Source organism: Myotis daubentonii, chromosome 8 (genome assembly GCF_963259705.1).
Source record: "Myotis daubentonii chromosome 8, mMyoDau2.1, whole genome shotgun sequence".
NCBI lineage: Eukaryota > Metazoa > Chordata > Mammalia > Chiroptera > Vespertilionidae > Myotis > Myotis daubentonii.
The window spans coordinates 70,838,948-71,115,170 of NC_081847.1; the positions used below are offsets into that span (position 1 = coordinate 70,838,948).

Genomic DNA, 276,223 nt, shown 5'->3' on the forward strand with positions numbered 1-276,223 from the left:
TCCTCAGTAAATCAGAGCAGGTTTCCATTGTGCTTCCTTCCTTCACGGGACAGGAGACCATTGCTCCAGGGCATGTCTGCTAAGGAAAGTAGTTGTGGCCTTTAAGTCCTGGTTCATCCACTGCTGCTTGGTTCCATCTCTCCGGGCCAGGAATTTTTCTGGGCCTGGGTTTGGGGAAGAGGGTTTGCCATAGAGATCTAGCTCTCCTGGGGGTCTGGCCCAGCTGACAGGATTTGGTCCAGGCCTTGGTGACTGGGTGGGGGCTCCCGCTGAGGGGCCATAACCCTCTAGGACCAACTCGAGGGAGGTAAGAAGCTCACTTCCTGTGGGGGCTGCGTGGGTGTGAGGCTGCTCGGGTACACCTCATCTCGAGATCCTCACACCTTCAGATGTAATACCTGATCTTCCTGTTGTTTTTGTTTTCAAAGTGCTTTTACCCTCACAGGATCCCCTGGGCAGTAGGTGGGGGTCCCTTATCAGCCCCATTTTAAAGAGGGGGAAGCTGAGGCCCTGGGAGGGGAAGGCGCCTGCTAGGGTCCCACTGTGTGTTAGTGGCTGAGCACAGCCTGGAGCTCAGTCCCCCCAACAGCTCAGAGCCTTTCTTCTGTGCCGGTAAGCACAGCAGTTTCGGGGGTGGCTATGCGCTTTACAAGCTGATTCACCATCCAGGTCCTTAAACCAGGAGCTCCCGGGCACACTTCGGTGTTCGGAACAGCACGTAGCCCCCTTCCCCTTGGAGCACAGCTGTTGCGTCAGGCAAGGCCACCTGTGTTTATTTATTGAGCAGCAGCGTTGTGCCAGGGCCAGGGGACCGAGCCATCCCCGTTTCCCTGTGGGGACCCCCACAGCCCTCAGGGAGGGCCCCGTGTCTGTGTGGCAGCACCTCAGTGATGGGAAGCTTTCATGTCCATGAGCTCATCTGACTCACAAACCCCGTAGGGAGGCTGGCCGTGCCCATTTTACTCATGGCTTCTGTGAGAGCAAAGTGGAGACTCGAACCCAGGGCCTCAGACATCAGCTCTGGAGCCCTTTCACTCTTCAACTGCCTCCTGAGGGGGTGGCAGGAAGGCAGGACCCGGTTCCTCAGGCTGAGGCCTCCGTCCACCAACCTTCCCTTCATTCCCTCTCCAGGAGCGGGAGCGCTCCGGCCTTTGGGGAGGGAGGGTTGCCGGCCCCTGGGTTGGAGTGGGTCACGTTGCATTGTGTTCATGACCATGTAGCTCATGTTGACAATTAAAGTTTTTGGCTTTTCTAACTTGTCTTGCTCTGCTTTGTGTTGAGGCCGTTCTATCTGGGAAGCTACGGGCAGCTGTTTTAAGGAGCTGAGTCTGCAGGATGTCAGCATGTCCCACCATGGCCTTTTGTGATGCCCCCTTGGTCCTGTCCCGGGGCCCCTTCCAGGGATGCATAGGAGGGAGCAGGATTCTAGGTGAACCGTCATTTTACAGATGAGATTTAACAGAGGACCAGATAGGGGACGGGATTTACCAATGTCACATTGCGTGCAGGTGACTAGCAGGACCCAGATCTCACAACTCCCAGACGAGTTTGTCCCACAGCAGTCAATCACGTCCAGGTGGCCTCAGTGACACGGTGGGTGTCAGCAAGGCCCCCTTCTCCCGAAGTGGCGCTGGCCCAGGACCAAGAGCATCAGCTGCGTGGGGAGAGTGCGCTGCAGTCCCACCTGGGCCAGTTCCTCTCTATGTGCTGAGCAAGAGGGTGAGACCGTTTAAACAGGGCAGCGATTTGCCCGCTGGTCCACACTGGGCAGCAGATGGGGCCTTCCTATCAGTCCACATCCTCCCTGGCTTCTCATGGTGTGAGCAGCTGGCCTCACGGGGAGGATGCCAGTCACGAAAACCGTGCATTTTCCCTGCAGCACAAAAACCTGCCTCTTCCGCAGCAGGACAGCCACCTGTGTCCACTCCAGAGGGCCAGATAGTGTGGCCACGCCTTCCTAAAACAATTTGGACTGTAGGGATTTGCACTTCCTGGGTGACTTTAGAATCGTAACTGTGCTTATGACACGACTTTAATATATTTTTGGAGGTGAGAGAGGGGCTAGTAGCCACAGAAGGGAATGCGAACCTGCTTGTGGCAGAAGATGGCATTGCAGCCGAGGCCCCTCACCCCTCTCCAGGCTCTGGGGAGAGTGGGGCACCGACAGGTTAACCCAAACCCTTGACCCCAACGGGGGTAGGGTTGTCAAATGGACTTCCGCCGGGCGGGGGGTCTGCCTACCCCGCCGCGGCCACCCATAGCCCCAGGGCTCGCGGGGGGCGAGAAGCCCAGATTGTCGCGGGCCCACATCTCCAGCTGGTGGATGCGGTAGGAGACGGAGGAGCCCCCGGGGCGCGCCGGGCGGCGGCTCTTGGGCGCCCCCAGGCGGAGCGGGCTGGCGCGGCGAGCAGCGCGCTCGGGTGCGTCGGTGCTGGCCGCCAGGAAGCGCAGGACCACGAGGTTGAGGAAGGCGCCGATGACCGTGAGCCCTAAAAGGATGTAGAGAAAGCTGAAGGCCACGTAGGGCGGCTTCCTCTGCAGCGCCTCGTCGCTCTGCAGCGCCACGAAGTCGCCGAAGCCGATGGTGGTGAGGGTGATGAAGCAGTAGTAGTAGGCATGGAAGAAGGTCCAGCCCTCGAAGTGCGCGAAAGCGGCGGCCCCGAGGGCCAGCGTGGCCGCGCACACCAGCAGCCCGGCCACTACCATGTTCTCCGTGGACACGCGCTGCCGCCGCAGGCCCAGGCAGCGCTTGGCCGCCAGCAGGAGGCGCCGCACCAGCGCATTCAGCCGCTCGCCCAGGCTCTGGAAGGTGACCAGCGTCAGGGGAATGCCCAGGAGCGCGTAGAACATGCAGAAGACCTTGCCCGAGTCCGTGCCGGGTGCGGCGTGGCCATACCCTGGAGGGAGAGTGGAGGGGGAGGGTCGGTGAGTACCTGGTGCCATCTAACAACACGGTGGCCCTCGGCCTGCCCGCCGGCCTCCCATCCCCCAAAGCGGGCTGAGCAACTTGACCATGCTAGTTCTACCTAGCTAGCACATTCTCTGGCTTCCAACCTTGCACGGCTATCCGTTATCACCCCAAACTGTAAACAACCCAAATGTCCCTGGACTGGGAAACAGATAAATAATCCAAAGTACATCCATACAGTGGAATTCTTTGGAGCAATAGAAAGGAATGGACCGCGGTTATCTGCAGCAACAAGGGCTGAATCTCACATGTATCATGCGGAAGCCAAGCTCAAAAGGTACAAACTGTATGATTCCAGTTAAATGTTACGCTGGCAAAAATACGATGGAGACAGAGAGCAGATCTGTGGTTGCCAGTCATTGAGGCGGAGGAGGGGTTACCTACAGAAGAGGGGGTGACAGGACTTTGGAGGGGGATGGAGAGGTTCTGTCTTGATTTTGGCTGGACCGACTTGATTTGTCAAAACCCACAGAAGTATGCAGTGAAAGATGGTGAGTTTGACTGTATGTAAATTGTGTTTTGATTTTTTTTTTTAAGGTAAAATCGTCCATGGCTCCCAGTACTCACAGGGTAAAGAACTAGTTCTCACATGGTGTCTGAGCTCCTGTGTGATCTGAATCCCCCTCACCTCTGACCCCCATGCTGCTTCCCCAGCCAGCATGACCCACCACAAGCCTTTTCTCCTGTCCCCGCTCCCCACCCCCCCACCACCACCACCACCATCCCGTTGCCCTGTCTGCCCTGCCCAGGCCACTCTTCCTTCCCAGATCTGCCCCAAGCCCCCTCTCACTAAACACCTCTTTAGTCTGGTGGAGCGATTCTCTACTCGGTCCCCTCAACGCGTGTAGGGCACCTGAGACAAGTGGATATGTGTCTTTTCCAGGAGAGGGGAGTGCAGGCTTTCATGATATTCTCAAAGGGCCCCGTGACCCAGGAAAAGTCAGGTAGCCCTTCCCCAACAGAATATGCCCCCTCTAGCAAACTGGCCCCATTGGCCAGAACGTAAAATACCAGGCCCTTTGACTTATGCAATTCCACGGTGAGGAAGTTAGTCCTCCAAAACAGTGGTCGCCAACCTTTCGGACCTCACGGACCACCGGTTGGCGACCCCTGCTCCAAAACACATAGTGATGTATGCACATTGTTATCATTAAAGCATTGTTGCTCTTGGTGAAAATTTTGGACAACCCAAGTGTCCATCAGTAGGGGCCTGGTTAAATAAATCACGGTGCCATCCAAAGGATGGAATATTACACAGCAGGTTCCAGCCAGGGGTGATTTTGCCCCTGAGGGGGCATTTGGCAATGTCTGGAGACACTTTTGGTTGTGACAGCTGGGAGGTGGTGGCTGCGTGCTACTGGCATCTTGTGGGTAGAGGCGGGGTACTGCTAAGCACCTGCCATGCACAGGACAGCCCCACAACAAAGAACCCTTCAGTCCAAAATGCCAGTTGTGCCAAGGTGGAGAGGAGCTCCTATGTGGCCATGAAAAAGATGACACAGTGCTTGAGGGACTGATATAATAATATCACCAAAATGTAGTGTGGGGTGAAAGTAGGTTTATGGTGGTTAGTACTCGAAACACAGTTTATTCTTGTATTACTATTCGTTAATTATTGCATTATTTTCCATACAAACAACTGTAAACGTTCTTTTGCCCCACTCTGTATATAAGTTAAAAAAGCAAGAAACAAAACAGTGTGTATATTGTCATGTCTATGTGATGTGTGTGTTTTAAAGGAATATAGAGTCAGAGACTATATCTAGGAGGACACACAAGAAACCAGTAACTATTTAATCCAGGGAAAGGAATTTATGGGCTGAGGGACAGGGTAAGAGGGAGACTTCCTTTTCATTTTATACCTTTCTGGACCATGTAAGTGTGTAGTGTGTACATATGTAATTTATTCAAAATACCAACACAATATATTTGTTTAAAGACCTACAGGTCCACTTCCACTTTTCCAATACATGGCCCTGTTATTGGGGCAGCGAGGGCTCTGCCCACCACCAGACTGTGAGCTCCTTGAGGCCAGAAGCCATGCCAGTCACTTCTCTGTGTCTCTGGTCACCAGTGCCTTTTACAGATTCTGGCACAGGCTAAGGGGTCAACGAAAATTTAATCATCAATAATAATAACGATGAAACCAAATTGAAGGGGGTCTGAGACAGAGGAGCCTCTTTAGGAGTAAGAGGCCAGGAAGGCTGTTTCCAGCTATTTAGGGCTATGTCAGGTTTTTGGCAGAGAGTGAAATGATAATGTTAACTAAACATGCTGGGTACTGTACATGGGTTGTCTTATTTAACCCTTTCAGTGCCTGTATGAGACGACATTATCCCCATTTCACAGATACGGAAATTAGGATTAGAGGGATGAAGCTGCCCAAAGGCCACCAGGCCTGAGCTCTGAGCCTCTGTCCTCCATTGCTTCTCAGTGCCTCTCTCCTGTCCTTGTGGCGCTCACGCTCCTGGGTCCTGGGTTGTCTGCAAGGCGGCCTTATGCAGCCCGCACCACACAGCGCCCCCAAGTGGCCCAAAAGGCAAAACTCCTGTTTCCCTCTTTAGTCCCTTCCCCAGGCTCCCAGATGCATGGGGGGCAGGAGGGTTAGAGGGGCAGGTAGGGAGGAGAACAACCAGGGGAGGAGGCCAAACACAGCTGGGAGGCCTCCAGTGAATGTGCGGGAAAGCAGAAGAGATGGATGGGGTCCCACACCACCGGGCACAGCGACGGAGGGTGTGTGTGTGTGTGTGTGTGTGTGTGTGTGTGTGTGTGTGTGCAGGGTCTTAGACTGAGCCAAGATAGAGAAGCAGGGGTACCCATGTTGACAGAGGTCATAAGGGCTGAATGGGAGCTGGGCCCACCGTTGGCAAATAATGAATTGTCATTATTACTAATTACCAGTGCCTATTTAGCCTCAGGCACTGTGCCAAGCATTTCACATGCTTGACCTGATTTAAACCTGGCAACTACCCAGTGAGGTAGGAACAACTGCATTTCGAAGTTGAGGAAACCAGGGCTCAGAGAGGTACAGTCAGTTACCAGAGAAGCAGGACGGCAATAGCGATGAGAAGATGTAATTGCAGAACTCGGGTTTTAACGCCACTGCTAAACCCACAAGCTCACATTCACTTGCAAGAATGTTATAGAGACCTTTCCTCCAGGGCCTGGGCTTCCACGGGGGCACCTGCACAGCCACAGCCGGGGCCCAGAAGTGGCTGGCACCCAGCTCGGAGCCCTGCAGAGCCTGCTTCTCTCCTTTCCTGCTTCCCCAGGCTCAGGCTCCACAGGTACCAGCCAGGCGGTGGCCATGGCAACGGCTGGCGGTCCAGATGCTGCCGAGAAAGTGCTCTGGATCCCCGAGGGTGAGGTCCAAAGCTGTGGTCATCCGTCATTCCTTTAGCATGTATTTATTGAGCGTCTACTATGTGCCAGACACTGGCCATGCTGCAGCGACTAAAACAGACCAGGTCTCCCGTCTTATGAAGTAACGGAATGACAACTACAATACAGAAATCCATTTCTATCTTTAGTGCTTTCTATGTGCCAGGCCCCCGGCTGAAACTTTCTGCACATATTATTTCCTGGATGATAATGATCTCACCACCGCCTGAGTGAGTGCTGACTAGCACCCCTCCTTTAAAGAGGAGAAAAGTGAGGCTCGGGGGTCACACAACTTGTCTCAGGTCACACAGCTAGTGTGGTGCAGCCAAGGAAGCAACTTCAGCCGCTTGGGCTCCCAGGTCCCACTTGCCCTGCCTCCCCAGCCCCTGGGGCATTTTCTGGGCATTCCTGCGTGCCAGCCTCTTGGCACATTTGACCTACTGACTCCTCCCAGCCCAGCCTGCGTGGAATGACAGCCCTTTCGGCACAGGGAGGCAAGTGAGGCTCCGTGAGCCGCCGAGGTGACTCGTCCAAAGTCACCCCGCTGGGCAGGGACCGAGGCGGGATTCAAACCCAGGGGACCGCGGGCGGCTCGGGATGGAGCGAGCGCCCAGGGGGCTCCGGAGCGCTCACCGATGGTGGTGATGACAGTGATGGCGAAGTAGAAGGAGCCCGCGAACTTCCACTGGCGGCCGGCGCGGTGCGGCTCGGCCTGCAGCGCCAGGCGCTCCAGCTCGCGGTAGTCCTCGGCCGAGAAGCCGTACTTCCGCCGGAGCTCGCTCCGCTTCTGGGCCAGCAGCCGCTGGCGGCCGCTCTCCGCCTCGGACTCGAGCGCATCGAAGACGGCGGCGCCCACCAGCAGGTAGGACAGGATGCACAGGACCAGCGCGGCGGTGCGCACGCTCTGCTGCTTCATGGCAGCGCCCCGAAAGGCAGCGCCCCGAACCGCGCCGTCCGGCTCCGCGCTGCGCCAGCCTGGTCCCGGCCGGGGCCATGCGCCTCGACGGCCGCCCCGTGCCCGCTCCGCCCCAGCCAGCGCCTGGGACCGGCGCTGCAGGAGCTCAGGCTGCGCGTGGCTGGAGTGGGGCACCCAGAGGCGGGGCCTCGGGGCGGGTGTGTGTGTGTGTGTGTGTGTGTGTGGCGGCGGGGCGGTTGCGGGGGGGGGGGCCGAGATGGCAGGGAGGGCCGCCCCAACTGCGGCCGCCCAGCCCCTGCCACACATCTGCCTTTGTTTACCCGCTGGCGCCCTGGGGCTAATGTGTCTGCAAACAGTGGCATCTGGAGCAAAGCGCCCAAAGCCTGGGTCTGCGAAAGTAGTTGGGGAAGGCCTTCCTGCAGGGTGACTGGGCAGAGCATCCAGGCAGCAAGTGCAAGACCTTTAGGAAGTGAAGCTGGAGCCAGGAGAACAGGGCGCTGGGCGGGGTGGGGGAGTGGGGGGTGGGGGGAGACTGAGGGGGGAGGGAGGAAAGGGTTGGGGGGGGGGAGCAGAAGGAAAACAGAAAGGCAACTTCACACAGGCCCTTCTATGGATTTATTCTTCAGTATAATTGGAAAAGCTATAAACAGGAAAACAAATACACCAACGATCTGATTGACATTTTTTAAAAATATATTGATTTTTTACAGAGAGGAAAGGAGAAGGATAGAGAGTTAGAAACATTGATCAGCTGCCTCCTGCACACCCCCTACTGGGGATGTGCCTGCAACCCAGGTACATGCCCTTGACCGGAATCGAACCTGAGACCTTTCAGTCCACAGGCTGATGCTCTATCCACTGAGCCAAACCGGTTACAGCTGATTGACATTTTTAAAAAGAGCTTTCCTGGCTGTCCTGTGGGAAAGGGAAGATGGCTGAGTGGAGGGAGGCCAGTAGTCCTCCACTCTTGTAGTCCAAATGTGTGCTGGGGGTGGCCTGGACTCGGGGCACAGCACTGGAGATGGAGAAGCTGATGGACCTGAGATTTGTTAGGGAGGTGGAGCTGGGTACACATTTCCCAGCCTCACTGGCACTTAGAAGCGGTAGCCAATGGGATGTGGGCAGAAGTGGCCTGTGCCACTTGCAGGCCTGGCCCATAAAACCCCCTCACATGCCATGCGTCACTTCTCTGTCCCACCTGCAGGCTGAATGCAGTCTTCAGAAGAGGACAGAGCCACGGGGTGGAAGGAGCCTGGGTGCCTGAATGACATTTTGCAAAGCCATCTCCCATGGTGGACCCCTGTTTTGAACTTCTGTTGTATTAAGCTCCAGTGTTATGGGGTCGGTCTGTTACTGCAGCCAGTGTTACCCTAATGAACGGAGCAACAGGACCTGCGGATAGCTTGGGTGTGGAGGGCAAAGGGGGACTCAAAGATAACCCCTGGGTCTTTGACCTGAACAGCTGGGTGCTTGGGAAGCCTTCCATGGACTTCACTCACTCTCCAAGAAATCCACTCCGGGCCCCAGCACCAAGATGACACTCATTTCAGAGTATGGCTGGGTCTTCGTGGAGATTCTGGGCAGAGCACCAGGCAGCCTCTCCAGCTGTCCGGAGCTCCTGCATCCCTGGCCTCGGCTGCAGCCTTGGCATGTATCACCTGCTTCCCATCACTGCTCCAGCCTGTCTCTCCAAAGCCCCTCTGCACTGAATTTTCAGCCCCTTGCACAGTCCTGCTCTGCTTGGAATTGTCCTCTCCCCATCCACTCAACAGCCAGCCTTTACTGAATGCCTGCCCGGGGCCAGACACAGATGGAAGCACTTTACAAGGATTAATGCCCTTAATTATCACAGTCTGTTGTGCTGTAGGTGCAGCCGGCTCACGCCCTATTCATCCTCCTGCTCTCAGTTTACTTGAACATCTCCCTTCCTAACTCCTCCCAGCAGCCTCTGCCTCCTGCCATCTTGTATCCCTCACACTGCATTGTGATTCTTGCGTCCCAAGCTTATGTTCCCTCTGAAGACAGGTATCCTGGTCACCTCTGTGTCCCCAGCACCCGGATCTGGCACAGAAAACACACCAGTGGCCTGTGGAAAAAGGAGCAGTCACAGCATGTGTTTGTAGAGGCTGAGTGTGGACCGTACACCTCGACTGCCTGGCTTCATAGCCCACTTCTGTTCACCAGCTGTTTGAAATTAATGCCTCAGTTTTTCCACCAGTAAAATGGGGTTTAAAAAGTTCCTATCTCATTAGGTGCTATAGTCAGCAGAATATTGGCCTCCCAGAGATGCTCATGTCCATCCTTGGTACCTGTGAATATATTAGGTTACATCGCAAAGGGAATTCAGGTTGCAGATGGAATTAAGGCTGCTAAACAGCTGATCTTGAGCTGGGAGATGATCCTAGATTAGCTGTGTGGACCCGATGTAATAGCAAGTGTCCTTATGACTGGAAGATGGAGGCAGAAGTGGGAGAACCAGAGAGATGCAAGTTGAGAAGGACTCTGCCTGACGATGCTGGTTCTGAAGACTGAGGGAGGGTCCACAAGCCAAGGAGAATAGGCAACTTCTAGAATCTGGAAAAGGCAAGAAAATGGACCCCTCCCTAGAGCCTCCAGAACGGACTGCAGTCCTAGTCGATTTTAGCCCAATCCCACCTGTGTAGACCTCCACCCTACAGGACGGGGAGATAATACATTAGTGTTGGTTAGGCTGCTAAGTTTGTGATAATTTGTCACAGCAGCAACAGGGAACTACAGTGGTTGTGAGGATGAAATGAGCCAGTAGATGTGATGCTCTGAGAGCAGTGTCCAACCCTGAAGACCTGTCTAGAAGTGTTAGCCACTATTACCGATATCACAACTGAGCAATGGCCTGGGCCCATAGAGACATGGCACCCAGAGCCTGCCCCTACTTTGTTCTCCAGCAGAATTAGGGCCTAGTACCTGCGGGGGCGGAGGAGGGAGCCTTGCACCCCATTACTCCCTGGAAGCTGGACTACAGCCCAGTGGCCTAGAAGCGGGGTGCTGGCACTGCTACCTCAGCCTTATTTTTAGCAATGGCATCAGCAAGTTTGATTTTCTGATTCCCTTCCAGACTTCAGAGGAGCAGAAACCCAGGCTACAGTCCCAGACCGGGGTGGGTGGGGCACCAGGGACCTACAGCCCAAGAAGGGCCTGAGCAGAGCTTGTTGGGACCGTGTGGGGGTGGGGAAGGCTTGTTTTTAGGATCAGGCTTACACCGAGGATAGTTATTGAGGTCCCGGTCATGAACATCGCTGGAGGCAATGAGACCTGGATTCGAATTCCAGCTCTTCCACTCTCTAGGTAGGTGTCTGTGGATAGAACACTTCTGATTTTCTGTGCCTTGGTTTTCCCATCTGAGAAATGGGGTGATAATGATGCCTGCTTCATAGGACCATGTTGAAGATAATATAAGTTTGTCACATTCCATGTGCCTGGTAGAAAGTAGCCACTTCTCCCCACTCTCCAGCCCACTCCTGTTTACAACGGTCTGACTACAGATGTCAAGAATTCATTTCCAGCCCTGGCTGGTTCAGCCCAGTAGCCTGAAGGATCCCGGGTTAGATTCCAGTCAAGGGCATGTACCTCTGTTGCAGGCATGATTCCTGGCCCGGGCTGCATGCAGGAAGTAACCAATCAATGTGTCTCTCTCACATCAATGTTTCTTTGTGTCTCTCACCCTCCCTTCCACTCTCTCTCTTTAAAAAAAAAAATCATTTCCAAAGCAGGGGCATAGCTAAAACTGGTGAGCGCTTGTCCTTGCACGGCACACTCACAGACATGACGATGGAGCCCTCACTTCCCAGAGCAGGAAACAGAGGCACAGAGAAGAGGCCCTGCTTGCCAGGTCCTCAGAGCCGGGCAGTGGCTGAGCCAGGACTTGAACTCGGGGCTGTCTGGCCAACACAGTCATGATCCTTCCAGTACACGGCCCCATCAGGCAAGATGCCGCTGGCTTTATCACCTTCCTGTCGCCTCTCTGGGCCTCACTTTCCTCATCTCTAAGATGGGACTGAGGGGTGCTGGCTGGTTGTCCCCCCACAATTGTGAGGACCTCGTGACACGCAGCTGAGAGGTGCTTTGTCAGATGTGCCGCTGGGGCGGGGTATTATTGGGGCCACGGGGGAGCTGTCTGGGCCCGCCAGGCAGGTGACTCTGCCCCGTGCTTGGCATTTTCCGTGTGGCGGCTCTATTTTAAGCCAGAGGAGGCTGGAGTTTGTGTACGTGTGTTACTCAGCTTGGAAAACCATCAGCTGTGCAGGCACCAAAAACAGCAACACCCGGAGGCACCCCTGCAGCTCCCCTCCCTCTGCCTCCTCCCCTCTCCCTCCTTTGGGAACCTGAGAGCCTAGTGATTTTCCTCTGTTGTTCGTGCCGGAGGCACACCCGTGACCTCCCCACGAGGCCTGGGATCGTCTTCCACAGCTCAAGGTTGTCTGCGTGGAGGCCAAGGAGACGGGTGATCCCAGTCCCCATCAGGGCCCTGGGCACAGAAAGCCCTTTACGTCCCCTGTGAGTCTCGACACTCTGAGAGCTGTGTGAGCCAGGCCGGCTTTGCGGTCCCCACGCCAGGGGGAGGAAGCGGGCTCGGAGAGAGGGGACTGTCACCTAGGACGGCACGCGTAGGGCAGTGGCGAGGAAAGGACGTGAGTGTCTGGGTGAGTCAGACGCCAGTTCTGTCTCAGGGAAGTGACTTCACCTCTCTGAGTCTCGGTTTTCTCATCTGTGACACTGGGGTAAAAATACCCGCCCAGCAGTGTTCCTGCGGGGATTGACTGGACGTGTGGAGGAGTGCTCAGCGCGGGGTAGGTGTCAGCAAATGCTAGTACACCGCCCCCGCCCCCGCCCCCGCCCCCGCCCCCGCCCAATTAATGTCTTCTTTTATTTGTCCACACTAATTCCCCAAGCTTACCGGACTCTTTTCCTTTTTTAAAACTGATTTTAGAGAAAGGAAGGGAGCAAGGGAAGGAGAGAGAGAGAAAGAGAGAGAGAGAGAGAGAGAGAGAGAGAGAGAGAGAGAGAGAGAGAGAGAGAGAGAACACGAACGATGTGACAAAGACACATCCATCAGCTGCTTCCCACATGCACCCCAACCAGGGATGGAACCTGCCACCTTTTGGCGCACAGGATTATGCTGCAACCAACCAGGGCTTCCTGGATCTGCAGGCATTGATTGTTATAGTTTGAATATAGTTCAGTCATTTTCCCAAAGGCCAGAGGGAAAATTACAGGGTTCCCCAATAAGGTCTCTCTCCGAAAAGAATGTGTTTTTTAAAACAAATTTTGTTATTGACTTCAGAGAGGAAGGGAGAAGGAGAGATAGAAACATCAATGATGAGAGAGGATCATTGATCAACTGCCTTTCTGTACACCCCCCACTGGGGGTCAAGCCCACAGCCCAGGCATGTGCCCTGACTGGGAATCAAATAGTGACCTCCCGGTTCATAGGTCAACGCTCAACCATTGAACCAAGCCGTCTGGGCAAGAATGGGTTATTTTGACCTCAGGGGACAATAGGTACCAGCTCCTTTGAGATGGCAGCTGTGGTCTTTCGGCAGCCTGAGTATCATTTAGGGCTGTGGCTTGCAAGAAATTAAAAGGTGCCTTGTGCTGACTTAAATAATGTTATTGGCAGGATATGGGGTCTCCCAGGATCTTCCAGGCACTGGATGGCAAACCGTAGGGTTTGGGCACCCAGAGAGATGGAACCTTGGTTATCGCCAGGGAAACACCATAGCCATGCTCGGTACGAGGGGCACCATTGTTTCCAGGATGAGGAGGATATTATTTGGGGGACAAAGGACGACTGTCTGAGGATGACCCTGTCTCTGGCTGTTGGGACGAGCCAGGGATGCTCAGAAAATCCCTGATGTGTTTGTGGCCATTTAGTTGGAACCCTGGGAGTTTGTTCTTCCGCCTCCCGAGGACGGGTGTCGTCGGGTTAATGGAGATAGTGAAGCCTTTACGCTGGTTAATATTTAAAAACCCAAGTGATGTGAGCATGGGGGTGGTTAGTAAACCATTCTCCTTACTTTCATGTATGACCTAGCATTTCACCCCCATGTTTTTCCCTGCTGCTCCTTTGGTCTGAGGGGGAGGGAGACGCTGAGGGTTGGAGTGAATTTGAAGGGCATTTACGGAGGAGTTACTGTGACCCAAGCAGGGAGCTAGGTGTGCAGCAGGCGTCACTTGAGGTAACCCACACGGCACAAGTCACTTTGAATCCCACTTCACAGAGGAGGACGCCGAGGCTCAAAGGGCTGTGGAGATTGGCTTGAAGTCACTGCCGCCAAGTTCCTGCTCCTAAAGCCACACTCCCTGACCCGGGGAGCTCAGCGGTGGCCGGCACATGGCAGTCCGTGCTCAGCCACTGCTGGCAGAGCCTGTCCCGTGCTCCAGGCAAATACTGCAGTGGACTCCAGAGATGTCTGAATATCGTGATTCAGGGGGGTAGGGTTTGCATTTCTGGAGGCGTCACGGCTGCAAAGGGTCAAAACAGAAATAAAAGCGCCTGGGACCTTGAGAAAGGTATGTGCTAACGTTAGTGTAGCACAGAGCTGGGCTGGCTGATATGGTAGCTACTAGCCATATGTGGCCATTTATATTCAAATTCATTTGAATTAAATTAAGTTTTAAAATTCAGGTATCCAGTCACACGAGACACACTTCAGGTGCTCATGTGTTAGTGGCAGCTATAGGACAGCTCCATCGACATGGAAAGTGCGATTGGACATCGCTGGCATCAAGAGTAGACTTAGTCAGATGGCTCAGTTGGTTGGAGCATCGTTTCATACACCAAAAAGGTTGCGAGTTTGATTCCCGGTCAGGATGCATACCTAGGTTTTGATCCTCAGTCAGGGTGTGTACAAGATGCAATGGTCAATGTTTCTCACATCCATGTGTTCCTCTCTCTCTTAAAATCAAACATTTCTTTGGGTAATGATTACACACACACACAAAATGAATAAAAAAAAGGAGTGGCCTGGCCAGTGTGGCTCAGTGATTGAGCATCTATCTATGAACCAGGTCACAGTTTGATTCCCAGTCAGGGCACATTTCTGGGTTGTGGGCTCTATCCCCCGTAGGGGCTGTGTAGGGGGTGTGCTGGAGGCAGCTGATTGATGATTCTCTCTCATCATTGATGTTTCTCTCTTTCCCTCTCTCTTCCTCTCTGAAATCAATAAAAATATGGTATCTATATGAATAAAAGGGTAATTGCTAATTAGACCAGGAGACCTTCCGGATGTCCTTTCGGACAAAGCCATGGTGGGGGGGCCAAGGCAGAGGCAGTTAGGGGTGATCAGGACGACAGGGGGGCGAGAAGGCTGGCAGGCAGAGTGGTTAGGGGCAATCAGGCAGGCAGGCAGGTGAGTGGTTAGGAGCCAGCGGTCCCGGATTGTGAGAGGGTGCAGGCTGGGCTGAGGGACACACCCCCATGCACAAATTTCGTGCACCAGGCCACTAGTATATATATATATTTTTTAAAATATATTTTATTGATTTTTTACAGAGAGGAAGGGAGAGAGATAGAGAGTTAGAAACATCGATGAGAGAGAAACATCGATCAGCTGCCTCCTGCACATCTCCCACTGGGAATGTGCCCACAACCAAGGTACATGCCCTTGACCAGAATCGATCCTGGGACCCTTCAGTCCGCAGGCCAACACTCTATCCAGTAAGCCAAACCGGTTTTGGCAATATATATGTATATATATTTAAGAGTGCACTTTGTCTGGTTTTGAATTGTGGTTCCACCTCTTCCCTGCTGCTGCCCTGGACCTCAGTTTATTCACCTATAAAATAAGGTGACAGTCCCATAGAAGTGCACATGTCCCTTGTAACTGGCCCAGGGATGAGTCCGTGAACGAAAGAAGCAGGGATCACTGTGAATGACACGCCTGAACGTTTGCCCGTCTGTTCTTTGTGGGGTTGATTGGCTTTTCACCTTCTCCTCCTAACATAACCTACACCCAGAATCTGCCTCCTGACTTCCAGTTTGGGTTTATTTTAAGTGGAATGAGGATTGTGTAGCAACTTGAGGGCAGAATCCCCCTAGATTCTCACGGTAATTTTTTCCAGGTCTTCTGGAGTTGTTTCTTCCATGCCTAATTTGACACTACTTTTTTTTTTTTTTTTTTTTTTTTTTAGCAATTCATCTTTATTGAGTTTCCACAAAAACAAATCTCTTTCTTTTTGCACTCAGATCCCATCAGCTTATAAACTTCTAATAAAATTATCTCAGTATAATAATTAGTGTGGCTGGTACAATCTGGTTTGAGAAGAAACCCAACAGATTCTTGGCAGATTTGTCTTAGCTTGGGCTGCTATAACAGAACACCACAGCCTGGTGCCATCAATGGCAACGTCCATTTCTCACATTCCTGGAGGCTGGACGTCAGAGATCGAGGTGCCAGCATGGTCAGGTTCTCGGTGAAAGCCCTCTTTCTGGGTTACAGACAGCGGCTTCTCATTTGCACCTCACATGGTGGAGAACAAGAGGAAGCAAGCTCTCATCACATCTCACCCTATAAAGGCACTAATCTCACTCATGAGGGCTCCACCCTCATGACCTAACCACCTCCTATACCATCACCTTGGGTTAAGATTTTAACATATACATATAGAAGGGCTACAGACTTTCAGCTTTCAGTCCATAACACCATTCAGTGGGAGGATGACAAAGGAGGCCAGGAACCGGCTGGCTCTAGGGATGAGCATTCTTTATGGCGGGGGCAGAAATGTTGAATTCAGACAGAATGGGGAGCGCTGGTTACCCTGGTGGATTAATGAAACTCATTGGTAAAGAAAGCTTTTTTTGTCACACTCTCACAGATTGTAGTGTGGCGTTGTCTCTGGAAGACACCTGTCAGGTCAGAGACTACATTTCCCAGCCCCCTTTGCATCCTAGTAGGACTCGTCTCCACCAATAAAAAGTGAGTGGGCGTGGTCAGCCTCTTCCAGGTGGGGCCTTTAGGAAGCAGGTGAGCGTCTCTCTACCCTCTGCAAGCTAGGCAATTGCCCTGAGGCCGAGAGGATGGTGAAGCTGTAACGTGTCAGTCACTTGGCTCACCGCAGGAAGGAACGCCACCCTCCAACCAGCAACGCCTGCCCTGGAAGATTATGTGAGTAAGAAATACGTTTCTACTGTGTCAAGTCACTGAATCTGGGGGCTTGTTATCGCAGCTTCCATTGTCCTAATTAATAACCATGCCTAATAGGGCTGTTGTGAGGATTAAAGTAAGATGGCATACATTAGCAGCCTCTTAAAGGGGACTTATCCTAAGTTACATATTTTCAGTTAAAGCCCCAAAGCAAGGACACAAGGTGCTGAGTACCCCAATATTTGGGAAAGCCACAGACACACTGTAGGACTTTCTTGGGGACATCATACCTTCTTAGGGACCCTATCCCAACCCCCTCAGCCTCCGTAACCAGGAGACTAGCATTTGGAATGATTTTCTAGAAATGATATACCTTTTCTGCTCTCTTGGGGGAAGGAAAAAGGGAGCGTCCCTGTTTTGACAGGTTCCACTATTAGAGACTTGGGGCTCCTGCCAGAGGTGGTGTTGCCTGCTGATCCTCAGCTCAAACGCCTCAGTGCCTGTGTGTGCAGAAATGCTTAGAGCAGCGGTTCTCAACCTGTGGGTCGCGACCCCTTTGGGGGTCGAACGACCCTTTCACAGGGGTCGCCTGAGACCATCGGAAAACACATATATAATTACATATTGTTTTTGTGATTAACCACTATGCTTTAATTATGTTCAATTTGTAACAATGAAATTGGGGGTCACCACAACATGAGGAACTGTAGTAAAGGGTTGCGGCATTAGGAAGGTTGAGAACCACTGGCTTAGTGAGACCTGGCAGGGCGGGGCCATCAGCACCGCCCCCCCATTTGGCTGCATAACAATGGGTGAGCTTTCCCTGAGCCCAGTGGGTGCCAGGCCATCTGGCCAGTCCCCTGCCCAAAAGGGATGATCCTTTTTCTTTCCAGGAAAGCGGAACCTGGCAGAAAGAGGCTGTGAAGTATACTTTTGAGGACAGGGTCCAAGAGAGGTCAGGGGATCCCAAATCTCCCTCAACAGACAGGAGACCAATACAGGGACCCCTATACAAGCGACTCATGTGGCCCAGGACTGCCGGCCTCTGGACACTGGCCACACAGAAGGAATCCATCTTCCTGAGAGGACTTGAAAAAACACCGGCTAGATTTGTGTCCCCTGTCCTCTGCTGCTCCTTCCGGGCCTCATAAATGGAAAAACTAGAACTTAGAAGGGGTGGGAGATGGGAAGGACCCTCACACTGCTCTCAGTCCTACTGAAACCTGTAATGCAGAGATTACAGGCAAGTTTCTGGAGCCAGACAGCCTGGGTTTGAAACCTTACTTGCTGTGTGACCTTGGGCAAGTTGCCTCACCTCTCTGGGCCTTAGTACCTGTAAGATGCATAGCATCGTGAGGTTCACCTAGTTAGGCTAGTTAACAGCTTGTTAAATTAATGCATTCTTGACTTAGAGGAAGTGTTCAACAGATTATGAGTCGCAGTTTAAACTGGACTGAGAGGCAAGGGGCAAGAGGAGAGATTTGATTGTGTTCAACGGAAATGTTTGAAGCCTCCTTCACCAAATTCAAATTTTTCAGTAAACCAGTCACACACACACACGAAGTGTTTAGATCCGTTTGGGACACAGCGAAACCCTCAATGCATGTTAAGTATTATTATTATTTTTCAAACTCATGCCAGGTCAGGAATCAAATCCTCTCTAAGCTTTATTAGTTTGGAGTGATCATAGGAATGGCTATTTTTGTGGTTCTATAAAACTGATTCTTATGCATTTTGGTCGTCAGAAAACCACCACATCCCATAAAATACTTGTGAATTCAAATAAGATTGCCAAGTCTGTTTGCAAAGTTAGGACAAAGGGGGAAATCCACAGGCGCTAGTTGTAATCGTCCTCTTCTTAGAAAAGAACGAGTTTCACAGCCCCTCAGATTGGGAAGGTCAGAAGGTCACCGTGAAGGCCAGTCCTGCAGGTGGAATCCATTTCCCTTGATGAGGTTTCACGGCGTTGCCCTTATTTTTTAGCGCTGGTTCCCTGGCTGGAGCTTGAGGACCGCAGCTAGAAATGACCGTGGCGTTTGCGAGCATTCAGAGCTGTTATCCCCTTTAGCCCTCATGGCTGCCCGGTGAGACTGAGTCATTGTCTGCATTTTCTTTATGAGGATGTTGAGGTTCAGAGAGGTTAGAGGACCCGCTCAGGGTCGCCCACCTGGAAAACAAGTCAGGCCTGGCCCCCGAGTCTGGATGTTCCTAGAAAACAATACAGCAGGTCCTCGAATAACATCGTTTTGTTCAACGTCGGTTCATTATAACGTTGATGAGGAAAAAAAAGATTCCTGGCTGGGGCCAGTGTCTATGTGGAGTTTGCACGTTCTTCCCATGCCTGTGTGGGTTTTCTCCGGGGTCACCGGTTTCCTCCCTCCCCCCAGCCCCCTCCGCCAAAGACGTGCTCATGAGGCTTACTAGTGTGTCTCCATTGTCCCGCTCAGAGTGCGCGTGGGTGAGTGTGAGGGGCCCTGCAATGAAAGGCAGCCTGTCCAGGGTGGGTTCCCACCTTGCACCCTGAGCTGCAGGGACAGGCTCCAGCCACTGTGACCCTGAACCGGAGCAAGCAGGTTGGAAATCCTGATGTTTCTTGTCTTTACTCATCTTTCTTAAATGGATGTATGGCTCACGTTTCTTTCAGTGTTTACTATTAGAAGTGTTGGGGTCTGTATTTAGAAGTTTGGTGTTGTTTCTGTGACCAGAAATATGCCGCAGGCAGGAACTTCACGCACGTTTCTACTAATCAGCTCGTGGTTTTGTTGTCTCCCTTAAAGTCCCAGTTTCTAAGAACCTATTCATGATGTTAGGTGAGCACCTACTTAGTCTTTCCGTCTGGTTTGAGGAATGTTGGCGGGGCCCCTGTTCTGGGGCCACCCGCTCCTCTTCTTTGTGGCTTTGTCATGCCCTAAAGCAGCGGTCCTTACCCCAGAGCGGATCTGTGGATGGATTTCAGGGATTCCTGAACTGGAAAGGGAAAATAAGTGCATATTTACACTGACCTCCAGCTGACACTTAGCACTTCCTTCAGTTATGAATATAGACAACAGAGTAGTGTTCACATACCTGTTGCTGCCAAATGGAGTCACAGGTGTTTCCATATCATGTGGCAGTTATAGTATCACCACCTTAAAACGATGGTAACGAGACTAGATCTTATCGTTTAATATGTTAATAAAGAAGCACAGATAATGACTGCCTCCGATACTATTTTATTATAGTTACCATATTTCACTAATTTGCTTCCTTTGTAATCCCATGCATTATATTTAATATTACCAGTCTGAGAAGGAGATCATAGACTTTACCAGCTGCCCGAGGAGTCCTGGGCTCATAAAAAAAAGTTAAGTGCAGGCTGGTGTGGCTCAGTGCTTGAGCGTCATCTCATGCACTGAGAGGTCACTGGTTCGATTCCCAGTCAGGGCACATGTCCAGTTTGTGGGCTCCATCCCCAGTGAGGGGCATGCAGGAGGCAGCCGATCGATGATTCTCTCTCATCAATATTTCTCTCTCCTTTCCTCTCTCCCTCTCCATCTCCCCTCTCTCCCTCTCCTTTCGTCCTCTCTCTCTAAAATCAATAAATATTTTTAAAAGAAAAGTTAAGAGCCATGTAGAACCTCAGAGTCCTCCATTGGCCCTCTGCATGGCGCCAGCGGATAAGGGCAGAGGGTGAGTATAGAGTGAGTTGTAAGGGGGGGTTCATGGTCCAGATCTGGAGTCATATTGCCGTGGCCAGACCTCAGTCACCTGGCTGGGTGATGTGGCCTCTCTCCAGGTGCCCAGAAGGAAAAGGGAGACAGTTTAGAGAACAGTCAGCCAGCCTCTGCCCCATTATCATGTCCCTTGCAATGACTCAAATTTAAGGAGACACTGGGACCTCCTGTCTTACTGAGTTCTAGCAGGAGGGTGTGGGAGGCAGGTGCTGAGCACCAGGGACCCATCTTGCCCATTTTATCTGCGGCTACGAGTCTGGTGTTACATGGAGGCGGTGCTGGGGGAGTTGAAGCTGCTCTTCTCATATCTTTCTGTGGTTTCAGCAGGCTGTCTGCTTTGTGCCCCCAGGAACCCATAGGCGGTTGGGGAAGTGGGGGGGGGAGCGATGAAATTAGCACAAAATTTACATTCTTTTTAAAAATATATATTTTATTGATTTTTTACAGAGAGGGAGGGAGAGGGATAGTGAGTTAGAAACATCGAGGAGAGAGAAACATCGATCAGCTGCCTCCTGCACACCCCCTACTGGGGATGTGTCCGCAACTAAGGTACATGCCCTTGACCGGAATCGAACCTGGGACCTTTCAGTCCTCAGGCCGACGCTCTATCCATTGAGCCAAACTGGTTACGGCTACATTCTTGAAAATATAATTAGAATGTATGCAGAACTTTAGCATTTGCCAAGTACTTTCATAAGTGGGCTCATCTGGTCCTCACCACCGCTCTCAGGCAGGACAGGGCAAGATGACCATCTCCATTGTGCAGAGGCGGAAACGGCTCAGAAAGGAGAGTTGGATGCTCCAAGTCACAAACTGGAGGCAGAGTCAAGGCTAGAGCCCAGGCCTCAGTCACTATTCAGCAGGCATGTAGGTAAATAGCGACCATGTATCAGGCCCCGTGCTGGGCTCCAGGGGCATAGGAATGATCAGAAATCTACTCAATGTCTAGGGTGCAAAGCCCAACCTAAAAGCCGAGAATGGGCAGGTAAGTACATGACTGTATATACAGACTGTCCTCGGGTGATGTCGGACTTGACATATGTCATTTCGTGGTTACGTCACCATCTTCCATTTATTTATATATAAAAAAAGTTCCGTCATTTTGACGTATGTACATACGTGCTTTATATTTTTTATTTATTTACCACAAGTGAAGGTCAGGAATTGTTATCTTTCTTTTAAATTGTTTTTACTCTTTCACTTCATTACTGCTGTGCTCCATGTGAGTGACGTAGGTGCTTATGTAGGTGGGTTCCGACTTATGGCGAAAACCGCGTTACGTCGCCCCCTAGGAACGGATCTCCGACGCAACCCGAGGACCTACTGTAGTTAGATTTGTTGCGACTCTTTTAGTTCAAGTGATAGGAACCCAATTAAACTAGTTCAAGTAATAAAGAGAATTTATTGAGTCACATAGCTAAACGGTGTCGGGATGTATGGCTTCAGGCATGGCTGGACCCAGCAGCTCAAACATCACAATGATTAAGGAAGCATTACAAAGATGACGGTGACATGAGATTTTAAAATATATTTGTATTTCTTTTGGAGGTCAAATTCAAATGCCCGAGACATCTGGCTGAGCTGGTGAACGGACCGAGGGAGACTTTACATGGCACAGGGGGCGCATTGAGACCCCGGATAAGGGCGAGGTTGTGGAGGTAGGGTGGCTGCCACAAGGTTGTAAAACCTGGGGCTTCTATGAGGCTGAGAGTGGAGCACAGAGCAGGAATCAAGAGCGGAAGGGAGTCCAAGCAGCCGTGAGTGGGATGTCTCGGAGAGGGAGGGTGCAGGAGAGTAACCGAGCCATGGAGGTCCAGTCCTTGAGGTGAGAAGCGTGTGAAAGGCAGAATCAGCCACTTGTGCTGGCCGCCTGCTGGCTCAGGGCTGCAGAGAGGCCACGGAAGAAGCTCATGTTAGGTACTGCCCATCCAGCAGAGAGTGGACTTGGGTGGAAAGACCTGGCCCAGTGATGAGATGGGAAGCGTGTTTATGAAAGCCAGTGGCGAGGGGCCAGAAACCAGTGAATGGGCCACAGACAAGAAGCAAACCAGTGCGATGGGGCCACTTACAGCGAGGCTCCTTGGCCAACCTCAAGGTGTCCAAGAGGCCTAGGCGCTTGCCCTGGGTCCTCCCTGATATTATGATGAACTGCAGGGGACGAGGGAAAAGGTGCGTTCTCGAGAATTAGCTAAATCGTGACCCCGCGGAGGCTGGCTCAGACCCTAGGCCACATTTCTGCCATGGAGCGGCAAGGGGGCTTTTGATGGCACATGAAACAGGGTGGCCACAGGTGGCCTTCCCTTTCCCAGGCACTCCCAGCGAGGCTGCTGCAGTTGCCCCTTGAAGAGGGCACTCCACCTCTTGTTACCAGAGTAGCCAGGATGGGCATGGGCTGGTGGCTGCACCCTTCACAGCACCAGCAAAAGGACCAGCACGGGTGTATATCGACGGGGGTTATCTGGAAGGAAGGGAGACATGGAAGGTGTGGGGGGAGGAGGGGTAGAATGCCCCCGGGCAGGTGAGAGGGCATAGGAGCCAGGGCACTGGGGCGGGCCGGCCTCAGTTAGACATGGAAACTGTGACTAATGAGGAATAATCAGGGGTCCCCTAGGTGCTGGGGAAAGAGTGCCCCAGGCAGAGGGTGCAGCCTGGGGAAAGGCCTGGGCAGAGGGGGTGGCCCTCTGAGCTGTCCAGTGTGGCTGGAGCACAGAAGAGGCTGGAAGACCCAGCAGGCCCGTGAGTCATGGAAGGAGTCTGGACTGAACCCAGAGGGCAATGCTGAGCCCCAGCGGGGTTCAGGCAGAGTGACATAACCATAATTGTGCTCTAGAAGGATCTTTCTGGCTGTGCAGTACAGCCGATGGGAGGAGGGAGCTGGACTGTGGGCAGAGGGACCAGGGAGTCAGCCAGGGGACAGATGGAGGCGCCCTGGCTCAGGGCCCAGCAGGGGCCCTTACGGCATCTGTTTAAATAATATTTTGAAAAAAGAAAGCTGCTGCATTGGTCACAAATAGGAAAGAGTCCTGCGCCTAGACCTGTCACCGCCCCACTCTGAGACCTCGGGCAAGGTGCCTCCCTTCCCCAAGACTCAGTTTCTCCACCCGGGAAACAGGAGGCAGCTGGACCCCAGTCTGTGAGGGCTCCTCCAGGCTGGCGGCCTCTCCGCGGTTCATGCACCAAAGTGCCACAAGGGGGCAGCAGCACAGCACGTTTTCTTCGGATTCTTTTCTGAAGTCACTGTAACGTGACCTAGATTTTAATGAGGTGGAGGGTTTATTAAAACACAGATTTATGAGCCCCACCCCCACAGTCTGTGAGCCTGGAATGCGCCACAAAATGTTTGCATTTCTAGCCAGGTGCCAGGTGATGCTGATACTTCTGGCCTGGGTACCCCACTCAGAAATACTGAGGTTGATGATTGGGACGGGGGTGGGGGTGAGCTCTGACCACGCTGACATGACACTGAGAAATCACTGTGAACTGGGCAGCCACTCCCATTTGTCAACTACACATTTACTTTTTAATGCACCATTAAATCCCCTTTTTAAAAGCAAGATATATTATTTCATTCATTCAATAACAACTGAGCCTCCTGGGCACTGTTCTAGGTCCCGGAGATCCATCAGTGAACAAAGCAGATAAGGTCCCAGTGCTTGTGTAATTCAGCAAAAATAATAAATGTTATAAGTAGGTCATGTAATGTGTTAAAAGGTGGTATGTGGTACATGCATCGGGGAGATTGGGGGAAGATGATGTCAGGCAGAGGGAACAGCCTGTGCAAAGGTCCTGAGGTGGGTGCATGTCTAATGTGTTTGAGAAACAGCAGGGAGGCCGTGAGGTCTGAGCAGCATGAGCAAGAGGGACAGTAATTGGGGGCGAGGACAGAGGGCTGACTGGGCAGAGTGGGGGCTTGCAGGCTGTGTGAAGGCCTTTCGCTTTTCTCAGAGGGGAAAGGAGTGGTGTGGTCGGGCTTGGTTTTAACAGGGTCCCTCTGGCACACACTGTAAGGGGCAAGAGTGGAAGCCAGGAGACCAGGAGGAGGCTACTACATCATCTGGGCAGAGCTGATGATGGCCCGGCCAGTGGGGAGCAGTGGGATCGGGTGGGGTGATAACAGGTTATACACACCAACGGACACACATTCTGGTTGTCTGTGTCCCTAACTAAACTGGTCCTCCCAATCTCATTCCCTACTCCTCTCCTTTCAGCAGATGACTCAAGTTCTCGACCTGAACTCTTCTCTGTGTCAGCCCTGACCCATCTTTGATCATAACCTCCTTCTGTCCTGGTGACTACTTCATCTTCAAACTTAAAACACCTGAAATGCCCTCTCCTATCTGCCAGCTGTGGGGCTCACCTTTGCTCTTCCTGGCTTCTGTCCACGGCCCCCTTCCTCCCCACCCGCCAGCAGAAAGCCCAGGGACATGTTTAGGGTCTCATCTCCTTGCTCGTCATATCCATCCTTCACGCAAAATCCGCAAGTGTGGTCAGGCCCTGCTGATTCTCTCTTCCTTTTCTTCCTTCCCACTCTCTCAGTGTCTCCTCCAGGCCCTGGCACCTTACCCCGCACACTGTAGTGACTTTGGTCAGTGTGGCCTGGTGGCCAAGAGCACGGGTTCTGGAGCTGGCGCTCTGGATTTGAATACTGATTTTGCCAACTTTGAACTGTTGTACACTTGGGCTATTTCCTTAATTTCTCAGTACCTCAGTGTCTCTGTCTATGAAATGGGCACATTTATACTTACTTTAAAGGGTTATAGTGGGGTCAAGTGAGACAGTGCATAGAACAGTGATGGCGAACCTATGACACGCGTGTCAAAGGTGACATGCGAACTCATTTTTTTGGTTGATTTTTCTTTGTTAAATGCCATTTAAATATATAAAATAAATATCAAAAATATAAGTCTTTGTTTTACTATGGTTGCAAATATCAAAAAATTTCTATATGTGACCCGGCACCAGAGTTAAGTTAGGGTTTTTCAAAATGCTGACACACGAGCTCAAAAGGTTCGCCATCACTGGTCTACATGGTTGCATCTCCTCAGAGGCTCCTGCTCCAGGCAGACAGCCCTGCTGTGGTTCCATCTCCCGCTGGCTGGTCCTGGCTTCTGGACTCTGCCCTCCCTCAGCCCCTCGGCCCCTCCACCCCAGAGCTGGTACTGAGCAAAAGAAGCCGTTCATTAAAGGTACCTACTGTGCAATTCTACTTATGTGAAGTTCAAGAACAGGCAACACTAGTCTGTGGTGACAGAAGCCAATCAGCCCTCAGGAAGCGGAGGGGTGAGTCGGAAGGGGCGGGAGGAAACTGAGGCCGTGGGAATGTTTTATGCCTTATGAAAACTCGTTCAATCCTACACTTAAGACCTGTGTGTCTGACTGTGTTTTCTAATTTCCTCGTTGAATCCTGAAGAAAACACAGTTTCTATTTTTGAACAGACACAGTAGGTCACAGAGGAGGATGTAAACTTATAGGTAAGGAAGGTCTTTTACACAATTAAACAAGAGACTTCGAACAGAACCTCACACGTGGGCTGGTTTATTTCAGACCATGTTCCCCAGTCCCCGGAGGACACGCTCCCCTGCTTTGCTTGAATCCAAAATATTGCAAAGCGCGGATCTCTGCGGAGTGCCTAGCTCAGCGCCTAGCTCAGCGCCAGCACGCAGTGAAGGTGATGCTCACGATGCAAGCTGAGGGTGATGGACCTTCCTAAGACATGGTTTTGTCTTGCGATTTTCACAAAGCATTCGGCCCCTGAATTCTGCCCGGGATGGGAAGGCTTTCTCAGACAGCGCCCCACACCCAGCTTCCTGCACAGGCGCAGGCGCAGGCGCAGGGAGGTGTCTGCAACACCACAGGAGAGGGTGCGGGAGATTCAGATCTGTGCCCCTCTTCCCGCACCCCAGGAAAATGGCCAGTGCAGCCCAGTACCTGCCTGAGCCCGATGGTTAAGCAGAGATGGCCGCCCCATCTCCTGACAAGCTAGCCCCCGTGCACCTTGGATAAAGACTGTGTGCAGGCTGGAATGGAGCAGAAGACCCTAGAAACTGGTCCTCCCCCCTCCCCCAAACCAGGGCTGGGAGTTAGAGGGGACAGGACGAAGGCATGCATCCCCGGTCTATCTCAGGGTCCAGGGGGCCCAGGCTGCTGTGACATTCTTGTCCTCCAGGGCCCAGAGGGAGCACCGGAGCTGGATGGCTGCCCGCTGGGCCGGCTCTAAAAGGCACTGAGTAGGGGGTTGTGGCCCCCGGCAGGTGGGCAGGGCCCGGGCAGGCACAGGCGGCGCTGGGTCTCCAGTCTACAGAAGCGGTTCTGGTTGGACACGCGGGTGGTCACGCCTAGCCCGCAGGTGGCCGAGCAGGGGCCCCAGGCTGTGCTCCATTCTGGGCAGGGCGCCCCAGGAGGCGGGGGAGCGACAAGGCCAGCAGCCTGAGGTCCTGGGGGGAAGAAAGAAGGGTCAGCACTGGGTCAGGACTTGGCAGCCAAATCAACCCTCTGGGCTGCGGTGCGATCTTGGTCACATTGCTTCTCCTCTCTGGACCTCAGTTCCTTCCTGTGTCAATTTCCTAGTCTTTTTAGTAGCGAGTGGAGCAGGTGGAGTACTTAGCATAGTGCCCGGTGCTGGCCACACTGTGTAAATTCTCTGATCTTTGTTAGGACTGAATACAATTTGTTACCTTGTGGGCTGGACTCACCCTGCTCTCAAGCCCTCCCTGCCCTCCTCTGCTCTGCGTTATGTCTCTTGTGTTTTGGGCTCTGCATTCTCAGATTCCCTCCCCTGCCACCTTCCAGTAGGTTTGACCCATGGGAGGCCCCACTGGAAACTGGGGGGCAGAAGGGAGCAGAAGCCAGGTCTACCCCCACCTCCGCCTGCTTTCTGTAGGGTCTACATGGTTGCATCTCCTCAGAGGCTCCTGCTCCGGGCAGACAGCCCTGCTGTGGTTCCATCTCCCGCTGGCTGGTCCCGGCTTCTGGACTCTGCCCTCCCTCAGCCCCTCGGCCCCTCTACCCCAGAGCTGGTACCGAGCAAAAGAAGCCGTTCATTAAAGGTACCTACTGTGCAATTCTACTTATGTGAAGTTCAAGAACAGGCAGCACTAGTCTGTGGTGACAGGAGTCAGTCAGTCCCCAGGAAGTGAGTACTTAGCATAGTGCCCAGTACTTGTAAACCCCTCATACATGATGGCTATTAGGTTACTCTGCTGGTGCTGGCATGGCCCTCCCCCAGCAACCAGTGGGCTTCTCCTTTCACAGGAGGTTGCAGCCCGTGTGACGCAACGGGGATGCTCGTGGCCCTGAGGCCGCGCCTGGAACACCACGGCGGGTTCCCCAGGGTCTGGGCTCCCTCCTCCTGTTTTATTCTTCTCTGCTAGTTTCTTGTTGTCTTTCCTTCTGGCCCTTTCTACAAGTGGTCCTTATCCAGGGGCGACATTGACCTCCAGGGGTCACCCGGCGATGTCTGGAGATGTTTTTGTTGTCACAATTGAGGGAGGTTGCCACAGGGGTAGACAGGGATGCTGCTAAACATCCTACAATGCACACGGCGGCCCCTCACTGAAGAATTACTCGACCCGAATGTCAGCAGCACCAAGGCGGAGAAACCCTGTGGTATATGCACATGTGTGCAGCATGTATGATGTGTACATGTACATTTACTTGCAGACACACACATACGCATGCACATCATGGAGATAAAATCACACACAATGTGTCCTATCCTGCTTTTTATACAGAAGGTGAACTCATGGCGTTCTCCCGTGGATTTAAACGGCTGGGTCACGTTCTGTAGGAGTAACAGCTGCCGCCAGTGGAGCGCTGTGTGCTAGGCACGGTCCTAACTGCGTTACTTGTGTTAACTCCTCCAGTCCTTGCAACAACTCTATGAGGTGGACACTCATTTTACAGTTGAAGGACCCGAGGCACAGAGACGTTAAGCAACTTTCTCAGAGTCACACAGCACGGAAGTGGCCTAACTGGCCTTAGCATCCGGGCCCACTTCGTGCTTAGCCACCACGCTCCGCTGCCTCCCAGGAGGCACCGCCATCTGTGGGGTCAGTGCTCTCTTTTCAGTTTCCTTTTCTTTTTAAAAACACACATCATAACAATTTTTACAAATCCACAACATGTCAACAACAAAGTCTCTAAAACTGAAGAATTTATGACAGGAGGTAACTGTCTTTTCCCCGCCCCTGCCCACCCCTAGGCCCATGTCAACCACGTTGCTATGTTCAGTTTTGAGTTCCTCTGTTGATAAGCCCAATAGTATTACATTAGTGTTATCTATTATAGGATATTTGTCATGTTATGTAAACATATTATTAATATGTACCAATTAGGTATAAAAGAATGTATATTATAATAGTGTACTTCGCTATGAAATGTGAGAATTTGCTTCAAGTATTCCCACCCTCCTTTCCCTTCTCCACTCTGCCACAATTTGGACTTAATTTATTTATGACTTAAAATGACATGCCCACTGTTTGTTGTTTAGTAGGTTTTAAAGAGGTCTCTGCCTCTCTACTCCGCTTTCCTGTCTCCTCAGCCAGCGGCCCCGCCCGCTTCTGCCGCTAAAACCTTCCCTCTGGTGTGTGCAGGCGGCTGCCCCCAGAGGTCCCGCCCTCCAGGCGCCCTGCCCCAGGGCCTGGGCGGCCCTGCACTCACCTGGGGCCAGGAGGGGCTGGCCCCCCAGCGCCCCTGCCTGGTCGCACACCCACTCAGGGCAGCACTTGCCCGGCACCTCCACCCTCCGGGGGTGCGGGCAGTCCCAGCTGGGCAGCCGGACGTCCTCGCTGCACAGGGGCACGCAGGTGAAGCCGCCGTCCTCGCAGTGGCAGCGGATCCTGCAGTGCGGCTGGAAGGCCTCCCCATCCCGGAACCGGCGGCCGTTCACCTCACAGCTCCCATCATCCTCTCCCCCTGCGGAGGAGAAAGAGGGCCCATCGGTGACCCCCAACCTTCCCCGGCAAGGCTGGGCCGGCCACATCCTCCACGTGGCTCTGTCTGCAGAGCTGGCCCAGGTCTCCCTGGCGGGCTGTGCCCTTGAGGCATCTGAGCACTGCCGGGGGGCTCCAGCCAGCCACACACACCCACTCCCGTGGCCAGCTGCCCTGGCACCTGCAGGAAGCCAGCGTGGCTGACCGCATCCTGGCACAGGGTTGGCGAGAAGACCTGCCCGGTCTGAGCCCCTTGATTAGCTATGGACCTTGGCCAAGTGATTTCACTTCTTCTTGCCTCAGTTTCTTCTCCTGCAAAATGGGTTACAACGGTACTTACAGGGGTGGGCAAACGTAGGTTTCCAGTTGCAATATAAGCAATACAATAATTAATAAATAATGACACAAGAATAAACTCTGTTTCACATACAGTTACAAACCTACTTGTGCCCTACCCTGTATCTCATGGGGTTGTGGTATAGACTAAACACGATATATGTAATGACTACAACCGAAAGGAGACGTCTGCTCTGTTGTAGTTATTAGTATAATTGTGATAGATTAACAGTGGGTGACTGGGATGTGCACACTGAGATTTCATGCAGCAAACTTCCATTGTCCCTCTGCCTGTGCAGTCATACTGTCAGGTCAGGGCTTGCCTTGCTGGCTGTGTGACTTCAGGTGAGCTACTTAACTTCTCTGAGTCACCCTAACAGCAGCAATGATGAGAACACAACCTCCCTCTTCAGTTACATGAGATAATGGGTGCATAGCATCTAGCATAGGGCTAGGCATATAGTAGGTGCTCAGGAAACACTCTTTGAATGAAGCCCCCAAGACATGGGCACTAATACCACTTGCTATGCTAGACACGAACTCCTTGAAGGCTGGGCCTGAGAGTGTTCATGCTGGTATTCCCTGTGCTGGCTCACAGCATAAAAGGCACACTCCATGTCCTTTGAATGAATGCCTGGCAGAGAGCCCAGCATATGAGACACTGATAACATAGTTCTGACTCCTTACAATTCCTGAGACATATATTGTGCCCTGTCTGTGTGCCAACCGCTGTGCTCCTAGACAGGCTAAGACATAGTCCTTGCCTGGGGAGACTTGGGGGCCAGTGCGGGAGACAGATGTGCAAGTCCTCATCTCCAAGATGCAATCAGTTGCCCTGGAGAGATGCGTGGGAGCTGCTGAAGTGCAAAGAAAGGAGCCATCAGGAAGCTTCCTGGAGACGTGGTGGCAGTTCCGCTGGGTCTGGGAAGGGAAGCCCGTTTTCCCAGGTCTTCAGAGAAAAACCTCAAACGGTCCATGCACATGCAGGAATTTGGGAACCATATAGACTTGGGTTCAAGCCCCAGTTCCCCACTTGCAAGCTGAGGGCAAGTATTTCACCTCTGAGCTGTGGTACCCGGGCCACTGGAGGATTGAATGAGCCAGCCACCTCAAAGCCTTTTGCCCCAAGCTCGGAACATAGCAGATGCTCAATAAGTGGGAGTGGGTGACGTTTCTTCCTCAGAGGGAACAGGACCTGTGTCAGTACTCCCTCCTTCCTCCTTCCAGGCCACAGCCCTTTCGCTTCAATCCCAGCCTTTTGGCCTGGACCCTGTGGCCACTGGTTTCCTAAAAACTGCAGGGGCAGTTATACCTCAATCCCTCTCCCCAGCCTGGCCAAGGCCCGTCTCCCCCGCCCCCACTCCGGTGCCACAGCCCCGGGCCTCTTGGTTGCTGAGATAAACTGGTAAACAGAGGGACTGTTTAGGAAAGTCAGCTAGAGGGGCGATAATTTTAGCAAGGTTTCCTGGCGCCTCTCCTGGGTCCTCCAGCTCAGAGCGGGCTGTGGGAGGATGGGAGATTGACGCCTGGGCAGCCACTCCCCAGCCCTGGTGCACTCAGGCATGGTCCCAACAGCACGAGGTACCTCCACACTTACTCAGTCGTGGGCCCTCCACCATCCATCTGTGCACACTGACAGCTGCCCAAACCTCACTCCTCCTTCCGGACCCTCGCCAATGCCCTCCCCCAAATAATTCAGAGCACAGTTTTGTCATCTGGTGATTTCAGAATCCTTCTTCCCTCTGAGAGTCCCCTACAGGAGAAGGAACAACACAGGTTCTTTGTTTTATTTTGTGTGTGTGTGTTTTACCTTCATCTGCTTGCATGCTGTGTGACCTTAGGCAGTGATTTAACCTCTCTGAGCCCCAGTTCCCTCATCTGCAAAATAGGGATAATAATAGGACCTACTTCATTACTAAAGGCTAAAATTAAATCATGTGCATGAAGGGCTATCTCACAGTGCATGCTTAATAAATGAATGGTGGCTGTGATTGCTAGCCCCACTAGAACTATCGTTACTATTCATTCATGAACTCATTCGTTCATTCATTCAACAATTACTTATCGAGTGCCTACTATGCACCAGGCACTGTTCTAGGCACTTGTGATACAGCAATGACTAAAACAGGCAAAATCCAGCCCTCATTGGAGATGTTGCTCTAGTGGAAATAAATACAATAACAAGTATGTAGAATTTGTGATTAGTTCTGGAAAAGTAAAGGAGGGCAGAGTTAAGGAGTGGGGCAGGATTATAGTTTTTAAATGTGTTTGTTGATCAGGGAAATCCTCACTGAGAAGGTGATATATTAGCAAAGATGTGAAGGAGGCAAAGAACAGTACCGAGGCCAGTGCAAAGGCCCTGAGGTGGGCACGTGCCTGGGCATTTAAGGAGCAGCAAAGAGCCAGTGTGGCTGGAGCAGAGAGCAGGAGGGATGGAGTTAGATAAGAGAGCCACAGGATCAGGCCACTAGAGGACTCTGCCTTTTATTCTGAGGAAATGAGAAGCTGTTGGAGACTTTCAGGCAGAGGAGGGACGTGATCTGACTTATGTGTCACAAGGGGCCCTTGTGCTACTATGTTGAGAATAGACTGGGCCAGAAGCAGGGAGGCTTATGGAGCTACTGCCGTCCAGGCAAGTGGCAATGGGGCTCAGCCAGGCTGGTAGCAGTAGAGGGACAGAGAAGGGTCAGGTCCTGGAAATTTTGGAAATTTTGCTGGCGGATGTGGGATGTGGGATGTAAAGAATAGAGAGACTCCAAGGAGGCCTCCGAGCTTTTGAACCTGAGCCAGGGGAAGGATGGAGCTGCCCTCCACCGAGCTGCAGAAGCTGCACGTATGGGGGGTGGGAAGCCAGGGGCCTGGTGTCCCCCCAGAGCCAGGACCTAGTTTAGCCCCTGTGACGTCTTAGCTGGCCCTGGCCCACCTGTGGGGTTCACCAGCTCCCAGCTCCCAGCTCCCAAATTCAGTTCATATCATTAGACGTTCATGAGCATCCACCATGTTGCCAGACTGGGACTGGGAGTTGCAGGAAGGAACAAGAACCAAATAAATCTTTGGCCTCCAGGTGTTTGAGTCTGAATCGAGATGGAATAAATAAAGAAAAAGGCCCCTGAATGAAGTTCTTGGCAATAGCAGCCACTAGGTACCAGGCATATGTCGGGTGTCAAGCAGTAGAGCAATGGACACTAAGATGTGGAGCCAGCTTCCTGGGTTCAAATCCCAGCTCAGCTACTTATGAGCTGTGTGACTTTGGGCAAGTAGCTTCACCTCTCTGTGCCTCCTTTTTCCATCTATAAAATAAGGATAGCATCTGTGCCTACATCACATGGTTGTCGGGAGGTCAAATGAGGTGGGATTTGTGAAACCCCTAGTGGCTGGCACATACTAAGTGCTGTGCAAAAAATAAGCTCTGACAAGTGCCGTGGCTAATCTAAACATCAGCCTTATAAGCTATGTTGCTTGTCTCATTTCTTTCTTCAGGAACTTTTTAAATTAGCAATCATCTATGAGTTTATCTACAAATCGCCCCTTTCTTATTGTTATACGCCTCTGATCCAATAAAATATTTAACAAGGATTTACTAAGGATAACTTTCTGTCTCCAAGTTTTGTTGTTTTGCTTGTTAGCAGGGTTTTTCCTATAGATGGACTCATGGGCACCCCTCTCGTTCTTATTTTTATAGAAGTGTGACTTGCACATAGATGAAAGAGATCAATTGCTCTACAAGGTTTATTAGAGCAAGGAGGTTGGGGGGAGAATGAGGGAGGGAAGGAAGGAAGGGAGGAAGGGAGGAAGGGAAGAACAGTTCCTTGCTTCTTTCTATTTCTCTAAAGCAGCGAGTTCTCAGTTGGAGATGGTTTTCTCCCCGGGGACATTCAGCAATGTCTGGAGACAGATTGTCATAACTTGGGGATGAGGGTGCCACTGGCATGTAGTGGCAGAGACCTGGGACACTGCTAAATGCCCTACCAAGCGCAGGACAAGCCCCACAACAAGAATAATCTGGTCCCAAATGTCCCTGGCGTGGAGCTGAGAACCCCATTGAAAGCATCAGGGGCCCGGGGACCGGAAGAGTGTGGAAGATGGGGGCCCTCAGGGTCACTGGCAAATGCAAACTATGGGCTCCCGATTCAGGAGGAAGAGAGACAGAGTGTTGCTTTAGAGCAGCGGTTCTCAACCTTCTGGCCCTTTAAATGCAGTTCCTCATGTTGTGACCCCCAACCATAGAATTATTTTCGTTGCTACTTCATCACTGTAATGTTGCTACTGTTATGAATCGTCATGTAAATATCTGAAATGCAGGATGGTCTTAGGCGACCCCTGTGAAAGGGTCGTTCGACCGCCAAAGGGGTCGCGGACCCACAGGTTGAGAACCGCTGCTTTAGAGCCTGTTGGAACAGGTTCCAAGCTGTGCGATATTAAGCATGTCTGTTAATATCGATGAACCTCAGTTTCCTCATATATAAAATGGGTCTGAAAGTACTACTTACCTCATAGGATTATTGTGATTTATGTAGTAAGTGCTTAGCAAAGTGCCTGACGTATATTACGCCCTAAATAAGGGGTTGTTGCACTTTTATTTTCCCAAAAGTATTCTGAGGGCCCTGAGGAGGGGGTGATGACTTCTGGTTAGAAGAATACTGGAGGGCTTCTCAGAGGAGGAGGTTATGGCCATGATTTGGGCAGGGAGGAACGGAGGAAGGCTGTTCAGGTGTTGGCGTGGTCATAGTAAACACAAGAGGAGAGAAGCAGGGAGTGGGCCTAGGGAACCTTGTGTAACCAGGTTTGGCTGAACTGGATGATGGATCTGGAGTGAAGGTAAAAGGTAGAGAGAGAAAGGCTTCCCTTTGACTGAGGACACCTTGGCCTTGGCCACCCCTCCCCTCCAACCACACCCTTCCTCAGTCCCGCAAACCTGCTTACAGAGGCACACGGCGCCCTGGCCTCCAGGGCCCGCCCCGAGCTGGCACACCAGGCCCTGGCTGGAGTCACAGACGTGGAGGTGGTCGCAGGGCTCCCCGAGCCGCCGTGCACATAGTCGGCAGCAGTTGCAGCCGTCCAGCACCAGGGGCACCCCCGGTGGGCATTGGGGCGGCGGCCAGGGGCAGGTACACGGCATTGGGCACAGCTGGGCACACACCTGCAGAGACAGAGACCCCACTCAGCCATGGTCGTTCCAGGTGGCCAGTGAGACCCTCACAACTGGCTACCTCTCTGCCAGGCTGGGCAGTGTGGGGGTCCACATGTTGGCCCCAGAATCACACAGACCTGCTCTTGAACCCTAGCACTCCCATGGTACTCATTGCCGTCATGAGCATGGACTCTGGACTAGAGCTCTAGTCCCAACTCTGCCCCTTATTAGTTGAGTGACCTTGAGCAAGTTACTTAAGCTCTCTGAGCCTCAATATTCTCGTTTGTAAAAAAGGGGGAACAGCAGTATCTAACCCAGAAGCTGCTTGGGGGAGTACAGGGAATGAGGCGTGTTAAACCCTTAGCACAGGCCTGGGGTGCAGCAGATGCTCCATGCATGTAGCTGTGATGCTCATCATAAATGAAGGATCGAAACCACAGGTCCTGTAACTTTCCAGCAGGTGGACCTTAGATACTTATCTTGAGAGCTGAATAAATCCAAGGAAGTTTTTTTATCTTTAGAACAACTCAGATTATGTTCCCGGACAAGCATCGGATCACCTAGGAAACTTGGTAAAATACTGACCCCTAGGCCTCCTCTGGGACTTAGCGAGTCAGAGCTTCCAGGGGCAGGGCCCTGGAGTCTGAGTTTTAACAGGGTGCTCAGGGGCTTCTGATGCACAGCCAGATCCTTGGCACCTCTGCTCCCGCCTCCCCCCTGCCCCCTGCCCCCTGCCCCCTGCCCCCTGCCCCCCCCCTCCCCCCTGCCATGCACAGATGGGGCTCCTGAGCACGAGAAGGGAAGGGACTTGCCAGAAGTCAGTGTGTTAGCTGCAGAGCTGGGCTCTTGCTTCTGCACTGAGGCCCCAGGGCCTGGAGAGGGGGGTCGACTTGCCCTGTAATAGGGGAAGGTCTGAGCCAGGGACCCATGCCCTGGGGCAGGGTCAAGGTATCAACTCAAATGTCCTAACTGCCCCTCCCCCCTCAGGACAGAGAAACACCCAAACCAGATGCACGGGCTCCCTGTATGTCCAGTTGAAGGTGGGGAGCGAGAGGTAGGTGTAATTCGAGATATTCCCAGTGGCCCCATCTGTGGAGGACCGATCTTTAGTAGGATCCTTGGGGGACTGGAGGTTTTGGATAGAAGACTTGCAGTTTAGGAAGATGAAATCAGTGCCCTCATAGCCTCTGTGGCCCCAAGGCAGGCAATGACTCATTTACTCTGGTTCCCACTTTGTCCCATCCCTAGCAACCCCAAGTGTGCAAACATGCTTTCAGTGGCTTGCAGTTCCCACCCTGGCCATGAGGGGGTGCCCCAAACAGGCCAACCAGCTTCCGGTGGGGCCTCAGCAGGAGGTGCTCGCAGGGCTCCATCTAAAAGGGCACCAGGGGTGCAGGCGGGCAGCTGTGTGCCTGCGGCCTCTTGAGGAAAGTGGGGAAGTCTGCCCGGCACTGGCTCTTGGGTCCCTCCTACCTGGACGCAGCAGGGCCTGGACACGGGTCTTCTGCTTTGCACCTGGCTTCCCATTTGGGGCTCTTTCTACCACGTAACCTTGGCACGGGCTGGCCCATAGGCCCTGATACCCAGGAGAGGCTACTAATGTCCTCAATGATGACGGCTAATGTTTACCATGGGCCTGCCATGTGCTGAGCCCTTTAACGTGTTGTTTAACTTAACCCTCCCACGTGAGGTAGCCCATTTCAAAGATGAGGACACTAAAGCCCAAGGCAATGTAGAGGCATCTCCTGTCAGAGGTAGAGCCAGGATTGGGACCCAGGGTCCTGGGAGCCCCAGGCCCAGGCTCTTCATGGCCATGCTCCCCTCTTGTTCTCTGGGGCTCTGATGCCGGGTTAGCCCCTGCCTCGGCTTACCCATTTCTCCAAGGGGAATAACGACAAGTCAGGGAGGGGTTTCAGCATAGCCCTCTCTGGCCTTCCTGTATCTCCGCATCCATCCTCACCACTCCATCCCTCTGTCCAAGTTGCCCCATTACCCCCTTGGTTTCCCCAGCCCCTTGCTGTGGTCACCAGGGGGCAAGGCTCTGTGGTCAGAGCCCTGGACATGGAATCTTCTGGGCAAGAGCTGAAGTCTAAGTCTGAGCTTAGACACTGTGCTGTGTGACTGTGAGCTCTTCCCTTCACTGCTCCGTGGGGAGGGAGCTGTCCCCTCCTCAGGAACGTGGGGCGGAGGCCCCCTACCCTGGAGTAGTGACAGGGACTGAGTCAGGCCAGCTCCCAGTCAGTGTGACTCTGCCAGGTCCCCCCCCCGCCCAGACCTCTGCCCGTAGCCCTGAGCCCAGGGCCACCTGCCTGGAGGACAAGACATGCTCTCCCTGAGGAGTGTGGTGGCTTTCCATGTTCGTGATGACCAAGTCCCTGTGTTCTGTGTGGGATGCTGCCTGGCGCCCTGGGACACGGGAAGAATGAAGGGGTGCACAGCAAGTCGGGGGCAGCTTCATGTTGGTCTTTCATTTGATCCTGGGCCCCAAACCCCAAGTCCCCTGCTCCAACCACCCAGCCACCCACCCGGGCACAGTGTGCTGCCCACCCCCTTTGGCAGAACAAGCAGCAGGATGGGGAGCCAGCAGGGTTCTCAGCCTTCCCCGCACCAGCGTGGGAACGGGAGGGAGAAACTCCTGCGCAAGCTCCTTAAAGAATCATGAAAATACAGTGAGATCATGGCTTGGGGCGGGGCCAATCCCCATGGGGCTGGGAACAGCATTTGCTGAGGGGATGACAGGGCACAGCAACCGGAGTCCGGGTTGGAGGTGGATAGGTAGAAGCTGAAGTCCCCAGCCCCCGCCCACACACCCAGGCCTATCCTGGGCTCCACCTCCTCTATTGCACTGATGTTTCTTGACTGTGTGGCTTTGGGCAACTTGCTTACCCTCTCTGAGCCTTGCTTGGCTGAAAACACGCTAATAATTCCTGATAGGGTTGTTGGGCAAGGTAGACATTCCACAAGTTCTTTGGAAAATGTCCCATAAGGGAAGGCATTATTTTATGGAGGTATCTTCTTGTCCCCTCTAGCCAGGGTCAGAGGTCACTTACTGCCTGAGGGCCCACAGCATTAATGCCCTTGCAGAATGACCTTTCCAATGAGGTAGACACCAACATTCATTAAAATCCTGGCTCGTTGTTAGGCAAAGCAGGTCATCTCTTGAGTCTCACTTGCGAGGAGGACACCACTGCGTTGTGGAAGGATTGTCGGGATTGGTAAGAATCAGAAAAGTCCTCTTCTGAACTCTGCCATGTGCCAGGTCCTGTGCAGACCTCAGATGGATTCTCAAAAAGGATCTTCACAAAGACCTCATGGACATGGTGCCCATCCAAGCGAGGAAGCAGCTGAGGCTCAGAGAGAAGGACTTGCCTGGGGCACACAGAGGGCTGGCCAGGGCAGCTGTCGGGGCACCCAGAGGGCAGCCTGGCTGTGCCCAACACGGGCCCGGCAGGGCTCCTTGGCAGTGGGTTCACACCTCCCCCAGCGGTATGGAAGCCAGCAGTATGTGTCGGGGCCCGGGCCCCCCTTACCTTAGAGAGGAGGCAGAGGAAGGAGAAGGCCAGGAGGTGGGTCTGTGGTGTGCCTCTCATGTCACTGTGTCCCCCACGGAGCCAGCTTTGAGCCTGGGAGGCAGGACCTGTAAGTCTTTATGTTCCGGAGGCTGTGAGGTCACTCCCCCCCCACACACACACACAGACACACATACACACACAGACACACACGCACACACGCACGTTTACATGCACATTAGTCTTTGCTTTCCTTGCTCCTCTCCCCATCCTCAGCCTCCCACTGATGAGCCCAGTTACCTGAAGGTGAGAACGTGGAGGCCACCAAGGGGGTGCCTGCCAGTGTGTGCGAGTGTGTGTGAGTGTGTGTGTGTGTGTGAGAGAGAGAGAGTGTGAGTGTGTGAAAGCCAGAGCCAGTGTCAGCACTGAGAGCCTGTGACAGGCTGGCAGGGGCCTCTGTAGCTCCTCCCAGCCCACGAGGGCCTTCCCAAGCCTTGGCTGTATCTGCTGCAGCCCTGCCCAGACCCCCTGCCCAACCCCGGGGGGCTGTGGATCCAGGAAGCGCTGGGCAGACACCCCCTTAGCAGAGCTGACCCAAGTCCTCCAAAGCCCTGTGGCCCGGTCTCTGGGCGGCTTCGGAGGGCCTGCGGTTTCTGGCAGGAGGATTGGCAGCCAGCCACCCAGAGGCGGGTGTGACCCAGAGCAAAACTTCCCTGGCGGCCTGTTTGCTTTTGGCAACAAGGGGCCTCCCCAGGGCTGCTTCCTGGGCTCTGGCAGGCGGCCGCGGTGGATGAGCCCACACAGGCTGGACCTATTGCGTGCCCGCGCTTGCTGGGCACTACCAGCTGATCTGGAAGAACCAAATCCATTTCATGTAGCTCAGCCATCTCTGAGGGCCCCTCTGCAGGGACTGGATACACAATACAGACTTTGGGCCAAAGCCCAGCGCAGGAGATGACAGTGAGAAAACAGGTGGAATTTCTGTGCACACTGAGGAGGGGTCCTTGTTGAGAGTGAGGGTGAAGGACAGCTTTCTGAAGAAGTGCCTTTTCAGAGAGCCAAGGAAAGATGGGTGGCTCAGTGGTTGAGCGTCAACCTATATGAACCAGGAGGTCAAGATTAGATTCCCAGTCAGGGCACGTGCCCAGGTTGAGGGCTTGATCCCCAGTGGGGGGCATGCGGGAGGCAGCCAATCAATGATTCTCTCTCATCATTGATGTTTCTCTCTCTCTCCCTTCCTCTCTGAAATCAATAAAAATATATTAAAAATAAAAGATGGAGTCAGAGAGGTCAGAATATTCCAGGCGGAGGGACCAGCACATGCATAAGCCTGATGGTGGGAGAGAGCATGATAGCATTGCCTAGTCTAGGAGCCCAAGGTGCCTGGGGTGACTGGGGCTGACTGTGAGGAGGGGAGTGGTGTAATGTGAGGAGTAAGAGACCCCAATTTAAGCCCCGGGTATTTTGGGGACACCAGTCCAGCCACTGGGGGGTTGGGGATGTAAAGACAAGAGCTTTGACTGTAGACTTTGACAAAGATAATAGAGGTGATGTCAAGGAGTGGCTGGGGAAGCCTTTGACCCCCCAAATCTCCACCAGTGCCCCAAACCTCAAAGGGAGGGAGCTGGACAGCAGGGGGTTCCAGAATGGGCTGCTGGTGAGGAAGAAGAGTGACTTGATATCAGTGTGAGAGTGAGGGATTTTCAGCAGATGGGCGATACGCTCCTGTATGCAGCCATAAGGGAAGGAGATGATGGGGATGGAGGATGTCAACTGATGGTCGTTGATGCCAATTCAGTGCCTACAGGAATGCCCAATTTGGGATGCAGTGAAGAAGGAAACTTTATTCAGTGTAAAAAGCTCAACTGTGCCACAGCTAGACAGCTCAGCTCTGCATGAGGGTCTGCTCTGTTCTGCTTCTTGCTGGTGTACTCAGTCTGCACTGCTCTGGTGAGACATCTTCAGTGCTCCAGCTCAGCCAGGGAGATGCAAGCTTCCGTCTTTGGTAGAAAGGGAACATACGCTCTCTGAACCAGAAGGGAGCTGGCTTATATGGACAGGAGTCCCTGCCCAGGGTCCCTGATTAGTCCATCCTCATGCAAATGAGTACTCAGATCCTCACAGTTTGATTGGTCCAAAAGACACTGTTCTGACTGGTCAGAATAGAGCCACTCTGATTGGCTGGAGCTGTGCAGTTCTGTTTGGATGAGGAAAGCCTCTGTTCTACTGGTTGAAATAGGATTCCAGGGACTCCTTTATAAGGGCTGGCTCAGAGGGCAGAGACACAGTGGAGAGCTGGGCAGTCCAGGACAGGCTTCTCTGTGAAATGCAGTTTGCCTGAGAGACCCCCGTGCAGAAATGGCTGCTAGGCTCTGGGTTTGTTTGTTTGTTTGTTTGAGCCAGTTGGTCACCAGGAGCCCTCCTTAGTAGATGTCTTTTTTTCTCAGAGTTCACAAGGACGAAGATGAAAATGCAGGTTTTGATCACTTATGGCTAGAGGAAGTGGCCAAGGGTAGATGGGGTTTCCACAGACTTGGAGGGAAGGAGAGATACACGGATTGATTGATTGATTGACTGATAAATTCTTATATGTTAGTCAGGTATGTTTAGAGTATTTTATTTTTTAACACCCCACTTTATAGGGAAAAACTATTTTCAGTAATAATCATGAGATGAAACAAATATATTTCATGTGTGAACTAAAATCTGCACTTACCAAACCCAGTCATCATCCTCCACAGGCCACCCTTCCCCTGTTTTAAATTTTAAGCACCGACCAGCACACCAAGTAGCCACACAGAATGTCAGGATTGAAAAACCCGTAGGTTCGTCTTCACCATCACTCTGCAGGCGTTGTTTCTTGGACCTGCTGTTGAGATGCAGAAATATGTGACACTGGGGTGGGGGTGGGGGGGTACAGGGAGACAGGAACTTCCCTGCAGCAAGAGCAAGTTCCAAACTGTTAGGAACTTTCCCGAAGAATGTGTGATCCTGAGTCCATGTGTGTTGGGGACAGCTATTCTAGAAATTCTCCAAGTGAACATCCATGTAGAATATGTTTATTAAAGGACCAGAAATGAAAATGTGCTCATTCCAAGCTTACATATCCTATCTAATAATAGACAAACATGGTAATTGACCGAACATTCGCTATGCCTCACATTGGCTAATCAGCACGCTATGCAAATTAACCGCCAACAAAGATGGCGGCTAATTTGCATACTGCAGGCAGATCCCGCTGTGCCGCCCTGCTTGGGGCTGGCAGCAGTGCGATCCCGAGCCGCCGCCCAGCCCAGTGCGGGATCCAGGCCTGCCATGTGCAGCCCAGGACGGGCGGCAGTGCGATCCCGAGCCGCCGATCGCCCCAGCAGGGAATCTGTTTTTTTTATTTTTATTTTATTTTATTTTATTATTTTTTTAATTTATTTTTTTTTATTACTTAAAGTATTACAAAGGGTATTACATATGTATCCATTTTATCCCCCCGCCCTAGACAGTCCCCTAGCCTCCCCTATCACCCAGTGTCTTATGTCCATTGGTTATGCTTATATGCATGCATACAAGTCCTTTAGTTGATCTCTTACCCCCCTACCTCCTGCCCCCCAACCCTCCCCGGCCTTCCCGCTGCAGTTTGACAATCTGTTTGAGGCAGCTCTGCCTCTGTATCTATTATTGTTCAAAAGTTTATAATGGTCTCTATTGTCCATGAATGAGTGAGATCATGTGGTATTTTTCCTTTATTGACTGGCTTATTTCACTTAGCATAATGCTCTCCAGTTCCATCCATGACGTTGCAAATGGTAAGAGTTCCTTCCTTTTTACAGCAGCATAGTATTCCATCGTGTAGATGTACCACAGTTTTCTAATCCATTCATCTACTGATGGGCACTTAGGCTGTTTCCAGATCTTAGCTATGGTGAATTGTGCTGCTATGAACATAGGGGTGCATATATCCTTTCTGATTGGTGTTTCTGGTTTCTTGGGATATATTCCTAGAAGTGGGATCACAGGGTCAAATGGGAGTTCCATTTTCAGTTTTTTAAGGAAACTCCATACTGTCTTCCATAGTGGCTGCACCAATCTGCATTCCCACCAGCAGTGCACAAGTGTTCCTTTTTCTCCACATCCTCTCCAGCACAGGGAATCTGGACCTGCTGTGCGTGGCCTGGGGCGGGTGGGGCGGGCGACAGCACAATCCCAGCGGCCGCCGGACCCAGCGCGGGATCCAGGCCTGCCATGTGCGACCGGGGGAGACAGGGCAGGCACCGCAGGATCGGGCGTGTCATCTGCCACCAGGGGAGCAGGCCTAAGCCAGCAGGTGGTTATCTCCCGATGGGTCCCAGACTGTGAGAGGGCACAGGTTGGGCTAAAGGACCCCCCACCTGCCAGTGCACAAATTTTTGTGCACCAGGCTTCTAGTATATTAATAATATTCAACAGTTACCATACCAATTGTTGAGAACTTAGGGAAAAAAAGATATTTTGGGGACAGAATACTTCATGACTGACATTACTGAGGTTTGCCAGTGCTTGGTGATAACAGAAGGCCGACTGGCTTCACCTCAACTTTATCTTTAAGTTTTCTGTTGACAGTGTGCCCTCTTATTGCCTGCATGCAGGGAAGAGCACCCCATATCCTGTCCTTGTGGGGCCACTGGTTATAATAATGAAAATGATTATGAATTGAGCACCCAGTGGGAGCCAGCCCTGCGCCAAGTACTTTTTTTAAAAAAGTGATGTTTCTAATCCTCACAGTCCACACCTCAATAAGAAAGGTGAAGTTCAGAGAGGTTAGGCAACTCACTTAAGGTCACACAGCTAGAAAACAGCCAGATTTTCAGCACAGGTTCCTATGACTCCAAACTTTCCTTGTGGTTTTTGTTGTTGTCATTTATTTTGCTTATAAAGCTCTCTGTGGCATCTCTATAAATTGAAGGGCTTAATGTGCATTCATATTAAGTGTACAGCCCTAGCTGGTTTGGCTCAGTGGATAGAGCGTCAGCCTGTGGACGAAAGGGTCCCAAGTTCAATTCTGGCCAAGGGCACATGCTCGGGTTGCGGGCTCAATTTCCCCCCCTAGCAGGGGGCGTGAAGGAAGCAGCCAATCCATGATTCTCCCTCATCATTGATGTTTCTATCTCTCTATCTCTCTCCCTTCCTCTCTGAAATATATATATATATATATATATATATATATATATATATATATATATATATATATATATATATATATATTTAAAAAGTGTACAGCTGGATGACTCTTCACATATGTACACACCAATGATGTAACCACCACCCAGATTGAGGTACAGTTCCAGAAGGTTCCTCATGCCCCTTCTAAGAGTGTACTTCTGCCCCCCAAGAAGTACAGTACTTCTGACTTCTGTCGCTATTCATTCGCTTTTCCTGGGAGGAACAGTTTTGAAGCACTTCTTTCTTTGGGGCAAGGAAGAAGACGGGCAAGAAAGGAGGTGTGAGCAGGAAAGAGGCGCACTGATCAGTGATGCCAACAACATCAGTAACAGGAAACGCTCGCTGGCTGACACCGAGGCACGGAGGAGGGCCCGCTGCCCAGGAGAGGGACAGGAGGTGAGCTGAAGTGTTGCCGCCAGCCTGGAGCGGCCTCTGCATCCGAGTGTGGATTTTTGCTGGGAATTTATTCTCTCTGGTACCTGAGGATGGGCGCGTGTGGACAGTGGGAGGCCCCGCGCGTGGCCATTCAGGGGGTCCACGGCCGGCCGTCGGTGTGAAGTGTGGAAGGACTGCAGCCGGAACTGCCACTTTGCTGACTGCCTACAGGTGGTGCAGGCCCCCAGCCGCCACGTTTAGCACCAGAGGGATGTGACGGTCCCGGGAGCCCATCAATCTTTCGGCTGCTGCTACTGTCCCCCAAGTAAGACCCCAGACTGAGCACGGCTGCCCTTTGCGTTGCTGGAAACAAACTCAGACTCAAGTCAAAGGTCTCGGCTTCAAATACTTGGTCAGCTTATTTGGCATTTTTTCAAGGTAGATGCTCATGCCATCTGCAAACAATGGCAGCTTAATCTCTTCCCTGCGGATACTCACACCTCTTACTTCTTTTCTTTTTCTTTTTCTTTTTAATATTTTTTTTTTATTCCAGAGTGGAAGGGAGAGTGGGAGAGAGAGAGAGAGAGTGAGAGAGAGAGAGAGAGAGGGGACATCAATGATGAGAGAGAATCATTGATCAGCTGCCTCCTGCACTAGGGATCAAGCCCACAGCTTTTGGTTCTGTTGCTCTTCCACATTCTTCCACTGGTGCCAATGACTGGAAATCGAACCGTGACCTCCTGGTTCATAGGTCGACACTCAACCACTGAGCCACACCAGCTGGGCCGAAGGTGTGTTTTTTTTAAAATCTTAAACCTCACCCAAATTAGGGAACTTTCTTATGTTCCTAGTTTGTTCAGGATTTTTAAAAAATCATAAATATCTAACTATCTTAGCAAGTGCTCTTCCAATTGATATGAGCATTGGGTTTTTCCTTTGATGTAATGATGTAGTGAATTATCCTGGTGGATTTTCTGACATTGATGCATTTCTGAGCTAAACCCTTCCTGATGGTGAGATAGGTTCAGTATGTTAGCACACTGTTCAGTTGGTTAATATTGGTTTAATGTTTTGCCGTCCTATGTTCATAAGTAAAACGGGTTTATAATTTTCTTTTATTAATTGTCTTATCTAGGCTTTGCAATCATGATGACTCTTGTCTCATAAAATAAGCCAGGGTGGCATTTTTTTAACCTGCTTGTATAAGATAGGCATTAACTGTTTCTTAAAAATACAGCAGAACTCACCTATGAGAACGTCTGGGTCTGATTTTTGGGGTGGGAGGGCTTGACTACCATTTCAGTTTTAATAACACTGATTGACCTAGTTAAATTCTCTATTTCTTCCTGGGCCAATCTTTTGTCATTTTATAACTTTCTATAAATTTATCCATTTTCCTTAAGTTTTCAAATTTATAAGTATGTAACTGTTTGCAATAGATTTAAATTACTTTTAATCCCTGTTAAGTCCATGTCCTTCTCCTTTTTTACTCTGTATTTTATTGTATTCCATCCTTTCTCTTGTGTCCTGATCAATTATATGAGGAGGCTGTCTCGTATGCATTTTGTGCTAGAAACAGCGTTTGGTTCTGTTGCTCTTCCACATTCTTCTTTTCCTCTTCGGTTCATTGCTTTGTTCTCAGAAGGTCTTCTTCTAGGAGCAGCTGAACCTTATGTTGGCCCCTGCAATAAATCCTGAGTTGTTCCACGTCTTCAGCGAGGTCGTGCCCATCAGGAAGGGCCATGGAAGGGCCCAGCGAATGGCCATGGCTTGCCCCTGAACAGGAGGCTCCCTCTCCCCAAGACTGGCCGCCTCTGCCCTGCCCTGCCTTGGGCCACGTTGGGAGGGGCTAAAGGTGGGGGTGGATTGCTGCCTGCTCATCTGGCCTGCAAATATCCAGCCCCCAGGCGCCCCTCTATGGCCTCTTCTTCCACATCCTCCCCAATCTGGGCAGGAGCTCAGCGCTCTGCTCCTGGCCCTGTGGTCCCCGATGCCATGATGAACTCCCCCTTTCACCCCAGGACTCCTGTGGGGCTGGAACGGGTTAACGCTTGGCTTCAGTCTGAACTGGCAAGGTTCCGTGTGTAGGGACCAGTACGGACCCCACTGAGGGAGAGTGAAATGTAGAGCTCTCAGCACACGCATGTGATCAACTCTGCACACGGCTGCACATACCAGTGTGAGCTGGAAGTTCCTGGCAATGAATTTGTTCTTAATTTCTGGGTGCAGCTGGTGAGGCATAGATAAGTCTCCTGGGGAGTTGGAGGAACTCATAATGGGACATGGAAAAGGCTTCGAAATTGGCATGAGGGATTATTTACAGACCTGATGTGCCAGGAAAAAGGCAGTGAACCTGGCATTTGTTAGGTGCCAGATACATATTTGTCACATGAATGAATGAATGAATGAATGAGTGAATGAGTTGGGGGACCCAAAGTCTAATCCCAGATTTATTGCTGTACATTCTTAGGCGAGTTCCGTGGCCCTGCTTGGCCTCAGTTTCCTCATCTATAAACGGGAGAGGGATGACTGCCATGTTTTCTAAGGCCTCTTGGCTTTGGAATCTCTGCTTCTGTGCCTGGAGGCATTTCTGGAGTGGCAGCTCTGACCCAGAGGGAAGCAGGGAGGGAGGGCCCCCAGCAACGCAGAGTTCCCGAAAATCAAGGTAGAGGGGGCTCCTACAGACTCTCTGATGTCTGACTAATTACCAGAGTTCAAGAGACCCCACTGAGTTGCAATCAGTTGGTCAAGAGGGACCAGGCACCTGAGCAGAGATGGAGGAGGCGAATGACAGCTTAGGTTACTGGCTCCCCAGCCAAGAGCCCCTCTGTCGGTCAGGATATCCGGTCATTATCTGAGTTCTTACAGATGCCATTGTCTATCTAATCCATCCATCCATTGGTCTATCAATCCACAATTGACCCTGTGTTTGTCCATTCATTGATTCATTGATTCATCTATTGGTCTACCTATCCATCCACCCACCTATTCCATCCATATGTCCATACATCCATGCATTCATTCAACAAACACGGAATGCAGTGGGCCATGCCCTACTATTAAATGAAGAATCAAAAATAAGGATTCTTCCCACAATGAGCTCACAGACGAGAGGGAAAGATAGAGAAAGGCAGAGCTGATTACTTCACAGTTAGCAGCAAGTACCGAGCACTGATGGTGATGACAGAAGACCTAACCCAGCCTGGGAGGTGGGAGAGGTGGCTTTGGAAGTCTTACTGGAGGAGGTGACATCTGAGTTGAGTCTTGAAGCAAGAGTAGGAGTCGTCCAGATGAGAAGGCAATTAAAACAGAGGGACAGACATAGGCATCTAAATGTTATTTTGCTGTTCAAAGGTACATACATTTGTTATAATAACCCAGTAACCTTAACACACACAGACACACACACACACACACACACACACACACACACACACACACCCCAAAGCAGAGGCACAGAGAGGAGAAAGACTGAAGAAGCAGGAGAGCAGGAGCTGCTTGGGAGCTCGGAGCAGCTGCAGAGCCAGGGGGGAGGTGGGGTGAGAGGAGGCTGCAGAGCCCTGGCTGTGTTATTGGGGGTGGGAGAGGGTAGAGGCCTTGGGACATCCAGGGACTCTCTGGAGATGCAGAAAGCTCCGGGCCAGGCATCCGTATGCCAGCTTCCTTTTCCCCTCGCCCCTGAGTGACCTTAGGCAAGTCACCTCACCTCTCTGGGCTCAGTTCCCCCCTGTGACATGACAGGGTCGCCCCCTGTGGCCTCTTGGGACCCTTCCAGCTCTGAGGGAGTCCTGAGTCACATGTGGTCAGCAAAACCAAGACCCACGTGAACATCTGGTCTGGGCTGAGGAGGGAGTTAATTGTTCCCAGTCCCTATGTGTGCTGGGGGGGCGCTGGTTAGGGGACCCTGCTCAGGGGCCGCCCCCGTGGGGCTCCCAGTCATGGGAGGAAATGCTGAGAAGGGAGTGAGTCACTGGCCAGTCATCAGCTTGGGCCTCAGGGTCCCGGTGGGAGGAGGGGAGCCCCGTTTATGCTCCTCACCGCCCCACAGCCCCTCTCTCAAGACAGGAAACCCTTGTTCAGAACAAAATCCCATATGAAACTCTAATATTTAAAAAGGCCCAAAGGAAGTTATTCAGGATGAGGCGGGCAGGCGGTGCGGGGAGCAGCTCTGGCTCCCTCCCATCCGAGGCCCTAAGGAGCCCCTTTGAGTCCAAGAGTCCAAATGCCCTCACCCCTCAGGAGGAGAGACTGAGGCCCAGGGGGCAGGGACTGACCTGAGGTCGCAGCGCGTTGTCTCATTCCTCTCCACTCCGCCCTGACACTGCCCTTCAGGGCCTCCCTCCCCCTAGAGCAGCGGTTCTCAACCTGTGGGTCGCGACCCCTTTGGGGGTCGAACGACCCTCTCACAAGGGTCGCCTAAGACCATCGGAAAACACATATATAATTACATATTGTTTTTGTGATGAATCACTATGCTTTAATTATGTTCAATTTGTAACAATGAAAATACAACCTGCATATCAGATATTTACATTACTATTCATAACAGTAGCAAAATTACAGTTATGAAGTAGCAACGAAAATAATTTCATGGTTGGGGGTCACCACAACATGAGGAACTGTATTAAAGGGTCGCGGCATTAGGAAGGTTGAGAATCACTGCCCTAGAGGAAGCCGTGAGTCCACTGACAACTCAGACACATCACAGCTTCTCAGTGGCACCTTAGGAGGGATGGGCTAACGCTGTGCTCTGCCCCAGGCAAGACCCGGCAGGTTTTTGCCTCCATCTCTGGGCCTGTGCCTCCTCAGCTGTATGGTGGGAAGGCTGGCGAGAGACTAGAAATAACTAGCATTCATGGAGGACTTACCATGTGCCACGTATGTATTTAACCCTGACCGCAACCCTCTAAGTATTGTATCATTATTATCCTTGTTTTGCAGATAGGCAAGTAGAAGCACCAAGAAATTAAATAGCTTGCCTAAAGTCACATGACCAAAAGGAGGCAGAGCTGGGATTTGAACCCAGCAGCTGGGCCCTGAATTGCTGCTCTTACCCACTGTGCTATATTGCCTCTTTGGTGATGGCCTGAAAAAGGATCCAGGCAGTAAGATAGAAGTAGGTCAAAGGGAAGGGAGAGACTCAATCACATCCTGGCTGTCGCTCACTGTGTGATCTTGGGCAAGTCACTGAACCTCTCTGGGCCTCAGTTTCCAAGCAAGGTGACTATGGGGGTTAAACGGCTGGGGCCTAGTTGCATTCAGGAGATGGTACACGCTCCATAATTGGTATTTCCTCAGTCTCCCCCATGGCCCCGCAGCCACTCGCTTTGAGTGGGGAGGAAGTGATGGCCACAGCTGAGACGGCCCCTTCCATCGTCAACCTCTCAGAAAGGAACAACAGGGTAGGTTCTAGCCACACCCTCCCTCTGGGCTCAGAGCTCTTGCCCGGTCCCCTGAGAGGCAGGTTACCGGGTAGGCACGTGGGCTGTCCAGGCTGCAGTGAGGGGCTCCTAGACCAGCTTTCAGGAGCCCAAGTGGGGCAAGTGGGCCAGGGACCCACCTCCCAGCCCCACCAGCCCCAGGAAAACACTTCATTCCTGGAAGCCCAGCCAGGCAGAGGGGGTGGAGGTGGCCGCGCTAGAGGAAACCTGCAGGGTCAGCCAAACCTCTGCCCACGAGGCCGGCGGCCCAGGGACTCACCACGAGAGGCTGGCTCGCTGGGTGTTGACGTAAATGCTGGCCCTGGAGCCGGCCCAGCTGCTGGGCTGCGATCCCCTGAGGCACCCGGGCCTCCGAGTGCCAGCTTGGCAGGGCCATCCACAGCTGCAGCTGGGCCTTGTTTTTCTCCGCGGCCCACCTGGGGGTGGAAAGACCAGGAGGCCAGAGGCCAGGGACATTGTAGAGGGGCAAGGTCTTCATGCCAGGCCTGGGCCTCCCTGGGCCAGAGGACCAAGCCCTTTCTGGACACCCCTGGAAAGTGGCATCCCTCAGCAGAGGCACTGGGTCATGTGGAGTCTGGGGCCAGGTGGCCTGGGTTCAAGTCCTGACTGTGTCCCTCACTGGCTATACAACTCAGGGAAATCTGGTGAACCTTTCTGTTCCTCAGTTTCCCCATCTGCAAAATGGGGATGGGGACACTAGCCGACACCTCACAGGGATATTGATATGACGAAACGGTGTCATATTTGTAACGGACGTAGAATTAGACATTATCACATACTGTGTCTTAAGTGTTTGTTACAGAAATGTTTTCAACGGAGCATCCAGGCCATGACTGAGGAGCTGAACTTAGGTTTAGATTCTGCCCCCGGGAGCTTCAAAGTCAAGGTTCCCGGCACACCCTGGAGGTCAGGGGTGATCCTCCCAACTGTGGTCACAGTGACAACTAATTGGTGAACGTCTCCTGTCCAGTCTCTAGGGCCACACGCGTTCCTTCTCTGCTCTGCCCCAGAGCCCCGCCTGGAGCCCGAGACCAAGAGGGTGTTTGGACCTGGCCGTAGAGCAAGCATTGAGCACCTGAGCCCAGCGGGGCTGCGGGCTCCCAGCCAGCACTGCGTGGCCGTGGCCTCCTTCCGTCCCTCAGAACCCCCAGTGGAGTCTTCGTTTCATTCTCTCTATGTTCAGAGAAGCAAACAGGCTCACACGGGCCAGCCCACGGTTCTGTTGCTGCTAAGTGGCAGGGCTGGGATTGAACCCACATCTGTCCAAGTTCAAAGCCTGCGTTTTTAACACTAAGCGACTTGCACAGCCACCCTCAGGCTTGGGGGTTCAGCGTGTGTCCAGCCCAGCCTGAGAAGATCCAGAAGGATCTTGGGGAAAGGAGACCATCGGAGGCGGAGGGGCCCGCCGGGGGAAGGCAAAGAGGCAAGGGCAGCCCACTGCACTAGGCTCTGCAACACGACCTGTTTGTGGAAGAGCAAAGGCTGTGGGGTGCAGGGCCGAGGTGTGTGAATGGTGGGAGCAACAGGAGGCAAACAGCCTTGAATGCCCGGAAAAGGTTTAGACTGTCCTGTGCGGGGGGAGCCCCTGGGCAGTCCGAGCAGAGCCTGCATGTGGCCAGAGACGCGACCACTCTGGTGGCCTGGATGGAAGATACATTCGGAGGAAGGAGGTAGGAGGCAGGGAGGAAACTAATGTTAACGAATAACAAACCTCAGCGTCATTACTGGGGATGAGCTATCTCCCTCCGAAGAAAAGCTCACCTGTCCTGCTTTCTGCTTCGTCCAAAGCTGTGTGTGTGTGTGTGTGTGTGTGTGTGTGTGTGTGTGTGTGTGTGTGTGTTCGGGTGCAGGGCCTGGGCAGGGAGCAGCCAGACTTAGAATCCTTGGAGCCCAGACATGTGCCTTCCTCCCCACCCTGCCCCTGCCCCTGCCCCTGCCCCTGCCCCTGCCCCAGCCCCTGCCCCTGCCCCTGCCCCTGCCCCAGCCCCTGCCCCTGCCCCTGCCCCTGCCCCTGCCCCAGCCCCTGCCCATGCCCCTGCCCCTGCCCCTGCCCCAGCCCCTGCCCCAGCCCCAGCCCCTGCCCCTGCCCCTGCCCCTGCCCCAGCCCCTGCAATGACCTCCTTTCAGGTTCAGCCCATTTTGGCCACAGCGGCTGCCAGCAGGGGGAAGGGACCCAGGAAGTAGCAGTGACTGGGCTCAGGGGCCCATGAGGCCCTCACAGACACCTGGGTTCAGACAAGTGGGAGCCCAGGTCTTGGACCTGCCATATACGTGGCCTGTGACCCTGGCCTTGAGGTCTCCCTCCTTCATAACCTAGAAACAGTAGTAAATGAGAGGCTATTGTGAAGACTGATCAAGTTCTTGAATGCGAAGCCTGGAGCTCAGCGCTGGTTCAGAGAGACTGCCGATACATTTGCGCAAATCATCATATCTCAGCCCGAGGGCAGAAGCCACTGGCGGCCTGGGGAGAGCTCCGAGGCCACTTGCTGTGGCCTGGGGCTGTGCAGAGGGCACCAAGCCGTCCCCCTGTCCCCGGTGCCTGGACCTGACACAGCTCAGGGAAGCCAGGCTGCCTAAATGAGCACTGGGACCCCTGCCTGGAGCCATCTGTCTGCACCCCTTGGGCAAAGGACGGCAAAAGGCGGGAGGCACAGTGTTCTGGGCTCCATCTCGTGAGTTATGGGTTGGACCACCATGGTCTGCCCACCCCGCCCCACCACCCCCACCCCCACCCCCAGTCCTCCCTAACAGCGCATCCTTGGGCAAGTTACTCAATGTCTCAGTGCCTCACTCTCCTCATTTGCAAAATGGGCACAGCCATAGTTCCTACCTCACAGGGTCAAGGTCAAGACTAAATGGGAGCAGTGACTGGGCGCAGGGGCCCATGATGGCGTGTGATGCTCAGCACAGTGCTGGGCGCAGGGGAAGCACCCGGTAACTAATAGCAACCACAGTGTTAATGCAGCAACAGAGAACAGGAGCTTCAGGACAAGGGACGTCATGAAGTTCATGGTCATCAGATACTGTGAGGAGGGGACAAAGAAGGGCAAGGGCGCAGTGCGCACGGGGTTGTTGGGGGCGTGGAGGGGGCAGTGATGGAGGCCGTTGGGCCCGGAGTCAGGGCCCAGCCTCCGTGTGAACAGCAGCCAGCGAGAACAATAGCAGCAACGACCGTGTTTCTCCCAGTGAGCACTGAGCAGGCACCAGGCCCCGTGCTAATGTGTTTGCGCGAACAGCTCGTTTCCTTCCCAGGACACCCCGAGGGGCAGGACTGGGACTAGGGTGCGCAGTAAGGTGTCAGCGTGGTCATTTAAGCAGGCGCTCACCTTGGGCTCCTGCAAGTGTAGGGACGGCACCTGGGAGCCAGCGCCTCCTTAAATGCTGTGCCCTGGGCACCTGGCTGGCTGCAACCTGTCCCAGGTCTGCTCTGAGGTTGGTATAATAATTACCCGCGTACAATAGGTGTGAAACGGGGGCCTCGCCGGGTCGGGCACCTGTGCCATGTCACACAGCGAGGAAGGAAGAGCAGACGCCAGGTCTCTGACTTTGAAGCTGGGGCTGCCTCCAGCTTGGGGGTGGAAGGTCCCCGTCCCCCTCACTGGAAGGCCCAGCAGCCGGGACCCGCCTCCTCTCTGGTTGACGCAGGCGGCTGGGAGAACTGGCCTGCAGGGCGGAGGTCTGGCCATTTCTCCCTACATTCCTGGGGGTTAAGTCTAGGGGCCCAGGCTTCCGGCATCAGCCATCACGTACCCCAGAAGGAATCTCTAGTCATAACAAACCCCAAAGGTCACCCGTCTGGGAATCGGCGTTCTGTCTCCACCCCGGGGCAGGCGAGAGGGCCCAGTCTTTATGGAGACCACCCTGCTGCCGGATGGGGGTGACCTGCTCTGGCCCTCCTCTGGGGGTGGTGTCTGATGGGACAGGTGGCAAGATGGAGGAGGGGCCCTAGAGAGTCCTAGTGCAGTAAATGCATGGGCTCCGGATCAGATCCCCTCTCACCGCCGCCTAGCTGTGCGGCCTTGGGCCAGTTACTTTACCTTGGCGTGCCTCAGTTTCCTCTTCTGTAAAATGGGGAGAATAATATCTACTGCATAGGTTTGCCATGAGGACTCAATGAGATCCATTCATTCAAAGGCTATTTATTGAAGGCCTGCCAACTTCCAGGCGGTGAGCAGCAAGGCACTGAGTAAAAGACACAAAACTCTCTGCCTTCAAGTTTTTAAAGAGGAAGATAGTGACGGATATTGTTTACTTTAGAAAACGCTGGCACCAAAAAAATAAAACAAGTATAATAAAACGTTAACAGTTGTTAAATCAAGGAGACGGGCAAATGGCAAGTGGTTGTTCATTATGTGTTTTCTATGCTTTTCTGTATGTTTGAAATATTTTATAAATGGAAGGAAGGAAGAAGGAGAGAGGGAGAGGGGAGAGAGGGACGGGGGAGAGGGAGGGGGAGAGAGGGAGGGGGAAGAGAGGGAGGGAAGAGAGGGAGGGGAGAGAGGGAGGGGGAAGAGAGGGAGGGGGAAGAGAGTGAGGGGGAGAGAGGGAGGGGGAAGAGAGGGAGGAAAGAAGGGAGGAAAGGAGGAAAGGAGGAAGGGAGGGATGGAGGGAGGGACTCCCTCCCTTTGCAAACTTACAAGTGGGGGAGTGGACACTACACAGATGAGAAAAGCTTGCAGTGTATCAGTTGATGCTCAGTACTTTGGAGAAAGACAAAGAGGGGTCACGGATGCCCCGGTGATGGGGGGCTTCCCTTTTAAAGCCAGGGGTCAGGGAAGGCCTCCCTGGGAAAGTGACATTGAAAGTAGGGCTCAGATCTCCTGGTTTCTGGACCTGGGTGGCCCCAGGGTCCACGTCCAACCGTCTGCCCAGGGAAGAGCCATGGCAAAAGCCCCGAATCCAAGACCCTTGGGGCTGTGAAATCTTAGACTGATGTGTGGCAGGTACAAATTTCAGTTCAAAATTCAGATGTTCGGAGAAGGTACCTGATTTTGAATTCATTTTTAGCACAATAGTCCACTTCCTAGGAAGAAAAGTCATCTTGATCAGTTTGGTTGTTTACACACACACACACACACACGCACACGCACGCTCTTTCCCTGTGGTTGTATAAGTGTGAGGTTGTCTGGGGCTCTCCTGGCTTGGACACATCGTATGACCGTTTCATCTCTTGAGCCCCCCCCACCCCTTCTACTTTTGGATTCTTCAAAGCTCTCGGGGTCACATCGACCCACAGAATTAAAAATCTGTTCACTCATAGCGTGTTCTCTGGCTCTCTTCCCAGCCTTGTTATTTGGGAGGAAGGAGAGAAGGGCGGGGATGTGCATCTGTCAGGGTGGGCTAGATTGGGTGCAGTAACAAGCACCCCCAAACCTTGCTTCTCGGGCACTCCTGCTGCATCTGAGATCAGCCACAGCCCTGCCGTGTCTCCTGACCCCGGGGCCCCGGCTGCTGGAGCAGCCACCACCCGCATGTGTACAGCAGGGAACAGGGAAAGCATCGAATCACGCCTTTCTCTGACTCATTAGGAATTAATATGCCCCAAGTCCCTTCCGGAATGGTTTATTTTGGAACAAAACAGGGCTTTTGGAACCTAAAAACTTGTTTTCTGCTTTTACTGAAACACCCCTTCCCTGAGTCAGTAGATGTTGCCTGATCTACGTCTCTGGATGGGGAACAGAAAACGAGGGGGAAACACAGGCCGTCTCCGATTCTGAGTCTGAGTGTCCTGCGGTCTTAGGTGGGGGCTGAGGAAACGGATGGGAGACTCTGACAGTCACAGCTTTTCAACATCGAAAGGTCTTGGCACCCAGCGGCATGTCCCCTGCAGGAGTCGCCTCGATCACCTTCTTCCCCTGCCCCTCCTGCCATTTTCAGCTTCCGTTCCTGAGGGCCAGCCAGTCCGAGGTTTCAGGCTGCAAACAACAGAATACCCTGACGCTCCTCACGCCAACTGTAAGGGCCTTTGTGGTCAAGAAACCTGGAGGTGGGTGGTTCCGGAATCGGTTAGTTCAGAGGCTCCGTGACGCCATCCAGGACCCAGATGGCGCGCCGGCATCCTCTGTGTGCTGGCTGTCGCCCTCGGGCTTGGCCACCTCGTGGTCTCAAGGTGGCTGCCAGTTTCAGACGTCACATCTTCACACGACAGCGTAGAGGGGAAGGAGCGGGGACCATCTCCCTGAACAGTTCTTTCAATCCAGCAAGCCCTGCTCAGACCCTCCCAGCCGACTTTCTGTCTCCTAGGCCAGACGAGGTCACCGTCTTGTGGAGGACAGCTAGTGCTCACCAGTCCTCTCTCTGGGCACACAGCTAGGCTGCAGGTCCCAGCCTCCTTTGCAGGTAGATGTGGCCACGTGACTGAGTTCTGGCCAATTGGATAAGAGCAAAATTAATTGCACCATTTTCGGGTCTGACCTATAAAAGCCTCCTGCCCACAGTTCTTGCTCTCGATCTGCCTGCTGAATGGAGAGGACTCTGAGGACAAGGAAGGCAGAGCCACAAGACAGAAAGAGCCTCAGTCCCTAAAAAGCTGCCCAGAGAAGACCCTCCTGCCGCAGCGTCTTGTACTGTGACGTAAGGAAGAACCGTCACCTGTGGTGTAAAGCCACTGACATCTTGGAGTTACTTGTTACCGCAGCTAACAAGACGTAACCTGACCAATACACCCCCCCAGCCCTAAACGCCAGTCAAGGGGACTGGAGAAGCTGGAATGGCTTAGGGGTTGGGGAAGAGGTTCTACCTGAGCATTTTGTACCCCCTCCCCCAATACCAGAACACAGGCAGCTGTAGAGAAGGATGAGGGCAGGAAGGGGCTTGAGCTGGAGCTAAGGCCACAGGAAGATGGGCTTAGGGAGACAGCTGTCAGTGTGGTCACCCGTCCCGCTGGCCACCCAGGGCCTTCGTTGGCTCAGCCTCTGGACCACTCCATGTCTCATCCTATGCAGACAACCGGGCAACACTTGACTCATAACATATGGTGGCTCCCCTCAGGGAATCTGCGGTTCTTAGAAGCATGTGTCCGGAACTCCTAGCACAGGGACTCTGGGGAGCCCCGGGCCCTGGGGCCTGCTGGGCAGGCAGGCCCCTTCAGGCTGCGTCTCCCTCCTCTCCTTGGGGAGGGAAATTTGCTTGGTTGAGAAGAGGCCAGCTTCAGCATCTCCATTCCACAACTTCCCAGCCTGGCCAGCGGGACAGGTGTGCTCACCTCCCTGCACTGAAGTGTTTCTACCTGCAAAATAGGGGAGGGAAATGAATTCCTTCAACACGGGCGAAGAGGAAGTGAAATAAGCCACATAGAGTGTTAAGCTGAGGACCTGGACCCCAGTGAGGGCTCCTGAAGTGATGGCCGCCTGGTTATCAGTGATGGAGGGGGGACCGCATCTAGATTCTGTCAGCACCCCTCTCCATTCCACATCTCCAAGAAGCTGTCTCCTTCCCCGAGTAGAAGGATTGGACAGAAGTCTGCCCTGGCAGGGCGGGTCCGAGCCCTGACTCCTCCCCTTGCCAGCATGCCACCAGCCTGCTCCAAGCCTCAGTTTTTCTACCTGCACAGTGGGCACAATTGGCTCCCCCATCTCTACATCACAGAGTTGTAACAGAATTCAGTAGAAGAGGCAGATCTTCGTGCTTCAGTAGACAGAGTCCACAGCCACCCTGCCCTGGGTTCAAATCTAGCTCCGGCCTCTGCTCATTTTGTGACCTTGATAATGTCATTGAGTTAAGGTTTGGGGCTGTCAAAGGGGATGACACTGGATCCTACTCACAGGAGAGATGAAATGTGACCAGACACGTGACATGATCAGCTCTAAGCCTGCACCTTACAAAGGGCTCACTCAGTTAATAGGAGAATTGTTATTGTCACCAGTAGCCTCAAGGTTTTGCCAAGTATAGAGGGCTCTGAGTTGAAAGGTTCCTGGGTCAGTCTCCATGAGATGCCGAAGAGGACAGTTCCATTTCACCTGGAGGCCATTTGGGTTTCCAGATTCTCCCACCCCATATTGATACCCTCTTCCTAGAATTGGAGCCACGTGGGAGGCAGTGGGTGCAGGGCTGGGAGTCTAGAGTTTCAAATTCCAGTCCAGCTTCCGCTGCTCTCTGGCTGTGTGACCCTGGGCAAGTGTATCGCCCTTTCTGAGCCTCCTTGACAGTCGTGTGAGGCTACGGGACCGCAGGCTCTACCCTAAGGACCCATATGCCTGTGACACTCACTGACTCCTTCCTCACATCAGCCAGTGGCCCAGGGGAGAGGGTGTGGCTCCCCCAGGGGCTCGAGGTCAGGGTCACTGCTCTGCGTGGAATCTGGTCTCTGCTGCCCAGAACTGCCTCTCCAGATGCCTGGAATTTCACCATAAGTGACTCACGCCTTTGGGAAATCATTGCCCTCACCCCAGTGAGTAATAACAATAACAATCCCTCACGGCTTCATACCCGAGCCCCATTCGGTCTCATCCCTGTGCTGTGAAGCAGGCAGCGGCCGGGGGGAGAGTGCGGATCAGGTGCAGAAAGTGGTGTGCCCAACACTGCACAGGAGTGGGTGGTCCCGCCTGGAGCCCCGGGTCCTGGCTTCTTGGGCAGGGCCTCTCCCTCCAACGACTTCGTTTAAAAATGCCGCCCTGGGTATGCGCACAGTCAAGCTCACGGCAGCCCAAAGGTGGGAGCAGCCCGTGTCCATGGGTGGATGACGGATAAGCAACATGTGGTGCTTCTATGTGTCCATGGAATATTACTCAGACTGAAAAGGACGGGAAGTCTGGCACACGCTACAACATGGATGCACCTCGAGGACATTGCGCTGAGTGAAATAAGCCGGGTGCAAAAGAACAAGTGCGAGTGATTCCACTTATGAGAGGGACCTGGGGCAGCCCCAGTCACAGGCACGGGAAGTGGGAGGGTGCTTGTCAGGGGCTGGGGAGGGGCTGCAGAGCTGTTTAATGGCTCAGGGTTTCTGTTCAGCCAGATGAAGAGAGTTCTGTGGATGGATGATGGTGACGGTACACAGTGATGTGAATGTCCTAATGCCACTGAACTGCACGTTTAAAAATGTTAAGGTGGCAAACTTTATGTTATGTGTATTTTTCCAAAATTAAAAAAAATTTAAATGCCACTTCTAAAAGGAAGATGGTAAGCCGTAACCTTTTTAAGGACATGTAGCTTAGTTTTTCATGTTTCGTATCAATCAGTACAAGCTAGGTCATGCTGCTGTAACAAACAACCCCAAAGTCTGACTCCTGAGCCAAGCAGGTAACCACTGTGCCATATGGCCTTTCACTCTAAACCTCATTCCCTCTGGAACATTCTTCTTTGCTGTCCTAAACCTCTGCCTGCTCTGTCTACACCCCAGACCCAGGATAAGGCAATGAAATCAGTCAGATTCACCCTTGCCTGGCTGTGTGGCCTTGGGCAAGCCACAGTTGATTTATCAACCTCTCTGATCCTCAGTTGATTTATCTGGAAAATGGGGTCAATAACAGAATGTATCTTGAGGGGAGAATTCAAGGAGCGTGGTAAACATTAGCATGGCTAGGCATGGCGCCAAGGCTGTGGCATATTTAAGCCTCACGTAGATTTGGAACCCAGGCAAGAATGGGGTAGGCTTTATTCTCAAGCCAGCAGGCCCTCAGCTTAAAGAAATACACACCTTCTGCCCCCAGAGAAGTACCTTCTCCCAGCCAGCCTTGCATCAGGGCCCGGGAACGGGTGGGGAGGGAGCCAGAGGCTGCAGGGATGGTTGTCTCGAGCCTGAACTACTTTTCTCCCCAACAAACTGTTTTCAATCTCTCATTCTCTTTTTTTTAAAATATATTTTTTATTGATTTTTTTACAGAGAAGAAGGGAGAGGGATAGAGAGCTAGAAATATTGATGAGAGAGAAACATCGATCAGGCGCCTCCTGCACACTCCCCACTGGGTATGCCCGCAACCAAGGTACATGCCCTTGACCGGAATCGAACCTGGGACCCTTGAGTCCGCAGGCCGACGCTCTATCCACTGAGCCAAACCGGTCATTCTTTTTTTTAAGGTAAGAGTTCCTTCTTTTTTATTATTAAAAAAAATTTTTTTATTGCTTTCAGAGAGAGGAAGGGAGAGTGAGAGATAGAACATTGATCATCTGCCTCCTGCACGCCCCTCACCAAGGATTGAGCCTGCAACGGGCATGTGCCTCCACCCGGAATTAAACCTTCACCTCCTGGTTCATGGGTCACTGAGCCACACTAGCCAGGCCCGATCTCTCATTCTTTTTCTTTTCTTTTTCAAATCCATTTTGCCAAGGAACATGCGTGTAATTGTGTGTCCGCTCCCAGCTCAGCCAACAGCCCAAGCTGTGGGAGTTTCTGCTTTAAATACTGGGGTACAGGACCCTGCAATCCACACCTTTGCACGTGCGTTTCTCCCCCCGGCCGTGCCACACTAGCTCCCGGGTCTGTTCTGATTCTGCTCAGCAGCTGCCAAGCTCGCCCACAGGCCCTCTCCTGGGGCAGCCCCTCTGATCGCTGCCCCTGCCCAGTTAACACAACCCTTACAGTCTCCCTGGGGTGGGGCACGTGTCTTAAGTTCTTGTTTCTCCCAGTTATTAACACTCTGAAGGCAGGGACAGTGTCACCCATTTCTTTATGAAGTCAGACGTGTCCACCACCACCACATCAGCAGGAAGAAGTGATTGTTGTTAACATCCCCATTTTACAGAAGAGAGCCTGGAAAGTGCAAGTGAGCCAAGGTCCTTGCTCTCACTGAGCCGCCCTGTGGGCTGAGCGCACAGTAGGTGTGTGCCTCCATGGGCATCAGCAGGGGATGGGGCCAGAGTGGCAGAGACTGGCAGCCCTTTCCCCTGCTTCCTGGACACACAGCTAGTCTGCATTTCCCAGCCTCCCTGGCGAGGGAAGCGGGGCTTTTTGGCAGCCTGAGCACGACAAGAGACAGAGTGGAAGGTGGTTAGCAGGGCCCAGGAGAAGGAGGGGATGGGGCTCTGGCTGGATGGGTACAGACCCTCCGTTTGGGGTGAGGAAGAAGTTCTGGAGATGAGCGTGGTGGTGGCACAGCGAAGTGGGTGGACTTAGTGCCACGGCTCTGTAGAGTTAGACATGGTTAACATGACCAAGTTGAGGTTGTGTGTGTTACCACCATAAAAAATATCATACGAGCCGCAAATCAAGCCACATATGTAATTTAAATTTTTCTAGCAGACACATTTAAAACATAAAAAGACACAGGTGGAATTAACTTTTACAATTATGTAACCGAATCAATCAAAAATATTATTTTAACACATCATCAATAGGAAAAGGTTATTAAGGAGTTATTTTGCTTCCCCCCCCCCCCCCACTAACACACTCCGGTGTGTGTTTCACACTGACAGCACATTGCAGGTGCTCAGTAGCCACATGTGGCTCGGGGCTTTCGTGTGACATAGAGCAGGCCTCGCACAGGCCTTTGATGAGTGGACTACGCGTTTCTGTTGCAAGCCTGTGTGCTTGTAATGCTGATGGATATCACCAGGTGGCCTTCCACAGGTGCTAATGCCACACGATTTAAGCCCACCAGCAATGCCTGAGGGCAAGGACCCCTGCCCTCGCCCTCGCCCATCTCACTGCCCGTGTGAGGGATTACAAAGTGCCTGCTCGCTGTGCATTTGACACAGGTCCTTACGAGGAGTGAGTGCCTTTTATATGCTAAAGGCCATTGCGTTTCCTCCTCTGTGAGCCATCGGCTCACCTCACTTGAGGGCTGTGTTTACTATTTCTCTGCACACCTCTCCATGGGCCCAACCCCACCAGGACCGGGGACTGAGGCCAGATAGTTCAAATCATGCCGGAGTGGGAGCCCGCTGTTCCCAGCTGCGAGGACGCTGTTGGCCCGAGCCCTGGGAAGCAGGACTTACCTTTGAGGCCATACCTCCCTCTGCTGGCCAGGCTGAGCTTCTCCACTCGGACTTGGGCCAGAAGAGGAGGCTGGACAGCTGGGGACTCAGGGAGCCTGTGGCGTCTGGGTTTAATCTCACTTCTACCACTTACTGCTCTGTGACCTCAGGTAAGTAACTCCACCTCTCTGGGCTCTCCACGCCCTCATCTGTAAAATAAAAATAGTGGCCATTCCTCTCACTCACGGGGTTGCTGGAGGAATAATGAGGACAAGACGCGAAGGTGCTTAACAGTGGTCGTAGTACAAAACAAGTGCTAAATAAATGGTAGCTGGGGTGTTTTGGACCCAGGGAAGAGAGGGGACGGCTGGCTGGGAGCCAGCTGGGTTTGCATGGGTCCACCACTGCCTAGCCAGCTTCAACTTCCTCTTCTGTGGACTAGCCACGCCACTTCACAGCAAGGGACTGGGACGTGCTACAATGCCAGGACTCTCACACCTGTATGACCCCTGCCTCACCTGGGCAGGGCCCCAACCTCTCCCCACAGTGGGCTGGGCACACAAGAGTGTTGAGCGAATCCAGGCTGAATACCCACCGCGGCATTTGGACCCTCTGAGCCCGGACTCTCCCAGGGACCTGCAGACACCCTTGCAGGGGCCTTCTGAAGTCATTTCTCCCCAAAGGGCACCCCAATGGAGCGCACCCCTGTGATCACATTACCTGAGCACCAGCTCCGTGGCGGAGCTCGGTGAGGACGGCTTTATCTGAGCCCGCCTGGTACAGGGCCACTGGGCCCTGTCCCCCTAATCGACATTCAATTCTTGCTTAATTGACAGTTACGCTCGAATCCTTCCTCTGACCTAAAACCTCCCGTAGCTCCCCAGGGCCTGCCCACCAAGCCCCGGTTTCTCACCCTGGCAGTCAGGAACACCCCTGGCCTGAGAATGGCCCCATCTGTGTCTGTGGGGGGGCGCTCCCCAAGTCCTGCCCTTCCTCGGATTGCCCTACCTGCCCCTTCACGCTCTCATCTATCACCTTTCATTTAACACGTTTATTAAACACATCGTTTATTTGTTAGTACATATCCGTCCCCCACTCTCTGAAGACATTGTCCTAGACACTGAAGTAGAGACGGTGATCTTAACCACTGCAACTGAAACGTCTTACTTTGTAGATTTCATAAAACATGTGCCCACGTGATTGCATTGAGGGTCCCGCCAGGTCTAGGACGGGGACGTGCAAGGGAAGCGCCCTGAGCTTCATCAGCCTCAGGGCCAGTCCACCTCTGCGCCCAGCGTGCAGGCCGGCTCCTGCGCAGGAGGCCTTCCTGAGGATGCTGGCTTCCTCCTCTGAGCGGCAAGGGCTGACTCCTGGCTCCGCCATGGAAGGTCGTTTCCCCAGGTCTCCCAGATTGTGTTTGTCGAGTGGTCACAACGATTCCTACCCTGACAGGCGTTTTGCGGGAATTACACCAGAGCCGGTGTAAACGTGCCTGCACGTGTAAGAGCTCCTGGGGCAGCCTCATTAGCAGTGGGAGCCGCTGACTCGGATCCTGGCTCCCAGATCCCCAGGATCTAGACTAGAGGTTCTTCTCCTTTTGCCCGCTAGAGGGCACCGGGCATCACAAACGACCTCCAGTGCTTTGCCCACTGGAGAGAAGCAGGCTTCCCAAGGTTCCCAGGGTAAGAATGAGGGGTGTCTGGGATTCAAAAGAGACCCCATCAAGGCAAGCCAAGAGCCTGGTAGGGATCCTTTGTTCCTGGGCCTGGCTGTCAGGGGTGAGGGCAGGCTGCGATGGATAGAAACAGCCAGGTCATGATGCCAAAGCCACACTGTCCATCCCCAGGTGCATCACACAGCCCGAAAGAGTGAATGAAAGAGCTGACTCCTGGAGCTAGCTTTTTGCATTTCTGTCTGTGCGACCTTTGGTAAGCGACTTGACCTCTCTGAGCCTCAGTGGGAAATGTTACTGGTCCCAAAGAAGGGGAAAGCCCCTGGGTGCAGAAGGGTGGCCACGATTGCTTGTGTTGCTTTCTATCGCGTGAGGATGCTAAAGTGCAATTAGCTTTTTTCTGCTGATCGAAAATGTAACGTACTGATTAGTCAAAATGTTTTGCTGAGAATCTTACCATGAGCCAGGCCCTGCACTGGCTTATGAGATTGGCAACAATGAAGCCAGTAGTTTTGTTAGGGGTGGTGGTATTCTGGGTGATCGAATACTTCAGCCACGCCCCGCCCCTTCTCTCTATAATATTGATGCTTTGACTCTACAATAGTAGAAAAGGTACAAATAGAGGAGCATTAATTGGGCACCTACTATGTACCAGATGCATAATTCCATCCTTCCTCTGACCCTGGGCTCCCTGCAAGCAGGGGCCATTGGCTTACTAGATGCTGTATTCTCCAGGCCTGGGACAATGGCTGGCACATAGTAGGTCCTCAATAGATACTTCTGTAGTGATTAAGAATGATTTGTACAAAGTCTACAAATGAGGAACTGAGGTTCAGAGAGACTGTGTGACTTGTCCAAGGTGATCCAGCTAGTGGGATGCAGGACCAGGGTCCTGAGAAAGTTCTTTCTACTCAGTGCTTGTCCCTCCTCCCCACTTTCCCACACCCCCTTGGCCTAAAGCAGCTTATTTTACAAACACATACTTATGTAGTACTTGTTAAGCAGCAACCCTAAGAGGCAGGTGTTAGAACTTCCCCCATTTTACAGATGGGAAAACTGAGGCACCAATCAGGTAACTAACTTGCCCAGATCACACAGACTAAATGGTAGAATCAGGATTCTAATCTGTCTGTCACTGAAACGCTTGCTGTTGACCAGTATGCCATTCTGCCTCCTCGAGAGGCCACAGGATGTGAATCTTCTCTTCTCACCCCCCTGGGGGCCCCTGGATGACCTGGGTCATGCCTTCTTTTAAACAGCCCCTGGTGCCCCTGGCACAGAGTTGGGCATGCTGTGGGTGCTCCGTTCAGGCCTCTGGCTGGGGGGTGCCCAGCAGATGAGGCCCCTTAGTTGCTGTTGCCCCATTTGGAAGTTAGTGGGTGGGTCTGAGGTTTTAGTGCAAGGTCATCCCGGCCCTTTGAGCCTATAGCCACCTGTCCACACCCCACCCAGTCCTATACACACCTGCCAGCAACCAATGGTGCTTTGAAGGTGCAGGGAAGAGGCAAGAGTTGGACTTTTCCGCTTTATCTGCACCGCTTTCCTACATGTAGGTTCTAAAGTAAATGGCCTGTGTGCACATGGGTATATATCTGCATGTAGTCCATGTGGACACACATGTTCTCGTGCATGTGTGGAAGTGAGCGGTCCTGTATGTGAGTGCACATATGTCTGGCTGTGACATGTACGGTCCTGTGTGTGTCCAAGGGTGCAGATGTGGACCTGAGTGTAATATATAGCTCACGTGTGTGAGTAACATGGAAAGACAGACCACTAAAACAGAAGGGCATCTCCTCACCTAGCCTCAGTTTCCTCATCTGTAATATGGGGACAATAATAGTATCTTACTGGTGGAACAGTGCCAGACACACACTACGTGCCATAATATTAGCTCTTATTATTACTGCCCACCCAGAGGTTGTGTGGCGATTCCATGAAATGATAGCTTTGAGGATTTGGCTCAAGAAAAGTTTCTTCTGTCATCCTTACATCAATAATTTTCCCTCCTTCCCCTTGGTTTTACCATTGCCGAGGCAACATAACAACGATCCAGAGAATTTGAGACACAGAGGTAGGAAGGATGGGGTATCTGTCACCCCATCCAGACTCTTTCCAGACTTTGTCCATAGGTAAGCTAGCAAGGGCTTAGCACAGGGTGGTGCTCGAAATACAGTTGGATGGGTTAACAAATATATTTTCTTCACCTTAGATGACTAAACTGAGCATCTTTTTATCCTGCTTTTGTTCCCTTATCATGGGCATTTTCCATGTGACAACCAGTTTATAATTATTAGAGACGTTAGAAGAGTGGAAACTTCTCGATGCCCCCAAACTGGGAAATAGTTAATTTGCTTGTGGAAAAGTCACTTTACGAAATGTGAGGTTCTCTTCTTTCTTTGGGACAAATTAATGTTTTCATATTGGGAATTGGGTGTCCCAGCATTTATCTGTTCCTGGATAGAAGGTGATTCCATTGAAAAAGATGACATTAGACATAAAGGAAATGCAACTCAAAACTGTAGTGAAATACTCTGCAGACAACCCCAAGTGCTGGTGAGGATGTGGAGAAATGGGAGCCCTCATGCATTGCTGGTGAGATGGTAAAGTGGTGCAGAGGCTTTGGAAAACAGTCTGGCAGTTCCTCAAAAGCTAAAATTAGAGTTCCCATGTGATCCAGCAGTTCCACTCCTAGACATAGACCCAAGAAAAACAAAAATATATGTCTATACACAAATGTTCACAGCAGTTTATTCATAAGAACCAAAAGGTGGAAATAACCCAAATGCCCACCAATTGATGAATGAATATATTAAACGTGGTGTGTCAACACAATGTAATATTACTTGGCAATAAAAAAGGAATAAAGTACTAATTCCTGCCACAACATGGATGGACTTTGAAATCATATAAAGTGAAACGAGCCAGTTACAAACGACTTTGTATGATTTCCGATTTGATTTTATTCCATACCATGGATTGTCCAGAATAGGCAAGTCCATAGAGACAGAAGTGAATAGGCGATTACCATGTACTGGGCGGGGGAGATTGGCAGAGAGGCCAGTGAATGACTACTAATGGGTACAGATGTTTTTGGGGGGGATGATGAGAAAGTTCCAAAATTGATAAACCTAGTAAAAACTTGTATACTTTAGATGAGAGATTTTCAACCTTTTTCATTTCATGGCACACATAAACTAATTACTAAAATTCTGCAGCACACCAAAAAAATGTATGTTTTGCCGATATGACAAAAGTGTAGGTATAATTTTGATTGATTTATTTTAAAAATAATAATAGTAATTACCTACCCTTTTTGCTCCAACATGAGTTTTTAAAAAATCAGGTGCCTAGCCTGGCAAGTATGGCTAAGTGGTTGAGCATTGACCTATGAACCAAGAGATTGCAGTTCGATTCCCTGTCTGGCCACATGCCCCAGTTGCAGCCTTGATCCCCAGTTGGGGGTGTGCAGGAGGCAGCCAATCCATGGTTCTCTCTCATCATTGTTGTTTCTATCTTTCTCACCCTCTCTCTTCCTCTCTGAAATCAATTTTTAAAAATCAGGAGCCTATATACTAATATATAAAGGGTTGGGGGTTTTTTGGTTCCATGAATTAACCAATCAGACATAACCTTATTATGCAACATGAGCAATAAGATGCAATTCTATTATGACCTATATATATGGTTCAAGACAGGGCATTCACACTGGATGCTATTATTGTGTTAGCTGTTGTCTTTTTTTAAATTTGACAATCTAAAGGAAAAGAGATCAGTGCCTCTTACTAAATAGTCAGGTATTGCATGTTTTAAAAACTCTTGCAGCATACAGTTGAAAAATCACTCTTTAGATGGATAACTCATATGGCATGTGAATTTTTTTTTTTTGGCATGTGAATTTTATCTCACTAAAGTTGTTAGAATAATTTTTTAAAAAGAATAGAGCCCTAACTGGTTTGGCTCAGTGGATAGAGCAAATGAAGGGTCCCAAGTTCAATTCTGGTCAAGGGCATGTACTGCGGTTGTAGGTGTGTGCGGGAGGGTAACCAATCAATGTGTCCTCCCCCACCCCTTCCACTTTCTGTAAAAATCAATGGAAAAATATCCTCGGGTGACAACTAACAAAATAATCCTATATAATAAAAGCCTAGTCCTAACCGGTTTGGCTCAGTGGATAGAGTGTCAGCCTGTGGACTGAAGGGTCTCAGGTTCGATTCTGGTCAAGGGCATGTACCTTGGTTGCGGGCACATCCCCACTAGGGGGTGTGCAAGAGGCAGCTGATCGATGTTTCTCTCTCATCGATGTTTCTAACTCTCTATTCCTCTCCCTTCCTCTCTGTAAAAAGTCAATAAAATATATTAAAAAACAAAAACAAAACAAAACAATTTAAAAAATAAAAAATAAAAATTTTTTTTAAAAAGCCTAATATGCTAAGTATCCAGTTGTCCGGTCATCTGTTGAACTAATCAAAGCCCAATATGCTAATGATATGCTAAGGCTGCTCAACTGCTCGTTATGATGTGCACTGACCACCAGGGGGCAGACTGAGTGAGAAGGGCCAGACATGCCCTGGAGTCCTCCCGTGGTTCCTCCCCGGCTGGCCAACCTCTCTGGTCCCCTCTCCAGTCGTGCACCAGTGGGGTCCCTCAGCCTGGCCTCTGCCCTCTCGCAATCCAGGACCCCTTGGGATGTCAGAGAGCTGGTTTCAGCCTGATCCCACAGGCCAGGCCGAGGGACCCCACTGGTGCATGAATTCATGCACCAGGCCTCTAGTAATAAAAATAAAATAAAATAAAAATAGAGACCCAAGACAACAATGCAAATATACAACATCATTTATTGGAGACATGGGCTCCGGGGCCAAGTACATATTAACCTCACTTGACTTTCACAATAGCCCTGTGAGCTTACTTCCCTATCATATAGATGAGGACACGATTGAGAGGGAACTCAAAGCTCTGCACTTCTGCCTGAGAAGTGGAGGGTTTGAGCTCTACATCTGGTACCTCAGGTGCTTTTGCTGCCTCCTTGAAGGGGCCTGAAGCTGGTGGACAGGTCAGCTGGGCAGACCTGTGGGGCCGGGGATCTGGGCTCCTCCTTGCCCTTTATCTGGCTTGAGCAGCAAGAGTTCATGGTCAGGACTCTTTATCGCTCCCTCAGGCCTTCTCCCAGCATCTCCCTGTTGAGGGACCCAGCAGGGGGCTGCCCAGTGATGTTGGTTTTCTATTCTTAAAAAAAAAAAAAGAAAAAGAAGAAGGGGTACCCCAATGGTGAAGGGGTGAACGGCAGAGGAGCAGGGAGGCCATACCTTCTCTTGGGTACCACAGTTTTAGAAATGCCCAACAGGCAACCTGAGGCTCCCTCCCCAAGGCACACCTGGGTGCCTGCAGGGCAAGGCTGGCCCTAGTCCTCCTCCTCGCTCTCCCTCTTGGGAACGGGCCCATGTCCTTGATTGCAAAATTCAGCTACAAAAAAGCACACACACAAAAAAAAACAGGAACCAATTTCCCCTCCCAGACAATCAAATCCTGAAAGAAATGTACTTGCAAAATAATCCCATGATGAGGTCACTGCACCAGAACGGTCCCTGGAGGGAGCTCTGAGGTGTGGACGCAGGTTTGAAATGGGAGATGAGCCCTTTCGCTGTGCCCGGGCTGCCTCCTCCCCTCTCATAGCCAGTCTGACTCCTGAACTCCAGCAGCCACCGTGCCTTTCCTGGAGGGCTCAGAAAGCACGCACGTTAACTGTAGTCGCCTTTGCAGGCTCACAATGTGGTCCCTAATAAAGCTACTGATTGTTCAAGATCGGCTAATGGTTCATTGATTTCACTATCAATTTGCCGTTGAGAACTCCATCACTGTTCTGAATCTTTATGCCAATCTTGAACAAAAGCAGCAGTTTGGACTGATCGCTGCAGTGCCACCCCAGCTGTTGCTGCAGTTGCTGTTATAGCAATTAATCCAAGAATTACAGCGATTGGCATGCCAATAAATCTTTTTGACCTCTTCAGTATTCCTTCCGCAATGGCTTGGAGAGCTCTAGCTAGAGAACGTTCCTGCCATCGTCGATCTATCTGTACAGGTAACCATACTTCTGTTCTGGCTCGCAATAGATACAAGCTCTCTCCATTGTGATTAAAAGGTACCGAGTTATTTACACAGGTTAACAAAGTACAATTAAAACAAGATATTCCCTAGTCCCAGACACACAGGTATTCTGGCAACTGGTTTCAAAGGCCCACGATCTTCAAAAGAAAGTCCAGGCATCCAATTAGAGTCATTAGTTATAGGGCCTTCCATGGTCAGTCACAAGATGTTCTCCTTCCTGGCATAGACGCTTCACCTGTTCCCACGTGGGTGGAGGAGTGTTTCGGGTGCGAGGCAACAGCACGCGAATTGTCCTCCCTGGATGGTTAGCGGCGCAAACCGGTCTTCCAGTCCCGCCTCGTCACGCTTCCTCTTGCTCGCCATGCCGTAACTTGATTCTTTTATCAGGAATCCAGGACTTCTTAGTTCCTGTGGAAACATAAGCATAACCTCAACCCCAACTTAAAACGGTAGCCGGGCACCATTGATTAGGAGTGACATCTTGGTACATGACAGGTTGTTCTACCGGGACCTCCTTTTTATGTCCCCAATGCATTTCAGTAGCTGGCACTGCATCTGTATTCAAATTTTAAAAATTTAGAGTAAATAGAGCTCTTAATAATCTTCGTCGGGGAGTCTGGCCTGATTCCAGCTCCTCTCCCCCTTTTTGTTTTTGCAGCATTTCCTTAAGGGTGCGGTTTTTTCACTCAATAATTGCTTGACCTGTACTGTTTTCAAGAATTCCTGTAATATGTTTAATATTAAACTGTTGAAAAAAATGTTGACACTTAGTTGATAAATATGCTGAGCCATTGTTAGTTTTAATGGCTCGGGGTTTGCCTATTACAGCAAAGGCTTTAATGCTGGATTTGGAATTCCAGGTTGTAAAGGTCCCATAGGCTCAATAATCTCATTAATCCATCTTAAATCAGCTAACATTCTCCATTTACCTGATTTTTTCTTTATAACAAAGACGGGAGAATTCCACGGACTAGAGCTGGCTTCTATATGCCCTAGTTGTATTTGTTTTTTTGATAATAATTTGGAGCACTTCCAACTTCTCTCTTGTTAGGGGCTATTGCTCTACCTAAACTGGTTTAGTTGTTTTTCATTTTAATGGTAGGGTGAAGCGCTTTGAAGTGGCCCCCTCTATAAATTTTGATCCTGTAAACTGGCGCCAGTGACGCCAGCACCAGCTTGACAAATCATTTGTCTATGACTTTTCTGTAAAGAAGGTATAGTAATTGTAGCCCCCTATTGTTGTAAAAGATCTCTTCCCCATAAAGATAGTGCAATGGAGGCAATATATGGCTGTATTTTGCCCTTTTGTCCTTTAGGCCCCTGACATTTAAGTACATTCGAGCTTTGTAAAATTTCAGTGAGGTTTACAACCTGTAAAAGTTGTATTCACCTTGTGCACCGGCCAGGATCGAGGCCAGTGCAAAGTAAAAACTGTAGTTACATCAGCCCCAGAATCTACCAGGCTGATAATTTTTATTCCCTCCAGGAACATTACTGTAAAAATTGAGGTCTTTGGCCTCCTAAGACTGTATGCTAAAAAACCTTTCTTCCTGTGCTACTAAATCCCCCAGTTCGCTTAACTGGTGCTGTATGCCCTATTTGTTTATAGGGAAGTAATAATAACTGTGCTATTTTTTTTCTCCAGCCTTATTATATTTATAATACTAGAAGCAGACGTTATAACTAATACTTCTCCTTTATAATCTGCATCAATAACTCTGGGAGCATGTTTAGCTTTCCCTTGTGGGACCCTTGCCTTCAGACAATCCTTTTTCATATGTCCCACTTTCCCACATCCATAGCATTTAACAGGATGGGAATTGCAGTTTTTAATGCAGCAGCAAGAAAATTATTATTATTATTAATTATTTATATAAGATTTTAATATTATTATTATTGTATTACTATTATTATATTAGTATTATTAGTATAACTTTAGAAAATGATTGGGCCGGGGTGCCGGCCTCCTCCATTTTTGACTAAGCCTTTAAGCAACAAGCTTTCATCTGTGCCATAACAGCATCCTCTAACAGCACCTGTTGCTGTAAGCTACCATGTGTCCCAGTTCCTGTTAACTGGTCAAAATTACATCCAGGTGGATTTTGTTGGGCGTTAATCATCGCCACTCTCCTGGCTTCTTCCCACCACCAGGATTTCAATTGCAGATATTGCCCTGGGGCTAATACTGCCTTCGCTATAGCATTCTAGTTATATGGAATTAATTTATAACCTGTATAAATTAATTGTATATTAATTAATATATAAAAATTAATAACATATAATAATATTATAATTAATAATATATATAACCCTTGAGGGTATTGAGCATTAGCAGCTCTTTGTGTCCTGAGTGGAGTCTCAGCCGCTAACGCCGGATTAATGGCTAGTGCGCTTTTACTTCCACTTTTCGGCGGTGCAGCCAACTCCTGAGGACTTTTATTCTCTTTCTTTTCCTTACTACTGTAAGTAATAATTCTTTTAAACTCCCTAAAAGCTCCTTCATCTCTGTGTCCCTTCTCGTCACCCTTCTTTTCCTTAACTTAGGGCGAGGGCAACGATCATCTTCCGAACCAGCAGAAGATGAATCATCCAGCTCTGAATCGCTGGCTGAGGTTATTCTTTCATAACCTCCTACTTCATTTTGCCCGCTAGTTTTCTGTCCTTTTCTTGACTCCCTCGGTTCAGTGACCTCTAACGGGAGCGGCTCAGGGGCTTGCAATTTAAAAGCCTCATCCTTCACTTTTACCCCTGAGCTCTTGAACAATGATCTCAAGACAGCTATATATTGACTCTGCATCGACAGGCTAATCCCCATGACTCTGCCTCTATTGCCGAAAGTTCCGCGTACTCTGGGCTGGCAAATCCCTTTCGGTCCTACCCGTTCCCAATTTCTTACCTTCGGGTCCCTGTTCGGGCGCCATTTGTTGATGTTCTTTGTGAACGGAGACACTGAGGCAAGCTTGGCGTGTAGGATGAAGTAGAGCAGAGGGCTACCGCTCGCTCAGGCGTGTAGCAAAGACCCTCTGATGCCTTCTGGCTTTTATTGAAGTGAGCACAGCAAACAACAATAGAGTACAGCAAGTGACAATGATTAACAAGCATGCTTATGAGATCATCGAGGCTAAGTTATACACTACACTATTAATTTCCTATGTTATACAAAGACTATTTCCACCTGCAGCAGTGCACCCTCCCTGGCTTTCCATGCTCTCATGGACTGTTTATCACCTCAAGGAAAGTTCTGCCTCTGAACAATAAGTCTTGCGTGCAAGACTTTGTTCTGACGCGGCCTGCTTGCAGGCTCCCACCTTTTCTTGGCAGAACGTCCTCTTCTAGTTAACTTCATTCCGCTTGACCACTACACACCCAAACCACTACCTGGAACCCATACCAACTTTACCAGGAATAGGGCTTGCTCACCCTTCTCCACAGCTTATGTCCTGGTCACCCACTGGGGGCTGCTGGCTCCCCAGCTGGTACTAGGAGGAACTCTTGGAGACTTGAATTTGCAACCACCCCTCTCCCAACCACTTCCAGCCATGACCTTCCCCACCTGCATCCCTCCCACACCAGCACCACATCAAAAGGGACAGGAAGATGTCACTAAACTGAAAGGCCTGCGCAGAGAAAGACGAGGAGACTGTCTCCTCAGTCTTGAAAGGCTGCTCAGAGCTGTTGGTGCCAAAAGAGAATTCCCCGAAACCACAGGGGCCTTGGGCACCAAAGTTCGGCGTTGTCCTTAAGAAGTGATTCCAGCCCTGGCCAGCGTGGCCCGGTTGGTTGAGCTCTGTCCCTTGCACCAAGAGGTCACCAGCTCGATTCCAGGTCAGCACTCGATCCCCAGGAGGGGGTGTGCAGGAGGCAGCTAATCAATGTGACCCTCTCACATAGATGTTCCCCCCCTTCTTCTCTTTCTAAAATCAATAATAAAAACATATTTTTTTTAAAAAAATATATGATTCCAGGTGCTTCTACCTCCCAGAAGCACACCCAGGCCTGCATCTCCTAAACTCTAGGGGTCCCCACAAGATGTGCAACCAGGGGAGCAATGGGCAGCAGCAGCTCATCCCGGGCTCACCCCCTGAACCTGTCTCCAAGGCTCCCTTTTCTCTGCCTTCCCAGTGAGCCAAAGCAGCCCTGCCTAGGCTCTCCTGCTGCTGCTTCTGTCCTAACCCTCCCTTGTTTACCGTCCACAGCTTCAACAAACATAACTCTCCCAGGAGTGAATCCATGTGCAAGAAATGACAATAACAGCTGTCAGGGCCAGCCTGACAGGGTTGAGCCGGGCTGAGGCAGGGAGGTGGGAATTGAGAAAAGAAAGAAAGACAGGAAAGCGGGGTCAGGAGGACCCCAGTTCTCTCGATGAACTGAAGCGAGTTTATTAGCTATACAATCCTATTTATACACAACACACTGAATAGGAGGGCTGTCAAGAGGAATGTATTCTTTGTTCCTATAAATCTCTAAGGGAGAGACACAGCAGAAGGACAAGTTCTCAGTACAGCATATCTCAGTAAATAGTTACAGACTTCTTTGTAAGCTATGAGAGGCTGTTCTCATTCTACAAATGTTGCTCTCATTCTACTGATAATCGCCATTCAGTAAATAGTTACAGACTTCTTTGTAAGCTATGAGAGGCTGTTCTCATTCTACAAATGTTGCTCTCATTCTACTGATAATCGCCATCCAAACAAGTCTGGAAAAACTGTGTGGGAAAGGGTCCCAGCCTTGCTAGCCCCTACAGGTGCAAGGACCTTGCCAGCTTACATCTGGCCCCCAACAAACAGCCAACCCTCACACACGTCCACACACTGCCCCACACTTGAGGCCAAAACATTCTGAACAAAATAATCTCAGTTTAGCCCCGGAACTCCTTTGGTGGCCAAAGCCTAACTTGAACAGATGTATGAATATTCAGACATTAATCTCTGCATAAATATGAATGAGTCTAGTTACTGGGAGGCTAACCCAGACCCCACTGCTATTATTTAACACTAGAGGCCCAATGCACGAAATTCATGCACTTGGTGGGTGGGGCGGCCCTCAGCCCAGCCTGTGCCCTCTTGCAGTCCAGGAGCCCTCAGGGGATGTCCACGGGGAGCGGGCCTAAGCCAGCAGTCGGACATCCGTAGCGTTGTTGCGGAGGCAGGAGAGGCTCCCACCACTGCTGCTGCGCTCGCCAGATGTGAGCCTGGCTTCTGGCTGAGCAGCACGCCCCCTGTGGGAGTGCACTGACCACCAGGGGGCAGCTCCTGCATTGAGCATCTGCCCCCTGGTGGTCAGTGCGTATCATAGTGACCAGTTGTTCCACAGTTTGGTTGATTTGCATATTAGCCTTTTATTATATAGGCTATGGCATTTGCTTTCTAAAACCCCCAAACTCTCAAAATCCCACAGCTCATGAGGGATCCCAAGACATCGGGGTTTTAGGTAAGGGATCATAGCCTGAATATATTCTAAGTGCTTTACATCTGTTAACTCACTCGGTTCTTACAATAAACCTATGGGGTACAACTTCTTATTCATCCTCCCATTTTATAGGTAAGGAAACAGAGGCAGAAGGAGGTGAGGTGACTTGCTTCCAGCTGGTGGGTGTTGGAGCTGGGGTTCAGGCCCAGGCACCTTGCTAAGCGAGGTGGGGGTGGTAGGGTAGGGGTTAAACAGCACAGAATTATCATTTTAAGCTGCCTTTGCAACATGGACATGCCCAGGAGGGTATGTTAGAAGCCAGCCTGTCGTGACAGGCCCTCTCCTAGGGTGACCAGCCTGGTTTGACGGGAACTATCCTGGCTTTGTGGAAAGGCAGTTAGACGACATGAGCAGGCAAGAAAGCCCTGGGTGCCTAGCAAAGGACAATGGTAGGGTGAGACCTCACCCCCAGGGTGCCCTTTCCCCCCCTAGCTGGTCATGGACCCCCTAACTTTTCCTCCCTAGAGATAACATCTAGGCCTCAGTAGTATTTCAGCTCCAAGCCCAGAAAAGCAGCAAAACCAGACAAGCAAGCCCAAGGCTGACTCAGGACCAGCCACATTGGATAATGACCCTCTGCCCTGGCGCCGGCCAACCAATCAGCGGAGACTTAAACTCGAAAGGACACACCTGGGAAGTGGCAGAGTCTTCTATTAAGATCTTCCCCTGGGCCCTCCCCTAAAATCTCCGCCCTAAGAACCCTTAGGACAGAGGGCCCAGCACCTTCCCGTTCCCCTCCTCATCCCGCAGGGGAGTCACCTTACCTTCCTCACTTCGAAGCTCCAAGAGCCCTTCCTTTGCCTCTGCCACTTCTTTCCTAAGTCCATTTCTTCTATGAATTACTTCTTCCTCTTCTGTGATTTTCTAAATAAAAGTTCCCTTACAGTTTGAGTCTTGGCCCTGAATTCTTTCCCAGCCAGAACTCGAGAACCGAGGTTGCTGATCCCCTGGAGCTGCTCCCGCCGCCCACAAGAGTTTTGTCACGGGAAGTCCTGCACCCCAGCAAGTTTCTCACCCCCCACCCCAGGAAGGCAGGCAGCCTGGAAACGGGACCATGTGCCTCTCCCCTGAGCATCGTGAGCGCCCAGCCCACTGAGGACCGGGATCCGGGATCTGAAGAAGCACATAGTTCGCACAGCACGGCTTCTCAGCGTCAGGATCTCCTGCAGGCCCCTGACCAAGACACGGGAGGAGATGCTGGCTGTGTCGCTTTCACCGAGCGGCCGTGTGTCTGTGCCCAGCCCGGCAGCTGCTTAGAGCCAGGCGCCTGCTGGAGGGGTTTGCAAGGACAAGAGCGACCAACCAACCCCATGCGGCTTTGCCCTTGCGTGTTGACTTTGGACTCCATTGTAAACACGGTTGAATAGCCCCGTGCAGGGAAATTGGCTCTGATATTCCAAGTTAGAAATGTCTGGCTCTCATCCTCAACTTCAAATTTTAACTCACAAAGCCCCAGACGGGAGACCTGACTTCTCAGGAATGATCCACACCAGGAACTCATATTCACCTGCCACAGGCCTGCCCAGTCCTGTCTGGGTGCAAAGAACCCTGAGGCAGGGCTGGGCACAGGAGGCGGGAGAGAAACATGCCTGGGCTCCCAGAGAGAGACACAGCCCGTGTGCTGAGGGTCCCAGGGGCTCCTGAGATGGTGAGGAAGGAGGGGTCAGGATGGGAATGCCGTACAATCCACATAAACGCCAAGGGCTCCCCCCCAACCCCTCCCCCCCCACCCCCCCCCCCACCCCCCCGTCAAGAACCCAGGTGGGAGGCTGCTGGTTTAAAATGGCCCAAACACACTTATTTATCTCCACTGTTCTCTGAGATTCCAATGAAATGATATAAAGGCATTTTTTAAAATGCACATCTATCTACCAGGACAAAGAGAATATGTGAAGAAATAACAGCATATAAAAGGAGTCAACCAAATTCTGAAAGCTGGAAAGCAGATGGTGAGTGGGGACTGATTTAAAAAACCCAAGAAATTCAATACCAGACATCAAACTATATTACCAAGCCACGGTTCTCAAACCTACCTGGTACTGGCACAAGAACAGACATATAGACCAATGGAACAGAATAGAGGACCCAGAAAATGACCCAAGCCATTATACTCAATTAATATTTGACAGAGGAGGCAAGAGCATACAATGGAGTCAAAGCAGCCTCTTTAATAAATGGTGCTGGGAAATTTGGTCAGATACATGCAAAAAAATGAAACTAGATCACCAACTTACACCATACACAAAAACAAACTCAAAATGGCTTAAAGGACTTGAATGTAAGACGGGAAACCATAAAAACCCTACAAGACTCCATAGGCAACAAAATTGTAGACATATGCCATAGCAATATCATTACAGACAGATCCTAGGGCAAGAGAGTCTAAAGAGAAAATAGATGAGTCTACATCAAAATTAAAAGCTTCTGCACAGCAAAAGAAACCATCAACAAAACAACAAGAAAGCCCACTGCGTGGGAAAACATATTTGCCAATGTTATCTCTGATAAGGGTTTAATCTCCAACTTTTACAGGGAACTCATACAACTTAACAAAAGGAAGATAAACAACCCAATAAAAAAAATGGGCAAAGGACCTAAGTAGACACTTTCTGAAAGAGGACATTCAGAAAGCCACGAGACATATGAAAACATGCTCAAAGTCACTAATCATCCGAGAGATGCAAATCAAAACAACAATGAGGTACCACCTCACACCTGTCAGAATGGCTATCATCAACAACAAATGACAAGTGCTGGAGAGGATGTGGAGAAAAGGGAACCCTCCTTCACTGCTGGTGGGAATGCAAACTGGTGCAGCCACTGTGGAAAACAGTATGGAGTTTCCTCAAAAATTTAAAAATGGAACTCCCATTTGACCCAGTAATACCACATCTAGGAATATATCCCAAGAAAACAGAAACACCAATCAGAAAGGATATATGCACCCCTATGTTCATAGCAGCACAATTTACAATAGCTAAGATTTGGAAACAGCCTAAGTGCCCATCAGCAGATGAGTGGATTAGAAAACTATGGTATATCTACACGATGGAATACTATGCTGCTATAAAAAAAGAAGGAATTCTTACCATTTGCAACAGCATGGATGGAACTGGAGAGCATTATGCTAAGTGAAATAAGCCAGGAAGTGAAAGAAAAACACCACATGATCTCACTCATTTATGGATAATAAAGAACATTATAACCTGATGAGCAAGAGAAGCATCAAACAGACTGTCAAATTACAGCGGGAAGGCTGGGGAGTGTTGGAGGGGGTAAGAGATCAATCGAAGGACTTATATGCATGCATATAAGCATAACCAATGGACACAAGACACTGCGGGGGGGTGGGGGAGGTAAGGGCATGTGTGTGGGGGGGGGGAGGGGCGGCCGGGGGAAGGTCAATGGGGAAAAAAAGGAGACGTATGTACTACTATTTGTAATACTTTAAACAAGAAAATAAAATTTAAAAAACAAACAAGAAATTGCCCAGCCAGTGTTGCTCAGTGGTTGAGCATGGACCTATGAACCAGGAGGTCACGGTTCAATTCCTGGTTCGATTCCGGTCAGGGCACATGCTCAGGCTGCAGGTTGAATCCCCAGTGGGACCTGCAGGTGGCAGCCAATCAATGATTCTCTCTCATCATTGATGTTTCTGTCTCTCCTCCCTCTCCCTTTCTCTCTGAAATCAATACATTCTTTTTTGTTTTTAAAGAAAGAAACCCAATAAATTGAAACCTGAATGTTCAGGAGGAGCCATCAGATCCACAATTTAAGATCCTTAGAAAGACTCAGGGATTGGAGAGGCCAGGAACCTCCCAAGACTGAGTTCGAGGCAGGACTGAAAATGGAAGGGCTGGTTGGTTGCCTATCTGGGAACAGCTGGCACAGGCAGGACATGACCCTCCCCACCACTGCAGAGGCTCACTCACGCAAGAGGCCGGAAGATGGAAATCGGAGATCACGCTCACCCATGGCTCAGCTCAGGGCCCGGAATAGCCAGGTCCTTAGGAAGCTGTTGCTATCATTGTTATATTCAGACGGCATCTTTCTGTCTTGTTCTCTTCATTTCTTAGTCAGAACGTTATGCGGCAGAAGAGAGGTGAATGGCAGAGTCTGGCTGCCTGTGACATCCCTCTGCCATCCACACACCCTTCTCACAAGCCAGGCTCTTCGATGTGGCAGAAATGGCTAGTTGCCTTCCAATATCTACTATCCACCTCCTCTATCTAGCTAAAAAAAAAAAAAGCTAGCTCCCTTGCTTTCCAGCCTTGAGGCATTTTCCAGTCTCCTTCGTAATTAGGTGTGGCCATGTGACTATATAAGTGGAATTTGTTGTGAGGAAATTGGGAAGTATCTTTAAAAGAAAAAAGCTAAAAAGAAGAAGGAGGAGGAGGAGAAGGAGAAGGAGGAGGAGGAGAAAGCTCTTCTTCTTCTACTCTGCTCTCTGGACAGTTGCTGTGATGGCCAGTGCTCCAGCAGCCATACTGTGCAGTGAGGGTAAGGGACATATATGAGGATGGCAGAGCAGAGAGATGGAGGGAACCATATTTATGGAGTTGCTATATCAGCCATACATTGCCCACCTCTGGACTTCTTTTGCATGACAGAGAAATAAACTTCTTTCTTCTTATTATTATTATTATTTTGCTACTATTATTTTAGGACTAGAGGCCCAGTGCACAAGATTCGTGCATGGGGTGGGGTTGGGGGGTGGGATCAGGCCTAAGCCGGCAATCAGACATGCCTCTCGTAGTCTGGGGCTCTCGCAGTCCGGGACCCCTCGCTCCTTACTGCCTGCCTACAGTGGAGGTGGGAGAGGCCCCCGCCACCACCACTGCACTGCCAGCCGTGACCCTGGCTTCTGGCTGAGCGGTGCTCATCCTATGGGAGCACACTGACCAACAGGGAACACCTCTTGCTTTGAGCGTCTGCCTCCTGGTGGTCAGTGTGCATCACAGTTCTGCCATGTGGTCGATTTGCATATTAGGGTTTTATTAGATAGGATTTTGTGTTGTGTGCAACTGATCCTAGGCCTGTCTGATAAATGTGACATCTCTCCCTTCTACTCAGCTATCCTAGAAGATCAGAATCAGCAGAGACCTTAGTTATTCTGGAGTCCACAGGGCCAGGGGCAAAACCTGGACCACATACACCTGGATAGGTCACCCCATGAGCTAGGTATGGATGTGGGTTATCCCTAAGCTAGGTATGGATGTGGGTTATCCCTAAGCTAGGTATGGATGTGGGTTATCCCTAAGCTAGGTATGGATGTGGGTTATCCCTAAGCTAGGTATGGATGTGGGTTATCCCTAAGCTAGGTATGGATGTGGGTTATCCCTAAGCTAGGTATGGATGTGGGTTATCCCTAAGCTAGGTATGGATGTGGGTTATCCCTAAGCTAGGTATGGATGTGGGTTATCCCTAAGCTAGGTATGGATGTGGATTATCCTATGAGTTAGGCATGTCTATGTGTTAACCTATGAGCTTGGTATTATATGTGTTATCCCCGCTTAACAGATGAGGAATTTGAGGCTCAGAGAACTTGTCCCAGGTCACAGACTCCAAACTGTCTGCATTCCATGCTTACTCTGTCAGCATTTGCGTTTGCAACCCTTGATTTCCCAACCACTTGCCAGGAGGTTTGCAGAGGAAAACAACAGAACAAAGAGGAAGACCTACTTGCTGACCTTTGTCATATTGTCGCACATCGGTGGCGCTGACTCCCTGCTGCACCGGGAGCAAACCAACTGGCGAGCGGGGGTTTTCTCCACACCCTCGGTGCCTGGTGCAGGGCCAGCCTCGGGAGCTGTGTGCTGAGTGAATGAAGTGACCCACCTTTAGGTGGTGCAAACTCAGGGGCGCGTGCCTGCCCAGGGCTCTGCCCGCAGACCTGGCCACTGTCCGACCTTCCGTGCTTTCTCCTGGATACTGACAGAGGTCAAGAGTACAGGCGCTGAGGTCTGGCTTATTCACACCCACATTCCTGCTTCATCTCTCACTAGCCGTGATCACTTGAGCCTTGGTTTCTTCACCAGGGAATGGGGCTGATCATGGTGCCTCCCAGGGCTGCTGGGAGGACTAGATGAGATCATGCAAATCCCTTCTCCTGGTGACCAACTTGAGCAGTAGCAGCTGTTACTGTGACACATACTCTGTATGCGTGTGCGGGGTGGGGACGGAATAATTTGCCCGTGTCTTAAAATCCTTTTCCTTATGCATTGACTTGCCCTCCCTTGACCCAATGCAGCCTGAGCCCTGCACGGGACTGGACACAGGTCACGCTCAGGTGAAGGCTTCCCATATATCTCAGGAGCTGAATTGCCCAATGACATTCTTCATCCCAACAACACATAACAAGCTCCTGCTCTCCACCAGGCCTGGGTCAGGACTGGAGATCAGGGATCATCGGACCCTGTCTTATCTTTGAAGACCATCTACTGACTGGCACGGTTAGACAAGGGACATGACTCTCCGATACACAGAAGATGATGACACTAGATTTTTTTTTTTTAGGAAGGATTATGTGAGAGTTAGAATTCCTGTGTTAGAATTTGAGAATGTATCTCTCCCGTCTTCACATGTGAATAATGCTGTGTGGATGATGCGTTGAAAAGCATCTCTCTCCATTCCTCCTCCAACTCTGTAGATATTGGCCCACTGTGTACTGGTGTGGAGAAGTTCAAGACCAGCCTGCGTCACCCAGGGTCCTGGCAGGAACCAGGTGACGCACTCAAACTGCGTAATTGAGGAGAGTTGAATAAAGGACTTATTTACAGTTGTCAAATGGATAAGATCTGGGGATCTCACGTACAACATGGTGACTGGTATAGTGGGTTGATAACACTATTGTATAATTAAAATGTGCTAAGAGCAGAACTGCAGTGTTTGTACCCCCTCCCAAAAGAGGTAAATATGTGAGGTGATGGGTGTGTTAACTCGATGGGGAAATCCTTCCGCAATGTACACACATGCCAAGTCATCACATTGTAGTTGAGCTCCATGCAGTTCAACAAGGGGTTCTCCTACGGGCTTTCGGCGAGGTCAAGAACTGGCTCCTGTCCAAACAGGACCGGCAGGAGGAGGCGGAGCTCTGCAGCTGGATGGAGGGACTCACGGGCCTGTCTGTGGGTCCCAACTTCCGGAAGGGTCTGAAGGATGGAATGATCCTATGCACACTCGTGAGTAAGCTCCCGCCCAGCTCAGCCCCCACAACCAACCGCTCCATGCAACCTGGCACCAGCTAGCAAACCTCTCCAACTTCATCTAGACCACGGTCAGCTCCGGCACGAACTCCGTGGACCTGTTCGAGCTCAGGACCTTGAGAGTGGAAACGTGAAGCAGGTGCAGGTGTCTCGTCTGGCTCTGCAGAGTGGCGTGGACATCGGCATCAAGTGCTCGGAGAAGCAGCGATGGAACTCCGATGACGCCACCATGAAGGCGGGCCAGTGCGTCATTGGGCTCCAGATGGGCACCAACAGTGTGCCAGCCGGTCAGGAAGACAGCATATGGCACGAGAAGACATCTGCGTGGCCCAAGAACCATAGCCTGCCACCCATGGGCCGTGCATCCTCAGCCTGCAAATGGGCACCAACAAGAGTGCCAGCAGGTGGGCACGATGGCTCCCAGGACCCAGGGGCACGTTTGTGACGCCAAGCTGGGGACCAACAACTGTGACAACTCTCCTGTCTCTGCAGATGGGCTACACGCAGGGTGCCAACCAGAAGAGCCAGGTCTCTGGCCTGGGCTGGCAGGTATATGACCCCAAGTGCTTCCCACCAGGCCCAGTGCTGACAGAGCCGGCAACTGCCCAAGCCCAGGGAAGGCCCTGGAATGCCCCCCTGCAGGCTACAGAGGTCCCCCTTGCAGGGTGTCTCCCCACATCATTGCCCATCTGGGATTTGGGGTTTTCTGTGTTTTCATCTTGTTTCTTTATGTGTTCAAATGCTTGCAGCTGAGGGTCTGTGAAGGCCAGCCCAGGCATGTGGAGCAGGAGTCACTGCCACGCACACCCAGGCAGCAAACTTCCCAGCAGCCTCTGGGGGAAGCTGTTTGGGGAAGAGGCCCATGGCGGGAGGGGAACTGGCCCCAAGCTTTCAGTTGCTTCGTCCTCTTTCCTTTTCTCTGCTTATCAGCTTGTGGTTTCTGTACCCACAGAAGTTTCAGGCAATTTTAACAAAAGTACAGTAGAACCTCATTTCTCGAACTTAATTCTGTTCGAAAACTGAATAATTTTTTCCCATTAAAATAATGTAAATCGAATGAATCCGTTCCAGGCATCCGAGTGAATCCGTTCCAGGTGCCCTGTTTCAACCTTTCACATATACAGTACATGCCTATTGTACTGTTTAATCTATAAATAGACACGTAAAAACGAAAAGGACATGAAATGAAAATTTAACAAAAAGGAAAGGAAATGTTCAGTACAAAGTGAAAACTTAACAATAATTATAAGCAGCAGCAAAAGCAAAAAAACACAAAAATATTCACAGCACATATCCTGAGATTTTAGCAGTGGTAAACTGACTCATATTCGCGGTTCTCTCCTTTGTTTGTCACCTGAGAGATGGGTGACTGATCATACGGCATCAGCATGAAAGGGTTGTCAGGTTGAGAAGCGAAGTGTTCAAGGTGGGAGACGTTGGAGTAATGAGGTTCCACTGTGATTGGGGCGGGGATGGGGGATATTAACCAGCACTTCTATTATCTACTGCTGCCTGACAGCCTATCCCAAGACTTAATGACTTCAATTAACAGCCGTTCTATTACATTATTTCTGCAGGTCAGGAATGTGGGGTGGGGTCAGGCGGCTGCTGTTCTGGTCCAACATGGCTTCGCTAACGTGTCTGGTCTCTTGGTGGGGGTGGCGGGAGGGCCGCGCTCAGCTGGGCAGCCCAGGGAGGGACTGCATGTGGATTCTCCAGTGGGGACTTCTCACATTGCGACTCGGGGTTCCCAGAGAGAATGTTCGAGAGGCCCCAGCGGAAGCGGCAAGGCTTCTTATGACCTAGACTCAAAGTCCAGAAATGTCATGTTCACCGCAGCCTATCAGGCAAACAAGTTACTCTTCCAGCCCAGGTAGAAAAGGAGGAAGATTAGACTCCCTGTCACAGTGGAAGGAAAAGCAAAGAACGTGTGTCACCTTGAATGGACCAGCACGCATCCAGGTTGGCCAGGGTGTGAGGACTGTGCTGAAAAGTGAAGGGACTGATGTTGGAGAGGAACTTGAATGTCATGGCAGGGGCTGGGGAGGCAGCAATAAGGTAGAGAATGAAGGTTCTAAGCAGGGGTGGGCAACCTTTTTGTGAGTGCGTGCCCAAACCAGCAAAATCTCTGACTCAAAATTCTTCTGCGTGCCAACCCTAATTTTTTGAGGACACGTTACGCCTACTTGATATCTCTTAAGGTGTACGTATGTGAAGAACCTTGAGGAAATAATAAAATTCATTCGAGTGACAAAAACACAGTATATGATAATGAAAAATACTTTTATTTTTTAATGTATACACGTACACTGATAGTCCGACAGAAAACTTTATGACTCCGTTTGATATTATCAGTGGGACTTTTGCTGCTGCATCACTGATGACAGAGATTTTACATCAGGTTTATATTTCCTGACCTTCAGAGATATGCATGAGCTACTACTTTCATCCGTCAGGCTACTCCTATTACGAGACTTAACAAAATTCGTCACTGAGAACAAAGATTCACAAGCGTATGTGGATGAAACCAAAACACTGGTCGGATCTAGGAAGGCAGGGAGAGTTAAGGCAGAGGCATAGAAATTGCTCTTCCCCTCTCTCGTCAATCCATGTCTATGGTCTTTAAGATAACTTGTTATGTAAAATTATTTATTTATCTAAGATGCACTTACACTGAATTTATCTGAAAAATAAAAAAGTCTATATTAAGAAAAAAATTGTAAATGGAAGATTATAAGAGAGGGTTTCACGTGCTAGCAAAAGTTACTGGTGTGCCAGGGGTTGCCCACCCTGTTCTAGAGTCAGGTTCAAATGCAAATCCCAGCTGCCACTTGCAGCACAGGTACCAAGCAGGCTGCACTTTTCTTGGAGCCTTAGTGTTCTCGCCTGTAAAATGAGATCACTTCCTACTTTCCTACTCACGATATTGCGGTAAAGATGAAATGGGATGGTGCTTATAAAGGGCTTCTCAGAGTACCTGCTCCAGGCATGTCTCAGTGAGTAGAGCTGTATGGTTTATTCTGAGTAGCACAGAGAGTCAGGAGAGGGTCTTAGCAAAATACTCTGGTTTCCACTGGGTGCCGGAAGAATCGGTGTACAGCCGCCCAGTGAAGGCCTATCTTCCCCAACCAAGGACACAGTAGTAAATGGTTTACCCTTCTCCCCAACCAGAGGCTAAGTAGCTCAAATCAGCCTACTCAGGGAGACAGATAACAGAAATCCAATAAACGCCATTCGTGCCAACCACACCCACGGACAGATGAAGTTAAGGGAATAAATCTCATTTTGGCACATGGGCATAAAGCTGACGAATATTCTATTAGATCCTCCCCTAAGATCTCCCCTAAAATCCTCGTCTTTAGAAAACAGATAAGACCCCTCAAGACAAAGACCCAGCGAGGGCTCTCTCTGGAGCACGTCATGCCTTTCTTCATTTTCAGGCATGCATCTTTCCTGTTCTCTCCTAAACTCTGAGGGTCCCCAGGAGACTTGCAACCAGGGGAGCAAATGGCAGTGGCAGCTCGTCCCAGGCTCACCCCTGAGCCAGTCTCCTAGGCCCCCTTCTCTCTGACTTTTCAATGAACCAGAGCAGCCCGCCTGGATTCACTTCTTCCCTAGAATGTTTCTAGGCCAACGCAGAGCACCCCTAGGTTCTCTCCCGCTGCTGCTTCTACCCCAAGCCCTTCCTTTGTTTCACTGCCTCCTCAACATCCCCTGGACTCGTGTTGTGAAGTGTTTCCCACATGAAGCCCAGAACACACACGTGCCCGAGGCAGACCCACTCTGGCGGTCCCTTTCCGGTGCCACAGCAGCCCAGCCACTTGGGAATCGTGTGAAAAGATCGATTCCAGCTGAGTAGGTGTGGGGAGGGTCTGAGAGTCAGCAGGTGTAGTCAGCTCCCTGGTGACATCGATCTGATGATTCCCGGCCACACTTTGAGACTATTGTTTCCGAATAAAAGTTTGATCCTGTCTTGCCTCCATTTAAAACCCTCCCACAGCAGGCTCGGGGGAAAGGACCCACTCTGTCCCATAGTGACCTAGCTCTCACCGGATTTTCTAGCTGCTTGTCCTCCACTCTCCTGCCCTCTCTTTTCTCCTTATTTGTTATCAGTTTATTTATAATACTAGTGGTCCTGTGTACAAATTTTGTGCACGGGGGTGGGGTGTCCCTCAGCCTGGCCTGCACCCTCTCCAATCTGGGACCCCTTGGGGGATGTCGGGGGATCACGCCTAAACCGGCAGTCGGACATCCCTCTCGCAATCTGGGACCGCTGGCTCCTAACCACTCACCTGCCTGCCGGCCTGCTTGCCCCCAACTGCCCCCCACTGCTGGCCTGTTCTCCCCCAACTGCCCCCCCCCCCGCCAGCCTGCTCACCCCCAACTGCCCTCCCTTCCTGGCCTGATCGCCCCTAACGCCTCTGCCTCGGCCCTGTCACCATGGCTTTGTCTGGAAGGATGTCCGGAAGGTCTCCTGGTCTAATCAGCATATTACCCTTTTATTAGTATAGATAATGAAATGAAATGAAATGAAACCACCATCCCACCCAAGCACTGGAACATGACCAGTAACCTGAATGTACCTGTATGCCCCTCCCCTCTCCTGAGTTGTGATAACCACTCTTCTTCAGTTTCTTTCTCTTTCCCTTGATTTAAACCATTTTCTCCCAAATACATGTGTCTAAACATGCATATTTTTGGTTTTGCTTTTATTATACATCCTATGAGTTACATCATGGCCCATGTAGTTTCGTGCGACTTTTTCACTCCGCACTGTTCCTTAGGTCGATGTGGTGCTGTTTGCTACTGAAGTTCATTCCATTTCACTGCTGCGTTCTATTCCGGGGCGTGAGTATTCCAGAGGTTGTTTGCCCACTCCTGTGGACGGGCCTTTGGGGTGTTTCCCATGTTTTTGTCATTACAGCGGGGCACGTGTGAACACTCTCCGCTTCCCTCTTCCACTCCAGCTCCCTTCACCTGGCACCCTCCTTCAGGTCCTCAGGCAAGCCTTCCCCGACCTGCAGGCCACGGGTGGTCCCCATTACAGCTCCCTAATTACACCCTTGTGTTGTGTGATTTCGTGATGAGCGTGGGTCTAGCCCGGGTAGAGATCAGGCCCCGCAAGGTTTGTGATGCTCACGGGCTCCCAGATGCCAGCTCGGCCTGGCACTCTGTTCCCAGGCAGCAGAGCCGGGCCTGGAGGCTGGAGCCTGAGCCCACAGGTGGCTGCAACCCCAAGTCCCAGGGCCAGTGTTTGGTGGGGGGGCGGGGGGCAAGGCGCTGAGGGGCCCTGTGTTTGTTCCCATTGCTGGGCCTGAATTCCAGGAAAAGCACAGCTGGGGACCGCGAGGCGGGGCGGGGCCTGGAGCGGGCCGGGGGCGGGGCCGGGGGCGGGGCCGGGGCGGGGTGGGGGCGGGGCGGGTCCGGCCCCGTTAAGAAGGGCGAGGCGGGCCGCGCTTGCTGCGGGGGCCCCGGGGGACACGAACCGGCTTCCTATTCAGCCCTCAACCGCGGGGATCCAGCGCAGGAAGGAGCAGCGCGGGGCGCACGCTTGGCACCATGACCCAGACACCCGCCTTCGACAAGCCCAAAGTGAGCGCGGGCCGGGGCTCGGGGTCCGGGTTCTGGCGCCTTGTCTGGCTGGAGGGCTTAGGGGCGTCCACAGAGCGCCATCAGCGGGCCCCTGCGGGTGCTTTCTTCCCTCAGCTCAGGCCCTCCTCCGCCTCTGGGCTAATTAGTGAGAGACAATGAGGAAGTGAGGGTCCTGAACCTGGAGGCATCCCTGGCTGGCCTTCTGCTTCTGCCGCTGGCTTGCCTCCTTCGGGTCTCAGTTTTACCATCTGTCAAATGGGCATTCTCTCTGAACCTCATCTGTAAAACGGGGCCTGGGGCGTGCTGTCTACAACCATAGGTGGTGTTGGGTCTGGTGCAATAGAGAGCGCTCTGTGAGTGTAAACAGCTTTATACTCTAACAGGATGGTTTTGTCCACTCCAAGGAGTGTGCTTGTGGATGTACCCACGGGAAGAACTGAGCCGTGCCAGAGATGGGGGCAGAGGATTCGGGTGGGCCTTAGGCTTTGGGCTCTGGTAAGACTCGAGAGCCACTGGCCCCAAAGGATGATAACTTTCTTGTCCCTCCTCCCACCAGCTGTGGTGTCTTGGGAATGGTGGGGTCAGGGGGAGTCCAGGCTCACTTGGTGGGCTTCAGAGCACTGAGATCCATCCAGGGAGGGGAGCTGCACAAAAGGCCGCCCAGCGGAGTGAATCAGCAGCTAGTGGGATCTGAGACTGTGGGGCAGGGGGAGGTGTGAGTTTCAGTCTGCTTCACTGACCCGTCTGAGAAACAGGTGTATGTGATGGTGGCAGAGGTCACAGAAGTGTGGGTAAGAATCCTGCGCGTGTGCACAGAGGAGAGGGGAAGGAAGAGGGGACTCGAGGAAGCAAGGCCTAGCGCCCCCACCCCCACTGCCCTCCCCACAGGGCAGGTGCTCAGCTACATCCTTCCAGGTGTGCCAAGTTCTGGGGAAGCACTTCTCCCCACTCCCCCCCATGACTCCTTCACACCGTGTATGAATGCCCATGCCCCATCCTTAGTGGTTCTTTCCTTTGAAGGCTGTTTTTTTGTTTTGTTTTGTTTTGTTTTGTTTTGTCTTAACTGTTCTTGGATTCCCTCTACCTTTGGGCTGGGGAACCACCTTACCTGAAATGCATTCCAAGGCAGTAGGCAAAGCCCCTTTGCTGGGAGTGAAGTGGGAGTTATGGAGATAAATAAAAGGTAACGCTGCTGTAGATACTTGCTATATGCACCCATCTGATCCTTGCAACACTTTCAACAGCCCCGTGTTGGAGCAACGATTGCTATTCCTAATTTTTGCCTCGCCCAATCCTCTCCTCTGATTCAAGCTGGCAGGTCCTTTCCCCTCTCTGGGCCTCAGTTTCCACACCTAGGAAGTGGGCCCCACCGGCTTGTCGTGGGATCCAGAGGTCACCCACGGTGATACACGTTTACTCGCGAGGAGGGAACGTGCCTGAGCGGGCAGGGGAAGCAGAAGGAGTGAGTCTCAGCCACTCACCCTGGGTGGGGCAGGTGCTTAACTACGAGCATTAGCCACTGGTGCTTCAATTGGGTTGCTTTTTGCTGTGCCAGGCCCCTTCTGAGCATGTTGCCTGCACTAACTCATCTGATTCTAACAGTGACTCTGAGACGTAGCTGGTGTCACCCCATGTTATAGATGGAGAAACAGGCCCAGAGGCTAACTGGGTTAGGAAAATCACAGTAGCCAAGCTAGGGGCTGGCCTCACAATCCTCTGGCCCTGACTAGCTCTCCTGAGCAGCCTCTGCAGAAGCCTTTGGCGGGTGGAGGTGCCCGTGGCCCAGGTGCAGGCCTCTCTGACTGCTCAGGCCCGGCCCGTTTACGCAGCCAGAGCCGAGCAGTGCTTTCCAAATGTTACAGTGTACTCACATCACCTGATTCTTGATAACATTCAGACTGTATAGACCAGTGGTTCTCAACCTCGGCTGCACATTAGAATCACCTGGGAATCTTTTTTAAATCCTGATTTCTTGGCCTCATCCTCCGGAAATTCTGTTTCTTTGTTACTAATGTGGCCCCACCCCATAACAAAGAAACAGAATTTCCGGAGGATGGGGCCCAGAAATCAGGCTTTTAAAAAGATTCCCAGGTGATTCTAACGTGCAGCCAAGGTTGAGAACCACTGGTCTAGACAAGAGGCAGAGGCACAGAGATGAACTGGGTTAGGAAAAGCCTGTCAGCCGAGCTAGGGGGCTGGCTTCCCAGTCCCATGAAGGAGTCTAGGGTGGGACCGAGATGCTACACTCTGACAAGCTCCCAGGTGGTGCTAATCCGGATGGTCCACGGACCACACTTTAGGTAGCAAGACCCTAGGCAGCTGCCCACCTGGGTTGATTATGTCATTCCAACAAATGCTTCCTGAGCCACCGTTGGACACTGGAGGAGGTTGGAGGAGGTACAAAGGGGGGTGGGGGGAGGCCCTCATCTGTTTCCACGGGGCAAGGCTGGAAAATGCCAGGCACTCGGGAGTTCTTGGTCAGGAAGGGCACTGCTGATCACATGCCTGGTATTTTAATGATAATAACAGCTGTCATTGAAGTGTGGGTTCTGGTACCTTCCATGGTTTATCTCTCAGAATCCTCTGGACAACTTGACAAGGCAGATATTCTCTTTTTCTTCTTTTTGCTGCTTAATGCGGTTTTTATTTATGAGAATTCAGGGGAACAACACCCAAGGAGGAAAGGGGTGATGAGAAAGACTCCTCTCTGGAAGATACCGACCACCCCCCTATTGTGTAAATGTTGGGGTCCCATGGACCCGTTGCGGTCAGAGGAAAGGAACATGTCTGTGAGCAAGAGGGCTGGAAGGGACCCACCCACAGTGTCTCCCAAGGCTTTGCAAAACTGGTCGCGTGTTCTGCAAGACGCAGGAAAGCACTTCACAGCGTCCCTTGCAAATAGTATGAAGGACAGGTACCACGTCAGGCCTAAGACTGCCAAATGCAGAAGACGAGGGCAAGCCCCTCGTTAAGCCACCAAAAGGCAGAACGCAGGTGAGCGCAAATCACAACGGCCCGTGATAGTTACCATCAAACCCAAGGGCTCCCACGTTCTCTGCCGCTGTTCCCTTGGTCCCAGGAGGAAGGCTCCCAGCGGACGCGTGTTAACAAAGGTGTAAACCACGGCAAAGGTCTAGTCCCTTCCTCGGTAGCCAGAGAGAAGAGTGCCCGGAGTGAGCAGAGAATTCCTGTAACGAGACGCGCAACGGAGCTTTCTGTTCTGGCATCCCAGCTTAAGGAAGGTGCCCCCCCCCCCCCCCCCCCGCCACCTTGGCCAGGCCGCCCTGGTCCTCCCTGTCCGGCCCGCTAGGCACCTCCTTCAGCCTGTCCATCCGGGCCACCTCCTCTTATGCTGCTCTGTCCAGGGAGGCAGATGTTTCACCCCCATTTGTAGACGACGCGGCTGGGGCCTGGAGAGGTGAGTGGCTTGCCCAAGGCTACTCAAAATCTGAGAGCTGAGCGAGCAGCCACATTGGAACAGCAGCCTCTAACTGTTCCTTTTTGAGGAAGAGGAGGATTGGGGCTAAATCTAGACCTAAGCACTTTTTCTTTCTCTTATTTGAACGTTTACTCCGAATCAGACACTGTTCTGCTTTGCATGTTTGCTTGTATTGACTCATTTAATGCTCACAACAGCTTTCCTGCAGGAGGTCCTATTGGTCTCTTCATTTACATATGAGGAAATTGAGGCTCAGGGGGGAAGGAACTAGCCAAAGTCACAGCCAGAAAGGGGGCGGGGTGGGGGGGTGCTACCTGAAACTGATGTAGATGCTGATATCCGCTTTACTCACCTGCCACCCCCAGTCTGTGGGGGAGGAGTTAGACTTAGGGTGACCTTGGGCTTCAGATTGATTGGGGTGGGATCCCTGTCTTGACAGTTTCCTGAACCCCAGCTTCCTTCTCTAAAACGGGCTGATAACACCAAGGCCGGGGCTCTTGGGGGAAATTGACCCGCTGGTTGGAGCGTGTGCCTCCTGGGGCTGCAGTGGAGGCTGACAGGAGGCCCCGAGGGCGGCATTTCCTCCTGGGGCTGCAGTGGGGCCGCTGTGGACTCTGGGAAGCCTGCATCTGCCCCGTCTCCGTCTCCTGCCACAGAGCCCACCCCCGCCGTGGCGCTGCTCTGGGCTTTCAGTGCTTTTGGTTACGAAGCCACCTGTTAAATAAAGGTGCCCCTGGGAAGAGCCCGCCTGACCTGCTGCTTCTGGCAGTCCGGAGCGAGGGGAGCAGAGATTGGGTTTCACCGAAGTCTCTGTTTGACAGAGGAGGAAGCCAGGAGGAGGGAGGGGAAGTGCGGCGTCTGGGCACAGCGAGGCAGGGGAGGCCGCCAGCCTCCTGATTCCAGAGCTGAGCTCAGAGCTTGACTTGGGAGAAAGCTGTCGCCCTGCCCAGTTGTCCTAGGGCCGTGGTCGGCAAACTCATTAGTCAACAGAGCCAAATATCAACAGTACAGATTGAAATCTCTTTTGAGAGCCAAATTTTTTAAACTTAAACTATATAGGTAGGTACATTGTTACTAACCTACCTACATAGTTTAAGTACCGTTGATATTTGGCCTCCCCCGCGCCGTGTCTCCAGTCGCCCGACCGACACCCCCCACTTCTTCTAACGCCACTTCTTCAAAATAGACTCGCCCAGGCCGAAAACCGACTTCTACGCATGGGCCACGAAGTTTCAATCGCACTGTACATGCGCGCCCGCACGTGGTATTTTGTGGAAGAGCCACATTCAAGGGGCCAAAGGGCCGCATGTGGTTCGCAAGCCTCGGTTTGCCAACCACTGTCCTAGGGAGTGTCCCCACAGCAGGGAAGGGAAGGACCGTGGCCTGGCTTTGAACAGGGGAGAAGAGTAGGCCAAAGTGAGGTTCGAATCTGTATGTGCCCAGAGTGTTGGGGGCTGGCTTACCCCTACCCTTTAGGGTTCTGAGGCCCTAGGGCTGTAAGATTGAGAGGAAGTGGCCTCCGGGGGCCTTTGACTATAGAGGGAGACCAGTGAGGAGTTTAAACTTGAGTAGCAGCTGGGCCAGGCTGCCTGGGTCTGAGTGCTGCCCCCCCCCCCCGCCCCACCCCCCATCCCCCTTATCCATTGTGGGAGTTTGAGTGAGTCGCTTCTGCGTGCCTCAGTTTGCCCATGTTAAAATGGAGTCAGTTTTATCCACCTGCATAAAATACCAAGTATAGGCCTGGCTGCCAGGGCAGCAGGGGTGGGGGCTGGGGACTGGGACATGGCAATGCTAGCTGCTAATTGATCATCCATCATCCTCATCATATTATTAACCATTCAGTTCAGATTATACCAGCGCTGACTCAGCGCTGATATGCAGGGTGAAGGGGGTGGTTGTGACTTCCTGACTGTGTACTCATTAATCTGTGACCTAAGGCAAATTCCTAATCTCTCCAAGCCTCCCTTTTCTCGCCTATAAAATGAGGATGACTCTGCTGCATTCCAAGGCTGTGGCCCCACAGGATGCCCCCCTGGCCAAAGACACACCTTGCCTTCCATGAAACGTCTGGGGAAGCTCACAGGAGCAACGAAGCTCTTTCAGGCTCCCAGTCAGTAGGAGGCACCGAGGGACTGCTCTGCCCCTTCCCCTCTGCACCTCAGAGCTTCAGGAGCCCAGACGGGGCTGAGCACAGAGGACATCCTGGAGGAGGTGTCACTGAAAAATCACGTCAGCCCCAGGGCTGCTCTGTCTCCTCATCTTACCCCAAAAGTCAGCCGAGAGGCTGTGGTGGCACTGACCCCTGGCACTGCTCATTGCCAAGAGCAGGGCTAGGAAGGGAGGGATGTCTGCCCTGCAGTGGGCACGGTGGCTTGTCCAGGTTCTGACTGTAGTGCCAGATTCAGGGGTCTGGTCAGGCAATCCTGGCTACTCTGTCCTGTCTACATTCTCTGCCAGGCCCAGGGGGTAGGTCAGCCCCTCTCCAGGCAGGGAGAGGACACAGCTCTGCTGGCCTAGGAGGGGGGATGAGGAAGCCATCCCTGGTTGTTCAGCACCCGCTGAGCACTGTCCGCTGTCCTGGCACTGTCCTGGCACCAAGGGTACAGCATGAGGACACAAAGTCTCTGCTTTCAGGGAACTAATAGTGGGGGGAAGAGACATGGTAAGAGAATTTTAAAATCGGGGATGGGAAACAAAACAGTGATGTGTTTGGGGGCCTGGGAAACCCTGAGGGAAAGTACAGTGATTGGAGAAGGCCCTGGAGGGACAGCCCCGCCCACCCACCCAAGACCTGGGTCCTCGGCCTGGCTCTGCCACTGCCACCTCGGCTGAGCCTGGCAAGGGAGTGCACCGCCCCGCGCCTCACCGGTGTGGCTGGCATCTCCTGAGGAGGCTCGGCGTGCTTCCCCAGGTGCCCGACAATAAATATTTGTTGGTTACTGGGTATGCTTCCTGCTCTGATCTGGGAGGATTTCCTGCAGTTCTGCTTGTGAGTCAGCCTCGCGGAGAGCAGGTGCAGGGGAAGGGGCATGAGGTTCCTCCCCAGGAGGCCTGGCGCAGTGCCAGGGAGGTGGTGTGGCCCTGGCGGGACTTGGGCTTAGAGTTGGAGAGACTTGGGTTCCAGCCCAGCTCTGCCATCAGAGATCGGTGTGACCCTGGGCAGGTCACTGCATTTCTCCAAGTTGAGCTTGGCAAGTCCCGATGGGGCTCCTGTGCGCCCCTGCCGAGGGGCTAAGATGAAAGGAGACGAAGGGTGTGCTAATAGGCAGCTGCTGCTATTACTGCTGCATTATTTATACCTGAGGTGAGGCCTGTGGGAGCTCAAGACTCAGACCTGGGTTCAAATCCTGATTCCATCACTGACTGACTGTGTCCGGAGAGACTTCTTTGAGCCTCGGTTTCCCCATCTGTAAGATAGGAGTGACGTCCCAACCTTCCTGGTTGTGAGGATGAAATAAGGTCATGTCTGTAGACAGCCCAGCACCTGGCAGATAAGCCAGAAGCCCCTGCTGCCCCTTTTCCCTGAGTGGGCTCAGCAGGGTCCCCATTGCAGTCTCGGAGCTTGCACCCCATTGTCATCTGGGTGGGTGACACTTCTCCATGGCGACTTGCGGTTTTCCAGAAAGTTCAACAGGAGGCCTGCCTGAGCTTGAGCTGCTCGAGGTGGTGGCTTCTGCCTCTGCTTCCCCCACAAGGAGGTGGCACCCGTGGGCACGGTGAGCAGCTGGGCTCTGCCTGCTCTCTCCCAGGGGCACGCTCGCCTCCTGCCGGCTCTCTGCGACCTTCCCACCATGCACCCTGTGCCGGTAGCTCATGCTTCCCGAGCACCCACTGTGTGATGCTGTAGGGATTCTGGTTACTGCTCATCTCCCATCTGGGTCCTGAGCCAGCTCTGTCTTCCATTCTGCCTCCCACCAACCTGCTCACCACACAGGAGCAGAAAATGCTTTTAAAAGATCAGCCCCCCTTTGAAACATCAGTGGGTCTCCCTGCCTTCCACCCCCTGACTTTCTCTGGCTTCATCTCTCACCACCAACATTCTCTGCACTTGAACCAATTCGTTCCGATTGCTTAGCACATGCAGTTCCCTCTGTCTGGAACAGCTCTCTGTCCTTCCTTCTCCCCCTCCCCCCACTGATTCCCCTATTCACCCCTGTCCCCCCCACACAAAGTGATCTTTTCTAAACACTTTGAGTTACCCCGCCCCCCCCCCCCAACCCTCCCTGACCCCCTTGTGTTTTTCTTTTCCTCATGCCTTTGGTTCATTTCCCACCACTATTGGTGCAGTGAGTCCTGAAGGGTATGTATGTCTGCTCAGGCAGGACAGACTCCGGTCTGCCGCGGAACCAACATCCCCAGGGGAAGGCCGCAGAGTGTCTATTCTTTTTTTTTTTTAATTTATATATTTTTATTGATTTCAGAGAGGACGGGAGAGGGAGGGAGAGAAACATCAATGATGAGAGAGAATCATTGATCAGCTGCCTCCTGCATGCCCCACCCTGGGGACTGAGCCTGCAACCTGGGCATGTGCCCTGACCCGGAATCGAACCTTGACCTCCTGGTTCATAGGTCAACGCTCAACCACTGAGCCACGCCGGCCGGGCCAGAGGTGCCCATTCTTGCTCATATGACATGCCCATCACAGCCATGCAGGGACGCGGGCAGATGGGCATGTCCATGCTGTGCGGGAGCCAAGCGGCATGTAAGTGCTTGGGCAGAAGTAGCCGCGCAGGCCCACCCACCCGCGAGGGGCAACGGCACCGGGGCAATCCCCCAGACTCGCTGCTGCCCGGGACTCAGAGGCGCTCTGGTTTTCTCCTTCTAACCTCTCCTACCTTTTCGAACCCCGTGCAACTCTTTCCTCTCGACTCCAGTCTCCTCCGCCATCGTTTAAACATGCCCACGTCATTTCCGCCTGGAAAAGAAATGCAAGTCTTTTGTGTTTCAGTTCGCATCCACCTAAATAGTCTCCATTTCCTTACCTCTGCTTCTTGCTCGCCCTGCTCCAGTGTGGATTCTGCGCCCTCGGGCCTCTGGAATGGTTGCTGGAGGGCAGTGCGCCTGGATCTTGGCCTTATGTTAAAAAAGCAAACCCCTGTGCCCGGCCCGCCCCAAGGGTGGTGCTGGGATTGACTTGCGTGGGCACAGGCACCTGTACGTTTCCGAAGCCTCCCCGAGCTCCTGAGGGCCAGCAGGGTGGGGAACCCCTCCTCCTGGGCCTGGGCCCTGCATCCTCGGGCCCGGGCACACGTTTCTGCTCCTCTGGGGCCGGGCGGCCGGCAGCCTCTCCAGTCCCAAACCCCTCCTCCCTCCGCACCCCTACACCACGTTCTCCTCACGGCACCGCCTGTGGCAGGGCTGTTCTCTCTGCCTGAAGTGTTCCATCATCTTCCTCACTTGGTTCTTCATCCTTCAGATCTTAGCCCAAGATCTGCTTTCTCCAGGAAGCCATTGCTGGCCTGCTGGCGGGCGAGGTTCTTTCTTGTGTTGGCTGTTTCACGGGACTGTGTTTTTGCTTCCCAAGGGGTTGCCATGGCTTTGGTTGGACCTCTATCGATGTGACGCCTCGTGTCTCTCCCTGGCTGGGCTGTAAGCATCACAGGGGCGTCCCTTTAGCTTACCGCTCCCCTCCCACACCCAGCAGGGCCTCGAACGCCTGGGGAATGAAGGCCTCGTAGCTGAGGATTGCTTAGCGTTTGCTCTGTGCTAAGCGCACTGCGTGCATTACCATGGTTAACCCTCCCCAACAGGAGGGAGGCCTGTTACCTTCCCTGTTGGGCTGGTGGGAACCCCAGGGCACCCAGGGAGCAAGCAGAGGAGCTGGGATTCCAGCTCTAACCACAAGGCGACCCTGCCTCTCTAGCTGGGTCCTCACCACGGGAAGGCTTAAGGATAACAAAATGGGGGCTCAGAGAGGTGGGTCCCCTGTCCAAAGTCACACAGTTGGTCGGCAGGTCCCTGGACTGGAGGCGTCAGTGCTCCCAGTGCTGAGCATTTTGGGGGAACCTGGTAAGCATTTGGCTGAGTGGGCACTGAGCCCCGTTAGTCAGCGAAGCAGCAGCTCAGTGCGCACCGAGCTGGGTGTGGGTGCTGCTTGGCCCCGTGCTGCTGGGTGACCTCTGAGAGCTCTGATGATGGGCATCCAGCTGAAAGGCGGGCCTGGCAGCTCTGAGCCCCGGCCTCCCCTGGGCCTGGGTGGGGTTCCTCTGCAGCAGGAAGCGCGCGTGTGTATGTGTGTGTGTGTGTGTGTGTGTGCGTGTGCGCGTGTTTCCCGATGCCCTCCTCCGCCTCCCCAGCCAAGGCAGCCACTTGCTTGTCCACGTCCCTAAGTTCCAGAAAAGGCCCCACCCTGGTGGAGACGTCAGTGAGTTTTCGGATCCCCGGGCGCAGGAACAGTGTCCTCCGGGGCCTGGAACAGCAGATGCCAAGGCGCTTTCCCGCTGTCCTCAGCGCTGCTGTGCCGCTGCCCACAGCCCCTGAGACACTCAGAGGTGGGGGGGGGAGGAGGGGCTGCTCCAAGGGCCGGGCAGACCCACCGACACTGTCGTTTTGGGTCCTTACCAGTGGTCCTGGCCAGGGAGGCAGTCACAGCTGCTGAGTGTTGTCTAAGTCACACAGCAGAAGAAGGGGCAGAGCTGGGGTCGAGCCTGAGGCTGTGTCCCAGCCCCTGTCCTTAAACTCCTGGCTTCGTGTGCAGAGCGTTTCCCGTGGGGTCACGCGTGCAGGCGCCGATCACCCAGATGGCCGAGTATCTGGTGTCGCTTCCAGAGTCCTGGAAAGACCTGGTGCTGCTTTCATACCGACCCCTGAGAAGCTGTGCTTGAGCAGCACCTGCTTTTGAACATGGAGCCGGATTTCTGAAATGCGTCATGTGGTTCGCTAGTCCAGGAAGTCTGTGGTCAGCCCTTCGTGTGAAAGTTGGAGTTTGCTTAGTGTGTTGTCTGAGAGCAGGACCTGCCTGTGTGGCTGGGCTCGGTGGCTCCTACAGGACCACGGCTGTCCTGATGTGTAGGGGTTGGGCTCAGGTTAGAATTCTGGTCTGTCCCTTAACTGGCTGTGGTAAGCGCACAGGCCTGGGTTGGGTTCCTGCTTCCATCACTGGCTTGCTGTGTAGCAGTGGACAAGTTACTTAACCTCTCTGAACCTCCGTGCTCTCAGCATGAAAGAGAGCGAGAAACCCACCGCACAGATGAGGGTTAATCAAGATGGTGTGTGTGGACGTTAGTGACCTGTGTGTACGGGAGCAGTGAGTAGTGACTGATGGTCACCGTGGTGAATGTGAGCACTGACCCTGAGGTCCTGCCGGCACTCATGGGGGTGTTCTCTCTCTCTTCCCTTTGCCCCTTGCAGGTAGAATTGCACGTCCACCTGGATGGATCCATTAAGCCCGAAACGATCTTATACTACGGCAGGTAAGTCCACGGAAGCAAGGCCTTCCTCCCCAGTCTGAGGACTCTAGAGCACCCCAGGGTCTCCCTGTGGAACCAGCCGGCCCCCAGCCAGAAGGGTCTCTGAGCTGGAGACACGCAGCCCGTGTCTTCTGCCTTCAGTGCCTTTGCTTTTTGTCTTCCTGTTTCCAGGTGAGTCCGTGTGCCACCTTACACACGGATTCACATGGACACATGGACTCACATGGACACATGGGGACACACACACACACACACACACACACACACACACACACGCGGAAGCAGTTCCCAGGGCTGAACCAGTCACTGTGTTTTGGCCGAGAACCGGGCAGGTGACACCCAGAGGAGGAGGCTATCCTGTCCCCATCTCACCGAGGGGGAGCAGGTTCAGAGAGGTAAAGGCAGTTGCCCAAGGCCACACAGCAAGTAAATGGTAGAGCCAAGAGTTTATGGGGTCAGCTGACCTCCAAAGCTTTTCCCTACATAACCTACAGGGAGACGTGAAGTGACTCCCTCTCTGGTCCCAACTCTCCGCATCTTCCAAGTGAGAACGCCACCTCCGGCCGCAGCTCTCCTGGATGCTGGTGGGCCGAAGGGTCCCTGTGCCCCCGCCCCCCAAAGAGGGAGGTCTGCCCCTCCCTCCCCACACCTCAGGGGCCCATGGTGGCCCCTCTGTTGGTTCCAGCACCTATGAGCACAGGGACTCTGAAGGCCAGTGGATCTGGAATCAAGTCCAGACACAGTTTCCTCGCTGTGCCCTTGGCCTGTGTGGGGTGAGGGTAAGAGCAGGCCCTCAGTGCTCCACGGAGGAGAGCTGCTGCTCCAGGAGTCAGCCCTGACTCTCGGGGCGTCACTCCTAACTCCCCAGCCAGCTCTGCGGGGACATTCCCCACATCAGCGATCCTGCTCTAGGGAGCGGCTATTGATCTCGTTATTTAACTGTAAGTGAGTTCCTTTACTGCCTGCCAACAACGTCCAGATTCCTCAGGACGACTGGTGAAGGGGTTATATTGTCCCTATATTACAGATAGAAAGGAAACCGAGTCGTGATAGCTGAAGAAACTTGTCTAGTAAGCACAGCTGTGACCAGGCCCCGCCCCTGCCCGAACCCTGCCACCAGAGGTGTAGGTCAGATACAGCAGGGAACACACTCAGCTCAGGGCTCCAGCAAAGGCCCTTAATGAGGTCCGTATCATTAATCACAATCAATGGCTCTGCTAATGGGGTCCAGCCCTCGGCTTATCTCTGCCTGTCCTTTGACTGTGTTGAGCACCAGCCCTTGCCACAGGGCCCTGATGAGGCCGTTGGGGTGGGGTATCGGAGGCCAAGATGGGATCTAATCGAGTGCTCATTAAGGGGTCATAGAGCACTCAATATCGCAGCCAGGAGGCGAGATGCCAGGGTGGGGTGGAGGGAAAGGAGCCGCTGGTGTTGGGTGACTGGTCGGACTTGCCATTTCCCATGTCGCCCGCTGTCTCGGAGCAGCCCTGGCCCTGGAGAGGGGTGGGGTGCCAGGTGGAGTTTGATCTCGAGGTCAGCAGGCAGGGGGAGCAGGGAGTTGGGCAGGTTCCAGCAGGGCAGCCCCGGAGGACTCCCTGGTGGGGCTAGGCCAGGGCTGAGAAGAGGAAGAGATAGAGGAGGGGGGAGTGCCTGGCCTGTGACCTACCCCCAGGCCAAATCCCATGGCCCCTTTCTGCCTCTGACTGAGGCCTCCATTGATTTTGTTTTCACCCATTTCTTCTTCCTGCGAGTCCATCTCCTGACTCTTTCTCAGGCTCCTTCGAGACCCATCCACTCATTCTCTAAGGCCCAGTCCCAACCTGGCTGTCCTCTCTTCCCTGCCACCACCCTGGTCTGAGCCGCCGCCAGTCCCTCACTTAGACTCTCGCAATGGCCTCAGGACTGGCCTCACCCCTCCACCGTCCTCACAGCACCGTAGTCAGGACAGCTGTCTTACAACTTGGTCTGATCAGCTCTCCTGCTCAAACCCTCACGGTCCCTCCCCCCTTGCTCAGATCAAGCGAGTCTGCTTGGCCCTTACGGTGCTCCAAAGCTGAGGGAACTCTGACCTCTGCTCCTTGGTTATTCCATAGCCGGTGTCTCACACATACCAGACCAGTGAACACAGGGAGGGGGTCCCGGGCCCCAGGTCACACAGCCCTTACAGCAGAGCTGGGATGCAAACCCCGGCCATCTGGCTTCAGAGCCTGAGTGATACCCAGGGCACAGAAATAGCCCCGTGTGTGCGTCTCTGAACCTGCAGAGAAAACACTGTCTGAGTTTTACTGACAAGGACATGGAAGTCCTCAGAGGGGACAGCCCCTGCCTGGGGTGGGGTGGCCCATACAGGGGGGCATGGGCTTCGAACTCCAAAGCTGGGTCCATCCTCCATCTGAGCCAGGCTCCGTGGCCAGGCTCCAGGGTGGTGGGAAGACTGCCGGGAGCCAATTCCAGCCTGTCAGCAGGGGCTGAATCATCCCGAGTGGCAAGGGCATTTCCCCAAACCTGAAAAGGGATGATTGCTTGCTGCCAGACAGCTCAGGGCATCTTAATCTTCATGTTATTGCCTCCTACTGGCCAAACACCTGAACAGCCGTAGGCAAATTCTTCCACTCTGACAATGGACTCTGTACCAAACCCTACCCTTTGAAGCTTATATCTCTACCTCGCCTTAGGACAAATTGTGTTAATAAAAAGCAAGGGGTCCTGAGATGAAAAACATATTAGTTCCTTTTAGCTAAGCTCCTCTGACCCCCAAATGCCCTTCAAAATTATATTTCGTCTCTGGACTCTTTATTAAGTTACACACAGCCCTTCTCCAGATTGCTGAACCCTTCTAGATGCCGGATCGAGACCCCCGGCATTAATCCATGACAGGCGAGCTGGAAGAGAATGGTCAGGAGGCAGCGCCCCAACAGGAAGCGGCGGGGTCCAAGGCAAATGTGGCCCCTGCATCCGCCAACACGGGGGCCAGAGCCTCAGCGCCACCTCCTCTGCCTTCACCCACCAGCTCCCAGGAAGCGATTCCAAGCACAGTGTTTAACAGCTGGCGCAGGCGGCCTGGGTCCTGGGGGCGGCTCACGAGGGTGACTTTGGGGCAGGCTGGCCACAGGGGCAGAAGCTCAGTGGGCACGGAGCCCCGGACTCGGTGTCAGGACAGCAGCAGAGGTACTGTCTGCCCCGGCGTCTTGCAGGGACGCGGGCCAGTGAGGAGACCCGCTGGGCTGGCTGGCGGGCTGGTGGCGGGCACCAGGGTGATACCCACTGGACACTCAGAGGGACTGGAGCCACCCGAAGGGGAGGAGGGCATATTTAGGGGCTGAAGAAACAGGTATTTAGGTAGGAAAATGTGGCGAGCCGGCACAACCATGGCATACTCAGCCCCATGTTGGGCGCCTTATGTGCCGCGCCAGCTCAGCCAGGTTCGGTGAGCCTGAGAGGGGGCGGTGAAGGATGGAGAAAAGACAGACAAGAGAAGAAAGCTGGGTCTGGGTGGGACGCTGACCTCTCTGATGGAGAGCTAGCGCCAGCGTCATGGACTACAAGCCATGTCTTTTATAGCCAGATTCCACGAGGCAAAGTAAGGGTGCGGTCAAGGTGTTTACAACCGTCTTCCGGGTTTCGATCCTACTCAACTACATGCACCTGAACTCTATCAAGCCCACATCACTCAGCCATGTGGGGCCACGTGTTCGGACCATAGGTTCAAGCTTACAACTACAGCTGTTGGCTATAATTGTGCAGGGAGGGCTCTGCCCTCCAAGCTGGGACTTGCACGTGGCCGTGAGAGGACTGTGCCCTCTCATCATTCAGTCCAAGGCTTGAACCCGTCCAAACACTAGCCGCTCCCCACAGGAAAACATTTTGATATTTGAATAACAGAAGCCATGAAAGGACGTAAGCATGTTCACACTTCCATTTCTTTGGCAATTTCTTCCTCCTATCATCTTGCTTTATGGGTAACTGGATGCTTGAACCTTCTGATTCAGTCATCTAATTTTCTTTACCGTTTGCTTTTTTTTCTTTTTTCTTTTGTTCTCCTCACTGGAGAATTTTCTCACCTTTATTTTCCATCCCCTTCGTTTCATCCCAGTGGCTGCCGCCATGTTCTTTTTAATGTCCAGCAGCTCTTTCTTACTCTCGAAATGTCCCCTTTTAAAAAGCGACATTCCTGTTCCAACGATGTTCCGTCCTTTCATCGCCTTGAGGATTTGCATTTTAGGTTCAAGTTTTCTTTTGTTTTCTGCATTTTCAGTTTCCTCAGAGCTCCTTTTGTCTCTTTTGTCCCTCGTGGTAGAAGCGTTTCTTGAGTGTCTGGTGTTGTCTCTTTTATCTTAAAAGTGGGAAAACTGCCGTCCTGGGTGACCCGTGAGTCAGGTCAGAGCCAGGATGAGCAGAGGGGGTGGTGCATGCAGAAGGTGGGGGCCAACCCAGCCTGAACTCTCCCCTCCCCCCCACTACCCGGGCTGGGGAGGCAGAGGTGCTGATGAGACAAGGAGGCTCCAGGCTGGAGGCTGTTCTCAGCAAGGCCTTACTGAAGGGTGGCCGTGCCCCCGTGTGGGGGCTGTGGGCTGGGAGAGGAAGGCCTCAGGTCGACAGCCAGCCCTCCGGCCCTCTCCCAGCACACTGGGCCTGCAAGCCTCTCTGATAAGTTGGTCTGCCAGAGAGCAGAGGAGGCAGGGCCAGTGCTTGCCCTGTAGTTATTGCCCTGATAACCCCTGAGTTGGCAGTGGGCCAGTTGGCTGTACCCACTCTTGGGCTGAGGCAAAGTTGTGGGCTTGCTGCCCTGGCACCTTCCCTGTCCCCAGGCACTTGTCCATGCACACAAACAGACTGTAACCCCAGGTGCCCCCGCCCCTTGAAATCTGCTGGCTAATCATGGCCTTGGGGACAGGAGGTGCTGGAGGGACTCTGATCCTGGTTCTGCATGCCCTGGGCCTCAGTTTTCCCATCTGTCCAATGGGTGGAGTTGGATGGAGAGGATCTCAGGTTTCCAGCTGTGGCCCCTGGGGAGTCGGTCAGGTCCTCCCCAGGGGCAGTCGGTCACCCTCATGTTTTGTCCCCAGGAAGAGGGGGGTCGCCCTCCCTGCTGACACAGTTGAGGAGCTGAAGAACATCATTGGCATGGACAAGCCACTCACCCTCCCGGGCTTCCTGGCCAAGTTCAACTACTACATGCCTGCCATCGCGTGAGTCCCCCACCCTCGGGCCCTGGTCAGTGTCCATCCTGTGCCCAGGACAGGCTGCCAGCCCCAGGCCTGCCCCTCAGCCCATGGGGTGGAGACCCCAGCTCTGCTGTTCACCATCGTGTATACTCGCTTGACTGTCTCCATGCCTTTGGGCTTTGGTTTTCCTTTCTGGAAAGTGGGTGTGATGGACTGACATTCAATAGAGAAGTGACACATGTGGGGGTTAGGAACACAGATCCTCGTCTCAGTCTCAGGACATGATGTTGGGCACATTCCCTCTGGGCCTCAGTCCCCTCATTCACACAGTGGCCTTGTGATCCTGTCCGCCTCCCAGGGCTGGAGTTTGGGCTGGACACAGGGCTGTCCTTACACTCCCCCTCACGATGGAGCACCCGCCACCTTCACCGACAGGCACTGGTGCTTTTATGTCACGTTGCATGCCTTCCATTTTCCTCCTTGCAGACTCTCCCATAGATGAACATAATGTTTGCACAGCTCACAGAACTAGACTTCCTGTAGGTAGTCCACTAGGTAAACTTACTCATTTCCAGAGCGGGGAAAGAAGGCTCAGGGAAGTGAAGGGCTTGCCCAGGACCCCACAGCTGGCAGGGGATAAAGCCCAGAGTCTCGCCTCGGTGCCACCCTGAGCTTCCTGGCAAGAGGCAGAGCTTCCCAAGGCAGGCGAGGGTCAGCTTTGGCAGTTGGTGCTGCAGGAACTCGGGATGGGGAGAGACGAGGGGGCTGGGGGCAGTCAGGAAGGGCTGCCTGGAGGAGGAAGTATGGACCTGGCCTTGGGATAGAGAGGGTGTGATATTATCCAGAGGGCTAGGCCTGAGGAAAGGCTTGGAGGGTGGGCCAAGCACTGGCCGGTGGAGGATCAGCGAAGGTGTGTGAGGCAGAACAGAGGCACTGGCTGGGTAAGTGGCCAAACAGGTACGAGCAGTCCTAGGGAGGGAAGATGTGTGGCCAGGTGGCCGACTTCTTGCGGGAAGCCTTTGGGCTCAGCCCAGAAGGCACTGACTGCCCCCATCCTCGCCTCCGGTGAGCAGACACATACCACCTCCCCGGAGGCACCTGCTGCCACACCAGAACGTATGAGCAGGCCTGGGCACCTCCCCTGTGCCACCGAGGCAGCTCCTGTCTCTCTGGCCAGCTCCCTGAAGGCCCAGCCCACCCAAGCTGCTAGATGGCACCTCCTGCAGAGCTCCTGGCTGTTTGGGGCCATGGCCCTCGAGACTCTGACTTTCCACCCCCTTGCAGCACGCACAGGGGTCAGACGGAAGCCCTCAGCGCCTGCCAGTCGCCGCTTGGCTCCCCCTCTCCAGCCACACTGGCTCCTGTGGCACCTCGGGCAGACCTCACCCCGGACCTCAGGTCCCCTGCCACTGCTGTTCCCTCTGCCTGGAACACTGTTCCTTAGATGCCCCGGCACTCACTTCCTCGCCTCCTTCACGTCTCTGCTCATGTCACTCTCTCAGTGAGGCCTTCCCTGATCAACTGCTGAAAACTGCAGTCCCTCCCCCTCACATCCCATGCCCCTGCCCCTGCGTTGTGTGTACCCATAAAACTTTCCACCGGCTCACCTAGGATATGTTTTATATTTTACTTCTTTCCTTCCCTGTTCCTCTTGCTGGGCTGTGGGCTCTGTGAGGGCAGGGATTTTGTCTACCTGGTTTGCTGTATCCCCTGCCCTCAGTGCAGTGTGGAAGGAGCCCCCAGCCATGGGGGAGATAAGGACCCTCTCCCCGGGAGGCCGGCTCCCTCCCCAGGACTGGCCCCGCCCCCAGGGATTTCCCACAGCAGCTGCCATCCTCATCCTGGCTCTCCAAAGCGCAGGTCCTTCCATGACCCTCCTCTGGAAGCGGCCGCTCTCACAGTCTGCTTTCTAGTACCCGCTCCCTTTCATGCTTCCTGGTGGGAACTCCCGGCTACGGCAGGTCCCCTGTCATCCGATCACACTCATAGTGGCCCTGGCAGGTTAGCTTGCGCCTTGCTTCTGGAGCCCACATTCAGAAATAACAGCTAAAACACTCAGCATTTGTCTGTCTGTTCCAAGCACTGGCTCAGGTGAGTTTTAACTCATTTGTCCTCACAATAACCCTTTGATAGATGTGTCAGAGAAGGTGACTAACTGGGGTCACGCAGCTGGTAGGTGTGGGAACCAGGGTTCCAGTCTGAGTCCCAGGTATCTCCCTCATCCCAGAGTTCCCTCCAGATTTGTCCATCTGTGTCCTTTTCTCTCTCTCTTTTTTAGAATATACTTTTACTGATTTCAGAGAGGAAAGGAAAGGGAGAGAGAGCTAGAAACATCAGTGATGAAAGGGAATCATTGATCGGCTGCCTCCTGCATGCCCCACACTGGGGACTGAGCCCACAACCCGGGCATGTGCCCTGACCGGGAATCAACCCATGACCTCCTGGTTCATAGATGACACTCAGCCCCTGAGCCACGCCAGCCGGGCTACAGAATTTATGTTTTTTGGCTGTTAGTCCTTTAGCAGGCTTCTGGTTCGCACACCCTTCCTCCCATTCCATAGCTCCTCTTTTCCCTGCCGAGTTTCCTCTGCGGGCAGCTTTCAGTGTGATGCAATCCCACTTGTCTATTTTTGCTCTTGTGGCCTGTGTGTGTCCTTCTCTCTCATTTCTCTTCCCTGCTGGCCTACCTCCATCACTCAGCAAACATCAAGTGGCCACTCTGTCCTCGGCTCTGTCCTCGGCTGCGGGATCATAGCAGTGTCAAGACAGCTGGAGGAGTCCTTGCCCATGGCGACTGCATTCTAGTAGGGGGGATGGAAACTGGCTAACAAGCCATGGGAGACCTGTAATGTCGGTGGTAATTAGGGCCATGGAGAAAGGAAAGTTCAGGGGAAGGGGTGGAGAATGCCAGGGGGCCGTTTTAAGATGAGGTGGTCGGGGAGGCCTCTCTGAGGAGGTGAGACTGGGGCTGGGGCCTGAGTGGAGAGGGGGAGCGAGCACAGGACGATGCGGTGAAAGGCCATGGAGGCTGGGAGCTGCAGACACGAAGGCCCAGATGTGGGAACAAGCTGGCAGGGGGTTTCATCCCACACGACGGGAGCCCTTGGGTGCAGAGCAGAGGAGCACGTGCTCTGATCTGTAGAAGATCCGCTCTGCCTGCTGTGAGGAAAGGCACAGGGAGCGTGGAGCCCAGTTAGACGCGGGTGAGACCAGGGTGAAGGGGGCGAGAACTGGCAGTGTGGAAGCTGAGCTAACAGGACCGGCTGTGCTTCCAGGATCTTCTCCAGCGGAGGACCGGGCTTGGCACTGGAGGATCAGGATCGGGGCCAAGGGTTGGGGCCAGTCTTGTTCCTGCAGCTCTGAAGGGACACTGGAGAGGGCTGTCCCTTCCCTTTCAGGGGCTGCCGGGAGGCCATCAAAAGGATCGCCTATGAGTTCGTTGAGATGAAGGCCAAGGAGGGTGTGGTGTACGTGGAGGTGCGTTACAGCCCACACCTGCTGGCCAACTACAAGGTGGCGCCGATGCCCTGGAACCAGCCCAAGTGAGTGACCGCGCGGAGGGGCTGGGGCAGGGCGGCCCAACCTGGGGCCCGGGGACACACTGTTGGGAGGCCCTGGCCCAACGAGACTTTGATCTTGCCGCCCCCCCCCCACCCCCCGATCTGGTCTGTGGCCTTGGAAAGAGGGGCTCAACTCTGTCCTGAGAGACAGGGTTCCCATCCCTCCCTGGGCTCATGCTTTAACTTTGGGAGAAAGCGTTTGGCATCTTGTCCCCCTAATCCTAGACACAGGCCTGCAGCCACTACTTATCCAGTGACTTCCAGGTCCTGCTCTGACCCCATAACTGAAGCGAGTCTGGCCCATTCCTGCCCCTTGCCTGGACCCAGGGCTCTAGAAGTGCTATCACCCAACCACCCTGCCCCTTCTAGCCATGACTCTGACACAAGTGAACAAGTGGGACTCAGACCGGGTGAGCTCAGCACTGCTCCCCATCTGGGGGCAGGGCTGTGAGTGTCTGAGGCCCGCCCCCCCCCCCCCCCCCCGCCACACACACACCCTCCAGGTCTGGAAGTGCCCGGCAGTTCTAAGGAAGCCGGAGGGGGTGTGCTGGGCTTGGGCCGGCTCCCTCAGTGTTTCCTCAGAGGCAGTGGGCTGGTGAGGAAGGGGCTTCTCCTGGAAGATTCCGCCTCCCTCCCTTCCCCCATCCCTCCCCCCTCCTCTAACCCAGTCCCAGGGCTGTCCCTTCAGACCTTCCTTTGCCCCAGACCCATCCCTACTCCTCTCTCCACACAGAGGGGACATCACCCCAGATGAGGTGGTGTCCCTAGTGAACCAGGGCCTGCAGGAGGGAGAGCGAGACTTCGGGGTGAAGGTGCGGTCCATCCTCTGCTGCATGCGCCATGAGCCCAGTGAGTGTCACCTCGGCCCTGCCCTGGGCTGTGCATCGTACCAGCCCCAACCTCCCGGCCGGTGCTGGGACGGCACTGGTCTGCTCTGCGCCCCTGCCACCTGGTATCCCCTGAGCCCAGCAGCTGCACCTTAGGGCTTCCTGAAGCCGCCAGAGTCCTCCTGGGCAGGCTCCAGGCTTCTGGCAGCAGACTTTTCTCCCTGGGGAGACCAGGCACACAGCCACCTGACCTGCAGGCGGTTCAAAACCAAGGAGCCTGAACAACAGAAAACAATCTAAGCCCGGCTCTGATCAGCCCATGGTTCGCCCTTGAGACCCTGTGGGCCAGGCCTGTGAGTAGGTCTGACCTCTGGGACCTGAGGGGTCTCCCTTGTGACTGACACTGATCAAACCTCCAGGAACTTCCAAGGTGCAGAGCCCCACTGTATGGCCTTGGGCAAGTCCCATCACCTCCCTGACCCCGGGCACACACTGTCCACCGAGCAGTGGTGAGGACCACAGCAACGTTACTGCCAGCCTGCCAGGCCCACCCGCACATAGCGACTTACCTGTATTCCCTGCAGTCCCTGCAGCAGCCTGTGGGAACTGCCGCTGTTCATCCCATTTGACAGATGAGGAAACAGACAGAGAGGGGCAGCCTCTTGCTCTTCGATCAGGAAGGCAAAAGGCTCTCATTTGGACCCAGGGCCACCTGGTTCCAAAGCCTGTGATTTTTCATTCATTTTAAAACGCTTAATGATGAGTTTGCCGGTTCAGAGTCCACAGTTCCTTAGCAATATGGTTAGTAATGCCAGCAGGCCATGTGTTAGATTTAAACTGTGTGGACTCCCTCTCCTGGTCCAAGTGGGGATGAGCCCACCTTGAGGGCTGTTGTGGGGACAAAGGAGAGAACGGCCATGGGTCGTGTACTGAGCCCTGGCCCTGCCCTCAGTGCCACACACAGCATCTCGGCACCGCCTTGCAGCCGAGACCCTGTGCCATCGCTGGTGGTGTCCCTCTGAGAGGAGACGGAGGCACTGGGTGGAGCCGTTTGCTGAGGCCATGTGGTTAGCTGTGGCCGTCAGGATCTGAAGACGGGACCCTGGGCCCTCTGTCATGTGCTGGCCTCGGGTGGAGGGTGAGTGGGATGGGGAGCAAGCAGGCGTTCTGGAAGGATCGCTCCCTGGTGGCGGCTGTGACAGAGGCCGGGGGACATCTCGCCCACAGGCTGGTCTGCCGAGGTGGTGGCGCTGTGTAAGAAGTACCAGCATCAGACGGTGGTGGGCATCGATCTGGCTGGGGATGAGACCATCGAAGGCAGCAGCCTCTTCCCTGGACATGTGCAGGCCTACGAGGTGGGTTCCGGGGGAGGAAGGGGGAGACTGGCCCGGAGGCTCTGGGAGAAGCAGCTGGGCTCTGCCCACAGGAGGGAGACGTCACACGGACTCACCCGGACTGTGCGGCGCGAGGTCTCCTGGGTTCCCAAGCGCCTTAGTTGGGCCTGGGGGCTCTGGGGTGTGAATTTGGTGTAAAGAAAAGACCCCACTTGCTGTTGGGCGTCTTTCTGCCTGTGATTTGCTGTGACCTTGGGCGAGATGGTCTCTTCGCTGGGCCTGTGTGGGGCAGACGGCTCAGCCTCCTGTGGAAGGAGTGAGGTGCAGGGTTGCGAGTGGGGCTCCGGGCCGTCGCTGCCCGGGTCCAGAGCCTGGCTCCCCACGTCCCAGCTGTCTGACCTTGGTCGTGTTCCTTACTTTCCTGAGCCTGCGGGGGGCTTCCCCGGGCCCCCCCCCCCCCCCGAGGCGCCCATGACCCGGCTCCTGTCCTTCCAGGAGGCTGTGAGGAACGGCATCCACCGCACCGTCCACGCCGGGGAGGCTGGCACTGCAGAGAGGGTGAAAGAGGTGAGGCAGCCGGCGGCTGCGGGCCCTCCCCCTACGCCCGCCTCCCCTCACTGGATTTCCATCTGCTTCCCTGCAGGCTGTGGACAATCTCAAGACAGAGAGGGTTGGCCATGGCTACCACACCGTGGACGATGAGGCCCTTTACAAAAGGCTGCTAGAGAACAACATGCACTTTGAGGTGCCTGGGGGGTGGGGGTGCCGAGGTGGGGAGCTAGGAGGGGCCTGGGAGCCAAAGGAGTGGGCACTCAAGCTGCCAGGTGGTGGAGGAAGACTGGGACCGACAGCTCATGGGAGTCGGCAACAGGGAGGCCAGTGTGACCATGGCCGGAATAGGTGGCTCCAGGCCCTGGCGTGGGGGCGTAGGCCAAGCGGCCTGGGATGTCTATGCCAGCCGCACGCCTGCTTGCTCTTTCAGGTCTGCCCCTGGTCCAGCTACCTCACGGGCTCCTGGAACCCGGACACGGAGCATGCAGTCGTTCGGTGAGGCTCGCTCCCCTGGGGCCGGTTCAGTCTTGCACCAGGAGAGCTCAGGGTGGCAGAAATGCAGGGACTGGGCACTGGCTGTGCTGGGTCTCCTGATACAAAACCTGTCTGAATCCTTGGGAAGCGGGTTTCCATCCTTGTCTTACAAATGAGGACTCCAAAGCTCGATGTGCTGTAACCTGACTACCTAGCAGAGTGGGGCCCTGCAGCCCACTGAGCTATGCCAGGATGTCCTGCTGCCCCATGAGAAACTGGCACTCGAGACCCTGCCTCCGAGGGTCGGGAGGATGCGTGCCTCCTGCTCACGTGGGCTCTCTTGGCTCCTCTGGGCATCCCCACAAGCACCATCCTGAAGCTTCCCCGAGGCCTGTCCCATCCTACACTGCTCCCGCCCCACAGTCCACCCCACAGCTGTGGCCCGTCTTCAGGCTGTCCTTTGACTAAGCCCTGGGGGTGGTGGCATCAGGCCTTGGGAGGGCAAAGCCACCTGCCCTGACCAGATGAGGGCGGCAAGAACTCGGGGTGATCACGGTCAGGCCAGCGCCGGTCTGTCTGCCAAGCTTTTGCGATGGGAAGGAGCATGGGCCCCGATGTTGATGAAAGGGGGTGCTGAGCTCAGCTTTGGGGAAGAGGAGTGTGCACTTCCTGTGGCTCATCCGGGGAGGTTCTTGGAGGCACATGGGAAAAATTCAAGAGCCATCTATCCAGACGGGGGGTGGAAGGGAGAAGTGATGGCCTATGGAGATGGGGAGGAAGAGGGCCTGAGAGAGAACCCAGGATGAAGTGACAGTTATGGGACAGGCAGGAGGAAAGCCAACGTGTGGTGTCTGAGAACTCGAGGGAAAAGGTTCCATGAACAGTCAACAGTGTAGAATTCTGCACAAGTCAGGTGCAGTAAGAGCTGAAAGTCCACTGGACTTAAGGAGACTGTGGGCAGGGACCGTGCCATGAAGTTCCTTGAGAAGCAGAGCCCAGGAGGATTGAGGACGCATAGGGTTAGGCTAGGGCTAGGGCACTGACAGCTCTCCCAGAACGTTGGCTGTGAAGGGTGGTAGCTGGAGGGGGGTGCTGTGTGTCTCCCCAACCCACCATTCTAGCTGGCCCCCCTCTTCTGCCGTTGCCTGGCTCTGGCTTGATCAGCTGGCTTGTCTTGAGTTCCTAGTTATGTGGCCTTGCACTAGTCACCCACGTTCTCTGAATTGGTTTCCTCCCCTGCCTGAGATCTTCCAGGTGTGTGTAAAGATGATGGGAGGCCCGAGGAGGGTGTCGGGTCGATATGCAGTGACTGTTCACAAGAGAGTAAAGGGAGGCTCTTCCCCCACATCTAGATTCAAAAGGGACCGGGCTAACTACTCGCTAAACACGGATGACCCGCTCATCTTCAAGTCTACCCTGGACACCGATTACCAGATGACCAAACAGAAGATGGGCTTTACCGAAGAGGAGTTTAAGAGACTGGTGAGTGGGTGTGGGCCCGGTCGGCCTTGACTCTGGGCCCCGGGACTGTGAGGCCTGCAGGGCCTGGAGCCTCTGAGGAAGAGGAGTGGGTTTACCTCAATAGGCCAAGCCAGACCTAGAGTTAGATGCCTTCCACCGAGTGACGTATTGACCTGGGACCAGGTGTTTTATTCTTTGCTTGCCCTCGAAGACTCTGATGAAAGCCATCTACCCTCTCCCAAAAAATGTGAGGTCAGCTATAAAATTCTGCACTTTCAAGCCGTTCATAGATCCCAGGGTTGAGCTCTTGATTTTAGATGGTACAATTTCCCAAACCTGTCTCTGCATGACTATCTCTTTGGTCCCCTACATCCCACCCTGTCTCTCAAAGTTTCTCCAACTTCGTTCTCACATTACTGTATCATGGAGTGCCACTTAAAAATTTTTTTTAAATATATTTTTATTGATTTTAGAGAAGGAGAGGGAGAGAAACATCAGTGATATGAGAGAATCATTAATTGGTTGCCTCCTGCATGTCCCACACTGGGGATTGAGCCTACAACCTAGGCATGTGCCCTGACCAGGAATCGAACCATGACCTCCTGGTTCATAGGTTGATGCTCAACCACTGAGCCACGTCGGCTGGGCTGGAGTGCCACTTTGAGATCACAGAACCGCACGGTTTCTGCTCTGGCAGTGACTGACCTGACCTGGGACAAGTCCCTTCCTCTCCGAGCTTAATCAACCGCCCTCATTCAGTGGAAAGCGTGGACTATCACTAGATTACCACGGCATCCCTTCCACATTCGCTGGTTCATGCTGTCTGCCATTCGGACTCTTCCAGAATATCAATGCGGCAAAGTCCAGTTTCCTCCCAGAAGATGAAAAGAGGGAGCTCCTGGACCTGCTCTATAAAGCCTACGGGATGCCACCTGCGGCCCCTGCAGGTATGCACGCTCCTGTCTGCGCTTCTGGGCCACGGACCTGCCTGGCTCGTTTAGCTTTCTGTGGGGTCCCTGGCGAGACGTCCTCTCTGGGTAGCATCATGGACTTGTAATGGCGCCTGGGCACAGGCCCTGGCTGGGGCAGCCTTTCACCACCCGGCCTACGTTCTGTGTAATGCTGTCCTGAGGCTGGCCTGAGGGGGAGACTTTCTGAAGGTCTTAGCTCTGTTCTGCTCCTTCCTGCGTGGCCTTGGCAAGGCGTTTTCTGGCTCTAAGTCTCCACAGGGGACTCCTATGGCTCTAATGCTCTGTGATTCTTTATGCCCTGGGTACTGGGACTTGCCTAATCTTTCTGCTTCTCTGACCCGGCCAGCAGGGCAGCAACCATGAAGGCATCACGGCCACTGCTCCGAGCCGCACCCTGTGGATGGAGATTTCATAGCTCTGGGGGGGGCGTCGAGCGACACCCACCTTTACTTCCCTGGGAAGACCATGATTTCCATAGTCAGCTACCGATGCTACTGGAAGCCTGTGTGCCCCTGCTGTACCCACACACAGCGTGGCATGGTCAACTCCCTCCTCTGGTGATTTATGCTGAAAAGCTGGTGCTCAAAAAAGAAGCCAACGGCTGGTGTCGTGCAGCACGTGATGCATGGTCTTGGGCAGGACGACTGGGTGGGGTGAGAGAGAAAGGAGCGTCTAGGGCAGCCTGCCCAGTGGCAGGACCCAAGAGCCCAGCGGGGGCTGTGACTGGGAAGCCAGAGCTCCCATGCTGCGGGGAGGGGCCCACACCTGCCCTCCCGAAGCAGCCAGGCTTCTCTGGAGGAGTTGTCTGCTTACAGGCTCCCTGAACTCTCAGCCCCTCCTGTTCTAGGTTTTAAGGGAAAACCTTCCCTTTGAGCTCCTGAAGCTGGACGGGCGAGAGAGGGCGAGGGAAGAAGATTCCTCGGCCACCGGCATCTGCTCAGTGTTTTCTTTCTGTGGGAGCTGGGGCAGCAACGGATCGTAGCCGAAGTGGACGTGGCCTAGCTCCTGCTTGTGCTGTTTAACGGAGAAATAATCATCGTAAACCAGCCACACAAATCACCAGCATTTATTTCCTGGGTCCCAGGCGTTGTTCATCTTGGTAGAAAGGAAGGACAGAGTTGATCAGAGCACAGAAATCCCTTCCCTAAAACTGGATCTGTAAAGCTCCAGGAGGGAACCGCAGACTCGCGGAATTTGGATTAAAACGGCTTTCACAAAAAAGTGGATTGATTGTCAGCTCCTTCCCTCTCTGCTGAAAAAGGTTTACAATTTTTTTTAAAGTGTTTTTTAAAAAGGGATCAGATCAGAAGGTCTTGACCTGGACGGTTGGTTTTGGAGAAGAAGGGGCAGAACTGGGACATGGTTGCTGCCCAGGTCGCCTAGGAGACGAGCTGCCTTGGGTGGGCTGCTCCCCCAGGTGAGCAGGACCCAGCCCCTGAGTCTCAGTGCCCCATGAAAAATAACATCCTGTGGTCAGAGTGTCTTAAAAGTGTACCTGGGCACGGTGAGGAGGTGGTAGCGCGGAGCCTGTGGGTGTGGGCAGAGGGCCTGCCCAGGGGGAGGGCCTCTGGGGGCGCCTCAGTCTGACTTTGCTTGCCTGGAACAGGGGGCTCAGAAGAGGCTGCCGGGCCAGCGCCAGGACTCCCTGCCCAGGTGGGGACAGCAGGTCTCTCTTCCAGCCTCCTTGGGCAAGGTCAGACTCAAGATGAGGTGGTCCCGTCACTGCTCTCAGGCTGGTTGCTAGCCTCCTTGTCTGGGGCACCTGCCTCCGCCTGTCCTTCTGGAGAGAAGGGGAAGAGGAACATAAACACAAACATAAAGCACAGGTGACAGGGGAGGACCCGGCCAAAACGGTAACAGTGGATGAGCCCTGGGTGCAGGACAGGAGCTGGCTGAGAGGTGGGGGCAGCCAAAGGGAACGGGAGCCTTGTCTCTAACAGTTCAGTGCTTACAAAGAAAATGCCTGTGACATTACTAGCATCATTAAATCAATCAAAGGCCAGGATCATGGATGGATGCTAAAAGCAACAGGCGAAGGGCTGTTGAGGGTCAAGGGCTGTGCAGGTTCTCTAGGAGGAGAGGGCAAATGGGAGGTCCCAGCAAGTAACAGGTGCTCAGCGAATGGTAGTTCTTAGAAGACAGAAAAGGGCATGAGGAAAAGGCATCAGACTAGGCCAGCTCAGGAGAGTACCAGGGTATGGCCTGCATCAGGGTTAGGTGTGGAGCCTATGACTGTTCCATTCTGCGGTGTCCTCACCAGACCAGCCGAACCTCCCTCTCTGGCCTCTGTCTTTGCATCCTCAGGCTAAGCCTTTCCCATGACTAAGAACCACCACCCTGTGCCGAGCTCCATGCAACCCACCCAGCAGCCTGGGGTGTGATTCGGGGCTTGATACCGGTGAGAAACAGGCTCACAGAGGTGAACTGATTTGCCTGAGATCAGTGATGGAGGGAGCCAGTGTCCCTTCCAGGAAATTCACCTCCTGCCAACAGCATCGCTGGGGTTTGTAAAGGCCTGTCACCATCGACACTGCCTCACTGTGCCCTTGCAGGAGTCTTGGGAAGCAGGTGTTAGTAGGAGCAAGTGGTGCAGGCAGAATGTGGACATCTGTGTCTCTGCCAGGCTACCTCCTATCCTGGTGGTGCTCATGGCAAAGGCTTGGTCCCGGAGGGCCCTTCTGCCCTCTCCAGAGGCCTGACAATTTAGATGGCACTTTGGGCAAATTTCCCAGCTTGCAATGCCTTATTTGGCCCTGAGCCACCCGCCCCAGCAGGTAGAAAGCATCTTGTTAGATTCCATAGTAATCTCTGCTCTGCCATTTCCTTGCTGTGGAATCATGAACAACATTTAATCTCTCTGGGCCTCTGCTTCCTGATCATAAAGTGAGGATGATGACACCTCTCCCTGTCATGAAGGGGAGTGCTGGGCCTGCACGTGACCATTTGACACAGGGGAATGTCTCAGCCAATGGCAATGCTTCCTCTGTGCCAGTCCCAGTTCTCCTGGCACGTTCCGCTCCAGCCAGCACCCTCGGGACTTCTGGGGCCCATCTCAGAGCACCATCTGAAGATGCGTCACCGTTACCCCCTGCCAGGCAGTGTACTCGTTTCCTCGGGCCTTGTCTGTTGTTTCTCATTGTAAGGCCAAGGAAGGAAAGGTTTGTGCTCCTCACGTAAGAAAATACCAGGGAAGACAGGTCTGCACACAGCCTGCTGTGCATCAATCTCCTGGAAGCTTTAAGCAAACATCTGAGCAGCGGGATCAGATTCTCTGGATTGCTACTCCCTCGGTAAGAGCTGTCCCTCGGATAGCACGGAGGGCCTGCCTGCGGAACCTGCTCCGAGCAGGGCTCCTCGGCCAGTCTGGCCTGCACTCCACCCTGAGTGCTTCACTTCCTTGAAGTGAGCACTATTCCTCTCAGGTCCTTTTTAATGCAAGTCACCCTGGAAGGAAAAGGCACCCGCTGGGAGACACTTCAGAGAGTTTGGATTGGATGGGTAAACAGGTTGTAGAAGGGCCTGGGCCCATGACGAGTGGCTGCAACTGCAGAGGTAGAGGGAGACTGAAACAGCTCACCAGAGCTGAGGATACAGAAGCCCTGGCAGCATGCCCAGGCGGCAGTTGGTCAAGAGCTGGACAGTGAACAGCCATTGACTAGGCACCTCCACCATGTTCCAAATGTTGCCAGGCACCGAGGGCACAAGACAAAGATCTTGTGTGGGAGGAGCTCACAGCCTGGAGAAGGGGCACTGCTGTGCGCGATTACAGAGGCAGAGAGAGGATGTGCCTTCCCCGGCCTCAGAGGGGGTGCGGTCAGGGCAGCTGGGTTTCTGAGAAAGAGGAGAAAAGCCAGGGCAGGGGAAGGCAGGGAGGACTGGACAGCGGCAGCCTGGTGTTCAGCCCATAAGGGGCTTTTAAGAAACAGAGTACGTTCCTCTGGCTGGACCAGAAGCACCAACGGAGAAGGATGAGCTGAGGCGAGCAGGGTGACGGGTGGAGCTCGTGCCTGGGTAGGGAGTGTGGGCCACATAAGGGGGTGCTGACAGAACAGAGAAGGGGTGTAGGTGCTGGGGGAAACCAGATTCTCATTCTGTTAACTTGCTGGTGACCCTGAGCAAGCTACCCACTTCTCTGCACATATTTGTCCAGATTAAAGAACATGGCAGGGTTGGTCCATGCCCCCACAAAGTCTTCTCTGTTCTATACTCAAAGGGGGAGGAGGAGGGGAAGAAGGGAGGGAGATGGTGGGGAGGAGCATCACAGAGGGGATAGCAGATGCGGTTTCCTCCACTTATTCACTCAGCCTGTGACTGCCAAACACCTGCTCTTGCCAGCGGAACAGAGGCCCTTGCTCTCCTGGAGCTGCTATTTAAACCCAGGAGACCTCATCAGAGTGCTGAGGAGTCATGTGACCAGGGAGGGCCAATGAGAGCTGTCAGAGAAAGCCCCTTTGAGCACCTGGTATCTGAGCTTGGGCATGAGGTGGCAGCCACAGGGCTGGGTGGCGGCTGTCTAGCAGCGGAAACAGGGAGACGTGCAAAAGTGCTGGAGGGTTCTGACCTGCCCCCTCCAGTGCCAGCTCGCCCATGTCTCCAGCCAGCTTCCTCACGCTCACGGCCTCCGAGTCTCCCTGGATGTCAGGGACTGCATTCCGACGGCCTGTCCGGTCACAGGAGATGAAGTCCGAGTAGGAGGACTCGACCTCCATCATGCCTGTCGCATTGTTCTTCAGGCCTGTGGGGACAAGGGCAGGAGGGCAGTGAGTCCGGGTGCATCTGCAGGGAGACACAGCTCGGGTCTCCAACACCAATGTCTTGACAAAAATGTAGTTTGGAGGGTGCATCAACAGGACCTGGTGTTCGATTGATGGGGAAGAGAGCTTTCTGAGATGGGAAAGTAGGTGGACAGAAGTGTGGTTTCCTGAGAGGAGGAGTACTTTGGGGAGTGACGGCGGGTGAAGATTCAGAGTTCTGTTTGACCGTATTAACTCTGAGATGTTTGTGAGCCCTTCAAGGGGAAAAGCAGAGTAGGTCAAAGAGAGATGGGGTATGGCATGGGGAGGAAAGGTAGGAGATCAGAAGTTAAGGCCACAGAGATGGTGGCTAACCCCCTCCCCTGGTGGTTAGTTATATAGCCGAGAGAGAGAGGAGAACCATACATATAAAGAGCCATATACATTTGGAAAATTATGTGGGGCTCATACTATACATTGTATTTTGTAGCCTACTCTTTGGAACACGTCATTGTACCATGATTTGATCTGTCCCCTAGAAAAGAACATGGAGGTACTTTCCAATTTCACACCATTCAGACACTACTAGGTCTTTATGTAAATCCTTAGAGTTTATTCCTAGAATTGCTGGGCTAAATGGAAGGATGAAATGATTTTAAAACATTGCTTTGGCACATTTCCAAGTTGCCTTCCCGAACGTACAGTGGGACAATTAGGGGTGCCAACTGTCCGTGCAGTCAATAATCCACATATAACTTAAGTTAGCCTCTGCATAGTCAGATTCCCAACTGCCAGCTGACCCTGAACAATGTAGGTCCGAAATGTGTGGGTCAATTGAAAAAAACCAGCGTGTAAATGGACCCACACAGTTCAAGAATCAACTGGTAATGACAAAAACAATGAGGGGAAAAAACTTATAAATTCATTACTGTTCCTATTTATATTCCCACGAGCAGCACATCAGATTGTCCATTTATCTGCACCCTTACCAACAAGTATCGCTATCATGTGAAAAATGCCCATGTTCTGTAGGGTGAAGGTGTTTACTGCCTGTGGTCAGTAATGGCGAACCTTGGGGGCCACCTGAATGTGCAGCAGGAAGCTAGCATTACATGACTTATAAAGTATTCATAAAAAGAAACACACCAGATGGACCAGTACTGACATAACAGTTTATCTCAGAACCCTTGCTAACTGCAAAATGTAGGTTGCAAAACAACACCTAAAATAAAACCCAGTTTCTGTGGGGAAAGATAGCAGATACGAGCAGAAAAAAAACCCCCAAAAAGGTGTCGTGTGATTCTTTGGGACTAAGGGGAACTTCCTCGTCTAAGACAATATTTGTGTAAAGGTAGAAGCTTTTATCCGTTCAAGTTATTGTGTAATGCTTTCAGAAGGTAAGTGATATTGGCAGATGTGCCCCAAAGTGCCCAGGGTGGGGCTCGGTAAGTGCTTTGGGGAATGTGTGTGTGTGTGAGACAGAAGGCGATGGAAGGTAAAGGGAGGAGGACAGAGGGACAGAGAGAGGAGGGCTGCCTAGAACCACATCCCAATACCTAGTTCAGAAGAGACACCTGCGTAAACTGGGGCACTCGAAGATTAGGCATGGGAGACAGGAGGTGTCCAGTAGTAGGAGAAAGACAGTGACCCTGTGCGGTGAACTTGGTTCTGCCTGTTACCCCATCTGTTAAAGGCGGGGCTGCATTCTGTCTAAGGTAATCCCCCCAAGCCCCAGCAGAGGGCGCGCCCAGCCTGGCCTTGGCTGCCTTGAGAGAGAGATTGCCCTGGTAGTGCTTGGGCTCCTCCTCAGCAAGAAACAAACAAGGAAAACCTCTCCGAAGTCCCAGGGGTGGTTCCTTCTGCAGGTCAGCAGTTTCAGTCCTGCACTCTCCCTCTGGGTAAACTGCCCAAAGCTTCACAACAGGGGAATGGCCTGTTGCACAGCGGTAATAACAGAATGAGGATGATCATTCTAACAATCAGTAAAGGTAATATTTACCGAGTCCTTCTGTTTCCCATACCTCACTAACTGTCCCAACAGCTCCCTGAGGTCAGTGAGGTAAATGTGTAACCACGACTCAGAAAGATCCCAGTTGGGCCCCTCTAGCTCGTAGGCCCAGCCTCTTCCTCCCGACATGCCTGTTGCCCACAAGAAGGCACAGACCTGTGCAGCCACACCATCTCCCCACGCCCTGCAGTCTGAGCTCGTCCCTCCAACTGGAGTGCTGGCTCCCGGACAATAAGGATTTGGATTTGGATTTTCGCCCGCCCGACTGAAAAGCCTCATCCTGGCAGCTAAGCCACAGGCTCTGGCTGCTCCATCCTCGGATTCTCGACCAGCACAAAACTGACATTCAATAATACTCCTCAAATTAAATGTGAACCGGTCGGTCTGTCTGCCTTCCCACTACCCCTCTTTTCCTATCTGTGGGGACGGGACGATAAAGCGACTCCTCCGGGCTATGGCCAAAGGCTCTGTCCACTGTAGGCGGCTGTGCTGACGTTCTTGCCTGGTACCGCTAGGAACCGACACTGGGACGGAGGTACAGGCTCCAGCTAAAAGGAACAGACGCCCTGGGCTCTAGCTGCCGCCTCTGCCTGGCTGACCCTCCTGGCTGGAGAGGGAAGTGTGCCAAGGTCAGAGCCCAGTCCTGGAAACACCACCCAAGCCGACAAGCTCTGGCTGCCCTACTGCATCCCCTGGGAACAGCGGTTCCAAGGACGGGTCTGGGCTTTGTGTCTGGGGGCTCTCTGACTCGCAGTGCAAGCACATTGTTTTGTTTCTCTTCAACATTTGTATTCTTCCCTCACTCTGTTCTTCAAAGTCAGCAGCAAATGTGGAAGTAAAGAATCCTCTGAGTTGGTCATTCTCAGGCTGTTCATAGGAGTGTAAACTGTCAGGACTTCTCGGGGAGTGACTTGACAAAAGGCATCAAGAAATCTCGACTTTTTCCCAGATCCTTGAGCCACGAAGTCAGTGTGTTTACTAAGTCAGCTTATAATAATTTATGGTGGCTTCTCACAGGCACCCTCCCCAGGCAAGCATCGTCTTGTGTCCTCCTAGAGATACTCTGCAATACACACGTTCCCTCATTCCACCCCTCCCTTCTTTCCTTCTTTTTTCCTTATTTAAAACAGAAAATTTGCCGAAACCGGTTTGGCTCAGTGGATAGAGCGTCGGCCTGCGGACTGAAAGGTCCTAGGTTCGATTCCGGTCAAGGGCATGTACCTGGGTTGCGGGCACATCCCCGGTGGGAGATGTGCAGGAGGCGGCTGATCGATGTTTCTCTCTCATCGATGTTTCTGACTCTCTATCTCTCTCCCTTCCTCTCTGTAAAAAATGAATAAAATATATTTAAAATAAATAAATAAATAAATAAATAAATAAATAAATAAATAAAATAAAACAGAAAATTGTTTTCCATTGTTTTTTCATTTACAAATACATCCTGAAAACAAGTCCAGATCACCTTGAAGCCACCAGGCACTGATCATATCAATCAATAAAGCAAGAGAATGGTCCATTTTTGTTGGGTGATATCAGTAAAACTCCTTTGTTTTTACTGTTTAATGGTACATAGAAGGCCAAAACCTATATACTTCCTTCTTTTGTGCTTCATGGTGCTGAGTGAAATGTAAGTTCTACAAAGTGGTGACTTGGCTGGCATGTGCGCCGCTATATCTGAGAGGCCTAGCACGTAGTTGAAGCTCAATGAATATTTGATGAATGAGTGGTATTCTAGATTTGAGGGTAGAAAGGGCCACAGGGTGTGCAGCCCTGCATCATAATGGTGGCCAAGGTCTGGCTCATTCTCCATGCAGGAGGGTGACTCTTGTGGAGTCCCTTCCTCTCTCCCAGCTTCCAGGTTGAGATATAATCTCTAAGTCTCTTTAGTCCTGACATGCCATTCATTCATTCATTCATCCATTCATTCACTGTTTTCTGAGCACCTTCTACATGCCCTGCAGGCACTGTGCCAGGTATGGAGTATACATTGAAGCCTAAAAAGACATTTATAATGAAAAGAGAAAAAGTCACTGACCAGGGAAATGAATCTACCGTCACAGATTGTGGTAAGTGCTGGGAAGAAGAGAACAGTGTTCTCTGTGTGTGGAAGGTTCAGTTAAAGATCATATGGTCAGGGGAGACCTCCTTGGGGGGGGTGACCCTGGGCTGAAATCTATAATAAAGTTGGATGGAGCGTGATCCAGGCAGAGCTAACGACAATCTGGCCTACGGTGATCCAAGATCTATCTTAGCTCAAGCCCTAATGGGTGGTAAGAGTGATCCCCCTTCCCTCCTCCTCGCCCTCGGGTGTTGGTGCCTTCCTGGGGTCTGGATGCTTGTGAGGCATTTGACTGACCCTGACTGCCCCTTCAAAAGAGAGGAGCCTTCTACTCAGGTTCTCAGACTCTCCCTCGTGGCCCAGGGTTAGAGGCTGTGGCTCCGAAAGGTGCTTGCTCTGGTGGAGGTTTCCCCAAAGGAAGCCACCTTCTCCCTGAGTTTTTCGTTCTCCCCCAGCTTTGCAAACTGAAGAGGCTCCGGACTCTGCCAAAAGCTACCCCGTCTGTTCAAAGTCTGCAGCTCTGAGTCCTCAGTGCACAGCAGATTCCATTACAGCTCCAAATTGTTTTCCAAATATACCACAAAGGTCATTTCCTGTTTTTTCTTTTTAAAAATTAAATATTTGCAGAGACCATACAAAAAGAAAGCGGACGTTTCGTGGAGGACGCAGAGCGCAGAGGGGACTTGGTCCCGTGGGGCAAATGCTCTCCAAAGTTTCTCCGAGGGAAGGACTGTGCAAAGCTGACGGAAACACCAGGGCCCACGGAGCTGGCATTCCTCAGACTCAAAGGGAAGCGGCCTCTCTCTGTGAAGGGCAGCCAGAGCCAGAGGGGCACTGAGGCGAACAGAAAAGGGCCCCAAACGAAGCGCATTCGGAGAACCTGGCAAAGGGCAGGGCATGCAGCTAATGCCTTAGGGGCACATCCAGTGTGAAATCACCAGAGGAGCCGTCCTGCCAGGGCAGTGCCTACGGTCCCTTCCAAGCACAGCCCCTTGGTGAGGTTTCCTTTGGGGGCTGGCAGGCAGGGCCTTGACCTCTGGGAGGGCCAGCCCAACAGCCCCAGGGCAGGCAGTGGAGAGACAGGCGGTGGGAGCCCACTCCGTGAGGGGAGGGCAGGGTGCTGGAAGGTCCCCCACTCTGTCCTCCAGGGGCTTCGGGACACCACATCCTCTGGGCCTCCACACAAGTGCCTCCTCCATTAGGGACCTTTGTGTTAGAGGCCCTGGGACCAGGCCTGGGTCCTCTGCTCCGTTTATTTACTCCCTGGGGTTCTTAACTTTTCCCTAAATAGCATGTGTTGACATCCCCAAATAGCCCCCAGCCTGTTTTAAGAGCTCAAGATTCCTGAATCTAACTGCCTAGTTCGCATGTTCTCCGTGTCCTCCACTATCTCACCAGCATCTCAAACTTCACATGGCAAGTCACAGCCTGCTCCGCCCAGCTTCCCCAGCTCTGTGAGGGCACATCTGTCCACACTGCTCACGCTGGAAATCTGGAGCCATCCTGGACTCCTCCTCCTCCTCCACTGTGTACAGCCTGTCACCGGGTCCTGTCTCTTCCACCCCACACAGAGCCTGAGTCTGCCCACCTCTCCACTCCGCGTGCACCTCCTGGTCTCCACCGTCTCCCACCAGCACCCTCGTCGAGTCCCTGTTTCCCACTTGGTCTTCACCCAAGGTCTACTCTCTCCACAAGCAGCCAGGGTGCTGTCCTCAGATCAGGCACCAGGTCCTGGGATCCCCCTGCTTCATTCAACCTTTGATGCTCTTTCATGCCACGTCTGGCAAAAGCCAACCTCTAGCCCAGCCCCTGAAACTGCATGGATCTGGCCCTGCCTTCCTCTGTGACCTTTTGTCTCATCTCCACTCTCTTCTGGCCCATTTTGCTCTGACCACACTGGCCTCCGTCTAATTCCTCAAACCAGCTGACTCTTTTTGACCTCAGGTTCTCCATGAGACTGTTCTCTCTGCCTGGAACATTCTCTGTCACTCTGCTCTTTTCAGAGCCTCCTAAGTGCATTCGGGGCCCCGACGTTACAAACTTTCCTGCTCTAGGACCCAGACACGGGGCCCTGCAGGGAGTGAAGGCTCCTGAGTTCCTCTGCCCACCACTAGTGCATGTCGAGGCCTGGCTGGCCTCCTGCGGGGTGCAGTGGACACAGCAAGGACTGTGGGGTCACCTCAGCTTCTGACTCCACAGCTGAGTGACACCCGACTGCATGTTCCTCTTCTATAACATGGGGGTGTTACAACTGCCCTGAAAGATGGTTGGCATTGACCAGAGCCAGTGTGTATGGAGCCCTTACTGAATGCCAGACTGTGCTAAGCATCTTGGAGGCATTATCCCATTTAATTTTGCAGCGACTCTAAGAAGAGGAAGCATTATTCGTGTTCTACAGAAGAGGAGGCTGATGTTAAGTAGCTTGCCCAAGGTCATACATCCACGGAGTGTGGACAGGGTGGAGCCTGTACTATAGGCTTGGAGGCATGGAGATGAGTTAATCATACTTGCTACACAGTAAGGGTCTTTTAAAAGTGTCCACTCTCTTTTCTCCCCTTCGATCTCCTCTATCCCCAACCACATAATAAGGCATTTCTGAAGGAAGAGGAAGAAAGCAATGAAAATCCCAGGAAAACATTCAATAATGCTGATGGAAACATACACCCAGGTGCATTTTACCCTGGCTTAAGCAAAATTCTGTTCAGAATGTTCAGCCAGAGGCAAAAACCTTTAGAACCTTTTTAGTGACGTTGGGTTGATGATTCTTTGAATTCTGCCACCATTCTAATTTCTGTTATCTAACTTCACAGCAATGGTAAAATTATTTTCAGGTACAAACTGTACAACTCTTACCATCCTGGCAGCTACATTTCACCCTGGGCAGGCCTGGGGGTTGGGACAGTGATACTAACTCTTCAATCCCTGAAAGTCTGTGCTTCTCTGGAAAGAGGCAGAAGGGTCCAGCTGAATTATTGCTTGGGGACCATGCTGGGTCTCCCTGGTCTCCCGCTGTTTACATATCAAACTTGGTTCCCAATCACTGGCAGTTCCCATCCCAGTGTGGAGGGAGGGCAGGAAGGGAAAGTGAGGTCATTTCCAAGCAGGCCAGCCAGAGTCCGGGACTGGACTGACCCCAGCTCTGCTCAGGCCAGGCTGGCCCCCCTGGCGAGGTTCTTCCCTCAGGCCTCGGGGGTCTGAGTGTGGAACGCAGGGGGAAACGGGCATCTCTATGGTTGCTCTGAAATATGTCTCAAATGCTCTGACATTCCTCCTATCAAGAGGTGACTGAATGAGCTGGCCATGGTGACTGCTTCTAAGAGAATGCAACAGAAGTGACGTCGTGTGACTTCCAAGATGAGGTTAGAAATGGTGACACAGCTTCCATCTGGCTCTCTCTTGGGACACTTCTCGTTGGAGCTCTGAGCTGCATCTAAGAAATCTGAGGCTGCCATGCTGTGAGGAAGCCCAAACCAACCCCACGAGGGGAACACATCGAGAGTCCTGAGAGCACAGAGAAAGCCGAGGCTAGCAGACCCCAGCTGGGCTGGCCCCTGGCTGCTCCAGCACCAGCCACCGTCTGACTGCGACTGCATGAGAGCCAAGCCAGGATTGTCCAGCCGAGCTGTTGCCAAATTCCTGCCCACAGAAACCACGAGAGATGATAAATGACTGCTGTTGTTTTAGACCACCAGGCACTGGAAGTGACGTGCTCCGTGGGAATGGAGAACAGAGAGATCTCTAACGGTACGTCCAGGGCTGGGTGGCCTCTCGTTTCTCCGGAGCGCCATAGAAAGCATGCCCCACTCCTACTGTGGAGGATGAAAGATCTTATAGCTCCATAAGGCTAATGAATTCCTCCATTCATTCAGGCAACACAATTTAACTGATCACTCAGTGTGTACTGGGCTTGGGACTAGATGCCGTGGATATGAAAATGGCAAAGCACCAATGTGCCCTTGAGGGGAAGTTCCTGGTGTCGTTAGGGAGCCCACACTAACACACTGTATACAAGATTCCCAGCCCCTGGGTTCAGTGTTCCAGTCCTCCACCCGTCACCTCCGGCACTGAGTCCTCCTGGGGCTGCCAGCCCCCAGCCCAAGTGTCCTGTGTAACTCCTATGGCCCAGGGCAGAGGTCCCTCAGCCTGAACCCCTTCTTCTCTGACCCAGAAGAGATAAGACCTCCTTGTTCTGCCACTAAGAGCACTTTGACTTCTCCTTCCTAATCATCACTGCACTTGTAACTCACTCAATAGTCAGCAAACGCATACTGAAGTGTCCCATGAGCCAGGCACGACCCAGGTACCGAGGCATTTGTTCACATCGGTTGGGCCCGGCTGGTTCCAAGAAGAGCAGGTACCCTGGCTCTCCTTATTTGTCCCTGTATCCCCAGCACAGTTCCTGACACAGAAGATGCAGAATAAATAAATTCATATGAATGAATGAACAAATAAACAGACAAAATAAGAACTTAAGAACATCCACCCTCTCAAGCCAGTGATTAAAATAACTATCTGAGTCCTGGCTCCTGACAAAAAAAATAACAATGATAATTAACAAAATAAAAATGGCTGCCATTTAGGGGTTGTATAGACTGTGCATCAGACATGGTAACAAGTGTTTTCCATATATCGTCTTAGTTATGCTTCAAGTAGCCCAGCGTCATTAAATCCCTTTTACACGTAACTAGGACATACTGGACCCTGGATTCACATCCAAGACTGGCTGGCTCCTAGGTTCAAGGCCTCAAAGGTGGCACCTCTCTTTGGCTCAGGGAAGCAGAGGATGTGGAACCCCTAGAAAAAGGTGAGCATAAAGGGGCTAAAGTGGCAGGAGGGGACTGGCTGGGAGAAGCAGGGAGGTTTCTCCTTTGTTCTCATTCATATCTGTCTCCTCCTAGTCATCTGTGCTGCTAGCATTTACTCTAGCACTGAGACTTACAGCATGTTCCTTCATTACTTCAGTCATTCATTCAGTCCTTACAAGTACGACTCTTCCCAGCAATGACACTGACGGTGTTTTTAGAGGCACTGCATTACTGAACCCTCCCAACAGAGAGCCCATGGCTCAGAGAAGTGGCATGAATCACCCAAGGTTCTCCTAGTGACTGAATCAGGACTTGAATCTGCATTTCCTCCTTCCTGATTCAGTGCACAGTCTTTAGGATGGCACATTCCGGTGATGGCTCTGCCCTGATGTGGATGATACAGCAGCTGTCTCATCCCCATCAGAGAACTGTTCTGTTATCAAACTCCCTGCCTCTGGCTTTTCTCATCTCAAATGGCAATCCCCACCTGGGTCAAAGAAGGTCACATCCTATATAATAAAAGCCTAATATGCAAATTGCCCCCTTAGGCAGTCATTTGACGAGGAGTTCGACCGCTTCCCATGACGTGCGCTGACCACCAGGAGGTGGCGCGGAACATGGCAGGCGTCGGTGACATGCTGCGACCTCTCGCTGGCTACCTGGGGATGGGGGGCTGGCGGGGACGGGGATGGAGGTGCAGTGAAAATGCTGGGTGTCACCCGAGCTCACTCACTCCCCCTGCTATCCTCTCCCGGGATGCCAGGGCTTGAGTGCAGGGGAAGCCCCCGCACTCAGGTGCCGGATGCCTGCGAGGAGCCCACCCCACACTGGCACAGTGTCTTCCAGGTGAGCTGGGCTGTAGCCGCCGGGACTGCAGGGGCCAGTTGGGCTCCCTGTGGGTTTGTGCAGGAGCTGGTCTGTAAAGCCGGCCGGGAGAGAGGCCGCTGCCCGCCCAGCTTCCTTGCTACGCCACTGGGCACCCCAGAGGCCAATGCTGCACCCTGGCCCACAGTGTCCAGCTGCACTCACCGCATCTCCGCATCTCCGCCATGACTTGGGTGCCATGACTCAGGCGGAGGAGGGTGTGTGGGGGCCCACGGCCCCAGGTGCTGCCCAGGGCCCAGGGGTTAGCTAGGACCTGCCTTACCACGTTAGACGCTCGGGCTTCTATCGCCGGCCAGGCCTAGGGACCACACTTGTGCACGAATTTTGTGCACCAGGCCTCTAGTACTATAATAATGGGGAAGACGGACTTTCAGAGTGATTTACTCAGCACCTACCACAGTGCTTGCTGCACAGACCTAATAAATGCTTCTCAAAAGAATGATGGAATGAATGAGTCAAGAGAGATATACACAGAATCTGCCAACTGAAACAGCTCAAGAGAGTGTGCTGACAGGATTCTGTGCATGCTGCCTCCTGAATTTCATAGTGACATGCTTCTATATGAGTGCCCTTCTCATCAACAACTACAGCAAGGCAGAGAGAAACCAAGCCTGCGATTCAGATGACAAAAAAGATCCCGTGCTTAACCACCACTGGTTCAGAGGCCAATGGAGAAATGTGTGCCCACAAAGCCATCACCCTTTTACAGACAGGCACTGAGAAAAGACTATTTGACAGGTGAGGCTGGTAAGTGGAATTACTCAGAAAAAAAACTTGTCTCTTGCCTACATCAACTCCAAATTTGAGCTTGTAGCTTCTTAGCTAATAAAACCATTTGTAAGACATTGAGTCAAATTTCATTTGTGTAATTAATCTTTAGGGAATGACTCACTCCAGATCACCAAGATTCCCACACTGTTACTCTTTTAAGAATCAAATGTTATATGGAGAAAGTAGATTAGTGGTTGAGTAGGACTGGGAAGAATTGGGGGGCTGGGAGGGTGATAAGTAAAGGGTGTGGGGTTTCTCTTTGGGGTAATGAAAGTGTTCTTACATTGATTATGGTAATGGATGCAGAAATCTGTGAATATACTAAAGGCCACTGAATAGTACACTTTAAATGGATGAATTGTATGGTATGTGAATTATATCATAATAAAGCTATAAAAACTCATTTGAATTATAATGGATAGAAATTCTTCTCATGTATTGCACTAATGCAGGGGTGGGCAAACTTTTTGACTCGAGGGCCACAATGGGTTCTTAAACTGGACCGGAGGGCCGGAACAAAAGCATGGATGGAGTGTTTGTGTGAACTAATATAAATTCAAAATAAACATCATTACATAAAAGGGTACGGTCTTTTTTTTTTAAGTTTTATTCATTTCAAATGGGCCGGATCCGGCCCGCGGACCGTAGTTTGCCCACGGCTGCACTAATGCATTAAGGTACAACTTGCTAACATTTTCTTTTTCCTATTGTATTAATTGGGGTGACATTGGTTAATGAAATTATACAGGTTTCAAGTGTACAGCTCTATAATACATCATTTGTATATTGCATCGTGTGTTCACCACCCAATGTCAAGTCTCTTTCTATCACCATTTATCCTCCCTTTGGCCCTCTTCTACCTCCCCCTAACCTTTTCTTTTTCTTTTTAATATATTTTATTGATTTTTTACAGAGAGGAAGGGAGAGGGATAGAGAGTTAGAAACATCGATGAGAGAGAAACATCGATCAGCTGCCTCCTGCACACCTCCTACTGGGGATGTGCCCACAACTAAGGTACATGCTCTTGACTGGAATCGAACCTGGGACCCTTCAGTCCACAGGCCGACGCTCTATCCACTGAGCCAAACCGGTTAGGGCTCCCCTAACCTTTCCTTAATGATTTAAGATCACTGCTGAGAGCATAGTTTTTAAAATCTGGTATAACACAGCAATGCTTTCAGTATTATAACATACAGGGCTGTTTGACCTACACTAAACAGCCCCATGTTTTGTCTGCTTATTTATTTTCTTCTAACAAGGCCTTTTAATTTTAGTTTAAGCTTGGTGGTTAAATTCACGTGCTCTGGTCATGTATCACTTACTGAAGTCAGTGTGATCACTTATTGGCTGTGTGAGCTCTGCAAAATTACTAGATCTCTCTATGCCTCAGTTTCTCCATATGTAAAATAACAGAACCAATCTCAATGGAGGGCTGTGAGGATTACATAAGATAATGTGCATAAAGCATTTAATTCTGTCCTTGGAAATGGTAACCCAGATTGAATTTTAGCTACTAGTACTTTTCTTGATGTTGTCAGTTAGCTGCCTTGTGAGCTACGGACCCTAAGCCTGAAAATCCACACAGTATGTTCAGTATACTCAGTGTGTTCGGTGAAATAAAACAGGGGCTGGGGGTACAATTTCATGACTGGACTTTGGAACATCCATGGGGTGGCTCTGAGTTTTAGTAATACCAGTTCACCCTAAAGAGAAAAGCCTACAGGCCTGGTTAGGTCTCACATGACCCTGGTATCTGACAGGCTGGTGCCCAAGGATACACAGTGGCCCACAATACTTCATGCTCTCTCTAGAGACCAATGGTCCTTACAATTCAGAGGTCACAGACACACCTGAGAATCTGAGGAAAGCAATGGACATTCTGCTCAGAAAAGGGTGTGTGTGTGTGTGTGTGTGTGTGTGTGTGCGCGCACACGTGTGCAGGCATGGGTACATACAAAGTTGTACCCATGGTTACAAGGGGCTCCAAAATCCCAGAAGCCAACCAGAAAGCCCAGGTTAAAAAGCCCAGCTCTAGACTTCATACAACCCAAGCACTCTCAAGGTTAGGTGGCTCTAGCCTCCGACGTTCTCACAGCAGCTGAAACAGCCGGCCCTTTGCAGGCTTGCCCTCCTAAACTGTCCCTGGCCAGATAAACAGTCCTGGGACAGACTGCCACATCCTAATTACCACAAACATCTGCATCCAGGGGATTCCCAGGGGCACTGAGTCAGAACAGGACGCAAGCCTGGTGGTTTGGGAAGCTACTGTATGGCCAGGCCCAGAAGCCTTGCTGATAAGTAGCTGGGGAGTTCCAGCTCCAGGGCAGCTGCCAGCTGGAGAAGGGGACTCTTGGGAGAGGTGAGGGAGGATGGCTAGGCCATGAAGGGGAATTCAAAGGAGCTGGAAATCCCCCACACTCCCGGGACTACTAGGACTTGAACAGAGAAACAAAGGCTGGAGATTCTCCTCTAACTGCAAGGAGATGGCGCTGAAAGGGGGTGGGCAGGTAGGGGTGTAGGGGAAGTGGATGAAGCATGGGTCACAAGCTGGTAAAAAACTATTAACCTACGCCAGAAATGTTTAGATGCCATACAAATATAAACACTGACTCAAGGTGGCCATACTTCAGGCCACTCTGTTCTATGAATTGCATTTTGCTTCCAACTGGAGGGCACCTGAGCCATCTCTCTTCAACAGTCCAGCGGACAGTGCTCGTTTCTTTGGGCTGGGTTTTGCTTGCTTTTGCTCCTCTATCACAGCATTAAAATCACAATAGTGTGCCCTTGTCTTTGTGAAAATAGCTTCACAGCAAACAACTGGTAGACAGTAAAGTTGACATCATACCCATATTTGTAAAAACTCCTGTGTATGATTCCATCTGCTTAAGCAGATGGCTAAAGAAACCATTTTCTTTTAAGCCATCAGAAGCAATTGCTCTTCCCGATGCTATACAGAAACTGTCTGTAAATGGAATCATCACTGTGAAATTGCAGTGTGATGTCATATAACCTTTGAAAAGGGCCATCCTGCCTTTTCTTCATGGGGCCAAAATTCCTGTCTAATTTCATTTGGAGCTTCCATCTTCTCTTTCTTCAAACAGAAATAAAGGTTTTTTGGCAAACACTCGTGGTGCCACAGTGGAGTGGTGTGAACAATATGACTACCCACCTGGTTTAGTTTCTTCTTCCTGCTTGCATCTCTTCAGATTTTCCAATGTTGACAAATCAGTGTGGAAATTCTAAGGAACCAGAAGAAAAAAAATAATTAGAGCCCGTCATACTCCAGGGTTGTAAACGGAAAGAATCTTTTGGGAAGACAAGCGAACAATATCTAACAACATGTTAAATATGCACACCCTTTGGGTCAGTCAAACGCCTGGGAATTTATACTGTAGAGAGGGTCACATGAATGAAAATACGTGCAGTAAAACATAATATGGAAAAGCAAAAAAAGAGGAAACAACGTAAATGTTAATAAGAAAAGAGTTAAATAATAGCATATCCATACAATGAGAAACTATAAAGTCATTCCAAAGAGTGAGGGAGATTTTGTTGTACTGACACGGAAAGATGTACATGCTGTATTGTTAAAAAGTAGTATAAGATGGTATACATTATTGCTCTTTAATGAAAGTATGAACATGACTGTGCTTTAAAAAAGTACAGCATTTGTGTACATAAACTTTTTTTTTGTATCTACACAGAAAAAAAGCGTAGAGCAAACTATAAACGGTAGTTCTCTCTGAGACTCAAAAACTGGGGGGGGGGGGGGGGGCGGGAAGGGAATGAAAGACTTTCACTTTTTACATTAACAATTTCTGTTTTGACTGAAAACTTTAAAAGAGGCATGCACAACTTTCATGATCATTATACATGCAGACTATCCACAATTTAAAAATAGCAAGAGTGAAGGCAAAAGACATTTCTAGACAAAGACTGAGCAAGTTTACCATTCAGAGACTCAAGAACATTCTCCAACAGAAAGAAACTGAACACAAAATAAGTGAGATTTTAGAATCAATAGTGAGCAAAGAAATTAGTAATTGTATTGGTAAATTGAAGGAAGTACTGATTAAGTAAAATGCAGCTAATGAGGAGATAAAAACAAATTTGACAATATTTGACAGTAGTACATATTTTATAGGAATAACATTGAAGATGAAGAGAAGAATTAAAACTTTATAAGGTTCTTGATTATACAGGACAAACACAGAAATACTGTTTTACTTTAGACAAAATATTCATGATGCCTACTGAGATTTTAAAGGTAAAATAACAAAATATACAAATAGGATGAATATATTCCAAACCAGCTAGCATGCTTCTGGGTAGAAAAGGCTAATTATTAAGAAATGTCAATCCTTCCAAAATTATGGCATAATGTTAATTAAATTTCAATAACAATATTAATGGGGGGTTTTGGAATTAACGGGGAGGGAATGGATAAAATTACTTTGAAGTTCATATGGGAATAATAAATATCCAAGAAAAATTAGCCAAGAAGTAGGAAATAAAATTATAAAAAATAAATATTTAGGGGATTTTTTATGAGAAAATAAAAATTTATTATAAAAACATTATAATAAAAAGACATGGTATTAACATAAGAACAGGTAAAAAATGTCTGTGAACCAAACTAGCAATTCCAGAAATAGACACAATAAAGGATGGGATTTCGATGCAAAAGAGAAAAGATGGTTTATTTAGTAAATGATATTGGCTTATCCAGGACAAAGCTTAACTGCTACTTCACACTATGTATAAACATAAACTTTAAAGGTATTAAAGGTTCAGAATTAAATTAAAACCATATAAGTATTAGAAGGACATTTAGGAAAATATTTATATAACTTTAAGGTGTAGAAACTACTCTTAAACAAGGTGAAAAATCTAGACACTATGAAGAGAAAAATCAAAAATAGATATTTTACAATAAAAAAGTTAAAATTTTCTATAAATTTAGTGAAAAAAATTAATGAACATAATAGATTAGGAAAAAAATATTTGCAACACACACAGAATCCTTGATATATAAATATATAAACAACTCCTACAACTTGCGAAAACAGCTAACAATTCCCAGGAAAAATGGGGTGAAGGAAGCTCAGAAGAAAGTGAAATGGCCAATTAACATGAAGCAAGGTTTAATCTCACTAGTAGTAAGGAATATACAAAGTAAAAATCCTTAAGACACCATCCCCTGCCACCCCCATCAGCTTGGTCACAAAATAAAACAATAGAGATGGAGGGAGGGAAGGAAGGAGGAGGGTGGGAGAGAAGAAGGGAACGAATATCTAATATTGGTAAAGATTTAGGAAACGGCCTGGCCGGTGTTGCTCAGTGATTGAGGTTCGACCTATGAACCAGGAGGACAATGTTTGATTCTGGTCAGGGCACATGCCTGGCTTATGGGCTTGGTCCCCAGTAGGGGACGTACAAGAGGCAGCTGATCAATGATTCTCTCTCATCATTGATATTTCTATCTCTCCCTCTACCTTCCTCTCTGAAATCAATAATAATATATTTAAAAAAGAGATTTAGGGAAATGGAAGTACTACTCATATATTTCTGGGGAGAATGTAAATTAAGACCCCTTTTAAAGTAGGATAGTATTATCTATTAAAATATTAAAACATATACCCTTTGATCCAGAAATACTATTTTTGGAAATTTAACCTGTAAAAATAAAAGCACCAGTAGAGGATTTGTATGTGAAGACATTTATTTAATGAAACAATATTGTAGTAGGAAAAAAAATAATGGGCAAGAACTTGAATATCTTTCAAAGATGAATGGCTGAATATATTGTAATACCTCCAGATCTATAGCCCTGAATAATTACAAGAGTGAGTTGGAGTTATACCTACCTGTAATGTATTAGTTACTGGGACAAATAAATTGCAAAATAATAAAAGTATGATCCCATTCTGACAAACAAATACACACAGACACACCCTATATCCACTTATATAGGAGCTTGAAGAAGGTATGGACTGATAAACACCAGATTGATGACACTGGTTATTTCAAACAATGGAAATGGGGACTAGAGGGAGGAGAGAGAATCACTCTTTCTTTATACATCTTCCAGTTGCTTGATTAGTTACAATGAGCACATTCATTACTTTAGGGGAAAATAATGAAGAAAATAAAAATAATAAAAAGGAAACATATGAGAGCAGAGAAAGAACACTAGTAAACTATGTTATACACTATCCATTTATCTTTTTTTTCTTCTGATTTTTTTTTATTTTCAAGAAAAACAATTTTAAATATAATAATGTTACATGCAATAAACCAGTCTCTATGCGGTCTCCACTTTCAGTCCTCAGCTGTCAGGGTTCTCTCCTGCAAGTTTCCCGCCCGTTGATTATTCAGGAAGTTTTTCTGTATTTTACTAGTAGTTGTAATACCAGTTCGTTCCTAGGAGCGTGTCCGTGCAGCATCCACTTACTCTGCCGCCATTTTTAATCCTCTCCCCATTTATCTATACATGGAATAGTTAACTGTACTTATTATCACTTTTTTTTTTTGGTCAAAATAGAACAATTAAAAAAAAAAACTCCATGGGGGGCGCGGGGGCCGGGGGGGTGGGGGGAATGTGTACTTTATTTCCTAAGCATTTATGCGTCTTATTGCCCTGGCCAGTAGCTCAGTTGGTTAGCGTGTCATCCCACTACTCCAAGATCGCAGGTTCTATCCCCAGTCAGGGCACATACAAGAATCAACCACTGAATGCATAAATAAGTGGAACAATAAAAAAACTGACTTTTCTCTCTCTCTCTCTCAAATCAATAAATACATTAGAAAAGTCTGTGCTTGTATAAAACCAACTTTTTTTTAATCCAAAGGAAAGCCTAAAACTTTAGCCTTGAAACTGCCCTGTGTAGGCAGTGTGTGGGCTGGTTCTGTGCTGGTGACTGTTTTCAGTGGCTCAGTGTCCTTGATTGCCTTCCTCCCCCAAACCCAATTAAATACACTCCTGGGAGTGTAAGGTCTGCTGGGAAGCAAAGCCCTGAAAACTGCAGCAACTCTGCTCACAGGCTCCATATCAGATGGGTCCTGGAATTTAGAGAAGTGAAATGGATTGTTTTGCAAACCATTTTTGATGGCAGGAGGAAGGAGAGGAAATGGGTTAGCCCAGTACAAGAAAAAAGAAGAATAGCATTTATAACAAGCTCTTGAAGGAGAGCTAGCTACCTATGCTGAATCTGCCGTTTCAGTTATCTGGAAGGGACACTTTGCCTTCCCTGGTAGAATGCTCTGCTTTTAACTTGTTATTTGATGTCATTGGTAATAAATATTTCCTTGAACAAATAAAGATACCTCACATTTCTAAAGCACTTCATGACTTACAAAGCATTTTAAGATATTCTACTTGATCTTTACAACGACCCTAGGATCAGATCAGTTTCATTCCCATATACAGGCGAAAATGAGGCCCAGACAAGTTATGGATCTTTTGGGCACACAGCAGTTCTAACAAAGCTGCAATACAAATTCAGGTCTCCAAACCCCAAGTCCAGCAGGAAGCTCAAGTTTGATGTGACAGACAGAAGGAGGAACCACAGGCAAGCCAATGAATACAAACAGGATCTTGGGAGGGACAGATTCTTCCTGCCCCTTATGAAAAACTTCTAAACTAGGAGTAATAAATACTCCATGCCATGTTAGAGGGAACCTTTGCTTATACACTAGAATACAGCTGCTGCATAAGGGAAGGAAAAGCCCTGGCATCACGAGGCCCCCTTCCCAAATCTCTTAACCCTCTCCTAACCGCCCCTTCACCCATTGCTACCTTCTCTTTCCCTCTATGTGTTAGCCTCCTTTCAGTTTCCCCAACATCCCACATGCTTTCCTGCTTTGGACCCTTTCGCATGTGGACCTCTCTGCCTGGATTATTCTTTCCCACTCTATAGCTCCCCTCTTCCCCCACCGCCCCCGCCTTAGCTCTTGGCATAACTGACTCCTCATTTTGGTTTAAACACCACCTCTTCAAGCCAGCCTGCCCCGACTATACTCTCCTCCTCATCCATCACTCACACCGTTCATTTCATAACACCGCTGCCTGTCCTTGTGAGCTTCATGTGAGGAAGGACCAGGCCTGTTTTATGTAACACTGTCCACCTATCAACTTGCCCAGTGCATGGCAGATATTAGATGCTCAACAGATACTGGATAAACATATGAAAATTTATTGAAGAGAGTTGAAGGTTCATCTCAAATGCTATCGTCCCTCTACTTTCTCAGGCACAGCACTGTCCCTCTCTTGGGGGAGGGACATCCTATATAATAAAAGCCTAATATGCTAAGTTTCCATCCAACCAAAGCATAATATGCTAAGGCTGCTCAACCGCTTGCTCTGATGTGCACTGACCACCGGGGGGCAGTCAACCGGTTGACCAGTTGCTATGATGTGCACTGACCACCAGGGGGCAGATGCTTTGACCGGTAGGTTAGCTTGCTGCTGGGGTCCAGCTGATGGGGACTGAGCGAGATGGGCCAGACACGCCCTGGGGCCCTCCTGTGGTCCCTCCCCAGCTGGCCAACCTCCCACATCCCTCCCCAGCCCCTCATCGTGCACTGGTGGGGTCCCTCGGCCTGGCCTGCATCCTCTCACAATCCAGGACTGTGGGGGTCCAACCCCAGCAGGTCCAGGGGTCCCCAAAGGTGTGGACGGAGTCGGTGAAGAAGGAATGACACGGAGACAGCGTTCAGTTGATCAGCAGCCTAGCCAGGATCTCTAGCCAGGATCTCCAGCCAAGTTCAGTGGTTTTGTTTGTTTGTTTGTTTGTTTTTTTGTTTGTTTGTTTTTTTATCATTATATACAAAAAGTTTATTTTAGAAATCTCATATCTTTAAAAAATAACATAGTTTTAAATTCTTATCCTGACTGGGTATTATTCACCATTTGAATGCCAGGGTGGTTGGTACAATTAATTATGTGCAGATACCAAGTTCATGAAATACTCATGGCATTTATACCAGTTCAAAACATGAAGGTAATTTTTTAAAGAAAAAAATAACAAAACCCTATGTTAGAAAGTTCATTTTGGAAACACACAAAAGTATCTTGATCTTGTAAACAGAAGTCCTGAAACTACAGATCCCATGGCTGAGACTATTCCAAAAACTGGGAAAAGTAGGTATTAGTATCTTAATGCACGAACAGTTAAAGGATCCAGCGGGACTTACATGCAGAGTATAGAGTGGGCATCCCAGGGCGTGTGCCCGAGCAGAACAATGCGGAAATGCCTACCTCTCCTTTAGTTTCACAGGTTGGAAGAAAAAGAAAAGCCAGAAAAAGAAGTGGGAAGCCATGTTTGATAATTGTTTTGGTAGAACTGGTTATCTTTGTTCCTAGTCAACTGGTTTCTTTTAATCTTACAAAAGCAGCACCCTTTGATATCCTAGTTCAAATACCAGGGAATCAGGACATAACATAAGTTTACTCACTATGCAGCACAAACTATAGGTCTTTGTAAACCTGAATGAAAAGCTGTGACTTAACTCATTAAGAATGCTTAAAATCATTTTATAAAGAATTAAAATGATCCTTAAGGATGATGACTAAAGCAGAATTTTTATGCAATCATCATCATATTTTAAAATTCCTGTAACATAAGATAATTACATTACTCTATTTCATACTTTTTACCTAATGTTCCCAGGTTATATTTTTAGGTGCTCCCACCCAGATCATGAGGTATATGTATTTGGGGATAAATATAAACCAAAGATATCTTAGCGAGGGGATTCTTGGTTCTTTAACCCAGTTAGAGCTCAACACTAAGAAATATTGTCACCTTCTAAAAAATTTCAAGGAAAAGAAAACTTGTATCTGTCAGTTAATTGCAAATATATTCTGAGAACACAGTTGCCTTGTGTGTCCACAATGAGTAGTTAAGGTTCAGGCTGAAAAATAAGATTTAAAGTTACATAAGAACAAAGCCGATCAGTGTTAGCCCTTCATGAAGACAAGCAACACCTGAGGGCACTGGTGGGACCACCTGATTCCGATTAGATGGGATATAATCTCCAAATCTATGCTTCCCACCAAATGGCGTCATTTGATGGGAAGTGCATCTACTGAAGACGAGCACTGCAGGTATGAAAGGTAATGTAGGAGGTCTGATGAAAGATGCTCCTGTAATCTTCAGGAAAACTGGCCGTTGATGTTACTGAAGTGAAAATGTGTAACAGTCAAGTTGCAGCTCTTGAGCTTTATTATTAGGATGTCCTTTCAGAGAACTGATTCTCTAGAGTGATTTAATAGGGCACGAAACTCAATTCTCAAGGTATGCCTACTCATCGGTCAAAATGCATTTGGAAAGGAAAACACGGAGAGGATGTGGAACAGGCACAGAAGATGACAAAAGAGCCCAATGAGAATTCCTCAGGACAGATCCACACGAGATCTGGAAAGCACTTTAATACTCTACCCTTCTTCAAAAGATCAAATTCCGAGAAATGGCAAGTCCTGTCTTTACAAAACCGATGAAAATCACTGTAATAATCAATGAGTGCAGAGCCGGGGTCTGCGTTTCCCACTTTTTCCACCATGATTCCACATCAAGGTAAAAAAGGACTCTTTTGTACAAAATCCAAGAAGGATGTAGAGGTGGCAGCCCGACTGCCAGAGATGGTACCACGACTTTCTACTGAGGCTGGTGATGGGACCCATGGGAGGGAGGGGCAGGGTCCTCTAGAAAAGAACCCTATTTAAGGCGGGGGGGTGGGGGGGTTCTAGTCTGTGGTTGACCTCCGGTACCAGAACCTGGCCCTGAAGTCATCGCTGCAGGTCATGAAGCCGGGGTTGGTGGGCGAGTGCACGATGCAGCGCACGATGTTGTTGTGGCCCAGGGACAGCAGGTTTCGGCGCTCAGCTGTACGTGAGTCCCAGCAGCACAGGCTGATGGTCCTCTCGTCTGGCAGCAGCACGTAGTCCTCTGTATGGTTGAAGACAGCCTGTGTCCGGTGCACCTGCCGCCCGCTCAAGCCAGCACCTGTGAATCTGACCAGCGTTCGTCCTGTTGATATTTCCCAAAGTTTAGCTATCGAGTCTTTTCCACTTGAAAGAATGTACTTAGAATTTTTGGAGAAGACGGCAGAACAAACTTCAGCACCGTCGTGTGCCTTCTCGAAAGTTGTGATGCACCGATTCGAGACGCCATCCCACAACTTGATGCAGCCGTCCTTGCTACCAGTTACGTACATGTGGGCACTAGGGTTGTAATTAACAGAACATATGGCATCGGTGTGTTGATCTTGAGGATTGCAAGAGACAAAACATTGAAATGTGTTGATATCATAGAGCCGAAGAGTAGGATGCTGAGTCCCCACAAGGATAAAGTCTCCGGAAGGGTGAAAAGAGATGGAGTGTAACATCTCAGCTTCCTGAATGTACTTGAAGGCTCTTTTTGCTGAGGGTTTGGAATAATCAAATAACTTAAGGGTGTAATCCCTTGAACCAGAGGCAAGGATCTGTTCTGTTGGGTGGAAAGCAAGACATGTGACTTCGTCCACGTGGTCATAAAGAGTCCGGATCACGGGGTGGTTTTCCATATTCTGTTGTGCAGTCTCATTCATCATAACCTCTACTGGCATGGCACTTTTGGCCAACATTCTTTCTGTGTCGAGGATCTTTATGGAGGCGTCAGCAGACCCAGTAGCTATTAGCTGCCCATCTCCACTATAGGTAGCTACTCGGCATGGTCCTTTATGGGATGTGACATAGCAGGTTTCATACTCTGAAGCCTCTGGGGACATGGTCTGGACATCTGCGTCAAACTCCAGGTCAATGCCCGTGCCTGGGGCAACTGTATCTGAACGACCAATTGCATACTGAACTGCAGTATCATCGTTTTCCATCCCTAGTTTGATGAGATGCAGGAGCTGCTCTGAGGGTACACAAACAGACTGAGGCTTGATTTCATTGATGAGGCCGTTAGCAATGCTGATGAAGCCATCATAGAGCAGCTGGCTAATGATCAACTTGTAAAGCTGCTGGCGGTCCTTCAGGCCCACTTTGGTTCTGTACATGGTGGAGAAGAGGAAAACAATTTCTCTGCCAGCCGCGAATCCAGCTCCCGGTCTCCTGCTCTTCTGCAAAAATCCAAGTTCAGTGTTTTCTTGTCTTGTTACATCTGTATTTATACCAGTTGATTTTAATCCTGTCAATTTCTATTCCAAAGGTTAGGGCGTTTCTTATCTCCACTCTAGGGAGTAAAGATTATGTAGCTTAAGGGTGATTGTGCGTAGTTAAAGTGATTAACTACCTGCCTGGCATTTAGTTAAGGGGTTTTATTCCCTCCCTAACTTCAGGGGAAAATCCCTACCTGGGGAAACAACCTTTCTCAGAGAGGTGACCTTGGTTAAAACACATAGCAACAAGAAGGTGAGCAAACATATTAAGAACAGTATGCCATATATGCCAGGTCCCTTGAAACATATGCTGTGCAGATGTTTCTTCCCTGCAGCGACTGTGTCAAGCAGCAAGGATGGACCGGCTTCTGGCACAGGACCCTTCGGGGGATGTCGGAGGGCCAGTTTCAGCTCAATCCTGCAGGCCTCTAGTAATCACATGTGTTCGAGTTATCCTAGACTTCTTTACCTATTGGCCTCTGAGCTACTTATAAGTCTTACTTACATAGGTATTCCCCAGAGCACCTTGCATAATGCCTAACACAAAGGTGAATGAGTTCATGCATATTCAGGAAAGTACACATGAAGGCTGCAACCCCTAACTAACCATAGACACTGGTTCCTCCTACCCAAGGGTCTGAGCACCTAAAAGCGTGAGCACCTTAGAGACAAGCAAACCGACTCTGCCCAGGGAGAAATTAAAATCAGAACTAAACTTGAGGTACAGTGGTAGTGTGTGGGTGAGAGGAGGGGAGGGAACAGCATGCTAATGGGAGTGTATATAGGTAGAAGCTTTCTGGTGCCAACTGGAAATTTGTATCAGATCTAAAAAAGTTCATGTCCTGCCTTGGCCGGTTTGGCTCAGTGGATAGAGCATCAGCCTGCGGACTCAAGGGTCCCAGGTTCGATTCTGGTCAAGGGCATGTACCTTGATTGTGGGCACATCGCCGGAGGGAGGTGTGCAGGAGGCAGCTGATCGATGTTTCTCTCTCATTGATGTTTCTGGCTCTCTATCCCTCTCCCTTCCTCTCTGTAAAAAAATCAATAAAATATATTTAAAAATAAAAAAAAATTTAAAAAGTTCATGCCCTCTGACCTCGCCACACCTCATTAAACAACCAGAGAAGAGAGCATTAGCCCACGCCCTGAAGGGTTCAGTTCCCAGGCAAGGGCACGACATAACTGGCAGAGTTGCTGGGAGGCAACCAGTCAATGTGTCTCTCTCACATCAATGTCTATGTCTCCTCTCACTCTCTCTTTCCCATCACCCCCCCCCACCCCCCACTCCCTTCCACATTCTCTGAAAAGCAATGGAAGAAATATCCTCAGGTGAGGATTAACAAAACAAAATATCAGAGAGGTGAAATCAGTGGGTGACGATTTAGGTGTTTTTCTGAACTGTCTAGCTTTCCTTCCACGAACATGTTCTAATTCTGTAATCTGAAAAAGCAAACCCACACAATAAATGCTATAAAAAGGAACCAACAGAAAATCCAGTGGTGATTTTAGACTACAAAATCACCACCCGTTTCCTCGCTAAACTTGGGACTGCAGATTTAGGGTTCTCAGTGTGTGTTTGGGGGGGGTGGGGGACGGGGGGCGGGGAAAGCATTTTGTGAATACTGCCTTTCTTTGTCTGAAGCCCTGTGGGACAGGAAGGTGCCTGGAGTAAAAGCTGCAACAGGGGCAGCTCTCTTTTCTCCGTAATGCAATGCTGGCAAAGCTCTGAGAGTCAGGAAATGGAGGGAAAGCTTGGGAGTAACCAACCCAGCTCGAGGCCAGGACCCCCATCCTGCAATGACTCATTCACCTGCCCGCATTCCCTGACGCAGTAAGAGCCCCACGAGAACAGAGGCTGTCTCCTAATCAGCCCGTTGCCCTCGCCTCGTGCTTAGCACTACCTGGCCCTCAGGAGAGTTTATTGAATGTCAGAGACCACATCTATGACGTTCTGAACACAATGGTGAGGTGGTAGATGGGCTCAGGCAGTTTAGGGTAATAATAGCCCTGGCGGGGAAGGAAGATGGTGGATGAGGAGGAAATAAGCCAGATGGTGAGGATGTGAGCGACACAGGCAGAATGTACCAGTCAACCTGTAGAGCTGCCCTTCCCCTGAACCCAAAGGTGGTAACTAAAAGCGGGAGAGGAGAGCAAAAGGAGATTGGCTGGTGTGTTTTTTGAAAGAGCCAACAGAAGGCAAGGGCAGGAAATTTAAATCCCTAGACGAGTGAGCTTCTGCGGCCACCCTTCTTGGGCCCCCTGAGAGCTTTGTTACTTCCGATCTTGGAAGATTAAAGGGACTCCTTTCCAATAAAGTTAGGAATGCTGGCTTCCTCCAGTAAGAGCGGAGGCACTTACGTGTGCAACTGGGAATCATTCCGCATCCCAGCTGACTGCAGCTTCCAAAGAAGCCTCTCCCCGAAGGAGCAGACACTCCAAGGCTCCCTAAGACGTGTGCGACTTCCAGGAGGCAGTGAGCTCAGCTTTGAGTCATGATTGGTGACTTGTTTCCAAGAACTTTGGATTTTCCATGTCTGTCTCCACTTAGGAATCACCTCTGGCTCCTCGTCAAAACAGCAGAATGAATTGGGCAGCATGGCCTCTGTCACACTCCGAAAGTAACACCTGCCACCAGCTTCTTCCTTAAGAGGCTGGGCCAGGTCGCCTGGTCCTAGGACAGCACCCACTTCTGCGCTTGGCTCAGCACCTGACTGGGTGACAGGAAGCAGTGCTGAGGCTCGGTTTGAAAGGCCAAAGTGGCAGCTCCAGGGCTCATCACAGGGGGTTTCAACAACGCTGAGGTCGAAGATGACTTCAAATTCCTCAGACAAATGCCATCCTCTGACAGAGGGGACAGGTGCCTGTATACACTGGCTAACACGACCTCTGGAAACCATAGAGCAGCTAATCCTGAGCCCGTATCTGTGTAGCAATTAAGTTCATACCAGCTCTATCCTATTTCATCCTCAGGGTACCCTTTGAGACAGGTATATGGTGACCCCGACTTTACAGAAGAGAAGCAGGCTCTGTGAGGGGAGGTAGTCTGTTTAAGAGGTCTCAGTGAGGAGAGGGTGAGGGTAGAGCTCTTACTGCCACCCTCGCCAGTTTCTCCTTGAACCCTAAGTTGTCTAAAGTGACAGGAACGGTGCACACCAACCAATCCAGGGGTGTAAAAGGCGATTGCCCATGGGGGCCAAGGGACAGGCTGGAGACCAGAGAGTGCAATAGACGGGGCAGGGAACGGCACAGGAGGTAATAAATGAGAGAACACACCCACCTAAGACATTCAAATTCAAATAAAAATAAAAACCCAAACCACTCTGACTTCTGACTCTGCTTCACGCTTCATTTCATGATGGAGAAGCTGAGATTCAGAAGGTGATACAGGAAAGCCAGCGCAGTGCAGTGGGAATTCAGGCCTCAGGGAGGGCCAGCTCTCCTGGGAAATGCAGCTGTTTATTACCTGTTCGCTGTTAGCTGAGAGACCCGGGCAAGTGACTTCACCTCTGTGACTCTTCTATGTGTAAAATGAAAATAACCTCTGCTTCACATCATTGCTGTGAAGACGGAAAGGAATTGAAACACAGGGTGGGGCAAAGTAGGTTTACAGTTGTTAATATGTGAAACACAGAGCTTATTCTTGTGTTATTATTTATTAATTATTGTAGCCCTGGCCAGGCAGCTCAGTTGGTGAGAGCATCCTTCCAATACCCCAAGGTTTCAGGTTCAATCCTAGATCAGGGCACATACAATAATCAACCACTGAATGCGTGTGAATATGTGGAACCACAAATAGATGTTTCTCTCCCTCTCTCTCACCCTTTCTCTTTCTAATAAAAAAGATTGTATTATTTTCCACATGAATAACTGTAAACCTACTTTTGCTTCACCCTGTTTGCAAGATGCCCAGCCCTGTGTGTGACATGTATTTCAGGGAGATATAAAAGCCAAGCAAGAACTTGGGACATAATAGTCTCTTCCACAACGTACCTCCTCTCCTGAGATGCCCTAGACCAGCTGTGGGCAAACTACGGCCCGCGGGCCGGATCCGGCCAGTTTGAAATGAATAAAAATAAAAAAAAAATAAAAAAAGACCGTACCCTTTTATGTAATGATGTTTACTTTGAATTTATATTAGTTCACACAAACACTCCATCCATGCTTTTGTTCCGGCCCTCTGGTCCAGTTTAAGAACCCATTGTGGCCCTCGAGTCAAAAAGTTTGCCCACCCCTGCCCTAGACGTACTGTGGGGCAGGTGGACTATCTGAGGATGGGCACACTGACGACAGTGCTGACAGCACAGAACGAGAAACTAAAGCCACCTCATCCGGAAGGCCTGGAGCGCGGGGTGTGAGGCATCCCACCACACTTCCACTCCCCCACGCGAGGCAGGAACCACAAGGACCACGTGGGCACTTACTTCCAGAGTACTATCTCCTCATCACCTCCTTCGGAGGAGAGGTTACTTTATAAATTATCCAAAGGCTCGAGATCCCGGGGGGCTGCCCATGCTCTGGGGAGTTCCATGGCAGCAACAGTCCACTTTCAAGGGCTGAGGAGTGCCGGGAGCCGGTCCATCCTTGCTGTTTCAAGGGACCTGGCATATATGGCATACAGTTCTTAATATGTTTGCTCACCTTCTTGGCGCTGTGTTTTAACCAAGGTCACCTCTCCGAGAAAGGTTGAATCCCCAGGTAGGGATTTTCCCCTGAAGTTAGGGAGGAAATAAAACCCCTCAACTAAGTGCCAGGCGGGTAATTAATCACTTTAAACTACGAACAATCATGCTTAAGCTACATAATCTTTACTCCCTGGAATGGAGATAAGAAACACCCTAACCTTTGTAATAGAGATTGATAGGATTGAATCAACTGGTATAAATATAGATGTAACAAGACAGCAAGACACAGAACTCAGAACACAGAACTTAGAACACAGGGCTTGGAAGACAGGACCAAGAGAGACAGAGCCTAGGCACAGAACCTACACAGAACGTTCTCTAGGGACAGAAGAACTTCGCTGGCAAGAGCATGCCGGAGGATCCTGGACAGGGACTGGCCTCGGAGCCTGGAGGCGGAGCCTGGCGAGAGAGCATGGCAGGGGATTCTGGACTGAACCTGACTGCGGAGATTGGCAGGAGAGCCTGACTAGAACCTGGTGACTGGACCTGCCTGGAGAACCTGGACAGAACCTGGCTGGAGATCCTAAGCAGAACCTCTCTGGAGATCGAGACCAGAACTTGGCTGGAGATCCTGGCTAGGCTGCTGATTAACTGAACGCTATCTCCATGTCATTCCTTCTTCGCCGACTCCGTCCACACCTTTGGGGACCCCTGGACCCGCTGGGGCTGGACCCCGGCATCTGGCGCCCAAACAGGGACCCCTAGGTAAGCCCCACTCTCGGGACGGATAGGACTCCACCATAGGAAGAGGGTGGATAGTCTTCGCCGACTCCGTCCACACCTTTGGGAACCCCTGTAACAGGATTCCCCTAGGTAAGCCCCCCCCCTTTGAAAACCCCCACACTCGGGACGGATAGGACTCCACCAGGGTGCTACAAACCCCCCTACAGAGGATAAGTAGGGTAAGAAGGTGGATAGTACAGAACTTAGATTGAGAAGATGTGCCATACTGAGTCCAAAGAAAGAAGACTCTGTATTGATCTTTACATTAAGAAGATGTGCCATACTGAGTCTAAAGAAAAAAGACTCCGTATTGATCTTTTAACACATATGCTTGCTAGCAGAGGAGTTAAGGTTACTCCCAGTCAGATGGAACATTTTAAACAAGAAATATGTCCATGCTTTTCTGAGGAAGGAAAGGTAAATTTAATGGCATGGGAGAAGGTAGGCCCAAGGAGCCTTATCCTTAACCCCACTGCAGCCTTTCTACCCTGGGAAAGTGCAGGATTGGCAAGCTCTCCCTGGGATGATAGATCAGGACTCAGGTAATAGCGGAAAGTGCCAATCCTACTCTTAAAATGGATATAAGAGAGCATTTGAGGTTTTTCTTTTTAATGCCTGCCTTTAAAAAATAAAAAAGGGGCAATTTGCCGGGAGCCGGTCCATCCTTGCTGTTTCAAGGGACCTGGCATATATGGCATACGGTTCTTAATATGTTTGCTCACCTTCTTGGCGCTGTGTTTTAACCAAGGTCACCTCTCCGAGAAAGGTTGAATCCCCAGGTAGGAATTTTTCCCTGAAGTCAGGGAGGGGATGCCTCTCCTAGAAAGGTTGTTTCCCCAGGTAGGAATTTTCCCCTGAAGTCAGGGAGGGGATGAAACTCCTTAACTAAGTGCCAGGCCGGCAGTTAATCACTACAAACAATCATGCTTAAGCTACATAATCTTTACTCCCTGGAATGGAAATAAGAAACGCCCTAACCTTTGTAATAGAGATTGATAGGATTGAATCAACTGGTATAAATACAGATGTAACAAGACAGCAAGAGACAGAACTCAGAACACAGAACTAAGGAGACAGGGCTTGGAAGACAGGACCAAGAGAGACAGAATTCAGAACACAGAACCTACACAGAACGTTCTCTAGGGACAGAAGAACTTCGCTGGCAAGAGCATGCCGGAGGATCCTGGACAGGGACTGGCCTCGGAGCCTGGAGGCGGAGCCTGGCGAGAGAGCATGGCAGGGGATCCTGGACTGAATCTGACTGCGGAGACTGGCAGGAGAGCCTGACTAGAACCTGGTAGCTGAACCTGCCTGGAGAACCTGGACAGAACCTGGCTGGAGATCCTAAGCAGAACCTCTCTGGAGATCCAGACCAGAACTTGGCTGGAGATCCTGGCTAGAGATCCTGGCTAGGCTGCTGATCAACTGAACACTGTCTCCGTGTCCTTCCTTCTTCGCCGACTCCGTCTACGCCTTTGGGAACCCCTGGACCTGCTGGGGTTGGACCCCGGCAGAGGGGCTTTGAGAATCCTACTGGAAACCCATATCTTAATTAATGCAAACAGTTTTTAAATGCCATGCCTTCCTGAGGGTTAGGGTCTATGATGGCCTTAAACATGAAAATCCCTGAATCACCAAGACCTGGAGCCTAGGAGACTCACAATCCAAGACTCACCTGCCTTTGCTTGTCTTGGTGCTTTGCTCCGGTCTCAGTGGCGGTAGAGGCTGTGCCGAGGTGAAATGAAGGGAAGGGAGCAAGTAAAGGATTTCCCCCGTTCCTTCCTTCTCTCTTGCCAAGCTTGGACCTAGTGTGGGCTTTTAGTTAAAATTCGGTCGCTGTCTCCTCTGTGCCATGTGCCAGGCTCTCCACCAGGGAGTGGGGTGCAGAGACATAGTCTCTTCTGTAACCTAGAGAGAGGGTGCATACGGTCTAGCAGAAACACAGTGACCTGAAGTCATGCCAGTGATTCTGTAAGCACAGTTCAGGTCAACCCGTGGAAAGAGTTCAGGATAATATGGGAACATACAGTGGAGACACCGCAGTCAGTAGAGCCAGGGAATGATCTGACCACCTCATGTGATGGAGGGATGAGCATAACATGGAGCGTGGCACTTAGGGGTTGCTCCGTCATGTTAAGTCCCTCTCCTCCCCCCGTGTGTGAGCATGCACACGCATCATCCGTACACTGAAATTTTCTCTTTCTTCAGGAACACCAAACCTGACAAAACTAGAAAAACTCGGAAATAACTTAATGTTGCCTGTTTTGTGTCCTCTTTTTAACTCTCCTAGAGGCACTAGTGTGAGGGCACTCTGGGGCCCAGACAACCAAGGGCACTTTGCTTCTCAAGCCCTAAGGGCTCTCCTCAAAGGGGAAAGGAACATTGATGGCTCATTTCAAACTGAACTTGGGACTACAGCGATCATCTAGATTCGCCCCCTCATTTACATACAAACGAGGAAACTGAAGACGGGGACACACTTGCCCAGGGGCACACAGTTCTCTCGGTGGCCCTTCTAATATAGGGTGGTTCTTTGTTTTCTCCTTCACTGCGATTCTTCAACTACTTTTACTTGCAAGGGGGGGAGGTGGTGACACACAGCAGCTACAAGCCATGTGAGAACCCTCTACTCAGGCACCCTCCGGGTTCAGGATTAAAAATCCTGAAAACAGACCAGACAAATAAAATGCCCCTGGGCTTACAAGTTCTGATTCTTTTCTAGGCATAGATAGCAAATTTCTAAAAGGAAGCAATAGAGAGATCACAAAGCCGAAGTTCAAGATTTCCAAAGCTTATTCCCATCTTGGTGTTGCCCACACGGCCACGGCAGCACTGGGGTTTATGTGATGAGATAACTTCACAAAATCTAATCAGACCTGTATCTTAGGTTTAAAATATCCATCTTATGCCTAGGGGTAAGTCTCCACTATATGAGGAAAATATTGTAGAAAATTTTCACTTTGAGAGACATTTCTCACTGCACTGTTTAAAAATTTTTGTACTATCTTTGCAATCAGAAAAAAAATATAAAAGTTTGACAAACCCCAATTTCTTAGGGAGGATTTCTTCACCTTTATTTGACGCAAGGAGCCGCTTTTAAAGCTCGAGATACTCTGCCAACGCTCTTGGGTAAAAAGTAAAACAGCATTTGAATGGAGCCCATCTGTGAGACCTGAGGCTCAGACTCTAGTCCTAAGCAGTTTCAGACAAAGCCATAATTTTCAGAGCAATAATATATCATAATATAAAAATAGACACTTTGTGACCAACAAAAGCAAGCTCTCCAGAGAGCTCTGCCTGCAAGCTCTGCTTCTCCCGGCCCGGCGGTGGAGAATGAAGTTCTACTCACGAGAGCAAAGAGTTTCTTCAAAGTCCAGGGGTCCTCAGTCAGAGGTGCAGGTAGAATTTAAGAAACCAGGATTCAAAACGCCTCCCTGTTGAGGATAAACCTCCCTTTTGAGCAGACCAGGCAGGATTCTCTCTTACCCTTTCCCTCTTCCCTGTGTCTGCTAAATAAAAGGCACTTCGAGGGTTTAGTGGGTGTTTCCCACGTCTCCGGCCAAGTAAGTCCCCATTTGTTGTAATTCAACGCTCAGCCTGATGATGTCAACCACTCAGCTCCCCAGCTCAGTTTCCACCTCTCCGTCCACAGAGAGATCCATTTCCTGTGGACAAGGAGCCAGGGGGCTGTAACTACATCCCGAGCCTTCGTCACATTTGCCTAACATCCTTCCTTCAATTTTCAACACTGGAGCCTTACCGACAAAAGGCTTCCTATCCACGCACTGCAGGGCTCCCGGCAAATCCCTTTGCCTCTCAGTCACTGCGGGCCACCTAGTTTGCTCTGCAGTATTTTAACTAATGTCTTTGGTATATAATACACCAGGTTAGGGTGGAGATCTGCTTCTCAGCCCACCCCCATCTCTTTTTTCCTGCTCAATTTTTCAAGTTGCTTAATATCCCCGAAGTTTTCTAGGTGCACGCTGGGCACAGTGCGTGAGCTTTCCTTCGCTACGGGGAATGACACGTGCCCACATGCAAGGCTTGAGAGCGCTGGTCTTAACTTGAGGAACTGGATTCTGATCTTAGTCACCCACCCAACTGAATGAAGAGTCTTAAGTCAGTCACCCCTCTCTCTGGAACTCAGTTTCCCCATCAATAAAACGGCTTTGATGTCTTCCCCTTCTGCAATTCAGTGACTGAGGAGCTTAACAAGTGCAAAGGGATTTTACCACAAGCTGACTAACTCCACGCTTGAGGGAGGGAAGAACCCAGGATAGTCACAGGACACTGCTCAAGAGGTCAGGCTCAGCCTGGCTCCTACCCCCTTTATTTAGCAGAACTGTTTCTCTGGGAGAAAACCCGAAAGAATTCACTAAACAAATCCTGGGGGACACTGAAAGAGGCAGCCTAAACTGGAAGATAAGATAAAGAAGAGAATTTAAGTATCCTTAGGGACTGGCATGGAACAGCAGCGGCTACAAGAGATAATGACTGCGTGCATTTGTAGAGTGCTCGGTGGGGAAGACAGTTAAGCCTCTCTGCTTCGGTGTGCAGCGGAAAGCAATGACACGTACAGTGACTGTCAGCATCAATTTGGGAGCCAGAGACATGGATCTGCGTCCTGTGCGACTTCAGGGTGGTTTTTGTTTGTTTGTTTGTTTGTTTGTTTACTATAAAATGGAATGCTAGGGCCTCCATTTTAGGACTGTGAGAATTAAATAACATGTAATGGAACTGTAAGTTTTTGACACATACTAAGTGTTGACAGATGGTAGCGCTCATTGCTGTAGTACATAACCTCATTTGATTCTCATTTTATGAGAATGAGGTACCCAGGGGCTACACTATTCATCCCCTTTTCCTGAACAGGAAAACGAAACACAGAGAAGTGACATGCCTGGGGTCACACAGCTCCAGATGAAAGGGCCAGACTTGGAAAATGAGTCTTAATGAGGCCAGCACACATGCCAATGCTACTTCTCAGAATGGTTTTTTCACCGAGTCTGGCCCTTATTTCTAACTGGGATCATCTCTTCTTAGAAAAATGAGCGAAGCTTATTAAAACAAATGGGCAAGGTGTGGGAGGGAGAGTTTTCCCGGGGTCAGCTGGGCAATCTTTTGCTTAAAGAAAACATTTGGGGCCACTAAGTAAGAGGTGGTGCTTACTTGTTTTACTACCAAAATACTGTGTGTCCTGGAAGCAAGGCTGGGCTTCAATCGCCTCTCCCCCAAAGAGGCAGATCTGATTTGTCTTAAAGCTACTTGGATGGGAAGTTGGGGTTGGCGCTCTATTGGTAAAGAAGAAGCTATTTATAGGTGTGGGTAAGGCTGTGGTCGTTTGTAACTTAACCAGAATTTTAATTAGTTCTCAGAAAATTTTGATGCTCATCAAAAAAAGGCCAAGCCAGCAGGTTACATATAGGGTGGGGCAAAAGTAAGTTTACAGTCATTTGAATGGAAAATAATACAGTAATTAATAAATAATACAGGAGTAAACTGTTTCATGTATTCACAACTGTAAACCTACTCTGCCCCACCTTGGAGTTTGCCAACCTGAAGGCTTTCCCACAGCTGGTATGAGACTGCAGTGGGATAAGAAGAGGACCAGCCTGGTACCCCAGGGAAGCAGCAGGTAATGGCTCAGAGACCTGGGTTTCCTGTTCCTCGCTGTGTATGACCTTGACCTAGCTGTGTATGTGCCTTGGTTTCCCACTGTAAAACAAGAATTAAAATCACACTTACCCTGCAAAATTCTTAAGTGGATACGTGCCTGACACATACTACAAGTTAAAAAATACTTGCAAAAAGAAGCTGTAGCATCTTAATTGTAAAGACATTATTTTCTAATTCTGACTCAGTTTCACCATCCTCTGCCCTGAGGATGATGTGACAATAAATGAATCAGGTCAAGAATGCTGGGAAGCCAGAAAAAGGGCCCAGTGTTTCTTAGAACATCGGGATGAGCACAGAACGAAAAGTCTGCAGAGAGCAGCTGGAATGCTCTCAGCAGCAGCACTCAGCCGGGAGGGCCTGGAGGCCGGGCCAGTGTCTGGCAGTGCCTTTAGTCCAGAAGCCCGAGTGGTGTCAGGAAACGAGGATGGGCTCTTGACAGGTCAGCTTACTGACATCACCCTCAGTGCTTTGAAGCAGGTTTTGTTACTTGAATGAATATAATAGTAAGGAGCCCATTCACAAAAACAAAGATACAGTTTCTTTCTATAACATGTATTTGGTAACACTGTCCTTACAGAGGCGCTGTACACCTGTGACAGAACCCATGCAGAGGACCATGAACCAGCAGCTCACTCATTTTGTCTTCTGACAACGGCAGCTGTACTTCGGGGCCATGCCTGGTGCTGAGCTCTCTATAAATACCACTTTATGTCATCCTCCCCACAATCAGGTGCAGGAGGTATTATTAATATTCTCATCTTACAAATGTGGAAACTGACGTGTGCAGAGACTGACCAGCCTACACAGGTTCACTGGGTAAGCGACAGAGCCCATGCTGTATTTTTAAGTCCCTGACTCACAGCCAGCAAGGTCGGCTCCACTGGGGAACAAAGGAAACTTTGGCTGCCTCATAGCACAGAGCTGCCCTTAATTCTCACCCCCTCACCCCTTGTCTGGAAGGAGTTTCTCCCTCCTCTGAATTTCCTTAGTACTTTATCTGTTTCTTAAGAAACTTTTCCTCTTCTCTTTTGAGGCATATTTATTTCTGGGCAGATCTTATTCCTCTGCTATAATTTGAGGTTCTTAAGGAAAAGATCCGAGTCTAATTTATGAGCATTTTGTACATACTATGAGTCACTTATTAAAATAAAAAATCCATAAACAAAAACTTTTATCAAATGTTTACCATATGCCAGATAATACTCTAATATAATCATAATTGATTATAAAAAATAGCAAAATATAGAAGAACAGAAAAAAGGGAGGAAAATCACCCATCATCCTACCACTCAGATATAAGCAGTTATTCTCCTGTGGTACAGGCACAGAAAGAATCACACCTACACTCAAAACAATGTTTTGAAATCAGGCACTTAAGTCATTTGGGGCGCGGGGGGGGGGGGGGGTGGAGGGGGTTGGGGAGGGACGGGAGGGGGGCGGGAGTGGGGGAGGAGAGGGAGTAGTCAGCCCCACAAAAGGTGACAAAGAAATGTTCCATTTTGTTGGTTGGTTTGGGAGAACCCTGGCTGCTTTCTGCAGGGTTCCATGTTCTGAGGCTCCACTTCCTTGTCCCCCTCAGGTTACCTCTGAAGTCCGATGAACAGCTGGCAGGAGAAGGGAAGCCTGAGCATGCATCTCGACAATGGGGAGGGGTTTTCGGGATACCACACTGCCCCTCCCTGCCCTTTTCAGCTTTCTTATGATCCGCAGTTCTGGGACAGATGGATCTTCACTCTTGAGTAAATTTTAAACAATCTTAGCCTTGTTATGTTTAAAACTGAGAAGGGCATGTGATCACCTCCTGTTCATGACGAGGAATGCCAAGTGCAGAGAAGGCAGGCTTCCTGACTCTGCAGAGCCTGGTGCTCTAACAGTAGGAAGTCCTTCTATTGATCCCAGGCGCTCCCTTGCCACTGTGCTTAGAAATCCTACTCAGCCATCAGATATCAGATTAAATGTCACTTCCTTCTGAGCCAAGTTAGCTCCCACTTCTGTGTCGGTCCTACGGCACTCTCTGTTTCTCCTCTCATAACCCTTAACACGTGATTGTAAGTATATGTTATTTGTTTTCCCTGCTAAGCTGTAAACTCCGTGAGAGCAACAACATGTCTCCCTTGTCCACTGATACAGAAGAGGAAACTCAGTAAATGTTTTCTAAGTGCGCGCGCGTGCACACACACACACACACACACACACACATCCACACCCAATCTTGGGTAGTCCAGGCTTGAGGTAAAGGGAGCAATAACATGAATTAAAAAAGTATCATGTGCCCTGGCCAGGTGGCTCGGTTGGTTGGTCTGGCGTCCTGTGCACTAAAAGGTTATGGGTTCGACTACCAGTAGGGGCATGTATAGGAGGCAACCGAGGAAAACAATAAAGAGAAAATGGTCCCTATAATGAAAAAGGAAATTCGGACAAATGAGAAGCTTAAAAAAAATTCTTGTGTCTTCAGAGAGATTCTGAAGATACTGTGTTCATAAAAAATGAAATAAACTGATAATACTGAGCTCTTGGAAATTAATAATATGAATACTGAAATGAACAATTCAGTATAAGGACCGGAAAATAAGAAAAGGAAGGAAATCTTTCAAAAGATAGAGAAAATATTCACAGAATAAAAAAGGATCTCTCTATAGAACAATAATCCAGGAAGTTCACCATCAGACTAAACAGGAATCCCAGAAAAAGAATAGAAAGGGGGAAAAGTACAATAGGAAATTATCTAAGAAATCATGAGGAAAAATTCTCAAAGCTGAAGGAAGATTGCATCTTCCAACTGAACAGTTTAAAGAGTGTTGAGAAAGATGAACAGAGACCGTAGCTAGACACAGTCTCCTAACTGTCTAGAATTCAAAATGGAAAAAATCCTAAAAGTTTCTAGAGAAGCAAACAGACTGTTTCAAAAGAAAAGAATCAGATGCTCTCAAACTGCTTACCAGCAACACTGGGTGCCTGAGCTCAAGGAGCAATGCTTTCTGGGGAAAGGGTCTAAAGCAGTGGTTCTCAACCTTCCTGATGCCGCGACCCTTTAATACAGTTCCTCATGTTGTGGTGACCCCCAACCATAAAATTATTTTTGTTGCTACTTCGTAACTGTAATTTTGCTACTGTTATGAATCGTAATGTAAATATCCGATATGCAGGATATATTTTCATTGTTACAAATTGAACATAATTAAAGCAGCGATTAATCACAAAAACAATATGTAATTATATATGTTTTCCGATGGTCTTAGGCGACCCCTGTGAAAGGGTCGTTCGACTCCCAAAGGGGTCGCGACCCACAGGTTGAGAACCGCTGGTCTAAAGGAAAACCATTTGGAACCTAGAATTTATACTCAGCTAAGCAATAAAGGCATTTTCAGACATGCAAGTATTAGAAAATTTTTTCTCATTCACTCTTTTCTCAGAAAACTCCTGGAGAACATACTTTGCCTAAATGAGGGTTTAAACTAAGGAGATTTGAAAAACAGGGATCTAACAAATGAGGTGAAAGGAATGCCAAGGATGATGATGAGGGCAGCTCTGGACCCTGGCTGACTCACAGGCCTAGAGAGTGCCCGTCTGACCACAGGAGGAAGGTGGGAGGCTCCAGGGAAACAGAACTGATGGGCTGCTTGTTAGGTCTGCTGAAAACTGTATTGAAAGTCTACAGGAAAGTATGGAAAGCCTTGGCAATAAGGAACAAAAAAAAATCCTTATTATGAAGTCCAGGAAACGTAGTCGAACAGAAAGGAAAAATAATTAGAATGTGACTGGCTCAGCAGTAAGTAATGTTTGCCATCCCATAACACAGATTTTAATTCCCAATGTGACACTGGGAGAAAAGGGTAAGGAGAAGTAGCATGAGAAGTATGTATGAGCCTGTGGTGGTTATAGAAAAGCTAAAGCCTCGCGTGCTGGTCAACAGGTAACATCTAAATCTGGTGAATAAAGGAAGAGCAGTATGGTGGTGTGTGGTCCTGGTTTGGATCTGATTTGAACAACAAGAACAAAAAAATACTTAAGAGTTAATTAGAGATCTTTGCTAATAATAAGCGATTATTAATTATGTGATAGGTGATTATGGCAGTGTGTGTGTGTGTGTGTGTGTGTGTGTGTGTGTGTGTCTGTGCTCTTATTCTCTGAGATACCTGCTAAAGTAGTTATTGATAAAATGACATGATATCTAGTAATAGGGGGAGAATGGCTGTAGTCATAAATGAAATAAAACTGGTCTTGATTCTTGGAGCTGGGTAATGAGTGGTTCATGAAGGTTCATTATATTATTCTCTTTAATTTTTTATGTGTTTGAAAATTTCCTCAATAAAAAATGTTTAAAAAAGATATAGCTATATAAGCATATATTTAGGATATATTAAAAATACTAGAACAAACAGCTAATAGAATCAAAAGTATATGCTCTTGGGAACAGAACAGGAGAGAGGGGACTGGAGGGGTGAGGGTAGGGGATAGCTGATTTTTAGTGTAAGTTTTTAATGATATTTGATTTTTAAAAGAATGAAGCAAAACTATGTGCATGTACCATTTGGACAAAAAAGAGAATTAATTTTTAAAAAGAAATGGAGGTAATTTAAATGGAGGTAACCACCAAAAGAATTAAAAGCAAAAAAAAATTGGCCCTAGCCGGTTTGGCCCAGTGAATAGAGTGTCGACCTGCGGACTAAAGGGTCCTGGATTAATTCCGGTCAAGGGCAAGTACCTAGGTTGCAGGTTTGATCCCCAGCCCTGGTCAGGGCAAGTGCAGGAGGCAACCAATCGATGTGTCTCTCTCACATTAATATTTTCTCTCTGTCTCTCCCCCTCCCTTATAACTCTCCCTAAAAATCAATGGAAAAATATCCTCAGGTGAGGATTAACAAACAAAAAAATTAAAATGGCTCCTTCAGGGTAAGGGGTTAAGCAGAATAATGATGCATATCTGGACTTTAAATGATGTGCATGCATTACTTTTACTTTTAAAAAATATTATCTATTATCATCAGTTATGGCTGTCAGTTTTTAGCAGGGTCTTTTGCTAATCCTGACACCTACAAACTGAACCGGTTCTTCCAGGTGAAGAATCCTAAACTACCCAGTGTGAATATCTCCACATTAAATGTAATAATAACTATTATTGCCACTTGACTATGTCTACCATTTGTCATTGCTTTTACGTTTGTTATTTCTAATCTTTGTAACACTCCTGCAAGACAGGTATTGCTATTCCCATTTTACAGATGAAAAGATTGAGGCTGACAGACATTAGCCATTTGCTTAAGGTCACCAAGTAGGCCAGGTTTGGAAGACTCTTTCCACCACCTTACCTCTCCTTACATCCCACTAGTTGGGTACAGTCCAGATGTGTACTTTTACATCAACTTCCTCATCAACTCCACGAAACAGGAGAGACAAGATTATCCTCACTTAACATATGAAAAAACTAAAGCTAAGAAAAGTTAGATAATGTGCCTAAGAATCCAGTAGTACTTTCTTCATCCCTTATCATCTATCCCCTTGAGAATAAAATGTCAAGTTATTCATCCTCCTCATGGACATTTGATGTAAGAGTCACTAAATGAATGCTGCCAAAGCAAGAGTTTTGTATTTTCCCAAAGGAAGAGAGTAATAACCCATGGAATGTCCTCAGTTGCTCAAATGTCAGCTGCCTGCCTGGCATAACACAGATCAGCTGCTAGCACGGCAGCTTGCAGCAGTTCCCAGAGCCAGTGCCGCTTCTTGGCTCCAAAAGAAAGGAATGAGCCGTGGGTGCTTCTGCCCTGAAAAGAGAATGTCTATCTCCTAAATCTACTTCAGTCAAGGCCGTGTGGCCCAAGGCTTTTTATCGTTGACAGGAATCTTAGATCAGTGTGCCTCTAGAGCAGAGGCAAGCTTGTAAAGCTGTAGAACAGACTGTAAGCGTGAAGCCAAAAGTGGGGAACTGAAGCGCCTGGATCCTCTCAAGCTGACAGGTAAGCTAATGGCTCTGCTTGGCAGAGAAGCAGCCCCAGAGCTGGGCACAAATGCCATGAGCCTGGTGTGAGATGCTGCTCCCGGGATCTTCTGGCAGCGGAACAATGGCCAAGTGGCAACTGGGGGAAGAAGCTGTTTACTTAAGTTCAAACTATTTCCAGCACCAGCAATCTGCACATATTTGGATGACAAATCTCTGAGCTTCAAGTGAGCAGTTCTTTGCTCCTGGACACTCACCGAACACATCGCCTCCCCACACCACCCCCAGACCCACTCCCTAACACTTGTTGCCCTCAGGGTGTTTAATTTAAGTTGATGAATTTTAAAAGATCATAAAAAGAAACGACATTTTAAGAGGAACTAACTTTTGTTTTTAAATCCTCACTCAAGGATATGTTTTTATTAATTAGAGAGAGAGGAAGGGAGAGAGAGTGGGAAACACCAATGTGAGAGAAACATCAATTGGTTGCCTCCCGTATCCACCCTGAGTGGGGGGTCAAACCCGAAACACCTAGGTATGTGCCATGACCAGGAATCGAACCCACAACCTTTCCAACCAAGCTATCTGGCCAGGGCAAGAACAACTGACTTTAATTCATTTGTCTATAAGTTTAAACTACATAGTATCATTTTTTTAAAGGCGTGAATCAGATATTAAATTCTAATACATGTGTATTCTATAAAAAAAAAAATACAACTGAAATGCAAAAAGCACCTGAATGAGGTCTCTATTTTAACATGTAGTACACTGTTGGTATGACACTGAGCCCTGCTCAAGACTTACAAAGAGAATGTTTCTTATGACACGGTTTACATAGGATGATAAAAAGGTCTAAGAGCAGATCCACAAACAATATATAATTGCATACACATTCCAAACAAATAAAAGATGTCTTATTACCGACCAATTCTGGGGCAGAAGCCGTTGTAGTGTTCCATGATCAGCAATGCCCCCCGCGCCTCCCTCCCCCCCCCCCCCCCCCCCGACTGCATTCCCAACAGGAGAGAGAGGTTTGCCTGTAAGGAAAAGATGTGCAGAGCCTTCTGCACAGTTGTAACTCGAAGAAGGTGTTACATATACCTTTGCCAACAAATGTGTTTGGAAAAAACAGCCTATCTCTAAAAGCTGCCTTGTTTTTACAGCAAAAGCAATGCTGATCAGCCATCTCCTCGGAGCCAGGCATTAATTCCAAAGGGGAAAACTGACTGTTAATCATCACGTACTATATTGGCTAAATTGTTGGCGGCTTTCAGTCCTGTCACACAACGCAGACAGGTACCAGCATAGAGAAAAAGGGCAGTAAGTGAGAAGAAAGGTTTACAGTGTGAAGGGTGATGCTGGACGGTTAATTTAGGAAGAGGGAACAGAAGGGACTAACTTGTTTCTTTCCCCTCTGCTAAGGAAGCCTATCAGACAAACAAAAGGTCTCTAAGATAAGCTTTCAGTAAGGGCACTTTCAGGAGGAAAGTGCTAGTGAGGGTAAAGAAAGGAAACATGTCTATACACAGTGGAAATGTAAATTATTTTAGAAAAATTTTGCAGGTCAACTTGTCAATGCTATATTAACCATAGTTTTGGTTTTTACATTTTTTTAAATTGATTTCAGAGAGAGGAAGGGAGAGGAAGAGATAGAAACATCACTGATGAGAAAGAATCATTGATCGGCTGCCTCCTGCACCCCCCCAAACCGCCTTACTGGGGATGGAGCCTGCAAACTGGGCATGTGCCCTGAAAGTGAATTGAAGCCTGACTTCTTGGTTCATAGGTTGACACTCAACCACTGAGCACACAAGCCGGGCAATTAATCATATATATATATTTTAAGTGTGTGTGTGTGTTTAAATATATTTTTATTGATTTCAGAGAGAAAGGAAGAGGGAGAGAGAGATAGAAACATCAATGATGAGAGAGAATCATTGATCGGCTGCTTCCTGCAAGCTCCCCACTGGGGATTGAGCCTGCAACCTCGTCAGCACATGCCCTTGACGGGAATCAAACCTGGGACACCTCAGTTTGCAGGCCGACGCTCCATCCACTGAGCCAAACCAGCCAGGGCTTAATCATAATTTTTTAAAAAATAATTCTTTATTGTTGAAAGTATCACATATGTCCCCTTCCCCCCCCCCCATTAACCCCCTCCAGCCCCCCACCCCACTCTCACCCCACCCCGGGCCTCCAGCCTGGTCCTCTAGTCTGCATAAAAATATCTCAAACAAATCAAAACAAAAACCAGAGCTCTTTTCTTTAATAAACCGTAACCATGGATTTTCTTTTATGCTACTTTAAGAAAAAGGAATTAAAAAACTAAAAGGATGGTCTTAAAAAAACTTCTAATGCTAACAGGAACCTGCAATCCACATTGCTGGTTTGCATTGTTAGATCAGCAAATATTTATAGAGCTATGAAATGATAACAATGTCTGCTACTTGCATTGCATGGGGCTCTTTCCCATAGATTGTCTCATTTCTTCTGCTATACATTTTCTCTTTGTAAGTGCTTACATTACCAATTCATAAAAAAATAAGTGAAAGGTAAGAAGGGCAAAGTGACTTGCCTAGGGTCATTTATAGCCTGTAAGTCCTGAAGCCAAAAATCAGAATAAAGACAGACCTATCTTTTCCTAAATTCACAGGGAAAATGTCAGTAATGAGAGAAACAGGAAGGCTAGGAGATAGCAGCACAGGTAGAAAGTGGAGAGACTATGTTAATATGGCTCTGTTAAAGCATGGTGTGAATGCAGATGTACTTAAGGACAAATCCTGGCTCCATCTCCACTTACTAGCTGTGTGATCTTAGGCAAATCACTTACCCTCTCTGAATTCTGGTATTTCATTTGTAAACTAAAGAAAATAATAGCGTCCATTGCATTTAAATGCAGGGAGGTAGAAGGAGAAGTGGAGGTGTGCTAATTTCTTCATCTTTTACAGAATTACAAAGTAAGTGGATTAAGATTGCCATTTCATATGGGGCCATTTCATTCCCATTTCAGCCAATAGATGGACTAAATTTCCCAAAACCCTTCTCCTCAAATCCCTCAAATGATAAGAAATAGTAATGAGACGAATAACATAAATATAAATTTCAGAAGAAAGGAAATCCAGTCTTATGATGATGAGAATAGGAATTCTGCTTTAAATGTGCCTTATCAGAGATTTCTTTGTAATGATAATACCCAGTGTTACCGAGATATGGAAAAATGTAGGTGTTTAAATGGAAAATGCCTTAACATTCCTATAAGGCAATTTGATATTTCATATTGAAATCTTTTTGTTTACTTTTGTTAATCCTCACCTATTTTTTCATTGATTTTTAGAGAGTGGTAGGGAGTGGCAGAGAAAGAGAGAGAAACATTGCTATGAAAGAGATACATCGATTGGTTGCTTCCCACATGCCCTCCCCCTACCAGGGCTAGGGATTGAGCCTGCAACTGAGTTTAAATGTCCTTGACTGAAATCGAATCCAGAACCCTTAGGCCCTCTGGCCAATGCTCCATCCACTGAGCCAAATCAACTAGGGCAATATTGAAATCTTTTTAAAAAACATACACACAGTGTGTACATGAAAACCCTCTGCTCCATTTTGCTTGAACTTAAAACTGGTCTAAAAAGTAGTTTACTAATTTAAACAAGTGTACACACCCTTCGATCCAGTCCTTTCACCTCTAAGAAGTTATCTTAGAGAAATCATTACAGATGGATGCAAAGACTTGACTCAAGGTTGTTCACCTCAGCACTGCTAAGAATAGTGAAAAACTGAAAACAATCTTACAAGTCCACAGTTAGGAAGTGGCTAAGAAACTCTGATATATCTATGTTGTAAAGTACCCCGCAAATCACAGAAGGACGCCTCAAGAAGTCGAATTAAAGAGTCACATTTATTGCAATCTGGGACTATGAGGGGCCATTCCCAAATCTCATAGCAGCCATTTGGTGGCAAAACCAGACTTATATAGGCAAAAATCACAAAGGTATTGATTACATCCCAGGGTTTGGAATGTGGCACCTGGCTTGCAAAAAAAGCAGATTACAGAAGCAGAATTAAGCATGTTAATTACAGTTTCGGGTCTCAGGGTCACTGAATTGACAGAAATACATTATCTTCTAGAGCCTCTGGGTAACCTGGGTTAAACTTAGGCATGTTATCTAAATTACAGTTCTGGGTCTCCAGATCACTCATTGTCTAGAGAGCAGGGAGGTAGAAGCAATTTAGAGTAATTGCACTGTCCTGGTCTTAGGACCACTGAGTCAACTGGAACGTACCATCTGTGGCCACTAAAACAATTTAGGATAATTGTGCTGTCCTGTTTCTCAGGTACAGAAGAATGTGCTTCGATAACCAGTAAGATCACAATCAATGGGATAGTCACAATCAATAAGGCATTCAATCGAATGGGATGACTTATACAATTTAGAAAATCAAAGTAACCTGTCCATTGTTAAACAAAGCAAATAGGTACCATACTTCATCTATAGAATTGAATATTACATAGTCACAATAAGTGATGCTACAGAAGAATATCTAATTGTTAGACATGTGCAGAGCAAGGACAATGGGTCAGATACAGACACTCACCAGGGCAGAAAGCCCGATGCCTAACAAGGGGCAAACCTGGGAAAACAAGAGCATTGTCCCCAGGTTCCTCCCCTAGCCCACTGGTTCTCAACCTTGGCTGCACATTAGAATCACCTGGGAATCTTTTTAAAATCCTGATTTCTGGGCCTCATCCTCCGGAAATTCTCTCTCTTTGTTACTAATGTTGTGGCCCCACCCCATAACAAAGAATCAGAATTTCCGTGATTCTAATGTGCAGCCAAGGTTGAGAACCACTGCCCTAGCTAGTCATACAGTTTAGACCCCCTGACCTTCTCCTCCCTAAAGATAACAACTGGGCCTCGGGTATATGTCAGGCTCAGAAAAGCAGCAAAATCAGACAAGTGACACAGTGGCTACCTCAGGACCAGCTACATTGACTAATGACCCCACATGCCCTGGCACCAACCAATCAGTGGAGACCACGACCCTGAAAGAGAAATAAATATGCTCAGGACAAAGGAGCCAGTGACCATCTCCCTCCAGGGAGCACACCCCTGCCATTCCCTTCCCCTCTCCCTTCCCCAGGCACGTATCCCCTAACCTCTAAGTCCCCATGAGACTTGCAACCAGGGGAGCAATGGGCAGTGGCAGCTCCTCCCAGGCTCACCCCCTGAACCTGTCTCCAAGGCCCCCTTTTCTCTGACTTCTCAGTGAGCCAAAGCAGCCCCGCCTAGACTTTCCTGCTGCTTCTCCTATGCCAGTGATGGCGAACCTAATGATGGCGAATCATTATTTTGGTTGATTTTTCTTTGTTAAATGGCATTTAAATATATAAAATAAATATCAAAAATATAAGTCTTTGTTTTACTATGGTTGCAAATATCAAAAAATTTCTATATGTGACATGGCACTAGAGTTAAGTTAGGGTTTTTCAAAATGCTGACACGCTGAGCTCAAAACGTTCGCCATCACTGTCCTATGCCCTTGTTTCACTGTCCTGAGTATATTTTTGCTGCCATCATGGACCCAGTACCCTTTGGCTCAGTGCTGCATAGCCCTTCCCTTTGGATATCCCCATCCCCCATGCCCTTTTCCTTAAATAAATTCAAGTTTTCTTTACCCTCTGAGATGGCTGTTTAGCCTACCTGCGCAGTCCTGACTTTAACCTTTTACTAATGACATGAAAAAAAGTCTCATTTTCATGTTAAGATGTATACAGTAGGGTTTCATATTTGAAAAAGGAAAAACAGCATTTTGCATAAAAAAGACGACAAACTATTAGGAACACTGAAGATAATTTTATTTTCTTTCAGTCTACTGGTATTTTAAATTTTTCTAAAAAGCATTATTTTTATAATAAAAACATAGTATTACTTCCATAAAAAGAAAAAGACCAAAAGCTATTTTTAAGTTCCTTTGGATGATATATACCAAGTGCCAAAAATATGTATACACACTGACTTATAAGTGAGAGAGATATTTATAGCAGTGATTTATAACAGTGAAAAAATGGAAACATTCAAAATATCAAACACATTGTCTGGCCATTGAAAACAGTGGAGAGGGACATGACCCACACTCTGCCCTCTAAGCATAGTCTCCAGGGCCCTGCACCTGCCCTCTACTCCCAAGGTCTGGCCCAGGAGGTGTGTTGCCAGCTTGTGCCTGACACAGGGAGTGGGCACTGGGACCTTTCCCACTGTCGAAGGCACACCTGAAAGTGGGAGGAAATGAAGTCCCTAAGCTCTGTTCAGGCACCGCAACCATATTCAAGCTACCTGATGACAGCAATGATCAGGAAAAGCATAATACTAGAGGCCTGGTGCACAAAAATTTGTGCACTCGGGGGGTGTCCCTCAGCCCAGCCTGTGCACCCTCAGGGGATGTCCATCTGCTGGCTTAGGCCCGCTCCCCGGGGGATCGGGCCTAAGCTGGCAGTCAGACATCCCTCTGGCAGCCTGGGAGCCCTTGGGGGATGTCCACTTGCCAGTGGGGAGCAGGCCTAAGCTGCAGTCGGACATCCTTAGTGCTGCTGAGGAGGCGGGAGAGGCTCCCACCACCATCACTGTACTGGCAGCCGTCAGCCTGGCTTGTGGCTGAGCAGAGCTCCCCCTGTGGGAGCACACTGACCACCAGGGGGCAGCTCCTGAATTGAGCGTCTGCCCCCTGGTGGTCAGTGTGTGTCATAGTGACTAGGCTGTTAGGGTCAATTTGCGTATTACCCTTTTATTATATAGGATATTATATAGAGGCCTGGTGCATGGGTGGGGCCAGCTGGTTTGCCCTGAAGGGTGTCCTGGATCAAGGTGGGAGTCCCGCTGGGGTTCCTGGCCAGCCTGGGTGAGTGGCTGATGGCTGTTTGCAGGCTGGCCAAGCCCCCCAGCCCGGACCCTCACCCCATGGGGGTGTGGCCAGCCTGGGTGAGGGGCTGATGGCTGTTTTCAGGCTGGCCACACCCCCCGCCAACCCAAGCTCCCAGCCTCTCCTTTTTCTCCTGGGATTTATTTATCTTCTATAATTGAAACTTTGCAGCCTTGAGCAGAACCAAGGGCCAGCAAGGGCAGGCAGGAAGCTTGGCTTCCTCTATCGCCCAGGGCAACCCAAGCCTCCTGCTCACTCCAGCTCCCCGGCCTCAGCCATCTTAGTTGGGTTAATTTGCATACTCGCTCCTGATTGACTGGTGGGTGTGGCTTGAGCATAGTGGGGAGATGGTTAATTTGCATGTTTCTCTTTTATTATATAGGACTAGAGGCCTGGTGCACAAAAATTGGTGCACTCGGGGGGGAGAGGGGTCCCTCAGCCCGGCCTGTGCCCTCTCGCAGTCTGGGACCCCTTGGGAGATAACGACCTGCTGGCTTAGGCCTGCTCCAGGGTGGCAGAGGGCAGGCCCAATCCCTAGGTGTAGCCCCTGGTCGAGCTCAGAGCAGGGCCAATTGGGGAGTTGGGGCGCCGCCCCCTGTCATGCACAGAGCAGGGCGGATCGGGAGGTTGCGATGCCACCCTCAGTCACGCTCAGGGTAGGGCCGATTGGGGGGTTGGGGCACCGCCCCCTGTCACACTCAAGGCAGGGTCGATGGGGAGGTTGCGGCGCCACCCCCTGTCACTCACAGAGCAGGGCCCATCAGGGGGTTGGGGCACTGCCCCCTGTCACGCGCAGAGCAGGGCCCATCAGGGGGGTTGGGGCTCCGTACCCTGTCACGCACAGAGCAGGGCCCATCAAGGGGTTGGGGAGCTCCCCCCTGTCACTCACAGAGTAGGGCCGATAGGGGAGTTGGGGCACCGCCCCCTGTCACACACAGAGCAGGGCGGATCAGGGGGTTGGGGCGCCGCCACTGTCACACTCAGGGCAGGGCCGATGGGGAGGTTATGGCTCTACCCCATCATACACAGAGCAGGGCCGATCAGGGGGTTGGCGCGCTGCCCCCTGTCACACACAGAGCAGGGCCGATCAGGAGGTTTAGGCTCCACACCCTGTCCCACACAGAGCCGCAGGGCGATCAGGGGGTTGGGGAGCTCCCCCTATCAGGCACAGAGCAGGGCTGATCAGGGGGTTGGGGCACCTTTCCCTGTCACGAACAGAGCAGGGCAGATAGGGAGGTTGTGGCCCCGCCCCCTGTCACACACAGAGTCACAGGGTGATCAGGGGGTTTGGGCGCTGCCCCCTGTCACGCTGATCCCGGTGCCGGGAGGCATATTATCCTTTTACTATATAGAATAGAGGCCTGGTGCACGGGTTGGGGCCGGCTGGTTTGCCCTGAAGGGTGTCCTGGATCAGGGTGGGGGTCCCCACTGGGGTGCCTGGCCAGTCTGGGTGAGGGGCTGAGGGCTGTTTTCAGGCTGGGGGTGACTGAAGCTCCCAACCGTTCCTTTTTTTCTTTTTTTTTAATTCTGGGCCAGCTTTAGCTTTGAGGCTTGGCTCCAGCTCTTAGGCCTCTGCAGCTGAAAGCAGGTTTCTGGCCTTTGTTTACCTTCTGTATTTGAAACAATGTTGCGATCCTGCTGGCTGAAGCCCCACGGACTAAAGCAGGTTTCTGGGGTTTTGTTTAGCTTCTATATTTGTAACATAGTTGCTTAGAGTTGCAGCTCAGAGGCCTGCAGCGGCAGGCAGGGAACGTTGGAGTCCTCTGTCACTGAAGCAAGCAAGCCTTATGTTCACTTTAAGCTGCCTGGCTGCCGGCCGCCATCTTGGCTGGTCGTTAATTTGCATATTGCCCTGATTAGCCAATGGGAAGGGTAGTGGTCGTACGCTAATTACCATGTTTCTCTTTTATTAGATAGGATGTGGGGAAGCGTAAGACTTGGTTGGAAAGCTTGTAAGGAGGACATTCTGAGAAAAGGGAAGTGTGTGGAAGGCCACCTGCCCTGTTTATCAGAATTCCGACTTAGGAGAGACTTAGGGGGGTGTCGAAGGCGGCGCCCCTAATTATTCCTTGACCATTCCAAACAAGCCTGTGCATGTGCAGACCCCCGGATGTTTACTGGAATCCTCATGCTTAATCCCTGGATGCCCTTGCCTAGAGGACAGTGTAAACACGTGTGTCCTCCCAAGATGACTCACCCTACTGATTGTATCTAAAAGATAAACTTTATCTCAAACTGCTGCTACAATAAAAGGCTAACCACACAGGCAGTTCTCTTTCACAGTGAAACTGTGTCAGAGTAATCTGTTCATGCATTGTTCAGGGGCTGCTGGTCAGCCCTGGCAAGAATAATGAAAGAAAGGAGAGAAGCAGATCCCAGGAAAAGAAAAGGAAATAAAATGGAAGGAAAAGGAAGATTTTTAGAAAGGCCAGATAGAATCCTGGGAGGATGAAGCAGGACCCTCCGGTCAGAGGGAAGTGCGCTGAACAGCCTCCAAGCTTAGCCAGAGCCCTCTTTCAAAAGCTTTGAGGAGACGATGACAGAAAAAGGACCCCAGAGCTTTCTTCTCATTTCCCATGACTGATCATATTGCTCCTGGCAGCTTGATGATAATTATACATCCAGTGGATTTTAGTATAATGAAAGATTAAATCAAGATTAAGGCTATGAGCCCATAGTCCAAAGGTAACTTCAAACTAAAGTGCAACCATGCAACCATGCCATCATTTATAATAAACAGACTGTTATTAAAGCTGCAAAGAGGCTATTGTGTCCACAGAGAAAAATTTTTAGCCAGGAACAAATTCCAGGCCTGAGGCAGACCAGTCTTTAAGAGCGCTGACTTGAAAAAGATTAAAGGGGGCCCTTCCCCCGCCACTGGTGGACAAAGGCTGTTGGCAGTGAGGTAAGAAAACTGTAGGTACTTAATGTTTCTATAAGTCTTCAAAAGTACCAAGTAGGAGAACAAAAAAAAGATGACAGACTTGAAGATAAATGTAAACAAATTAGAAAGAGAACAAACGCAGGAACTAGGAAGCTGACCAACAAGCTCAGCGTGAATGTGAAAAAGAAAATCCGGAAGAACGATGACACTGACTTCTCTGTCCCTCAGATCGCCTGGTAGGAGAACCAGGCTACTGCCCTGTACGATGGGGAATAAGACCAGACGACTTCAGTCTGGACTGAGTATATTATATAGGTTCAAACAAGAGAAGAACAAAGTTATACTTGAACTATGGTCCCTATAATGCTTATGCACCCAACCAGTGACTTCATTATTTGCAAATATCAGCAAGGATGATTCTGATTTAATCACCTTACAGGACAGGCTCATCTTCTAAGTACTCCTCAACAGCCATTAGTTTCTGGCCATTTCTCAAGATTATCCATACATTATGGCAGAGAGCTTACTAGACTTCTAATAATAGAATCTTCTATGACATGGAGACACCATCTGAAGCTGAGGACTAGAAGGGACATTTTAAGAGAGCAAAAAGCAAAAATAAGAAATATTTAATTACAGAAACAGAGCCAATAGGCTCTTCGAACTCTAACAATCAAGACAGGCTCAGAGCACTGAATGTAGTTATAAGCGCTGGCACACCAATTGAGGTTTTTGACTGGAATGTCCCAAAGGAACTTTGATGAGGACATGATATTATTCAGGGAGTTGCAAGACATCCAGAATGAACATATGGACACTGACTGCCTGTCCTAGTCTCTTAGGACCCTCTTACACATAGAGTAGCTCACTGAACAAGTAACTGATTCTCTTTTGCTCCTCACCAGAGGATATTTTTTTCCATTGATTTTCAGAGAGAGTGTGAGGGAGGAAGGGAGAAGAGAGAGAGAGAGAGATATGAGAGATGAGAGAGACACATCGACTGTCTGCCTCCATACACTCTAACCACGGAGCCATACCAGCCAGGGCAATGATTGATTATCTTAAAGAACTAATACAGCAGGTAGCTCCTCTTACAACTGTTCAACCCTATAGCTATAGTGCAAGAGCAGCCATAGAAATAGTGCAAATAAGTTAACATGGCTGTGTTACAATAAATTTACAAAAACAAGTGGCAGGCCATATTTGGCCTGCAGGTCATGGTTTCGCAATCCCCTGCATTAGAGGATGGAATGCTAGCAGTCAAAGGCATGCAGTGTTAAGAGTTTTAAAAATAATCATCTATGGTCATCTGAAGCAAAGTCCATACTGAAGGCAAAGCTATTGCAAACTCAGCAGTTGCTGTGCAGACCAATGAGGGACACAAGGAACGTAAAGGCCATGAATTGGGTTAACTGCCCCTAATTTACCGCCCTGGAGACAGTAAATTACAAGCCCATGCTATAAGGCTGTGTTAGGGCACTAATTTCTGATGTCAAATATCAAATGTCATTTGTGCTGAAGAAGTGTCAAGGCTGCAGTGGTGTTTCCTCTAAAACAGTCCCCCTAGTGTGGCTGGGCACTTCTCATGGAACATGGTCCCTGATTGCTTTTTTTTTCCATTTGTGTAACATTCAAGCCCAGATCCATCAACTTCCTGGAGACTCTATAAGCTACCTTTTCTGCTTATACAGCTAGAATGGATTTTGTTATTTGCTACTAAGAACTCTGACCAATACCTAGTAAGCACCTCAATTATAGTTCTCAGCACAGCACATTATGAATACTTGTTATATTTCTGTCCATATGGAGAATGTATATTCTTTATTCAACTCTGTAGCCTAGCACCTAGCACAATGCCTAGCAAATAGGACGCACCCAAAAATAAGACGAATATACAGAATAGAAAAAAACACAAACACATGAAAACTCTTGCTTTAGTTAAAATGATGAGATAAGTAGTTTTACAATGATGTTTTAATATATTTTCTTGAGTTGCTAGGTCAAAGTTAATATCATTCACCCAAGACCAATTAGCATAGTAGGGACCACAAGTTCTAATAAAGAAAAATGCTTGCTGATTCTGTTTCCATTGATAAGATTGAACAGTTTCAAAGCTTTTAAGTTTTGTATGTTTATGTCCAGAACAATGATAGGAATGTGAAGTCATGATAAGGAAGGTGTGTTTCCTCCTGTGCTCACAACCTATCTTATAATACAACTAGGGGCTCAGTGCATGAATTCGTGCACCTTGAAAGAAACTGTGGGCTGCGAGGCTGCGGTGGGCACAGGGTTGGGTCTCAGACCATCCTCCACACCCCTGTCTGGCTCCTCCCACCATGGCCCCTGGTCCCTTGTTTGCCCGCAGCCCCACTCCTGCAGCCGCCGGGACCCCTCAGGGGATGTTGGACCTCCGGTTTCGGCCTCTAGCTTGCATATAAGATCTTTGGTTAATCTCTTCCCTCCCTCCCCCCTCACCCCTTCCCTCTGAGATTCATCAGTCTGTTCCATGTTTCCATGCCTGTGTGTTGAATGTCTGCCCCCTGGTGGTCAGTGTGTGTCATAGCTACTGGTGGAACAGTTGCTTAGGCTTTTATATATATAGATAAATAGATGGGGAGTCACAGAAAGTTAAAAAAAAAAAGAAAGAGATCACTGGCCCTGTTTGGCTCAGTGGACAGAGTTTCTGCCTTTGGACTGAAGGGTCCCAAGTTCAATTTCAGTCAAGGGCATGTACCTTGGTTGCAGGCTCAATCTCTGGCTCCAAGCCAGGGCATGTGTGGGAGGCAACCAATTGATGTGTCTCTCTCACATCGATGTTCCTCTCTCTCTGTCTCTCCCCATTCCTTCCACTCTCTCTAAAAATGTCAATGGAAAAAATATCATTGGGTGAGGATTAATAAAAAAATAAAAATAAATAAGTAAGATTACTTGATGAGGTGGCCTTGGGACCAGGCAAACAAAACCAAAAAGGTGAGCCTTCTGAAACTGATGATCATAAAATTCATTATAACTCATGCTACCTCACAATTTAGATAGAGCTTATAAACGAAATGAAGGTGTGCCCTTTCATGACATCAGAAACTAGCAACTTCAAAATGGGACAAAAATGAGATCAAAATCCTAACGCATCATGAGGCCTATGTTACTGCAGTAATAGTAGGTTTGGGGAAATGAAAAGGAATATTGAAAAAGAACTCAGTTTAAAACTGACATTTTCCCCACCTGCTGTGGGGGGAAGAGGGAGCTGTGACTTCAGGTTCTTATTCCAGTTACTTTGATATAAGAGATTCCATCCCCTAAAAGATGATCAAGACTCTGCCAGATTTTTCTTTCCCGCAGTCAAAATTAATCTCTCCATCTAGCTGAGAGGTACGCTTAGTAAGTAGAGTCAAATCTCACATTGAAAATAACCCCTGGTGGATCTATAAATTTAAATGCAAAAAAATCAAGCCATAGAAGTACTAGAAAAATTCAGAGTACAACATTTTATAACTTCATAATGGGGGAGGCCTTTACAAATATGATATAAAATACAGAAGTCATTAAAGAAAATACTGATTACCTTGACAATACGTAAATAAAATTATTTTGCATGGCAAAAATAATGATCAGCAAAGTAAAAATGAAATGTCAAATTTGTGGAAAAATGTATTTCATATGATGAATAACCTATTCCTTAATCTATAAAGAGCTTCTAGAGATTGATAAAACAAAGTCCAATAACCCAAGGGGACAATAAGGTCAGAATATGAGCAGGGAATTTACAGAAAAGAAAATACATACAATTCTGAATATATGGAAAGTAGTCAACTTTAGTTGATATTCTAATTTTCCTCTACCATTGGATAATATCAAAAGTCTGATAATACACTGTTTGGTGCTAGAAAACAGGAATTTTCATCCATTTGTGATGTAGTCAGACATTGGTATAATATCATTTGGCAACCAAATAAATTCACACATCAATTGCTTTGGAAAAATCACTTTTAGGATTTTATCATAAAAGCATATACTCACAAGTGTGAAATGTGTATTCACCGAGTGTATTACAGCAAAAGGTTAGAAATAATATAAATATCTATCAATAAGAGAGAGGTTAAATAAACCAAGACCCTTCCAAACCATAGAAGTATGTGTAGGCACAATAATTTAGACAGACAATGATAATTATTTAGTGATACAAAAATATCCAAAATACTTATTTGTAAAAGCCTGATGTGGAACAATAGGAACAGTATACTAATACTACTACATTTGTAACAGGAAACACTGTGCATATTTACTTTTATACATACAGAGTATCTCTAGAAGGGTGCATGAGAAATTGGAAATAATGGTAGGTCTCTCAAGGGTAGCTGAAGGGTAAGAATGAAAGGAAGATTTTTCTTTTTTTTTTTATGGATATAGGATCCAATAACGAACTCTACCTTGAACTTGACTGTTTATTTCTTAACTCTCCTCTGATCTAGCATAGCACCCCCATGTTTTGTAAAGAACCGATATCTTTACAGCAGTGAGTTTTCTAATATCTGCAACATGATCTACCTCTCCCTTTATTTGGGTGTTCTTTAATGTCTTTCAATGAAGTCTTATGATTTTCTCTATAAGGACCTTCTATTTTTGATTCTGTTGTAAAGAGTATTTTTTAAAATTTAATTTTCTATTTGCAGCTGGTATATAGAAATATAATTGATTTGTATTTTGATTTGATTGTATATTGATTTAATATCCAGCAACCATGTAAAAACTTTAATAGATTTAATAATTTATATATAGAATTATTTTGTAATTTCTTTTGGATTTGAGAGAGAGAAAGAGGGGAAGAGAAGAAAACAGGGATTTGTTGTTCCACTTATTTATGCATTCACTGTTTGATTTTTGTATGTGCCTTGACCGGGGATCAAACCCACAACTCAGCGTATCAGGACAATGTCTAACCAACTGAGCTACCCGGCCAGGGCTATTCCTTAGTTTCTTCAAAGGAAAAAAAAGGGAGGTGGAAAATGATTTCTCAATACATTTTTATGTTTGCTTATTTGTTTTTAATAAAAACAAAAACATTTCCAATTATAGACACTGAGAATAATTCTATCCATAATATCTTTTCTTATTTAATAATATCAACAATAATAAAAATAGCACAGTAAAAGGTTAAATAATTTCTGGCACCATGTCAAAAATACAGATGTTGAAATAGAACACTTATAAGCCTCACTAGATTCCTAAAACCCAAAATGGAAACAATGTTTAAGATTTGCATCTTTATAGATTTCAGAGAGGAAGGGAGAAGGGGAGAGAGACAGAAACATCAATGATGAGAATCATTCATTGGCTGCCTCCTGCATATCCCCTACTGGGGATCCAGCCTGAAACCCAGCCTGTGTCTTGACTGGGAATCGAACTGTGACCTCCTGGTGCATAGGCCAACATTCAACCGCTGAGCAACACCACCCAGGGTGAAACAGTTTTTAAGACCCTACTCTTAGAAAAAGAAAATGTCACATGTTCTGTAGGTAACAAAGATAATCAGTCAGGTGATTCCCACTCTCTTTAGCTCACCTTCTACTGGACAAAGGGAAATTAAGTAAGATAATTTCAGACAGTATCAAATTCAATTAAGAAAATGAAAACAGTAAAGGGACAGGTGAGTGAAGTGGGAGAGCAGGCTACCTTACAGTGGTCAGGGAAGGCTGCCCCAGGAGGTGACATTTGAGATAAGATCTATTGCCGAAACCGGTTTGGCTCAGTGGATAGAGCATTGGCCTGCGGACTGAAGGGTCCCGGGTTCGATTCCGGTCAGGGGCATGTGCCTGGGTTGCGGGCACATCCCCAGTGGGAGATGTGCAGGAGGCGGCTGATCGATGTTTCTCTTTCATCGATGTTTCTGACTCTCTATCTCTCTCCCTTCCTCTCTGTAAAAAATCAATAAAATATATTTAAAAAAAAAAAAAGATCTATTATTAAGGGAAACTGGGTGAATGGTACATGGATCGCTCTGTATTACTTTCTACAACTGCATATGAATCTGCAATTATCTCAAAAAGCCCCCCCTCAAATCACCCTGGCTGCTATGTGAACATTTATATACATACATACATGCATACATACATAATAGGTATACATACATAAAACCTTTGTAAACTTTAATATATCTTATATACTTTAAGTGTTTTATTTAACCCAGTATTTCTAAGACATTATCATTTCAACAGGTAATCAATATAAAATGATTAATGACATATTCTTTCTCTTTGCACAAAGTCTTTGAAATCTAATGTGGTACAACACATCTCAATTCAGAACAGCCACATTTCAGGCACTCAAAAGTCACAGGTAGGGTGTGGAGAGAGCAGAGCGCCTGAAGAATGGCTTCTCTGCGTACAACACATCCAACAGCAACTTGGGCTTACTCCTCATGGGTGGCAGAATACTATGGCCTTCCTGTGACATTACGCCCTATACATTAAATAAAAAAAAAAAAAAAAAAGTCACAGGTAGCTAACGGCTACCTACCATATTGGACAGCACAACTATACAGTTCTATCTAAGGCCTTTGATCATTTGTCCTTTAACTCTGGCCTTTGTTTCTCTTAGTATTCATTCCCCTTACCTCAGTTTTACTGAGACATATTTGACATATAACACTGCATTAGTTTTAGATATACAAGCATAAATCTTATTGTGGGACAAGAAAGGAATCAGGGAGACCTGTGAGGAGGCTGCTGCTGCTGTCTGATGGCTCACAGGCTGAATCGCGGAGAAGGGGGTGTTTTGTTGCTATAGCAATGTAACCAAACTGAACTGTGTGTGAATAAGACAGTGAGAGAGAGCAAGGAAGAAGGTTTTCAGTTTAAGCAACCAGGTATTTAAATCATATCTACCTAACAGTGCTTCTGTGAGAATTAAATGAACCGAATATGCAGAATACCCAACAAAATGCAAAGCACATATGTAAATACTCAATACATGCTGAAATTAAAGAAAAAAAATTGATTCTGAAGTTCCAGCACATAAAAAAAATAAGGTACAGATACTGGGTAAAATCCCCCAATTCCTTCAGAACTTAGAACTAGTCCCAAATTTCACTTTCCAATGATTAACAAGGAAGATCAAGGAGTACATTTAGACCTCTTTCTTTTCACTCAGACATAAATACACAAAGTAAAAAATTCCCATAATTATAAAAAATCCAAAGTTTTTCCTGTCAACTCTCTCAATTTAGAAGTTTAAATTAGATTTAAATAGCAATTTAAATTAAAAGTAGTGTATCTTTACTTCTTCTTTTTAAATCCTCACCTGAGGATATTGTTTCCATTGATTTTTAGAGAGAGAGTGGATGGGAGGGAAGAGGGGGAGAGAGAGAAACACTGATCTGAGAGAGACACATTGACTAGTTGCCTCCCACAGGTGCTCCTACCAGGGCTGAGGAACTTGCAACCGAGGTATGTGCTGGGAATCGAACCCAAGAACTCTTTGGTCCATGGGCCAATGCTCTAACCACTGAGCAACCAGCTAGGGCTAAAGTAGCATATCTTTTAATACAACATTGGCTAGATGACTACTAAGATATGTTTTGTGCTAGATCCTTTGAAAAGAAATATTAACAAAATACAGTAGGTCCTCGGGTTACGTCGGAGATCCATTCCTACAGTATGAGGTAACGCAATTTTTGCCCTAAGTCGGAACCCACCTACATCACTCACATGGAGCACATACACAGCAGTAATGAAGTGAAACAGTAAAAAAAAATTTAAAAGAAAGATAACAATTCCTGACCTTTACTTGTGGTAAATTAAAAAAAAACAAACATAAAGTACATATGTACATACATACGTAGAAATGACAGAACTTTATTTTTTTAATAAATAAATGGGAGATGGCGATGTAACCACAAAACGACGTTCGTCAAGTCCGATGTAACCCGAGGACTGTCTGTATACTGAAATCCGGGGGGGAGGGAGGGGGAGTCACGAAAAGAGACTATGTAATAAAACATTTAAACAGGATAGTCTATGGAAAGTTAAGAGTTCATATGTCATTCGGGCCAACGAATGGCATTAGGATTGCTCTTTTTGAGGTAAAACTGCACTTGGTATTTATTTGTTTTTGTTATTTGAGGATGAGAATGGGTCTTTAATTTGTTTGACTGAAGAAGTTTATAAAAGTACCAGATGCTATAAATCACAAATGAAAAGGCCAAATTTTTACTACTGAAACAACAAGAATCAAACTTAAAAAGTCAAACCTGATAGCAAGTGGTCATTTGAAAAGAGAAAATCTTCCTGAGAATTTAAGTTTAGGGCACTGACTTTCTGACCTGGATTTATACAACTCTCATACCCAGGAGATGTGACAGCTGACAGTCCTTCCAAACAAACACTGCAGACATTTATTATAACCATCAGGGATAGCCCACTTCTTCCCACAGTATCTCCTAATTCTTATCTCAGACAGACTTGTATGCGTGTGGTTTGGATGAATGTTCTGCATAAATAGAATTCTTTACAGTACTGAGGAGAAAAGAAAGTGTTTAAAATTTAGTCTTCATTAAAAAACTTTTTTTTAGAGGAATTCTGGCTTTGGGAAAGCTATTTGAATTAGGAGTTGAGCAAAGTGTTGTAAAGAAAAATACAGACAAGTGAAGACAGTGTTTATATTTCAAAGATGGTGAAACAGATTCTGCTGCAAAAATTTTTCCAATACTAATCCCCTCAAACAGTTCCTTAGAAAAACTATTTTTAGTTCCTTTATCAACTTGGTTGATAAGTATTTCATTTCTTGTACATACATGGACAAGCTGTATAAAGCAAAATTATTTCCATGCTTTAGAAACAAACATTTTGCAAAAGGAAACGAAGCTTGCTGCACTACAATGTCTATTTGCTAGGCTGAAAAAGAACTCTGGGGCCCACTAATATGAAGCATCAGAAGGAGAGTCCATAAAAGGAGTAAGTCTGGCTTCCCCGAAACTCCAGAAGCACCGTCCCTCAGTCCAGAACACCACTCTGGGAAATTGTGTTTACAGCTAATTACCCCAGAACACATGTGCATGAATAATTTCATTGCCTAGTGTGGTATATGAGATGCTATTATCACTCCCATTTCTTCAGATAAAGAAACTGCAGCTCAGAAATGTTGGTGTCCAAAGTCACCAAGTTAGTTAGTAAGTGCCATGGCTACCAAACTCCGCTCCCTCAGGCTATGCAGTAGCGGCAGTAATGGCAATGACAGTAATGGTGGAAGCAGTGAGGCACTTAAGTCACACTTACTATGTGCTGAGCATTATTTGCCCCATTCATGTCAACTCATGTAGCCTTCACAACAACCCCATGAGGTACAGAGGCAGGTTTGTCTTTGGGCGACCAATCTTGCCACCATACATCCCTGCTTCTTTCCCCACAAATTAAAATGAGCACCCCAAAGTCCTTACGTTTTCTCTACCCTCATCCCAAATCAAAATTGGCTCTCATGTATTGATAATTATTGAAGTTGGATGGTGGGTAATGGGGATTTCTTTATACTAGTCTAATTTTATGTTTAAAAATTACCTTTTAAAACTTTAACATTTTTTACTCTAATGTGGCATCTAATCTATTGAAGAACCTAGAAGACTACCCTCCACTAACAATGAATTTAAAGGAAGTTATGGCCCAGCTGGCGTGGCTCAGCGATTGAGCATCAACCTATGAACCAGGAGGTCACAGTTCAATTATGCACATGCTCGGGTTGCAGGCTCGCTCCCCAGTGGTGGTGGTGGTGGTGGGGGGTAGCGGGGTGGGGGGGGCAATGCAGGAGACAGCCAGTCAATGATTCTCTCTCATCATTGGTGTTTCTATCTCTCTCTCCCTCTCCCTTATATATATATTTAAATATATATAAATATATATATTTAAAAATATTTAGAAAAAAGGGCAAGTGTTATGGAAGATAGCTATGTAATAAGAGAAGAAAGTCATATTATTGCACGAACATAAAATGAGTGCCCATTATGTTAGGATAAATAAAGGTCTAATGCAGTGGTTCTCAACCTGTGGGTCGCGACCCTTTGGGGGTCGAACGACCCTTTCACAGGGGTCGCCTAAGACCATCGGAAAACACATATATAATTACATATTGTTTTTGTGATTAATCACTATGCTTTAATTATGTTCAATTTGTACCAATGCAAATACATCCTGCACATCAGATATTTACATATGATTCATAACAGTAGCAAAATTACAGTTATGAAGTAGCAACAAAAAATTTTGTGGTTGGGGGTCACCACAACATGAGGAACTGTATTAAAGGGTCGCGGCATTAGGAAGGTTGAGAACCACTGGTCTAATGTAGGTTTCTGTCCTCAACTAGCTAGAGGTTTAGTAGCAGACCAAAACAAGTGCAAAAGTAATTATAGAGGAGGATTATTTATAAGAAATGCTATAAAAAGAAAAGTTCAAAGTGCTATGTGAATTGGAAAAAGAAATCACGTCAGGACAAATTCCATTACATGTGATTCTCTGGGACAATCCAAACCTTTTTGGTGTAATAAGCACTAAACATTATCTAAACTCAGTTGAGTGGCCCACAAGAAGAAATGGAGCTAAACCCAAAACCAAAATTAGGGCTGGATTGCCCACATGCCCTCTAATATGGTACTATAATCGTCTCCAGCCAGAAATCCAGGCCTCTCAGTGAAAAGGGGCAGAATTCCTCAAAAGTCAGGATCAAAACATACTTATTAGAGAAAATTTAGCTGCAAAGAAAATCACTAAAACACCACTTACAACACAAAAAGCTGAAAAACCATGTATATGTCCAACAACAGGGTTTGGTGATATTATTCATGTCAATTGATGCACAGTAATCCATATATAACAATTTAAAAAAAAAATAAAGAAAACGTCCTCTCCCTGATGTGACCAGGACTAATAATGGCAGAATTCATTAAAAACAACAGCTGGTTAAAGAGAGGAATCATTCAAAATGTACTACAAAGCCACTGTAATCAAAACAGCCTGGTACTGGCACAAGAACAGGCATACAGACCAATGAAACAGAACAGAGACTCCCAGAAATTGACCCAAGCCATTATGCTCAATTAATATTTGACAAAGGAGGCAAGAGCATATAATGGAATCAAGACAGTCACTTCAATAAATGGTGCTGGGAAAACTGGACAGGTATGTGCAAAAAAATGAAACTAGACCACCAACTTACACCATACACAAGAATAAACTCAAAATGGATAAAAGACTTAAATGAAGTCAGGAAACCATAAAAATTCTAGAAGAAACTACGGGCAGCAAAATCTCAGACAACTCTCGGAGCAATGTTTATGGATACATCTCCTAGGGCAGTGGTTCTCAACCTTCTGGCCCTTTAAATACAGTTCCTCATGTTGTGACCCAACCATAAAATTATTTTCATTGCTACTTCATAACTGTAATGTTGCTACTGTTATGAATCGTCATGTAAATATCTGATATGCAGGATGGTCTTAGGCGATCCCTGTGAAAGGGTTGTTCAACCGCCAAAGGGGTCGTGACCCACAGGTTGAGAACTGCTGTCCTAGGGCAAAGGAAACTAAGAAAATAAACAAACGGGATTACATCAGAATAAAAAGCATCTGCACAGCAAAAGAAATCAGAGAGCCTGGATTCATTTTGCAACCCCTAATGAAGTAATAGATTTAGGCAATGGTCATGAATAACTGCTAAAACCATTCCATAAAAGACTGGTGAGAAACTTATATTGGATAGAGCATACAAACAATACCTGAATCCAATGATTAATCTTAATATCACACAACACCAAGAGAACTAGAATTTTACTGCCTATTGATGTGCCCTGACCAGGAATTGAACGTGACCTCCTGGTTCATAGGTCAACAATCAACCTCGCCATGCTGGTCAGGCCAACCTGATTGCGAGAGGCAGTCGGACATTCCCCGAGGGGTCCCAGATTGGAGAGGTTGCAGGCCAGGCTGAGGGATGCCCCCTCCTGTCCACTGTGCATGAATTTTGTGCATCGGGCCTCTAGTGCTTAATATTTTCCATAATAAGAACCTATCAACACTAATAAAAGAGAAAAATGGTAATTGGCGTACAACGATACCCTTTTCATTGGCTAATCAGGGCTATATGCAAATTAACTGCCAACTAAGATTGGCAGTTAACTGTCAACAAGATGGCGGTTAATTTGCATATGTAGGCACAATGCAGGGAGGCGAAAGGGAAAGCAGGAAGAAGCCCCCTGCCACTGATCGGAAACCCAGTGGGGAGCTAAGAGCTGGGGGGCAGGGCAAAGGCGGCCCTGGGGCCGCCTTTGCCCTGCCCCCCAGCCATGATCGGAGAATCAGGCGCCTTTGCCGCCCTGGCCAGTGATAGCAGGAAGTAGGGGTGGAGCCAGTGATGGGAGCTGGGCACGGTCGAAGCTGGCAGTCCCGGGAGCTAGGGGTCCCTTGCCTGGGCCTAAAGCGAAGCCCACGATCGCGGGGCCGCTGCAGCTGTGGGTCCCCGCTGCCCGGGCCGATGCCTCAGTCAGAGGCACCCTGCAGGGGCAGGGGCGGAGCCCGCGCAATCACGGCACCCACCGCTGCCACTGCAGGTCCCCGCTGCCCGGGCCGGACGCCTAGGCCAGAGGCATCAGGCCTGGGCTGGGGGCAGAACCAGTGATGGGGGGAAGTGAGAGTTCCCTGCCTAGGCCTGAAGCCTCTGTCAGAGGCGTCAGGCCTGGGCAAGGGGCTGATCCTGCGATTAGAGGGTGATGGGGGTCAACGCCTGAGGGCTCCCAGTATGTGAGAGGGGGCAGGCTGGGCTGAGGGACACTGCCCCCCAACACACACACACACAGTGCATGAATTTCGTGCACTGGGCCCCTAGTCCTATATAATAAGGCAGTAATATGCAAATTGACTGTCACACCCTCACACAAGATGGCCACCCCCATGTGGTCACAAGATGGCGGTCACAAGATGGCTGCCACAAGATGGTCAGCAAGGGAGGGCAATTGGGGGCGACCAGGCTGGCATGGGAGCAGTTAGGTGTCGATTAGGCTGGCAGGGGAGTGGTTAGGGGACAATCAGGCAGGCAAGCAGTCAGGAGCCAGCAGTCCCGGATTGTGAGACGGATGTCCGACTGCCGGTTTAGGCCCAATTCCTGGAACATCCCCCGAGGGGTCCCAGATTGGAGAGGGTGCAGGCTGGGCTGAGGGACACCCTCCTCCACCCCCCCCCCCCCCCCAGTGCACAAATTTTGAGCACTGGACCTCTGGTATAAAAAGAAAACCTGGATTCAAACTCCAAGGTTTATTAAATGTAGGACCTGGGAAATCTCTGGAATCCTCTGATCTTCAATTTTTTCATCTGAAAATGGGAATGATAATCCCTACCTCATAGAATTGTTTTGAGGAATAAATGAGATCATGGATTGACATTTGGAAATTCAATTCAAATAACTCTTACAAATGTTAGCAAAACAGTTCTCTCTCTCTCTGAGGCACTCAGGAAGCAGAGAGAGGTTGTAGGTTTGTGGGCGGAGAAATGGTAATGAGCTGAATTCATTTGGATTCTTAAGAATTTTTGTTTTGTAATACCTACTTAATATGACACTGTTTACTTTGTATTGGCCCTTTTCTCTCAAAAGGAAAGTGTCAAAGATATTTGCAATAAATTGAAGTTCTCTAACTTGAGTTACTTATATTTCTTGTTTACTTTCATATTTCCCCTATTAAACATAGAAAGTAAACTTACAGGAGACTGTGCTGTTGAGATAAAACTGAACACAATTAGAAATCAATGTAATCTAAATTGGACTTTAAAATATTCCAGGTGCATTTAGAAGAATAGATATGTATCTTTCAGCACCAATGCTTCATCTCAAAATAAAAGGAAGTTAACAGAGGTTCAAGCCTAAGGGACACAAAGGGAAATTTGGCAAAATGTGGCTTTAGTTTGCAGAATGGGTTGGAGGGAGAGTCAGAGCGACTCTCTACAATACATTTCTGATTAAGTCATTTCCCTTCCATTCAATGGCTTCCCTCAGCTTTCAGGAAAAAGTCCAAGCTCCTGAACAAAGGCTCAGGTGGCTCTCCGGCTTTCCACCCCCTCCAGGACTGATGGCCCCTTCTCACCATAGGAGGGAAGGGTTCCTCCACTCCTCTCCCCTACCTCTTAGTTGTCAAATCCTGTTGCTTCTCCTGAAATGTCTCTCAAATCTGCCCCTCCATCCCATTCCTGCTGCCATTGATCTAGGGCAGGCTTTTTTTTTTTTTTTCTTTATAACCTATAGTCCTCCATCTCCTCAAACAGGGTAAATATATCCATACTGCTTTTTCCGATTATGAAAGCAATTCATGCTAATAAAAAAAGAAAAATAATGCAGTAAGAATAAAAGTCTCCCCATGATCTTGTGACACAGACATAAAGAATTTATCTTTCTAGTACATTCGTGTTCATGGCAGCATTATCACAAAAGCCCAAATCAGGAAGCAACCCAAATGTCCAACTATGGAATGAATAAACAAAATGTGTATATACATACACTGTAGATACAAAATGCTTTGGAATATTATTCATTCTTTTTTAATATTTTTATTTATTAATTTTAGGGAAAGAGAAACATCAATTTTGTTCCACTTACTTTTTATTGGTTGATTCCTGTATGTGCCCTGACTGGGGATTGAACCCACAACCTTGGTATATTGGGATGGCAGGGAAATATTATTCATTCTTAAAAAGGAAGGAAATTCTGACACATGCTACAACATAGATGAACTGTGAAAACATTATGCTAAATGAAATAAGCCAATCACAAAAAGACAAATATCATATGATTCCACTTATATGAAGTATCTAGAGTAGTCAAGTCCATACAAACAGAAAACAGAATGGTGGTTGCCAGGGACTGGGTGGTGGCAGGGGGGAGGGAGCAGGAATAGGAAGTTGTTGTTTAATGGGTATAAAGTTTCAGTTTCGCAAGATGAAAAAGTTCAGGAGATAGATTATACAACAATATGAATATAATTGCACAACAATATATCTTTAACATTATTCAGTTGTACACTTAAAAATGGGTAAGATGATAAATTTTATGTTATGGGTATTTTACAATTAAAAAGCAAATAATTTTTTTTCTTTTTTTTTAATAAAAATTTTTTTGAAGAACTCATCTATCCAAACTTGTTTTTCTATAAGTATGTATGTATACATCTAAAGAGTAAAAAATAGAAACTTACTGTAATCTGCTTTTCATACCTAGCCATATGATGTTAAACATCTTTCTCTTATATATACACTAGAGGCCCAATGCACAAAATTCGTGCAAGGGGCTTGGCCCTCGCAGCCATGGCTTTGTGCAGAAGGATGTCCGGTAGGTCGTTAGGCTGTCTGGTCTAATTAGCATATTATGCTTTTATTATTATAGATAGTTCTGTTATAGGCACCTCTCACCGACACCAGAGAGGTGTTACCTGACAGGACAGCCCCCTGAGCCAGTGGGAAAGGGCTGCCCCCAACCTCGATCCTTGTTTTCTCTATAAATAAATTTATATTAGACTTTGACTGCATTGTGAAAAACCAATTTATTAAAGCATAAATCTTTATTGAAAAAAGCAAAGCAAGCAAACCTATACACCTGGCTAATGAAGCGCAGACCAGCTCTCAGCTAATCTGAAGAGCAAGTTGGGTGGGGGTTTGAAGGGTTATCTAGCCTCCTGCCTGTGGGCTTCAGAATTCCTCTGCTGACTATTTTGGCACAGATTAATTCTCAAGGTCCCTTGTTTTACTTTGTTGTGGCCTTCCCAGAATTCATGAAAAGCACCTGGCAACTTTATCTTGCCAAGCCTTGAGCCTGCTGGCTTCTCTGCTTAGGGAGTAAAATGGCCCTATTTTTCCTTTCCCCTTTCTGCATTCACTCATTAGGGAGGTTTCATTAACCATTTGCTCTGTGTCCTTGGCTGGGGAAGATAATGGCTTGTTAGTTACAAGCTGACTGCAAACTGCCCACACTGTTTGGCCTCGTTTTAACTTTCCGGTCTCAGTTTCCCTATTCCTCCGGCCTCGGAATCCTGTAACAGTTCCCACTTCATTCTTTTTTAATGGCTAGTAGTACCCATTACATGACTGCACCATAATTTAACCAGTCTGTTTGCAGTTTTTTAATATCATTAAAACATCAGACAACATCTTTGCATATTTTCTCATTCTGTCTTATGACAAACATCTGGTTTTTTACATCCCTTTTGGATATCAATATCCTGATTTTCCCAAGGGAAAAAAGTATCTCCTCTTCACCCAGACACCTGTCCTTCACCCTGCCTCCTTCCTCCAGCCAATTCTTGTTCTATTTGGCTAGCCGGGGCATATTTATTCTAATGTTTATCCCTGGTATTATTTTCCATATTGCCACTGTATTTCTCCTACAATTACATTTTCGGACTATTATTGTTTGCGTAATACAATTGTCTATCTTGTAGCTGCTTGTTTACTTAATCCTCTATCTAATTATTTTAACTTAATTCTGTTGAATTTTCTCATCAGATAATCATATCATAGACAGACAATCCTGTCATCTAGATAGTCATTAAGACTAAAAGCTCCAGCCCCAACCAGTTTTGCTCAGTGGATAGAGTGTTGGCCTGCGAACCAAAGGGTCCCAGGTTTGATTCTGATAAAGGGCATGTACCTTGGTTGTGTGCTCGTCCCCAGTAGGGGGTGTGCAGGAGGCAGCTGATCAATGTTTCTCTCTCATCGATGTTTCTAACTCTCCATCCCTCTCCCTTCCTCTCTGTAAAAAATCAATTAAATAAATAAATAAAAAGACTAAAAGCTCCAGGCTCAGGCAGACCTGGATTCAAATCCTATGTGACCTTGTGTAAGCAGTTTTCCTCGGTTTCTTCATTCATAAGCTGGGACTATAAGGAGGTGTTCTAGCAGCATTGTTGTAAAGGTCATATTAATTGAGACCAGTGCATGAAAAATACTTAACACAATATTAGTTCAATAAATGTCTGCTACCTGCCAATAATGAAAATATAACTTTCCACATTTACACCTTTTATTTTTTTCTTGTTGCATGATACTGGTGGCACTCTTTTCAGCATTCACCTTGCTTCCCACTTCTCCAAAAATAGCAGAAGCCATTAGACTCTTTTTAAAGGATCTGTGCTGTGGATCTCATCCACTCTCACCTCCGGGAAGTTGCGAGACTGATTTTCCCCTTCATCTTCTGTATTTCCTCGGCCTCTCCCTCACTTCTCCTTGCCATCAGCATTTAAATCTGCTCAGGTCGCTCGTGTTTAAAAAGATTTCACCTGTTTCCCCAATCGCTACAGCCTTCTCTCTCTCCCCCCTCACAAACTCCTTTCAGCTGCCTACACTTTTGTCTTGACTTTCTCATATCCCACTCTCTCTTCATCCCACTGATAAATTACACTGAACCTTTGGAAGTTGCCACTCTTACAGATTCTGCCCCCACCATTTCACCAAACCTGCTCAATTAAGTCCCCAATGACCTCTATATTTATTTATCCAAAGGACACTTCAATGTTTAACTTACTTAATTTGAAATCCCGGCAAAGCTGAGAATGAAAGTTCGGCTTTCAGTGCTACACAATCCTAGGTTTCCTCCTACTTATCTGGCCATTTCTTCTTGGTGTCGTCTAAGTGAATGGTTCTTCCAAGAGTGTGCAATGCAGCGGCCCTACATGATCTAGGCCTCATATTTACTCTCTCTGATGGGTCTTTTCCAATACTAAGTTCCAGTTGTACTAGACTGCATTCCTCTCCACGAATATACTTTGAATGTGTTTGGGATACAAGCCACGAGGGCAGGGACGTAATTCCTTGCCACCTACACAATGCCTAGCATGTAGTAGATGCTCAATAAATATTTTTGAATCAAAGGAATGGCTGCCGTGTGAAAGACTGGAGAAGTGCTGACGCCAACAGAGAACAACAAAACCCCTGATTTTTCTGAAACCATATCTCAATCAAATGCACACATCACACACTCATGTCACACACAACCGACTGCTCAAAATCCTTTGATAGCTCCCCAAGATAAAGTCCAAACTCCTCAAAACTTGCAAGGAGATACAAGGAAAGTCTTTCAGAAGGGGCACCTCTTATTTCTCAAACATTAATTAGCCAAGGCCATTTCCACTTCTCGGAATCTGACTCTGAAACCCCTGCAAATTCCCAACAAGCCTGCACTCTCTCCCCAGGGCTTTGCACACACTGCTTTCTCTGCCTAGAACAGTGATGGCGAACCTATGACACGCGAACTCACTTTTTTGGTTGATTTTTCTTTGTTAAATGGCATTTAAATATATAAAATAAATATCAAAAATATAAGTCTTTGTTTTACTCTGGTTGCAAATATCAAAAAATTTCTATATGTGACACGGCACCAGAGTTAAGTTAGGGTTTTTCAAAATGCTGACCCGCCGAGCTCAAAAGGTTCGCCATCACTGGCCTAGAACATGGTGCACTCAGCAGCCTCATCTTCTGACCAATAAAAGGCATATTCGTGTCTCCTTTTGGGAGTCATGCCCTTTTGGAGTCTCCCTTTGACCACCCACCCCAACCTCATCTCTGGAAATCTGGGTTAACTGCCTTCTCTGCGCATTCATAGTCCCCTGTGTGTCCGCAATCACAAGGGGAATCACAACAAATGCTTATTTGCGCCATAAAACTGTGGCGTTCCCTGAAGGCGAGATGCCTCACTCACTTCTCTCCCGGTGCCATCGGCCCTGGCCCCGCGCACAGAAACCATGCTGGGTTTCAGTGCAGGAACACCTCGGAGACACTGCGGCTCGGGTTCGAGACCCCAGCAACAGCGCAAGTACTGCAACAGAGCCAGTCCTAATCTTTTTGCTGCTTTTTAATTTGTAAAAAACCGCAACACCTGTGGAGCGCAAGGAAGCCAAGCTCAATTAAACGGGGTTTGCCTGTGGTCGTGATAACAAAACCCCCGAGTACTGAGGACTTCCCCGCAAGCGTTTTCAGTATAAATCTACTTTGTAATCGTACGAGACAGGTGCCATCATTATCCCCCATTTCGCAGATGGGAAAACTGACACACAAAGAAGTCGTCCTCTCTGGCTCCAGAAGAGTCCCACAGACAGGCATTCTCTGCAGTTCTGAGTTACGCCCGGCCCGCACATAAAAAGGGCTTTCTGTTTTCAAAGAAACTTTCGGATCAGGCCAACCAATGGCTCCAAAAATATAAGGAACCACCCAAAGCGCGCTCCACACCCGCGCCGGGCGGGGTGAAAGGGCACGAGGGGACGCCGCTCCGGCCGCTGAAGAGATAAAGGTCCGGTCCCAGCCTCCTTCCCGGGGGTCCCCCGCCGCCCAGCCCCCCGCCCACGGCGGAGTCGACACCGGGGCGGCGTGTTCGGCCGCCACTGCCATTCGGCCCCAGCTCACCTGCCGTCCCGCCGCCTCGCCGAGCCGCGCCGTCAGCTCGCAGCGCCTCCCCCGGGCTGCTGGGCGCCCGCAGCGGAGCCCGTTGCCTTGGCGACCGGAGCTCCTTATCCCCGCGGCTCGCGCTACGGCGGCTCGGAGGGGACCAGGGGGCTGCGCCGGTCCTCCCGCGGCGGGGAGGGGGACAGCGGTGGGCGTCGGGCCCCAGAGCGCGAGGGTCCGGCGTGGAGTCCGGCTTGCTGGGACTTGGCCCCGAGGGAAGAGAGAGGAAGGGAATGCTGGGGGCGGGGGGCAGCGAGGCCGGGGGAGGACTGGAGCCTCCGACCTGCCTGTGCCTCAGTTTCTCTCCCTGTAACCTGTGGTGCAGGCCATCAGGGCAGAGGGCCGGGCCGCAGGTGGAAGCTTCTCGCACTGGGAATAAAGACAGGAAACCTGACTTGGGCGGGGTGGCAGGTGCCTTTTTTTTTTTTTTTTTTAAATCTCCGAAGCGGCGCTGTGGCAAATAATAAGCCTGTTTCTTTGGGCTCAAGGTGAGAATTAGGTTACCACATTTAATTTCAATACTGGAAATAATTTAATCTGTGACCAGCAATTGTACTTCTTGGAATTAGCATGCAGATACACTGGAACACGAATCCAAAGGATAATCATTGCTCCATTGTTTGTAAAAGTATCAAGACCAGCCCTGACCGGTTTGGCCCAGTGGATAGAGCCTTGGCCTGCGGACTGAAGGGTCCCGGGTTCAATTCCAGTCAAGGGCATGTACCTTGGTTGCGGGCACATCCCCAGTGTGGGGGGTGCAGGAGGCAGCTGATCGATGTTTCTAACTCCCTATCCCTCTCCCTCTCCCTCTCTGTAAAAAATCAATAAAATATATATATATATTTTAAAAAGTATCAAGACCAGTCTTAAGGTCCATGAGTAGGGGATTGAGTAAATAAATTATGGTGCATCCATAAAACAGCTTACTATAGCAAGAGAGAGACCCAGGAAGATAAAGATGTAGATACAATTTAGATGTAGACTTGTGAAAGGGGGTGATGGATCACACATATATATATAATGCTGGCATATGCACATATGAACTGTGGAAAGAGATCTGGGAGATGCGGGGGGTGGTTTAAAATAATGCATTTTCACTGTATGTTCTTTTAAAAATATATATTTTATTGATTTTAAAGAGGAAGGGAGAGGGGAAGAGAGAGAAATATCAATGATGAGAGAGAATCATTGATTGGCTGCCTCCTGCAGGCTCCCTACTGGGGATGGAGCCAGGCATGTGCCCTTGACCGGGATGGAACTTGGGACCCCTTCAGTCGGCAGACTGATGCTCTATCCACTGAGCCAAGCCAGCTAGGGCTTTAATGTAGTATTTTCAAAAACCAAGTACATGTATTACCTTTTCAAACAATATATAGGAATGTAGGAGATCCGAATGTGCCACCCCCAAAATATGCCACTTTCTAAGGATTATTTTGAGCTGAAGGCAATTGAGAAATAGACCCAGACTCTCTGCCCTCACCCAATAAATTTCCCTTATTAAGTCTCCCCCTCCCCACTCCCCAGGGAAGGCAGAAAATAATCATAGGAGACAATTCTAGACTCTTATCCAGCCGTGGGCAAACTACGGGCCCGCGGGCCAGATCCGGCCTATTTGAAATGAATAAAACTAAAAAAAAAAAAAAAAAAAGACCGTACGCTTTTATGTAATGATGTTTACTTTGAATTTATATTAGTTCACACAAACACTCCATCCATGCTTTTGTTCCGGCCCTCCGGTCCAGTTTAGGAACCCATTGTGGCCCTCGAGTCAAAAAGTTTGCCCACCCCTGCTCTTATCAGTGAGAGAAAATCTACATAACAAATCTTGCTAAAAAAAATCTTTATCTTTCATTAATTTCTGCCACTATCTACCTTCCCACAGCAAGCCCCCTAAAAAGCCTAAACCCCTTTCCATTGTCTTACCACTTCTCTACAAATTTGAAGTTTACCAGCCTTGATCAATTGGTATAGAAGCCTCCATGCTTGGCCAGTCACTGAACCTAACAGGAGAAGACAACCTTTCCTCTCCTACAGGGGACAAAAAAACACATCGAGTTTTGACAATCAACAGGTAAATATGGGAGGGGCTGTTTGGGTGGCAGTGAGCCCCCCACCTTAGAAGAGATGTTGCTGAGGTGGAAAATAGGAGTAGAGGATCTCAAAGATGTGCTTTCCTCCGACTTTGCCACCTAGAGGAGGCACACTGAGCCACTTGGGGTTAAAAACACAGAGATGGGCAGGATACCACATTTGGGAGGACTCGTGCTTGCAGGTCAGAAAATGAAAAGCTCTTCAGCTGCTGGCTTGACCCAGTGTTCCCGACATCAACAGTGCTCACAGAATGCAAACAAGTATCAGACAAGGCCACTGCTTATTTGGAACAAGGCAGACACACAATGATTCTACAACTTCCTCTTCTAACATGAGTGGGTCCTGCTTTATTTTTTCTTCTCTTTTTCTTTTTCGATGACAATTCTGGCCCTGCTTTACTTAATCTTCTTACCTCCAGGATAAAAATTAAGATGCCTAATCATCAAATTGTCCCTGCTTCCTGACTATGCCCAATTCAAAACAATTCCCCACTTCCTTAAACCACCCGTCGAGTATCCAAATCCTAACATAAACTCTTTCCAAGTCCCTCTTACCAAGATTCCTCACGGTTTCCCTGGTGTGTGTTCTCCCTTAAAGAACAAGCTGAATAAATAAATCTTTTTGATAACAGCGTTTTAAGAGCTACCTGGAAGGTTCAGTGGTCCGGAAGCAGCCTGCCCTGGGCAGGTGTTTGGGGGAAGGGGAGGAGTTAGGCTAAGGCAGGAAGTAGGAAAGCTTGAGCAATTCTTCCTCTGCCATAAACCAACCCTTCCTGTGGCCTTCCGCAAACCATTTCACTTTGAGCCTTTTTCCATTTCAGTAAAAGAAGAGATCTGAATATATTTCTAAGGTGTCTTCCAATCTAAATAATAGAATTCCAAGCTCTACGGTTTTTGTATTCTCAGGTAAATGTTCCCCCTACATGAGGCATTTGTACAACATGGTCATCATTGGCAAGTCTACATACCACCTACACTGTTACGTATTTAAATAAATCATTTTCAAGTTTTCTTTCTTTAAATAGAATCTCAATTTTTTTTGCTGACATCTACAAAAGAAAATTTACCTCATTGCTTAAATGGAAAACCAGCTTTGGTTGGTAGAAATGGAAGTTTTTTGCAAACACACACACACAAAACCTGAAATAAAACAGTTATTTAACTGTAGATGTGGTTATCTGTGGAGAGATGTGGAAAATGAAGCCTTCATTCTGTTAAAAAGGGAGGTAAGCAAGTGTTAGAAAAATGTTAAATACATACTAGTCCCAAACAAACTTTTTCTATGGTTTGAAACAGGATTTTTTCACTGTGCCTTCCAATGATATACAGAGCCCACATTTTAGGAAACAATGTTCATTTTTCCCTGATAAAGTTGACTCATCTTTCAGTTCTCAGATTAAATTCCTCAGAACAACCTCCCAGGCCTCCCCCACCCCCTCCTTCCCCCACAACTAAATTGCTTTCCCTGTACCTAGTGGGCATTAAATTTTTATTGAAAGAATATTCCCTTAGGCTACTTCTTCATAGTACTCATCACAATACCGTATGTTATGGTGCATTTATGTTGTCAGTCTCTTCTTAACTAGGCCATAAATTCTGGTTACCCTTTGTAACCGGACAACCAAGGGGTCTGGGCAGCCTGTCACTACTTCAGCCAATTAAGCAGAGACAGGGTTGAATCATATATGAGCATTTATTCCAATAATGCCAGCAGTATGGGAGAGCAGCAGGTCATCCACAAAAATCTGCTCTGCACCCCACCATAAGGCAACTGCTTATATTGGGTAGAAGGACAAGATTACGTGGAGAAGTAGGAATTACAGGTATGGGAAAATGAGCATGGGACAATCATTACAGGTTACAAGTCATGTAGGCTGGGGGGGGAGGGGGGAGGGGCAGAGTTACAGAAAGCGGCGCCAGCCAGATTACAGGTAGTAGGGGCGGGGGGGGGGGGGGGGGGCGGGGGGTTGTAAAGAGCAGGTGGCTCCAGGACTAGGTGCCCCGAGGTTGTAAATCTTTCCACAATGATAGGCAGTTCTCCAAAGGAGGACAGACTGCATTCCGATGTTAGCTCCCATGTCCCAGGGCGTACAATTCTCAGCGAGGTTAGACTGTGCTTTGTCTAATCAGAAGAGAACAATCACGGTTAACAGAGCATGATTAATATTTCTTATAATTATAGTCAATTTCTAATATTCTATTTCTGCCCCTAACAACTTCAGTATCCCAGATGTTGACACATAATGGGCTCCCAGGGAATACAAATGAGGTGAAGAAATCAAAGCCTCCACAATCCTGAGGCGCTGGCAGGTTTAGCCCCGCCTCCTTCCTCGGTTGGCGAGGATTTAGCCCCGCCTTCTTTCTCTACCAATGACAGGTGCCTCCTGAGGCGGTGGGCGGGGCCACGCAATGACGCTGGCCGCGCGTTTCCGGCTTGAGAAACCTTGGTGTTTCTGAGGAGACACCTCAACTGGCAGTAACCGCGCGCAGCGAGAAGCCTCCGGATCCGCCGCTTCCATCGCCGGCGTCACCATGGGAGCTGTGCTGGGCGTCTGCTCCCTGGCCAGCTGGGTGAGTTCCCGGGCTAGTGTCTCGGTCTGACCTGTGGTTTGGACCAGCGGGGGCGATAGTGAGCCCCAAGATCAGACCTGAACGGGCCTCGGCTGCAGACGCCCGGGAATTGGAGGGACCGGCCCTGAGCTGCGGAGAGTATCCAAGGGTCCAGGCCAAAATCCGCGATCGGGAGCAGACGGCTCACTTTCCGCGTTTGAGGAGCGTAGGAGGCCAGGCCGCCATTGTTTACAATTTCCGTTGCCCCGCCCCCAGGAGCCTTCCGGCCTCGGGGTTCAGCCGCAGCCGGAATAGGACCGAGGAATGAGCTCCCAAAGCAGGAGCTCTTGGGTTCATTTGGAAGCACCTTCTTAGGGTGGCGCCATTTAATTTGCGTGGTTTGGATACTATTTTTATCCTGTAGCGCGGGATTTGCCAAAGCTACAGAGTGTGTGGGTTTAACCGAGGCCTGTGCAGTTCTGGTGCAAGGGGAAGAAGGCCTTGTAGATTATTATTCAAAATTGGAAGCCACCGTCTGAACTTTGGGGACCTTGTGTAAGTCCCGTAAGACGAGGATAATAACTCCAGCATCTTCCGTCTGGAATGCTGTTGTGGGATACAGTTGAATCATTTTGTAGATTGTAAACTCCATGTTTTAAAAAGGGAATTTTAGGACCTATAGAACAGAATATGCGGAGTTCCCTCGTATACTCACTTCAGAGGACTGTCTGGGCTCGTTCCACTACCATTTCTTAGGGCCACCTCCGCTCCCTCTCCCTCCCGTCCCCATGTTGAGCGTGGACTTATGAACCAGATCACGTTTGATACCGGGTTTCGGGTTCGATCCCCAGGAGGCAGTGGTGATTCTCTCTCACACTCCCTCCCCCTTCCTCTCTGAAATAAATAAAACTATATTTTTAAAAAGATTGTGGCTGAAACCGGTTTGGCTCAGTGGATAGAGCGTCAGCCTGCGGACTGAAGGGTCCCAGGTTCGATTCCGGTCAAAGCACTCTCCCAGTGGGAGATGTGCAGGAGGCAGCAGATCGTTGTTTCTCTCTCATCGATGTTTCTAACTCTCTATCTCTCTCCCTTCCTCTCTGTAAAAAATCAATAAAATATATTAAAAAAAAAAAAAGATTGTGGATCTTAAAAAGGGTAGGTTCCTTGAGAGCAGTGGCTTTCCAAGTTTTTTTTTATTTTAACCCAAAGTAAATAAATTTTACATAGTTGACTTAATACATCCATGTAGGCACAAGTTTCATGAAATCTTACCTTTACCATCTGCTGTACAATTTTTCTACCACATTAAAAAAAAATTCTGGTCAGTTGATTTTTATAATCCACAAGTGGGTTAAACTCACTATTTATAAAATAGGGGAGTAAAAACTTTTCTTCCACCCTTGGTTGGTAGGTAGGGACCTGTGACAAAAGACAGATTAGCAAGAGAAAGAAAGAGTTTATCTATGCTTGCAAAACCCACATTCACACACAGTTGCTCAGTGATGAACTCAAATTAATGGGTCTTATGGTAATTCTATGTTTAACTTTTTGAGGAATCTCCAGGTTATTATTTATGTATTTATTTTTATTGATTTTAGAGAGAGGAAGGAAGGGAGAGAGAGAGAAAAAACATCGATATGAGAGAGAAACATCTATCAGTTGCCTCCCATATGCAAACTGACTGGGAATTGAACCCACTAACTTTTGGTGTTCTGGAGGACACTCCAACCAACTGAGCCACACCGGCCAGGTCTCCAGGTTACTCTTGACTAGAGCATAATGGCTCTTGCTATCATCTATAATAATAAAAGTGAAATATGCTAATTTGACTGGATGTCCTTCCCCATGAAGTCAGGCTGCAAGGGAAGCCGGTCCCGGGTGCCAGAGGGAAGCCGGTGCCGGCAGGCGGGGGAAGGAAGGTCTGCTCTTGCATGAATTTCGTGCATTGGGCCTCTAGTTATTTATAAGGGTTTCCATGTAATGTTGCTTGTAATATCAAATTTGGTAACGAGGGTTCTTGGTAAATAGCAAGTGCAGTAAGGTGTATATTTTTCTCATTAAGATATGTTGTTTTTAAAGATAATATGATACCTGTGTGAATATAAATAAAATTTATTGGGCGCTTACTATGTTTTAGGTACTGTGTCGAGTGCTTATTTAATACAGTAATGTCTGAGGGAGGAAGATTCTGTTAGAGTCTTTGTTACAGATGGAGAAAAAGGTTTGCTGAGATAAAGTGGCAGAAATAACATTGACTCCAGAGCCCATACTTTTAACCACTTCCTCCCAGTTGTAATTCTCTGTTAGAACTGTCAAAGTCTGGCTTGCTTCGTTTTCTATTCTGCGATACCTATGTCAGGAAGGAGTCCACTGAAAGCTCTCAGATGGCCATATGTGCTTATTACAGGTCCCATGCCTTTGTGGTGGTGCATCGTGTTTGCTATGCGGTTGCTGTCCCAACAGTAAGAATTCCACGGTGACTCGCCTCATTTATGCTTCTATTCTCATCCTGGGCACTGTTGTATCCTGCATCATGCAAACGGAAGGGGTGAAAAATCAGCTGAAGAAGGTTAGTAGAAGTAACAGAACCCTTAATGTACTGATTATTTTTATATTCTGCAAAATTTCAGTTGACATTAATATTCTTACTTATTTCTTCACTTACGAAAGTCACTCAAATTCATTGTAATTTGGGATATAGTCAAGATACAGAATATGAAGGGATTAGTCCTTTCCCAGAAATAAAGGAAGTTTAAGTGAACATCTTCAGGTTTTAGTCTAACAACCGAGAGAGGCAACAGATATTAAAAGGGTGGCCCTAAAACTTAAACATTTAAACTGATCCAGGCCTTTGAAAGGAGTGAGTTGTAGCATGAAAATTCCTGGGATAATGGGAGATAACCTCATCAGTAGAGAGCGCAAAGAAGAGAGCACTGCACTTTTATTTCCAAATTGCACGTTGTTTATACTCTCTGGTGACAAGGTTGTAAGTGATTGGAAGACATGGAGAATAATCCCACAGGATGGTCTTGGAGTTGTTGAAGTAGTCAGTTTCTTAAATCCAAACTTTCCTATGGTGGGGTGGAATCTGTTTAAATGTGGGTGTTCCCATAACATTGACATTATTTTTTCCAGATTCCTGGATTCTGTGAAGGGGGATTTAAAATCAAAGTGGCCGATATAAAGGCTGATACAGATTGTAATGTGCAGGTCGGTTTCAAAGCTGTATATCGGATCAGCTTTGCCTTGGCCATCTTTTTCTTTGCCTTTTCTCTACTCATGTTAAAAGTAAAAACAAGTAAAGATCCCAGAGCAGCAATACACAATGGGTATGTAAGATTTATTTATTATTACTTTGTTATATTATGGTGTGGACCTTCGCATTCAGCAGTTAATGTTGCCATTCTGATGGGAGCAGTAGAGTATGTAAATCAGTGGCCCAGGTGTGTGTCTGACCTATTGTACATGTGAAATTGTTTCAGTGTCATTTTCAGTTGGAGACCTGTGGCATTGGAGGAGGTAGAGGGGATGAGGAGAGTCTTATCTTTTTTTTCTTTTTTAAATATGTTTTTATTGATTTCAGAGATGGGAAGGGAGAGAGGGAGAGCGAGAGAAACATCAATGATGAGAGAGAATCATTGATTGGCTGCCTTTCTGCAGGCCCCTTACTGAGGATTGAATCTGCAAGCCCAGCATGTGCCCTGACCAGGAATCAAACTGACCTCCTGGTTGATGGGTTGGTGCTCAACCATTGAGCCACACCGGCTGGCTTATCTTTTTTTTTTTTTTTTAATTAAATCTTTATTGTTGAAGTATTACATGTGTCTCCCTTCCCCCCATTGATTGACTCCTTCTGTCCTCCGCCCCAGGCCTATTGTTTCAAGTTTCTAGATTTTATTGAACACCTGTGAAATAGTTCAAGCACTGTGCTAGATACCACATAAACAAAGATATTTATTTATTTTTCTTTCTATTGTTAAAAGATAAGATGTGCATGTTATATTTAAACTAGAGGCCCAGTGCACGGAATTCATGCACTAGTAGGGTCCCTAGTGGCTGAGGCCTCCCTCCCTTCCCCTGGCCGGCCAGGCGCCCCCTGGTCAAACTCCCGGAAGAACTCTGGTCAGGAGACAATTTGCATACTATGCTTTTATTATATAGGATAGTATTCAGAAAGATAAACAGTGGATATATTTGAGCTACTGATTTACTTACTCTGTTTCTTTCTATTCCTGGCCTCTAGTTCCCCTAATTCTCGTTTGAAGAGTAAAGGGAGTTTTGTAAACTTTATAAGTAAATTATCTCCTTTTTATAGATGCAATAACTAAATTTGAGAGAGGTTTTATAAATTGCTTGAGATCTCAGCCAATGAGGTTGGAGCTGAGATTGAAACTCAGGTCTGTCCAGCTCCAAAGCCTGATTCTTTCCACTCTGCCATACAAGGAGTCTTTAAAGATCATGGACTAAAAGCTAGGTTTGGTCTTGGCTTTGCCAGTGATGAACTGTGTAATTGTGAGCAAGGCCCTTATATCCTATGTCGTAAAAGAAGGATTGGGAAATAACTTTTCCCCACACCTAATAGTTAATTGCCCTATATTTAGCTAACATTGTTTATCTAGAACACTTCAGAATTCTAGAAAAAGCCCTATCTTTAAGTGCTAAAAGTAGGGAAACTAAGGATGCATGTTCCTCTTAATGTGAATGATCTGTTCCCTGTGCTGTTTATTCTTAAATTGTGTGAAGTACTGAATGAAGTAGCCTCTATCAAATGAAGATCTAAGTCAAGTCATGTTGGAAATGCTACTAAGGCTTTATTTTTGCATTTTAGAAATTCATTTTCTCACTATTAGGGTGAAAATTAGTATTTCATAAATGCCTTTTTAAATATTTTAATAGGTTTTGGTTCTTCAAAATTGCTGCCATTGTTGGTATCATGGTTGGATCTTTCTACATTCCTGGGGGTTATTTCACCACAGGTATGGCTCACTATTTAAACTATTTAATTATAATATATACAGACTCTATATGATTAAGTTAAAACTATGTTTTCAGTATTGATTTTGCAGAACTGACAAAGGAGGTGGTGTCCAATTATTTGACTTGGTACTAATATTAAGATATTAAGGCATTCAGGTCACTTCTCAGCTGTTCGGGAACCACATGTTAATTGTTTGTCAATATTTTAACAGTCTATCTTCTTACTTGACAATACTCAGTTTATCAGAGAGCTTGTCACCATAAGGACTTATAACTCATGTGCTCTACCACCCCTGTCTTAGCCTCCTTCCTTAGCCTGCTACTATGGCATTGAGTGACATGTGGATTTCCACTTTGATTTTTTCCTCCCTGTAAAGGGAAAAGGCTTATAGTAGCATTTGGAATGTTAGATCCTAGGCTCCCTTTGGCACAAAATAAAACAAGTTTTAAAAGATCTGAAGCCCACAAAACACTTCTCAGACAATGCCTTTGATTTTGGAATTGGAGTAATCTTGCTGAACTGTTGGAGACAGAATATGTTTTTACCACCTATCTCTTACTTGAATTGAAATCTTTTTAGAATGTTAGCAACATTGTGAAATGTTACTTGTAAAGAATAACTTTGTTCTTTTGACTTGTAGTCTGGTTTGTTATTGGCATGCTTGGGGCCTTTATCTTCATTCTTATCCAGCTGGTGCTGTTGGTAGACATGGCTCACTCTATAAATGAATCATGTGTAAATCGAATGGAAGAAGGAAACCCAAGGTGCTGGTATGCTGGTAAGTATCTAACTCAACTATGAGAGCCACACTGCATTATGCTACATGAAACAGGGCGAACAAGAAAAACATCCATTGATTTAAATGTACAAACTTTCAGGGTCGAGCTGACTTAAAAACTATACTTTCCCATTGAGTTAATTCTGAATTATATGCATTACTGGAAGAGAGTAGCACAGATAATATAAATCATTGGATTCCCCCCAATTCATTTATTTTGAGATTTGTAATGTAACTACATGCATTTATATAAGGGGGGAATTGTTTACCTGGACAAGGGGACTCAGATGCATTCTGCATATGGGACATCTGCCAACATAGGCAGAAGAAAGTGAACAGTACTTACTGCTTTATTCAGAGTATGACCCCATACCTCTTGTAAAATCCTTTTGGTGGAAAAAGGGTACTTAAAATTTTTAAGTTGGGAACATAATTTATAGCCTGTAAATAGTGGGGAGGGACTTTGGAACCCTTCACTTATTAGGAACAATGACCCAGCTGTATTTTAGTTTTAAAAATAATGGTTGAGATTGCTTGCCCTGACTCCACCTCACACCCCCCTCCCCAATTATAAAATAATAGATGCTGTGTGTCAAGAACTTGAAAATCGAAAATTACCCAAGACTGTTAACATATTAGTCTACATGTATATCTTCTATGTATAGGAAAAAGTCATTGAAAAATGTATAATATGTTTGTGTCTTATTTATTTTTTAAATGTAATATATTTTCAAATAGTTTATAGTTTGACCATTTTAAAAACTTAGAAATAAGCTTGTTGTGAATGACCCATGTCCCACGTGGTTCAGGGTTCGGGATCTGGAGAAAGGGCCACACATAAATGAAAAAGACGAGATAAGAAATGATAATTTGGAAATTGGAGCGCCAGGTGAGAGGCCAATGCAAGAAGATGGACTCTGCCTCTGCTCAGGCCTCGCCATCCTTTTATTCAGTTTGGGATCCACCTATAGCCCTTAGGCCGGCAAGTTCCAGTAACGGACAGACTATCTTATCAGTAAGGATTTACATGACTCTCTGGTGGGGAAGTTGCTTCAGCTACCATTGTCTCCACTAAACAGTGGGTGCATAGCTCTGACTTTTGCCAGGGCTCAAGGGTCATCAGCATTCTGGACTCCTTGTCCACACCTCTCTGCTAGTGAAGATAATAGGTGGTTTCCCACAGCTTGTGAATAAGTTTGGCTACAGTACAGAAATAAATACCTAATAACATATTTCTGAGTACATTTCTGATTATTTCCTTAGAATAAATTCCCAGAAGTAGAAGAGTGAAAGGGTATGGATATTTTTAGCACATGCTATCAAATTGTTTAGTTTTCTTTTCATCGTATATAGTTAGGATGCTTCTTTTTAAATTGAAAAAAAAAAATAGTACCATTTTTACTATAAACACAAATGGTAAAATTTTATAAAGAATATGCCGAAACCGGTTTGGCTCAGTGGACAGAGCGTCGGCCTGCGGACTGAAAGGTCCCAGGTTCGATTCCGGTCAAGGGCATGTACCTTGGTTGCGGGCGCATCCCCAGTGGGAGGTGTGCAGGAGGCAGTTGATTAATGTATCTCTCTCATCGATGTTTCTGACTCACTATCCCTCTCCCTTCCTCTCTGTAAAAAATCAATAAAATATATTAAAAAAAAAAAAAGAATAAAACATGCAACTCTACCAACTTGCAATAACCCACTTCCCTCTCCAGATGTAACCACTGGAAGGTAGTAGCACAGATAATATAAACAGCACCAACTGGATAAGAATGAATTCAGTTATGTTTAAATGTAAATAGGTTTATACTATACATTGTTCTATGACTTACTCTTTTTTTTTTTAATTTTGGTAACCTTTAATACAGAAAGTTTCTCTTTTTATTTTTTAAATATATTTATTGATTTCAGAGAGGAAGGGAGAGTGAGAGAGAGATAGAAACATCAATAATGAGAGAGAATCATTGTTTGGCTGCCTCCTGCACATCCGCTACTGGGGACTGAGCCTGCAACTCAGGCATGTGCCCTTGGGCGGAATCAACCGGGGACCCTTCAGTCCGCAGGCCGACGTTCTATCCACTGAACCAAACTGACTAGGGCTGCTCTTTTCACTTACTGTATGATGAATATTCTTTCCTATCAGTGAACATAGGTATGTCTCACTCATTTAACAGTTGCATGGTATTCCAATCCATACAATTCCTGATGTTCCATGGCATGGTATACCATAATTCATTTAACCATTGCCCTGTTATTGGTCACTTAATCTGTAATGTCTATTTATTGCAGAAAAATATTTTTTTAAATTGTCTATCATTATGGATTGGGAATCCTGAAACTTTTCCTTCTTCCTGACTAATAAAATTTCTTTCTTTCTTTTTTATCTTTCTTTCTTTCTTTCTTTCTTTCTTTTTTTTTTTACCTATTTACTTCTGTTTTGTATAATTCATTTTGGATCACTCCAACTATAGGAGAGTTTAATAATGAATTGTAGATTTGCCCTACTTTGGAGAAACTAAAAGTAGAGAAATCTTGTATGTTCAGATAGAAAAGCATTAAGAACTCTGCTAGTAACCTAATGTATATCATTATTTTATAGTAACACTAGAGGCCTAGTGTATGAAAATCGTGCACTTGGGGATGGGGGGTGTCCCTCAGCCCGACCTGTGCCCTCTCATAGTCCAGGAGCCCTGCGATCAATTGCCCCAAAGAGTTAGGCCCCACCTACCCAGCCAGGGCTCCGAGATGGATTGCCCCACAGAGGGAGGCCCCGCCCACCCGCCACAGCCCACTGGTCGGTGGCCTGGGCCTCCCTCTTTGGGGCGATCATGGAGCCCCCCCGACTGATTGATCATCCCGCTGATGTGGTCATGTTGTGATAGGAAACAGGTTTATGTAGCCAGCGGCTACAGAGGAAAAACGACCACAAAAGATGCCTGTCTGTTCTGTTTAGTGCTAACACCATCCCTAGCACTGAGCTTGCTGTGAACTGGGACATTTTGAATGCTAAGAGATCTTTTAGTTTCCTAAGAAAAGCTTATAATGAACAATATTTTGTATTTAGTTAGAATTTACTCTGGTTAGAATGATCAGATGTCTGGTTTTTTAACCCATAAACTCAAGTTAGGTAATCCAGGAAGTGAATTCAGTTGTTTGGTGGATTTTGTAATTTAACATTGAGCCAACTCGAACACAATCTGAAACTTCAACCTTAGGGCTTCTGTCATTTCACTGTAAATTAGTAACCATCATAAAAGTGAAATAATGTCTCTTTATTTTTATACGGAGAAGAAAATTGGTTTTCATTTATAAAAGTTTGTTAGGATTGGGGATATTCATATTGTGGTTTTTTTTTTCTTTTCAGTTTTACTATCTGTCACAAGCATCCTGTATATCGCTTCAATCCTCTTTGTCAGTTTGCTCTACATATACTACACCAAACCAGATGGCTGCACAGAGAACAAGTTCTTTATCAGTATTAATCTGATCCTTTGTGTTGTGGTTTCTATTATATCCATTCATCCAAAAATTCAGGTATGGTGGTTTTCTGCTTCTTCCTCCTGTGGGATTTTTAATTAATGCTAAACTTGAAACCTAGGTAACCTCCTATATGAATTTATGTCCAAATTAAACATTTTTCCATATTATGATAAAGTCTTCATAATTATAACTTAGTAATTATAAAAAGTGCCATTGAGTTGCCTGTAGTATAATTAAATGAGTAATTTTCTTATCATTTAAGAAAACCTAAGCAACTTGAGAATTTATAATTTCATAAAATTGTTTACAACTTGAGAATGATTTTTATGAATCATTAGCCAAGATATTTTAGGGGGATTAAACTAGAAAAAAGAATTGATTTTTAATACTTAAAAACAAAACTCATGCTCCTAAGTTTTATCACTTAAATAACATACTTTTAAAAATTAATGGAGTTTTATATATGAAACTAGAGGCCCGGTGCACGACATTCGTGCACTGGCGGCAGGGGGGTGTCCCTCAGCCCAGCCTGCACCCTCTTATAGTCCGGGACCCCTCGGGGGATGTCCAACTGCTGGCTTAGGCCCACTCCCCATGCAGGAGCAGGCCTAAGCTGGCAGTCGGACATCCCCCAAGGTGTCCCTAGCCCTGCCATGGAGGTGGGAGTGGCTCCCGCCTCCGTCACTGCACTCGCCAGCCATGAACCCGGCTTCTGGCTGAGCAGCGCTCCCCCTGTGGGAGTGTACTGACCACCAGGGGGCAGCTCCTATGTTGAGCGTCTGCCCCCTGGTGGTCAGTGCTTGTCATAGCGACCGGTCGTTCTGCCATTCGGTTGATTTGCATATTAACTTTTTATTATATAGGATGTGAAAAGAACATCTAGACATCACCCCTCTTTTTAAAAATGAGGAAAGTGAAGTTCCAGAGAGATGATGGGTTACCCAGCTAGTTAGTGGCAAAGCTGAGTTTAGATTCCGCTACACTAAGAGACTAATAAATCGAAGCCTTTGTGTGATAAACAGGAATTTCCAGGATTATGAAATGCCTTGAGAACCAAGAATATATGCTTCCTCTTCCTGGGTCTTTTTCAAGCTAGCTCAAACTGAAAGGTTACTTGTCATCTTTTCAACATCAGAAGGTTCTTAGTGAATAACAGTTCAGTGGATCCCAGAGAAATACACCAAGTTTTAGAATGTCAGCCCTTGCAATCCCTGTAGCATTGTTTTCTTTTTGATTCTATAGGAACACCACCCTCGTTCTGGCCTCCTGCAGTCCTCCATCATCACACTCTACACCATATACCTTACATGGTCAGCCCTGACCAATGAGCCTGGTAAGAGAATGGCAATAACACATTCATCTGATGAAAGTAGGAAATTATTCCTTTGGTAGAGTAAAAAGTAAAGCTAGAGCAGATTCAAACAAATGAACAAACAGAAAACTGAAACTTCACTGGAAAGTATAATGTCACTGCAGATACTTGCCTTTCAGGTTTTATTCTCCATGTCTATTCATAGCTACTCCTCGCTGACAGTCTAAGGAACTGCAATCCTTTATGTTAGTCTTGGCTGTCGATTTCCAACCTTTATTTTTTGCCAACCTGACAAAAAAAACCACAATAGGTATAATTTTGATTGATTCTCACTGATGACTATAATGTTGGCTGTAGTCATTTTTTTATTTGACAATCTAAGGGGAAAGAGATTAGTGCCCCTGACTAAATAGTCAGATTTTGCATGTTTTAAAAATTCTTGTGGTACACCAGTTGAAAATTGCTGTTCTAGGCTTTTCCCTGGACTAAGTCAAATTGGTTGAGAGCTAGAAAAGACAAGATTGTCTTGGCTCTTTGTAGAATTGTTTTAATTGTATTTTACTTTTGTGTTACGGGCTCTAGAGGAAACAGCTGTAGGAAATCTTTTGTAGTTATTATAGAGTTGTTTCTCTTTTTAAAAAAATATTTTTAAGTTGATTTCAGAGAGAAAGAGAGAGGGAAAGAGAGATAGAAACATCAATGATGAGAGAGAATCATTGATTGGCTGCCTCCTGCATGCCCCCAACTGGAGATCGAGCCTGCAACCCGGGCATGTGCCCTGACCCGGAAATCGAACTGTGACTTCCTGGTTCATTGGTCGGTGCTCAACCACTGCGCCACACCAGTTGGGCAGTTATAGGGTTGTTTCTCAATAGAGTTTTCTGTGGGTTCCTTTGAAAGGAAAACAATTATTGCAGAATCTCTAATAATGACTCAGCTTTTTTCAAAAAATATTTTTATTGATTTCAGAGAGGAAGAGGGAGGAAGAGAGAAACATCAATGATAAGAGATAATCATTGATTGGCTGCCTCCTACACACCCCACACTGGGGATCAAGCCCACAACCCAGGCATGTGCCCTGACCGGGAATGGAACCATGAACTCCTGGTTCACAGGTCGACGTTCAACCACTGAGCCACACCAGCCAGGCTCAACTTTTATTATATTCTTATGTCAGTATGTGACAACAAAATTAGGGATAAACTCCTTATGCTCAAAGCCTTTGCATAATTGTAGAACCAAGAAGATTTATTAAATGTCAAAACCAGTAAAATCAAGATTGATGTTTGTGAAATTTGACAAATTATTGTTTCTTTTTTTTCCCCAAACTAAGTCACTAATTGCAACACAGATATGTTACTGACTGCTAAATTTCAAGTTCTTTTAAATATAGCATTCCCATGTTTTATGTCATGACTGCATGTGTAGCCATATCCTTCAAATCCTTTATAGGAACAGGATGGGTTGTCACTAAAGATAATAAAATATGTCCCATTTTCAGATCATTCCTGCAACCCAAGCCTATGGAGCATCATTACACACCTGACTGCACCAACCTTGGCTCCTGCAAATTCAACTGCTCTGGTCCCTACCTCTGCTCCACCAACACAGAGTGGGCATCTTCTGGAGACTGGGAATTTTATTGGGCTGTTAACCTTAGTGTTGTGCCTTGTGTATTCTAGGTAAGTTTAAAAATACTTAGAACAAGATTCTCATGAAGGTTAATATGGGTGAAGCAGCTTTTTTGCTTTCAAAAAGTATATGAGGAATTTTTTAGTAACAGCCTAACTCTTCTTTATTAAAAGTCCTCGACTTGCCTCGGTTACCCATTTCTTAAAACTCATTAAATCCTCTCATCAAATAATTCTTCCCAACGTTACAAAGAGATACCTTCTCATTTGTTTAGGAGGAGAAACAAATCAATTAGAGCAGTGGCTCTGAAAATAGGTTGGCTTATCTTTAAAAACTTCACATGCCCCAACCCAAGATCAACTCCATAACCTAGCTATGTGCCTTGACTAGGAATTGAACCTGCAACCATTATGGTGTACAGCAGTGGTTCTCAACCTCTGGCCCTTTAAATACAGTTCCTCATGTTGTGACCCAACCATAAAATTATTTTCGTTGCTACTTCATAACTGTCATGTTGCTACTGTTATGAATCGTCATGTAAATATCTGATATGCAGGATGGTCTTAGGTGACCCCCGTGAAAGGGTCGTTCGACCGCCAAAGGGGTCGCGACCCACAGGTTAAGAACCGCTGGTGTACAGGATGATGCTCCAACCAACTGAGTCACTTGGCTGGGGTATATACACAATTTTATTTATATCACTTGAAATATAATTTTTAAAAATAAATCAGGGCCCTGACCAGTGTGGCTCCGTTGGTTGGGCGTCATCCATTGTACTGAAAGGTTGCTGGTTCAATTCCTGGTCAGGGCACATGGCCCAGTTGCAGGCTTGATCCCCAGTGTGGGGGTATGAGAGGCAGCTGATTGATGTATTGCCCTCACATCAATGTTCTTCTCCCTCTCCTTTCTCTCTCTAAAAATTAATAAAAATCTTTAAAAATACATAAATAAGGTAAATAAATTAGGAACATGCCATATAAATACACTTACTATTCTAAAATACAAATTTGTCATTATAATCTGGACAGCTTTCTATAACATTATGTGTAGATTTACCTGTTTTGTTTTGTTTTAATGATTGCTTAAAGTGGGGATTGGCAAACTGCAGCTCTAGTCTGCCTGCATATTTTTGTTAGTAGTTTCTGTGAAACACAGCTATACTCATTTGTTTTCATATTTTTGTTTGTTTTTCTTTTGGCCTTTTCTTTTTTAAAGATAAAATTCACATACCGCAAAATTCACCCTTTAAAAACGTACAGTTCGGTAGTTTTTAGTATATTCAGAGTTGTGCAGCCATCACCACAGTCAATTTTACCATTTTCCTTGCCTAGAAAGAAAACCCATGCTGATTAGCAGCCACTCCCCATTCCCCGTACCCTCCTGTCCCGGCAGACAGTCATCTCTTTTCTGTTTCTAGATTTGCTTTTCAGACGTTTCATATGCATGGAATCATACACTATATGGTCTTGTTACTGGCTTCTTTCACTTAGTATGTTTTTAAGGTTCATCCATGTTGTAGTATATGTCAGTCTTTAATTCCTTTCTGTTGCTAGAAATAATATTCATTGTGTGATAACACTACATTTCATTTATCTATCCATTCATCAATTGATGGACAGTTGGATGTTTTAAACCGGCTTATTTGTCTTTTTATTGTTTTTGTATATGATTTGAGGTATGGGGTCCAACTTCACTCTGTTGTATGTGGATATCCAGTTGTCCCAGACCATTTGTTGAAAAGACTATTCTTTCCCCATTGACTTGTCCTGGCATCCTTGTCAAAAATCAGTTGACCATAAATGTAATGGTTTATTTCTTGATTCATAATTCTACTTCATTGATATGTATGTCCATCCTTATGCCAATACCACTTTTTTAATTACTGTCGCTTTGTAGTAAATTTTAAAATTGGGAAGTGTGAGTCATCCAAATTTGTGTTTTTTTTTTCAAGATTGTTTTGGCTATCCTGAGTCCCTTGCATTTCCATGTAAATTTTAGGTTCAGCCTGTCAATTTCTGCCAAAAAATAAAAAAGGTAATTGGGATTTTGAAAGGGGTTGAGTTGAATCTGTACATGAACTTGGAGAGTATTATCATCTCAACAATATTAAGGCTTCTAGTCCATGAACATAGGATGTCTCATTTAGGTCTTTAATTTCTTTCAGTGGTTTATAGTTATTAGTGTAGAAGTCTTAAATTTCTTTTGTTAAATTTTTTCCTAAATATTTTATTTTTTTGATGACATTGTAAATGAATTTTTTTCTTAATTTATCTTTGAGGTTGTTCATCGCTAATATATAGAAGTAGAATTAATTTTTGTATATTAATCTTGTATCCTGCAAGATTGTTTATTGATTCTAAGAGTGTATATTCCTTAGTACTTTCCATATACAAGGTCATATCATCTGCCAATAGAGATCATTTTATATCTTTTTTTTCCAATCTGAATGCCTATTATCTTTTTCTTGCCTAATTGTTCTAGCCTGAATGAGAATATAGTATTTGTCTTGTTCCTGATCTTAGAAAAGCTTTTAGTCTTTCACTATTACAATTTTAGCACTGGGTTTTTCATAAACGCCCTTTATTATTTTGAGAAAATTTTCCTCTATTTCTAGTTGGAGTGCTTTTGTTATATTAAAAAGGATTTTGTCAAGTGTATTATGTTATGTCTCTTGAGGTGATCATGTAGTTTTTGTCCTTTATTTATATGTATTTTGTTATTGAGTCATTTAACAAACTTTAGTGAGCATCTGTTATGTGCCAGAAAGCATAGATGACTAAGATCATTGTTGTTAAGGAGTTCTGTGAACAGCAAGAAAGACAGGAATGGTAAGTGCTATGGCAGAGGGAAGCATAAAGAGCTGTGGGAATTTAACCCAGCCTAGTGATGGGGTGATGTCAGAGAAGGATTTCCAGGGGACATGGCACATGGCCAGAGAATTGAAGGATAAGTAAGTTATCTGGGAGAAGGTTGGAGGGTGCTACATTCTAAGATAGGAGAGGTATGTGTGAAGTCATGGAAGTAGACATTGAGAGAATAGTATGTTTGGGGAAACTCCTAAGCAGTTAAACCATCAAGTACTAACTGGTAAGAGTACTGTCTGTCTTGTGATGGCAGGCACCAGTTCAAGCAGGGCCTTTTAGCCCGTCAGGCCCCAAAGTAGGAGCAGTTCAAAAATAACCTTCATGTATATAAGCCAATGGCAGCAGTTCATCTTCATGCCCATTTCTGATTTGTTTTCCTTGGCATCACTTTCTAGCTTCCGCACGTCTACCAATAGCCAGGTAAGTAAGCTGACCCTGTCAGGAAGTGAAAGCGTGATCCTCCGTGAAACAACTACCAACGGTGCCAACGATGAAGAGGAGGGACAGCCCCGGCGGGCTGTGGACAACGAGAAAGAGGGAGTTCAGTACAGCTACGCTATGTTCCACTTGATGCTCTGCCTGGCTTCCTTGTACATCATGATGACCGTGACTGGCTGGTACAGGTAGGAGGCTCAGACAACACAGATGGAAGATCACTTAGCCTCCTTGGGCCAACTGTAAAATCTCCATCCATTTTCCTGACTTTAGAATCCCCTCCTCTTACCTATATAACAAGTTGTGTTTGGTGCTGACTCTTTTCTGAAATACTTTTGACTTTTTCTCCTCTTGGATTTAAAATCCAGTTGGGATTCTTACAGTGCAGATTATGGGGAGCTCTTCCAAACCTGAGTGCTTGAGAGAGACAATCATGACATACAGTCTTTGTTCTCTAATTTTTCTCTGTGTCTAGAGAGAGTCATACAGAATATTCTGATCGAAGTAATGATTGGTAAGGAAGGAGAGTTTCATGGAGACCATTTCAATCTAGACTTTTACCAGTATCTAGAACAGCCAGATGTTCCCGTAGAACTTTGCCCAAAGATTAGGGCTCTTCATGCTGGCAAGAAGATAAAAGCCATTGGAGAAGTAGGGTTCCCTGCTCATAAAAACTAAAAGCAGTTTCCTCAGGTCCCTTCTGGAACCTTAGTAAGGATTAGTGTCAGCCAAGTTTCCCTGGAGAATTTCCTGGCTTTGTTTGGGGGGCTGCCCGATGCTGGTATCAGGCTCCTTTTCCTGACTTTCTTCTGTTTTCTTAGCCCTGATGCCGAGTTCCAGAATGTTACCAGCAAGTGGCCAGCTGTGTGGGTCAAGATCAGCTCCAGCTGGGTCTGCCTCCTCCTCTACGCCTGGAGCCTTGTGGCTCCAGTTGTCCTCACCAATCGAGACTTCAGCTGAACCTCTGAGTGCCAGGGACACCACATAAAGGTTCCCTTTTCTGAACGCCCTTGTACTTTTGCTTCAACTAAAATATTAAGTGAATGCTTTGCGAAGTTGACTATATCCAAGTGTATATCCCAAGGCAGGACTGAATATGATTGATACAGGATCTGAATTTTTTATTTACATGTACATTATTTTTAAGGATATAGTGCAAAGGGAACATTTTTGCCTTGTAAAGTGAACTACAGCTGTGCTGTGAAGAGAGTTCTTTATTAAGACCTGTAGGTTCCTACAACTTTGATTTAAAATAGAAAATAGAAAAATATTGGATATTTGAGGCCATCGTTAATATATTTCTATTGCAATATCCTTAAGGAGCAGGAAAAAAAAGTAATAATGTATTTCTATGACAGTTTTCCTCTGTGAAAGTCTTTACTTGTTGATACAAGCATTCTGTTCAGTCCGTAAACTCGTAAGAGGTATAGCATCATAGTAATTGGGCGAAGGAGTATGTGTGTGGGTCCTTCCCCAGAAGAGGGGTTGCTGATAGGGCTACTGCTTCTGCATCTTGAGACTTCATTTTTTTTTTATACTACAGCATTGACACTGCTTGATTCAAGTATGTGGCTTTGCCAGAACATTAATTTCAATAAATGCTTTGTAGGTTTGGTTAAAATGAGGACTCACTTAGGAAAAAACTGCAACTTTAGTCTATGTAATTATTTTGTTATGAGTATGTAAAAGTAAAATGCATGTGAATTTACTATATTTGCACTATAAGGTATTTGATTAAAATAGACTTAGGCTTTTAAGGCCCTTTCTTTAACAGCTTTTATGAATTAGCAGCCATTCTATATTTTTTAGACTTATATAGGCAGTCAGATTTATCAGCAGAATGCACCTATTCCTTCTGAAAGTTAAGGCTGGTGAGTAAAGTCTTGAACTCATTCAAAAAGTGTACCAATAGGTACCTTCTCTAGGCAAGATGCTTGGGTAGGTGAGAGGCAGGGGCAGGGACTGGCGGGAACCCTCCTGGAGAGGGAGCAGGCAAGGAGACAGGTCTTCAGGTTCTGGGATACAGCTTTAAGAATGACAGACAGTCGCTCTACCATCTTGACTCACAGTTTCCAAGAGGGTGAAAATGAGCTGACAACTGGTACAATGTGGTGTGACTAGTCCTGTGACAGGAATTCAAAGGTGCCCGGGTGGGGGTGTCATGGTAGGCTTCCTGGAAAAAGTGACGTCTAAGCCAAGAATTGTTAGGAGTTAGCTAAGAGATGGGAAGTGGGATGGCATTGCTGGAGAGTAGACGAGTCTGCATGTTAAAGGCAGGGAGATTTTTTTTAAAAAATATTTTATTGATTTTTTTACAGAGAGGAAGGGAGAGGGACAGAGAGCCAGAAACATCAATGAGAGAGAAACATCGATCTGCTGCCTCCTGCACACCCCCCTATGGGGATGTGCCCGCCACCAAGGTACATGCCCTCGACCAGAATAGAACCTAGGACCCCTCAGTCTGTAGGCCGACGCTCGATCCACTGAGCCAAACCGGTCACGGCAGGGAGATTTTTTAAGACTTGTTTAATAAAGCTGGACGGGGGAGAAACGGGCAGGGACTAGGTTAGGAAGGGCTTTATAAACCACACTAAAGCGTTTGGGCCTTACGCTGAGGGCAGTGGGGAGCATATTCATAGTGGCATGAATAAATTGTGTCTTCATTCACTGTATACATAGAGAATGGGTTTAGAGAGAGAAGACCAGGTAGTCCATGTAAGATTTGAAACAGAAGTAAACATGAGGAAGCAGAGAAATTGACAGCTCGGAGCTGCTTAGTAATTAAAATTTAAAAATTGGCAGGTGATTAGATACGGGGGGAGAAGTAGATTCCCGAGTGATTCTGGTTTAAACACCTGGGTTTGATATGTACGTGAGGGGCAGGAAGAGGGTGTTAGAAGGATGGAGGTGTGGTCCCTTAAGAATGGCCAAGAGCATATGCTTGGAAGTCTGATTGGGTTTGCATCAGTTTTGCCATTTTCTACTGTCAAACAGCTAATATTTATTGAGGATATACTAAGCTTTATGACCCTGGGTGATAACTATCTGCCTGAGCCTCATTGTTTTCTTTGAACAAAAGATAGTACCTAGTACATAAGATTGTTTAGAGAGTAAAGCTACTTTGTCAAGTGCTTAACCCGCCTTAAGCACTCTGGTAGTAGCTGATAATCTGAATATGGGCTAAAAAGCTACTGGACAATATTCAAAGTCATAGATTTTCAGCCAAAATCTAGTGCAGGCTAGATTTGAGGTGTTCTTACAGAATTAAACACAGGGAACATAGAGGGCACACACTCGGTTGGGGTGCAGGTGTGGGGGGTAGGGAAGTACGGCTTGATAATAGGAATTGTTGGAACCACCATCTTTTAAACCAGTGGTTAATGTTGGGGTACAGAGATAAGGTTGTAAAGGATTTGGGGGGCACACAGGGCAGGTTTAGCCCTTTTCCAGTGTAAAGCAGATACCCCACTTCCCTTAACAGCAGGGCCACCCAGATTAAACCCATTAAAGGTCCTAAACTTCAGAAACATGGTACACCCCCCTCCCCACCTTACATAATTCAAAATAAAAGCAATACTAAACTATAACATAGGTTTAATAAAGTCCAATAAAGTTTTTAAATTTTTTATCACGATAGAAACTTTGATATTTAATTTAAAAAAACAAATTTTGTTTAAAAATTAGGGGGCAGTGTCCCTGCTGTGCATGGTTTTAAGTTGGAAGCCCAGTAGTGTAGCCAAGATTGAAGTGATTACACACGTGAGTGCTGAATCACAAACAAGCATAGACATCGGCATCTTGCCTAAGCCCAGGGTCAGACTGTGAAGCAGGGGGGTATTCTGAATCGTCAGACCTCATGGTGTCATCTCACCCCGATGAGTCGCCCAGTGTTTCATCACCACTCACAGCCCTGTCCCTGTCTGTCTCCCAGGACTACCGATCAGGCCCTGGCTTTGAGGTCCGCAGTATGCTGTAGGGATTCATCAAAGGCAACATCTGCGAGACCTAGTTACGTCTGGGAAAAAGCTTGTAGGCCCATCCTGGCTATTTACTTTCTAGGTGGTTGTTACAAGGTACTCATTTCGCTGGGAAATAACTTTCTCTTGACAACCAAAGGTACTGCCAAAGAATGACCATGGACCTGGCTGTCAGTGCTTTTGATGTTCTGGACCCAATCCTAACTCAGGCGTAATTTAAACCAGGACAGCTTTTTGGTCCAAGTTCTTGCTTGGCTGTATTTTTCTTTTTACACATTAAGCTAAAATGAGTATTCAATAATATGAGTCATGCATTTGATCTTTGCAGATGGATGGCAGATACCAGGCTTGTGCTTACTAACGGGAGCAGCACTTCATCTCTTTACTCCTTTGTGTTGGTCTATTGTATCCATCGGGTTACCTACTCAGTGATGTTCTAAGTCCTGCTGGGTGACTCACCACGCGATGCCTGTAACCTCGGGTGAAGAACAGTCATGACTACCACATAAATACCTACATGTACCAAGCAATGAACAGGCATTGTCCACACCCCTGCAAGGTGGTGGTGATTCTCTCTTTTCCAGGTCAAACCAACACTTAGAGAACTTAGTGATCTGCCCTCAGTTACACAGAAACAAACCCCAGGCTGACTTAGTTTTCTTCAGTTAGGTCCCATTGTCCCTTGGCCTACTAGGATGTAGGAGACAAGATAAACTAGAGACTGCTTGGACCTACAGGGGAGTCAGCTGGCTCTCTAAGCTTACCCATCATTAATAAAGGAAAGTTAGTAATCCGCTAAGGCACTAGCTAGTATTTTACTAGGTCACTGTATCCCTAATGGCTGGCACCTTATCAGGTAAGAGGGTGAACATTTAATTAAAAACATTTTTTTCCCAGTAAAGTGGCACCTTAAATGATTTTATTACTCAGCTATAAATGCAATAATGTGAAACATTTGCTGCCATTTATTTTAGGAATGCCAAACCAGTTCTATGTAAAGAGTGGGCAATAGGGAAACTAAGGTATTTTAGAAAAGAAACAAGAAAATGCTGCCTCATAACATAGTAACTCCAGTGGCTTATAAAGTGCGTCCTAACTACCTTGTAACACTGCTATCAGGTGAGAAGGGTTGGAGCCTTAAGCTCCATTTTTCCAGATGTGAGAAACAGACTGAGCTTAAGCTCCACAGGCTCCTCCGGGAAGGCTGACCGGAAGAGCGATGGTGCAATGTGAGTACTTACCTGTCGAGTCATCAGAAGCCAACAGAGAAGGTACAGCATCCTGCAGGAGCGTTTCTCAGCTGAGTCATCACCAACACACAAGGCCCACCGTAGGGCCTGGGCTTTGTCTCTGGGGCAGAGTGCGCGCTCCTCTACAGAAACAAGTGGGACAGGCAGAGGAACGGCTCAGCCTGCAGAGGCCATTGACCAGGCCGTACCCGTTACCTCCCAAGGAGTCTGGGTTTCCTTGTAGGAGCTTCTAGAATAATATGTCCATTACAACTTGGGTGTCAGAAGTTAAGACACTGTATTTTCTAAGAAGCCAAAAAAAAAAATAAAGCCGATTTTTAGACTGATGCTTCCTCACGCTAAAAGTTCCTCCCTTTTGTGTTCCGTGCGTGGGCTGACAATAAGCATAAAAGAGAAGTGCACAGCCTAGCACCATCAGGAGAAAATAGTGGCTGACTGCCTGGCTTTGAATCCCAGTTGTACTGGAATAGCTGTGTGTCCTCGGGCAAAATGCTCAACTTGTGTCTCACGTATCCCACAGGGGCAATAATCCCGCTTCACTAAGGGTGCCTGACAACTAAATGAGATTATCTATGTGAAGGACACCAGCATGCTCAGCCCACTTGAGCTCCCAGGAACTGTTCGCTGTCACTAGAAGGATTCAGGGCTGGTCCAGAAAGTATATCTGGGCCTTGAGAACCAAAAAATGTGCACACTGCACCACTGGGCATCAGTGGTGTCTTCTAGTTGCACGCGATCTCCAGCGCAGCCCTGCGTCTGTAGGATGCACTGTGCTGTCAGTGCCCTCCTGCCTCCGCTGCAGGGAGGCTCTGCCGGGCCTGCACACCAGGAATAACAAAGCTTCAGAACTGTAATCCAAGCTACCATTGTCACAAAGGGACTCCACACACGTTCGTCCTTACGGGGATTTTTATTGTTGGAGACTCCGTCATGCATACTAAAATTACATGTTTTCACCACTTCGACTTAGAAAATGCACTAGAAAAATAAACTTTTGGTCAAAACAAACACCGAAGTAGATGAGTCCACCACCATGTGTCCCTGTACTCAAAGCCAAACTGAATTTCAGTTTGAAGTGAGGAATGTGACCAGTGGCTGCCCCAGTCTGGTCAGAAAGAGCCCACCTCCCACCCAGCAGAGTGGTGTCAGAGGCTGTTGGCCCCAGAAAAGTTTCAAGTATTTCACTTGTAACAGGTCCCACCTGATGTGCCAGGAGGCGAGGCACATCTGCAAGAACCCCGGAGGGCAGCTGACTGGCTATCCAGCTGAACACGTGGCCCAGTGAGATGGAAGGAAAGCAGCGAATTGGCAAACAGTAAATTCATCACTAGCATCTTCATCCACAAATCACACTGGGCTTCCCCATGGAGCAAATGCTAGGAGGAATATCTGACTGATGATGTCTGCTCCTTGCATTTCAAGCAAGCCATTTTTCTGAGTCCAGAAAGCAGACAGAAAATGACTTGAAATTCACAAAATTAACAGATCCCAGTACCCAGGGGAGGAGAGGAGTGTGAGAACGGTCGTCACTCCCAAACAGTCACAATGTTTGGCATCTCCACACCTTTCATGCCACAGGACAGCCACATTTACACATTAGCTATCATTTTACTTCCTAAATGAAAGAGCTTTCAAAGGAAAACCTTAAGAGCTGAAAACTTCAAAGTGAGATAATAATGCCACAGGGTACCACAACTTTTGCCTACCCAAATGGAAAAATAATCCCATGCCCAGTCTGAGAATGAGATGGCATTTGAAGAAACTGCCCACCAGGGAGAATTCTGAGAGGCTCAATGTCTCACAGGAATTTAGGGGGAAATGCTCTTATTACCCTGCTACTTTTTGGCCACAAAGAAAAATGTATCTTGTAAGCTAAAGTGTTTATAAACCTGAGGACAGGTGATTCCCTGTGAAAGCAGGATGAAACATGAGGGAGCTAAAGCCACCTTCACCAAGAGCAAATAAGAGGAAGCCAGGACAGCACTTCTGGCTGTTTCTGTAGATTTTTTTCTGTAGATTTCAGCCTCTCATGAAGGCAGAATGGGATTCCAGGAAGACACACTTTTGTGGAGCAGTATGGGAGAAGGAGGAAGAAAACCCCCATATTACCTAAACCTACATTTGGAAGTTTTAGGTACTTCCTGAATGACCCAGCTGGGGGCGGGGGTGAGGGGCAGGGGCAGGATGATGGATGCTGGGAACGGAGGTTTCAGAGTCAGGGTGTGATCCCCTTTTAGTACAGAATGATTCAGGGGTGTGCAGTGGCTCACCCAAAACCACACACCAAGGTACAGCTGGAACTCGGGTCTCCTGATGTACTCTTTTCCCTTCCCTACACTGCACACTGCCCTGAATTGTGGGGAAAGTTCATTCTCGGGAGCCTGTGGAATGGGCTGGAGTGTCTTCCTAAAGGAAAGCACTCCCCGTTCCCCGCTGTTCACTGCGTCGCGGTCTGTGTGCTTCCACTAATGAGCGTGGCTCCCTGTGCGCTCCCTTGATCATGCCCATCCCCCTGCCGGGGAACTGGAAATGCTGGTGAAGCCGAACACAGGCTGCCTTGATCTTCACCCAGGGAGGTCCTGGTTTCGCAGCTTGGCTCAAACTCCTCAGGTGCCAAAACTATCGGATCCCTCTTTTGAGCCAAAACAAAGCAGCAGCTCTAAAAGGCAGGCAGACAAACCCTGGCTCTGACTCCTTTCAGAAGCTGAAACAGCTCCTGGGCTCAATTACAAAGGCCTGAACAGCATCCTTCCTGGTCTCTGAGACGCTTCTCTAGGTGAGCTTGGCCACTCCTACTGAAGTCACCTAGACAAAGGCAATGGGATGGAATGCAGTTTCAACCTTGGAAACTTGGTGGGGCTGAGCAACTCATTTCTCTCTGTCTAGCTGTTCCCCCGCCCCCTTTTAAAAAAATCTCTTTGGGAACTAGGAAAGCCTCTAACCAATTTTCCCATCCAGGCAGATGGGTCCTGAACCTCTACCTACATTAGCCACCCCACTTGTCCTGTTTAGATCTTTTCAGCAATGCTGGTCACACCATCACTGTCAGACGGAACTAGAGGCAGCCAGGGGTGTGCATTTTGACACTTTCAGCTCAGCCAGGTCCTAGAGGACCCAGGGTTAGTATCTATGGTGAAAAGAACTTTCCCTAGAATTGGCACTAATGAGGTACATAACTTCTACCAAAAACTTCTCCAGATTTTTAAAGTGCTATAAAGATGAACAGCTTATTTGCAAGAGACTGGCCTTTGAATTTCGGTGCACTGTTCACTTCCACCTTGCCTGGTGGCCTAATAAGTGCACAGAGAAGTCACACACACAACACATAGTACTTCTTACTTTAACATCATCGTTTACATGGAATGAATAGGAAAGGAAATAGGTCAAAAGCCACGAGGTGAACCACTAATATGACGCCTGGGCAAAGGCTAAATTCTTGACAGGATGAGTCTAAAGTATTGAAATGCAGAACAAACACCCCGCTTGGCTGGACAGACTAAAGTGTGCCCACCCACAACAAAGAGAGCAATTCCGTGGGCTTGGGAGGGCAGGGGCCGTCAGAAGTGACCCAGCAATAATCTGCCCCTTAATTCATTTCCAGAGACCAAAATTTCAGAATCCCAAGTAACTTAACCATTCCCTGCCGCCAGCTTTACAATATACCACCAGAATCTCAGGGATGGAATTCATACAAGATCCTGCTCATCTCACCTGCCTGCCCTCACAAAAGCCATTCAAGTTTAACCCTCACTACGAAAAGGAGGGTGGTATTACTGAGTTCCAGGACATACATACTTGTTTCTTTAAAGGCAGGGCCAAATGGTGACTGACACATGCCTCTTGGAAAGGCCCAGGTGTACCACGGAAAACAGGATCCAGCCACGTGCATCTAGGCAGCGGTTCTCAACCTGTGGGTCGCGACCCCTGAAAATACATCCTGCATATCAGATATTTACATTACGATTCATACCAGTAGCAAAATTACAGTTATGAAGTAGCAACGAAAATAATTTTATGGTTGGGGGTCACCACAACATGAGGAACTGTATTAAAGGGTCGCGGCATTAGGAAGGCCCCCCAATTTCATTGTTACAAATTGAACATAATTAAAGCATAGTGATTAATCACAAAAACAATATGTAATTATATATGTGTTTTCCGATGGTCTTAGGCGACCCCTGTGAAAGGGTCGTTCGACCCCCAAAGGGGTCGTGACCCACAGGTTGAGAACCGCTGTTCTAGGCGGAAAAGAAATGTCTAACATCCAATAGCTAAATCAAACCCCAGAACCTCAGCAGCCCCAAGGGCCCTATGTGTCATTTCATTGAGCATCATTTTACAGATGAGGAAACTGAGGCTCACAGAGGCCCAGGTCTTATCCATGGCCACACATCTGAGGCTGGAGCTCAGGTCTCTTAATTCTTAGGCCAGCATTCTTTTAGCTACACAGGCCTGGCCTCCAGTATTTTAGGTTGAATAAAATTGTATACTTCTAGGACCTTGCATGATTCTATTGAGAACCAGACTAAGGCTTTATGGATTTGGGAAAACTAGTTTCTACTGCAAGATTCAACCAATGAATCCCACAGGTGCTTGAAGTCTTGGCTCCCAAACTTGATCAGGAAGTCCCTGGTCAAGCTGCTGACGTCCCGCTGTGTGCCCGATTCAGATAAAGTGCTTTCCAAACCCATGATGGCAACAGGTACCTGGGCCGAAGACTTGTAGATTCCTGATGAGCAATTGAAGTCTGGAGTTAGGGTTCATGTGAGAGACACAAACTCCTAAAGTCTTACATGTGGCCACCATGCAGGCTGGACCCAAGTGTTTCATAGGAGTGTGCTGACTGGCCAATCGGGTTGTTTTCTCCTGAAGATGGGATCAAAGTGACTTTGGTCCTCATTCTTCCTGCTTTGAGATATTTAAGAACCAGAAACAACTTCCAGATTAATGGTTGCAAGCTGGGATTCCACAAATTTGGGAATCACTGGGAATGTTTTCCATGTCTTCATGGAATAATTCAAGTGATCAAGGGCATGCCCTTTCGCTCACGCTCAGCTTTTCCTCCGTGCTGCAGCTTAATTACAAGGAGCAAGAATCCATGGCACCTAAAATTCTCCTGTGCCTCCCCAAAGAAAAAAAGGAAAGGACTTAAAGCTGGTGGTGCTCACAAGGGACTGGCTAATAGCAGGAGTACAGCTGTGATTTCACAGCCCGCATGGAGTCATCACACTGCGCATCTGAGGTCAGCTCCTCGGGCAGCAGGGCCCGCCCCAGGATGCTGTCGCAGGCGGGGACAGGCTGGCAGAACTCTCTCACAAAGTCCTCCTCCGAGGCCAGCAGCACCGCGTTCCAGGCAGCAATGTCCAGCTCGCCAGCCGTGCCCCCGTACTCCTTGGGGAGAATACTTTTTGGAAGGTTTGTGTGGAGAGAGTTCAGGTCAGACCCGTGGAGGAAAAACTAGAGGAGAAGGAAATGAAAACACACCTGGCCTTAGGTTAATCAGTAATTCACTAACCTCCTTCATGCTGTGCTCAAATATCTTGAATGAATAAAGGAATGGATGATGGCAACTCTACCCCTCCAGTTCCTTGAAAAGCTTGAGGGTTCTTAATTTTCTTTTCTTTATACCTAGTGCCCTGTTGGCTGCTCCTAGAAAATATACCCAGAATCCAACCACCTTACTGCTACCCTAATGGCACCATGCCACCATCGTTTCTACCCAGACTCCCACAACACCTGCTTCCTGGTCTCCCTGTTTGCACCCTTGTCCCACCACAATCTAAGCTCATTTCAGTGATGTCAGATCACGTCACTCCTCTGTACAACTCTCCAGTGCTCCCCTCACAGACTAAATGCCAAAGGCCATATGATCCAGCCCCCATTACTGCTCTGCCTCCCCCTTCTCCTGCTTCCCCGCTGCTGCTCCTCCAGTATGCCAGGTGTGCTCCCACCCCAGGATCGGGCTGCTGCTGGTCCCAGGGATCTGTAAGGCTCATTCCCTTGCCTCTTTCAATTCTTTACTCAAACGCCAACTTCTCAATGACGCTACCTCTAACCACCCTATTGAATACTACAACCCTTTCCCCCTGCCCACACTCACTTCTTTCACTGCTTCGTTTTTCTCCATTGCACTCCTCACATTCTAATACCAGGTAACATGTAATTCGGTGTCTATGTCTCCCTAGAACAGGGCTGGGGAACCTTTTACTGCCAAGAGCCACTGGATATTCCTAAGATCATTCTCGGGCCACACAAAATTATTAACTTAAAGATTAGCCTGCTATTTGGTCAAACATCCATTTGACTCACCCTGTTGCCTTGGCAGGGCCAGACCCAATGATTTTGTGGACCTTACACGGCCTGTGGACCAGACGCTTTCCACCCCTGCCCTTGCATGTAAGCTTCCTGGGGACTGAGAATTTGGTCTATTTTGTTTATCTAGAACATACTCACATGTAGTATTTGATCAATATTTTTAAATGAATGAATGAACATATGAAGGACCAAAGGAACAAGATTGTGGGCCACAAATAAGGTCATTTCACAGATGTGAAAAGAAGACTTGCCCAAAGGCTGCTTTGGAAAAAGCAAGTTCCAAATAGGAGCTCCAGGACCCAACACAGGCTCAAACCCAGGCGTGGAGGCCACTAAGTTAGTGGTTCTCACACCTAACTGTGCATCAGAATCTCCTAGATTTTAAAAGCACAGATTCCTGGGCTGTACCCGAGCTGATGAATTAAAACCTTCAGGGAGCCCAGCTGGTGTGGCTCAGGATTTGAGCATCGACCTATGAATCAGGAGGTCATGGTTCAATCCCTGGCCAGGGCACACGCCAGGGTGGTGGGTTTGATCCCTAGTGGAGAGCATGAGTGTGCAGGAGGCAGCCGATCAATGATTCTCTCTCATCATTGATGTTTCTGTCTCTCTCTCCCTGACTTTCTGAAATCAGTAAAAAAATTTTTTAAAAAGTCTTCAGAAAAAGGTCTGGGGATCTGGATTTTAAGTTCACTCCCTTGCAATCTTGAGATTCTGTCTTTCTGTGCTTCCTCTTCGAAAAAAAAATTATATATATATATATATATATATATATATATATATATATATATAGAGAGAGAGAGAGAGAGAGAGAGAGAGAGAGAGAGATATCTACACTAATAAAAGAGAAACATGGTAATTGGCGTACGACCGCTACCCTTCCCATTGGCTAATTCCCCCTGTCACTCACAGAGTAGGGCCGAGATATGCAAATTAACTGGCAGCCAAGATGGCGGCCGGCAGCCAGGCAGCTGATGCGAACAGGGAGGCTTGCTTGCTTCAGTGACGGAGAACTCCAATGTTCCCCGCCTGACTTGCCGGCCTCTCAGCTGCAACTCTAAGCAACTATGTTACGAATAAAGAAGCTAAAAAAACCCCAGAAACCTGCTTTACTCAGCGGAGGTTCAGCCAGCTGGACCGCAACATTGTATCAAATACAGATGGTAAACAAAGGCCAGAAACCTGTTTTCAGCAGCCGAGGCCTCAGAGCTAAAGCTGGCCCAGAATAAAAAAAGAAAAAGAAAAAAAGGAGTGGTTGGGAGCTTCAGTTCCAGCCTGAAAACAGCCCTCAGCCCCTCAGCCAGACTGGCCAGGCACGCCAGTGGGGACCCCCACCCTGAAGGGTGTGTGACCAGCTGCAAACAGCCCTCATCCCCTCACCCAGACTGGCCAGGAACCCCAGTGGGGACCCCCACCTTGATCCAGGACACCCTTCAGGGCAAACCAGCCAGCCCCACCCATGCACCAGGCCTCTATTCTATTTAATAAAAGGGTAATATGACTCCCAGCACCGGGATCAGCGGAGCTGCGAGGCCTCCCGGCACCGGGATCAGCGTGACAGGGGGCAGCGCCCAAACCCCCTGATCGCCCTGCAGCTCTGTGTGTGACAGGGGGCGGGGCCCCAACCCCCCCCTGTCCTCCCCCCCCCCCCCCCCGCCAGGCCCTGCTCTGTGTGTGATGGGGTAGAGCCATAACCTCCCCATTGGCCCTGCCCTGAGTATGAGAGTGGCGGCGCCCCAACCCCCTGATCGGCCCTGCTCTGTGGGTGTTAGAGGGTGGCGCCCCAACCTCCCCCGCCACGGGCCCTGCTCTGTGTGTGATGGGGTAGAGCCATAACCTCCCCATTGGCCCTGCCCTGAGTGTGACAGTGGCAGCGCCCCAACCCCCTGATCAGCCCTGCTCTGTGGGTGATAGAGGGCGGTGCCCCAACACCCTGATCCGCCCTGCCCTGAGTGTGACAGGGGGCGGTGCTCCAACTCCCCTATCGGCCCTACTCTGTGAGTGACAGGGGGGAGCTCCTCAACTCCCTGATCGACCCTGCTCTGTGCATGACAGGGGGGAGCTCCCCAACCCCCTGATTGACCCTGCTCTGTGCATGACAGGGTATGGAGCCCCAACCCCCCTGATGGGCCCTGCTCTGTGAGTGACAGGGGGTGGCGCCGCAACCTCCCCATCGACCCTGCCTTGAGTGTGACAGGGGCCGGTGCCCCAACCCCCCAATCGGCCCTACCCTGAGCATGACTGAGGGTGGCATCGCAACCTCCCAATCTGCCCTGCTCTGTGCATGACAGGGGTAGGCGCCCCGACTCCCTAATCGGCCCTGCTCTGAGCCTGACCAGGGGCTGCACCTAGGGATTGGGCCTGCCCTCTGCCACCCGGGAGCAGGCCTAAGCCAGCAGGTCGTTATCTCCCGAGGGGTCCCAGACTGCGAGAGGGCACAGGCCGGTTTGAGGGACCCCCCCCCCTTCCCCCGAGTGCACAAATTTTTGTGCACCGGGCCTCTAGTATATATATATAAATAATTCAAACCCAGTCCTTGGAGTGATCACAATGTTCCTAGGCCTAGGGAGGGGAAAACCACCACCCGCCATATTTCAATCTCGGTGCTGGAAAAGGCTCTCCCATCTTTTCACGTGTCATTTACCCGTTCTTAAATAAGAGTTAAGCTAAAAGCTCACCTACCTCATAAACCTTGAATTATTCCACACACTGTATACAGCAGGACTACAGATGAGGGAGATGGGAAGGCTTAAATAGTATTTTGAAACCCAAGGCGCTGTAGGGAGAAATCTCCATGACTCTTCTTCACCACCTGCCCAATGATGACCCTTTGCCATGTCCTCTTACATGTAAAATACAATGTTGGTTTACATGCTCAGCCCAGGATATGAAAACATCTGACTGATTACAGAGCAGGGAAGCTCTTAGACAACAACCCTGGCTCTGCTCTCTCTATTGTCAAATGTTATATTCTTATTCATCTCCCCCTCACAGAAAGGACTGTTCACTGAACTTTCCAAATTAATAGTCCCAGGGCAAGAATAATAAACTAAGATAATATGACTGAGGTCACAATTAAATTTATAGATGTCACCAATAAGGAAGCAGAAACAAAATTAAAGTATCTTTAGTAGGATCATCACACTTACTCTGTTTGCTATTTTCTCCTTCAGAAATGGTTTTATGATGGCAAAAATGCCTTTAAATATTCGAGGTTCATTCACGATATGGACCGCTTTTATCCGAATGGGGAAGCCATCCTGTGGGGGAAGGGAAGGGGATGTCAGAACATACGGAATATTTGCAAACTGTCAGTTACCACAGCCTGCCTCCCCCAGTGAAGTCTTCTTCAGTCTGGTCTGATGCTCAAGGTCTCCTCAAAGAAACACAAGTAGGGGCTAAACAGGAAGGTAAAAAGTGGTCTGAGCCTATGTGGATGGATCTAGTAAGTATCAGACCTTCTGAATCAGAGTTGCCCAAAGTGTATTTCTCAGGATGCTACCAGGTGTGATGTAAAAAAGCGTCCAGGTAGGTAAATGAGTTTGAGAAGTAGCAAACTAAATATAGTCAAACAGATTTCCTTTAACTGCAGGACTGTTCAGAGCCTTAAATGTAAATGTTTACTGTACAATGACATTCACAAGGAAGGGACTTGCTTTACCATATTTCCCAAATTTATTTAACCCTGGAATCTTGTCTCTCAGATCATCTTACAGGAAACAATAATCTAAACTCATTATGCTGAGCCTTACATCTACATGGGATTTAGCAGGAGGCATCAGAAGAGTGGGCGCCAAGGAAAACCAGAGAGAGGCCTCAAAGCCAGAATTCAAACTTCCGATAACGACCAAATGTGACGTGGATGTTAAATACTCAGCCTGGGGCACAGTAGGGCCCCAGACACATGGCGCACTGTTCTGTCTCTGGTCCCGACAGCTCACAAGAACCAGCACCCACAGGCTGGGTCTGAATGAGCAGGAGTCACGCCGGAGAGACTTGGGCCCACGGTATCTGCTAGGTCTCAGTTTCCCCGCCGACAGAAAAAGAAAAGTAATTCTTGACTTGTCTATCTAAAAGGATTCCTTGAAGCACTGAGTGGGTTACGATGATGGTAAAAGTGCTTTGCAAACCATTACACACTGTGAAGATCTATAAGGAACCCGACGGTTCTCAGTGACTTGTGTTCTGAGACACAACTTGAGGGGTGAAAGCATCGGGCCAAACAGTCCAACAGTGCTCCCCATCCCTGGTCCCACAGGCAGCCGGGCAGGCTCTATCACCTTGGGCAGAAAACAGTTTCTCCGTTTCATTTGTTAGGAGAATTTCTCCTCTGTCTTCTTGACCAAAAAAAAAAAGAGCAGAAAGCATTTCTCTGGTTTTTGGAGTCTTGTCCGAAAGCTGATCTTGCCTAGATTAAAGGTACCTCAGAAACTACTGGAGACCCTCAGGGGAATGAGTGGTAAATAGATCTTCCAATGCTTTCGTATTTTTCTGATTGCAGGAGGCGGAAGCTGGGTGTGCCTATCACATGGGTAACTGGACAGGGCTCTGGGGAAACCAAAACAACAGAAAGGCACACGACAAATGGAGGCCATACCTGAAGGATGCCAATCACCTTTTTGGCTATAAAAGGGCCAAAGTGAGATGCTTTTGATAAGCTCACTCCTTTGTAGTCTGCAAGAATTACAATTCCATTCACTTGGGTCTCTTCAGATTGAATGAGCTTTTCCAACGTCAAGTATATGACTCGGATGTTTTCAGTGATTGGATAGCTGCTCGGTATCCATCTGTCTGAGGTCGTAAGAGATGGTCAGTATGTTACATAAATACATACAAACAATCAGACAGGCTAAGATTGATCTCTGTGCTAAAACTGTCCTTTAAAAACAGAAAGGCAAGATGATATTCTACTGGCATGGCTCTATTGAGGTTAGGAAATCAGACACCTTCAGCAGCAGCTGACATTTCTTAACTCCTGAAATGGAAATTGCAATTGTGTTGAAGTCAAAAGTGTGAACTCTGAAGTTACACCTTGGGCAAGTTACTTCCTTACTCCTCATCACCTCATAAATAGAATGGGATAATAGGACTTATTTTATTTTTATTTTTTGCTAATCCTCACCTGAGGATATTTTTTCTATTGATTTTTAGAGCAAGTGAAAGGGAGGGGATGGGAAAGGGAGAAGAGAGAGAGAAACATCGATGTGAAAGGGACACATCAATTAGTTGCCTCCCACATGCACCCAGACCAGGGCCAGGGATCGACCTGCAACCCAGGTACGTGCCCTTGATGGTGCATCCCTTGGGTGCGCGGGATGATGCTCTAACCACTGAGTCACGCCAGCCAGGGCAATAGTACTTATCTTAATGGACATCTATGCCTCTGCCATCAGATGTGTCCCTTCATCTCCAGGACATCACCCTGATTTTCCTTGGGGAACCACCTCTTCCCATGCTAACCATGCAGTTTGGGTAAAACTGAATTTGACTCCTGGCTCCAGGTGTGGGCTTGGTTCTGTGAGATGCTCCTGTCTCCTCAGACTAAATCCTCCCTTTTTTCGTAAGCCGGGTTGAGTAGGGTTTGTTATCTGCCATCGAAAGGCCTTGACTAACACATGGAGGGGATAAAAGGGAAAAGGAAAGGGGGAGAGGGGTTGGACAGACACACCCCAAACCGAGGCTGTGCACAAGCACCCCACCACAGCCTAGGGCAATACCTGGGCGGATGCAGAGGATATGGCAGCCCCGCGGGTCTGTGTGGGGCAGCACGGTGAGGAATCCGGAAGCGAGGACCTCTTTTAAGGCCGACGGCTTCAGGTTCTGGAAGACCTCGGGCCAACTTCTCCTGCAGCCGTGGTAGTTGATCAGGAGCTGCAGGGCCCGGTCGTAATCAAACTTGCGGGCCCGGAGGAAGCGCAGCAGGAAGGCGTCGTCCAGAGCGGTGCGCAGGCCCGGGCACTCCTTCCGCACCATGTCCCGGAGGGCCTGCGCGTCTCGGAGTCTCCACTCCGGCTTCTCCTGCAGCTCTTCCCTGGCCTTGGCGACCAGTTCTTCCGTCAGCGAGCACACGTAGCCAGGAGGCTTGGGTGCTGGTGGCAGCTCATTTTCGGAAAGTGAGGCCACAGAAGGGCTAGTTCTCAGAGAGTCACTTTCTTCTGACATTAGCTACCAGGGTGCCTGTCAAAACAGATGCCCCAAGGGGAGTTAATAAAGTGCAGCATTATTATCTGGTCATCTCAAACCCCAGCGCAGCTGATGCGGGGGGACTGGAACGTTTTTGTTAAGCCAAGTAACCTCAGAGCACTGGGTCTCAACTGGGGTGGAAGGGTGACCTGGATCTGAAAGGCTGAATTAAGTCAGAATCTCCACGGGGGCACCCAGACCCACAGCAGGAAACACACACTCCTCATCCAACACCGTGGCTTTGCTCACAGATGTATGCATGGATGCTCGATGTAACTCGTAATTAAAGAAACGTGAATTAAAACAACTCTGAAATTCAGACTGGCAAAATGCAAAACGGGTTCTCTTATATGCTTGCTGTTGGGGGAATAAGCTAGGTAGCCTCTTTGGATGGCAATTTGTCATTATCTATCAAAATTTAGCCCTGGCCGGGTGGCTCAGTTGGTTAGAGTGTCGTCCTATACACCAAAAGGTGGTGGGATTATAATGGCAAAGAACTGGAAATACTTTACCTACTAGTTGGAGGCTGGTTAAGTAATATCACCATATGAATGGAATACTGTTCAGTCATGGAAATCAGGTAGAACTTATAAACTGATATGCTGGGGGGAGGGGGGGAGGGAAAGCAGTCGCGGAACAATGTATATAAAATAGTCCTGTTTGACCAGCAGGTGTGGCTCAGTGGTTGAGCATCGACCTATGAACCAGGAGGTCAGGGTTCGATTCCTGGTCAGAGTACACACCTGGGTTGCAGGCTCCATCTCCAGTAGGGGGCATGCAGGAGGCAGACAATCAATGATTCTCATCATTGATGTTTCCAACCCTCTCTCCCTCTTCCTTCCTCTCTGAAATCAATAAAAATAATTGCATTTATGTTTCTAAAATATATACATATATACACTTGTCAATACACCTAAAATTTCTGAGAAGAGATACAGGAAATGTTGCCAATGGTTCCCAGAGAACAACTGGAGAACTGGATGTTTGAGGCGGGAGAGGCTTTCTACTGTACTGTTTGAATTTTTTTACCATATGCAATGTGACTTATCATGGTGGTCATGAAACAGAACTCATCAGATCTCCTGCTGGGGTGAAGCATAACTGACGGATGGCCCAGCTGCTTTCCCCCTGGATCCGCCATCCAGGGGTCCACGCTTTGCACAGACTGGCCCCCAGCCAATGACTGAGACATGGGACTCCTCTACCCGGTAACTCTCTGCCTCAGGGACTCCCCATCCGCCTGGCCAGCCGACCCTTTCATGGACCTGCGTGTAGTCGGAGACTTACTGCCCAAACCTCCACAGGGCCAGCTCCCCTCCCTCTATGCTTCATGGGCGTTGCTGCCAATGGCTTTCTTGCGTGTCTAATCTCATCTTAGTTTCTGCTTCTTAGAAGACAAGAACCAACACACTTATCAAGTGAAAAGCAGAAACAAAAAACGGCTGGCTTAGATATTCCAAGAATAAGATAGCAGTAGGGCTGTCCAGTTCCAAAGCCCAAGCTCTTGTCCATGGGCTGCCACTGAACCCCTGGAGCTCGAGGAAGGCAGGGACCACCTCAGGGGTCTCTGCATGTAGCCAGTCACGCGCAAGTGCACGGCAGCTGTTGTGGCCAGGTTACTTCATTCCTTGCATTCTAGCCGCCAGCCCTACCCAGCTTTTATCACTTCCTCCCAGAGGTGTTTTTTTTGTCTTGTCACATCCTGTTTCCTCCAACTAATATGCTCTTCCTCTAGTTCATCACCTGACTGATTCATCCTTAAGTTCCAATTAAATGCCACTTCATTCATTCAACAAATATTGAGCACTTACTATGTGCCAGGCCCACTTCCAGGCACTGAGGACGCAGCAGTGAAAATAAAATCCTGCCTTCATTGAGCTTAGATACTAGTGTGTGTGTGTGTGGTGGTGGTGGTGTGTGTGGTGGTGGTGGTGGGGGGAGCACTATAAGCTAAATAAACTATATATTCTCCATAAGCACTATGGAGAGGGATAAAGCAGGAAGGGGGTTGAATGTATCTGGGGACAAGAGTTGCAATTGTAAATAGGGTGGCCATGGAAGGCCTCACCCAAGTGACAATGGAGCAAAGACAAAGGAGACGAGGGAGCAAGTTGTGTAGGTAGGTAGGTATCTGGGGGAACAAGGGTGAGTCTGAGGCAGGAATCTGCCTGGCTTTTTCGAGGAACAGAGAGGCCAGTGTGGCTAGAGCCAAGTGAGCAAGGCAGAGAGTGCTAGCAGGTGAATTTAGAGAGGTGCCCACTGGACCAGAGCTTTGTAGGCCAATAAGGTTGCCCTTGAGTTTGGTGGGAGCCAACAGGGTTTTGAGTCGAGTGACATGACCAGATTTATATTTTAAGAGGATTATTCAGTTGTCTTGCAAATGGACCGGAAGGGGACGAGGATGGAAGTGAAGAGACCGTTTAGAGGCCGCTGCGTTAACCCAGGTGAGAGATGACGGTGCTTGAAGCAGAAGGCCTTCTCGGACTCCAGGCCGGATTAGGAGCCTTCCCACAGCCCTCTGACATAGCACTTCTCCCACGCCATTGTTCTGTCGGCAATTTGTGAGCCACATTCACAACTGTCTTGCTCATCACCTTAAACCCAGCACCTCACAGGGTGCCAGGCACACAGTCCGAGCCCCATAAATATTTGTTGAATGAGTTTAATCTGCTTGGCAGAGGTATGCTGAGCAAGGAATGGAACAAGCAGATTCATAGGATCCACCCTGGGCTCTGTTTCCGTGGGAGTTACCAACAGATGCCTGTAATCCCAATCCAGTGCTTACCCAGGAGGAAGACTGTCATGTCCACGTCCATGCCCCAGCCTCAGTGTCTTTCTCCAGCCTGTCTCCTAGCTTCCCACCTCTCAATGCATAGTAAATGCCAGTCAAAACAAACCAGTGTCCCACCATTCTCAGAACACCTCATGCATTTATGATATTTCTGCCTGGAATTTCCTCTCCTTGTCTGTTCCCACCCAGACAACTCATCACGTTCCAGACCCAGCTTCAATGTCACCTCCTCTGTGAAGCCTTCCCTGATTCCCTAGGGCAACTCCCTCCAGTGTTCCGCAGCACCTATTTTTTTCAGAAACGGCAGTCCAGTGTTATGACATAAACACTCCTCAGGGTCTGCTTCACCAACCTTTCATTATCAAGGAATCACTGATCACCTACCCTGAGTCAGGCACTGTGCCCACACGCTCTGGGCATGCAACAGCGAACAATATAACTCTTTGCCTTAGGAAGTTTAACTTAGTGACATAATGAAGCGATAATATGTATGAGCATTTTACCATGCATCGAGCTTACCGTGGTGAATAAGAACTTTTCTTTTAATCTTCACTGTATTTGGTGCCGGCTCTATTACTCCTCCCATTGTAAGTGGGAGGAAACTGCCCACTAGGATGTAAATTCCACGGGGGCAGACCATTTGCCTGGCATGTTCACAGATCTCCCCAGTGCAGTGGTTCCCAACCTTCCTAATGCCGTGACCCTTTAATACAGTTCCTCATGTTGTGGTGACCCCCAATTTCATTGTTACAAATTGAACATAATTAAAGCATAGTGATTAATCACAAAAACAATATGTAATTATATATGTGTTTTCCGATGGTCTTAGGCGACCCCTGTGAAAGGGTCGTTCGACCCCGGTCGCGACCCACAGGTTGAGAACCGCTGCCCCAGTGCCTGGCCCGTGAGGGAGCTCAGCACCACCAGCGGCTGATGTGGAGGTAAGTGACGTGCCCAGGGGCACACACCCGGCGGGCTCTGCACTCCCCGGAGCCTCGGGCTAGTCTCCCGGGTCTGGGCAGTTGTCAGGCACGGAGCTGATGGCCGAACAGGGGGGAGTGCAAACCCCACTCGTTAGGGTGGAGCCATGAAGCTTCCTCACCTGAGTCCATCACCCTGTGAGCACCACCTTCCTCCCCACGCCACCCAAGCAAGGAGGGGTCAGGATGCCATCCCTCCTGGGGCCCCACAGACCCTACGTCCCGTAGCAGCCTTTCGAGACCCCACTTCCGGTTGTCACCCCTTCCCCAGGCGTCCCCATTGCCTGGGGTCTCGCTCCTCGGGCCCCCCACTTCCGGTTATCACTCCCTCTCAAGGGTCCCTTCCCCCGGCCCCCAGGGCCACGGACGGGCTCGCGGCCACTCACCGGCCCGGTTACGGGGCGGAGCGCGGGTCAGTCGGCGGCGGGAGCCTCGTCCGGCAGCACGCGCAGAACGACCCGCACTCCCGGCCGGCCCGGCCCCGCCCCTCGCGCCGGAAGTGACGTGCCAGGGCGTGCGAAGACAGGCAGCGCCGTCAGTGCGCATGTGCATGCCTGGCCGCGGTGTGGTCTTTGGCTCCACCTGGCGGCCGGAATCCGCGCGGTGGGACAGGAGCCAGGGGGAGGCTGGCTGGGAGGAGGGGGAATGCCAGCAAGTTCAGGTGGGAGAGCTGGGGAAACTGAGGCCCAGAGAAGGAAGGAAGAAGCTGCCGTTTCCCGAGAACATAGCCACCGTGCGCCTGGTGTGTTACGTTTATTGTCTCATTAAATCCTCATATTTATGGAAACTTTCAAGAAAGGGAAACTGGCAATCAATGGAGTAAATGGCTTTAAACCTAGATTTCGGGATTAGCATTCCAGGATTCTTTTCTGCTTTGGGGTTCATGAAGTCCCCTTTATGAGAGTGGTAAATTAAATAAGGTTCTACTAGGCCTCAACCCCTGTCCATTAAAATCCCCAGGCCCACCAACATAGCTACGACTTTGAGAGAAATCCAGGTCCCTCTATCAGGCAGAGTAAAGGCGCTAAACCATTTCTGGAGAGAGACCTGCTGTAGTCCGGGAGGACTCAAAACCCAAAGGAGTACCCAAGAGATGGCCTCATTCCTTCCTTTCCCAACCCCAGGGGCAAGAGGGCCAGGGAGATGCTAGATTGTGTGAAAATCAGCAATTACAGAATCTTTCAATTTTATCTCCTGTGTGAAAGTTAGAAGCTGCAGATGTAATACAGAAGTTAATTAAAAGCCTCAAAATGCTGTATTTGCATTGGAAATATCAGTATGAATTCAAAGATGTTTTATTTTTGGAAAGAAATGTATACTAGTATGTATGAATACATCATACACATATACACATGTATACATTAACATATATTCTGTATATATAGCATACCTAGAAAGGCCTAGAAACAATGACTAATCTAGTAGCAAAGAGCATATCCAACACTCAGATTTTAGTCTTGAAATGCTATTTTCTATTTAAAAACATAAAGGGACCTCTCAGAGAAATTGCTGATTACAGATACTGTGTACAAGAGGAGCCTGGAATGTCTTGTCATACTTGATAACAAAGAAGCTATCAAAGGCACTAGGGTCACATCAAAAGGACTTGGAAACCAACCTGAAGATGAGATCATTTCAGCTGCAACAAAGATCATTGCGATTGATTGAAACTCATCAAATATGTTTCAATCCCTGAGTTCATAAAACCAGCAAAAAAAGAGTTAATATTCAGCAAAAATACTAATTGATCACCTTCTGAGGATGGCATAGAAACAAATTGTATTCTTAAAAGCTAGGTAAATAAAAGGAAAGAATCAATTACTCCACTTTTTTAAAAAAAAAAGCCTTCATTGATTTCAGAGAGAGAAAGGGAGAGGGAGAGACAGAAACATCAATGATGAGAGAGAATCATTGATCAGCTGCCTCCTGCACGCTCTCCACAGGGGATCAAGCCTGCAACCTGGGCATGTACCCTGACCAGAATTGAACCGTGACCTTCTGGTTCATAGGTCAATGTTCAACCACTGAGCCACACCGGCTGGGCAAGTATTCCACTTTTTATATATTAATTATACCACTGGGTAACCAAATAATAGGTTAAGAAAAACAACTTCTTGTAAAATTATTATAGCTAACTGCCTTGGCTGGGTGTCTCAGTTGGTTGGAATGTCGTCACATACACCAAAAGTTTTGATCCCTGGTCGGGGCACATTCCTAGGTTGCAGGTTCCATTCCCAGTCAGGGCACATACAGAAGGCAACCAATCGATGTTTTTCTTTTACATCGATGTTTCTCTCTCTCTTCCTCCCTCCCTTCCCCTCTCTCTAAAAAACACACACAAAAAAACAAAAACAACAACAATAAAAACATGTCATCAGTTAAGGATTACAAAAATTATTACAGTTAATAAGTGAAAACAAAATGATTGCCATTTTGCAGCCTGCTATAAAATCATGTACCTAGCTAAAGAAAAAGAGAGATAGATAGATAGATAGATAGATAGATAGATAGATAGAGAGAGAGAGAGAGTCCAGCCATGTACATGATTCTTGATGAAAGAACCCAGAACCACCTGCTATCATGCCAAAGGAATGAAACCTGGGTCTGATCCAGCTGCTAATTTACAGGAAATGCAGAAGTCAAAGGGCCAAGCTGAACTGTACAATGAGGATGCAATTGACAAAATCCAGACTTTGAGAAACTATACAGACCAAGCAGCCTGAGTTCTTCAACAGATAAACTGCAAGGAAAAGAAAGAGATAGAGGGAGGAACCTGTGCATTGAAAGAGGCATAAAAGACATATTAAGTTTTTTTAAATGGGCAAAACTAAGCTTGAATGTCTAGGGGTGCACACTCAGATGATTCAACCATAGAGGATGCAAGGAAATAATTACCATAAAAGTCAGGGTGGTCGTTTCTTTCAGGGGAAGGGCTGTGACTGGGACATGGAGGGACTCATGGGGGGCTGGCAAAATTCTATTTCTTGACCTGGGTGGTGATAACAAAGGTGTATGTCTTGAAATGACTCCCTGAGCTACAAATTTAATTTGTATGATTTTCTGCATCAGTGGTTTGTTTTACAATATAAAGGTTTTTAAAAATGAAAACAGAAATATTCCACTCTGTGTGTGTTTGTGTGTGTGTACATATACATACTAGTATATGTATATATAGCTTCTGGGAGTACTAGGTTCATAACAGGCACTCACTAAATATGACTCCCCTTCCCTGTTAATAATGTGAAAAACCCTTACCTGTGTGATTTCACTGTCTTGTGTGACTAATTAAAAATAGTTAATGTTTATTAAGTGATTGTTATGTGCCAGGACTGTTCCCAGTGCATGTCGTCTAACTGAATTTTCACAACCTTGTTATTTTTATTCCCATTTTACAGAGAAGAAAATTGAGGCTCAAAGAGGTTATCTGTGGCCACACAGAAAGTGGTGGAGCAGTCAGATTTTAAACCCAGGCAGTCTGGCCCCCTGGCCCATACTCTCATCCCGTGTGTGTGTGTGTGTGTGTGTGTGTGTGTGTGTGTGTGTGTACCTACCTTACTTGTTTTTTCAATTTGGTGTCCAGTGCCCCTTTTTGTACAAATAATAACTCCCCCTATGGAGTGTCTGCCAATGTGTGTGCCACCTCTTAACATGCCACAGCGTGGATCATGGAGGTACTTGTTAGTCTGCATTTGATAGACGAGAAAACTGGAACTCAGAGAGATGAAGAACTTGTCCGGTTACAAGGTTAACAAATGGAAGCGTTGGGGGTTTGAGTTGTGGTGGGGACGGTTCATACTCTTTGCCCCATCTGATTCTAAAGAACAAAATGTTCCTACTCTTAAACAGATGGCCCGCTGATGGATCTGACCCAGTCTGAGGTCATGGGTTGCCCAATCAGTGGTCCGGAGCCTGACTTGGCTTGAGAAGTGTCCAGACGAGGGCTGGGAGAAGTCGAGAGCTTGGCAAGTGCCAGACATGCCTGACCCCAGTTGGAGGGTCGTGTGAAGCTTGTGATCCGGGTGCTCGGTGTGCCTCGAGGAGCCAGGGACTCCTGTGTGCCAGGCTTTTGTTCAGAAGCCTTAGAGTCAGGGCCTAGAATAGAGCTGTCCACTTTCCATGTGCCCGGGGCCAGCTGCATGGATTTCCCAGAAGAGGTGGGAGCCAAGCCGTGCTTTTCTGGCCACACATTGATTTTCTAACATGACTCAGCATCACAGCTTGGAGATACCATCCATCGTCTCTGTCCCTGGGGGCTCTACACCCCAGCCCGGCTGATGCATTTCAAAACGAGGAGAGGTGGAGACTCCAACCCTCTACCTCACAGGTACCAGCTTAAGAGCCCACTCAGCCCACACTTCGTTGTGTATTAACATCCAACAGGATCAACTTCTTGCCAAATGCCAGGCACCTTGCTAAGCACTTTGTGTGTATTCGCCCAGCCAGCCTCACAGACAGGCTATGGCGGAGGGGCTCCTGTGAGGACCATTGGAGAGGTGAGAAAACAGACCCAGCGAGGCAAAAGCACTCGTAAAGAGACACACAGAGATGGAGCTCCAGGTCTGTCATTGTGGAATCACAGGCTGTCCATCGGCAATGCTCTGTCGAGTCACTGTGTCACTCAGCCTTCACGACAACCTGGCTGGATAGTACGGTCACCTCCATGAAGATATGAGGAAACGGAGGCCCAGGAGGTGGGTGTGACTCGCACAATGCTACTCGAAACTTCTGCTGTGACAGCCAGTGACTACTTTTCAAGAGCACAGTGACAGCCCACAACTGCTAAAATGTGGCCCAGGTCCCTGGATGTATTATCACGCCTTACATTTGCCCACAGCTGTTCTGTGATGGGAAGAAGGGGCAAGGAATCCTTTGGTGATCATCTTCTCGGGCATGATGGGGTCTCCTCTGGGTGGTGGTGGCTATTTGGAGAGTTTACCATGTGACCCCTCCATGAGGGCCAAATGGTGTGATGGGGCAGGAGCAGCGAGAGGTGGGGAGAAACAGGATGCCTGGCTGTGTGGATGTAGGAGCCAGAGAGTGGGTCTGCTGAGGTCAGCCCACCCTCCAGGTGCCCCTGGGAAAGGCTGCTTGAATGCTTCCCATAGAGCAGCGTGGACAGAAAGCAGCTACAGGGGCCAACTTGGGCCTCATTCTGTGGGGCCTCCCAGAGGGGCAGAGGGGCGGCAGCAAGAAGCTGGAGTTGGATGTCAGATTCCCAAAGATTGGAGAAGAAATTGCAAGGGACCCCCAGGAAGAAGGGTGCATCCATTGAGGTCAAAGGTGAGAAGGATTTGAAGCCATGGCCATCCCCATGAGTCCACAACAGCGTCCCAAGGCAGACAGGGGCGGCTTTCAGTATCTGCTGCGTCCAGAGCCCTTGAGGCCAGCTAGAAGGGTGCTGGCCAAGTGACACCCTTCCTCTCCTCTCACCATCTCTGTGAGCCCGCCTCGAGCCCAGAGAGGTGAGGGAACCATCAATGGGCTCCACAGGTTAAAAAAAAACCCCAACAACTAGTGCTTCTAGAATGGCTGAAATTTAAAGAGACACCCTAGCAACTGGAACTCTCAGACATTGTTGGTGGGAATGCCAGATGGTGCCACTACTTTGGAAAATGATTGGCAGCAGTTTCTTAAAAAGTCAGACTTATACTTATATGACCCAGCACTCGCACACCTAGATATTTGCCCAAAGTAATGAAAAAACTTGTTCACTCAAAGACATGTGCATGAACGTTCTTAGCAGCTTTACTTACAATAGCCAAAACTGGGGGCAAAATGTCTATCCACGGAGAAATGGGGCAAACAAACTGATATATATGTATCTTAGTAATAAACAGGAACAAGCTACTAATACACAGACACCTCTCAAAATAGTTCTGCTCAATGGGGAAAAAAAAAAAAGAGTATGAATTGTATGTTTCCACTTCTGTGAAATTCCAGAAAATGTAAAGTAACCCGCAGTGAAAGAAACGAATCTGCAGTGATTGCCCGAAAGATCAAATCAGGGACAGTTCACATTAAACAATTAGCACAGGGCTCAGGTGTAATAAAGCACTCAATAAATGTTAACTATTATCGATCTTCACCTGGGCAGTGGCTGCTGGCTGTTTAAGTTTCTCAGCCTTTGAATCAAGTGCTTACCGCCTCAGTTATATTTATTGACATGGAAAGATGCCCAAAGCGTACTGTTGGCGGGGGAAAAAGCAGGCTACAAAACAATATATTTCAAAGGCATTTTAAAGACTCAAGGGGGGAAAGTGGCCATACTTCTCTCAGCATGGTGTCTGCACACTGGAAGCGCTCAGTGCAAGCCAGCTGTGGTTATTACTCACGTGAAGGCTTTTTGTTGCCCACCCAAGGCCACTTTCAAATAGTACCCCGTGAGCGCCTGTGAAATAAGATAATGCTCGCGATTGTGCTTCGACAGTGAGTCAGGGCGAGATAGACCGGGCCGCCCCCCTGCCTTCCTTCTGACGCCCTGCAGGGGGCGATCATGGGTGGGGCTGGAGTTGGACTTGGGACCCATCGGTCTCAGGTGGATGTTGGTACTTTCTTTTGCGTCCCTGGAGCAAAAGCAAAGCAAAGCCGTGCCCTTTGGAATATAGACTCCAAGCTTGGACAAAGAATATCCTTTGCAGTAACTGAGGTGCTATGATGAAATGTAGACACGTGAGGGCACTCCAGTCAATTGGCAATTGAGAAAAATCACAGAAGGATGATGATGATGATGATGATGATGATGATGATGATGATACATTTAACTTGGCTTCCATTTATTAATTTTTTGCTATGAGCTCCTAAAATATGCTCAGAGACTCACAATCTTTATCCCTTTTTATCCTTCCAAGTACCCCATCAGTTAGATTCTGTTACTAAAGATTTTATAGATAGGGTGTATTGCTCTAGAATTTAAAATTTTAGAATTTAAAAAATATATATATTTAAGGAGTCAACCTTCACAATTTTTTTAAAATTTATTTTTATTGATTTCAGAGAGAGGAAGGGAGGAGAGAGAGAAACATCAATGGGGAAAGAGAATTATCAATCAATTGCCTCCTGCATGGCCCCTACTGGGGATTGAGCCCAATCCTTGCATGTGCTCTGACCAGGAAGCAAACCTTGACCTCCTGGGTTGATGCTCAACCACTGAGCCACACTGGCTGGGCAAAATTCACAGATCTTATAAAGTGTACAGCTATTAAGTGTAAAACTTGGTGAATTGCTACAGGTAACCCTGCTCAGATCAAGATGCATAACTTTTAAAAAATATATATATTTTTATTGATTTCAGGAGGAAGGGAGAGGGAGAGAGAGATAGAAACATCAATGACAAGAGAGAATCATTGATTGGCTGCCTCCTGCACGTCCCCCACTGGGGTCGAGCCCGCAACCCAGGCATGTACCCTTGACTGGAATCGAACCCGGGACCCTTTAGTCCACAGGGCAATGCTCTATCCACTGAGCCAAACTGGCTAGGGCAAGATGCATAATTTTTAAATTTAAAAACAAGTTAAATTGATTGAGGTAACATTGGTTAATAGCATTAGATAAGTTTCAGGTATGCAACTCTATAATACAATCTCTGTATCCTCTATTGCATGCTCACTACTTGAAGTTTAGTTTCCTTCTGTCACCTTGTATATATTTTTTAATTTGCCAACTTGTGTTTGATCCCCTTTCTCCTTTTCATTCACCATTCTGTTGTCTGTAGCTATGCATTTGTGGTTTTGAAGATATATAACATTTAAAAATGTTTTTAATATATTTTTATTGATTTCAGAGATAGAAACATCTGTGAGTGAGAATCATTGATTGGCTGCCTTCTGCATGCCCCCTACTGGGGATTGAGCCCACAACCCAGGCATGTGCCATGACTGGGAATCGAACTGTGACCTCCTGGTTCTTACATAGTTCGACTCTCAACCATTGGGCAACACCAGCTGGGCCTAAGATAGGTTTTTGATGTATTTAAGAATTAGTTGTGACTACTTGTAGGGACAAGCCACTCCCAGCCTTTTATTTTTTTATCCTCACTGCAGGGGTTGTTCTCAGCATCTACTAGGGTTCAGGAATCTGGAGAAGGGGCTGTGAGTAAATTAAATAAACTAGACATGAAATATAAATTTGGAAGGCATTTTGGGGGCCAGATGGAGACTTAGTTCTGGTGACTAAGTCCCTCGAATCTCAGCACCCAGGGCTCTTTATTCCTACATTTTCCCTGAGAGAGAGAGAGAGAGAGAGAGAGAGAGAAACCCAATGTGAGAGAGAAACATCGATTGGTTGCTTCCCGTACACACCCTAACCAGGAATCAAACCTGCAACCTAGGTATGTGCCTTGACCAGGAATCAAACCCACATTCTTTGGGTGTACAGGATGATGTTCCCACCAACTGAACCACCCGACTAGGCCCAGTCTTTTTTTGGTGATGAGATCATGGTCCTTGGAGTTGGGTGGGGACCCAGGGTCCAGCCCTGATGTGCCCCCACCCCAGGGCACTCTGTGACTCTGGGCAAGTTAAGGTGTCCAGTCATCACCTGCCTCCCAGCAAGGCCCCTGGCAAGAGCAGTCCCTCAGTCAATGTCCACTGGCCACAGGAGGAATAAATCACGGTGCCCTCTGCTCCCTGCCTACCCCTGGGGCCTGAGGACTCAGGGATGAACCAAGTCACTATAAAGTGCTAGTAATGTACAGGTTTCTAGAAAGACATGCAGGCATAGTGACAAGACGAAGGCAACCAGATGGACGCCTCACAGTGTTCCACCGGCCTGGAGGGCCATGGCCATCTGAGAGCCCTGGAATCGGAAATCCAGCCACAAGCTGGAGGGGGACAGGCTCAGGCCTCCCTCCAGGAATGGGCTGCTGGGAGTTTTCTACCTGTGACCCCACTTGTGACCGCAGCTCCTATCACCTCAGCCTCCGAAAGGCTGGGCCCACAGGGCCATAAATTCCTGCTATCATTAGTCAGTATCTCTACAGCTCCGGCTGTTTGCCAGGAGCGCTACAGTTATTTTTATCACTTACGAGTTCCATAATTATTTTTTATCACTTTTTTCTCACAGTAGCCTCGCAAACATGGCTGGTTTTGCTTTCTTTCAATTTGGAGTTGGGGGAATCCAGGCCCCAGAGGATTTCAGGGAACTTTTTTTAATTTGCCCGAAACTCCAGAAAGGTCAGGGTTTGACTCACAGCCTTTCTGAGGTCCAGGCTGGGGCTTTGTGTGAGGCCAAAAGCTGTGGAAGAATCAGGGGGTGGAAACCGGGAACCATCAGTAACTAGGGAAAGATCTTGGCTCAGCTACTTCTGAGCTGTGTGACCTAGGGCGAGTCACGCCACCTCTCTGTGCCTCAGTTTCTTTGTCAGTCAAATGAGGTAGTACTACCTCATAAGTTAGTACACATAGATGCTCAGTAACTGTGAGGTTCTATATAACTTAAATCGGGGTCCGAATTCTAAACTCTGACCCTGGCTTACTGGATGACTTGGGCAAGTCTCTCGCCCTCTCTGAACCTTAGATTTCTCATATGTAAAATAGGCATAATCTTGCCTGCCTCACGCCTTGGCTCTTGTATCTCCAGTCTCATCAGCCTGGTCTTCAAGTCCTCACACCTCCAACTCTGCTTGGTACTAAGCCCAACCGTGCCACCCCCAGCTCTGCCTGGTTAACTCTCCATTATCATCTCAGATGTCCTGCCTTCTCTCCCTCCCTTCTTTTCGTCACTTATTCAACAAATATTTATTGAACACCTACTATGTGCCAGAACTGTGCTAGGTGGTAGATAGGAGAGGCAAAGCCCCTGTCCTCATGAAGGGGAGGTAGACCATAAACTAAAAAGAGATGAAAAAACAAAAACTCAAGGCAATTACAAACTGTATGAAGAACTTCATAAGGAAAGTTCAAACAGCATAAGGGGAAGTAAACGAAGACGGTTGCTTTCCAGAAAGTCCTCTCCCAGGGACTCTTGTGTTTAAAATAATAATGTATCTGACGATGTACATGGTACAAAATCCGGGCGATGCACCGCGCCACGCAGCCGAAAGTGCTCCTCCCTGCCTGCTCCCACCCCTGCCCCAGGTTTGCAGCCTCCCCCAGAGGCCCTGTGTGACCAGCTTCTTGAGCGTGGGTGCCATTGGGGTGGCACCTGAATCACAAGAGGCGGCAGCCGTTTGCAGGTGTGGGAGGAGCCCAAGCGGAGGGCCTGGCAGTGCAAAGGCCCGAGGCGTTGCTGGAGGAAGAGAAGGGCCCGCAGAGGCGATGGGTGGGCGACGTGGGGCCAGTGAGCCAAAGGAAGTTTCTCTATGTGGCCTGGGCAAAGCTTTCACGTTGGGGGCTGGGTCGTGGTCAGGAGGAGTGTCTTTGGGTTTGTGTTCTATAAAAACACCATGGAGAATGGATTTATGGATCTGAGTGGAGCAGGGAGACCATTGAGATAAGAACTGTGCAGCTGATGATGGTGGAGACAGGGGCCGGGATGGAAGGATGGGGGTGTTGAGTAGGAGGTGACCTGGGCTATTTGGGAGGTGGGGTGGAGACCAGCGAGGGTTCCCAGGCCATATACTCTCCTGACGCCATGCCATGGTTCGTAGGCCGTCTGTGTGATGATTAGATTAACGCTGCACCCAGTAACCTGGCACAGAGCGGGCACTTGGGATATGTTTGCTGAAGAGGTGCCTAAAGGATGAAAAGGCCCTTTGTGAATGGAGACACGCCCTTTGAGGAAAGGCTGCAGCGGGCCCCTATGTGCTCCCTCCTCCCCCATGGACTCTCCCCTCCCACCCACCTTGCCAGGAGAATCACCCCCAAACCCACCCTGCCATTGGAGCCTGCTGCTGATATGAGAATTTTTGAACCTCAACCTTAGGATTCTCATAGATTCTTGGCTGTGAAACCCTCTCCCCATGAAAGCCTGACTCAGTCTGGGAAAGCCTGATTGAGTCCAGGGGTGCAAGGCAGCCCCAGGTTAGTGGCAGAGTTTCCCCCCAGCCCCGACCTTGGCCTCTCCTCCATCACTTCCTCCGGATAGCTGATGGCTACTGTTTATTTTGTACGAGGCAAATCCAAGGCAACACACGAAATACTGTCCATTAATTTTATTCTCATAATAGTCTTAGGAGGTGGGTTCTACTATGATACCCATTTGAGAGATGAGACACCTTCTTGCCTTCTATCCTGCCTGCCCACCCATGTCCTGGAGGCTCTCATTCATCTATAATAATAAAAGCTTAATATGCTAATTAGACCGGACATCCTTCTGGACGACTTTCTGGACGAAGCCGGGGCTGCAAGGGAAGCCCAGGTCCCGGGTGCCAGAGGGGAGCCGGTGCCGGCAGCTGTGGAAAGGAAGGCCTACTCTTGCATGAATTTTGTGCATCAGGCCTCTAGTTCTGTATATATTTGCCTGATGGTGGTTTCCTTGGAACTTCTGCCACAGGGGAAATTGCCCAGGTTCCCTGAGTCCTGTTTAGCCACTGAGTCTAGTCTTTCGTCTTCTGCAGCCTTTTTTTGTTTTTTAGTTTTTTAACATTTTTATTGATTTTAGAGAGGAAGGGAGAGATAGATGGAAACATCAATAATGAGAATCATTGATCTGCTGCCTCCTGCACGCATCCTACTGGAGATTGAGTCCACAACCCAGGCATGTTCCCTGACCAGGAGTCAAACCCCGACCTCCTGGTTCATTGGTCAATGTTCAACCACTGAGCCACACCAGCTGGGCTGCAGCCTGTTTTAAGACATTGTTGAAGGATTTATTTATTTATTTATTTTTAGCTCAATCAGCAGATGCCTGTTGACCTCCTACTACTGGGACTATGTGGTAGATGACACAGGACTCAAGTCTGGTGGGGGACCCAGTTCACCAGGATCTTCCCCCTGCACAGTGGGTGACTTGACGGCAAAGATTTGGTCTTTTCATCTCTGCTCCCAGACTTAGCTGATTCTGTGGGAGTGAGTCCAAGACAGGAGGAGAGGCCATGGAGAAATGCAGGCCCTGCCAAGATTAAGGAAAAACTGGGTGCATGGCATAAACATCCCTGCCTCTCTCTCATCCTGTCCTCTAAGCTCCCATTGGCTCCTTCTTTTGATGAAATCCAACAGGATTCAGGAGGCCTGGGTGCTCCTGGAGCACAGAGCAGGGCAGGCAAGGGCACGAGAGAAGCACCATCAGAGGACATTCGAGTTCAGTCTTGTAACCTGCGTAGGAGTTTTCCAGAGGGAGAAACCGGGAAAGGGTGTTTCCACTAGAGGGAACAGCAGGTACTAAGGAGTTACAAAACGCCTGGCCTGCTTAATTGTTTATTTAATTAGGATTGTTTGTTTGATTGATTGATTCTGTTCTATGTGCACTTGGTGAAAATAAAACATTCAAAAGGTACAAAAGGCCATAAAATGAAAAGTAGGTCTTCCTCCCTCCCCTGACCCAGCTAATCAGCTCACCTCCCGAGAGGCCATCTTTCTCTCCAGTCTCTTATCACCTTCTAGAACAGTGGTTCTCAACGTTCCTAATGCCATGACCCTTTAATACAGTTCCTCATGTTGTGGTGACCCCCAATTTCATTGTTACAAATTGAACATAATTAAAGCATAGCGATTAATCACAAAAACAATATATAATTATATATGTGTTTTCCGATGGTCTTAGGTGACCCCTGTGAAAGGGTCATTCGACCCCCAAAGGGGTCGCAACCCACAGGTTGAGAACCTCTGTTCTAGAAACAATCAATGCAAATGACAGTAAATGCTAGTGAAGTGTGTGACATGTGTCACTTGAACTCCTAATTTGACTTAATGCGCGTGACATTTGTAGAGCTCCTACTGTGTGCAAAGACATCGGCTGAGAATTCTGGCCTTGGACTCTAAGCCCAACCCTTCGATAAATACTGTGTAGTGTTAGACACACCACACTCAGCTTCTCATTTCCTCCCCCAGTCAAGGGGTGAGTGTCCCAGGGTCCAGCCAGCTCTCTGAGGTGTGCTCACCATTGTGTTGTCCAATTGACATTTTGTGGATTAAACTGAATTAAAGCCAAATCACTGGCAAGAAGCAAATCGTAACATGGGAGCACACATAAGCCTTGGGTATGGTTCTGGGGATCACATGTTGTTTTGGGAAGACGAGTGGGGTTTTTATCTCCCAAGAACTGCTCTTCTCTGAGCCACAAGATCAGTTGTCTATGGTTTGGCCTTGTCGGGGGGGGGGGGGGGGGGGAGCGGAGCAGTTGGGTCCAACCAACTAACTGGAAGGGCAGATCTTTCCTGACTACCCCTAGCTGGTGTCTGCAACCCTCGTGGCGTTTAAGACCAGAATGGGGAGCTGGGAGGGCCAGCAGGCTACAGATATGGGAATCCCCACAGCCAACCCCCACAGCAGACTTGCCAGTGCCTGAAAGCAAACAACCAAATCTGGGCCCCGGATGCCAGCCCGAAACCCAGAGGCCAGAGCAACCCAGGTCACCAGGAACAGATGAGAACAGGGCCCTTGTTTCCTGTTCTTCCATTCCAACCTCTCTCATTCTCTCATGACCCAGTTCCTTCCTGACCATGCCTGTGTGCCCAGCACTTAGGGCAAACGTGCCTACCACGGTCAGACCACCCGCTTTGTGCAGGTGCTGACTACACACCAGCCCTTACCGCACCCCCCCCCCCCCGCCCCCAGCTGCTCTGCAAGGAAGGTATTGATGATCTCCACTTTTGCAAACAAGGAAACCTGAAGCTCAGAAAGGAAGGATGTGCTGGCCAGTGTGGCTCAGAGGTTGAGTGTTGACCTATGAACCAGGAGGTCATGGCTCGATTCCCAGTCAGGGCACATGCCTAGGTTGGGAGCTTGATCCCCAGTAAGGGGTGTGCAGGAGGCAGCCAATCAATGATCCTCTCTCATCATTGATGTTTCTATCTCTCCCTCTTCCTTTCTCTCTGAAATCAATAAAATATTTTAAAAAACAAAACAGAAAAGAAAGGAGGAATGCAGGGCAGAGTGAGGTCGGGGATTATAAGGTATAGTGATATCAATGGGCATTTTGTATAAAAAAATTATGGAGTGCTGAGCACAGAATCAGAGAACCTTAGAAACATGAAGTCCAGGAGTCCGGGGCTCACAACCTGTGTATTAGCAGTGCTAGAGGCCCGGTGCACGAAATTCTTGCAGAGGGGGTGGAGGGGGGCGGGAGGGTCCTCAGCCTGGCCTGCGCCCTCTAGCAGTCTGGGAGTCAGTCGGACATCCTTAGCGCTGCCACAGAAGCAGGAGAGGCTCCCGCCACCACTGCTGCCCTTGCCAGCTGTGAGCCCAGCTTCTGGCTGAGCGGCGCTCCCCCTGTGGGAGCACACTGACCACCAGGGGCAGCTCCTGTGTTGAGCGTCTGCCCCGTGGTGGTCAGTGCGCTTCATAGCGGCCGGTAGTTCCACCATTTGGTCAATTTGCATATTAGCCTTTTATTATATGGGATAATCCACCCCCACCCGTTCCCCACACCACAGATGAAATGTCTCCCTTGAGCCCGTCTCCCATCCATTCACGCCTCTTCTCTCACCTGGGGTCTTGTTCCAGCCTCCTCTCTGGTGTCTCTTTCAAACCTGCACACAGCAGCCAGAAGCATCTTTTAAAACTTCAAGCAGACTGTGTTACTCTTCCCCTTAAAACACTTCACTGGCTCCCCTTTGCCCTCAGGATAAAGTTCAAACCTCTAGACCTGGTTCATAAGGTCCTCTGTCATCTAGTCATAGTATCTTGTCACTCTGCCTCTCTCTGGCATCCCCTCCCAACTTTACACCAATTCACATCGACCTCATTTTAGTTCACCAGGTATGCCATGCACCCCGCCCCCTCCCTAACCCCTGGACCTTTGCACTTGCTGTTCCCTCCATTTGGAACACAGTGTACACCAGCGCCCCCTTCTCTGGTTGGAATACTCTCTCTTCCTGTCTCCACTGGGTAGCCATTTCTGCTGACACCTCTCCCAAGGAGGTGGGGTTGGAGCCTCTCGCCCTGCATCCTCTCCCAGATCCCGTGTCCAGGCACATGACAGAGCTCGCTGTGTATGGTATATGCCCATGTGCTTGCCCGTGTCCCCATCAGCCACAGCGGGCAGAAACTTGGGTCATTTCTTCTCTACTGAACCCCTTAGCTCCTGGCATTGTGCAGGGCAGAAAAGAGTTGCTGAATCAATATGTGTTGATAAATGAATCATATTATGTTAGATCACAGAATCACAAAATTTTAGAATCATGGACTCAGTGAAACAGAAACCTAAAATCTCAGGATCACATCATCATAAACTTAGAAAGTACTAGACACAGAGAAACTGAGCCTCCCAGAAGCTTAGGATCTCAACGTTGGAAGAATTCTTGTAGAGGCATCTTGTCCTATTAGTGGGTTAGGTAAGCCTCAACTGTGCCCTTCTATACTATTTGACTTACATTTTATTACATTGTCTTTCAAATATCTATTTTTATGATGTGTCCTTTCATAATATGCATTGAGCACCTAACTTATTAACCACTACTTATTGGACACATCGTATGTACCAGACAATATGTTGGCCAACTGTATTTTATCTACGGCTGCATAAATTATCCTGATTTAAAACAATAAACATTTATTATCTCACAATTTTTGTGTGGTGGGACTTCAGGAGTAGCAGTCAGTCAGGGCCATGGTCACCTGAGGGCCTGGAGGATCCACTTCCAAGACGGCTTGTTCCCACGGCTGGCAGTGGACAGCAGGCCTCAGTCCCTCTCCACATGGACCTCGCCACAAGGCTGCTTGAGTGTTCTTACAACATGGCTGCTGCCTTCCTCAAAGCAAGTAACGCAAGATGGAACCCGCAATGCTTTTTGTAACCTAGCCTTGAAAGTCACACTCCTTCATTTCCTCAATTGCCTAGTGATTGTACAGGAAAAGCCCTATTTTGTTGGGGAGAGGCCTACACAGCGGTGGCAGTATCAGGAGCGGGCTCATTGGGGACCATCTTGGAGGCTGGTTCCCACCACAGTGTTGAACAAGACCGACAAAGTATTTGCTCTTAGATTTAACAATCTTGGGATAGGTTTGTGCGTGTAGTGGTGGTGCTGGGCAGGGGTTGGCGGGGGGGAGTGGTATGTAGAGGAAAACAATAAATCAATATTCAAATAAATAGAGATAATTTCAGATAGCTATAAGCATAATGAAGAAAATCAAACAAGACAGTAAATTGTATCAGAGATCAGTAAACTAAAGTCACTGGCCAAGTCTGGCCTGCTGCCTGCTTTTCTAAATAAAGTTTTATTGGAACTCAGTCATGCCCAGTCACTTACATATTGCCTATGGCTGCTTTCACACTATAAGGGTACATTTAAGTAGTTACAACAAAGATCCTATAGCTACACAGCCTCCTGTATTTAGCTACCTTGTTCACAGTCAGCATCCAGATGCTCTAGGTCCCTTTTCCACTCAGAATCTTCCTTGTCCATATTTTTTACACAACATTGTCCTCTGTACCACCAAAAGCTTTGCTCCACTGTGACCTCCAGGATTTTCTCCCAACCCTCTTACTCCTGCCCTGTAGGTTTGACCCTGACACGTTCTTCCTCTTGTCAGAAGGTATCAACAGGAGGTTTTCAGGAAGCAACCAGGACTCAGGTCTCTCCCTCGAATGATCCTTAAGTCCTTTGAGATGATCCTTAAGTCCCAGGGGGTGCAGTTGTCCAGTGAGGCCACCAGAAATAATGGCCAGAACCAAGCAGGTCAAGACTGCCACCTGGGCCCAGCCAGCGTGGCTCAGTGGTTGAGCGCCGACCTATGAACCGGGAGGTCACAGTTCAATTCCCTGCCAGGGCACTTGCCAGGGTTGCGGGCTTGATCCACAGTGGGTGGCATGCAGGAGGCAGCCAAATGATGATTCTCTCTCATCATTAATGTTTCTACTTCTCTCTCCCTCTCCCTTCCTCTCTGAAATCAATCAAAATATATAATTTTTAAAAAAGACTGCCACCCTCCTCTAACTGACAATAATGATGGGATGCCATTGATTTAAAGATACACCCTAACTTCAGAGATATCTTTTTTAAAAAAAATATATTTTATTGATTTTTTACAGAGAGAAAGGGAGAGGGATAGTCAGAAACATTGATGAGAGAGAAAAATCGATCAGCTTCCTCCTGCACACCCCCTAACTGGGGATGTGCCTGTAACCAAGGTACATGCCCTTGACTGGAATCGAACCTGGGACCCTTGAGTCCACAGGCCGATGCTCTATCCACTGAGCCAAACCGGTTAGGGCGAGAGATATCTTAATGTGAAAAAAAAATGCAGGGTAGAATGTTTAGCATATCATGATCATTGCTGCCTCTGGGGATTTATGTGAGAATGAAATAAATCTGTGACCGGCCCTGGCCGCAAGCCCCAGAGTGCCCGGCTCAGCAGTGGCGGCCCCTTGGCATTGCTCAACTGTCCCCTGGCTCTCATGGCCCAGGGCATCGCCCTTGCAGGGCCCACTCCGGTTTATGGCGACAATCACTGCCCCTGCCAGACATGATCTCAAAGCCATAAAGACTTTTACAGTTTCCCTCTCCCCTGAGATAAGCTGGGGAGCCCTTCCCAAGGCCGGGGAGCAATTTCAGAGCCGCAGGGGGAGCGGCGGGGCATTGCACAAGGGGGGAAATGGAACAAGTTTTATGGCCCAACTTCTCTAGAACTGCCAGGTTCTCATATCCTCAGCTTGAACCTGCTAGTGAAACCTCGGTACCCTGCAGGGCATACAGCATGGAGCTCCTCACTTGGCCACTGTTATGGTCTGTGTGGCCCAGGGCAACTCACTTTCTCCCACCTGCAAAGCAAGGACAATTCATTTAACCCGCCCCACAGTCTCACTGAGGCGGCCACACCAGATGAGGCCCTGGCACACTTCGCACACCTGCAACCAACAGCGTCCGAATCCCTTTCCTCCCCATCAACACTCATCGTACTTGTGCTTTGCTTTGCTCCTCTTTCTCTTTCCACCCGGATGCTGGAGTGGCCCGGATGCAGTCCTCACCTACATCTCTCTGCTGGCTACACTCCCTCTTTAAATGAGCTCGCCAAACTATTTGGCTTTTTTCTTTCATGTTTTTGTTAAGGTATAATTTCCATACATGCATACTCACCTTTTATAGTGTATGGCTCTCCAAGTTTTGGCAAATGTATCGGTTGGGTAGCCACCACACAGTCAAGATGCAGAGGATCACCATTCCCCCCGAAACCTCACCCCACCCCATCTCAGCCCCCGACAACCACAGCATCTAGAGTTGTACTTTTCCAGAACATATACAGATGGAATCGTATGGTAGGTAGCCTTTGGGGTGTGGTTTCTTGCACTCAGAATGATGCACCTGAGGTCCAGGTGCTTGTATCAGTAGTTTGTTTATCTTACCGAGCATTTGGCTTTTCAGTCACACTTGTGCTTATGGCTTGGCCTTTATCTCCCCAGCCCCACTCCTCTATGAGTTCTAGGCTTGTAGAGCCAGTGGTTCTTTAGCTATTTAATTAGCATCTCAAACAAAACATCCCAATGGAACTCCCTAACGCAAGTCTACAGCTCTTCTAATCTTCCTCATTGCAAGGATCCGTACCACCAGCCCCACAGCTACTTTTCTTCATACATCTGACCCAGTAGCAAATTCTGGGCCGTGCTACTTCTAAAACATCCCAATCTGACCACCCCTCCCCACCACCACCTGTATTCATGTTCAACGTTGCATAACAAATTACCCCAAATTTAGTGGCTTAAAACAACACCCATTTGTTATCTCACCATGTCCGGTCAGATGGGCATGGCGGGATGGGGTTCTCTGCCCAGTCTTACACAACTGAAACCAAGGGATCGGCTGAGCTGTGTTCCTGCCGGATGGCTCTAGGGAAGGATTGCCTTCCCGCCTCATTCAAGTTGTTGCCTGAAATCGTTTTCTTGTGGTTGCAGGACTGAGGTCACCACTTCCTAGTGGTCTGTCAGCAGGGTTGCTCTCAGCTTCGAGAGACTGCCTGCATTCCTTGCCGTGTGTCCACCTCCATCTTCAAAGCTAGCCAGAGACTCTCCCTCATATCAAATCTCTCTCACACTCTGAATTTCATTTGCCAGAAAGAGCCCAACCGCTTTCAGAGCTCACCTGATGAGGGCAGGCCCACCAGGGATACTCTCCTTCTCACAGAGTCAGCTGGTGTGGGGCCTTCATAACTCCTGCACAATCCCTTCACAGCAGCACCTAGATTAGGGTCTGCATGAATAATTGGGAGGTGTGGATAGACCAGAGGGTCCCCTGGGGCACCTTTGAATTCTGTCCACCTACCACACCACTCTAGCCCAAGCTGCCATAATCTCTCCCCTGAACCACCTCATGGACACCTCGTCCCCCACGAAGCTGCCAGAATGACCTTTGAAAAACACAGATCTGGCCAAAGCCTTCCCCTGCCTTCAAATGTCCAGAGCTTGAGGCCCTCACCACCTGGCCCAGGTGTGGGATGAGGACGTCAGCGGCATGCTGAGTGATTCTCGGGCTACACAGGGACGGTGGTACGAAATGACATTATCCTCCAAGCCTATCTCTTCATAGGGCTTCCTTCCTTCTGAAAACGTGAAGGAGAGAGTCTCCATTGGATAGCATAGGCCCTTAACATCTCTCTAAATACTTGTCAATTTCTCGTTTGAAGAAGAAAGAGCAGAGCTTTCCTGGGCAATCCTCTCTGGTTGCACCTTAAAAATATTGTTTTCATTTTCATTTTTCAATCACCTATTTATTGTACGTGACACTGGTTTCCCATTTATGTCAGTGATGAGGGTAAAGACAGTACTTATGAATTGATTTCAAGAAAAATGTTAAGTGGCGGAAGGTACAGCGGTCCTCTGAGTGGAGCGGATCAAGGTGGAGCGCAAGTGTGCGATGCCGGAAGGTTGGAAAGCGCTGGTCTCTGTCCTCCCTGCAGCCACAGATTGTGCTTCCTGCTGCCTGCCCAGCCACTGCCCGTTCTCTCCCCTCAGTCTCTCATTCTGTCTTTTCTCTCCCTTACTGCTGCCTCTCAATCCTTCTCCTGCTTGTGCACACCCCTCTCTCTCCCAGACCGCAGTAATCTCTCCCTTCCTCGATCCATCATCTGAACAGCTGTCACCCTCACTCCTTAGCCTCTCAATATTCAGCTGCTTGTTATTTTCTCCCACAAGTGAAAACTCTAAGTGCCAAGAGGGAGGCTCCTGGTGGTGCAGGCTCTTCATAATCCCCAGGACGCTTTGGCGCAGGTATCTGCTCATCACCGTTTGTCAAATGATGAACTTCTCACAGCCCACACTACTTCTGCGCCACCACGCAGACTAACTCATCAGTGCCCTCCTCCGTTCTACCACGGGGGCCCCTGGAGCCGGACAACGGGTGTCTGAAGTTCAGCTGTTGCACCGGCCGTGGACAGATGTATGAAGAAACAAGTCCCTTCTTCGGAGCCTCAGTTTCCCCGTTCATAAAATAGAACAAGAATAGCTGGCTCACAGTGTTGTTGTGGGGATTCAGTTATGTCCAGTAATGCTTGACAAAGATGTCAACAAACATTGCCCTTAGCATCAGGATTTGGTTTTTTTGCTCCCCCATCATCAAACAGCTGCACGGGATCCTGTGATTCAGGTCTTAGATCACGTCTAGGCATTTACATATGACACACTGATTCCAGAAATGGAGATCAAAGGTGACCTGGGTTCCACAAAAGAGGAAGTATGACAATGCCACGGGTTTGGGATGACAGGCCATTCACGCTGCATGGAACTTCCTTTGGCTCCTCACCCAGCCTGTCTGTCACCCAGAGTCCCTTTCACTTCTCATCTCTGCTCCTTGAGTAGTGGGGTTCCATTTGGAATACGGGATGAAAAGCTCCTAGTATTGTGGTTGGGGAAGCAGCCTTCCCATTCTCAACGAGGCCACATGGGTTGGGAGAAGCACAGGCTCAAGTCCTGGCTCAATTGCTCTCTAGCTATGTGCCTTGTACAAGTGCCTTCACCTCCCTGAACCTTGGTTTCATCACCTCTAAAATGGGGATAATAGGATTTGCTGTTTGCCTCCCAAGCTGATGTTTTGCAACTGAAATGGAAACCAAGTTCTGGCCACCAGCACTGAGATTTGAGATTAACTGGGGCAAAGGGTTGATGAGGTGGAGCAACCAAGGCCAGAGGAATTTATGGCAGTGCAGGGTTTATGGTTTTGATATGGACTTATTAAGCACATTCTAGGGCTGCAATCGTCTCCTCTGGCCCCCGCCCCCATGTCCATGTTGGCAGCAGCATGGATGGGGCTTCTGTTGCAACATTAAGGAAAACATTTCCTGGTACTCACGAGTGGGCAGGGACAGGGGGAGGCGGGAGTGGCCCCGGGATAAGGCAGGCAGCTAATGGTGCTCTTGAGGCTGAAGAACTCAGTGGCCAGCCTCTCACTAGAAAGGGACTGGCTGAAGAATTCACTCACGGAGTCCCTGGTGGTGGACACTTGGGCACCTCACACACACACGGCTCTTATAGTTACTAAGATCTCGTTCCATTTAATCCTGACAGCACCCCTGCAGGGAGGGATCATTCCCACGTCACACATGCAGCTCAGAGGGATGGAGTGACCAGACCAAGGTTACAATGAATCACCCAGGTGTGACTCCCGGACTGGGACTGCCAATCCCTCTGTTGGGAAAGAATGAAAGGGGTCACTATGCCCCACCCTCATCCTTGAGTGACAGCACACCCAGGCACCCCACAGTCCAGCCATCAGCAATCTCCCATTCACCCATCACTGAATGCCATGGTGTGCTGGTTAACAACCAACTCTCCAGGGGAAAGCCTTGATTTATAGTGTTTGCCAGTTCCTGTGGTGTAAATGCTTCCACCGCTGCTATCACTGCGACATTGCCCAACAGAGAGCTGGGAAGAGTAGTTAACAAACGGCTCTCACAAGCCAGCTCCAGCACACCTCTGAGTGAATGTGAGGCTGTGGTCCTTGGTGGCTAGTTTATCAGGGGACAAGACCAAGGTGGCTATGAACCTGGCTGGAATACTCCAGTGCATCGCTTGCCTTTAAATATATATATATTTTTATTGATTTCAAAGAGGATGGGAGAGGGAGAGAGAGATAGAAACATCAATGATGAGAGAGAATCATTGATCGGCTACCTCCTGCACACCCCCTACCGGGGATTGAGCCTGCAACCCAGGCATGTGTCCTTGACCGGAATCGAACCCAGCACCCTCCAGTCCGCAGGCCAACACTCTATCCATTAAGCCAAACTGGCTAGGGCTCCCTTGCTTTTATTCTTTTTCAAAACAACACTTGCTTTGATGAAATTTCCCCGTGCCTACTTGTCCCTTAATGCTGGCAGGTTGACCCAGGACCCAGATCAGGGCTCCATCTTGGACCCCATGGTAGGTGACAGACCCTTGGATCCTCCTGCCATCCTTTCAGATCTTTCCATCATCCCCTCCCTTTTCGACTTTCATGTCTCCACATACTGAGTACTCAAAATCCAGGGACCAGAGTCAGATTCCCACTTCTGGCTCTTAAGGAAAATCACTTCCCCTGAGCCTCCGCTCCCCATCTATAAAATGGATGGTGGTGGTGGTGGTGGTGGTAACAAAGTCTAACCTGCTTACCTCTTGATGTGAAGATTAAACAATAATGGCTTTGAGAGCACTTTGCACAGTAGGAGACTATTTTCATTCTTATTTCTAACACCTGAAAGGAAGAAAAGACACCCACCCAAGGACTTAGAAAACATACATGCCATTTATTTAGCTTTATACACTTTTGTTAAAACACACAATAAATGTTTTTGTTTGTTTGTTTGCCCCATCGGGTGGCAGTGACAGGGCTCAGGTGTCAGCACAGGACCTAATGACATTCACACCCCCGGGAAGATGCTGATGGATCTGCCAGAACCCAACCCACTTTCTGAACTGCTGGATGTGAATTTCACACTTCATCCCAATCAGGGCAAATCACAGAGCAATCTGGCAAAAGTAATTGGCTTGATCATCACAAGAAATCTAGGAGCATCCATGTACATCCCTCTCCTCTCTTCCCTGTCCCCTCTAGGAGAGCCGCGGGGACTCTGGAAGCTTCTGAGAGCTGCCTAGAGAAGGAGTTGTCTCGGTGGAGGAATTATAGGGTCCATGGTTGCCCTCCCAACCATTTTTTTAGTCCATCAGATTTTGTTTTAGGACTACAACTCAGGTAGACAAAAATTCCAATGTGGTGTCCTCAGTTTAGAATCAGGAAAGTAAACTTGTCTTTATTTTGTTTCCTATAATTGCAATAAAAATTCTAAAAGTGGAATGGATTTCTCCTCCAAAAAGAGTTGACTTGGGCAGAGGACTGCCCCCTGCCCCAGATAATTGCTACCTTTAAAAGCCACTGTTGCCCCAATCCACCCCATGGGAAATTCTTACCTCAGCTTGCCTCCCATGACACTGGGGGGGTGGAAGAGCAAACAGTAGGAATGACCATGATGAGCAGAATGACCCCACACCAGCCTGAGCCCCCTGGCTGGGCTTTCTGGGGAATTGAAATGAGATGTGGCTAAGGAAGGCTGGAGAGCTCAGAACAGGGAACACTCTCCTGGGATTGGGGATTTGGCTTGCTGGAGTGGGGAAGGCCAATCCTCGTAGCACTGGAGAGGCAGAGATTTCTCTTGGACATACTGTCCAAATACCCTTTATGCCTCTTTTGCCAAAAGAAACAATCACTAATGATGGAATTGGGAGGCACTGGGGCACTGCCCCGTCTATTCAGAAGGGTCAGCCCTGGCTGGGGGGTAGATAACCCGTCTAACTATTCATCCTCCTACAATGCACAGCTCTGGTCCCAGGTCTGGTCCCAGCTTTAATTGCCATGGGCAAGTGGCATTTTTCAGAATTCCCCAAAGTCACCAATATTCTGCATGGATGGAGGCACGGGCTGTTTCATCCTGGGGTTTAATGGCTCCAGAATGTACCCTGAGTGATGCTCCCCAGAGCAAGTCTCAAACCCAGACCTTCCCCTGCCCCCTCCCCCAACTGGCCCACTCCTGGAATGACAGAATCTTGACACTCATCGCTCAGAGTTGGGGAGCAAAGAGAGAAAAAGGTCCTGGACACGATGACAGCACTCAGGGAGCAGTACCGGCCTGAGGGGAAGAGAGCTGGGCTTGAGCGAGGTCCCACATCATCTCCAGGCAGCAGGTGAAGCAGCTGGGGGTAGATAAGGATGAAGGGAAGGCAGTGGCTTCGGCAAGAGAAACGTTGTCCAAGGTAGCAGAGGATTCTCGAGCTGGGATCTCCCCAAGTCAAGGCCCCATTGTCCAGAGCAGAGTAGGGGGGCAATGTGTCGTGGCCCACAGCCCAAGTTCTTGGGCCCTTTGCCCTTTTCACTACTGCTTTGGGACTGGCCCTACTGTCACAGCTTCCAGCCCTGTGACCAAGTGACTACCAGGGGCTCTCAGAGGGGACTGGAGGGCCAGCAGAGCCCCTGACCCCCGGCGACTTGCTAGATGACTTCTTGCTTCGTGATAGTCAGCTGGGGGATGGCAGAGGGGGGCTTGACAATTGTGGTGATGGCTCCTGGCAGGAGTTTGTAGGGCTCAGACCCTGAGCCACCTGGTGGTGAGGGCTGTGGAGTCTCAGGGGTGGCTGGAGGGACAGAGAGACAGACAGGCTGTTCAGAATCCTAGCCCTCTGGGGAGTAAAAGCAGAGCCCTAGAAAAGTTCTCCCCCCTCTCTGGGGCTCAGTTTCCTCTTCTATAAAGTGAGAGAAAGAAACCAGATAATCTCTAAAGTCTCTTATGGCTCAAATCTTCTGATCCCAGATCACAGTCTCATGTTCTATGCGGTCTGGAAGGCTATGGCTGGACCAGGTCACACCAGTTCCTACTAACCTCCATCTCCTCCACTGTTTGGTATGGAGACATGAGCTGCTTCTCCCAAAGCAGGGCCCAAGTCTGACTTTCCCCAAGGACACTGGGACATTGACAGGAATACCCATTCTTGGAGAAAAGGAGCAACAATTGATGAAACCCTAACTGGCTTAAAAAAATTCTGATATATAGGTAGATGAGTAACAGAAAGTAATTGTCCTCACCCCCATAACAGGTTCAGAAGGTAACTCTGAGTCCAGCTGGTGTGGCTCAATGGTTGAGCACCAACCTATGAACCTGGAGGTCATGGTTTGATTCTCTGTCAGGGCATATACCCGGGTTGCGAGCTCGATCCCCAGTAAGGGGCATGCACAATTCTCTCTCATCATTGATGTTTCTATCTCTCCCTCTCCCTTCCTCTCTCTGAAATCAACAAAAACATAAAAATCATGACCCACTTGGCTAATTTTAGTCAATGGACAACTTTCCCAAAGAACACTCTCAATTAAATGAAATCTCATTTTAGTGGACTGCCTCATCCCAATGATAATCTCACTCTTTGAAGAACTTTGCCAATGACAAACTCACTCTTGTGAGATTTTACCTCAGAGGAGAGTCTAGTTCAACAAACATCCCGACCTAATACATAATCTCACTCAGTTGTCTAATGGATAGCCTTAACCAATTGAGAAGCCTTATTTAATGAACAATTTTACCAAATGCACACCACCTAATGGAATTTTCACCCTAATGGATAGCCTCACCCAACGGGCAACTCATCTAGTGGATTACCCCATCCAAGGACAGCTTCATTCAGTAGAGGTTATCAATCACCTTGCTGAATAGCAGCCTTAACAAATACACAATCTCATCCCTCATCCCTACCCTGGCTCCCTCTTAGGCCCCAACCTCACCCCTTCCTAATAGAATCCAAGTTGCCCACCTGCCTGCCCCCTGGGTCGGGGCCACTCACACATCTGTCCGTTGCTGAGGTGAGTAGGCATCGTGTTGGCAACAATGACGTTGGTGCCCATGTGTTCCTGCATCAGGTGAGGGTGCAGGGGATGATGGGCATGGGTTGCATCACTGGAGGATCCTGCAGGTAGAGGGAAGACTCAATGAAGATGAAGAGTTTGGGATAAGGACCATGGGCCTTGAGACACCATCTTCCGCAGGTGTGGCCAATCAACCTGCCCATCCATTATGGATGATGCCTATTGGGTTCCTATTCCTGGGCTAGTAAACTGGGGTTTACCATTCCCATCCATGGACGTTATGAGGGTATTAAGAGGACCCAGCTAACCAAGAGAACAAACGTGATTTAAAAGAAACAGAAGCATGTAAGGAAGCATTGAGATAATTTAAATATTATCATGAGTATTGATTGCATATTAATATAATGGATTTAATCAATGGCTTTTGAAATTCTTTGGCACGGAAGTCCTTCAACAATTTGGTCCCAACTCACCTTTCAGCCAAGCTGACCTATTTAGTAGAGCATCTATGTGTTTCTTTGTACTTCCCTGTAATTTCCAATCTCTCTGCTTTTGTTCATGTACTGGCTCCACTAGAGATGCCTTCCCCACCTCCCCCATGTCCACACGTCCAAATTCCGGTTCAGATATTTCCTCCCAAGGGAAGCCTCTCCTGGTTCTCTCCACTCCAGTAGGAAGTAAACTTCTCCTTTCTTGCAATGCCCATAGTAATTAATTGATCTGTAACCCATCTTTAGGAATAACCACTTCTCCTGTCTGTGAGCATTACAGTGAGTCCGAGCTTCCTTGCTTAGATCCTGCCTCCTATCCTTCCAGCTCACTTCATCTAGTACCATCACTGCGAAAACTCTTCAACCCTACTGAGGCTGCCAACTCACTGATCCCCACTTTTCACTATCACCCCATCTTTATTTCTCTTCTAGTCCAGCCAAGATTCCATAGCCCAGTATTATCATCCCTCCCTCCCTTGCATTCATCAATTCCCTCATAGCTTCCCTTTAGAGTAAAACATTTCCAAAGGGTTGTCTACTCTTGTTATCTCCACTTCATTTTCCCACTCACTCTGTAACACTTCCCAGTCTGGTTTCCTTTCCCACGGTCCTCTGACACTACTGCTCTTTTCACAATTGCCAAGAGCCTCCATTGTGCCAATCCAACGGACACCTCCATCCCTCTCCTGTGAACTTAACACCATTAAATGCCCTGTCCTCCTTAAGACATGTCCTTCTCTTGGATTCTGGAACTTCCCTGGTTTTGCTCTTATCCCCCTGGCTCCTCTTCCTCCAACCTCCTCCCATGACATCTAATTGCTGGAATACCATGGAGTTGCCTTTCATCCTGAGCTTTGGGATTGTATTTTAGCAACAGACTCAGATATCCAACTGCCTCCATGATAATTCAACTTGGATGTCTAACAGTCATTTCAAGCTTAACTCAAGTCCAAAATGGATCCCTTACCATCACCACCCTGCCCAGCCTCAAACTGTTCTCTCTCAGTCTTCCCATCTTAGCAAATTGCTCCACCAGCATTCCTGTTACTCAAAGCAAAAACATAGGTTTTACCCTGGACTCTCCTCCTCCCTCTCTCCCCACATCTGATCAATCAGCAAGGCGTGCAGGTTCTTCCTCCAAATAGATGATCAGGTTTTTCTCTGCTGCTAAATTTCCAGTCATGCTTTAGTCCCAGCCTCTACTGTCTTTTCCCTGATTGGAGACAATAACACTCTCAGGGGTCTCCTGTCTCCATTTTGCACCTTCCCCTCCCTAAATTCACTTTCTACCCAACAATCAGAGTAGTTGGTTTAAAACACTAGTCTGATGTTCAATCTTCTTATAATAGTTGCATGAGAATAAAATAAAAATTTCTGACCATGGCCTATAAAACCATATACTTATTTGGTTTCTGCTGCTCGCCATCTTCATCTCATACAGCTCCCCCAGCTCACCACCTTATCCTCCTCCTCGAACACACTACCCTCTCCTGCTTCAGGACTTCTGTATTAGTTACTTCTGTCTAGAATGTTTTTCTCTTGACTTTTGAATACTCTATTTCCTTTCATCCTTCTGGTCTAAGCACAAAAGTCACCACTTCAGAGAAGTCTCCCTTGGCCAATCTGTCAAAAGAGGCCCCTTCTCTTGGAGAGACCCCTGCCCCCGCCCACCTCTCTGCCCCTCCGGGGCGGGGCACGGACCTCCCAGCAGCATCTCCTGCAGCAGGTTGTCGATCTTGGCCATGCCGAAGAGCTTGATGAACTGGATCTGCTCAATCATCTGCCAGGTGATGCTCTGCAGGGTGGGCAACAGCAGCAGCAGCTCGCCGAAGCGGCCGCGGGAGTCATACTGGCGGTCGTTGATGTAGTCCTCCAGGCTCACCTGCACCTGCGACCGCAGCCTCTTGATCTTACCCGGGTCACTCAAACCTTTCGCATCTGCCACAGGAGGGGGTGGGCAAGGAGGGCAGTGGGGCCCAGTTAGAGCATCTGGGGAGTCAGGACCCAGACTTCCCCTGACTCATGGGGCCCTCATAGGGCGGCTCAGGGTCACACAGGGAATCCTCAGCAGTGCTGGGATGAGGATTCAGGGTCCGCAAGAAGCAGAGCACACTAATGAAAATTGTAGCTTCCTGGACTCGGGCAGAAAATGTTTCTGTCACATTTCCTAAGAGGCAGAACTGGGAGAGAGGAGTGAGGGATGGAGGATGGGACTTCAGGAACATACCCAAGAGGGCACTTAGCAACTTCCTCATTACACATGGAGAAACTGAGGCACAGAGCAGGGAAAGGACTTGGCCCAGGTCACACATCCAGTGTTGGCAATCCATGATGTGCACTTGGGGCTCCTGACTCCCAGTTGAGTTCCCACTGTCGAGATCTCAGCACACACTGCTTCTGCTGCCGTAGAGCTGTATCCCCACTTCTCTGCTCCCTTGCCTGTGTCATCTTAGGGTCTCCGCTTAGGTTTCACCTCCATCAAGAAGCCTTCTCCATTCTACCCTCCCCAAGTCCGCATTATGTGTCCATATTCCCAAATTTCTGTGGCTCTTCCATTACTACTGACTGACTGCACAGGAGGCAATTGTCTCTTCCACTAGATGTGAGCTCTGGGCAGGAAGGCATATATATCATTTGTCATTTTAAACCCGCCACCTAGTACCATGCACAGTCAGTATTTGTTTAATAGATGAAAGGATAGGTAGGTGGATAGAAGGATAAATGAATGAAAAAAAATCAATGGATAAATTCTAGATCCTCAATCTTAAGAAGGGGACTCAAGTAGTCGTCCAATGGATAATCTCAGACTTCATGGAGGTAATGCACTTATTTCCTAATGTAAGTGGCAGAAAGAGAATTTCACCCACACATCCAGTCCAGGGTGCTCTCCACTAACCATGTTTGTGCATTCTTTTACTCAGTCAACAAACTCTATTGAACACCACCTACATGCCAGGCCCTATTATAGGTCACCTGCCCCTCCAAGCCAGGTTACTGACCCTGACTCAGCGTCAGTAATCCTGCACACTTTACTGAGCCATTTACTCTGTCTAGCCCTGTGCTGAGTGCTGCAGGGGATATAGCCTGGGCCAGACTCTCAAGGAAACTAGAGGTAGCACTCTTACCCTTTAGAAAATGGGAAATAGCATGTGGTAGGTAAGAACATGGGCTTGAGATCTGAATAGTCTGAAGTTCAAATCCGAGCTCTGCCATTTCCTGGTTGTGTGACCTTGGGCAAATTAATTGATTTCCCTGTGCCTCAGTTTTCTAATCTGTAAAATGGAGATAGTAATTCCCATCTCACAGGTACCATGTTGCAAGTAGTAAATGGGATGATCCACACAGAGTGTTTAGAAGAGTGTCTTAAAGAGCATTCCATAAATGGTGATGATCTCCCTCTTCGTTACTACTATTACTAGAAGTGATCTTCATGCAGTTGGGGCCTAAGACAGTGCCTGGCACACAGTAGGTGTTCTCTAACATGTAAGGAGGAAAGGAAGCAAGCAAACCTTTGGGGACCCAGGAATCTTGACATTGTGAAGTAAAATCAGGCTTTGCACAGATATAACTACAAACTACAAACACAGGCGGAAAGTCAGTAAATGGAATGGGGAGAGGAGAGTCAGAGCTGAAGGAAAGGGTGGGGACGCAGTACAGTAGTCCCCACTTATCTGCAGGAGATACAGTCCAAGGTCCCCAGTGGATGCCTAAAACCACAAACAGAACTGAACCCTTTATATACCATGTTAGAGACTCTATTTTTTCCTACACATACATACCAATCATGAAGTTTAATTGATAAATTAGGCACAGTAAGAGATGAATACCAATAACTAATAAATACTAAAATTGAACACTTATTACAATACATTGTAATAAAAGTTATGTGAATGTGCTCTCTCTCTTTCTATCTCGATATCTTATTAAACTGTACTCGTCTTTTCACTTAAAGAAAGTGCTTCTACAGCTTCTCTTTGGAATGTCCAAATTGCCAGCAACACTACTCTTGCACTTTAGGGGCATTATTTAGTAAAATAGGATGACTTGACCACAAGGACTGCAATACTGGGAGAGTTGATCTGATAACCGTGTTGGTTACCAAGTGACTAATAGGCAGATAGCATATGCAGAGTGAATATGCTGGAAAAGGGGATGATTCACATCCCAGGTAGGACGGAGCAGGAGGGTGCACGATTTCATCACACTACTCAGAACACCATGCAATTGTAAACTTATGAATTGTTTATTCCTGGAATTTGACCACAGGTAACTGAAACCACAGAAAACAAAATTATGGATAAGGGGGACTACATGCTACATGAAGGGTTAGAAAATACTCTCCACAGTTGATAGGACAAGAAATAAAGGCATAAGCACATAACAAACATTATAAAGGTGATCAATAGAGACACTAAAATAGCCAGAAAAATATATTAAGAGGATGGAGGAGAATAGGAATGGTGATAAAAGAAGTGAAACCCTCCGCTAGCCTAGGAGGAAAAATACGACCCAAAAAAGGTAAAGCAAGAGAGAGCAGGCTTAGCATTTTATTTTGAGCTCAAGGTAATGGCCAGAAGAAATGATAACGAATCAGAAATGGTTCTGAGGAGCAGGCTTTAGCAGGAAAAGTGGAGTAGGGAGGAATATTTGCATTTTAAGTTCATGCACATATTACTTTGCTAGGAGTAAGGGTACACCCAATGTAGCTTCCCCATCTCCTTTTGAGGAAAAGAAGAGAAAAGGAAAGAAAAGAAGGAAGACAGGAGATGAAAGAGAACAAAGGAGGGAGGAAGGGAAAGGAAAGAGAAAAAGAGCTCTGGACTCAGTGTGCCCTGTCAAGTCATATCATCCCTTTGAACTTTGATTTTTCCTTATCTATGAAATGGAGCTAAGAAAAACACCCTCTCTGGGTTGTTGTACTAAAGCGATGAGGTTGTGAACTTGGGGTATGTAACCCAGTAGGAGAAGTCTGACAGAGGGTCTGGAGCATCAGGGGTGGGTGGGGGGTGCGGACTGTACCTGGGTCAAAGAAGATGATGGCTTTGAGGCAGGCATACTCATTGTCATCGATCTGCAGCTCCTGGAAAGGCAGCACCAGCTCATCCAGGATGCGCATGGACACCCGGCTCATCTCTGCCAGCTCCGGGCAATGCCGGGGGATGATGTAGTCATTACCTGGATGAGTTGGAAAGGAGAGGGGATGGGGAAGCTACCTTGGGTGTACCCTTACCCCTAGCTTTGAACAGGCCCTGTCCTTTGCAGTTGCAATGCAGTTGGTGCTCATGGGAGGAGTGCCCATTTTACAGATGAGAAAGTTAAGGCCCAGATTAAAGGAATGAGTTGCTTGAAATCATCGGACTGGGCCTGGGATCTGGCTTTGAGTGTGTTTGAACTTTAATTTCTTGGGTCCATATTTCCTTGCATCCAAGGGGACAGGGCTATTTCTGATCGGTCTCCCTTGCCCCAGCATGCGGCCATGGACATCTCCTATGCCCAGGTGGGTTCCACACTGGACATGCCCTCCACAGAGCCCTGGCTGAGCAGGCCACCTCCTCACCTAGTAATAGAACATCCTTGAACACCATAGAGCGCTTGGTGGCTCCGAGAAGCAGGTGCTCGCCGGCATGGGCTCTGAGCAGGGCCACCTGGAAGAGAGAAGGGACAGCATATGGTGCCTGCACACCTGTGAGGGCTGCTCCTCGCCAACTCACCGACACTGGGCAAGTCAGCTTCATGCTTCCCTCGCCTTTACCTGCCTGAATTATAAAACAGGCATCAGAAAACAGCTGCCCTCTTCCCATAACTGATCAACTGGGGATCTGGAGAAGATTCAGCAGGAATCCAGGAGGGGAAAGAACACACGCTAGGAGCAGGGCGACCAAACACTGACTTTGAATTTCTGTGTCCTTGGGCAAGTTGCTGCTCCCCCCTGGGCCTGGTTTATGTGCCTGGTGAAACTGTGACAATAATCTGGGTGTATTTTTTTCATTAGAGGTGCAAAGGCTTTCATCAGACTCTAAAGAGGGTCTATCACCCCGAAAGTCCTGAAACTGTGGGCCCCCAATTCCTACTCAGGGGCCAGCTATGAAAGATTATGAAGAGTGGTTTATAAGAATGCAGATTCTTAGGCCCTACTTCCAGAGAGTCTGATTCTGTATGTATGGGGATGGGCCCAAGGATCTGTGTTAAACAAGCTCCCAAGTGCATTCTGATGTGCAGTTGTGTTTGGGAAATCACTGCTCTGATTTCCAGGCAGCTGCCCACTTGCCATTGTAGGATTCTAGGGTTCTGAGAGTGAGTTACAAGAATTTGGACGTGGATGCTGGTTCCCACCTAAGGCAAAGGCATGAACACTGGTTCTTGGAAGTGGATGAGCTGGACAGACACCTTTCCTGCAGAGAAGACAAGTCTAACTCACCGGAGAGCATTGCCTGCCCTTTCAGAACCATCTGCTTCAGAGCTGGCATGAGAACCAAAGATGGGCTGGAAAAACAGTATCAGGCTGGTAGCCTCAAGGGTCTTATCTGCAAGGTTGGGTTAGGGAGTCCAGAGGGTTTTAGCAGGCTAAATTATTAAGTAAAGTGCTTTTGTTCATGAATTCACTTGATTGTTCATTCTTTCAGTCATCACATGTTAAGTGCCAAACGTGTTTTAGGCAATGGGGACACAATGGTGAAAGGAAAGGAAAGGAAAGGAAAGGAAAGGAAAGGAAAGGAAAGGAAAGGAAAGGAAAGGAAAGGAAAGGAAAGGAAAGGAAAGGAAAGGAAAGGAAAGGAAAGGGAAGGGAAGGGGAGGGAAGGGAAGGGAAGGGAAGGGAAGGGGAGGGAAGGGAAGGGAAGGGAAGGGAAGGGAAGGGAAGGGAAGGGAAGGGAAGGGAAGGGCTAGGAAGGGAAGGGCTAGGAAGGGAAAGAGAGAAAGTGAGAAGGAGAGAGAAAGAAGAGAAGGGGGGAGCAAGGAAGGAAGAAAGAGAGAGAGGGAGAGAAGTAGGAAGGTGAGGGTATGAGATAAGAGCATAGGGCAAGAATAACCACGTAAATGGGAGGTCAGAAAAGACCCATCTAAGGAGGTGGAATTGTTCTAAGGCTCATAGTAAACATTCAATAAATATTTGTCTGAATGAAGAAAGGAAGAAATGGGTGAATGAACGAATGAGCAAACTAGTTAACTTCCTCTGCAGATGCAGCCCCTCCTGGGCAGCCACCTGTCCTCACCTAGTCTGTTCCCCTGTGGTTAAACCTTGTGAGGATGCCAGGAAAATAGGAGAAATGGCAAACAGGCGGTGAGAGTACACTTGCCATGACCAGGACAAGGATGCTTACTATTGAGCACATCCTACACGGCACACCGGGCACTGTGCAGGCCCTTGTCACTTACCAGCGGCTCTGACTGACAGGGAGAAGACCTGGCATCAAGTCCCAGCTCTGTGACTGCCTTGCTCTGTGACCTGGGGCAGATCACCTTCCCTCTCTAGGCCTCAGGCCCCTTATCCAATGCTACCCTAGCCGTCCAGGTTTCAATGGATTGATATTCTAGACAAGACAAGAAGCAAACAACTTGGAAAGTGGTTCCTGAGGCGATGTCTATCGAGTTGAGGTGCCCTTTGGAAGACAATGACCCCCATCTCTCAGGTTTGTCTCCTCCTCCTCCCCCACCCCATCTAGAGCAAATGGGCTCCTGTACACCGTGAATGGGGAGCTGGGAACCCTCATGATCCGGGTCCAGCCCCCTGACATGGCAGCTGTTCTGGGGGTGAGCAGGCAGGGGGTGTTAATGATTGTCCCGTGTTATTGGCCACCCATCACTGCTCTCTGAGAATGCTCTGAGCCCTAGCCAGGGAGGTTTGGGTGGGAAATCGAGGTTAACAATTGTTCAGCTTGGGGGTATCTCGTTGCCCTGCTGAGCCCCTGGGAAGGAACAGGAGGGATTAAACATTAATGTAGATTCTCCAGCAGAGGGGACCAGGGCCAGAACACGAGGAGCAGGGGAGAAGGCAGGGGCTCTGCCAAGATCCCTGCCCTGTCATCCCTCCCAAAGCGGGAGGAATCTGTGTGAGAGGGCATCTGATCCGGCCCCCAGTGCGAGGCCCAGGACCAGCCAAACCCGTGTTTGCACAGCGTGTCCCATCGCAGGACACTAATGGGTGTTCCAGGAGAGGGTGGGTGTAAAAGGAGTTCCAGGAGCCCCGGGTCTGTCCACAAAGTTCAATAGGTGCCTTGCCTGCAGGGCCTCTCAGAAACTTGAACAGGCTGGCATGCGTTGCCAGTCTTTCATGCAAATGTGCAAAACGGAGAAGTAAATGCACCAATGGACATCTAGGCGCTGCCCGTTGGCGACCCCGAGCTTCCCTCAGAGCTGAGAAGGTGACTCAGCCGGCTCTCCTTTCCCAGACAGGAAAACTGTCTGCACAGGCCCAAGGGGTGCAGGAGCTGTCACTTGCGGTATCTCAGAAACTCATCTGTCCTCAGATCCATCCCCAGCACACACACACACACACACACACACACACACACACACACACACACACACTCCCCTGTTCCCCCTGGGACATTTTTGGTATGTCAAAGAATGTACTTTGGGGGATAAAATGCCGAGCTATACCATGTTGGTGGGATACAGGAAGAAGCTGACAGTTAGGGAGGCCAGCTGTGGCCCCGGCACTGTGTAGGTGCTCATTACATGATTTCTACTTTTCAAACGGTAATGTCCTCAATCCTTCCAACAACTTTCTGAAGCAGGTATTACAATTCCCGCTTTGTACCTAAGAAAACTGAGACTCAGAGACAGGAAGTAATCCGTCTTAGATCACACAGAGAACTAGTCTTAAAACCAGGGCGCAAGCCCAAATCTCCTGATCCTTGGCCTTGGGTCCCTGTCCATATCTCCTCGGGAGAGGGCCCTGGTGCGGAGGTACAGTGGATAGAAGCCTGGACTTTGGAGCTTGCCTGCCTGGTTCTAATCCCAGCTCTGCTGGATACTAGCTGTGTGACCATGAGCAAGTTACTTAACCTCTCTGTGTCCCAGTTTCCTCACCTGTAAGATGGAACTAATAATAGCACTACCTCATAGGGCTGTTGGAAGGATTAAATGAGTTAACATTTGCAAAGTGATTTAAACAACTGCAGGACACATGAGCACTATGTGTGTTTTGTTAAATAAATTCAGACCAGTCCAAGGCTATATCCCAGGTGGGCCAGCAGGTCCCGCCTGCCCAGCACCCCCACTGCCCACAGTCCACGTCCGCCCGCACCTGGTCGTCCAGGGGAAGTTCGCAGAAAGCTGGGATGTACTTGGCCCACTCAACGAGCACCAGCAGCTGCTCCTTCATGGACTCGCACACGTCGGCAATGCTGGCGATCTTCTTTGCCCGGATGTCTCCGTTGATCCCAGAGACAGGGGAGGTGATCTGGGGGGAGATGAAGGAAAATGCTGGGGATGGCCGGGCTGCCCCACACGCCCCGAACCCTGCAGAGGCCCCTCCTCAGGTAGTGTCCCTGTCTGGAAAAGGGGAGATGGACTGTGGGTGCCGTCTTGGCTCGGAGGAAGTTTAAGGGAAAATGGACAGAAGGAAGGATGCTGAAGAAGTCCTGCTGCCTGCCCCTGCCTCCTCTTCCTCCAGCTCCTCAGAATCTCCCCTCAGCCCTAGGGGAGAAGCAGGGCAAAAACCCTCATCCTCATCTGGTAGAGGAAGAAACCACAGCCCAGAGAGGTGCTGTGATTGGCCCAAGGTCAACAGCAAGAGGCTGACTGAGTCCCAGTTTGCTACTCTGTCCACTTGTTCGCTGCTCTGTTGTCCCGGGGCTAAGCTGATCTCAGCCCTCAGTGAAGGCAGAGAGCTGCTTGGCCTGCACCATGTGGGCAGTGGGATGAACTAGAAAGTGCCCCCGGTGCCAGGCCTGCGTCCCAGTTTTGTCTTTGCTACTAAATGGCTGTGTGACACTGGACTCAGCTTCCCTTCCTGACATCTGAGGGTCCTTCTAGCTGCTGCTCCAGGGCTTGGCTGGGGAGGGCGGGGTGGAGGTGAGACTCCTCTTCAGTGTGTGGGGTCCCGGGTGGGTGGAGCGGTCACCCCAGTACCTGCTGGGACAGGACCTCCGCCTGCAGGAGCACATTGATGGAGGGCAGACTGCTGTCCTCATAGCTTGACCTGCGAGTGCTGATCCGGTCCCGCTCATTTTGGACGGCTGTGAGGACAGCAGAGAGAAGTGAGGAGGGAGGGCAGGGATACGGAGGAGGGGAGGGCTGTGGCATGACTGATGAGGAACGGATGAGGTGCAAGGGGAGAGAGTTTAGCCCTGACAGAGTCTCTGCAGGGCTATCCTGCAGGGAAGGAGGCACAGTTGGAGGTGGGTGTAGGAGGGGTGCCTCCAGGGGACAGAGCCCAGATCAACTTGTGGGAAGGAAGGGAGACAGATTCTAACCCAGCTTGTTAGAACTTTCTAAATGCCAAAGCTGCCTCAACACAGTGTGGGGACTGCAGGAGTGACCCACCCATCCCTGGAGGCATGCAAGACAATGATGACTTGGCAGAGGGCTTAAGGTGAGTCTTGAGCATTGAAGAGGGGATCTGTCTAGATAACAGATTTTAAAGCTCTGTTTTGCAAAAGGATCCCTTTCTTTCCAGATGAAAGTGTGTAAAACAAGCAAAATGAATTCCTCTGGGTGACAGGAGATGCCCCAGGGATTCCTGAACACTGAGGCAGAAGGCCTGGACAAGGGGATCGGGAGGCCCCGCCTGCCCTGGCGGTCTCATCCATCAGCAGGAGCTGCAAGGGATCCAGGCTACCCTTCTCAGAGACAGCAAAGGTACGCTGTCCTCCCCCTGCCCACTGCTGGGCTCTCTCCCAGGAACTCAGAGATCTGGGGCCTGTGTCCACCAGGGCCCCGCACCCCACTGCATGCCCCCCTTCTGGGCCAGTCCTGGCCAGAGATATAAGATGGACCTGCTGCCTTGGCCCTGTCCCTTGGACTCTGAGAAGCCTTCCTGTGCAATGAGGCTGGGCTGAAGCTGGAAGGAGGGAGGATGCGGTGGGAGGAGACCCAGTTCCTGTTCGGAATTGCCACTCGCTCTCTGTGTGCCAGTAGAAGTCACTTCCTTTCTCTGGGCCTCAGTTGCCCCATCTATCAGCTTTTGCTTCCCAAATTGTCTCTCCCACCTCAGAAACAGGCAGTTTATTCCCCCACTTCCAACCTGGGAGTCTTTCTCTCACATTCCAGCTCTACTCATGCCCCACATGTGTGAGTGGTCCTTACGGAATCCACCCTGGCTCCCACTCTGTCTGGGCCCTGACTCCTCGGCCCTGGAGTAGTCCGGGACCTCCTCACTGGTCCCTTTGCTTCCAGCTTTGCCCCTACAGTCCATGCACCTCTCAAGTCATACCCCTCCACGGCTCATTTTGGACCAGTGCCTCCCCATCACCCTCGGAGTGAAGGCACAACTCTTCCCCGTGGCCCTTTCTCTCTGATCCTCTTCACTACTCTGTCCCCCAAACTTGCCTCACTACTCCTCTGACACACTCTGGTGCTGCTGTTCCCACTGCCTGGAATTCTCTCCCCTATAGCTTAGCGGCATCTTCATGTCACCCCTGTCCCCGTGCAAATGTCACCTTCTCAGAGGTAACCTCTCTGACCACCTGTCTGAGCGGCATTCCCCCTCACACTCTGCCCTGCCTCCTGCTTCCTTCTTCCTCTTGGCACTTAGTGTAGAATCATCTGTTCATTTCTTTACTCTCTGTCTCTCTCTGAGAAGAAAAGCTCCAGAAAGAACTCCCTCTTGTTCACTTCTATGGCCCCAGCGACTAGAACAGAGCCTGGCACATAGTAGGTGCTCAATGAATATTTGTTGAGTGAATGATAAAAAGCTCTGTTTCTTGGGAGTACCCTAGGCCAGTGATGGCGAACCTATGACACACGTGTCAGAGGTGACACGCAAACTCATTTTTTTGGTTGATTTTTCTTTGTTAAATGGCATTTAAATATATAAAATAAATATAAAAAATATAAGTCTTTGTTTTACTATGGTTGCAAATATCAAAAAATGTCTATATGTGACACGGCACCAGAGTTAAGTTAGGGTTTTTCAAAACTGACACGCCGAGCTCAAAAGGTTCGCCATCACTACACCTTCAAGCCTCCTCTGGTTTCCTAGGCCTGGTGGCTCCAGATGGGAACAGCCATCCTCGGAAACTCATTCACTGCCCCACCCGCACTGCCCTAGGCCCCGTGTCTCAGTGGAACATTGACATCCCACCTATTCAACTGTCGTCTCTGGATTTCACACATTGTTGAAATCAGAGAATGAAAGGCAGACAGTCAGTGGTTCTCAACCTTCCTAATGCCGCGACCCTTTAATACAGTTCCTCATGTTGTGGTGACCCCCAACCATAAAATTATTTTCGTTGCTACTTCATAACTGTAATGTTGCTACTGTTATGAATCGTAATGTAAATATCTGATATGCAGGATGTATTTTCAGGGGTCGCAACCCACAGGTTGAGAACCGCTGGAATGAAGCCAGGAGTCAGGGGGATAAAATACAAGTCCCAAGATAAGAAATCTCTCCGGAGACCCATCACCCTGCATGGGGCCAGCTCCCAGAACCACTCCCCAGCCTTAGTCCTGCCCCACCTGCCCTGCCCACACCCTCCCACAGAGGCTGCCCGCACCCACCAGGGCGCCAGGAGGAGGCAGGCTGAATAAAAGGGCTGCTGTCAGCAGCTGCGGATTGGGTTCCTCAAGGTTAGGCCGGCCTTATCAGTGCCCGGCGCGAGCTCAGTCACGGAATGATGTTTTCCAAATGTTTGCTCAGTATTAGCAGGGTCGGGGACCTAATGTAACTCCTATTGAATATTAACCAACCTGGGCAGAGGCAGAGAGGAGGATGAGCTTGTCTTCTCAGAGAACCCCTGGATGGGGGCTACTAGAGCCTGAGCTGAGGTTCCAAGAAAGGGCCCACCACCAACCCACACCTCCTGCACCCCTGGCCCTGCTTCCTGGTTCTAGGTGTCCAATATCAGGAGCCTGCATTTGTCCTAGGACCACCAAGTAAGTGTCGGGTTATAGGAAAGAATTCCTGACCTACTGTTAGGCCCCCTGGTCCCCAGGTTTCTCCCCAGAAAAACTTGCCACTCAGGGAACTCACTTTTGGCCACCATGGAATAAGCTCTGGCCAAGACTTACGGGTCTCTGAGATTTAGAGCCCTTCCCTGGGGTCAAGAGGAACTTTCAGGGATCTAGGCCCAAGATGATTCCCACGCTGGTCCCTCCCAGTTTCAATCCTGGGAGCTTGGTACCTGCCCAGCTCTGGGAGCCTGAGTTCTAGTCCTGACTCCACCCTTGAGTCAATCATGTCACTTCTCTTGCCTCAATTTCCCCATCTGTAAAGTATATGAAGAAGTAGATTTGATAGCCTCATATACACCTGTCTTATCTATAAATTTTGTTTGCAGCCCATGTCTTCCTGTCTAGTCTATAAATTTTGTTTGCAGCCCATTTTAAAAAATACATGTCAGGCACACAACATTATAATTTGACATCTGTATACTCTGCAAAGTGAGCTTCCTCAAAAGTCCAGTGACTATCCATCACCGTACAATTCACCCTTCAGGGCTACTTTTGGGTTTAAATGACTGAATTCTGCTAAGACCATCAGGAAAGAAAAATGAAAACTTGTCCCAGCTCTTCTGATCCCCGTGGCTTCCAAGAATTTCTCTTGGCTTTGGGAAGTTTTTACCAGGCTATAAAACTTAGACAGAACTAGTAATATCCTCACTTCCCAGAGCTTGACCACAGTGGCGACTGAACGCTTTGCTACCCTGGCCTATTCTCAAAGCAACCAAGGGACACGAGCACATGTCACAATCTTAACCCAGGTGTGTAAACAAGCACCAACATTTACTCGCCTACACTGACTTGCCATCAGCCAGTTCTCCTATCCTCCTGACATGATGCCACCTTCCCTGAGCCAAGAAGCAATTTTCAAGGCTAAGCAAGGGCAGAACTGCCTGGTGCTCCACTCCCCTTCTAGGAGCCAGGATGTGGGCCCGTGCCTCCTTGGCAGCTGAGCGGGAAGACCGGGAAACAGACACACAAGTCCCAGTGAGTGAGGCTCACAAAGCCGGGAGGGACCACTACCAACCCCCTCATCTTACAGAGTCCAGAAGGGGCAGAAACTTCCCTGAAGTGACACATGGGAAAATGACTGAATGCTTAACAAGAGACACATACAATGGCCGATCAAAGCTGGGCCAGGCCACATACAGCCCAGGAAGGCTGCTAGCCTTCTCCCACCTGCCTGTCACGAGGCCTGTGATTTTAACACGAGAGATTCATTCTCTTGAACCTAAAATCTTGACTGTGGGGTAATGGAACCACTGACTATTAGAACCATAGACTCTTAGGTCCTGAGACCATCGTTCTCAATCTTCCTCTTGTCCCCAGCTGTTCATACATACAGGGGTGGGCAAAAGTAGGTTTACAGTTGTAAGTGTGCAAAACAGTTTATTTTTGTATTGTTATCTATGATTGTATTATTATTATTATTATTATTATTATTATTACTACCACTACTACTATTAACCTACTTTTGCCTACCTCTGTATATCACATCCCCATCTGCAGCATTTCTCATTCCACAGAGTGGTTCCCAACTTGGAGGTGAGAGTGGGTGAGAGAGGCTCCACACCACCGAACACCAGGCAGGGAGAGGTGGGGGGCATTCGCCCTCTGCAAAAGCTCCTTCCCCACTTTGAGAACCCCTGAGGTCTGGATGCTAGAATGATGTTGAGAGCAGGAGGGGGCTACTCCTTCCTCAGGGTGAGCAGGCCCAGGTTTGCCACAGGACTCATGAGCTCACGCCAAGGCCCTATTAGGATGAGTCACAGAAGACATTTCCTAGGGAGGGAGCAGAGAAAACAAGGTCTCAGAGGCAAAGATGGGGAGGGGAGGTGGCCACAGCTGAGCTCCTCTCCTCATTAGTCTCAGCAGGCTGGGTCCCAGGTTCCCGCTGTGGGGTGGGATGGGGGTAGGAGGTGTGCAGGACTAGACCAGAGGTCTAGCTGTGAGCTAGAAGTGAAGGCCTGGGGGCTAGTCCTAGAGCTGGGAAGTGTGAGTTGAGAGGAGAAAAAGATGAAGAGATTTGAAAATGGAAAGTTATTTTTAGAAGCAGTTAAACGATTTTCGCTTCCTGAGCTTGGGTTGAGTGTTCCTGAGGTATGGAGGGCATAAAGCAAGCAACATGGAGGTGTCGTCCAAACAGCACTGAACTTGCATTCAAAGCTCTGGATTCAAACCCCACATTCTGCATTGACCAGCTCTGGGGCCTTCGGCAAGTTGCTGAGCCATTCTGGCCTCCGTTCCTTCATCTATAATAATAGTGCCACCACACACAGTTGTCATAAGAACAAAAGGAACTATCCATCATGGAAAAGCCCAGCCCAATGATTGGTGTCTGCTGGTATCAGGAGGCCTGGAGAGACCTCAATCAATGCACTGGGTCTTCCCCTTCTCCGCTCCCCAGGACAAGTCCAGTGTCCTGCTCCCATTCCCTCGGATGGGAAAACTTGGACTCACCTGATACTCAAGCATGACGACTAAGGAACTGGGCACTTGTCCCTGGGACAGGAAGCTCAGGAGCAGAACTCCCCACCCCCCTCATATTTGCTGAGTCTGGGTAGTACATGGACATTTGCAGTATCATTCTCTAGTCTAGACCTTTCTTAATGTTTGAAATAGTAAAGAAAAAACACCGGACTTGGCTTCCTTGTGGTGGAGAAGGCAGGCAGGGGTGGTGGTGGCTGGGAACCTGCATAGACACAGTGGGAGCTTATCTTTTTGAATCATTCTCAAGACCAAGCCCAGCCCCTCCCTATGGTTAGATTTCTAGGCCCTTCCTTCTCTCAGCCATTAGTAAGTCACCCTGGGGCCTGTTCCTGAGTCATAAAGTTGTGTCCCCAGTTGTAAATGACTGTGGGGAGCTGTGGTGCGGGTGGGGCAGTGGTGGCAGGGGGAGGGCCGAAGCTCACCTTCCTTCTTCATGCCAGCCCGGAAGCACTTCTTGAGCCTGCAGTAGCGACACTGGTTCCTCTTGTCTTTGTCCACCACGCACTGCCGACTAAATCTGGGGAAGGCTTTGGATGGTTGGATGGAAAAGGGACAGCCCTCCCGCCCCCAAGACTGAACTAGAACCCTGGCCATCTGGTTGATCCCCAGCCTCTTTGCTGCAATAAACCCTTCATCCCAGAAGTTCTCATGTTAACCATAAAGAAAAGCTCAATGGAGTCCAACCCTATCTTATTAAATGTAGGGAAACTGAGGCTCAGAGAGGCAACCCGTAGACCTGGATCGCTCAGCCTGGGGTAGAGCCTGGTTGGGAACCCTAGTCCCTTGAGTATCAAAGCACCACTATTTCCACCACATCCTACTAGTATAAGAGCTCGGAGGCCAGAGCAGGCTCCTGGTTATAACTAACGGTCAATACGCGGTCCACATAAGCCAGAGATAGAAGTAGAGGCAGTGCCCCATAGTGGCTATGGGTGGGGCCCTGAGTATCAACCTGGGCTCTGCCATTGATTTGAGCTGGGTGACCTTGAACAAATTCCAAGCCCTCTCCACACCACAGCGTCCTCCTCTATAAAAGAGGAATAATAATAGTAACCACCACAGAGGGGCGTTGACCGGGGGAAGATAATACACGGATGGAGCCTGGCACAGTGTCCACACATGGCAAATGCTCCTAACCGATGGCTATTATTTTATTATTGCTGTCATGCAGAATGGCTGATGCTTTTAAAGGAGGGATCTCCAAGGCTTTAGGAAGCCCTTGGGGCAGGTGGAAAGGCCTGGGGCCAATCTCCTTTCTGCCCTAGAAAAAGCACCAGCTTGGGGTTTGGGCCCCATCCTCAGAGGCTTGATCCTAAGCCTCATGGGTCCTTAATTGCTAAGTGGGGAAAATAACAGTGGCCGAGTGGACTTAGTATGGTTCCTGCATATAGTAAGGGCTCAATAAAGGGCAGCCGATGGCTTTCTGATCCGTGAATGAGTTTCCTAGGATGGCTGTTCCCATCTGGAGCCACCAGGCCTAGGAAACCAAAGGAGGCTTGAAGACCTAGAAGGGCAGATGCCTCTGGGGCCTAGCAGGGAGATGGCAGACCCTGGGGAACACTGGCCCAAGTGTGCCCATTTCCCAGCTGGAGCAATCAAGGCCCCGAGTGGGCGAGCGGGGCTCCGCACCTGCAGGAGTACATGTGGTTCTTTCTCACGCTCCTCCGGAAGAAGCCCTTGCAGCCATCACAGCTTGAGGCGCCGTAGTGTTTGCCTGTGGCCCGGTCTCCACAGATGGCGCACAGGGCACTGACGCCGAGGTTGTTGGTCGCGTTGAGGTTAGCACCTTCTGATGGGGATGTGTCTGCACGAGAAGAAAAAAGAGGAGGACTCAGAAGCGCAGAAAGTCACCTCCTGGAGGCCCTGTTTTTCTGGAGGTTTAAATTTACAAACCAGTATGAATGTTGTGGGGAGCACCCCAGGGCTGCAGCCTCAGCCAGAATGCCATGCTGTCCCCACTCCCACAGTGACCTTGGGCAAGCCCCTTGGCCTTTTGGAACCCCTGTTTGGCATCTCTCACTTAGGTATCATTGTGACAGTGACTTCACAGGGTTGTCTGTGAGAGTCTGCTCCCCTCATGATGGAGACTGCTAGCCCAGCTTTCTCTGGGAAGTAATGGAAACTTGGCCACACCCTAGGGTGCTTCCAGGCCTTATAGACCCTGATTGACTGGGCACAGAGGGCTGTGGAAGGGACAAATATTGCCGTGTCTGCCCAGAACCAGGTCTTGCCATTTATTTCTTACTGAGTGACCACGGCTGGGAGGGTCTCAGCTTAGTGCCCAGGGGCCCTGACAAGCCTCCTGGGAAATGAGAAGACATGCACCAAGGACTGTGGCTCATTTGCCCTCCTGGGAGGGTCATGACAAGGAAATGTGCACCCCTCAAATACCTCTTGTCCCAGAGGCAAAAGCTACTGCGTCTACATAAAGGTGAGGAGGGGTGGAAGAGGCAGTTGACAAAGATCTTGGATTGGATGCTGGGGTCTCTGGTGCTAGTACTGATGCTGCCACTAATTCACCTGTGACCTTGGGCATGTTTTTTTCCTTGCTTCAATTTCCCTGAGGCCTCAGTTTCCCTAAATGTAAACAGGGCAGTTCTGCTGTTCTAGTGGTTTTCAATTATTTTTTTTAAAATTCAGTAGCCGAACCCTCTTTTTATGAGCAAATCTTCCACCAAGGATAGACCTCTCGGAAGATGATACACACTGTGTCCCATCCCCCCTGAAGAATGCACACATGTGCACAGCACACAAAGTCGTGACACACTGTTCCCATAGAACCCTGAGGCCGGCCTGGAATTCCTAGGGAACAGCCAGTTAAGCACTGGAGAGGGGCATGGGCTGCGGTCAGACCCCAAAGTCTGGAGCCCTTTGCCCAGTGAGAATCCCAGCTTGCCCACCTCTTATTGGTAGCCCTGTGACCTTGGCTGAATTAATTAACTTCTCGCCTTCCTTTCCTCACTTGTAAAATAGGAGGAAGATGCCCTAGGGCTGTTGTGTGTTGTGGTGACTCAGTCAAGTGTTTGTCATAGAATAAGCATGATATCAGCATTTGCGAAAGAACTTTTCTGCAGAAGAAAACTCTCAGAGCGCAAGACTTCCCGCCTCCATGTGCGAGCAGGCTCCGCTGCATTGCATCCTGCCGTCAGCTGGCTGAACATCTCCTAGTCTCCCGAGGGTGCCCAAGAGTGCGGCCCCCTCCACTTGGTGAATTATTCCTGGAGATGGGGGTAATTGTTAAGCCGTGCTGGTGCCCTTTCTCCCTCAGCCTCGCCTCCCCAGACCCCTGGGAAGAGCTGACCCCACAATTTCTGGCCATTCAGGAGGAGGCTGGGGGAAGGGGTGCCCACATCCTGGGCAGGATGGGCTGGGTGTTGCCAAGTTTATCATCTCATCCCTGGAGTCAGCCCCATTCTCCAAGTGAGAACACCAAGGCCCAGAGAGGACAAGTGGCTTGCCCGGGGTCATCATACTGCTGGGAAGTAGAGGAGCCAAATATATGGCCCAGGGGTGCTGGGTGATTCTGGCCATTGCTGCCCTTGTTGGGGTGTCTACTGGGGTCTCTGCAGCAAGGAACCCGTGTTGCTTTTGGTTCTGAATCTGAGATGGGGACAGATGGGGAGCTATCCTTGGAGCCTTTGAGCTACCAGCCCAGGATATATGCCAAACATAACCACAACTCTCAGACCACTTCAAACTCCAGTAAAGAATGTAAACCTTTCTTACAGGCCTTCAGAGTTCCTGAGAGGACTCAGGTGGGGCCAGGACCAGTTACCAGTGCTAAGATATTAAGTACCTTATCTTATTTCAGCCTCTGGTAAGCCCTGGGGTGGGTGCTATTATTTATTCCCATTTTACAGATGAAGAAACTGAGGTTGCAACACGAAAGAATCTATGCCAGAATTTGAGCCCTAATCTTTCTGGCTCCAGGGCAGGGGGCTGCCTGTCTTCAGGTCACCCAATCAAGGGGCTTGGCTCTGCCTCGGGAGCACAGGATTCCCGGGAGCTGGAGGCATGCGCTCTGCAAGGTAGATGGCACCAACCCCAGGGAGCAGCTTGGGGCTGGGTTGTGGCCAGGAGTGTGACAGCACACATTGTCCTTGTGGGGGACCCACCTAGGGCAGCAGCTCCTTAGTTTACCATTTCCTGCATGTTTGTCCCTCAGTTCCTCACGTGACCCTTGGATACTCCTAAAAGCTGGCCAGCAAGCAGACTTGGGGTGATTAAGCCCATTTTGTAGAAGAGACCAGGAGAGGAGGGGTGACATGCAGGTCATACAGTAAGTGGATGGCAGAGACAGGTGAGCAGTTGGTGAGACTGACTATGGACAGTGCCCACTGACCACAGGCTGAGCAGTCACCTTTTTCCAGCTGAGCCAAACTGACCACAAGCCTTAGAGGCCTGGGCTGAAGCCACAGAGCCGGGGCAGCAAGGCAGGTGGCAGGCTGGCCTTGGCTGGCTGCCACCCACTTCTCCACCGAGGCTGAATTGCCACCAGTGGGACCTTTCTCTCCAGAAACTTCCTGGCTTTCAAGTCCTTTTCCTCCCCCAACCTCCTTGTGATGGAGAACTACCCACCCCGCCTCCCCAGATGGCTGTCAGTGATTATAAACCTGGAGAGACACACAAGCAATAAAATCTGCTCAAAGACAAATGGGCATGTTGCTGATGAGAATCTCATTTGGTGAATGGCAACGTCAAAATCCTGCACATCATGTCTGCATAATCGTGCCCACCGAACAGCACCGGCCCCCAGGGCAAGGATGTGCACATATACACCGGCAGGTACACACAGGGCACGAGTCAGAATGCCCACGCAGGAAACATAGGGCACACAAACAAATCCACATCCATGGTACATGTGTGCAAACATCCACAGACACATGTACACACTCACCGCCACTTCCGTACATAAGACAAACACAGGCACCTCTAGAAACACCAACCAACACAAACCCACTCAGTGTACAAACACAAATGAAAATGGACACAGAACAGGTGCACACAGACAAATGTGCACAAAGATGCAAATGGTTTCTGTGGGCACACAGTTGCCAACCCAGTATATCACCTCCCACCCACTTACAGGGGAGCTCATGCGTGCGCACCACACCAAGAAGAGGCCATGATCTCTCACACACACACACACACACACACACACACACACACACACACACACACACACACACTCTACTAACTGGTGTCTCATTTAGCAAAACTTCCCTGAGAACTCCATTTTCTCTAAGTGGGGCATTCAGCCCAGGCAAGTCTCAAAGACACCCTGAAACACAGGGTGCCTCCATCTACCATCTCCAGGGACTGGACGTGCCTTTCCATCTCCCTGGACCTAGGCCCACGGGATTCAGGAAGGGGCCATGTTGGGCCCAATTACTAGCGATGAACGGGAAGAAGGAGCTCACCGCCACGTCTCTGCTCCCAGTGACGCGCTGAGCAGGATGGCTTTGGTACGAGGGACTGGAAGGGCCTGACAGGGATTCCTGGGGCTACTTTTGCTGGGGATATGCTCTTGCAGGCCTCCCCTGGCCCAGAATGCCTCTGGTCACTGTGCCTGGGCACATTTCCTTTACCTGGCAACGCCGGTACTGGCCTATCAGACCAACCTGGCCATCGTCTATCATTCTCCTCCCAACCCAAAACTGAGTGCCGGAGACCTGCTCCCACACCTGGGCATACCTGCCCCCAACTGGCATTCCTGGGCACACATGCCTCCACCTACCATTGCCCATCGTCAACACCTGCACATTCTCAAATTCCAGGGTGGTGTAGGCTGGGTCCAGCGCAGCACTGTAGTCGGCCATGTCCATGTCGACCAGGGTTTTGGAGAGGCGCATCCTCCCCCTCCACTCCTCAGTCACTTGCCCTGCCCAGGATGCCCACCCGGAAGGCTCCAGGCCGAGCCGGCCCCCGCCCTTCACCCTCCCCCTGCCTCCTCCCAGGTGCACTCTCTGCCTTCCTGCCTTTCAAACTGTCCTCTGGGAGGATCTCCCGGAGTCTGGGCCTAGCCTCCCAGAAGGGGTGGAGGCTCTGCCAGGGAGGGGTGGGGGTTAATGGTTAATCGGCTCCCCCACTGGTGGATAGTCTGGGCGGGGCTGCAGAGATTTGGCTGTTTGTTGGTTTTCTTCCGGACACCAGGGGTGCTACTACAACTGGTGGGGCCTTACTCACCAATATCCAGTTATTGATTCTGCAAGATGGAGAGGCTAACTCATCAGCACGCATCTGACCCCCTGACTCAGCCACCCTCCAAGTCATTGTCACTCAAAGTCAGGCATTCTAGCTGATATGCTGAGACGCTGAGAGCCACCACCAAAGTGCCCTAATTCAATGACTTCCCAAATCATTGACTTTTACCCTTAATGCTCTTACAGATAAGCTGCCTCATGGCTCATGAATTAAAAACCCAAATCCCAGGCCCGACACCAATCTTCTGGATCCTCGTCCTGGGAGCTTCCTCCCCATTTCCTACTTCCTTTAGGGGCAGAATGGATAGGCAGTTTGGTAGGGCCAGACTCACCTCTGGTTCCACTCCCCTGCTCCCCAGTACCCCACTCTGGCCACCAGAGCTCCACAGCGCCCAGCTGCTCAGGCCCAGACCACCTCCATCTCCCATTTCCCTGTCACAGCCTCCTGGTTCCCTCCCTCCCTCGCCCCAGAACAGGCAGAGACAAGGCTTGCAGCCCCATAGGCCCGGGTTTCCAGTCAGACACCTACCACCTACTAATTGTGACCTCGGGCAAATTATTTTGGGTGAAATGCATTTTGTAGAGGAGGAAACTGAGGCTCAATCAAGCGCCAGGAAATGTGCCCAGGCACAGTGACCAGAGGCATTCTGGGCCAGGGGAGGCCTGCAAGAGCATATCCCCAGCAAAAGTAGCCCCAGGAAT

General features: G+C 48.9%; 8 protein-coding genes, 1 long non-coding RNA gene, 1 other non-coding gene and 2 pseudogenes across 27 annotated transcripts in view; 4 read left to right on the forward strand and 8 right to left on the reverse strand.

Moving 5' to 3' along the window:
• Nucleotides 1-758: 758 nt before the first annotated feature.
• On the reverse strand, nucleotides 759-7,446 carry KCNK15 (potassium two pore domain channel subfamily K member 15). The gene is made up of 2 exons (XM_059706973.1): nucleotides 6,983-7,446; nucleotides 759-2,897 (listed from the first exon to the last, which is right to left on the reverse strand). The coding sequence occupies exons 1-2, from the start codon at nucleotides 7,263-7,265 to the stop codon at nucleotides 2,206-2,208; spliced, it is 975 nt and encodes a 324-aa protein (XP_059562956.1). The 5' UTR covers nucleotides 7,266-7,446; the 3' UTR covers nucleotides 759-2,205.
• An 18,169-nt stretch (nucleotides 7,447-25,615) lies between these two features.
• On the reverse strand, nucleotides 25,616-38,595 carry CCN5 (cellular communication network factor 5). 2 transcript variants are annotated; one of them, XM_059706990.1, is made up of 5 exons: nucleotides 38,308-38,595; nucleotides 38,029-38,121; nucleotides 34,291-34,507; nucleotides 28,760-29,014; nucleotides 25,616-26,535 (listed from the first exon to the last, which is right to left on the reverse strand). In XM_059706990.1, the coding sequence occupies exons 2-5, from the start codon at nucleotides 38,086-38,088 to the stop codon at nucleotides 26,315-26,317; spliced, it is 753 nt and encodes a 250-aa protein (XP_059562973.1). In that variant the 5' UTR covers nucleotides 38,089-38,121; nucleotides 38,308-38,595; the 3' UTR covers nucleotides 25,616-26,314. The 2 variants fall into 2 exon arrangements, with proteins under 2 accessions (XP_059562973.1, XP_059562972.1); XM_059706989.1 differs by having other exon boundaries at nucleotides 38,029-38,143; nucleotides 38,308-38,451.
• A 42,337-nt stretch (nucleotides 38,596-80,932) lies between these two features.
• LOC132239089 (calponin-2-like) lies at nucleotides 80,933-83,121 on the forward strand (annotated as a pseudogene).
• Nucleotides 83,122-86,755: 3,634 nt separating this feature from the next.
• Nucleotides 86,756-113,330, forward strand: ADA (adenosine deaminase). Of its 3 annotated transcripts, none has more exons than XM_059706980.1 (12): nucleotides 86,756-86,912; nucleotides 97,702-97,763; nucleotides 102,827-102,949; nucleotides 106,324-106,467; nucleotides 107,219-107,334; nucleotides 108,540-108,667; nucleotides 109,142-109,213; nucleotides 109,290-109,391; nucleotides 109,629-109,693; nucleotides 111,025-111,154; nucleotides 111,978-112,080; nucleotides 112,451-113,330. In XM_059706980.1, the coding sequence occupies exons 1-12, from the start codon at nucleotides 86,880-86,882 to the stop codon at nucleotides 112,465-112,467; spliced, it is 1,095 nt and encodes a 364-aa protein (XP_059562963.1). In that variant the 5' UTR covers nucleotides 86,756-86,879; the 3' UTR covers nucleotides 112,468-113,330. The 3 variants fall into 3 exon arrangements, with proteins under 3 accessions (XP_059562963.1, XP_059562964.1, XP_059562965.1); XM_059706981.1 differs by having other exon boundaries at nucleotides 112,454-113,330; XM_059706982.1 differs by lacking the exon at nucleotides 97,702-97,763 and having other exon boundaries at nucleotides 86,778-86,912.
• On the reverse strand, nucleotides 89,560-90,952 carry LOC132240115 (vesicle transport protein SFT2B-like; annotated as a pseudogene).
• PKIG (cAMP-dependent protein kinase inhibitor gamma) lies at nucleotides 113,153-185,833 on the reverse strand. 4 transcript variants are annotated; one of them, XM_059706994.1, is made up of 4 exons: nucleotides 185,737-185,833; nucleotides 130,536-130,605; nucleotides 116,666-116,839; nucleotides 113,153-113,884 (listed from the first exon to the last, which is right to left on the reverse strand). In XM_059706994.1, the coding sequence occupies exons 3-4, from the start codon at nucleotides 116,814-116,816 to the stop codon at nucleotides 113,805-113,807; spliced, it is 231 nt and encodes a 76-aa protein (XP_059562977.1). In that variant the 5' UTR covers nucleotides 116,817-116,839; nucleotides 130,536-130,605; nucleotides 185,737-185,833; the 3' UTR covers nucleotides 113,153-113,804. The 4 variants fall into 4 exon arrangements, with proteins under 4 accessions (XP_059562977.1, XP_059562974.1, XP_059562976.1 ...); XM_059706991.1 differs by lacking the exon at nucleotides 185,737-185,833 and adding an exon at nucleotides 148,265-148,450; XM_059706993.1 differs by lacking the exon at nucleotides 185,737-185,833 and adding an exon at nucleotides 148,402-148,424.
• LOC132239919 (cleavage stimulation factor subunit 1-like) lies at nucleotides 136,671-139,475 on the reverse strand. The gene has a single exon (XM_059706979.1). The coding sequence runs from the start codon at nucleotides 139,406-139,408 to the stop codon at nucleotides 138,113-138,115; it is 1,296 nt and encodes a 431-aa protein (XP_059562962.1). The 5' UTR covers nucleotides 139,409-139,475; the 3' UTR covers nucleotides 136,671-138,112.
• On the forward strand, nucleotides 172,661-172,789 carry LOC132240406 (small nucleolar RNA SNORA11). Its single transcript, XR_009454315.1, has one exon. It is a non-coding gene; the product is annotated as a small nucleolar RNA SNORA11 (small nucleolar RNA).
• A 3,539-nt stretch (nucleotides 185,834-189,372) lies between the features above and the next one.
• LOC132239925 (uncharacterized) lies at nucleotides 189,373-192,870 on the reverse strand. Its single transcript, XR_009454186.1, has 3 exons — nucleotides 192,766-192,870; nucleotides 191,688-191,834; nucleotides 189,373-189,987 (listed from the first exon to the last, which is right to left on the reverse strand). It is a non-coding gene; the product is annotated as an uncharacterized LOC132239925 (long non-coding RNA).
• Nucleotides 190,279-211,444, forward strand: SERINC3 (serine incorporator 3). 3 transcript variants are annotated; one of them, XM_059706977.1, is made up of 11 exons: nucleotides 190,279-190,436; nucleotides 192,823-192,984; nucleotides 193,551-193,744; nucleotides 195,312-195,391; nucleotides 196,034-196,171; nucleotides 199,533-199,702; nucleotides 200,891-200,981; nucleotides 202,462-202,642; nucleotides 205,852-206,079; nucleotides 206,713-206,881; nucleotides 210,197-211,444. In XM_059706977.1, exons 1-10 carry the CDS (start codon nucleotides 190,398-190,400, stop codon nucleotides 206,849-206,851), a joined length of 1,422 nt encoding a protein of 473 aa, XP_059562960.1. In that variant the 5' UTR covers nucleotides 190,279-190,397; the 3' UTR covers nucleotides 206,852-206,881; nucleotides 210,197-211,444. The 3 variants fall into 3 exon arrangements, with proteins under 3 accessions (XP_059562960.1, XP_059562959.1, XP_059562961.1); XM_059706976.1 differs by lacking the exon at nucleotides 210,197-211,444 and having other exon boundaries at nucleotides 206,713-207,648; XM_059706978.1 differs by lacking the exons at nucleotides 196,034-196,171; nucleotides 210,197-211,444 and having other exon boundaries at nucleotides 206,713-207,648.
• Nucleotides 207,028-241,979, reverse strand: TTPAL (alpha tocopherol transfer protein like). 6 transcript variants are annotated; one of them, XR_009454185.1, is made up of 7 exons: nucleotides 227,774-227,878; nucleotides 224,360-224,461; nucleotides 223,151-223,610; nucleotides 222,031-222,224; nucleotides 220,583-220,693; nucleotides 214,914-216,575; nucleotides 207,028-211,240 (listed from the first exon to the last, which is right to left on the reverse strand). XR_009454185.1 is itself a non-coding variant. In XM_059706983.1 (6 exons), exons 3-6 carry the CDS (start codon nucleotides 223,593-223,595, stop codon nucleotides 216,297-216,299), a joined length of 1,029 nt encoding a protein of 342 aa, XP_059562966.1. In that variant the 5' UTR covers nucleotides 223,596-223,610; nucleotides 224,360-224,461; nucleotides 227,774-227,878; the 3' UTR covers nucleotides 214,021-216,296. The 6 variants fall into 6 exon arrangements, 5 of the variants coding, with proteins under 5 accessions (XP_059562966.1, XP_059562968.1, XP_059562969.1 ...); XM_059706983.1 differs by lacking the exon at nucleotides 207,028-211,240 and having other exon boundaries at nucleotides 214,021-216,575; XM_059706985.1 differs by lacking the exons at nucleotides 207,028-211,240; nucleotides 227,774-227,878 and adding an exon at nucleotides 226,927-227,223 and having other exon boundaries at nucleotides 214,021-216,575.
• An 8,133-nt stretch (nucleotides 241,980-250,112) lies between these two features.
• Nucleotides 250,113-276,223, reverse strand: part of HNF4A (hepatocyte nuclear factor 4 alpha) — a 56,031-nt gene continuing 29,920 nt past the window's right edge. The window contains exons 1-10 of one of the 5 annotated variants that reach the window (XM_059706997.1): nucleotides 275,056-275,278; nucleotides 270,948-271,122; nucleotides 269,741-269,835; nucleotides 263,796-263,902; nucleotides 262,969-263,124; nucleotides 259,279-259,366; nucleotides 258,741-258,896; nucleotides 255,393-255,659; nucleotides 253,209-253,331; nucleotides 250,113-252,011 (exon numbers count right to left, since the gene is read on the reverse strand). In XM_059706997.1, the coding sequence (XP_059562980.1) occupies nucleotides 251,869-252,011; nucleotides 253,209-253,331; nucleotides 255,393-255,659; nucleotides 258,741-258,896; nucleotides 259,279-259,366; nucleotides 262,969-263,124; nucleotides 263,796-263,902; nucleotides 269,741-269,835; nucleotides 270,948-271,122; nucleotides 275,056-275,170 (1,425 nt within the window). In that variant the 5' untranslated portion in view covers nucleotides 275,171-275,278 and the 3' untranslated portion in view covers nucleotides 250,113-251,868. Of the gene's footprint in view, nucleotides 252,012-253,178; nucleotides 253,332-255,392; nucleotides 255,660-258,740; nucleotides 258,897-259,278; nucleotides 259,367-262,968; nucleotides 263,125-263,795; nucleotides 263,903-269,740; nucleotides 269,836-270,947; nucleotides 271,123-275,055; nucleotides 275,279-276,223 lie in introns of those variants that run through there. The other 4 variants (XM_059706995.1, XM_059706998.1, XM_059706996.1 and 1 more) reach the window with 4 other exon arrangements.

Coding starts and splice junctions, on each gene's coding strand:
- PKIG (XM_059706994.1), bottom strand. CDS start 116,816: ATGATGGAGGTCGAGTCCTCCTACTCGGACTTCATCTCCTGTGACCGG. Junction 113,885..116,665: donor GCTGGCACTGGAGGGGGCAG/GTCAGAACCCTC, acceptor CCTTCTCTCCAG/AAGGACAGGCGGAGGCAGGT.
- CCN5 (XM_059706990.1), bottom strand. CDS start 38,088: ATGAGAGGCACACCACAGACCCACCTCCTGGCCTTCTCCTTCCTCTGC. Junction 34,508..38,028: donor TCCTCTGCCTCCTCTCTAAG/GTAAGGGGGGCC, acceptor CTGTCTCTGCAG/GTGTGTGCCCAGCTGTGCCC. Junction 29,015..34,290: donor CCAGGGCGCCGTGTGCCTCT/GTAAGCAGGTTT, acceptor TCTCCTCCGCAG/GGGGAGAGGATGATGGGAGC.
- KCNK15 (XM_059706973.1), bottom strand. CDS start 7,265: ATGAAGCAGCAGAGCGTGCGCACCGCCGCGCTGGTCCTGTGCATCCTG. Junction 2,898..6,982: donor CACTGTCATCACCACCATCG/GTGAGCGCTCCG, acceptor CTCTCCCTCCAG/GGTATGGCCACGCCGCACCC.
- LOC132239919 (XM_059706979.1), bottom strand. CDS start 139,408: ATGTACAGAACCAAAGTGGGCCTGAAGGACCGCCAGCAGCTTTACAAG.
- TTPAL (XM_059706986.1), bottom strand. CDS start 223,595: ATGTCAGAAGAAAGTGACTCTCTGAGAACTAGCCCTTCTGTGGCCTCA. Junction 220,694..222,030: donor AGGTGATTGGCATCCTTCAG/GTATGGCCTCCA, acceptor CTTCCCCCACAG/GATGGCTTCCCCATTCGGAT. Junction 216,576..220,582: donor AGGAGAAAATAGCAAACAGA/GTAAGTGTGATG, acceptor CTTCTCCTCTAG/TTTTTCCTCCACGGGTCTGA.
- SERINC3 (XM_059706977.1), top strand. CDS start 190,398: ATGGGAGCTGTGCTGGGCGTCTGCTCCCTGGCCAGCTGG. Junction 190,437..192,822: donor TCTGCTCCCTGGCCAGCTGG/GTGAGTTCCCGG, acceptor TGCTTATTACAG/GTCCCATGCCTTTGTGGTGG. Junction 200,982..202,461: donor AGCCCTGACCAATGAGCCTG/GTAAGAGAATGG, acceptor TCCCATTTTCAG/ATCATTCCTGCAACCCAAGC.
- ADA (XM_059706980.1), top strand. CDS start 86,880: ATGACCCAGACACCCGCCTTCGACAAGCCCAAA. Junction 109,694..111,024: donor ACGGAGCATGCAGTCGTTCG/GTGAGGCTCGCT, acceptor CCCCACATCTAG/ATTCAAAAGGGACCGGGCTA. Junction 111,155..111,977: donor AAGAGGAGTTTAAGAGACTG/GTGAGTGGGTGT, acceptor GGACTCTTCCAG/AATATCAATGCGGCAAAGTC.